Source organism: Hyla sarda, chromosome 2 (assembly GCF_029499605.1).
Source record: "Hyla sarda isolate aHylSar1 chromosome 2, aHylSar1.hap1, whole genome shotgun sequence".
NCBI classification, from domain to species: Eukaryota; Metazoa; Chordata; class Amphibia; order Anura; family Hylidae; genus Hyla; species Hyla sarda.
The window spans coordinates 186,632,741-186,857,370 of record NC_079190.1 but is presented as its reverse complement, the minus strand read 5'-3'; the positions used below and the strand labels follow the sequence as shown (position 1 = coordinate 186,857,370).

General features: G+C 42.8%; 1 protein-coding gene across 4 annotated transcripts; it reads left to right on the top strand.

Moving 5' to 3' along the window:
• Positions 1-9,441: 9,441 nt before the first annotated feature.
• Positions 9,442-219,194, top strand: TMEM131 (transmembrane protein 131). 4 transcript variants are annotated; one of them, XM_056555909.1, is made up of 41 exons: positions 9,442-10,017; positions 53,115-53,176; positions 67,969-68,009; positions 104,972-105,040; positions 136,759-136,882; positions 144,430-144,546; positions 146,291-146,413; positions 149,195-149,275; positions 149,671-149,821; positions 149,904-149,960; positions 150,200-150,261; positions 160,047-160,155; positions 163,758-163,866; positions 165,466-165,619; positions 166,010-166,180; positions 167,937-168,047; positions 169,836-169,970; positions 170,052-170,156; positions 170,703-170,789; positions 170,892-171,044; positions 171,819-171,894; positions 173,315-173,429; positions 174,930-175,068; positions 177,541-177,650; positions 178,506-178,584; positions 183,630-183,781; positions 187,812-187,954; positions 188,970-189,156; positions 190,451-190,636; positions 194,269-194,427; positions 196,133-196,707; positions 200,965-201,140; positions 201,475-201,605; positions 209,274-209,395; positions 209,504-209,662; positions 211,530-211,689; positions 212,746-212,864; positions 212,981-213,080; positions 215,261-215,364; positions 215,898-216,058; positions 218,170-219,194. In XM_056555909.1, exons 1-41 carry the CDS (start codon positions 9,843-9,845, stop codon positions 218,470-218,472), a joined length of 5,652 nt encoding a protein of 1,883 aa, XP_056411884.1. In that variant the 5' UTR covers positions 9,442-9,842; the 3' UTR covers positions 218,473-219,194. The 4 variants fall into 4 exon arrangements, with proteins under 4 accessions (XP_056411884.1, XP_056411883.1, XP_056411885.1 ...); XM_056555908.1 differs by having other exon boundaries at positions 9,443-10,017; positions 211,527-211,689; XM_056555910.1 differs by having other exon boundaries at positions 9,444-10,017; positions 178,506-178,572; positions 211,527-211,689.
• The last annotated feature ends 5,436 nt before the right edge of the window (positions 219,195-224,630 follow it).

The following is a 224,630-nucleotide window of genomic DNA, read 5'->3' as shown; positions in this document are numbered from 1 at the left end:
AGGCACAGATAGATAGCACAGCAGTGTGTGGTAGAGGCACAGATAGATAGCACAGCAGTGTGTGGTGGAGGCACAGATAGATAGCACAGCAGTGTGTGGTGGAGGCACAGATAGATAGCACAGCAGTGTGTGGTGGAGGCACATGACAGATAGCACAGCAGTGTGTGGTGGAGGCACAGACAGATAGCACAGCAGTGTGTGGTGGACGCACATGACAGATAGCACAGCAGTGTGTGGTGGAGGCACAGACAGATAGCACAGCAGTGTGTGGTGGAGGCACAGATAGATAGCACAGCAGTGTGTGGTGGAGGCACAGATAGATAGCACAGCAGTGTGTGGTGGAGGCACAGATAGATAGCACAGCAGTGTGTGGTGGACGCACATGACAGATAGCACAGCAGTGTGTGGTGGAGGCACAGATAGATAGCACAGCAGTGTGTGGTGGACGCACATGACAGATAGCACAGCAGTGTGTGGTGGACGCAGATAGATAGCACAGCAGTGTGTGGTGGAGGCACAGACAGATAGCACAGCAGTGTGTGGTGGACGCACATGACAGATAGCACAGCAGTGTGTGGTGGAGGCACAGACAGATAGCACAGCAGTGTGTGGTGGACGCACATGACAGATAGCACAGCAGTGTGTGGTGGACGCAGACAGATAGCACAGCAGTGTGTGGTGGACGCACATGACAGATAGCACAGCAGTGTGTGGTGGAGGCACAGATAGATAGCACAGCAGTGTGTGGTGGAGGCACAGACAGATAGCACAGCAGTGTGTGGTGGAGGCACAGACAGATAGCACAGCAGTGTGTGGTGGAGGCACAGATAGATAGCACAGCAGTGTGTGGTAGAGGCACAGATAGATAGCACAGCAGTGTGTGGTGGACGCACATGACAGATAGCACAGCAGTGTGTGGTGGAGGCACAGATAGATAGCACAGCAGTGTGTGGTGGACGCACATGACAGATAGCACAGCAGTGTGTGGTGGACGCAGATAGATAGCACAGCAGTGTGTGGTGGAGGCACAGACAGATAGCACAGTAGTGTGTGGTGGACGCACATGACAGATAGCACAGCAGTGTGTGGTGGAGGCACAGACAGATAGCACAGCAGTGTGTGGTGGAGGCACAGACAGATAGCACAGCAGTGTGTGGTGGAGGCACAGATAGATAGCACAGCAGTGTGTGGTAGAGGCACAGATAGATAGCACAGCAGTGTGTGGTGGAGGCACAGATAGATAGCACAGCAGTGTGTGGTGGAGGCACAGATAGATAGCACAGCAGTGTGTGGTGGAGGCACATGACAGATAGCACAGCAGTGTGTGGTGGAGGCACAGACAGATAGCACAGCAGTGTGTGGTGGACGCACATGACAGATAGCACAGCAGTGTGTGGTGGAGGCACAGACAGATAGCACAGCAGTGTGTGGTGGAGGCACAGATAGATAGCACAGCAGTGTGTGGTGGAGGCACAGATAGATAGCACAGCAGTGTGTGGTGGAGGCACAGATAGATAGCACAGCAGTGTGTGGTGGACGCACATGACAGATAGCACAGCAGTGTGTGGTGGAGGCACAGATAGATAGCACAGCAGTGTGTGGTGGACGCACATGACAGATAGCACAGCAGTGTGTGGTGGACGCAGATAGATAGCACAGCAGTGTGTGGTGGAGGCACAGACAGATAGCACAGCAGTGTGTGGTGGACGCACATGACAGATAGCACAGCAGTGTGTGGTGGAGGCACAGACAGATAGCACAGCAGTGTGTGGTGGACGCACATGACAGATAGCACAGCAGTGTGTGGTGGACGCAGACAGATAGCACAGCAGTGTGTGGTGGACGCACATGACAGATAGCACAGCAGTGTGTGGTGGAGGCACAGATAGATAGCACAGCAGTGTGTGGTGGAGGCACAGACAGATAGCACAGCAGTGTGTGGTGGAGGCACAGACAGATAGCACAGCAGTGTGTGGTGGAGGCACAGATAGATAGCACAGCAGTGTGTGGTAGAGGCACAGATAGATAGCACAGCAGTGTGTGGTGGAGGCACAGATAGATAGCACAGCAGTGTGTGGTGGAGGCACATGACAGATAGCACAGCAGTGTGTGGTGGAGGCACAGACAGATAGCACAGCAGTGTGTGGTGGACGCACATGACAGATAGCACAGCAGTGTGTGGTGGAGGCACAGATAGATAGCACAGCAGTGTGTGGTGGAGGCACAGATAGATAGCACAGCAGTGTGTGGTGGAGGCACAGATAGATAGCACAGCAGTGTGTGGTGGACGCACATGACAGATAGCACAGCAGTGTGTGGTGGAGGCACAGATAGATAGCACAGCAGTGTGTGGTGGACGCACATGACAGATAGCACAGCAGTGTGTGGTGGACGCACATGACAGATAGCACAGCAGTGTGTGGTGGAGGCACATGACAGATAGCACAGCAGTGTGTGGTGGAGGCACAGATAGATAGCACAGCAGTGTGTGGTGGACGCACATGATAGATAGCACAGCAGTGTGTGGTGGAGGCAAAGATAGATAGCACAGCAGTGTGTGGTGGAGGCACAGATAGATAGCACAGCAGTGTGTGGTGGAGGCACATGACAGATAGCACAGCAGTGTGTGGTGGAGGCACAGATAGATAGCACAGCAGTGTGTGGTGGAGGCACAGATAGATAGCACAGCAGTGTGTGGTGGACGCACATGACAGATAGCACAGCAGTGTGTGGTGGACGCACATGACAGATAGCACAGCAGTGTGTGGTGGACGCACATGACAGATAGCACAGCAGTGTGTGGTGGACGCACATGACAGATAGCACAGCAGTGTGTGGTGGAGGCACAGATAGATAGCACAGCAGTGTGTGGTGGAGGCACAGACAGATAGCACAGCAGTGTGTGGTGGAGGCACAGACAGATAGCACAGCAGTGTGTGGTGGAGGCACAGATAGATAGCACAGCAGTGTGTGGTAGAGGCACAGATAGATAGCACAGCAGTGTGTGGTGGAGGCACAGATAGATAGCACAGCAGTGTGTGGTGGAGGCACATGACAGATAGCACAGCAGTGTGTGGTGGAGGCACAGACAGATAGCACAGCAGTGTGTGGTGGACGCACATGACAGATAGCACAGCAGTGTGTGGTGGAGGCACAGATAGATAGCACAGCAGTGTGTGGTGGAGGCACAGATAGATAGCACAGCAGTGTGTGGTGGAGGCACAGATAGATAGCACAGCAGTGTGTGGTGGACGCACATGACAGATAGCACAGCAGTGTGTGGTGGAGGCACAGATAGATAGCACAGCAGTGTGTGGTGGACGCACATGACAGATAGCACAGCAGTGTGTGGTGGACGCAGATAGATAGCACAGCAGTGTGTGGTGGAGGCACAGACAGATAGCACAGCAGTGTGTGGTGGACGCACATGACAGATAGCACAGCAGTGTGTGGTGGAGGCACAGACAGATAGCACAGCAGTGTGTGGTGGAGGCACAGACAGATAGCACAGCAGTGTGTGGTGGAGGCACAGATAGATAGCACAGCAGTGTGTGGTAGAGGCACAGATAGATAGCACAGCAGTGTGTGGTGGAGGCACAGATAGATAGCACAGCAGTGTGTGGTGGAGGCACAGATAGATAGCACAGCAGTGTGTGGTGGAGGCACATGACAGATAGCACAGCAGTGTGTGGTGGAGGCACAGACAGATAGCACAGCAGTGTGTGGAGGACGCACATGACAGATAGCACAGCAGTGTGTGGTGGAGGCACAGACAGATAGCACAGCAGTGTGTGGTGGAGGCACAGATAGATAGCACAGCAGTGTGTGGTGGAGGCACAGATAGATAGCACAGCAGTGTGTGGTGGAGGCACAGATAGATAGCACAGCAGTGTGTGGTGGACGCACATGACAGATAGCACAGCAGTGTGTGGTGGAGGCACAGATAGATAGCACAGCAGTGTGTGGTGGACGCACATGACAGATAGCACAGCAGTGTGTGGTGGACGCAGATAGATAGCACAGCAGTGTGTGGTGGAGGCACAGACAGATAGCACAGCAGTGTGTGGTGGACGCACATGACAGATAGCACAGCAGTGTGTGCTGGAGGCACAGACAGATAGCACAGCAGTGTGTGGTGGACGCACATGACAGATAGCACAGCAGTGTGTGGTGGACGCAGACAGATAGCACAGCAGTGTGTGGTGGACGCACATGACAGATAGCACAGCAGTGTGTGGTGGAGGCACAGATAGATAGCACAGCAGTGTGTGGTGGAGGCACAGACAGATAGCACAGCAGTGTGTGGTGGAGGCACAGACAGATAGCACAGCAGTGTGTGGTGGAGGCACAGATAGATAGCACAGCAGTGTGTGGTAGAGGCACAGATAGATAGCACAGCAGTGTGTGGTGGACGCACATGACAGATAGCACAGCAGTGTGTGGTGGAGGCACAGATAGATAGCACAGCAGTGTGTGGTGGACGCACATGACAGATAGCACAGCAGTGTGTGGTGGACGCAGATGGATAGCACAGCAGTGTGTGGTGGAGGCACAGACAGATAGCACAGCAGTGTGTGGTGGACGCACATGACAGATAGCACAGCAGTGTGTGGTGGAGGCACAGACAGATAGCACAGCAGTGTGTGGTGGACGCACATGACAGATAGCACAGCAGTGTGTGGTGGACGCAGACAGATAGCACAGCAGTGTGTGGTGGACGCACATGACAGATAGCACAGCAGTGTGTGGTGGAGGCACAGATAGATAGCACAGCAGTGTGTGGTGGAGGCACAGACAGATAGCACAGCAGTGTGTGGTGGAGGCACAGACAGATAGCACAGCAGTGTGTGGTGGAGGCACAGATAGATAGCACAGCAGTGTGTGGTAGAGGCACAGATAGATAGCACAGCAGTGTGTGGTGGACGCACATGACAGATAGCACAGCAGTGTGTGGTGGAGGCACAGATAGATAGCACAGCAGTGTGTGGTGGACGCACATGACAGATAGCACAGCAGTGTGTGGTGGACGCAGATAGATAGCACAGCAGTGTGTGGTGGAGGCACAGACAGATAGCACAGTAGTGTGTGGTGGACGCACATGACAGATAGCACAGCAGTGTGTGGTGGAGGCACAGACAGATAGCACAGCAGTGTGTGGTGGAGGCACAGACAGATAGCACAGCAGTGTGTGGTGGAGGCACAGATAGATAGCACAGCAGTGTGTGGTAGAGGCACAGATAGATAGCACAGCAGTGTGTGGTGGAGGCACAGATAGATAGCACAGCAGTGTGTGGTGGAGGCACAGATAGATAGCACAGCAGTGTGTGGTGGAGGCACATGACAGATAGCACAGCAGTGTGTGGTGGAGGCACAGACAGATAGCACAGCAGTGTGTGGTGGACGCACATGACAGATAGCACAGCAGTGTGTGGTGGAGGCACAGACAGATAGCACAGCAGTGTGTGGTGGAGGCACAGATAGATAGCACAGCAGTGTGTGGTGGAGGCACAGATAGATAGCACAGCAGTGTGTGGTGGAGGCACAGATAGATAGCACAGCAGTGTGTGGTGGACGCACATGACAGATAGCACAGCAGTGTGTGGTGGAGGCACAGATAGATAGCACAGCAGTGTGTGGTGGACGCACATGACAGATAGCACAGCAGTGTGTGGTGGACGCAGATAGATAGCACAGCAGTGTGTGGTGGAGGCACAGACAGATAGCACAGCAGTGTGTGGTGGACGCACATGACAGATAGCACAGCAGTGTGTGGTGGAGGCACAGACAGATAGCACAGCAGTGTGTGGTGGACGCACATGACAGATAGCACAGCAGTGTGTGGTGGACGCAGACAGATAGCACAGCAGTGTGTGGTGGACGCACATGACAGATAGCACAGCAGTGTGTGGTGGAGGCACAGATAGATAGCACAGCAGTGTGTGGTGGAGGCACAGACAGATAGCACAGCAGTGTGTGGTGGAGGCACAGACAGATAGCACAGCAGTGTGTGGTGGAGGCACAGATAGATAGCACAGCAGTGTGTGGTAGAGGCACAGATAGATAGCACAGCAGTGTGTGGTGGAGGCACAGATAGATAGCACAGCAGTGTGTGGTGGAGGCACATGACAGATAGCACAGCAGTGTGTGGTGGAGGCACAGACAGATAGCACAGCAGTGTGTGGTGGACGCACATGACAGATAGCACAGCAGTGTGTGGTGGAGGCACAGATAGATAGCACAGCAGTGTGTGGTGGAGGCACAGATAGATAGCACAGCAGTGTGTGGTGGAGGCACAGATAGATAGCACAGCAGTGTGTGGTGGACGCACATGACAGATAGCACAGCAGTGTGTGGTGGAGGCACAGATAGATAGCACAGCAGTGTGTGGTGGACGCACATGACAGATAGCACAGCAGTGTGTGGTGGACGCACATGACAGATAGCACAGCAGTGTGTGGTGGAGGCACATGACAGATAGCACAGCAGTGTGTGGTGGAGGCACAGATAGATAGCACAGCAGTGTGTGGTGGACGCACATGATAGATAGCACAGCAGTGTGTGGTGGAGGCAAAGATAGATAGCACAGCAGTGTGTGGTGGAGGCACAGATAGATAGCACAGCAGTGTGTGGTGGAGGCACATGACAGATAGCACAGCAGTGTGTGGTGGAGGCACAGATAGATAGCACAGCAGTGTGTGGTGGAGGCACAGATAGATAGCACAGCAGTGTGTGGTGGACGCACATGACAGATAGCACAGCAGTGTGTGGTGGACGCACATGACAGATAGCACAGCAGTGTGTGGTGGACGCACATGACAGATAGCACAGCAGTGTGTGGTGGAGGCACAGATAGATAGCACAGCAGTGTGTGGTGGAGGCACAGACAGATAGCACAGCAGTGTGTGGTGGAGGCACAGACAGATAGCACAGCAGTGTGTGGTGGAGGCACAGATAGATAGCACAGCAGTGTGTGGTAGAGGCACAGATAGATAGCACAGCAGTGTGTGGTGGAGGCACAGATAGATAGCACAGCAGTGTGTGGTGGAGGCACATGACAGATAGCACAGCAGTGTGTGGTGGAGGCACAGACAGATAGCACAGCAGTGTGTGGTGGACGCACATGACAGATAGCACAGCAGTGTGTGGTGGAGGCACAGATAGATAGCACAGCAGTGTGTGGTGGAGGCACAGATAGATAGCACAGCAGTGTGTGGTGGAGGCACAGATAGATAGCACAGCAGTGTGTGGTGGACGCACATGACAGATAGCACAGCAGTGTGTGGTGGAGGCACAGATAGATAGCACAGCAGTGTGTGGTGGACGCACATGACAGATAGCACAGCAGTGTGTGGTGGACGCAGATAGATAGCACAGCAGTGTGTGGTGGAGGCACAGACAGATAGCACAGCAGTGTGTGGTGGACGCACATGACAGATAGCACAGCAGTGTGTGGTGGAGGCACAGACAGATAGCACAGCAGTGTGTGGTGGAGGCACAGACAGATAGCACAGCAGTGTGTGGTGGAGGCACAGATAGATAGCACAGCAGTGTGTGGTAGAGGCACAGATAGATAGCACAGCAGTGTGTGGTGGAGGCACAGATAGATAGCACAGCAGTGTGTGGTGGAGGCACAGATAGATAGCACAGCAGTGTGTGGTGGAGGCACATGACAGATAGCACAGCAGTGTGTGGTGGAGGCACAGACAGATAGCACAGCAGTGTGTGGTGGACGCACATGACAGATAGCACAGCAGTGTGTGGTGGAGGCACAGACAGATAGCACAGCAGTGTGTGGTGGAGGCACAGATAGATAGCACAGCAGTGTGTGGTGGAGGCACAGATAGATAGCACAGCAGTGTGTGGTGGAGGCACAGATAGATAGCACAGCAGTGTGTGGTGGACGCACATGACAGATAGCACAGCAGTGTGTGGTGGAGGCACAGATAGATAGCACAGCAGTGTGTGGTGGACGCACATGACAGATAGCACAGCAGTGTGTGGTGGACGCAGATAGATAGCACAGCAGTGTGTGGTGGAGGCACAGACAGATAGCACAGCAGTGTGTGGTGGACGCACATGACAGATAGCACAGCAGTGTGTGCTGGAGGCACAGACAGATAGCACAGCAGTGTGTGGTGGACGCACATGACAGATAGCACAGCAGTGTGTGGTGGACGCAGACAGATAGCACAGCAGTGTGTGGTGGACGCACATGACAGATAGCACAGCAGTGTGTGGTGGAGGCACAGATAGATAGCACAGCAGTGTGTGGTGGAGGCACAGACAGATAGCACAGCAGTGTGTGGTGGAGGCACAGACAGATAGCACAGCAGTGTGTGGTGGAGGCACAGATAGATAGCACAGCAGTGTGTGGTAGAGGCACAGATAGATAGCACAGCAGTGTGTGGTGGACGCACATGACAGATAGCACAGCAGTGTGTGGTGGAGGCACAGATAGATAGCACAGCAGTGTGTGGTGGACGCACATGACAGATAGCACAGCAGTGTGTGGTGGACGCAGATGGATAGCACAGCAGTGTGTGGTGGAGGCACAGACAGATAGCACAGCAGTGTGTGGTGGACGCACATGACAGATAGCACAGCAGTGTGTGGTGGAGGCACAGACAGATAGCACAGCAGTGTGTGGTGGACGCACATGACAGATAGCACAGCAGTGTGTGGTGGACGCAGACAGATAGCACAGCAGTGTGTGGTGGACGCACATGACAGATAGCACAGCAGTGTGTGGTGGAGGCACAGATAGATAGCACAGCAGTGTGTGGTGGAGGCACAGACAGATAGCACAGCAGTGTGTGGTGGAGGCACAGACAGATAGCACAGCAGTGTGTGGTGGAGGCACAGATAGATAGCACAGCAGTGTGTGGTAGAGGCACAGATAGATAGCACAGCAGTGTGTGGTGGAGGCACAGATAGATAGCACAGCAGTGTGTGGTGGAGGCACATGACAGATAGCACAGCAGTGTGTGGTGGAGGCACAGACAGATAGCACAGCAGTGTGTGGTGGACGCACATGACAGATAGCACAGCAGTGTGTGGTGGAGGCACAGATAGATAGCACAGCAGTGTGTGGTGGAGGCACAGATAGATAGCACAGCAGTGTGTGGTGGAGGCACATGACAGATAGCACAGCAGTGTGTGGTGGAGGCACAGATAGATAGCACAGCAGTGTGTGGTGGAGGCACAGATAGATAGCACAGCAGTGTGTGGTGGACGCACATGACAGATAGCACAGCAGTGTGTGGTGGACGCACATGACAGATAGCACAGCAGTGTGTGGTGGACGCACATGACAGATAGCACAGCAGTGTGTGGTGGACGCACATGACAGCTGTCATGTCACACGTGTGATGCGCTGCACTGTGCTTGGTACATGTGGTCCGCAGTGATAAGTCCACATTGATATGCGCACACTCACACACCGCCAGCGGGACCTTACACAGCCGCCCGCTAGGAGTCGCTGTAAACACTGCGCTCTGCTGAGAGGCGGTTACTGGTCACAGGAAGCGGATGTGTACGGACAGCAAGCTGTCTAACCAGAGTAAGGAAATGAAAACAGAGGGTGACGCTCTTGCCCAGAGTTCTCTACTGCTCTGGCGGAGTTGTGCTGAGGTGAGAACAGAGAGTAGGTGCTGAGTTGAGGAGACTGCACCTGGGATTGCGAGACCCCCTGATAGGATAGAGACAGCGCCAGAGGAGCGAACGGCGGGGACAGGACACTGCAGCTGGAGCGCTTCACCCTGGGAGGCAGGGGCAGGAGGCAGAGGAGTACGGATTGGATTCACATGCTGTAATCCTAGGAGCAGCCCGTACACACCGCCAGCATGGCCCCCAGCCTGCTACCCCCCCAGCACTGCTACTGCTGCTGCGGCCGCTACCATGGAGAGAGGACCAGCAGAACCGGGCGGAGTGAGAGGAGCCCCCGCACCCCATGTACCGGGGTCTATAGCCTGCTCCTCACCCTCATCACCCTGCACACCGCCCGCAGCCACACGGAAGGTGAGTGCCCCCTACCCTGAGGACCCCAGCTTTTGGCACTAGTCTTGGTGCCCTCTCCTTCTTTCAGTGTTATCTTCCTTCTTGGCTTCTCCCTTGGTTTTGGCATATACCCCATTGTGACAACTGCCTGAGGGTCCCCCCCTCCCATGTGGCACCTTACATAGGCTCCCCCCCTCCTTTCTTGTGAAACCTTCTTTAGGCTCCCCCTTTCTCTTCTGTGGAACCCTTAGCCCCCCCCCCCTTCCTACCTTTTGGCGCCTCAGGCTCCTTCAAACTTTAAATGGGCACTGTCAGATACGAAATTTATTTTTTATATGTTCTACATCTTGGCAAAACATTAACATTCCTAATATACTTCATAAGAAAATGTTATTTCCTTTTTTATAGAAATTATGGCTTATAAAATCATGGCTTTATCCAAGCTGAAGCACAGGCATGGACAAAGCCCAGTAAGTGACAGTGGGCTAGCACTCCTCTGTGCTCTCTCCTATCTGATAGGACTCCTCTGTGCTCTCTGATAGGACAGGAGAGAGCACAGAGGAGAACTAGGACAGGAGAGAGCACAGAGGAGAACTATGACAGGAGAGAGCACAGAGGAGAACTATGACAGGAGAGAGCACAGAGGAGAACTAGGACAGGAGAGAGCACAGGGGAGAACTAGGACAGGAGAGGGCACAGGGGAGAACTAGGACAGGAGAGGGCACAGGGGAGAACTAGGACAGGAGAGGGCACAGGGGAGAACTAGGACAGGAGAGGGCACAGGGGAGAACTAGGACAGGAGAGGGCACAGGGGAGAACTAGGACAGGAGAGGGCACAGGGGAGAACTAGGACAGGAGAGGGCACAGGGGAGAACTAGGACAGGAGAGGGCACAGGGGAGAACTAGGACAGGAGAGGGCACAGGGGAGAACTAGGACAGGAGAGGGCACAGGGGAGAACTAGGACAGGAGAGGGCACAGGGGAGAACTAGGACAGGAGAGGGCACAGGGGAGAACTAGGACAGGAGAGGGCACAGGGGAGAACTAGGACAGGAGAGGGCACAGGGGAGAACTAGGACAGGAGAGGGCACAGGGGAGAACTAGGACAGGAGAGGGCACAGGGGAGAACTAGGACAGGAGAGGGCACAGGGGAGAACTAGGACAGGAGAGGGCACAGGGGAGAACTAGGACAGGAGAGGGCACAGGGGAAGCTATCGGACAGGAGAGGGCACAGGGGAGAGCTATCGGACAGGAGAGGGCACAGGGGAGAGCTATCGGACAGGAGAGGGCACAGGGGAGAGCTATCGGACAGGAGAGGGCACAGGGGAGAGCTATCGGACAGGAGAGGGCACAGGGGAGCGCTATCGGACAGGAGAGGGCACAGGGGAGCGCTATCGGACAGGAGAGGGCACAGGGGAGCGCTATCGGACAGGAGAGGGCACAGGGGAGCGCTATCGGACAGGAGAGGGCACAGGGGAGCGCTATCGGACAGGAGAGGGCACAGGGGAGCGCTATCGGACAGGAGAGGGCACAGGGGAGCGCTATCGGACAGGAGAGGGCACAGGGGAGCGCTATCGGACAGGAGAGGGCACAGGGGAGCGCTATCGGACAGGAGAGGGCACAGGGGAGCGCTATCGGACAGGAGAGGGCACAGGGGAGCGCTATCGGACAGGAGAGGGCACAGGGGAGCGCTATCGGACAGGAGAGGGCACAGGGGAGCGCTATCGGACAGGAGAGGGCACAGGGGAGCGCTATCGGACAGGAGAGGGCACAGGGGAGCGCTATCGGACAGGAGAGGGCACAGGGGAGCGCTATCGGACAGGAGAGGGCACAGGGGAGCGCTATCGGACAGGAGAGGGCACAGGGGAGCGCTATCGGACAGGAGAGGGCACAGGGGAGCGCTATCGGACAGGAGAGGGCACAGGGGAGCGCTATCGGACAGGAGAGAGGAACTCCCACCTGGACATTGTCCATGCCTGTGCTTCAGCTTGGACAATGCCATGATTTTATAAGCCATGATTTCTACTTCTGAAGTATATTAGAAAGGTTAATGTTTTGTGAAGATGTACAACATATAAAAGGTTTTTGAATCTAACAGTGCCCATTTAAGCTCCCTTCCAACCTGCCCTGCCCTGATGCAGGTAGAACAATGATCTGTCCTCAGCGCCACCACCTTGTTGAGCCTGGTTTTACACACAACATTTTTTGTTTTTAAATGCTGCATGCTTCTTATGGTGGTAAAGTCTGATAGACGCCTGTAAGTAAAATGTTTTGTTACTATTGTAAAAACTTGAAGGGGTACTCCGGTGGAAAAAATGAACTGGTGCCAGAAAGTTAAACAGATTTGAAAATTACTTCTATTAAAAAAATCTTAGTTCTTTCAGTACTTTTTAGCAGCTGTTTGCTACAAAGGAAAATCTTTATTTTTTGAATTTCTTTTTTGTCTTGTCCACAGTGCTCTCTGCTGACACCTGATGCCCGAATCAGGAACTGTCCAGAGCAGGAGAAAATCCCCATAGCAAACCTATGCTGCTGTGGACAGTTCCTGAAACAGACAGAGGTGTCAGCAGAGAGCACTGTGGACAACACATAAAAGAAATTCAAAAAGTAAGGAATTTTCTCTGTAGCATACAGCTGCTTAAAAAGTACTAAAAGGATAAAGATTTTTTAATAGAAGTAATTTACAAATCTGTTAAACTTTCTGGCACCAGTTCATTTAAAAGTTTTCCACCGGAGTACCCCTTTAAGAAATAGCCATTATAAATGCTGAGCTGTAAGAAATGCCTGAAATGTATGTATTTTTATTTTTTAAAGCATTTAAAAATGTTTCAAAATATTGTTTTTGAAGTTCTGTCATATAAAGAGTAATGTAAGATCCCACTCTGACTCAGACTTTGAACGGAATCTCCGCTCGCAGAATTCCGAACATGTTCTTTCTTTGCGCAGATCAATTTCAGTGGCGGAATTGTCTGCCGCGGAAATTCCTCAGTGTTAGTGCTAGGTGGTATGGCCAAAAATGGAAACGGTATTCTTCCAAATTATGACGGTTTCATAGTATTTCACAGTATTTAATTTTTTTCACTCATTCCCATCATTAACCTGAAATATTCAAAGGGTGTATTCACTCACACAGGATTCGCTACTAATTTGAAGTTGTAAAATTTGCAATTGCAGATCCGCAACTGCAAATTTTACAAGGCAATTCTTATGCATTTTTGATTGCCTTGTGAAATCTGCAACATCAAATCCGCAGCAGATCTGGTGTTTGTAAATACACCTTAAATCAATTTCTTGAATACCGTATTTTTCGCCCTATAGGACGCACCGGCATATAAGACGCACCCAATTTTAAAGGTGCAAAATCTCGAAAAAAAAAGATTCTGAACCCAACAGTGATCTTCAACCTGCGGACCGCCATATGTTGCAAAACTACAACTCCCAGCATGCCCGGACAGCCGTTGGCTGTCCGGGCTTGCTGGGAGTTGTAGTTTTGCAACATCTGGAGGTCCGCAGGTTTAAGACCACTGGTATAGGAGGTAATACTCACTCTCTGGACCCATCACCGCTGCCCTGGATGTCGCTTCGTCACTGTCGCCGCGTCCCCAACGCTCCGGACGTCTTCTTCCCCGGGATCCACGCTCTCCGTCGCCGTCATTACGTCGCTACACACGCCGCTCCTATTGAATGACGGGATGGCGTGCGCGACGACTTGATGACGTCGAAGGAGAGCGCCGCCATATAGGGGATCCCGGCCCGGAGCAGACACCGAGGTGGCAGGTAAGGTCCCTCCCGGTGTCCTGTAAGCTATTCGGGATTCCTTGATTTCACCGTGGCGGTCCCGAACAGCCCGACTGAGCAGCCGGGTTAGTATCACGTTCGCTTCAGATGCGGCGGTAAGCTTTGATCGCTGTGTCTGAAGGGTTAATACAGGGCATCACCGCGATTGGTGATGTCCTGTATTAGCCGCGGGTCCCGGACGTTGATGGCCGCAGGGACCGCCGCGATACTGGAGTATATTCACTGTATAAGACGCACCAACTTCCCCCTCCCCTGGGGAAGAAAAAGTGCGTTTTATACGGCGAAAAATACGGTACCTTTCCTTTGGGTTTGCTTTTCATGGTAGATTGTGTTACAAATGCCATGTACCTGGTGTAGGAGGTCACCGCTGCTCAGCTGTGTCTCCATTTACCTGCTGTAGTTCATTGTGGGGTACAGGCAGTATGTGTAATGTTTACTACTTTGCAGTGATGTATTTTGCAGATGGCCACTTGTGATGTAGTGCAGTTCTTGTAAGTGAAATGCCTGCAGGACCTTTCTGTAGAGGTTACCACATTTGTACAACTATAGATTGAAACTTCCTCTGAAACTCATTACAACACTTCCAGTCTCGTGTATAGAAAGTGCTTTAGAGACAAATCGTTCTCATTGCCTAATAAGAGCTCAGATTTTATTAAAAGTGCTGCAGGCAAAAGCCAATACTGTGTAACCTAGTGCTTAGGTGCTGGATGACCGAGGGATTTATGGGACATCACAAAGAACATGTGTATTAGCATAGAGAAGGGGTCGAACGGTGTTGTCCCCAATAACATCCATCCTCTATCCACAGAATAGGGGATAACTGTATTGTTGCAGGCGAACCAACTGCACAGACCCCCCTCAGTCTCAAAAAAGGGGCTTCTAAAGATCTTGATCGAATGGAGCAGTGGTCTTGTGTGTGCACTACCACTCCATTCACTATCAGGCAGATAAGCACTATACAGGCAGATAAGCACTCTGCTTGGCTATCGTTGGCTGTCTCAAAGACAATAATCATGTCAGTACAAATCTGGGATGTGGAATTCCTATCGCCTGACGCCCGGGATATGCGGTATCGGGTGCCGGGCAGGTGAATTTTTCAGGCCCTTAGCCCTGCCTCGGGCAAGCAGAGCCGGACCTGAAAGCCCCCAACAAGCACGGCAGAGCTCAGAGGAGTGTATGGAGTATACTCTGCAGCCTTAAGCTGTTTTCAGTAGCTGGGGGCCACCGCTACTAGCCAGCATGTGGCCAGCAAAGCTGACAGTGTCGTCTAAAGGGACATGTGAATGCTCCCTAGTGGGCTAGTGGGGTGGATTGCCCCCCCCCCCCCCCCCCCCGGCAGGGTGATCGCCTGGCTGGACTAGGCTCTATCAATGGATCGCAGAGCACACAGATCAATGGAGTTCAATAGAACTGCCTTTATCTGCATGAGGCATCTAATGATTCCTCCTAAAAGTCCCCTAAGTAACTAATAAAGTGTAGGAATTTTTTTTTTTAAATAAAAATTTGACACATTAACCCCTTCCATATTAAAAGTTCAAATCACCCCCTTTTCCTATATAAAAACATGTAAATATAATAAAAATGAACAGATTTGGTATCGCTGTGTGTGCGTAATTGTACAAACTATTAAAATATAACATTATGTATCCCACACTGTAAATGTAAGAACAATACCAAACCACAGAATTGCAATTTTTATAATATCCCAGGAAAAAAGTTAAAAGCGGTTTAAAAATTCAGATCAATACCAAAATTGTACCGATACAAAAAACTGATTATGGTGCATAAATGAGCCCTCATGCAGCCTGGTATATGGAAAAAAAAATTCTGATTTTTTTTAATTAGTAAAACATGACAGAAACTGTACCGCCCTTAACGATGCAGATAGTAAATGTACGTCCTGGTAAGGTGGTACTTAAAGGAGTAGTCCAGTGGTGACTCAGTGGTGAACAACTTATCCCCTATCCTAAGGATAGGGGATAAGTTGCAGATCGCGGGGGTCCGACCGCTGGGGCCCCCTGCGATCTCCTGTACGGAGCCCCGACAGGCCTTCGGCAATCTCTGGCTCTGCCATAGAGATGTATTGAGGGGGCGTGTCGGCCGTCGCTTCGTGCGGGGGTCGACACCCGTTATCTGGCCCGAGAGCCTGGCCCCCGTACAGAGAGAACGCGGGGGGCCCCAGCGGTGGAACCCCCCACGATCTCAAACTTATCCCCTATCCTTAGGCTAGGGGATAAGTTTTTCAGCACTGGACTACCCCTTTAAAGGGGTACTCCAGTGGAAAACTTTTTTTTTTTTTTTTTTTTTTTTTAAATGAACTGGTGCCAGGAAGTTACAGATTTGTAAATTACTTGTATTATAAAATCTTAATCCTTTTAGTACTTTTTAGCAGCTGTATGCTACATAGGAAATTCTTTACTTTTTGAATTTCTTTGTTGTGTTGTCCACAGTGCTCCCTGCTGACACCTCTATCCGTGTCAGGAACTGTCCAGAGTTACATAGGTTTGCTATGGGGGTTTTCTCCTGCTCTGGACAGTTCCTGATACGGGCATCAGGTGTCAGCAGAGAGCACTGTGGACAACACAAAAAAGAAATTCAAAAATGTAAGAATTTCCCCTGTAGCATACAGCTGCTAAAAAGTACTGAAAGGATTGTTTTTATATTGTGTAATTTACAAATCTGTTTAACTTTCTGGCACCAGTTCATAAAAAATAAATAAATAAATAAAAAAGTTTTCCACCGGAGTACCCTTTAACGCACCAGGACGTACTTTTATGTTCTATACCTAGCAGAGAGCACAATGCAAAAAAATCATGAAATTAAAAAAATAGATTTTACAGTGAGTATTTTAAAGGAAAACTGTCAGATATTTTCTCCCGCAGTATCCACAGGTACTGATGGATAGTGCGGGAGACGCTGATTAAAACGAGCCCTACCTTACCTGGATCTGCCAGGCCGTTCGCCCACAATTGTGGTTTAATTCTATGGGTATAACTTGTCGTAACTGGCACGGACGGGGCTTCTGCAGCTAACTGGCACTGACGTCAGCGCCGCTTATGAATTTTCATCCCTCCTCCCTCCAGTTAGGACTGACGAAGAGAGGGAGAACTGGAGGGAGGGGGGATGAATATTCATAAGCGGCGCTGACGTCAGTGCCAGTTAGCTGCAGAAGCCCCGCCTGTGCCATTTACAGGAAGCTATACACATAGAATTAAACCACAATTGCGGGCGAACGGCCGGGCGGATCCGGGTAAGGTAGGGCTTGTTTTAATCAGCGTCTCCCGCACTATCCACCAGTACCTGTGGATACTGCAGGAGAAAATATCTGACAGTTTTCCTTTAACACAATCGTTTTTTGGCAGGAATTATTACAAAGTCAGTGTTCGAAATTCAAAATTTGCTTTTTTTCACAAATGCATAGTTTGTGGGACATATTTTTTGTACATCATTTTCACAATCTCCTGACCTCAACATAATTGAAAATCTATGGATAGACCTTAAAAGAGCAGTGCGTGACAGACAGCCCAGAAATCTCAAAGAACTGGAAGACTTTTGTAAGGAAGAATGGGCACAGATACCTCAAACAAGAATTGAAAGACTCATGGCTGGCTACAAAAAGCGTTTACAAGCTGTGATACTTGCCAAAGGGGGCAGTACAAGATAGCAACTATGCAGGGTGCTCAAACTTTGCAGGCGCCATTTTTTTGTTTTCTGTTATTTTGAAAGTGTAAATGATGGAAATAAAATCTAACTTTTGTTGACACATTATAAGAATGTCTAAACTGTAATTTGATGCCTTTTCGAGATTTTTCCATCTTTTCTTGGCTTCTTTATGCACATTAATACAAATTTTTACCTTGGGTGCCCAAACTTTTGATCCCCACTGTATGCCATATTTGGTTCCTTGGCTGCATGGTAGGACCCAGAAGGAGAGGAAAGACATTTGGCTTTCAGGGCATCATTATAGGCCGAATGGATTATAGACCGCACTTCATGCCTACAAAGGGTTTTATCTGCCAGAACCATACAGAACCCCCACATTTTGGAAACTACACCCCCTAAAGTATTCACACAGACGAAAAGTGAGTACTTTGAGTCCTTATTGTGTGGCTGGAATGGTTACAAAGTCAGGGGAAAAATGTTAATTAGCTTCCCCCCCACATCACTTGTGGGACATATTTTTTTTTGTACATTGCATCTGAAAAGTAGAAAATGTGCCCCATATTTTATAACGCGGTTTGTCCCGTGTTCGGTAATACCCCCGCTTAGGCCATGTTTGGTTGCATGGCCACATGGTGGGACCCAAAAGGAGAGGAGCACCATTTGGCTTTCAGGATATCATTATACAAATTATAGGCCACAAAGCATTCTAGCTGTCAGAACTAGGGATGTCCCGATACCATTTTTATTAAGGCCGAGTACTGATACTTTAATTCTAGTACTCGCTGATACCAAGTACGAGTTCTTTTAATTTAAAGGGAATCTGACAACATGGAAACTCGGTTTCTGGCACTGTTTACCGTGCTGATATGTGAGTCCTTGTTGTGTACAATGGAGGCAGCTGCTGTAGTATTAGCCAAGATTTCTCTCTTCTCCATTGGACAGAAGAGAGAAATCTTGCATTGTTGGTGAGACCGATGATCACATGGTGAGCAGCGGTAGAAACCGGGTCACCTGCACCATCTACCTATAAATTCAAGTTAGTGCAGGTGACCCTTCTGTTAGATTGCTTTTAATAGTAGGTAGTATCCCCTTGCAGACATTAGCAGCAGCCCCCCCTTGTAGACTGTAAGCCCCCCCCTTGTAGACTGTAAGCCCCCCCCTTGTAGACTGTAAGCCCCCCCCCCTTGTAGACTGCAGGCCCCCCCCCCTTGTAGACTGCAGGCCCCCCCCCCTTGTAGACTGCAGGCCCCCCCCCCCCCCCCCTTGTAGACTGCAGGCCCCCCCCCCCCTTGTAGACTGCAGGCCCCCCCCCCCTTGTAGACTGCAGGCCCCCCCTCCCCTTGTAGACTGCAGGCCCCCCCTCCCCTTGTAGACTGCAGGCCCCCCCCTCCCCTTGTAGACTGCAGGCCCCCCCCTCCCCTTGTAGACTGCAGGCCCCCCCCCCTCCCCTTGTAGACTGCAGGCCCCCCCCCCTCCCCTTGTAGACTGCAGGCCCCCCCCCCTCCCCTTGTAGACTGCAGGCCCCCCCCCCTCCCCTTGTAGACTGCAGGCCCCCCCCCCTCCCCTTGTAGACTGCAGGCCCCCCCCCCTCCCCTTGTAGACTGCAGGCCCCCCCCCCCCTCCCCTTGTAGACTGCAGGCCCCCCCCCCCCTCCCCTTGTAGACTGCAGGCCCCCCCCCCTCCCCTTGTAGACTGCAGGCCCCCCCCCCTCCCCTTGTAGACTGCAGGCCCCCCCCCCCTCCCCTTGTAGACTGCAGGCCCCCCCCCCCTCCCCTTGTAGACTGCAGGCCCCCCCCCCTCCCCTTGTAGACTGCAGGCCCCCCCCCCCTCCCCTTGTAGACTGCAGGCCCCCTCCCCTTTAGACATTAGTAGCAGCACACAGCTCACCTGCGGCTGTCCTCCGTCGGGTGCTACCGCTCTGCTGTCCTGTTCTTGCCTAACAAATTTTGGGGGGCTTTTTCTCCTTTCACCCCTTATGAAAAGGTGAAGATGGGGTCTACACCAGCATGTTAGTGTAAAAAAATTAAATTTTTTATACTAACATGCTGGTGTTGCCCTATACTTTTCATTTTGACAAGAGGTAAAAGGGGAAAAAAGCCCCCCAAAATTTGTAATGCAATTTCTCCCGACTACGGAGATACCCCATATGTGGGCGCAAAGTGCTCTGGGGGTGCACAACAAGGCCCAGAAGGGAGCGTGCACCATGTACATTGGAGGTGATTTGCACAGGGGTGGCTGATTGTTACAGCGGTTTTGACAAACGCAAAAAAAAAAAAAACCACATGTGACCCCATATAGGAAACTACACCCCTCACGAAATGTAATGAGGGGTGCAGTGAGAATTTACACCCCACTGGTGTCTGACAGATCTTTGGAACAGTGGGCTGTGCAAATTAAAAATTTTGTACAGCCCACTGTTCCAAAGATCTGACAGACACCAATGGGGGGGTAAATGCTCACTGTACCCCTTGTTACGTTCCTCAAGGGGTCTAGTTTCCAAAATGGTATGCCATGTGTTGTGTTTTTTTTTTATTTTTTTTGCTGTCCTGGCACCATAGGGGCTTCCTAAATGCGACATGCCCCCCGAGCAAAATTTGCTCTCAAAAAGCCAAATATGACTCCTTCTCTTCTGAGCATTGTAGTTCGCCCGTAGTGCACTTCAGGTCAACTTATGGGGTACCTCCATACTCAGAAGAGATGGGGTTACAAATTTTGGGCAAAAATGTGAAATTTGGGGTGGGGAAACACACATTTTAGTGAAGAATTTTTTTTTTTTTTACGTATGCAAAAGTCGTGAAACCCCTGTGGGGTATTAAGGCTCACTTTATTCCTTGTTACGTTCCTCCAGGGGTCTAGTTTCCAAAATGGTATACCATGTGTGTTTTTTTTTTTTTGCAGTCCTGGCACCATAGGGGCTTCCTAAATGCGACATGCCCCCGAGCAAAATTTGCTCTCAAAAAGCCAAATATGACTCCTTCTCTTCTGAGCATTGTAGTTCACCAGTTCGCCCGTAGTGCACTTCAGGTCAACTTATGGGGTACCTCCATACTCAGAAGAGATGGGGTTACAAATTTTGGGGGGTATTTTCTGCTATTAACCCTTGCAAAAATGTTAAATTTGGGGGGGAAACACACATTTTAGTGAAATGTTTTTTTTTTTTTTTTTTTACATATGCAAAAGTTGTGAAACACCTGTGGGTTATTAAGGCTCACTTAATTCCTTGTTACGTTCCTCAAGGGGTCTTGTTTCGAAAATGGTATGCCATGTGTTTTTTTTTTTTTGCTGTTCTGGCACCATAGGGGCTTCCTAAATGCAACATGCCCCCCAAAAACCCTTTCAGAAAAACGTACTCTCCAAAATCCCCTTGTCGCTCCTTCGCTTCTGAGCCCTCTACTACGCCCACTGAACACTTTACATAGACATATGAGGTATGTGCTTACTCAAGAGAAATTGGGCTACAAATATAAGTATACATTTTCTCCTTTTACCCCTTGTAAAAATTCTAAAATTGGGTCTACAAGAACATGCAAGTGTAAAAAATGAAGATTGTGAATTTTCTCCACTTTGCTGCTATTCCTGTGAAACACCTAAAGGGTTAAAACGCTGACTGAATGTCATTTTGAATACTTTGGGGGGTGCAGTTTTTATAATGGGGTCATTTGTGGGGTATTTCTAAGATGAAGACCCTTCAAATCCACTTCAAACCTGAACTGGTCCCTCAAAAATAGTGAGTTTGGAAATTTTGTGAAAAATTTGAAAATTGCTGCTGAACTTTGAAGCCCTCTGGTGTCTTCCAAAAGTAAAAACATGTCAATTTTATGATGCAAACATAAAGTGGACTAATTGTATATGTGAATAAATTTTTTTTTTTTTTTAAATATCCATTTTCCTTACAAGCAGAGAGCTTCAAAGTTAGAAAAATGGAAAATTTTCTAATTTTTCATCTAATTTTGGGATTTTTCACCAAGAAAGGATGCAAGTTACCAAAAAATGTTACCACCATGTTAAAGTAGAATATGTCACGAAAAAACAATCTCGGAATCAGAATGATAACTAAAAGCATTCCAGAGTTATTAATGTTTAAAGTGACAGTGGTCAGATGTTCAAAAAATGTCCGGGTCCTAAGGTGTAAAATGGCCTGGTCCTTAAGAGGTTAAAGACCCCACTCCATACCTGCAAAGGATCGGAGCTGTCAGAACAATACCGCACCCCTACAAGTGTATTGGCTGTACCAGGGACCGCTCTGATCAGTCCTTGGTCGGCTAGCAGTGACATGCGGCTGTCTGTGACAGTTAAAGCTCCTAATGGATATATCCGTCCTGTTGTGTCCCCTCCCTCTGTCAAACTCCTTACAGCTCGTGGTCACCTCCGACCCCTGGGGATTACACACATCACCCCGTGATCGTGCTGCGGGGAAGTGTCAAAACACTTACAGCCTGTGGTCAATTCTGACCACAGCTGTAAGGGTTAATCTGCCGGGACAGAAGTTTACTTTTGTCCCGATAGTGCGGCATGGTCCCGGCTGTGAGTTATAGCAGAGTCCCTGCCGTCATCTGGTGGGTACACTGACAATGCCCATTTAAAATACTTGCATGCATTTCTTCCAGATCTAGCAGATATGATAGTTTGAAGTAGATATGTGACAGATACAAGGGTGAATTTATCATACGTTTTAGGCTATTTTGGTGTATATTTCTTGTGAATTCTTACGACAATAACCTTTATCGTGATTTCTACCAAACTGACTAGCTAGACATTTTTCTTCAGAAGTTCTTACTATGGTCATGAATTTATGAAATGCTAATTTTATGAAAATGTGTAAAAACACACTGAAAATGGTCCAAAAAATGACAAATCTGCACCACTTCAAGAGCTCTTGAACAAGGCTTTCCTACACAAATGTAACCTTACAGCCTTCTTTATTCTACTTGCCTGAAACTTACCACAAATTAATTTTAAGAACTAATAAATTTCCCTCAACTCCACGAAATTCAATGGAGAGAAGCAACTACAGTGTTTCCCCGAAAATACACCCTACCCCGAAAATAGGCCCTAGCTGTATTATCGGGGTGGGCTGCAATATAAGCCCTACCCTGATAAGACCTAGGCCAGTGGTCTTCAACCTGCGGACCTCCAGATGTTGCAAAACTACAACTCCCAGCATGCCCGGACAGCCGTTGGCTGTCCGGGCATGCTGGGAGTTGTAGTTTTGCAACAGCTGCAGGTCCGCAGGTTGAAGACCACTGACCTAGACAATGCTCGGGCTGCAAGTATTAAAAAACAAACTTAAACTTACCTTCGTCCTCCATTCCCCCGTTGCTAAGGAACCGGCCTCACTGTCCTCCGCTGTTATCGCTGCTTCCTGGTGTTGGGACGTCACAGAGCCTTCAGCCTATCACCGGCCGCAGCGATGTCCCGCCTCTGCCGATGATAGGCTGAGCCCACTGAGATGTAAGAAGCCGGCCGGCGTCTTACATGACAGTCGGCTCAGCCTATCATCGGCTGAGGGGGGACATCGCTGCGGCCGGTGATAGGCTGAAGGCTCTGTGACGTCCCAACACCAGGAAGCAGCGATAACAGCGGAGGGACCATGAGGCCGGTGCCTTAGCAACGGGGGGACGGAGGACGAAGGTACGGTAAGTTAAAGTTTGTTTTGTAATATCCTATTTGCAGCCCAGGCACAGGAATAGATACAGCGCAGCGGCCGATCATTATTTGGGGGGAGAGAAGCTGCGCTTGCGGGTGACAAACTATTATTACCCCGATGTGGGGTGCTGGGCTGATAAACCGGTGGTGGTGGTGGTGGGGGACATTGGGCTTCAGAGCTGCGCCCATCACATGATAATAATGGGGGGGGGTGTAAATACAGTGGAACCGCCATGTTGTTTAATGTATTGTAAATAAGTAAGCCCCACTCTGAAAATAGGCCCTAGTGTGTTTTTTGTGGCTAAAAGTAATAGAAGACCCGGTCCTATTTTCGGAGAAACACGGTACGCATAAGGCCAAATACATTTCCCTATAGTGTGTACAATGTCTTGCTGGCTGTGGGTGCACAGAATGGCACTGTGGTTAGGAATGTGTATGGGCAGTACATTGGGAAAAGCATGTGACCTAGCAGCCTGCGCACACCTTTATTTGTGTGATCTTACATGTGCTTACAGAAGATAGAGAACACAGGCTGCTGCTATGGCCAACAACTAACGTTCCTGCTACAGATTAAACAGAAGATCGAAAAACAAGTTAAGCGTGCTCACCTGTCATGACCTCACTTTATGTAGCATCTGTCATGTGATCCAGGCTGAGAAAGTGATGATGACACAGTATCTAGTGTTATAGAAGATTGTTGCTTGTGGTGTACAGGATTCTTTGTGGATGATAGAATATCATTATAATTACATTTAATATTGAAAATGTTAGAATGTGGGAGAGCTGGCATACCTGGCACAGCAGGCAGAAGTAGTGATGTTCATTAAAGCATTACTGTGGCTGCTTCACTCATCATCTATAGGAAGTCTACGCACCCTGACAATGAGACGGAGCACAGAAAGCTGGGTAGAGAAGCACTCTAGCAATTGCAGAGGATCTAACCACCCAGACAGATCAAAACTTTTAACTTTTTTTATTTTATTTTTTATTTTATTTTATTTGTAAGTGACAGTAATGGTTTGTCTGACACCTGCTTCAAAGGGGTACTCCAATTACCAGTCGAGACAGCTTATGGGAGTATGTGCAGAGCATTGCACCCTAGTGTCTGTAGTACAGGCAATATTGTGCAATGCTCTGCACATACCACCATGTGTATAAAAATTTACTCCCCCTTTTCCTATTGCTATACAAAAAAGTACAATTATTATTATTTTTTTTACATATAATACTGCTGCATGGCTAACTGTCTGAACTATTAAAATATTAGTGAATCATTAACATTTTATTTTAATAATTCAGACAGTTATCCATGCAGCAGTATCAAATTTACACTGGGTTCTGTACAGGATCATTAAGAATAATCATGTACAGCAACCGGCGTAAACGTAAAAAAAAAATAAAAAATACATAATTTTTCAAGTAGAATCAGCTGAACCCCTTTTTTGTCATTTTTAGATTTTTTTCCGATTAATCGATAAAATAATCGACAACTGCGGTAATCAATTATTAAAATAATCATTAGTTGCATCCCTAGTTGAGTTCTATAGGCTTGTGGACTGCACACCAGTCTCTACAGTAAGAAAAGGGGAAAAACCAACAGACAGAATATCTTGGGCTGGGTTCACACCACGTTTTCTTAAGTACGGCTCCCGTATACGGTTGGGAGGAGGGGGGCGGGGCTTAATTGCGGCGCCCACACTCAGCCGTATTCGGGAACCGTATTTAATGCAAGTCTATGAGCCGACCGGAGTGAACCGCAGCCTCCGGTCGGCTTAGTTTTCGGCCGTATGCGGTTTCCCGACCGCAGGCAAAAACGTGGTCGATCACGTTTTTGCCTGCGGCCGGGAAACCGCATACGGCCGAAAACTAAGCCGACCGGAGGCTGCGGTTCACTCCGGTCGGCTCATAGACTTGCATTAAATACGGTTCCCGAATACGGCTGAGTGCGGGCGCCGCAATTAAGCCCCGCCCCCCTCCTCCCAACCGTATAGGGGAGCCGTACTTAAGAAAACGTGGTGTGAACCCAGCCTTAGGCTATGTTTACATACTCTACAACAGACTTTTTTATTTTATTTATTTTTTATTAGATTAACTATTGGCATGCGACTAGCACATCCAGCATTTACAGTTCTTTAGTCTCCCTGAGACTTCAAACTTGACATAACTGGCGAGCACAAGAAGTCTGGGTACTCTATACTAGGTCAGTGAATGGGGACCCGACAGTATCAGTTTGCGTCTGACCCGTTTCAGGGTCCGATCGGCTCAATAAAAAAAGAGCTGTTTGGACCCTTAACGGGTCAGATGCAAACGGCAATGTGAACCTATCCTCATACTGTTTGCACAAAGCTTGTGTTAGGACAGGATACTAAGTGATAGGATACGATCACTGACTTTGCAGGATAGCATTACAGGCACCTAGTATTACAGGATCGGCAGTAGAACTGGTCTGGGCCAGCACAAGATTCTGGTTACATTATTTCATGCTGAGGCTGGTTTCACAAACAATATTTTGGTCAATATTTTTAGGCAAAACTAGGAATTGGTTCAAAACACAGAAGAAGCTGCACATTTTTCCATAGATTTTCTCTGGGCCAGTTCCACTTCTGGTTTTGGCTAACAATACTGACCAAAGTACTGTGTGTGAACCAAGACTGAAACTTTCTTTGGTTTAGTTCACCTAGTGCCGTTCTTGGTATCAGTTTGCACATTAAATCATTAAGGAAATAGTGTGATCAACAGAAGGTAAAAAAATATTCCCTTATTAAAACAATATTTACTTTTTAGCCCTTTAATGCATGTGTTGGGCATCTAACATTGATGGCCCATCTGCAGGCCATCAATGTCTGATCGGTTGGGTTCCCCTGTGGACCAGCTGTTGAGCAGATCCATGGTTTTGGCCCATACACAATAGCCAGCAGCAGATGGCTAATTATCATTTTGAGTTAAATAATATATTACAATATTAAATAATTGGATAACAATAAAGATTCCTCTTCCTGCTTATTCATTAGAAATATTTGTTTTAAAATGTTTTCAAATGAACTTTAGTTCTATGGTTCAGGATTACAGTTCAGGCAATCAAAAAAATTTATGGATTTATAAGGGTTACTCAGGTCATGGCTTATATTGGAACATGGTGACATTTATAGCAGACATATTACAGTAGACCTCAGCAAGTGAACAGCATTTTCTGGCACTGTCTCAGTGTAATACACCCAATAGAATTATCAGTTTACCTGGAACGCAAACCTGATAAGTAATAGATGCCTGCCCATCCACAGTTTCCAGCACACACCCAGCTCACTCCATGGCCCCTAAGGCTGCACAATTGCCATTAATTTTTTTTATATACCCTCTTTCCAAAAGCAAAATATTGGACTCTAACAACCATACATTTTGTTGTGTTTCCTCTCCAGTAGTGCTGGGATTTATTCATACTGAATACCGGTGTGTGTTTAAAAAAATAAAAATAAATGTATATTAATTTTGCATATACTGTACTGCAATACAGGTGAGTGTATACCCTGTTTGGGAAGGAGGGCATACGTGTACGCCCTCTGCCCTCTCCCTTCCAATAATGCGAGGGCATGGCCCTTCATAGCGGGTCGGGCCCGTGGCTAATAGCATGCGGCACCGATCGTGGTGCTGCGTGCCATAAACCCTTTAGATGTGATGTTAAAAGTTGATCGATGCGTCTAAAGTGAAAGCTAATCCGTGCCAGTTAGCTCAGTGGGCTGTTTGGGACGCCGCGATTCAAGCGGCGGTGGTCCCGAACAGCTGAAGGACACAAGGAAGGTCCCCTACCTTCCTCCTGCGTGTCCGATCCCCGAATGACTGTTCCATGCCTGAGATTCAGGCATGAGCAGTCAATCGGCAGAATCATTGATCAGTGTTATGCTATGGGATAACAATGATCAATGTAAAAGATCAGTGTGTGCAGTGTTATAACCCACTATGGGGGCTATAACATTGCAAAAAAAAAAGTCGATAAAGATTTAACCCTTCCCCTAATAAAAGTCACCCCCCCCTTTTCCCATTTTAAAATTGAAAATAAAATAAAAAATTCTCAAAAAAAAACCAAAACTGTAAAATACCGTGAAACCACCATCATTTAGAAAAATACCATGATATACATTTCTGGTCATACCGTCCAGCACTACTCTCCAGCCACATAGTAAAGTAGCTTCATAAAGGTAACTTACGGTATGTTTTTTGGTGTCTATACTACCCCTATGCTGTTCTACTGGACGGTAAGGCTATTTTTACACTGTTAGTGCCAGTTTACCGTATACATTGGGAAAACTCTAAATGTATTTCCAGACCTAATTACCCAACAGAGGCCAGAAGAGTGTCCCTTTTGGCCTTTGTTTGGCAGGATACATTAGGGTTGCTGTTTTCTTCAGTGTATAGAATTTCACAGCTGTCTGTACTATTCCAGAGAGGCATGCAATAAAGTATACTGTGTATTTATTTTTATTTTATTTTTATTTTAACACTGGAGCCTTATCGTGACCAACGACACTTTCCCTTACCTATTTTTCTTATGGAGACATAGTATGAAAAGAGCTTAATAATAGTATTCTTAAGATTCCCTCTATTTAAAAGGGTACTCCACTGTAAAACAAATGTTTTCTTATCAACTGGTGACAGAAAGTTTAAACAGATTTGTAAATTACTTCTATATAAAAATATTAATCCTTTCAGCTGCTGTATGCTGCACAGGAAGTTGTATAGTTCTTTTTGGCCTGATCACAGTGCTCTCTGCTGACACCTCTCTCCATGTCAGGAACTGTCCAGAGCAGGAGAGGTTTGCTATGGGGATTTGTTCCTGCTCTGGAAAGTTCCTGGCATGGACAGAGGTGTCAGCAGAGAGCACTGTTTAACTTTTTGGCACCAGTTGATTTAAAAAAAACTGGAGTACCCCTTTAATCTGCCCAATGGCAAAGTGATGCACATACATAAACTGGGGTTTCTAATGACGAATCACGGCCTGTAGAGTTTCGGTTCAGCAAAGAACACTACTTAACTCTTTAGAATTGTACTATGCACAGACCTTTTTTACCTGTAGTTTTTATATAACTTCAGTGTCTACATTATACAACAAAGAACATATACTTCCCAGGGGTTCCACCTGTGAAGTCTTCTGGTCCCCCGTCGAATGTCGGCTGCTACCTTCAAGATGGACTCGTCTTTGCAGTGACGACCTGAACATCTGTTGATAGGGGGCAGTCACTGCTGAGGTGGCCGAGACCAATCGGTCTCTAAAATAGCTGGATGTTCCAGTAGAGAACTAGAAGACTTCATAGAGGAACCCCTGAGGAGGTGTGGTGTTTTATTTATTTATTTTTTTGGCATGGAGGTCCCAACATTGTAGGAAATAATTTTTAGAACCTAGAATATCTTGTTTCCTTACTGCATAAGGAAGTAACTTTTTATAAATAGTCTTCATTAGAAACCTCTTACCATTTAGCTGCTACTCGGAGAAAGATAAGATGAATCCATCAGTCTGACTTTATACCATGTTAGAGATAGCTGTAGATAGAGGACAGCAGATACAAGGCAGTCTACTGGGGAAAATTAAATGTATGTAGAAAATATATATAATCTCAATGGGGGAGATTTTTCAAAACCTGTCCAGAGAAAAAGTTGCTGAGTTGCCCATAGCAACCAATCAGATCGCTTCTTTTATTTTTCACAGGCCTTTTCAAAACTGAAAGTGATCCGATTGGTTGCTATGGACTACTCAGAAACTTTTCCTTTGGACAAGTTTTGATAAATCTCCCCCAATATGTGTATGTATATGTGTGTATGTATGTATGTTCCAGCATAACCCCAAAACGGCTGCTTCATCCTGCTTTTTTATTGCTGTTTTTTTACAATAACGGATGAAAAAAAAAAGTGATGCAATAACTGATAACGGATGATAACTGATGACATCATCCGTTATTTTTAATGTTTTTTTCTTAAAAAAAAACTGATGTTCATCAGTTATCATCTGTTATTACCAGTTACATCCGTTTTTTTAAATCCGTTTTTTAACCCTTTTTTGTAAAGCTGTACTGAGCATGCTCAGCACAAAAAATGGATGTAAAAAAAAAATGGACAATAACAGATGATAATGGATGTTTTATTTTAACATCCGTTTCCTATAGACTTCAGTGTTACATTTTAACAGCCGTTTTCCCCCATTATTTTTGCAGGACCACCAAAAAATGAGTGCATGCACCGTCTTTTGTGCCGGCAAAAATAATGAACATTAGTAAAACCGGACATACCTGATGCAAGAAGATGGTCAAAAAATCCCATTGACATGGGATTTTTTGACCGCCTATTTCAAGACTTTTTGCCAGGAGTAATAACGGAGGTTTTTACAGGATGATACCGGTAGTGTGAAAGGGGTCTTACTTATATGTCAATGACAAATATAAGTTAGATTAACTCTAACCCACCCCCGTTTGCGAGGGTCAGGGTTTTTGTATAAAGTCCCATGCAAGTCTATGGGGAAAGTATGTTCCAGCATAACTTCCAAATAGCTGGAGATATATCGATAATACTTGGTACCCATGTTACTTATTTGTCAAATAAAAATCTAAGATATTAAAATTAACCCTTACCTACCCCCTTACATGAAGGATGAGGTTTTTGTCTCAAGTCCCATGCAAGTCTATGGGACTTCCGGAACCTTACTCCACAAGCTTCACTTTGCATCTCCTGGTGTGTGCGGCAGTCTGGCTTGCAAGCCACACATAATCTTGCCGGCTCTTTAAGCCACACTCCTTTTATTTTTTGCCTTTTTTGTTCATCCTCCTGCTTGCTTCACACTCACTCCCTCAAAGCCACGCCCCCTTCTATTTTCGGCCTACAGTTTCTTCATCACAACTCGGCCCCACCGGGACAGAATATAAGGACGGGGAATATGGGGTCAGGATATGAAGACAAGAGCTTCCTTCTATGCTGCTTTTCCTCCCCCACGAGGATTAGGTAGGAAAAAGCTGGCAACGCCGGGTACTCTGCTATACTATACTATAGATATAAATAATGAAAAAATTAAAGCTCACCAGACAAGCTGTAGAGGCTGCAGAAGCGAAACTGAGACTGAGAAAATGTTTTGCTTCATAATAGGTACAAAGCAACAATAGAAAAGGTTTTTCATAGGTGCCATGGTTTTTAATGCTGGGTAGGAAGAAGCTATGTATTTTTATTGTACCTGCTACAAAGAAAACCCTCACTGGTTTGGCACGTAAATGATTCCAAGTATTGGTTGCATGGCTCTGGGATTTCAGATTTGAGGCTGTACTATTATGGTTTGTTAAAGATTATATACAGTGGTCCCTCAAGTAACAATATTAATTGATTTAAGGACGACCATTGTATGTTGAAATCAAAACTGGTAACTGGTTCTGAAGCCCCAAAATGTCACCCGAAAATAGTAAAAACTGAGGATTAAAGAAAAATAACTAAATAACGAATACAGATAAAGTCAGTACATATAAAAGTAAAAAAGAGCAGCTGAAGGCTGTAAATCATGGTCTCTGTAGGAGGTCTTCTTCAGGGTCCTGTACAGTACACAAGGTGGGGTTGCTGATGTCCACCATGAACCCCTCAGATGCTGTGATCAATACAGATCACGGCATCTGCGGCAGTGCTGCACTTTAAATGGCTGATCGGATCACCTGCGACACGGCCGTGGGGATCAGATCAGCCAAGATGGCAAATGGAGGTCCCCTCACCTGCCTCCGCCACTCTCCCGGGGTCTTCTGCTCTGATCTGCCTTTCAGTAGACCAGAGCAGAAGATGGCCGATAATACTAATCAGTGCTATGCCTATGCAATCTGATGATTGCTATAAATAGTCCCCAATGAGGACTAAAAAGTGTGAAATAAATGCAAAAAAAGTAAAAAAGTGAAAGCAATTTTAAAAGTACTGATTTTGTAAAAGGAAAAAAAAGTTTGTAGACCATGGGTATCATTTTAATCATATTGATCCACAAAATAAAGAAAACATTGTTTTTAACATAAAGTGTACAGAGTGAAAACAATTAACCCCTTAAGGACGCAGGACGTAAATGTACGTCCTGGTGAGGTGGTACTTAACGCACCAGGACGTACATTTACGTCCTAAGCATAACCGCGGGCATCGGAGCGATGCCAGTGTCATGCGCGGCTGATCCCGGCTGCTGATCGCAGCCAGGGACCCGCCGGCAATGGCCGACGCCCGCGATCTCGTGGGCGTCCGCCATTAACCCCTCAGGTGCCGGGATCAATACAGATCCCGGCATCTGCGGCAGTTCGCGATTAAAATGAACGATCGGATCGCCCGCAGCGCTGCTGCGGGGATCCGATCATTCATAACGCCGCACGGAGGTCCCCTCTCCTTCCTCCGTGCGGCTCCCGGCGTCTCCTGCTCTGGTCTGTGATCGAGCAGACCAGAGCAGGAGATGACCGATAATACTGATCTGTTCTATGTCCTATACATAGAACAGATCAGTATTAGCAATCATGGTATTGCTATGAATAGTCCCCTATGGGGACAATTCAAGTGTAAAAAAAAATGTAAAAAAATGTAAAAGTAAAAGTAAAAAAAAGGTGAAAAATCCCCTCCCCCAATAAAAAAGTAAAACGTCCGTTTTTTCCTATTTTACCCCCAAAAAGCGTAAAAAACTTTTTTTATAGACATATTTGGTATCGCCGCGTGCGTAAATGTCCGAACTATTAAAATAAAATGTTAATGATCCCGTACGGTGAACGGCGTGAACGAAAAAAATTTTAAAAAGTCCAAAATTCCTACTTTTTTAATACATTTTATTAAAAAAAAAATTATAAAAAATGTATTAAAAGTTTTTTATATGCAAATGTGGTATCAAAAAAAAGTACAGATCATGGCGCAAAAAATGAGCCCCCATACCGCCGCTTATACGGAAAAATAAAAAAGTTATAGGTCATCAAAATAAAGGGATTATAAACGTACTAATTTGGTTAAAAAGTTTGTGATTTTTTTTAAGCGCAATAATAATATAAAAGTATATAATAATGGGTATCATTTTAATCGTATTGACCCTCAGAATAAAGAACACACATCATTTTTACCATAAATTGTACGGCGTGAAAACAAAACCTTCCAAAATTAGCAAAATTGCGTTTTTCGTTTTAATTTCCCCACAAAAATAGTGTTTTTTGGTTGCGCCATACATTTTATGATATAATGAGTGATGTCATTACAAAGGACAACTGGTCGCGCAAAAAACAAGCCCTCATACTAGTCTGTGGATGAAAATATAAAAGACTTATGATTTTTAGAAGGCGAGGAGGAAAAAATGAAAACGTAAAAATTAAATTGTCTGAGTCCTTAAGGCCAAAATGGGCTGAGTCCTTAAGGGGTTAAATTTCCTTACACAAAAATAATTTTTTGGGTTTACCACACATTTTAGGGTAAAATGAGGTGTTAACAAAGTACACTTTACAAAGTACAATTGGTTGCCCAAAAACAAGCCCACATGGGTCTGTGAATGAAAATATAAGAGTTATGGATTATAAGAGTTATGGCGAGGAGGAAAAGCGGGACAGGCCTGGCCTCTAACAATGTCCGGTACCCGTGGCTAATAGTGTGAAACACTGATCGTGGTACCGTGCGCTATTAACCCTTTAGAACTTTGAACGCTGCGTCTAAAGTGAAAGTAAACCAGTGCCGGTTAGCTCAGGGAGCTGTTCAGGATCGCCGCGGCGAAATCCCGAACAGCTTACAGGACAGCAGGAGGGTCCCTACCTGCCTCCTCACTGTCCGATCACCGAATGACTGCTCAGTGCCTGAGATCAAGGCATGAGCAGTCAAGCGGCAGAATCATTGATCAATGGTTTCCTATGGGAAACCATTGATCAATGTAAACGATCAGGGTTGTGCAGTGTTATAGCTCCATATGGGAGCTATAACATTGCAAAAAAAAAAAGTTAATAAAGATCATGTAACCCCTTCCCTAATAAAAGTTTGAATCGCCCCCCTTTTCCCATTTAAAAAAGTGTAAATAAAAATAAACGTATGTGGAAATGTCCGAATTATAAATAATATTGCTAATGAAACCGCACGGTCATTGGCGTACGCACAAAAAAAATCCAAAGGCCAAAATAGTGTCTTTTTGGTCACTTTTTATATCATGAAAAAATGAATAAAAAGCTATCAAGTCCAATCAATACAAAAATGGTACCACTACAAACTTCAGAGGCGCCAAAAATGAGCCCTCATACCGCCTCGTATGTGAAAAAAAAGGTTATAGGGGTCAGAAGATGATAATTTTAAACGTATACATTTTCCTGCATGTAGTTATGATTTTTTCCAGAAGGGCGACAAAATCAAACCTATATAAGTAGGGGGATCATTTTAATCTTATTGTCCTATAGAATAAAGATAAGGTGTCATTTTTACCGAAAAATGTACTGCATAGAAACGGAAGCCCCAAAAGTTAGAAAATGGTTCCCTTTTTGTCGTAAATTTTTGGGTAAAATGACTGATGTCATTACAAAGTAGAATTGGTGGCGCAAAAAATAAGCCATCATATGGATTTTTAGGTGCACAATTGAAAAGAGTTATGATTTTTTTTTTTAAAGGTAAGGAGGAAAAAATGTAAGTGCAAAAATTGAAAAACCCCTGGTCCTTAAAGGGGTACTCCGCCCCTAGACATCTTATCCCCTATCCAAAGCATAGGGAATAAGATGTCAGATCGTCATGGTCCCGCTGCTGGGGAGCCCCGCGATCCCCGCTGCGGCACCCCGCTATCATTACAGCACAGAGCGAGTTCGCTCTGTGCGTAATGACGGGTGATACAGGGGACGGAGCAGAGTGACATCATGGCTCTGCCCCTCGTGACATCACGGCTCTGCCCCTCGTGACATCACGGCCCATCCCCTTAAAGGGGTACTCCGGTGAAAACCTTTTTTCTTTTAAATGAACTGGTGGCAGAAAGTCAAACATATTTATAAATTACTTCTATTAAAAAATCTTAATCCTTCCTGTACTTATTAGCTGCTGAATACTACAGAGGAAATTCTTTTCTTTTTGGAATGCTCTCTGATGACCTCACGAGCACAGTTCTCTCTGCTGACATTATTATAATAACGCTTTATTTATTGTTGTCCTTAGTGGGATTTGAACCCAAGTCCCCAGTACTGCAGCAGTGCTAACCACTGAGCCACCATGCGGCTCTTAGCATACATCTGCTATGCATGGTTGCTAAAATGGACATAGATGTCAGCAGAGAGCACTGTGCTTGTGATGTCATCAGTGTTCCAAAAAGAAAGGAATTTCCTCTGTAGCATTCAGCAGCTAATAAGTACTGGAAGGATTAAGATTTTTTTTAATAGAAGTAATTTACAAATATGTTTAACTTTCTGCCACCAGTTGATTTAAAAGAAAAAAGGTTTTCACCGGAGTACCCCTTTTAATGCAAGTCTATGGGAGGGGGCGTGACGACCGCCACGTCCCCTCCCATAGACTTTTATTGAAAGGGGCGGACCGTGACGTCACGAGGGGCGGAGCCGTGATGTAATGATGCTCTGGCCCCTGTATTGCCCGTCATTACGTGCAGAGCGAACTCGCTCTGTGCTGTAATGCTAGCGCAGTGCCGCAGCGGGGATCCCGGGGCTCCCCAGCAGCGGGACCGCGGCAATCTGACATCTTATCCCCTATCCTTTGGATAGGGGATAAGATGTCTAGGGGAGGAGTACCCCTTTAAGGGGTTAAGCCCAAACTAGGAGTGGAGCACACCCAGTACACTGCTCAAAAAAATAAAGGGAGCACTAAGAGGAAACATCCTAGATCTGGATGAATGAACTAACCGTATGAAATACTTTCATCTTTACATAGTTAAATGTGCTGACCACAAAATCACACAAAAATTATCAATGGAAATCAAATGTTTTTAACCCATGGAGGTCTGGCTATGGAGTCACACTCAAAATCAAAGTGGAAAACCACACTACAGGCTGATCCAACATTGATTTTATGTCCTTAAAACAAGTCAAAATTAGGCTCAGTAGTGTGTGTGGCCTCCACGTGCCAGTATGACCTCCCTACAATACCTGGGCATGCTCCTGATGAGGTAGGGGATGGTCTCCTGAAGGATGTCCTCCCAGACCTGGACTAAAGCATCTGCCAACTCCTGGATAGTCTGTGGTGCAATGTGGCATTGGTGGATGGAGCAAGAAATTATGTCCCAGGTCGGATTCAGGTCTAGGGAACGGGCGGGCCAGTCCATAGTATCAATGCCTTCCTCATGCAGGAACTGCTGACACACTCCACCCACATGAGGTCTAGCACTGTCTTGCATTAGTAGGAACCCAGGGCCAACCGCACCAGCATATGGTCTCACAATGGGTCTGAGGATCTCATCTCGGTACCTAATGACAATCGGGCTACCTCTGGTAAGCAGATGGATGGCTGTGCAGCCCCCCAAAGAAATTTCACCCCACACAATTACTGACCCACCGCCAAACCGTTCATGCTGGAGGATGTTGCAGGCAGCAGAACGTTCTCCACGGCATCTCCAGACTCTGTCACGTCTGTCATGTGCTCAGTGTGAACCTGCTTTCATCTGTATAGAGCACAGGGTGCCAGTAGCGAATTTGCCAATCTTGGTGTTCTTTGGCAAATGCCAAATGTCCTACATGGCGTTGGGCCATAAGCACAACCCCCACCTGTGGATGTCTGGATGCCCTCATTCCACCCTCATGGAGTCTGTTTTTGACCGTTTGAGTGGACACGTGCACATTTGTTGCCTGCTGGAGGTCATTTTGCAGGGTTCTGGCAGTGCTCCTCCTGCTCCTCCTTGCACAAAGGCGGAGGTAGCGGTCCTGATGCTGGGTTGTTGCCCTCCTAAAACCTCCTCCACGTCTTCTGATATACTGGCCTGTCTCCCGGTAGCGCCTCCATGCTCTGGACACTACGCTGAGAGACACAGCAAACCTTACCACATCTCACATTGATGTGCCATCCTGGATGAGCTGCACTTCCTGAGCCACTTGTGTGGGTTGTAGACTCTCATGCTACCACTAGAGTGAAAGCACCGCAAGCATTCAGAAGTGACCAAAACATCAGCCAGGAAACATGGGAACTGAGAAGTGGTCTGTGGTCACTACCTGCAGAACTACTCCTTTATTTGGGGTGTCTTGCTAATTGCCTATAATTTCCACCTGTTGTCTGTTCCATTTGCACAACAGCATGTGAAATTGATTGTCAATCAGTGTTGTTCCGGAGTGGACAGTGTGATTTCACAGAAGTGGGATTGACTTGGAGTTACATTGTGTTGTTTAAGTGTTCCCTTTATTTATTTGAGCAGTGTATTTTCTGTGTTTTGGACCCTCTCTTGGCAAAAAGTACGGACAAAAATACTGCCCCACCCTCAGTGTCCTCATGCTCTGCATGAACTTTGGGGCTCTACTCTTAAGAACTGAAAAAATGCTCCTATGAGCATTTGCCCATAGCAGCCAATCAAGGCGCTACTTTAATATTAAAGAGGCCATTGAAAAATAAATAAAAGTAATCTGATTAATCACACAGGATTCAATAAATCTCCTTCCAATAATGAAAATAATGGGATTCTCGTGTTAATTTTTTTTGGTAATTTTTTTTTTTTTTTTAAAGAATTGATGAAAATCTTTATTTGGACCTGATTTAGTGTACTTGTATTTGTTTAGTCTTTTTGTAGCTTGGTTGAGGTGTTGCAGCCTAGACTGTATCAGTGTTGAGGGCTGCTTTCAGTATGTAAATTGTAGCTGACACGTGCTGGCTGTGCTGATGACAGTCATAGCATACGTGGCAGGTGAGTCTTCAGGCACACACTGAGCTGTATTTAGTTGCAGTTACAATGTCATTACTCATTTTGTAAGGGCATACACTCCTGCCCTTTTGGTTATCACGTCTGGTAGTCATTCAGAACAGTTCTCTCTTAAAGGGAGCTTACGTTTTCTTAATACAGCAATTCATTCCTTGCGTTTTGCTTTTGGTCTGGCTTCCTCCAGTGCATTTCAGGAATGGTTCCTAGAGTGCACATGTTACAGATATCCGGGTCGCAGTCTGAGATTTAATCATTTTATTCTAATGTTATTTCTTTGGCTTATATGCTGTAAACCAGAAAAATATTTACTATGTATTTCACAAACTTAGGCCATGTTCACATGTACATCAGATATTTAAAAACCAAAAAACACACTCATCAAAATCATCTTAGAATGTTTTTGTTTTTATTTATTTTATATTTCAAATGTCAATCCACATTTAGATAACTTTTTCATCTTTTTGAAGCACCGTTTTATTAAAACCAGGCTATTTATTTTTATTTTATTCATTTATCTATTTTCTTTAACATTCCTCATTGAAATGATTATTTATTTTTTTGTAGAAACTCACTGTTTTCGATAGTTTTTTCAATTTTTTTTTTTAAAGGAGACAAAGCTTCAAATCTGACAACTAAGGCTACGTTCACGCGGCCGTTTACTTCCATCCTGCTTTTCTCCCATCACTGCCTCCTAACCGGACTACTCTGTGGCATCATTTTGCATCAGTTTTTCATTCATTAGTATGAAAACTCAGCCGCCTAAGACTCCTGCATCCGGGACTACTACTACTACCACCATCATGGAACAGACTTGTTTTCAAGATGGGAGTAGTAGTTCCTGGCTGCGGGAGTCTGTGGGCGACTGGGGAGGCTACAATAGTGCTTGTACTACTACCCCCATCATGAACAAAGTCTGTGAGGTAGTAATGTGAGATAGAAAGGTCTGGCTCATCCAAGAGGTGCTAAGGGAGACTAAGTGGATCATATTAGGCAAATAAAGCTTTTACACAGTGCTACTCTTGTCCTCAGTTTGTGTGATATTGCAGTGATCAGAGCTGAATTGTAATATCACACAAAACTTGATCACAAGTGTGCTGCTGTTTTTATGAAGAATGCTTTTATGTTTTCCTAATCTTGGATGACCCCTTGAGGATGCAGCTATTTTTCATTTTTGCATTTTTTCCCTCTTCACCTTCTACTAGCTATAACACATTTCATTTTTCACCTACAACCCATATAAGGACTTGTTTTTTGCCCCAACAATACTTCTCAAAAGGTATTTACCAATTCTGTTACCTCTAAAAATATGTGGTAATGAGGATTTTTTAAATGTTGTGTAATAATTAATTTCGAAGACTTAAAAAAAAAGGCTGTTAAAGGGTTACTCCCATGGAAAAGAAATGAATTTTCTCTGACAGTGCTCTCTGCTACCCTCTGCTGTCAATTTTAGGAACTGTCCATAGCAGCATAAGTTTGTTATGGAGATTTTCTCCTGCTCTGGACAGTTCCTAAAATGGACAGCAGAGGTCAGCAGAGAGCACTGTGGTCATGACATCAGAGGAAATGCATTTCTTTTTTGGATTTCTGTTTAGTATACAGCCCCTAAAAAGTACTGGAAGGATTAAGATTTTTTTTAATAGAAGTGATTTACAAATCTGTTTAACTATCTGGCACCAGTTGATTTAAAAATACCCCTTTAGCCCCTTAAGGACAATGGACGTACTCCTACGCCCCCGTTTCCGAGTCCTTAAGGACCGAGGACGTAGGAGTACGTCCTGTCCATTCCCGGCCCCCCACCGCTAGCCGGAGGGGAGCCGGTGCCCGATGCCTGCTGATATCGATCAGCAGGCATCGCGGCATATCGCCCAGGGGGTGTCATGATGACCCCCCATGTCTCCGGTGACCCGGAATTACTGGCTGATCGGGGCAGTCTCTGACGACCCCGAACAGCCATAGCCAGCAGGGGTGAGGTGGCACTGCTGCCACCTCATGATCGCCCTGATTCGTTGGCCGGTTTACCGGCCGACCAATCAGGGCACCTGCTGCGGGTGTCACTCCCGCAACCCGCCCCGCCCCTCTTCCGGAGGACGTGATCGGGTGCGGGAAGAGGACCCCGGCAGCTGGGGACCCGGATTCGCGGCATCCCTGTTGGGATCGGGGCCCCAGGAGCGGTGAGGGACTGACCTGCAGAGTGGATCAGCAGTTGGGTGAGCGACAGCCTCCTGCTGTGTCTTAGTAACTGCTCCCAGCATGCAAAAAGGGCATGCTGGGAGCTGTAGTTATGCAACAGCAGGAGGCAGACCACCACAACTCCCAGCATTCCCTTATGGGCATACTGGGACTTATAGTTTTGCAACAGCTGGAGGCACATTTTTTCTATGGAAAAGTGTACCTTCAGCTGTTGTATAACTAAAACTCCCAGCTTGCACAATCAGCTAAAGTGCCTGCTGGGAGTTGTAGTGGTGCATCTGCTGGTTGCATAACTACAACTCCCAGCATGCCTGTTGGCTGTCGGTGACTGCTGAGAGTTGTAGTTTTGCAACAGCTGATTGTGAAACACTGAGATAAGTAGCAAACCAGTGTGTCTCCAGCTGTTGCATAACTACAATCCCCAGCCAAAGTAGTATGCCTCCAGCTGTTGCATAACTAAAAGTCCCAGCATGCCCTTCCACTGTCTGTACATGCTGGGGGTTGTAGCTTTTGCAACAGCTGAAGGCACACTATGTTAAAGTAGAATATGTCACGAAAAAACTATCTCGGAATCAGAATGATAAGTAAAAGTATTCCAGAGTTATTAATGTTTAAAGTGACAGTGGTCAGAATTGCAAAAAATGCTCTGGTCCTTAAGGTGTAAAATGGCCTGGTCCTTAAGGGGTTAGGCTAGGTTCAGACTACGGAATTTCGTCCGGAATTTTCGCTTTAAAATTTCTGGCAGAAATTCCGCTTACTATAATGCATAGTGTAGTGAATGGTTTTCCGTTCACAAATTCACACTTCGGAATTTGTGAAGCGGAAAATCCGGATGAAAAATCCGCTAGAAAATCCTCTAGCAAAAAGGGGTTGCTAAAAAGAGCAACCCCTTTCTTCAGGCGGAAATCCTAGCGGAACACATAGCAGTCTATAGGAGACTGCAGTGTCCGCGCGGTCCTAGCACCGACTAATTCAGTCGGCGCAGGCGGAACTCGTAATCTCTGGGCGGAAATTTTCTGCCCGGAGATTCCGTAGTCTGAACCTAGCCTTAAGGTTCTACAATTTGGAAGATAATAGTTTACTTTGATAAATATAGTAATGCTGTTTGTGGCATTAAAAAGGATGGGAATCATTTGTAAGATTGGAGATGTTTGGTTGCTAACCATATTGGTTTAATTTGAAGAGATTCCCATTGGATATAAAGAAGCGTGTCTATGGCACCACATCCTCTCCAGCACAGATATGTGGAATTTGGAAATATTTTGTGGAGTGTAAATGAAGTGGCATACCAGCAGAGGTGTACACTGAAATACCTCATATATTGGGGGAAACACACACTTCCAGTTTTCCAATGAAATACTTTTTTTTTTTTTTCCTATATTGGAATTTATTTTGAATCTATTTTATTAGAATTTTCTTACAAAACCTAAAATATATGCAAAATAACAAGCATGCTCAGCACAGAACATAAGCGTACAAAGAAACTCATCATGAGTAGCGATGTGACCATAAACAGATTAATTCGGTGAACTGAAATAGACATTTTTGAGTCTCCATTTTTCTGTAGGGCAATTGAAGGGGTTTAAACACAAAGCGACTTTCTTCTTAAAGGGGTACTCTGGTGAAAACATTTTTATTAATCGACTGGTGCCAGAAGGTTGAACAGATGTGTAAATTACTTCTATTTAAAATTCTTAATCCGTCCAGTACTTATCAGCTGCTGTATGTTCCGCAGGAAGTTCTTTTATTTTTTAATTTCTTTTCTGTCAATATCAGGAACTGTCCAGAGCAGAAGCAAAGCCCCATAGCAAACCTCTCCTGTTCTGGACATTTCCTGACATGGACAGAGGTTTCAGCAGAGAGCACTGTGATCAGACAGAAAAGAACAATACAACAAAAACTTCCTCTGTAGTATACAGCAGCTGATAAGTACTGGAAAGATTAAAGGAGTAGTCCAGTGGTGACTCAGTGGTGAGCAACTTATCCCCTATCCTAAGGATAGGGGATAAGTTTGAGATCGCGGGGGGTCCGACATCTGGGGCCCCCTGCGATCTCCTGTACGGAGCCCCGACAGCCCGCGGGAAGGGGGCGTGTCGACCTCCGCACGAGGCGGCGGCCGACACGCCCCCTCAATACAACTCTATGGCAGAGCCGAAGCGCTGCCTTCAGCAATCTCCGGCTCTGCCATAGAGATGTATTGAGGGGGCGTGTCGACACCCGCTATCTGGGCCGAGAGCCGGGGCCCCGTACAGAGAGATCGCAGGGGGCCCCAGCGGTCGGACCCCCCGTGATCTCCAACTTATCCCCTATCCTTAGATTTTTAAATAGAAGTAATTTACAAATTTTTTTTTTTTTTAACTTTCTGACACCAGTTGATTTAAAAAGATTGTTTTTCACAGAAATACCCCTTTAACCCCTTAAGGACGCAGGGTTTTTCTGTTTTTGCATTTTCATTTTTTTCCCCATCACCTTCTAAAAATCTGAACGCTTTAAATTTTGCACCTAAAATTCCATATGATGGCTTATTGTTTGCGGCACCAATTCTACTTTGCAGTAACATCAGTCATTTTACCCAAAAATCCACAGCAAAACGGAAGAAATATTCATTGTGCGACAAAATGACATTTTGTAACTTGGGGGCTTCCGTTTCTACGCAGTGCATTTTTCGGTAAAAATAACACCTTATCTTTATTCTGTAGGTTAAAATGATGCCCTACTTATATAGGTTTGATTTTGTCGTACTTCGAAAAAAAATCATAACTTCATGCAGGAAAATGTATATGTAAAAAATTCTCCTCTTCTAACCCCTATAACTTTTTTTATTTTTCCGCGTATGGGGCGGTTTGAGGGCTCTTTTTTTGCGCCGTGATCTGAAGTTTTTATCGGTACCATTTTTGCATTGATCGGACTTTTTGATCGCTTTTTATTAATTTTTCATGATATAAAAAGTGACCAAAAATAAGCTATTTTGGACTTTGGAATTTTTGTGCGCGTACGCCATTGACCATGCGATTTAATTAACAATATATTTTTATAGGTCGGACATTTCCGCACGTGGCGATACCACATGTTTATTTTTTTATTTACACAGTTTTTTTTTATGGGAAAAGGGGGGTGATTCAAACTTTTATTAGGTAAGGGGGTTAAATGACCTTTTGTTAACTTTTTTTTTTGTTCACTTTTTTTTTTGCAGTACTATAGCTCCCATAGGGGGCTATAACACTGCACACACTGATCTCTTATGCTGATCACTGCAAAGCCATAGCTTTGCATGGATCAGCGAGATAGGGGCTCGATTGCTCAAGCCTGTAGCTCGGGCTTGGAGCAATCAAGCCCAGATTGGACACAGCAGAGACAGATAAGGGGACCTCCGCTCGCGTCCTAGCTGATTGGGACATTGCGATTTTATCGCAGTGTCCCGATCAGCCCGACTGAGCTGCTGGGAAGCTTTTAACTTCACTTTCAGCCGTGGCGGTACGCCCTACATCCTTAAGAGGTTAACTACCACGGACGTATGTTTACATCCGTGTCCGGCTCCTGTTATGTGAAGCACGCTCAGGAGCTGAGCGCACTTCATACCTGCTGGGTCCCACGGCTAATGTAGGACATCACCGATCAGTCTGATGTCCAGTATTAACCCTTTAGATGCCACGATCAAAGAGTGCTGCGTCTAAACCGGGAGAAATCACTGCCGGTTAGCTCAGCGGAGCTGTTCGGGACCGCAGCAGTGAAATCACGGCATCCCGAACAGTTGAGAGGACAGCGGGAGGCACCTTACCTTGCTCCTCGCTGTCCGATCGGTGTTTGATTGCCCCAAGCCTGAGATCCAGACTTGAACAATTGAGTGTAGATAACACTTATCAATGCTATGCTATGGCATAGCATTGTTCAATGTATGCAGTCAAAGGATTGCATGTAATATTTCCCTATGGGGGCTAAAAAAAGTGTTTTAAAAAAAATAAAATAAAGGGAATGTAATTTAACTCCTTCCTGAGTAAAAGTTTGAATAAAATTTTTTTTTAATGTAAACAAAAATAAGAATAAACATGTGGTATCACCGCATGCATAAATGTACGTACTATAAAAATATAATGTTAATTAAACCACATGGTCAATGGTGTACATGCCAAAAAATTCAAGGGTCCAAGATTGCGTATTTTTGGGTACTTTGTATGCCCTAAAAAATGTATAAAAAGCAATCAAAGTCCTATCAAAACATTAAAAAAAAAGTACTTTAGATCACGCCGCAAAAAGTGAGCCCTCCTACCGCTCTGTATACGGAAAAATAAAAAAGTTATAGCGGTCAGAAGATGACCATTTTAAACATACGTTGGTGCATGTAGTTAATTTTTATTTTTTTAAATAATTTTTCAAGTAGTAAAATAATAATAAAAAAACTATATAAAATGATATAATTGTAACTGTATGGACCTACAAAATAAAGATAAGGTATAATTTTTACCGAAAAATGCACTGCGTAGAAGCCCCCAAAAGTTACAAAATAGCATTTTTTTCCAATTTTGCCCCAAAAATAATTTTTATTCTGGTTTTGCCATATAGTTTTGGGGGAAATAATTGATGTCATTATAAAGTACAATTGGTGGCACAAAAAACAAGCCCTCATATGGGTCTGTAGGTGCAAAATTGAAAGCGTTCTGATTTTTAGAAGGTGAGGTGGAAAATACAAAAGTGCAGAAACGAAAAAACCTGTGGTCCTTGAGGGGTTAATGTAGCGCTTCTTGTGTATGCAGTTTGTTTGCTTCTTTTTGCTGATGTTGCAGGCTACATTTCTCATGAATCCTCTGGCTGAGGATCAGGTGGTCTATCACTCCAGCTAGTCATCTCACCAGGCTGCTAGTGCTAGAAATTACCCAGATGAACTCATTAGACTTATGAGTCTGGTTGTCTGGCACCAGAATGTACATGTATATCCTGAGTCTCTACTGGACTTTGATGCTGATTTGTAAATTACTTCTATTTTTAAAAATTGATAGCCTTCTAGTACTTATCAGCTGCTGTATGCGCCAGAGGAAGCTGTGTGGTTCTTGCCAGTCTGACCACAGTGCTCTCTGCTGACACCTTTGTCTGGTAGTGAGAAGGCTTGTTAGCATGGTATTCTCCATGGCATCTGCCCTGTAATTCTCTGTAGTAATGGAAGGCTGACGAGGCTGGTGAACCTATCAGTTGTTAATCCGCTCCTTCCTTCATAATGCTTCACACTGCCATCTACAGCTGTCAGAATAGTCAAAATAATTGCACTGCTGGCTTTCTACAAGTTATAGGTCAAATAATTTTCATTAAAAGCTGCATAGTGCCAAGTAGCTAATGCATGCTAGACTGTGCAGAATGCTAATATAATACACATGCAGAGTCACCAGATGCTGAACGGGAGATGATAGGAAGACATGTGCATATTAACACACATTCATTACCTTCACTCAAGAAATCCACTTTTATCTATAAGTAATCCTTGATATTTATAATTCCTTTTCTAGGTTGTTGGTTTTCTTCCTGCTGATGACAATTAGTCTAACAAAACCTAAGTCTGGCATTAGCTAAAGATAGCCATAGATACATATGTTTGTCTGAAACTGCCTATGTCAATAGGTATATCAGCTTGCTGCTTTTAGTAGATACTGATGGTTAAATTTGAGGTCTTGGGTGGACAGCCAGGTGAATATACATTACTGAAAACAGGGAGGTGACAGTCCTCAAGTGTTGACTTAGGGATATGTGGCAGGGGAAAAAGAAAAAAGAATGTTGAAGAGAAGGGAGGAAAGGGAAGGAGAGAGAAGCAAAAGAGGACAGCAGGATGAGAAAAGCAAAGGAATGACAGAGAATAGAAAGGAAAAATGCAGCTAACTACTAGTGCGGTAAAAAGTATTCATTAACCCCTTAACGACCAAGGACGTATATGTACATTTACGTCCTGTGTATGACTGCGAGCATCGGAGCGGTGTTCGCGTCATACACTGCAGGTCCCAGCTGCTGTCAGCAGCTGGGACCCACCGGTAATGGCGGGATCCGATCATCTGTAATGGCGGGCGGAGGTCCCCTCATCCACCTCCGGCAGTCTCCTCGGGTCTTCTGCTCTGGTCTGAGAGCAAGCAGACCAGAGCAGAAGATCGCTGATATTATGCATAGCACTGAACTGAACAGTATTAGCAATCAACTGATCTCTATTCATAGTCTCCTATGGGGACATAAAAAGTGTATAATTAAAAAAAAAAGAATAAAAAAAGGGCGAAAAATGTCAAAATAAAAAGTTAAAAAAAAGGAAAAATCCCCTTCCCCAATAAAAACGAAAATTGTCCCTTTTTCTAATTTTACCCCAAAAAAGCGTAAAAATTTATTGTAAAACATTTGGTATCACTGCGTGCGTAAATGTCCAAACTATAAAAATATTATGTTATTGATCCCGTACGGGGAATGGCGTAAACTTAAAAAAAAAGTCCAAAAATGCAGTATTTTTTTTTGTCACATTTCATTAAAGAAAAAAATGTAATTTATCTAAAAGTTTTATATATGCAAATGTGGTATCAATAAAAAGGACAGATGACTGCACAAAAAAGGAGCCCTCATACCGCCCCATATACAGAAAAATAGGGCGATTTTATATTACTGATTTTGTACAAAAAGTTTGAGATTTTTTTTTTAAGCGGTACAATAATAGAAAAGTATCTAGCCATGGGTATCATTTTAATCGTATGGACCCACAGAATAAAGAACATATCATTTTTACCATAAAGTGAACAGTGTGAAAACAAAACCCTCCAAAATGTGCAAAATTGTGGTTTTCATTTAAATTCTTTGGGTTCGCCATACATTTTTTGGTAAAATGAGAGGTTTCATTACAAAGTACAATTGGTCACACAAAATACAATCCCTTATATGGGTCTGTAGATGGAAGTATAAAAGTTATGGATTTTAGAAGGCGAGGAGGAAACTAAAACGCAAAAATAAAATTGGCCTGGTCCTTAAGCTCAAAATGGGCTTGGTCCTTAAGTGGTTAAATACACTTCAGGGATGTGGAATTCCTATCGCCCGACGCCCGGGACTAGCAGTTTTGGGCGCCGGGCAGGTGAATTTGTCCGGACCTTAGCCCGGCTTCGGGCAAGCAGGGCCGGACCTGACAAGTGCGGCGGCGATCTGCAGTCTGTATGGAACAGGCTCCCAACTCCTGCCCGCTCCATACTCTGCAGCCTGTGTCCTCCGAAGCAGAGCAGGGGAGATGAGAAGCTGTGTACAGTATTTGTCTTCTCTCCCCTGCTCTGCAGACGTGCGGGGGGAGATGAGGGGGCGTGGCTTATTTCTCCCCGTGCAGACCTGCGTCCTCTGCCTTCACTCCCCCCAGCTGTAGCTTCGGAGAGCTGAGGGGAGGAGGCGCGTCTGCACAGGGAGATGCTTGCGGCGCTCACAGGGGAGTATGGAGCGGGCTCGGGATTCCTGCCCGCTCTGTACTCTGCAGCCCCCGGCTGTTCTCAGTAGCCGGGGGCCGCCGCTAATAGCCAGCATGCGGCGATCGCCGCGGCTGGCTATTAACCCTTTAGATCGCCGCTGTCAGCTTTGAAAAAAGGGACATGTGAATGCTCCCTGGTGGGCTAGTGGGGTGGATCGACCCCCCCCCCCCCCGCAGCGCGATCACAGGGAGGCGATCCACTATAGAGGTAGCCGGAGGACTTACCTCTGCTTCCTCCAGTCCCAGCTCTGTCATTGATAGATCCTGGCTGGACCAGGCTCTATCAATGGATCACAGAGCACACAGATTAAAAGAGTTCAATAGAATCTATTCATCTGTATGAGGAATCTAATGATTCCTCCTATAAGTGTAATAAAAAATATAAAAACATTTTAATAAACGTTTGAAAGACACATTAACCCAGTGGTCTCCAAACTGTGGCTCTCCAGATGTTACAATACTACAATTCCCAACATGCCAGGACAGCCGTTGCATGCTGGGAGTTGTAGTTTTGCAACATCTGGAGGGCCACAGTTTGGAGACCGCTGCATTAACCCCTTCCATGTTAAAAGTTCAAATCACCCCCTTTCCCTATATAAAAACATGTAAACATAATAAAAATAAACATATTTGGTATTGTTTCGTGCGTAATTGTACAACCTATTAAAATATAACATTATGTATCCCGTACGGTAAATGTAAAAAAATACCAAACCACAGATTTGCAATTTTTATAATATCCCAGAAAAAATTGTTAAAAAGCGATTAAAAAGTCAGATCAATACCAAAATGGTACCGATACAAAAAACAGATTATGGCGCAAAAAATGAGCCCTCATACAGCCTGGTATGCGGAAAAAAAATAAAGCTACAGGGGTTAAAAAATGGCAATTAAAAAAATTTGAAAAAGTTCAGAATTAGTAAAACATGACGTAAACGATACAAATCTGGTATCGCTGTAATCAGGCGCCTAAAGTATAAAACTAACATGATGCCTCAACCACAAGGTAAATGGCGCAGAAAAGAAAACCACCAAATCTGCTAAATTATCTTTTAAATTTAAATTTCACTTCCCTTAAAATATATATATATATATATATATATATATATATATATATATATATATAATATATAATATATAATAAATATATATATATATATATATATAGAATTATTATTATTATTATATATATATATTTTTTTTTTTTTGGTTCAGAGAATATGTTATTGAAAATTGAAAAGGTATCCTTATAGTAGGTAGTTATGGCTATTATAGGGCGAGAAGAAAAAAATCTGAGCGTAAAAGCGAAAATTGGCCCGGACAAGTGGATCGTCATGAGGGACAAGTAGATTTTGCTCCATTTTAGTCCAGTGGACAAGTAGTTTTTTTAATAAAATTTCCACACCGCTGCACTGCTCAAAAAAATAAAGGGAACACTAAGATAACACATCCTAGATCTGAATGAATGATCTAATCGTATGAATTACTTTTGTCTTTACATAGCTGAATGTGCTGACAACAAAATCGCACACAAATTATCAATGGAAATCAGATTTATCAACCCATGGAGGTCTGGATATGGAGTCACACTCAAAATCAAAGTGGAAAACCCCACTACAGGCTGATCCAACTTTGATGTAATGTCCTTAAAACAAGTCAAAATAAGGCTCAATAGTGTGTGTGGCCTCCACGTGCCTGTATGACCTCCCTACAATGCCTGGGCATGCTCCTGATGAGGTGGGGGATGGTCTCCTGAGGGATGTCCTCCCAGACCGGGACTAATATATCTGCCAACTCCTGGACAGTCTGTGGTGCAAAGTGGCGTTGGTGGATGGAGCGAGACATGATGTCCCAGATGTGCTCAATCGGATTCAGGTCTGGGGAATGGGTGGGCCAGTCCATAGCATCAATGCCTTCCTCTTGCAGGAACTGCTGACACACTCCAGCCACATGAGGTCTAACATTGTCTTGCATTAGGAGGAACCCAGGGCCAACCGCTCCTGCATATGGTCTCACAAGGGGTCTGAGGATCTCATCTTGGGACAAGGTGAAGAGCACAGGGTGCCAGTGGCAAATTTGCCAATCTTGGTGTTCTCTGGCAAATACCAGACGTCCTGCAGTCCTAGTGCCTGTTGGATCATTGAAATGTGCGGCATGTCCACATGTGTTTTTTTGGGCGAACTTTTCGCACATTTTCGGCAATGTTAACCCAGCCTAAGTAAGTACATAGCTAGATAGGGCTAGTCATCAGTGTTTCAGGCATACGTAAGTCCTTTCCAGTCGTGAGAGACTTTTTGTTATGCAAATGATGCTTAAAATCCTAGGGACCATTTGCGAGCTTGGGGCCAAATAATTCAAGCCCATGTCCTCTTTATCGCTGCTTTCCTGCATTGTTTTACTGCCATTAGATACAGAGGACACGGGCTGGACCTACTTGGGCCCTTGCTATGCCGGGGAATATTTTTGAGTCGCTTTTGCATAGTAACATAAAAGGGATATATTTTGACACTGCAAAGAACTATAGAGATTAAAGTGTGCCTGGAATTCTGATGATTAGCCCGATCTTGTCATGGGCTTTTTTACACCCCTGTTTTCCTGCTGATTGGTCCACTTTAACAATCTGATGGGTGCCAGATACCACAAGGCATCTCCCGAAATTTTGTGGAGCCCATGCCTCTATGGGCAAGAGCTGTTCTGGCAACCCAAGGGGGGACCTACACAATGTTAAGGGGGTTATCTCAAGATTGAAATTTATTTGCACTGCTTGGACCCCCCCTCCCTACTGAGTGGACAGATCACAAAAGTGGAGGTCAGCGTTTTTTGAGTAAATAAGTGTAGCCTACATTCTTGACACCACCCATACACTGTTTATGGGAACCCCCAGAACCTTGTTGAGTTTAGTACTTGGCAAGGTTCAATTGTCTAATAAAGAGTGAATGGAGCAGTGAAATATTTATTGTTGCTGCTGCTCCCTTCACTCGGGACATTTGGCCTCCATTCTAGTCATCAGTGTGTGGGGGGGGGGGGGGGGGGACCTATTCTGAGACCCCTCACAATCTTGAGATTAGGGTTCTGACTCTCACATTGGAACAAAGTGGCGATCTGGCATGGGAGCTTTTAGAGATGGCTTGGTACAGTGATCGGCTATCACTGGCAGCACCCAATTGATGGTGCAGCAGTATGCATTCTCTGTTGTATTTTCTTCAATTTTTTGGGAAGTTTGGATAAATTCTGACCTGCTATTTGTTTTTACTTTATGGTCTTCCATTTCTGTTGTCTTACAGTAATTTCCATATAATACACTATGGTGGCTTTGTACATAAACTGAACTGGTATACTTTATTCTAAATCCCTCTGTAACGGAGAACCATGAGAAGTCACCCTGCCCTTCTAGCATTAATGGTAGCCACATTGTACAGATTTATTGTCTGCTGTTAATGACTCATTGAAGATAAGTCCGTTGAGAAGAAATACCATAGTACCAAGATATCACCGATATAAAAGAAAACATGGCACTGCAACATTTAGGGATCTCTTGCCACCTGTTATGACTCAGACAATGGTAGAACAAACATGATTCATTAGAACTGGCTTCAGCCAATAAACATTATAGACTTTCTGTAGAAACAATGATCTGACTGTAGAACTAAAGAATCCTTGTGACCGGAGCTTCTATGAGTCACACATACTTGTCATACAGTAAGAGACTGTAGCCCAGCCTTAGTAGAAATGTCCCCCCCCCCCCCTCTGTTACTTACCATGCAGAAAGTAGTAGTAGTATGACCAGTTTAACCTATTAATTTTATTTTGAGAAAATTGTTTTCATATGCTCGCTGTGTTTGGTTTTGTAGCTGTAGTCTTGCTGTTAAGCAATGGTTTGTACTCTGTGGTTAAAACTTACATAGAACTGAAAATGTTGTTCATTGACGCCTTTGCCACAAGTGATGGCTCAGTCATTCTTGCCTATGTAGTCTTCCAGATCCTGGGGAGGCAATACTGTGCCACATCCTTTCTAGAAAATGAAAATAATAGAAATGAATAATTTTACAAATGTGTTTCAAAACAATAATGCGGTTAGTAAAGGCAGTGCTTCCATTGGTTGGTTGCTCTTCTTAACAAAATATGGTCACTGTTGTTCCAAACAACTTTCATTTTAATAGCCAGTGTAATTCCTAACAAATTTGTAAAGCACTTGAGTGACCAAAAATGACTCCCTCCCCCAATAAACAGCTCAAAAATCTTTCCACTTTCAATGGCATTCAGAGAGGAGTGTGTGCTATGCTGTGATTGGCCAGATAATAAGAGAAATTAAGTTTGTAAACATGTACTATTGGCCATGAAACTTAAAAACATCTTATGAATGGACAGATGCATTTAAATAATGGCCACTTGTATCTGGCTTAGTTACAAGAGTACCTAGACAGTACAGTGACCCCTCGACCTACGATGGCCCCGACATACGATAATTTCAACATGCGATGGCCTCTCAGAGGCCATCGCATGTTGGAGGCAGCATTAACATACGATGCTTTTGTATGTCGGGGCCATCGCATAAACGGCTATCCGGCAGCGCTGACTGCTTCAGCTGCCACCGAATAGCCGTTTACGGTGCCCCGTGTGGTCCGCTGAAGATCACTTACCTGTCCTCGGGGCTCCGGCGCATCCTCTTCGGGATCCCCTGCATCGTCGGTGCTCTCCATCGACGCCATCACGTCGCTGCACACGCCGTCCCATCATCCAATAGGAGCGGCGTGTGTAGCGACGTGATGGCCGCGACGGAGAGCGCGGATGCCGGGGAAGCAGATGCCTTGCCGGAGTGTCGGGGACACCTCGGGGACGCGGCGACAGTGATGGACGGCAACATCCAGGGCAGCGGTGACGGTCCGGAGCGGCGGGGACAGGTGAGTACAACTTCCTCGAACAGTGGTCTACAACCTGCGGACCTCCATATGTTGCAAAACTATAACACCCAGCATGCCCGGACAGCCAACGGCTCTCCGGGCATACTGGGGGTTGTAGTTTTGCAACATCTGGAGGTCCGCAGGTTGTAGACCACTGTCCTATTCTTTACATTGTACGGATCCCTCAACATGCGATGGTTTCAACAAACAATGGTCTGTTTGGAACGGATTACCATCGTATGTTGAGGGACCACTGTACGTGTTTCATGATAGAACCCCTAGCTGTCATCCCTGTTCTCTTAGGGAACACAGAACAAGTGTTTATTTCCCTGCAGTGACACCACAAGGGAATTAATCTCACAATAAGCAACCATCTCAGTCAATGAGATACTAGTTCTATTGAATCTCCTCTGCTCCAGTTTGCTGCTGTTAGGTTGGACTGCATTCTTAAGGTGACAGGCTCCCTTTAAGTTAGTTTTACATGTCCGAGTGGAACCAACACAGAGAAAAACTATAATGAAAAGATTTGCATTTTTTTCTGTGTTTATGACCTTCTATTAGTTTTAGCTAAAATACTGGTGCCATATGTGAACCCAGCCTATAAATTAATGAATGATTCTGAGTAAAGTGACCGAAAATATCTTAGAGTTTCTTAAAAATTAAGCTGTCATGGCAGGTGGCACTTCCAGATTTATGAACAGCCACAATGTTTAGGTGTCCTCATATTGGGGGAGATTTATCAAAACCTGTGTGGAGGGAAAGTTGACCAGTTGCCCATAACAACCAATCAGATAACTTCTTTCATTTTTGAAAGGGCCTATGAGAATTGAAAGATGCAATCTGATTGGTTGCTATGGGCAACTGGTCAACTTTTCCAATGCACAGATTTTGATAAATCTCCCCCATTGTGTGTGTACGAATATTGAATAGTCCTTTTAACCTGCATTAAGAGAAATACATAAAGGCATGTTTACAGGTGGTGGAAACACTGCAGACTTCGTGTGGATTTTCCTAATTAACTTCAATAGGGCAGTCACTAGCTGCTGCAAATGTATAGCCACGTGTGAACATGCCCTGTGTGCCAAAGGTCTGCTGTGGTATTGTAACAGTTTATACACAACTGGCAATGTGTAATTGTTAGAAGGCTACATTCACATCATGTTTTAGCCCTTCCATAATGCTCTACATCAGCAAGCTGTCAAAATGGGAAGCCGATGTGCCTAATGAGAACAGAGTCACTGTCGGACTGCATTCAGCCAGGTCTGGCACTACATCGGCTTTCCGATTGGGCAGCTTGCTCACTTAAAGGCGGACAGAAGAGCTAAAACGGCATGTGAATGAAGCCTACTAGGGCAAAAAGTACAAAGCTTTTTCATATTTCTTACTGTATTTCCAACGTAACATGAAACATGCTAGCTTATATCTCTAGTTCTCTCATAAGAAGGTAATAATATATATGCTCCTTATCCCTCCGATTATAGAATAACTGGAATTTCATAGCCCTAGTTATTAAATGAAAAATGCCAAGTGTGTTCCTTTAACTGAAGCTTGGGATTGTCAAGAAGTCATTGAGTAATAGCAAACGTGTGTTTGGTTGTTGAAGTGTAAATACTAATGTTTCTTTTTTTCCCTTCTTTGCAGCATTCATACAGTCAGATAATATAATTGAAGTGCTTCGATTTGATGAAGGAGGCCTTTTAGAGGTAATTTTATGACATGAAATGGGTATTTTACTGGTTACTTGGTGAACGCTCCAAGCTATCTGGATCTTTCAATGCCTGGTGCGAAATCTGCTGTTGGGTAAAGTGGAAGGGGTTTCATATAAAATGTCAGATTGGTTATATATTAGTAAATCATCACTGTATTTCACTGTGATAGAGAAATCTGGCAAAAATAAACGTATCCCCTATCAATAGGAGATATCTTATCGCGGGGGTCTGAGTGCTGGGACCCAAACTCCCACCCGTGGATAGGGGATAAGTTTACTTTTGCTGGAGTTCTCCTTTAATCCGCTTTCTGTCACAGATATTCACCGTTTATTTTGTCAACTTCTTGGGGGGATTTTGAGAGCCATAGTATCTTTATATTTCCACTGACAGAGCCATATGGCGGTACAAGACAAGAGAAGCAGAACAGCGCCCGCAGGTCACATAGGATTAGTTCTCCGATGTGGGGACAGCGCGCTGTGGCTGATACCCCTTTAACCCCTTAAGGACACAGCCCATTTTCACCTTAAGGACACAGCCAATTTTATTTTAGCGTTTTCGTTTTTTCCTCTTCGTCTTCTAAAATCCATAACTTTTATATTTCCATTCACAGACCCATATGAGGGCTTGTTTTTTGCGTGACCAGTTGCACTTTGTAATGACATCACTCATTTTACCCTAAAATGTATGGTAAACCCATAAAAATATTTTTTGTGTAAGGAAATATAAACGAAAATCATAATTTTGCTAATTTGAGGGGGTTTTGTTTTCATGCTGTACACTTTACGGTAAATTTACATGTTTTCTTTATTCTCTGGGTCAATAACCCATGGTTACATACTTTTCTATTGTATTGCTTTAAAAAAAAATCTCAAGCTTTTTTTTCACAAAATCAGTACGTTTAAAATTGCCCTATTTTGACCACCTCTAACTTTCTTATTTTTCTGTATTCAGGGATGTGTGGGGGCTTATTTTTTTGCGCCATGATCTGTAGTTTGTACCACGTTTTGCGTATATTTGACTTTATCGGTTTTTATACACAATTTTAGCAGTTTGATGTGACAAAAAAGCTAAAATGTTTTTTTTTTCTTTTTTTTAATGTTTACACCGTTTGCCATAGGGGATAATGAACATTTTATTTCTATAGTTCGGACATTTACGCACACGACAATACCAAGTATGTTTATTATTGTTTTTTTTTCGCTTTTGTGTGTTAATATGGGGAAAAGGGGTGATTTAAAACTTTATTGGGGGAGGGGCTTTTTCACCTTTTATTTTTTTTTCAACCTTTTTTTTCACTTTTTATTTTTATTATTTTACACTTTTATAGTCCCAATAGGGGACTACTTATAGCAATCATTATATTGCTAATACTGTTCAGTGCTATGCATAGGGCATAGCACTGATCAGTATTATCGGCAATCTTCTGCTCTGGTTTGCTGGAAGGCAGATCAGTGCAGAAGACCCCAGGAGACAGAAGAAGGCAGGTGAGGGGACCTCCGCCCGCCATCTTGGCTGATCTGATGCCTGCGGCAGTACCAGGGACTATCAGATAAGCCATTTTAAGTACTGCACTGCCTCAGATGTCGTGATCTGTATTGATCACGGCATCTGAGGGGTTAATGGCTGACATCAGCCTGATTGCTGATGTCTGCCATTACCGGCGGGTCCGCGGCTGCTGACAGCCGTCGGGCCCGCCATGAATGAAGCGAGCATAGCTCCTGCGCTCCCGTCACAGCCGCGCCATAAATGTATAGCGCTGTGTGCTAAGTGATGCTATGCTGCGTTGTACAATTACGGTGCAAGTCCTTAAGGGGTTAAAGGGGTTTGTTAGTTAGTTTGTTTGTCTTTAAATAATTCCAACCCCAGTCTCCTTCCCGACATACATTTTAGTACACACAGGAGAATATCTGCCTGGAAAAATTGTGGAAGGACAGTCTGTGTGTGGCAAGTGCCCTGGCACTTCATAGATGGCAATGTATTTCAGAGAGGTTTTTGTTGACAGAACGAACATGCTCATTCTTTCAGTACCAAATTTTGCAGCAGAATTTTCCACAGTGGAAACTCACTGTGTGCAGAAGAATCCCATCGAAAATAATGACCGGCTGCTGCACTGTAATTTCTGAACAGAAATTCTGCCTTGTGAATAAGCCTTAAGATGTAGAAGATTAATGTAATAATATACCAGAATGCATGTGCGATAAACACTGTTGACCTATCCGGTCACTAAGCTAGGCCATGTGTAGTAGAATACTAGTTGTAAAGAGGGCGCCCAGCCAGTAAACCACATTCCATGTACACCTTATGGGATGTCACTTGTGCCTGCTGTAATGCAACGTGTCCTCCTATGAGTCATGTGATCTTAATGGCATGTTTACGCAGACAACATCTTTACATCCTTATGAGATATGAGGAGGTGAAGCAGACTGCATATGTCACTCTCTATTAATAAAACAATTGTGTGTGTGGTGGCAACGTTAATCACGTTCTTTGTGTTGTCACTGAATAATAACATTAGAAGTTTTTTTCCCCCTACATTGTAGTGTGTCTTGTTAGGTAGGTTTCTTTAGTTGTATATCTTACTGGTCTAGAGGATTCATACACTGCAGTAATTCTAGGCTATTAAGTTTTGCAGTATGTTTACATGTACTTGATCGGCTGCAGGTTTCACATTGAAGATTTTTTGCAGCAGATTTAATTCTATAGAATAGGGATGCAGCGAAAGGAAAATTTTGGGCCAAAACGGAAACCGAAAATATAGGCTGTGCTTGGCTGGAAACCGAAAATGCATTGCACCGCCCACTTTTTTTCAATATAGTTTTTATAAATTGTAGTATCAGAATCTTTTAGTTACTGATGTAGGTGACACTGGGTGGCTTTAGAAGGTACTGGCTGGGCTTGGAGCCACAGCACTGCCACTCACCATACATTGACTCCAGGACACACTATAGGGCTACACACCTGTCTGGTTTCTATGGGCAACTACTCCATTTTCCTCAGCACGTTTTGCTAAATCTCCCTTTATATAAAATGTTCTCTTCTGACCTCTATAACTCCTATTTTTCCATATATGGGGTTGTATAGGGGCAAATTTTTTGCTTTGTGATTTGTATTTATCAGTTATCAGTACCGTTTTTATTTTGGGACTTTTAGTGATCACGAGTGAACAAAAATCAGCAATTCTGGCCGTTATTCATTTTTATTTTTTTACATTAATACCATTGACCGTGCGGTTTCATTAACATTATATATTAATAGTTCGGACATTTATACACGTGATATTACCAAATAGTTTATTTTTGTTAACTTTATTTGAAAAGGGGAGGGGTAATTTAAAGGGTAATTTAAACTTTTATTTAGGAGTAGGGGCTTTTTTTTTACATTCATTGCCTTTTTATATTTTACAACTTTATTTTCACTATTTTTTGTCCCCATAGGGCAGTTTTTTCCACAGTGTGCCTCCAGTTGTTGCAAAACTACAACTCACAGCATGCCCGCACAGCTAATGGCTGTAGGGTATGCTGGGAGTTGTAGTTTTGTAACAGCTGGAGATACACAGATGTAATTTTTTCTTTCTAGACACTGATCAATGCTGTGCCATAGGAGCCTATAGCACAGCACTGATCAGTGTTATGGGCGCTCCATTACTACAGGCTACTAAGGCTGCCTGCAATATTGGAGCACCGATCAGAAAGGACAGATGAAGGTAAGGAACTTACCCCCATCCTCTCAGTTCCCTCCCATTGCTCAGGGAGGATGAAATTAAGACCCGTGAAAAAATTGGACCGCCCCTTTCTGAAATTTGCCGAAGCTGGAAGGGGGAGGAGCAAGTGTGCCAAAGCTACAGCGGGGAGGAGCGAGGGCAGAGCCATGGGTTTGATTTTTTTTCACCGCACGTGCAGGGCAGAGACATGGGTTTGATCATTTCACTGCATGTCTGCATATATTTAAGCCACGCCCCCTCACCCCCCTCCCGGAGGATGGAGAGCGCCAGAGCGCAGCTCTGCATAATATAAGACAGTGCAGGGGGAGGATGAGGACGCACACAGCTCCTCCCCCCCCCCCCCCTCCCCTGCTCTGTACACACAGGACCTAAGATATCACGGGGAGATTTGATGTTATCACGGGGGAAAGCTCCTCCCTCCCCCTGTCTATACACACAGGACCTAAGTCATCACAGGGAGGTTTGATGTTTTCACGGGGGAAAGCTCCTCCCCCCTCCCCCGCTCTGTACACACAGGACCTAAGATATCACAGGGAGGTTTGATGTTTTCACTGGGGAAACACAGAGCGGGGGAGGGGAGAGGGAACATGCAGAGCTCCTCACCTCCATAATGACTGTTGTGTGTGAGGAGACACTGGGGATGAGAGGACATAATACATGGGATGGGAGGACATAATACATGGGATGGGGATGAATAGACTGCAGGGGAATAAAGCTTATACTGGGGATGATTTCTGTGAGAGGGGTTGGCCTACTGAATGACACATGCTGGGAGTTGTAGTCCCTGCTATGTGTGTATATGTCAGTGTTTCCCAACCAGGGCATGCTGGGAGTAGTAGTTTTGCAACATCAGTAGGCACCCTGGTTGGGAAACACTGGTGTATGAACTACAACTCTCAGGAGAATACTGATAGAATAGAGGTGTTGGTGAACTACAATTCGCAGGAGGCTACTGAGATACAATAGAGGTGTTGGTGAACTACAGCTCCCAGGAGAATACTGATACAATATAGGTGTTGGTGAACTACAACTCCCAGGAGACTACTGAGATACAATATAGGTGTTGGTGAACTACAACTCCCAGGAGACTACTAAGATACAATAGAGGTGTTGGTGAATATAGGTGTGTACAATAGAGGTGTTGGTGTGTATAGGGGTGTGTGTATATATATATATATATAATATTAGTGTGCTGTGTATAACGCAGGTTTCCTCGGGCTGCAAGGGGGGGGGGGGGGCGAACTGCACGGGCTGACTTCTGCTTTTTCATGGGGTGTTCATTAGCCCCATAAAGAGGACATAGAAATGAATGGGGTTTGTACAGGCATGAAGATCACTGTATGAACCCTGTGAATTTATATGTAAGCGTTCTTATAGCGACTTAGAAATGCACGGGGTTCATACAGGGAAGCAGAGATGCACGGGGTTCATACAGGGAAGCGGAGATGCACGGGGTTCATACAGGGAAGCGGAGATGCACGGGGTTCATACAGAGAAGCGGAGATGCACGGGGTTCATACAGGGAAGCGGAGATGCACGGGGTTCATACAGGGAAGCAGAGATGCACGGGGTTCATTCAGGGAAGCAGAGATGCACGGGGTTCATACAGGGAAGCAGAGATGCACGGGGTTCATACAGGGAAGCGGAGATGCACGGGGTTCATACAGGGAAGCGGAGATGCACGGGGTTCATACAGGGAAGCGGAGATGCACGGGGTTCATTCAGGGAAGCAGAGATGCACGGGGTTCATTCAGGGAAGCAGAGATGCACGGGGTTCATTCAGGGAAGCAGAGATGCACGGGGTTCATACAGGGAAGCAGAGATGCACGGGGTCCATACAGGGAAGCAGAGATGCACGGGGTTCATACAGGGAGCTTGTGTAAGCCTACTGAGGAAAGGGCCGTGTTTAAAACAAATGAGAGCCCTGAAAGGAGTCTAGGTTTATCCTAAATCACCGATACTCTATTATCCACCGGTGACCTCCGATCCAGTTCTGCAAATCAACAGACGATCCCTGAGACCATCTTCCAGGTAGCGCTGCCAAGCACCTGTGACGTCACCTACAACTCAGTTTTCCAGAGGCCCGCATCTGTTCTTCTGCTGAGATACCACCTACAGCGAACAACATCTGAAAGCGGCTATTTCTCCAACTGGCCCGTTACAGGCGGACCGCCGCTGAGACGCATGCCAGTGTCTGGTACCATCTTAAAAGTGTGGATCTCAACTTCTGAAAGCGGCTAATTTTCCAACTGGTCGGTGGCAGGCTGACTGCCGCTAAGACGCATGCTTGCGTCTGCTACCATTTTAAAAGTGCGGACCTCACAACATAAGTCCAGGTGACAAGTATGTTCCAGACTGGTAATTATAAATTTACCCTATTCACCTATTTTGTTTTGGAATTTACAACATTTATAGGACTTGAGCTCACTTTCCAGATCACCGGAGGCCGGATCATCCAAAGTGACATTAAAATTGTTACATTCCTAAACATTTTTATGCAAGTTATCGGTGTTTGTTGATATTGTTATTTTTATTATATTCTATTTTATATAATTTCCTCGGCACAAGGGCCCTGTGCTTAGAGGATATACTGACAAAAAAATATATATATTTTAAACAGTGTAATAAATATACATTTTCATATTTTAATTGAAGCACGATCCAGTTTTTATTATTATTAATTCTCATTCTTGTATCAGGGAACTGATGCTAACTTTGAGGGGTTGGCTACTGTTTAAACATATTTGTAAATCACTTCTATTCAAAAATCTTAACCTAGTTCTAGTACTTATCAGCTGCTGTATGCTACAGATATACTACAGAGAAATGTGGAAAGTTATTTGTGAAGATATGAATTTTTCCCCATACCACAATACCGGTTTGGCTCCTCCCCCTCGGGAATGAATAAATTATCAGCCCAGCGCTGCTCTGTCCCCATCGGGGTAAATACTCGCATATCACCCGCAAGCGCTGCCCTCCTCGTCCTCCTGTTTGTTGCAGCCGCCGGCGCTGACACTCAATACTGTGCGGTATCCCTATGCCCGGGCTGCAAAAGGTAAACAAAATAAACTTTAACTCTCCTTCCCCGTGGGTCCAGACCTGCTTCCTAGGGAATGGAACGTCTGAGAGCAGTCAGCCTATCACTGGCCGCAGCAATGTTCCGCCTCAGCCGGTGATAGGTTGAGCCCACTGTCATGTGAGAAGCTGGCTTCTTACATGACAGTGGGCTCACCGACGTCCCCGACCCCTACTTCCAAGATTTACTTTAAAAATTTGGATTCTGGAGTAAAGAGGTGAAATCAGATTCCTCAAAACCAAATTATCCACAGATTTTGGACTTTTTACTAGAAGGATTTGAGAAGGGTCTATCTCTCAGCACTTTGAAAGTTCAAGTTGCAGCTCCGTGGGCGTTCTTTGATCATCAAATTTCAGACCATTGGTGGATTAAAAGGTTTTTTTAAAACCGTATCTAGACTTAAACCTAAAATCCCAATCCGTACTCAATCTCGGAATCTCAACTGGGTGCTCTCAGCTCTTTCTACTCAACCCTTTGAACCTCTAAATCAATGCTCATTAAAATTCATCACTCTCAAGATGGCTTTTCTCATTGCAATAACATCTGCATGGAGAATTGGAAAAATTCAAGCCCTGTCCATTAATTAACCTTATTTGTCCATTTCTGATGATAGGGTAACTCTTAGATTAGACCCCTCTTTCCTTCCAAAGGTAGTTACAGATTTTCATAGATTTTAAGAGATTATTCTCTCATCCTTTTGTAGTAACCAAAAAAATCCTCACGAAGAAAAATGTAATTTGTTAGATGTTAGAAGGTGTCTTCTTCACTATTTAGTGATTACTGGTTCTTGGAGGAAAGATTCACATCTACTCTTACAGTTCCAGGATCCTAATAAGGATAAATAAGCATCTTAAAGGTTCTATTGCCCACTGAAATAAATGCGCTATTGCTGAAGCCTATAAGAGTAGAGGTGAGCAAGTCCCTGGTCTTAAAGCCCACTCTACTAGATCAGTTGCAACCTCCTGCCTCTATTGCCCACTGCCTCTATTGACCAAATTTGCAAAGCTCCTACATGGTCCAGTCCTCATACCTTTTTCAGACATAGACTTGATTTGTCCGATTCTCATGATTTGGCCTTTGGTAGAAAAGTTCTGCAGGCCATTGCACCCCCCCGCCTCCCCCTATGATGTTTGTTTGGTATTCCTCATGTGGGCTGTCATGGTGGACGAAGTGTAAAGATAGAATTATTTACTTACCGATAATTCGGTTTTCTTGAGTCCACCAATACAGCCCCATTATATCCCTCCCTTTTTGGTGTTTTTTTCTTTTTTCTTTGGTGTTACTTTTTCCTGGTGTCCTTTTATTAATTTGTAAAGCACTGGAGAAGGTGCCGGGTAGGGATCGACCGATATAGATTTTTTTTTTAGGACCGATAATCTGTGAACTTTGAGGCCGATAGACGATAACTTATGCAGACATTCCGGTATAAGTTGTTGGCTATCTCCACCCCAACCCCCCGCCCCCACCCCCCCGAGAAGCCGCTGCAGATCAATGATTTAAAGCGGACGCTATAAATCAATGAACTCCAGCGGCTTTTGCGAGGCCAGAGACCGCCGCTGCCACCCGCTCCTTTCCCCCTGCCTGTCCTGGGGTCCTCCCTAGTCCAACCACCACCGCCGCTGACTCCCTGCCTATCCTCTGGCCAGAGACCGCCGCTGCCCACTTTTCTCCCCCTGCCGGTCCTGGGGTCCTCCCTAGTCCAACCACCACCGCCTCTGCCCCCCCCCGCCTATCCTCTGGCCAGAGACCGCCACTGCCCGCTTCTCTCCCCATGCTGATCCGGAGTCCAACCACCGCTGCTACCCCATTGCCTCCCCCATCCCCGGTTTTAGAATTACCTGTTCCCAGGGTCCTCTCTACTTCTGGCTCCGGCGGTGTCCTGAGCTGTCACTGTACGCACTGACGGTGACGTCGTGTTGAGGACGTCACTCGTCATTGGGCAGAGCACAGCAATAGCACAGGATGCAGCAGGAGCCAGAAGTAGCGCGGACAGGTAATTATAAAACTGGGGAAGGCAATGGGGCGGCGGCGGTCTCTGGCCGGGGCGGCGGTGCATTATCGGGATGGTAATTGCCAATACCGATAATGTCCAAAATCGTGAATATCGGCCAAACCGATAATCGGTTGATCCCTAGTGCCGGGGCAGTGATCTTACAGTGTTCATTGTAGCAGGTGGCTGTCCTGACTGCCGTTCACAGCGCTGCATGGGTTGTGTTAGCATGCGCAGCGCTTTCTCCCTCCTGTCTGTGCACTTCAGTGTCCCAGCTCACTGAGTTCGGACTCATGCTGCCAGGCCAGCATGAGTCCGAACTCTCTGAGCCAAGACATGTAGGAAGACCCCTAGTGGTAGGTTTTTTTTAAAGAAAAAAACATATAAATATAAATGTACATTAATCACATGCTATTAGAAAGTTGTTTATAACACATTGATTAACAAAATATAAAAAGTTTATTTGATGACGGGTACTCTTTTTAACAGAGGACCCTGAACCCTCTCTGCTATCTCGGCTCTCATTTTACAGTTGGGCAAATTTGGTTTAGAGTTTACTTTTAGCTATGATTTACAAAAGGTGATAGCACACTACTGCTGCCGGAACACGTTGAGGATGATATTGCACACCTTCAAAAGTCCTCTAAAAATGCTTTCCATGATATTGATGAATTGTGGTCTAATACTGATGACCTTGAAAATGGTCTGTGCTGCAATATTTTTCAATTTATTGGCTTTATAGAGAAAGTAGAAGGCATGGATCTTACTCCGTTAATTGGAACCTGGCTTCTGCCGAAACTTGGCAAGAACATCCTCTATTTGCTATTGAACAGGCACACAGGGTCCCTTCATATGGCCTCCCTAGAACCCTCCTATTTGAGGTACTCCACTATAAAGATTGGGACGCTGTCTTACATCATATCTAAATCCTTTAATAATGTTCCTGATGGTTCCCTAAATAGGTGCCATGTAGGGCCCTCTCTACCTGCACAATCACTTACGGTACATTGTTTGGTACTTTTATTGCTGCATTTGCTTTAATAGATCTCATGAAAAGTTTGTACCGTATCTAACTCTCTCGCGCATTGACTTGGCCTTGTGTAATGCTAATTTTCTGCCCTACCTGGGTGCTATTACCTATTTGTCCAGGTCTCGGTTGGATATTGGTGCAAATGCAATCCCCTAGTCTTTCCTAGTGCCCTGCTTTATGGAAACTTAATCCATTTTCTGTTTTCCTAATAAACAAGGATGGCTATCTTACCTGTAAGCTTACAGAATGTTTACCCCTAATATAGGCACAATCTCCACACTGTGTGCAGGGCTGTGAAGGCTTTCCTTTGCTGGATATTTATTAAGTCTATCAGCTCTAGACTAGATCTAGGCTCTTGACAAGGCTCTACACTCTGAAGTCATCATAACTTAAGCTGATCTCTGTAACCGTGTACAAAACTCAAACCTACACATACTTTACTGTGTGCAGATATAAAAATGTTGGCCAAGGAATTGGCCAACTGCCTTAACAAGGTGATTGCCTTGCTTATACATGTACGGTTTGTTTCTTAGCCTTCAAATTTTACCAGATAACTGCCAAGATAGAACTATTTTCTACCTTGATGCTGTTACATTATTGTATGGTAAAAACAATGCAAATATAATGTGGGAACATAGCCTTAAAGGGGTACTCCCGTGGAAAAGTGTTAAAAGTGTAAGTGTTAAAGGGGTACTCCCGTGGAAAAGTTTTTTTAAATCAGCTGGTGCCAGAAAGTTAAACAGATTTGTAAATTACTTCTATTAAAAAATCTTAATCCTCCCAGTACTTTTTAGGGCTATATACTACAGAAGAAATGCTCTACTTTTTAGATTTTTCTGATGTCATGACCACTGTGCTCTCTGCTGACCTCTGCTGTCCATTTTAGGAGCTGTCCTGAGTAGCATATGTTTGCTATGGGGATTTTCTCCTGCTCTGGACAGTTCCTAAATGGTCAGCAGAGAGCACTGTGGTCATGACATCAGAGAAATCTAAAAAGTAAAGAATTTCCTCTGTAGTATATAGCCCCTTAAAAGTACTGGAAGGATTAAGACTTTTTAAAAGAAGTAATTTACAAATCTGTTTAACTTTCTGGCACCAGCTGATTTTAAAAAAAGTTTTCCACGGGAGTACCCCTTTAACACTTACCCCTCCCTGCTCCTAGCTGTGTCCTGGCCTCTTCTCCACTGCAGCCTCAAGGAAACATTAGGTAATCTCTAGGTTGCAGTGCAGATGAAGATGCCAGGACACCAAAGCAGGATGGGCTTCCTGTTAGTTCCCATAGAGGAGCAGAACACTCATTATTTTAACAGGTTGCTGCATACAAATCTGTGGCACCATCTCTTCTTCAGCGGGAAACCCGTTCCGAGTAGGGTCTCCTGTTGTTAAAATGATGGTAATCTGGCTCTTGTACAGCAAGCATAGGTGCACTATACACCACTGTTTGGTATATGGCCAATCGAGGTAAATAGTCATACGGTGGCCTGGCGCTCTGAATTTTACCAATGGAGTGTAGAACCTGCATGTTTGGTGCAAGTTTGAAGTTTAGCAACTCCCCTGAGGATTTGACGCAGTCTGCAGTGGATGTAATACACATGAATGTACCCTTAGGCAATGTTTTGTGCTACATAAACTAAACAAATGCTGCAATCCCAAACAGAGAAGCAGCTTGCTTCTCCCAGGCCACTCCTTTTAATTGTATAATGCTTTATAGTTTCATTTTCTTTTAGGTACATTTTTGTTGAATGTCTACAATATATTGCCAAACAAAAGTGATCCACACAATATGATGTTAAGGTTTATTATTATTCTAGTACATAGTATGGTACATAAGTTTACTTCGCACAGCCTTTGACCTGTAATTACAGATAAGAAGCTCATCTTAGGGTGCGTTCACACGGCCGTCTGTCTGTCCCTGTCCCCCCCCCCCGGTTAGGTTCCATTGTTGCTGATTGTAAACAGATTACAAACAGTTGTAAAATAATCCCATCAATGTCAATGTTTTTTTTTTTTTCTTTACATCCGTTTGCACTCATTTCCATTTGGTTTAGTTTTTTTTACGAGAGAAAAAGATGGTGCATGCAGTATTTTTTCTTCAGTCAAAAAAATTGAAGAAAAAAACGGATACAGTAAATTTAACATTAAAGTCTATGGAAAACGGATGGGCCTTTAATGTCATCCATTTGCATCCATTTTTTCAATCCATTTCTTGATCTGTTTTTACTTCAGTTAATAAACAAACAAACAAAAAAAAAACAATAAAGGATCCAAATGGATACAAACATAACATCCGGTTTTTCCGTTTTTTTTTTTTTTTTTAAAGTACGTTTTTGATGGGAGAATAACTGGACGGGTCTAGATGTCCGTGTAAACGCAGCCTTACTCTGTACGTGTCACTTAGAGGCTATTACTGCATAAATAAAAGTCTGTCAAGTTTACTGCAAAGGAGAGGACAAGAATTGCCCAATGTTTAGCTTTTACAGACTTTGATGACTAAAAGCAGTAATACCATTGATTGCTGTAGGCGATTGCTAAATCTTTCCCCAAACAGTTTTCAAGTAACAAAATATTCTTCTTTAGTCGCTAAGTTGTGATATCCGGATACCCTAATAGATCATGTTAAACTGTATAGTATAGTTAAATGGGCACTGTCAGATATAAACTTTTTATATGTTGTACATCCTGGCAAAACATTCTTCTAATATACTTCTTTAAAATTGTTTTACATTCTATTAAAGAAAACTGCCTTTGAAAATCCCACCACTAGGGGTCCCCATACCTCCTGGGACACGGAGTCCCACAGCAGCATGAGCATGTCCAAGGGTCATGGACACTAGATGGCTGATCCTGACTATTATTGAACAATTTTACAATAAATGGCAAACCTGACAACTTTTTATTAACTAATTTTATGTTTATTTAATATGTATGTTTGTTGCATGTTGTTTCAGTTCATTTATTTCATTTTTCAAGTTCTCATACCGTATTTTCTTAAATCATTCCATGTTCAAGACTCTGAGATCTGGTCATAGCCATCTGTGATATCATCTTTCTGTGAAAATTAATGATTACTGAACAACAATTCAACTAGTAATATACCAGATAAGTGGTAATAAGAACATAGAAGGAAGGAGTAACAAAGTTCAAACAATCCTTCAAAACAAAGATAGTACAATCTTTCACACACTTATATTGTTGTACTCAAGTTGCTATGCAATGACGTACGAGTTGGTTAGCATTTACTTATTTTCTATAAATAGAGTATTTAATCGGGAAAGGCTGAACTGGTTTATTGGTGGTGTTGGGAGGGGGGGGGCTTGTGGTGGCGGTAGGGTGTTTAGAGATGTCGAAGTGAAATGATCCCTCCTTTGCCGAGCAACTACCTGGAGATCTGGGTCTTCCTGATCTTACATGTTATTTGCCTTCCCCCTCCAACCTGGGTCATCGACTGGTGACATCACGCGGCCCTAAAACCATGGGTTTCGATCAAGCAGTCCTTCAACAGCATCCCCCTGCCCTGCATTTCCTGGATGGATCATACCCAGTAGCTCTTCCTAAGCTCCCAACCCCACTTTGGGTCCCACAATAGTATTGTGCTACAATTCACAGGTCCACTCTTCCTTTCTACCAACCAACCAACTCCTTGGTGCTACTGATCTTGGGGAACACTGCTTTTTGTCTGAGCATAAAAGAGCATTCAGCTCCTGGATCACAACAAGAAGTTTTCAGGGGGCCCATTTGCTGATGGCATTGTTGTGCTACCCAACTTTTCTAACTCTTATCTCTTTGGAAAGTGACCCAGCTGCAGCACTTATCGATCCCCCCCCCTCCCAATGACGGACTGACTCAACAAAAATGTCATTTAAGAAACTTTGTGTTGGTGATGGATACTTAGTACACTTTCAACTGCATATTCCACCATTCATTGTCCATCTGACTTGCCTCCCCTCCAATTCCTGGACAAATGGGAACAGGTTCTGAACCCCTCTCTCTCATATCTGTGCAATTAATCTTCTATTAGCTCCAAGTTCCAGGAAGCCAAATATAAACTACTTTCGTGAGTGTGTATGACACGCTTGCATGCCATATTCTTTCCACTTGCTGGGGATACTACCATGCATAAAGAATGCGGTTACACATGTTTTGGTCCTGGCCATAGACAGGTGATTCAATTAGTAACAATCCTCATAATAGAGGCCTTTTTTATTACTGTCAGATCCCTACAAAGGTTCACAAAAACTGTCTGGAAATTCATGGTCAGATAGTGTATTCCCTTATATTGGGAAAGAACAGACAACCCCCTCCACGACCACCTCAGTTTACTTTGTGGGTCTCTAGGCTGAAGATCTGATCTCCTTTCCTCCCTATGTGTGCCCCTGTATGCTTTTTAGGTGACATGGACCCTCTGGATAGACTTTTACAGCACTCCAGCTTACAGTGCACTTCTCATTGCCAGCCCACCTAAAACTTTGTGTCCCAAATGGCTCCACCCATAATGCCTATGTCTATTGAACCTTTTTAATGTTGTTCTGTGATTAAAGAAGTTAAATTTGGCCAAGCTGGGTATAAGATAAAAAAGGTATACTCTTTCCTGATAGTGTCTGGTCCACGGCACAGCACTTCTTGGTCTCTGTCTTGGTACAAGTGCCCTCCCCCCCCAATAATGGTAGAGGCTTTGGCCACTGACTGAATCAGTAATTGTGTTGAGACAAAGACCAGCAAGTGCTGCACAGCAGGACTTGGCACTATTGGAGCTGCATGGTAATGTGGAAGGTGAGTAGACCTTTTTGGTTCCAATGCAGAAAACCTAAATATGCACTTATGAAACTCCAACTAAAGGGGCTATCCAGGAATAGAAAGAGCCGATTTCTCAAAAAAATCTCACCACAGCTGTTCTCAGGTTGTGTGTGGTATTACAACTTTGCTCCATTCACTTCAATGGATACTGACCTCACTGTCTCTTTATTTGCAGACGGAGACAACGATCGGCCTCAGTTCATATCAGCAGAAAAGGTGAGTTGTTTGCTGGATGCTGTTGTCTCTCCTTGGAGTTCCTTGAATTGTTCAGTAGAAAAATTTATAGTATGGCCTGTGATTGTGTTACCCTACTGTCAGGGCTCTTTAGTTTAGGGCACCTTTTTGTTTAGTTGCTTCCTTTCTGCTACCTCAAGCATAACCCCATTGTTGTCAGAGAATCAATAGTGAAACTTATATTTTTACTTAAAAGTTATGACACTGTTAAATATTTTTAGACTGCCAATGTAAATCGAACTGTCTGTGCTCTTAACTGAATGACTGGTTTCCTGTGAAACTGTGCAGCAGACTGGATTGGAAGCAAAAGTTACATATTAGAATGAACTTTCTATACCATAAACTTCAGTGTGTGTTCTTGAGAAGCTGTTTTCTTTGTATCTTTTTAATATAATGAATACAGTTTAGTTTTGTAATCTCATTCTGTTCTGTGTAGAGAGTAAGGAAACATAGGTGGGACCTGTGATATTCAGAATCTGTGCTTGCTACAGTGCAGCATATTTTGTGTTTTTTCTTTCACGTTTTCTTAATGTGCCCATGCACCTTTAACCCCTTAAAGGGGTACTCCACCCCTAGACATCTTATCCCCTATGCAAAGGATAGGGGATAAGATGTCTGATCGCGGGGGACCCCCGCAATATTGCATGCGGCACCCACCTGTTTCTTGTCCGGAAGCGCTGGAGGGTCTGGGTTGCAACCACGGGAACGGAAGTCCCTGACGTCACGACTCCGCCCCCGTGTAACGGCACGCCCGTCCCCTCAATGCAAGTCTATGGGAGGGGGCATGACCCTCCAGCGCTTCCGGACAAGAAACAGGTGGGTGCCACATGCAATATGTACAGTAAAAAGTAAGTAGATTATCATTTGTATATTTTTTTTTTTTTTTAACAATGCAAAAAATCCTGAAATTTAAAAAAATAAAGATGTTTTGCTATTTTAACACTAATAGGTTGCATATATTTATACTTACTGACCCAATAGTTTATGAAACTTATCCTTTCAGATGTCTATTTTTTCAATTAACATCTCCTACACATTACCAGCACACGCAAAAAGGTGTAGTAAAATGCTTCACTTACACCTACAATGATAAACGACGGCCATTGTTTTTAATTTTTTACACTTTTATTTATTTATTTTTTACACTTTTGTTTTAATGCTTTGGAATACTTAGTATTCAGAAGCATTGCAGTTATATGCTGCCTGCTAGTTTTACACTGGCAGGCAGCATATCAGGACGTGCCTCTGGCAGGGGGCAGACCTGTTAGTCCTTGTAAGACCTCCGGCTGCCAGGTAAGTAGCAGCACCCTGCGATTGTTGCGGGGTGCTACAGGAGAGAGACAGAGGGAGTCCCCTCTCTCTGTCAAATTCCTTACAGCTCGCTGTCGATTCCGACTGCGGCTGTATGGGTTAAACTGCCGGGAGTGAAGTTCACTTTGGTCTTGGCAGTGCGGCAGGCTCCCTCCTGCCAGGGATTACACACAGCACCCCGCGATCGTGCTGCAGGGAAGACAGAGGGAGCTCCCTTAGGGTGCGTTCACACGGCCGTTTCCTCCCGTTTCTCATCCCTGTTTCAGTTCCGTTTTTGCAGATTGTAAACGGATTAAAAATTGTTTAAAAAAAAAATCCCATTCATGTCAATGGGATTTTTTTACATCCTTGTGTTACATCCTTGTGCACCCATTTGCACTAATTTCCGTTTTTTTTCATGGAAGAAAAAAACGGCACATGCAGTATTTTTTCTTCCGTGAAAAAAACGGAAGAAAACACGGACATCATAATTTTAACATTGAAGTCTATGGCAAACGGATGAACCTTTAATCTCATCCATTTTCACCTGGGTTTAAAATATCCGTAATTACATCTGAGCATGCTCAGAAGAGGTGACATCAGCAGACTCCTGCAGTGTTGTGGGACTACTACTACTACTACTCATCATGGAAACAAGTCTGTTCCATGATGGGAGTAGTAATTCCCCGGCTGTGGGAGTCTGCCGGTGGCTGGGGAGGGGACTACATTAGTGTTTGTACTACTATCCCCATCATGTATCAGACTCTGTTATATGATGGGGGTTGTAGTACAGGGGTTGTAGTACTGAGGGATTGATTGCACCTGGTCTCACTTCTGAGACCTGATCCGGTCAGAAGTTATTAAGCAGGGGAGCGGGCGGCAGGGGAGCGGGCGGCATGGTCCACAACCCTGCGATCGCCGATGTATTTTATTTTCATTTCTAAATTCCCCGCGGGGAGCTCTGAATGGCCAGTACCGAGGAGCCAATCAGGGCTCCCTGCGGGGATTTTTAAAATGGACAATTATATTAAAAGCGCTGTGGGGGGCAAGATATGTAGCGCTATATATCTAGCCCCCCAGCGCATTTATAAAGATATAACCCCTGCCAGCGCAAAAATATATACCCGCAGTGTGTGTGTGTATGTATGTATGTATGTATGTATATGTATATATATATATATATATATATATATATATATATATATATATATATATATATATATATATATGTGTGACCCCCGCCAGCGCATTTATAATGTAACCCCCGCCTGCGCCTTTATAATTATATACCCCCTGCCAGCGCAATTTTCAATATATGCCCCCCGCCTGCACAATTATCAATATATACCCCCTGCCTGCGCAGTTATCAGTATATACCCCCAAGCATTTATGTGACCCCCCCCCCCCGCTGCCGCATATATCATTACTGCAGCGCTATCTGTGAATAGTATTTTACTCGCAGAGCATCGCACCAGCCGCCGCCAGCACAATGCTGCTGATGGAATATTATTCATACATGTATCTGGCCCCCACAGCACTTCTATATAATATGCCCCTGCAGCGCGATGTATGAATAATATTCTATCAGCAGCATCGCGCCGGCGGTGGCTGGTGCTATGCTCTGCGAGTAAAATACTATTCACAGATAGTGCTGCATTAATGACATATGCGCCAGCGGGGGGGGAGGGGTCACATAAATGCGCTGGCTGGGGGGTATATATTGATAATTGCGCTGGCGGGGGGTATATAATTATAAAGGCACAGGCGGGGGTTACATTATAAATGTGCTGGCGGGGGGTCACATATATGTATAAACTGCTGGGGTATATATTTTTGCGCTGGTGGGGGTTATATCTTTATAAACTAGCTGGGGGGCTAGATATATAGCGCTATATATCTTGCCCGCCACATCGCTTTTAATATACATTGTCCATTTTTAAAAATCCCCGCATGGAGCCCTGATTGGCTCCTCGGTACTGGCCATTCAGAGCTCCCCGCGGGGAATTAAAAAATGAAAGTAAAATACATTGGTAATCGCACGGTTGCGGACCATGCCGCCCGCTCCCCTGCTTAATAACTTCTGATCGGATCGGGTCTCAGAAGTGAGACCCGATACGATCAATCCCTCAGCCCCTGTACTACAACCCCCATCATGGAACAGAGTCTAATGTAGCATTAATGTAGCCTCCCCAGCCGCCGGCAGACTCCTGCAGCCAGGAACTACTACTCCCACCATGGAAACAAGTCTGTTCCATGATGGGAGTAGTACTAGTCCTGGCCTCCGGGAGTCTGTGGGTAGGTGGCTGATTTTTTTCATTTAAAAAAAACGGTTCCAAACTGTTCAAAACAGATACCCGTTTGATCAGCCGTTTCTCTCCGTTATTTTTACATACGTTATTTAAAAAAATACGGAACGGCCACGTGAACGCACCCTTACTCTGTCAAAACACGTATAGCCCGCTGTCACTTCGTACCATGGCTGTAAGGGTTATACTGCCAGGAATAGAATTCTACTTTGGTCCCGGCAGTGTGGCAGAGTCCCTGCCGCGATCTCGTGGGTACACTGGGCAGTACCCACAAGAACCATGGACAAGTGTACTTGTCCAGATGTGGGAATGTGCATCCCCCCCCGGACGTGTATTCACGTCCATGGTCATTAACGTGTTAACAGCTGTTGTCCAATCTCACATGTGACTGACAACTATTTTTCCCAACTTCTCCTACAGCTGAGCATTCATGTGTTTTCAATAAGAGGGAAATAAACCTTATGTTATAATAGACCGCCTGGAGACAGTAGTTTGGTACTCCCTGCCGGCCTTCACCATAACTTGTTCCCATGCTCTGTTTTATTTGCTTCCCTCTGCATAGGGATGGTTTTGTAGTAAGTTTATGCTTAAAATTTGAAAATAAAGAATTATAAAAAAAATAAATAGATCACTGACTGACACTTCACATTTTACAGAATCCATTTTCATATACCATATAATTTTTTTTTTAAATAACCCAGGTGGGGGTGGGGTGTACATTCATGATTGTCATCTCTTGGCCAAAGTAAAGATTGGTTAAATAGAACATCTCTGCATTATACGAATGACTGATTAAATTGAGTTTAGTGCTCAACTTTCCCTATGTTGGCGCTTTAGGGTAGTCAAACACTTACTTCCAGCCCTTCCATGGGTCAAGGGCCCTACTAATAATTGGGGATTGCTTAAAGTGGGTTTATCAGCCTGTACGCTTTTGTAAAGGCTTATGTAACCCTAAGACTTTGTTGTGTGTCTGTAAGAATTTGTGCCTATTCAGTCAAGACTATTTGTGAGTTTGGATACTGATGCTGGATCATAAGTAACTTACAAACATGGTTTCATTTCATCTCAGCTAGGGCTGCAACGATTAATTGATGAAATTGATAAAATTCGATAACTGGATTCGTTGTGTACGAATCCAGCTATCGAATAATCGTCCGGTGGTTCGTTGCAAAGGGACGCTAGGTGTCGGCAGTCATGAGTCATTGTCTTTGTTGACCTTGCTTTGTGTACAGACATGCTGAAAGAGGAAAGGGTCTTTCCCGAACAGTTGCAAGCATACAATTGTCTAAAATGTATTCACTAGAAATATTAAAACAGCCCCTTATTCTCTATTACACAATATTTTACATTAGACTGTGGGTACAGCATTCCGGTAGGTAGAGATCAACCCACTCTGCAAGTTTGGCAACAGCAACAACTGACTGACGTGATAGAACATTCGGTCCATTGTAAGACTGTGACAGGAATGGTGGTCAGGAATCGCTATCTGTCAGATCAAGAGAAATATACCAGAGAAATCTGGGTGAGGTATGGGAAAATCAGGAGTGAGTTAAAACTTTGGCAAAATTAAGCTTGCTAGATATATTTGGTAAGTCCTGTTTTGGTGCCTGGATTTTATAGAATGAAAGGCAGGATTGGTTATGGGCCTTTTAATTCCGCTTCCTGGGCCATTTGAAGTCAGCTTGTTACTGTTCTCAAACGAAGATCAGAGACTGTCTGTACAGAGGCCTCCTGTACAGAGACTGTCACACCCCCTCTACTTCCTGGTCAGACAGCAGGAGGCAGCAGTAGGAGTCTGTTCTGGGTATCCGTATTCATCCGCCGCCATGCGCCTGACAGCACCCCTGATAGCACTTCAACAGCGCTCTATTAACAGCCTAAGAACCAGAGCAGTGCACCCTCCTGCACCCCCCCCCCTCCAGGAGGCAGAGTCGTGCACCCTCCTGCACCCCCCCCCCTCCAGGAGGCAGAGTAGTGCACCCTCCTGCACCCCGCCTCCTCCAGGAGGCAGAGCAGTGCACCCTCCTGCACCCCCCCCCTCCAGGAGGCAGAGTCGTGCACCCTCCTGCACCCCCCCCCCCCTCCAGGAGGCAGAGTAGTGCACCCTCCTGCACCCTGCCCCCTCCAGGAGGCAGAGTAGTGCACCCTCCCCTTCCAATAGTCTGATAGCAAGCAAAGCAACCGATAGTACTCTCCCTCTCAATGCTGAAATGCAGACTGCGGCAGGATCATTGTGGCATCCTTTTATACCCTCCCCTTCAGGTAGGAGGAGGAGCTTCAGCTGTTGCAAGGAGTGCAGGTAGGGAGAGGTCAAACAAAGGTGAATATAACAGACGTTAATAATAAGGTATTAACGGATAATAACGGATAAACATTTATCCGTTTAATTTACGGACGTTAGAAATCTATTCATCCGTTATAATCGTTTCATTCATCCGTTATATAACGCCCGTTAAATCAGTATAGAATTGAATATAACGGATGTTTTAGAACGGATTTATGAACCATAGTGTGAAAGTAGCCTAAGAGAAGCCGGACTCTCTGATGGGAGTTTTTCTTTAGAAGGCTATAGCCTCAAAGGCAGACTGTGACAGGTCAGTGGTGTGAGAGAAAACATTTTCTAGAGTATGCAGAACATATATTTATGTCCCGCTCCTGCCTCATGAAGCGCACTCAGGAGTTACCTGGTGGGTCCTCGCTGCTATCAGCGGGAAATACAGTTGCCGGTTAGCTCAGGGAGCTGATCGGGACCACCGCGACAAAATTGCGGAAGCCTTATCAGCTGAGATGACGGACGGAGAGTCCCTACCTGCTCCCATCGTCTGATCGGCACTCCAACAATGCAAGCAGCCTCAGCAGCCTGCACTAATGGAGCAGCGATAATACTGACCAATGCTGTACTACGGCACAGCATTGTTTAGTGTAAGTAATATGTAAAAAAGTAATAAATGTGACTAAGCCCCTTCTCTAATAAAAGTCTGAATCCACCTCCTTCCCCATTTATCAAATAAAATATTGTAAACAAAAATAAACATGTGGTATCGCTGAGTGCCGAATTGTACAAACTATTTAACCTCTTAAGGCTTTTTGGCCTTTAAAAGGGTTCTTCGGTGGAAAATAAATGTTTTCACATCAACTGGGGCTAGAAAATTAAACAGATTTGTAAATGACTTCTATTTAAAAAAATCTTAATCCTTCCAATACTTATCAGCTGCTGTATACTACAGAGAAAGTTGGTAGTTCTTTCCAGTCTGAGCATAGTGCTCTTTGCCCCATAGCAAACCTCTCGGGCTCTGGACAGTTCCTGACACAGACAGAGGTGGCAGCAGAGAGCACTGTAGTTAGACTAGAAAGAACTATGCTAGTTAGACTAGAAAGAGAATACAACAGCTGATAAATACTGGAAGGATTAAGATTTTTTTAAATAGAAGTCATTTACAAATCTGTTAAAATTTCTTGCACCAGCAATTTTGCAGCTTTTGGAGGTCTCACTTTTACGCATTGTGCATGCTATTCTTGTACTACTTTTAACATGGTCCAGTTCTGACCTCTGTAACAACATTTTTCTATATTGGGGGCTTTATGAGAGTGCTAAAATGGGTGATGTAATTACGAAGTACAATTGGTGGCACAAAAAAAAAAACCTCATGTGGGTCTGTAGGTGGAAAACTGAAAGTAATGAGGGAAAAACAAAAGTACAAAAAAAAATAAAAAATAGGATAGAAATAGACCCAATTTCTTCCAAAAATAGCACCTGTCCACAGGTTATGTGTGGTATTACAGCTCGTTCCATTAAAGTGAATAAAGCCTAGTTGTAATTCCTTAGAGGGGTTAAAGGTGGTTTTGTTTTAGGGATCGACCGATATCGTTTTTTTAGGGCTGATACCGATAATCTGTGGAGGTTAGGCCCGATAGCCGATAACTTATACCGATTTTCTGGTATAAGTTATCGGCTATTTAACCCCCCGTGACACCGCTGCAGATCATTGATTTAAAGCGGGCGCTTTAAATCACTGATCTGCAGCGGCTTTTGCGGTGCCATAGGCCGCCACCCGCTTCTCTCCCCCTGCCTGTCCGGGGGTCCTGAGTCCTATCACCGCCACCGCGTCCGCCCCCCCACCACACCGTCGCACCGTTCCGTGCCCCCTACCACACCGCGCCGCACCCCCCACCGCACCGCCCCGGCCCCATTGCCTCCCCCATCCCCGGTTTTATAATTACTTGTTCCCGGGGTCCACTCTACATCTGGCTCCGGTGGCGTCCTCCGGAGCTGTCACTATGCGCACTGACGGTGACGTCGCGTCACGTCACTCGTTATTGCACACAGTGTAACGCAGGACGCAGCAGGAGCCAGAAGTAGCGTTGGCCCCGGGAATAGGTAATTATAAAACCGGGGATGGTGGAGGCAATGGGGCCGGGGCGGTGCCGTGGGGGGGGGGGGGGGGGGGGGGTTGGGCGGTCGCAGTGCGGTGGGGGCGGGGCATTATTATTATATCACATTATCGGCAAGGTAATTGCCGATACTGAAAAGGCCCAAAATCGTGATTATCGGCCGATAATATCGGCCAAACCGATAATCGGTTGATCCCTATTTTGTTTTATTACAATGTAAATATGGCAGAATTTTGGTTTTGGACAATAAAGTACAGCAGAAGCCCTCCCTTTGAATTGTGTCACTGTCTTTGACCAGTATTTCATGCCATTTGCCAATATCTAAAAGAGAAAAAGCTATACAGTACATTATATTGAGTGCTTATAGAAAGCTATACAGCACATTATATAATGTATACAGTAATGCATTTTACTTTAATTTTTTTTAGTTTTTTGCTACAGGGAATTCTTATATATCACAAAAATAGAATAACATAGTGCATAAAGGGAGTAACCCTGGTTCCTTAATGCAGACTATGTGCAAATCTAGCTATATAGTTTGCTGGATGTTTCATCATTTGCAGTAGTGCTGGAGAGTCTTTCTGGTTTTGCAGATCTGTGCTGTGCCTTTAATTTGCAGTGTTTTCTATGTTGTCACTGTGCTGCAACTAGTACTTCCCCTATAAATAGAGCAGGAGAGGTGTGTGAAGTGGCTCTCAACCATTGGCTGCACCGAACAAGACAAGCAACGGAAGATATGACAGCGCCCTTCTATGGGAGTGTCTGATGAATTGTCACTGTTTGCATACCTTCTGGGAGAATACCTCTCAGTCATAGCACCAACACCAATAACATAATATCTTCATTCAGCTTTGTGTTGTACTTCTCAAGAAAAGTGTGTATGTATACAACCAGTGTCTCTCCAGCTGTTGAATAACTACAATTTCCAGAATGTCCTCTGGTTGTCTGGGAATTGTAGTATTGCAACAGCTGGAGGTACACTGGTTGGAAAACATTATACAGTGGTCTGTCAACATACGATGGTAATCCGTTCCAAACGGACCATCGTTTATTGAAACCATCGTATGTTGAGGGATCCGTGCAATGTAAAGTATAGGACAGTGGTCTACAACCTGCGGACCTCCAGATGTTGCAAAACTACAACACCCAGCATGCTGAGAGTTGTAGTTTGCAACATCTGGAGGTCCGCAGGTTAAAGACCACTGGTAATGGAAGTTGTACTCACCTGTCCCCGCCGCTCTGGACAGTCACCGCTGCCCGGGATGTCGCGTTCCATTGCTATCGCCGCGTCCCAGGGGTGTCCCCGACGCTCCGGCAAGGCCTCTGCTTCCCCGGCATCTTCTCTCTCCGTCGTCGCCATCACATCGCTACGCACGCCGCTCCTATTGGATGACGGGACGGCATGCGCGACGACGTGATGACGTTGAAGGAGAGTGCCGACAATGCAGAAGAGGACGGCTCGGAACCCTGAGGACAGGTAAGTGATCGTCAGCAGACCACACGGGGCACCGTAAACGGCTATCTGGTGGCAGCTGAAGAAGTCTGCGCTGCCGGATAGCTGTTTTTGCGATGGCCCCGACATACAAAAGCATCATATGTTGATGCTGCCTTCAACATGCGATGGCCTCTGAGAGGCCATCGTATGTTGAAATGATCATATGTCAGGGCCATCGTAGGTCAGGGGGGTCACTGTACAGCGGCCCGGCCGCCGCAAACACGGAAGCCCGCACACAGCGTTCGGAGTAGTGAACTTCCGGATGCTGAGTGCGGAGCTCCGAAAGGAAGGGCAGCGCACAACCCCTTTAAGGACTGATGGTTTTTCCACTTTCGTTTTTTCCTCCTCACCTTTTAAAAATCATAACGCTTTCAATTTTGCACTTAAAAATTCATATTATGGCTTATTTTTTGCGCCACCAATTCTACTTTGCAGTGACATCAGTCATTTTACCCAAAAATCTACAGCGAAAGGGGAAAAAAATAAGTGTTCAACGAAATTAAAGGAAAAAAACGCTATTTTGTAAATTTTGGGGGCATCCATTTCTATGCAGTGCATTTTTCAGTAAAAATGACACCTTCTCTTTATTCTGTAGGTCCATACGGTTAAAATGATACCCTACTTATATCGGTTAGATTTTGTCGTAATTCTGGAAAAAATCATAACTACATGCACGGAAATTTATACGTTTAAAATTGTCATCTTCTGACCCCTATAACTTTTTTAATTTTCTGTGTATGGTGCGGTATGAGGACTCCTTTTTTGCGCCGTGATCTGACGTTTTTAGCGGTACCATTTTTGTATTGATCGGACTTTTTGATCGCTTTTTATTCATTTTTTTCATGAAATAAAAAGCGACCAAAAATACGTTATTTTGGAATTTGGAATTTTTTGGCGCGTACGCCATTGACCGTGCGGTTTAATTAATGATATATTTTTATAGTTCGGACATTTACGCACGCGGCGATACCACATGTTTATATTTTTATTTACATGGTGTTTTTTTTTATGGGAAAAGGGAGGTGATTTGAACTTTTATTAAGGAAAGGGTTAAATCACATTTATTAACTTTTTTTTTTTTTTACACTTTTTTTTTTTTTTACACTTTTTTTTTTTTTTGCAGTGTTATAGCTCCCATAGGGATCTATAGCACTGCACACACTGATTGCCAGCACTGTTCACTGCAAAGCCATAGCTTTGCAGTGATCAGTGTTAACGGCGGTCGATTGCTCAAGCCTTCATCTCAGTCTTGGAGCAATCAATCGCCGCTGCGGTGGTCCCGATCAGCCCCACTGAGCAGCCGGGCAGCTTTCACTTTCGTTTTAGACGCGGTGTTCAACTTTGAACGCTGCGTCTAAAGGGTTAATAGCGCACAGCACAGTGATCGCTGCCGCGCGCTATTAGCCCGGGTCCCGTCCTTGGTCGTTAAGGGGTTAAATTCTGGGAGTTTAATTGAAATATTTGATTGTTTTTTTTACTGTTATTTTTTGCAATCCCCAAATCTAGTATGGCCTCCATGTTGGAAAAGGCAGTCCAGTGTGCATCTTGCAGAATGTATGCAATCTTTGAACAGCAGTTTGAGGGTGCATATTGTTGTGTGAGATGTGTGCGAGTTGTTCATTTGGAAGCCCAAATCCTGGATCTAGAGGAGCAACTGGCAACACTGAGATGCATTGACAACATGGAGAGGAGCCTCCTGCTCACTGAGCAAGTACTCTCTGGGGTAGAGGTGGGGAAGAATAGAGGGACGGAGGTGCAGGACAGTCAGGCAGCTAGCTGGGTTACAGTTAGAAAACAGGGTAGAGGGAAAAGTGTCAGGGAGGCTAGTCCTGATCTGTCACACCCCAACAAGTTTGCCCGGTTGGCAGATAAGGTGAATGCCATTTCAGAGCTAGCAGTACTGCAGCAGGACTCTGCCTCTGACCACCAGGGGGGTGTCTGCTCCAGTAAGGAGGGAGGGAGGAGTGCAGGGCAGACCAGACAGGTATTGGTAGTGGGGGACTCAATTATTAGGGGGACAGACAGGGCGATCTGTCATAAAGGCTGGGATCACCGAACAGTGTGTTGTATTCCTGGCGCTCGAGTTCAGCACATCGTGAATCGGGTTGACAAGTTGCTGAGTGGGGCTGGAGAGGACCCAGCAGTCATGGTACATATTGGCACCAAGGACTTAGGCCGCAAGCTTAAGGCAAGGACCTCCTAGGTAATTCCTTAATTTTCTGAAATATTACCTGTACCACGAGCCACCGCAGAGATCCAGCAGGAGATTAGGGAGGTAAACAAGTGGCTCAGAAGCTGGTGTAGGAAGGAGGGGTTTGGGTTCATGGAGAACTGGGCCGACTTCGCTGTCTGATACCTTCGCTGTCTGATACCGGCTTTACTGTAGGGACGGGCTGCACTTCAGTGGGGAGGGTGCAGCTGTTCTTGGGGAGAAGACGGCTAGAAGGGTGGAGGAGTGTTTAAACTAGGGACTGGGGGGAGGAAACCTACAACATAGAGGGGGAAGATAGTGTAGATAGAGAGGGGGGACTTATTAATATACCTGGGGGTGGGGCGGAGGGAGAGGTTAGAATAGTTAATAGGGATAGGCTTCATAGGAAGAATTGCATGTTGACTGATGCCAGAAGTCTGTTCAATAAAACAGAGGAACTGGAGTGGTTGATGTCTGAGGAGGATTATGACATAGTGGGTATAACAGAGACTTGGATGATAGCTGTGACTGGGCGGTCAACATACAGTGTTATAGTCTATTCAGGAAGGATCAGACAAAACGGAAAGGGGGAGGAGTTTGTCTTCATGTGAAATCGAGTCTGGAGGACGCACTGCGGGAGGATATTTGGGAGGGAAACGATAATGTGGAGTCATTATAGGTAGAAATAAATGGAGATATAAATAAAGAAAATCCTGATAGGGGTTTGCTATAAGCCACCAAACATAATGGAAGAGGCAGACGATCAATTACTGAGGAAAATAAACAGCAGCAGCAAATCCGAATGAGGTGATAATAATGGGGGACTTTAACTATCCTGATATAAACTGGGAGACTGAGACCTGTGAATCTCATAAAGGAAACAGGTTTCTGACTATTTCTAAAGACAATTATCTGTCCCAAATGGTGCAGAGCCCTACCAGAGGGGGCGCCCTACTAGACTTAATATTAACCAACAAACCTGACAGAGTAACTAATGTGCAGGTAGAAGGACACCTAGGAAATAGTGATCATAATATAATACATTATAACTTGTTCTTCAATAAGGGAATCTCTTGAGGGGCCACAAAAACAATGCACTTTAGGAAGGCAAAGTTTGATAAACTGAGAGAAGCCCTTAACAATATATATTGAGATAATGTCCTCAAAAACAAGAATACTGACACTAAATGTAATAAAGGACAAAAATAAAGCATTTACACTACTAAAACATGACGGCAGTGAAGAAGCATTAAAAAGTTATAGAGAAAATTGTAAAATATAGATAAAAGCCGCAAAAATAGAGCCAAAGAGATAAAATTAACCCTAAAATGTTCTTTATATAAATAGCAAAAAGGTTAAAAATGAAAGTGTAGGCCATTAAAAAAAGGATGAGGAAGAAATGATAAACTGGATCAGGAAAAAGCAAATATATTAAACAAATTCTTCTCCACTGTATCCGCTGAGGAAAATTTAAATGCCAGGTGAAATATAGCGAGATAAGGTAAACTCCCCAGTACAGGTCACCTGTCTAACCCAGGAAGAAGTACAGTGCCGCATACAAAAATAAATAGAAAAATCGCCAGGTCCAGATGGCATTTACCCCTGTGTTCTAAAGGAATTAAGTAATGTAATAGACAGACATCTATTTTTAATATTCAGGGACTCTATAGTAACATGGACTGTTCCCCAGGACTGGCGCATTGCAAATGTGGTGCCAGTCTTTGAAAAGGGGTCAAAAGGTAACCCCGGGAAATGTTAGTTTAACCTCCGCTGTATGTAAATTGTTTGAGGGTTTTCTAATGGATGCTATTTTGGAGTATCTTGATAAAAATAAATGTATGACTCCATATCAGCATGGCTTTATGAGGGATCGGTCCTGTCAAACAAACCTGATCAGCTTTTATGAGGAGTTGAGCTCCAGACTGGACCAGGGGCAATCGCTGGATGTTGTATATCTGGATTTTTCCAAAGCATTTAATACGGTGCCACATAAAAGGTTGGTGCATAAAATGAAAGGGTTTGGGCTGGGGGAGAATGTGTGTAAGTGGGTAAGTAACTGGCTCAGTGATAGGAAACAGAGGGTGGTTATTAATGGCACTTATTCTGACTGTTACTAGTGGGGTACCACAGGGGTGAGTCTTGGGTCCTGTTCTATTTAATATATTTATTACTGACCTTGTAGAGGGGTTGAATAGTAAAGCAGCAATCTTTGCAGATGATACTGAACTCTGTAAAGCAGTAAACACTATAGAGAGCAGTGCACTGTTACAAATGGATCTAGATAGGTTGGAGGTTTGGCCTGGGAAGTGGTAGATGAGGTTCAACACTGATAAATGTAAGGTAATGCACATGGGGAGGAAAAATCCGGGCTGGGTTTATATAATAAATGGGAGAACACTTGGGACGACTGACGTGGAAAAGGACTTGGGAGTCTTAATTAACAGTAAATTTAGCTGTAGTGACCAGTGTCAGGCAGCTGCTGCCAAGGCAAATAAAATTATGGGGTGCATCAATAGGGGGCATAGATGCTCACGACAAGGAAATAATTCTACCACTGTACAAATCACTAGTCAGACCACACATGGAATACTGTGTACAGTACTGGACACCAGTGTACAAGAAAGATATAGTGGAGCTGGAGAGGGTTCAAAGTTGGGTAACCAGGGTAATACGGGGAATGGGAGGACTACAGTACCCCAAAAGATTATGATTGGGGTTATTTCGTTTAGAAAAAAGGCGGCTTAGGGGAGACCTAATAACTATTTATAAATATATCAGGGGGCATTACAGAGATCTCACCCATGATCTTTTTATACCCAGGACTGTATCTATAACAAGGGGGCATCCTCTACATCTAGAGGAAAGAAGGTTTCTATTAGAAATGAGAGAAGTTACGCTGATTCCATTAGTAACGAACCTTACCGGGGTTTGCTGACTTTAGCCTGCATAAATTAGTTCAGCTTTCAGGTGCTCCGGTGGGCTGGAAAAGGTGGATACAGTCCTAGGAAAGAGTCTCCTAGGATGGTATCCACCTTTATCAGCCCACCGGAGCACCTGAAAGCTGAAATTATTTATACAGGCTTAAGTTAGCAACTGCAGAGCCAAGAAGTTTGTGAGGGATGGAGGGAAGGAAGGAAGGAGGGAGGGAGGTAGGGAAAGAGGGAGGTTAAACAAGTCACCTTTTTTCTCCGTAAATATACAGTCATGGCCGTAATTGTTGGCACTTCTATTTTTCAAGAAAATGAAATATTTCTCACAGAAAAGGATTGCAGTAACACATATTTAGCTATACACATGTTTGTTCCCTTTGTGTATTGGAACTAAACCAAAAAAAGAAGTAAAAGAAAGCAAATTGGACATAATGTTACACCAAACGCCAAAAATGTACTGGGCAAAATTATTAGCACCATTAACTTAATATTTGGTTGCACACCCTGAAATCAGTGGCTTCCTATAACCATCAATAAGCTTCTTACACTCTTCCTTTGCAAACTGCTCCAGGTCTCTCTTATTGGAAGGGCGACTTTTCCCAACAGCAATTTTAAGATCTCTCCACAGGTGTTCAATGGGATTTAGATCTGGACTCATTGCTGGCCACTTCAGAAGTCTCCAGCGCATTGTTGCCATCCATTTCTGGGTGCTTTTTTTTTTTTTTACTTATGTTTGGGGTCATTGTCCTGATGGAAGCAAACCCAGCTTTCTGACATTTGGCTTTACTTTGCGAGCCAAAATCCGTTGGTAATCCGCTGATTTCATGATGCCTTGCAACCATTCAAGGCACCCAGTGCCAGAGGCAGCAAAACAACCCCAAAACATCATTGAACCTCCATTACATTTCACTGTAGGTGCTGCGTTCTTTTCTTTGTAGGCCTCCTTCAGTTTTCGGTAAACAGTAGAATGATGTGCTTTACCAAAAAGCTCTATCTTGGTCTCATCTGTCCACAAGACTCTTTTCCAGAAGGATTTTGGCTTACTCAAGTTCATTTTGGCAAAAGGTAGTCTTGCTTTTTTATGTCAGTGTCAGCAGTGGGGTCCTCCTGGGTCTCTACCATAGCGTTTCATTTAATTTAAATGTCGATGGATAGTTCGCGCTGACACTGATGCTCCCTGAGCCTGCAGGACAGCTTGAATATCTTTGGAACTTGTTTGGGGCTGCTTATACACCATCCGAACTATCCTGCGTTGACACCTTTCATCAATTTTTCTCCTCCGTCCACACCCAGGGAGATTAACTACAGTGCCATGGGTTGCAAACTTCTTGATAATGTTGCGCACTGTGGACAAAGGCAAATCTAGATCTCTGTGAAGGGATTTGTAATGTTGAGATTGTTGATATTTTTCCACAATTTTGGTTCTCAAGTCCTCAGACAGTTTTCTTCTCCCGTTTTCTGTTGTCCATGCTTTGTGTGGCACAGACAATGCAAAGGCTAAGTGAATGTCTCTCCTTTTTATCTGCTTTCAGGTGTGATTTTTATATTGCCCACATCTGTTACTTGCCCCAGGTGAGTTTAAAGAAGCATCACATGCTTGAAACAATCTTATTTATCCACAATTTTGAAAGGGTGGCAATAATTTTGTCCAGACCATTTTTGGAGTTTGGTGTGACATTATGTCTAATTTGCTTTTTTTCCTCCCTTTTTTGGTTTAGTTCCAATACACAAAGGGAATAAACATGTGTATAGCAAAACATGTGTTAGGGTGCTTTCACACCAGGTTTTCGGCCTACGGCTGAAGGGGAGGGGAGAACCGTGTACTCCCGTACCCCAGCCGGACCTGCGCTGAAATCCATTGACTTTAATGAGCCGACCGGAGTCACAGTTTTACTCTGGTCGGCTCATTTTCGACCCTTATGCGTTTTTCTGACCGGACCTAAAACCGTTGTATACTACGGTTTTAGGTCTGGTCACAAAACCAGCTATGGGCAGAAATGGGGTGCGGAAGCGCACAGGTTTTCCTTTCCCCCAGCCGGATATTGCAGCTGTATGCTGAAAACGTGGTGAGAAAGCACCCTTACTGCAATCCTTTTCTGTGATAAATACTTCATTTTCTTAAAAATTTTCAGGGGTGCCAACATTTATGGCCATGACTGTATTAAATATAAATATATCACTACATATATTTCTAATGATACTATTGACATGGGTTGTTACCAACTTCTGGTGAAAATTCCAAGTAATCCATACATGTAATTCTAAATAATCCATACAAAGAAACAAAAACAAATAAGCATAGAAATGTACTGATATGTAATAATGTGAAAATAAACAGGGAAAAAAGTATTGAACGTACTTACTGATATTTGTTTAATACTTTCTACAAAAGCCTGTAATGACAGGTTCGAGGCGCCTCCTGTATGGAGAAACTAGTGGCATGTATTGCTTTGGTGTGATTTTGATCCATTCTTTCACACAATAAGTCTTTAAATCTTAAAGGTTCTGTAGGCCTCTTCTATGAATCATGTTATTAAGTTTGTTCCATAGATTTCGGGACCATTACTGTCATTAGAAACAAATTTTTCCATTTAACAATTCCTTACAAAACTAAGCAGTTTCCTAAACTACTTCATTAAAAAATGTGATTGCTAAAGATGTTAAAAAAGGGTTTAAAAAATGTCCGGTATGGGTCTCTGTCTTTTCATTTTTGCAAATGAACCCTGAAATTCCAGCCTTTTTGGTCCATCATCAAAAAAAAAAAAAAAGACAAAAATATCTGAGGGGAGGAGCAGTTTAGAGTGTATTTCAATGCACAGTGACAAGCAATACAAGGTGCTAAACTATTATTTATATGCAAAATGGTTTCCTGTGTATTTGTACCATATAGGTTCCACATGGCTGCTTTAGGACTACAAAAAGCATGCAGTTTGGTCACAAATCTGTGAAAATGTAAAAAGGTTTATTTTTTTGTCACAAAATGCAGCTTTTCCTTTTTGTCCTTGCATCATATAGTTACACATGGCTGCATAAGGGTATGTTCACACTACAGAGTGTGAACGGAATCTACGCCTGCAGAATTCCGTGAGCAGAGATTCAGCCTGGCAGCCAACGGCAGCGGTAAGACTGCGCAGCACTGTGCCGTCACGATTGACGGCTATGCAGTACTCGTGGACGTCTGCGCAAAGAATAAACAAGTTCTTTATTTGCGTGGAACAATTTCAGTGGCAAAATTGTCCGCCACTGAAATTCCGCAGTGTGAACGGGTCTCGCGGCGACTCATTCATCCTGTTATTTATGTGAAGTTTGTCTGCACAATTTGCTGAAAACAAGCCCCACACTGTGATGTGCCCACCTGCCAACTTCACTGTTGGTATGGTGTTTTTATGGTGATGGGCAGTGCCATTTCTCCTCCAAACATGGTGGGTATATGGCATCCAAACAGTTCCATTTTGCACTCCTCTAATCACACTATATTCTTCCAGTTTTTCACTGTCTTTTACAAATGTGCAGCAAACTTTACGCAAGCTTCTCCATGCTTTTTATTCAGCTATGGAGTCTTGTGTGGTAAGCTTGTATACAGGTCATGGGTGCGGAGTGCATTACTTACTGATCTCTTTGAGACTATAGTATCTGCTAATCCAGGTCTTATTGAAGCGCTCTGCAAGTGGTCCTAGGCTCTTGGACAATTCCTCAGAAATCTTCCGAGGAGCACCTAGCTGAAGCAAATAAATGGGAAAGGGTTAATGATTCTTTACACTTCTCTATTATGGCCCCAACAGGGCTCACTGAAACATTCAGAAGCTTAGAAATTCAACTTTAACCAATGCCATTGTTATGTTTCTTTACTTTTACCCATCATGAGATGTGTCTTATGTAACACCTTGGTAATACCCTTTTGTAGGCCATCAGTTTGGACTGACCCAGCTGATATTAATTTGCACCGACAAGGGGCTGGATTGCCTTTTAGTCATTGATAGATTTTAGCTGTTGTCTTGGCTTTCCACGCCTTTATGCACCCCCCTTTTTTTTTCATGTGTTCAATACATTTTCTCCGTCATTTCACATTATTACACATAGCTTATTTGTTTGGGTTTCTTTTTATGTATGGTTTTCTTGGGTTGTTTCCAACATCTCATGAACTGTGTGTGTAGATATTACACACATGCCCTCTCTCACTCACCGGCCACTTTATTAGGTACACCTGCTCAATTGCTTGTTAACACAAATAGCTTCTAAGCCAATCACATGACAAGAACTCAATGCTTTTACTTGTGTACATGTGGCCAAGACAACTTTCTGAAGTTCAAACAGAATCAAAATTGAGAATAATTTCAGAAACTGCTGATCTATTGGGATTTTCACATATAAAAACGAAAGGACTTTGCTTGGTCTGTTGAGTCATGATTCCAGCTGTGACATTCAGATGACACCTTCAGAATTTGGCGTAAACCTAAAAGCAGGAATCTATCCTGCCTTGTATCAATTGTCCAGACTGGTGGTGGTGGGGTGGGGGCATTTTCTTGGCACACTTGGAGCCCCTTAAAGGAGAACTCCGGAATAGGAAAATGATCGTCCATACTCCCGGCAGTAAAAAAACAAGCGGGGTACATACCTTCCTTCGCTCCCCTGGTGCCGCCGGTAACCGGCTCTGGCCTCCGCCGCGATCCACCTGCAGCTGGGGCCGAAAGCGTCACACTGCCGCTCAGCCTATCGCCGGCCGAGTTGGGACTTCGCTGCAGCCGGTGATTGGCTGAGTGCAGTATGACTCGCTGACCACCAGCAACCAGGAAGAGAATCGCGGCAGAGACCGGAGTGGGTTACCGGAGGCACCGGGGGAGCGGAGGAAGGTATGTACCTGTTTATTATCTTTTTTTATTGCCGGCAGTATGGACGATAATTTTCCTATTCCGGAGTTCTCCTTTAATACCAATTGAGCTTTGTTTACTCAGGTAACCTGTTGCCTTTATTGTTGCTGACCACGTCCATCCCTTTTTGACCACCGTGCACCCATCTTCCAATACCACATTGTCTCTGCACTTCTTCTGTCTGGTATTGGAATCACCTATAATACTATATTAGTAAGTTCTATATCTTGGTCTGATAGTTATATTTAAATACAATTTTCTTATATTGGAATACCTCTTTGTTACTTTTATTATTTTAGCTTTTTTTTTTTTTAATTGACCCTCATTTCTCTGCTTTAGACTTTGAATACAGCAATCGTGCATCTATCACCTATCCTGCACATAGATGAGTGTCTTTTCTTTGATAGCCATATCATTGTGGGTAGGTGTGTGCCAGTGTTTAGTGAGCTGTCAAGCACTTTTAGTGACTAGAAGTAGCCATTAGATAGATAAGAGGTTTTTTAGCACCAGTTATGTGATCCTACCATTTAATCAGTGAAAAAGGAATTAGTGAAATGCTGGCTTCTGACGTCTGAAATTTACCATACATACGATTATTTTTAGGTATGAAAAAGAGAAGTGATGATTTGTCATTAAAAGTTAGATGAGGTTTTCAGAGTTTCCTTTTTTACCGTTACTCAGTTTTAGTATGCACCTGGGGTCTGATCTGTGAAGTTTAGCGGGTCTTTTGAATAATGCAGTCATCCTTTACGGTGTAGGTTTGCGTGTACATGTCCTGTCATTTTCATTTCAGAATTCACTAGCATTTTACTGTATGCTGGTTACTTTCTCCTAGTTCGATTCACATGCAATTAAAGGGATATTAGGTCTCCAAAATGTTTAGCATATCTACAGGATATACCATCAATGTTTAACAGGTATGGGTCTAGTGAGCTATGCTGTTTATGGGAATTAAAGGGGTACTCGGGTGGAGAACATTTTTTTTTTCTTTAAATCATCTGGTGCCAAAAAGTTAAACAGATTTGTAAATTACTTCTATTAAAAATCTTATTTCTTCCAGTACTTATCAGCTGCTGTATAATACAGAGGAAGTTATTTTCTGTTTGAACTTCTTTACTGTCTGACCATAGTGCTCTTTGCTGACACCTCTGTCCATGTCAGGAACTGTCCAGAGCAGGAGCAAATCCCCATTGCAAACACGTCCTGCTCTAGACAGTTCCTGACATGGACAGAAGTGTCAGCAAAGAGCACTGTGGTCAGACAGTAAAGAAGTTCAAAAAGAAAATAAGATTTTTAATAGAAGTAATTTACAAATCTGTTTAATTTTCTGGAGCCAGTTGATATGAAAAAAAAAATGTTTTTACTGGAATATCCCTTTTAAGTCTAGTACATACACTGCTCAGAACTGTCCACTCAGGAAGCAACACTGATTGACAATCTATTTCACATGCTGTTACGAAAATGGAACAGACAACAGGTGGAAATTATAGGCAATTAGCAAGACTTCCCCAATAAAGGAGTGGTTCTGCTTGTGGTAACCACAGACCACTTCTCAGTTCCTATGCTTCCTGGCTGATGTTTTGGTCACTTCTGAATGCTTGCGGTGCTTTCACTCTAGTGGTAGCATGAGACGGAGTCTACAACCCACACAAGATGCTCAGGTAGTGCAGCTCATCCAGGATGGCACATCAATGCGAGCTGTGGCAAGAATGTTTTCTGTGTCTGTCAGCATAGTGTCCAGAGCATGGAGGCGCTACCAGGAGACAGGCCAGTACATCAGAAGATGTGGAGGAGGCCGTAGGAGGGCAACAACCCAGCAGCAGGACTGCTGCCTTTGTTCAAGGAGGAGCAGGAGGAGCGGTGAAGCACTGCCAGAGCCCTGCAAAATGACCTCCAGCAGGCCACAAATGTGCCTGTGTCCACTCAAACGGTCAGAAACAGACTCCATGAGGGTGGTATGAGGGCCCGACGTCCACAGGTGGGGTTGTGCTTACAGCCCAACACTGTGTAGGACGTCAGGCATTTTGCAGAGAACACCAAGATTGGCAAATTCGCCACTGGCGCCCTGTGCTCTTCACAGATGAAAGCAGGTGTTCACACTGAATGAAAGTGAAAGTAAAGTGATCTTTACTGTGGCAACCACTAGGAAGGCCAAACTGCCAAAGGCTGTCTGGGCATGCTGGGAGTTGTAGTTTTGCAACATCTGAAGGGTCACAGTTTGGAGACCACTGTTACAGTGGTGCCCAAACGGTAGCCCTCCAGATGTTGCCAAACTAAAACTCTCAGCATGCCTAGTCTGCCCAGGCGTGCTGGGAGTTGTAGTTCTGTAACATCTGTCCCTTCAGATTTTGCAATTTTCATGAAATTTTCGATAATTGCTGCTCTACTTTGAAGCCCTCTAATTTTTTCAAAAAGCAAAAATATGTCCATTTTATGATGCCAACATAAAGTGGACATATTGTATTTGTAAAGAAAAATAACATTTATTGGGAATATCCATTTTCCTTACAAGTAGAGAGCTTCAAAGTTAGAAAAATGTAAAATTTTCTAAATTTTCATGAAATTTTGGGATTTTTCACCAAAAAAGATGCAAGTTACACTGAAAATTTACCACCAAAATAAAGTAGAATATGTCACGAAAAAACAATCTCAGAATCAGAATATTTGGTAAAAGCGTTTTCGAGTTATTAATTCGTAAAGCAACGGTGGTCAGAATTGCGAAAAAGGGCTCAGTCCTTAAGAGGTTAAGGATCCTTGTTTTCTTCTATGCAATTTTAAAAGTAAATTTCATGTTCTGTCGTGTTCTACAACAGTGAAGTGCGCTGTATTATTCAGTCCACTAAAGGAAAACTGAAACCTGATGAACCCATTCTAGTGAGCATATGGGGAGGGGGAGCATAACCTAAGAGGAGTGAATCCTATCCAACACGGAAGCCTTGAAGCCAGGCTGTAAACACATTTTCTCATGTGTACTCATAGGAGGTTGCTGTTTGTAGTTAAATAGGTTTTCATTCCATCGCTGGCATGTGTGTGACATATTCCTCAATGTACTTTTTAATTGTCTCTGTTAGCTGAGTACGTTTCCCTATGTAAAGGTAACATATTACATCCTTAGGTAGTTTAGTTGCCAAAATGGCATAACAAATGTTGTGCTGTTTGGCTCATACAGACAAGAATACATTACACTCCTAATTATACTGATCAAAGAGTGGTGTGAACACAGCTTAAAGGGTATCCTCAGTTCTTGTTTATGCACTAAGCTCTCATCTTACATGTCTGCAAGCACTGTGCACAGTCTGCCAATCACCCCCTGCTGCTGCCGCTGAGAGAGCAGAAATTCGGAGGTGGCCCTTTAGACTTTGGCATGGTGTGTTAATTTTTGCATATTTTTGGAATGGCACCTATTCAGCACCGTTATGCTTTGAGAAATGCCTGTCATTTCCCTGGACAATATTTAACAGTTTAAACTAAGATTTCAAGACCCAACATTTAATATTTGTTGTATGAATTTACGTGTCTTCTGTTTTGAAGGCTGTGAAATGAAACACTTTAAGGGGAATTTATCACTGGTTTTACCTTGTTTAAATTATTTATTTTTTGGGTGGTAAACTTGAAAAATGGGGAAAAAAAGTTGTACATTTCATCATTTAGGCTCATTCATAAAACAACTTGAATGTAATGTGGCATGGGTAGGTTTTTTGCAGTGGCCGGTGCATTATCACCTGCAACTTTCTGAAAAAAAAAATTCCACAATCTCATACCATCCTTGACCACGCTTAGAAACCTGCATACATCTCAGCTTCTCTGCTATTTAAGAAGAATGTGCACCTTTTTGGTAAATGTGTGGGAAATCACATAGTGTATGCCCAAGAAAACGGTGGTAAAAAGAACTTCACTGACCATAATAAGTTCCCTCCTTTTTGTAGGGCTCAGCTCTCTTTGCATATAATAAAATTGTTTTAGAAAAATTGAAACTGCAGAAGTACTGCTTTACAAAATCTTAGACCCCCTGTGGTATATTAATCTGATATTCTGATAATGTGAGGTCTCCTCCAAGATTCACACTAAGGCTGCTTTCACACTATAAAATTCATCCGTTTTAAAGATCCGTTTGATGTTCCGTTATGTAAACCCTGAAAGTCGGCCATTAAACGTCCGTTAGAAAATTCCATATGTCCGTTAGAAAATCCCATTATAGTCTATGGGATTTTTACATTATCCGTTGTAATTCGTTATAGTCCGTTATTAATAACGGACATTATTTTGTGACAGAAGATAGTAACGGAAGAAATAGTGCATGCACTATTTCTTCCGTTCATTCTCCCGTCACAAAATAACGTCCGTTATTAATAATGGACTATAACAGATTACAACGGATAATGTAAAAATCCCATAGAAAATCCCATTATAGTCTAACGACATATGGAATTTTCTAACGGACGTTTAATGGCCGACTTTCAAGGTTTACATAACGGAACATCAAACGGATCTTTAAAACGGATGAATTTTATAGTGTGAAAGCAGCCTAAGATTAACAGTGTTATGGAAAACAGACTGCATGACCGACCTTCTAGTTTGTATTAGTTGCATTTAGTTATTGGTTACATGAAGGGTTCTCCAACAAATAATAATGTTCCTAGTTTAAATCTAGTCAAAATTTCTTAACAAATATTACAGGAAGGATGATAGTGTAGTCCCACTTGCTCTCTTCTCAGTAGCTGTACTGTGTCCACCTTAGTAAATGTCAGAGAGAGAAATGTTCTCCTCTGCCAAGCAGAGAAAATAATGCAGCATTCGGATCTATGCCAGGCATCCCTTTCACACCTGATGGAGAACAGAGAAGCAAGACTAAGAATGTGTGTCCATCTTGATGCTTATTGAGGTGGACATGGTAAGTGTTGAAAGAAAGCAGCAGGTCATGTGATGCTAACCTTTTTTCTAAAATATTTGCTGATAAGAATTTTTTAATAACTAGAAGTACAAAATAATGTGTAGAATTAGGGGTTGGATTTAACTAATAAATACTTTTTTGTTGGATAGCTGCTTAAAAGGATACCTTCCGTTTGTAGAAACTTTAATGAGTCATAATAACGTGTGAGAAGGTTTGAGGATACTCTTGCTCATCGCTAAAATGAAGGGAAAGTGCTCAGTGCCGCTTTGTTTCTGATCCATTTTCCTTGGAGTGCTGAGTGTTCAGTGTAGAGATCACAGAATCTACATACTTAGACAGGGTAGGATGTTCCTTTTGTCACTCCCCTTTATTCATCAACTTTATAATGCGTGATGCTAAAGTCAAACAGTCTGGTGGCCTTTGCCTATTCTTTGCCTATTCTTTGCCTATTCTTTCTGTGTATCCCGCTCGGCAGTGCATTGCCCGCCAGAATGTTCAAATGGGCAGCATGTCCACCTATGTTTACCGGGCAGACATTCTGCACATTTTCGCCTGTGTGAACATGGCCTAAAACAGACATCAAGTTTAGTTTATTTACCACCTGAGAATTTGATGGAGCCACTTAATCAAACCACGGGTGCAGGGTCAAATAAGAGATGAAGAAGAATCCAGGATTCAAATAGTCCATAAAGCTTTAGACTTTGTTGCAAATCCATTAGAAACAGGGAGGTATACACTTCTTAAACACAAGACAGACTTTGCATTTCTGCAGGTTACCCCTTACAGCCGTCACGCCCCCTCCCATAGGCTTGTATTGAGGGGGCAAGGCGTGACCTCACAAGGGGGTGGAGTTGTGACACCACGGTACTCCGGCCCCGTGGTCATGAGGCTTCAGACATGGAGCCTTCAGTGCTGCATGCAGCTAAGACAGGTGGGTGCTGCATGAGAGATTGTGGGGGTCCCCAGTAGCGGGACCCCGCAATCAGACATCTTATCCCCTATCCTTTGGATAGGGGATAGGATGTCTTGGGGCCGGAGTACCCCTTTAATCATAAGCAACGTTGTGACTAAAGGGTAACCCCCTGAAATGTGTCAGGCCTTTCTTTTCTTTGTTTGATTCGTAGTATTAGTGTAGGAAACCAAATAATAAATGTTATAACCAATGAATATGTAAGTCTGAGGTATTTTTTGTGAGCTTTCTATAAAGTTTCCTCTGACTTTTGATGGCTGAAATAACCTAGTATGTGATACAAAAAATAATTTATGCTAAATCTTTCTTAATTTTTTTTTACTTCAAGGGAATTTGTCAGCTCTATATCATGCTTTGATCTGCAGAAATTGGCTTATAACTGAAGGAAAGTAAAAAAAATGGATTGTCTACAAATAAACATTGTCGCTTGCCCATATTGTGGAATCTTCATATTTATTTCAAACTTGTGCGTACATGCATAGCGGGACAGGTCACATCTGAACTGCTGGAGCGATACCTTGCAACAACGACGGGTCACCCAAGAAAGTTCGCTTTGATGCATGAAATGGTCACTGCTGTAAGGTATTGCTCCCACGGTTCAGATGTTATCGTCCCACTATGCATGCAGAAGTTGAAATAAACATGAAAATCCCACAGTACGGGTGAGTGACTAGATCTTTATTTCTTAAGGTATTGACTGAATGATATTCTCTATGCTGCATAGTGAAAACTAGGGATCGACTGATTATCAGTTTGGCCGATATTCCCGATTTTGGACGTTATCGGTATTGGCAATTACCTTGTCGATAATGCACTGCCCACCGCCCCCCCCCACCCCGGCCAGGGACCGCCGCCGCTGCCCCAATGCCTCCCCCATCCCCGGTTTTATAATTAACTGTTCCCGGCGTCCGCGCTACTTCTGGCTCCTGCGGCGTACTGCGCTATTGCTGTGCTGCGCAATGACGAGTGACGTCCTCAACGCGACGTCACTGTCAGTGCACACAGCGACAGCTCAGGACGCCGCCGGAGCCAGAAGTAGCGCGGACCCCGGGAACAGGTAATTATAAAACCGGGGATGGGGGAGGCATTGGGGCAGCGGTGGTGGTTGGACTCAGGACCGGCAGGGGGAGAGAAGCGGGCGGTGGTGGTCTCTGGCCCGAGGATAAGCGGGGGGCAGCGTCAATGGTTGGACTCAGGACCCCAGGACAGGCAGGGGGAGAGAAGCTGCCGGCGGTCTCTGGCCCTGCAAAAGCCACTGCAGTTCATGGATTCAAAGTGCCTGCTTTAAATCATTATTCTATAGTCTACAGCGTCTTCTGCGGGGCCGGGGGGGTGGGGGGTGTTGAAAAATAGCCGATAAATTATACCAATATTCCAGTATAAGTTATCGGCTATCGGCCCTAAAAATCAATATCGGTCGATCCCTAGTGGAAACTCCCGTAAGGCTATGTTCACACGTGAGAATTTCTGCATAGAATTCCGCATGAAAATTTGGCATGAATTTATAGCCAATACACTTCAGTTGGATTCCGTTGTCCCATTCATATGCAGAATTCTGCTACAGGAATTCCATTGAAGTTAATTTCTGTGGAATTTACTGCAGAATTTTCATGCAGAATTCTGTGCAGATATTTTGCCGTATGAGCATAGTCTAAGGATCCTGCAGGCTGTGCTAGCCTCGCATCTGTATCGATATAAAAAAATAAATACCTGTCTTTGCTTATGGCTGTTTGCAAAATTTATAAAATCCTGTTTTTCTTTTAAGCTCCGATGTCATAGAGGCCCTCCCTGCCTTGCATTAGTATGTAATGTACAGGGCTTTGATTCCAGCTCTGAGCCTTGTGCATCAATTCTCATGGGAGGGCAGGATTGAGGTGTAGAAGCAGCAGCTAAGATCGGCCTCTTTGACACATGGTTTTCTCTTTGCTATTGGCAAAGTTATAAAAGCATGCACCTTTACATAAATAATATAGAGCTAACAGATTCCTTTTTAATGTCACTAGGCACAGATGTATAGTAGTATTTTATAGAACAGTCTTATACTGCAGAGCAGTTTTGATTATTTTGCAGCGTCCACTTTGTGAGATCTCTCCATTGTCGTCCTAATCTAGTCTTATGTAAACAAGTAGTGTTGTATGATATGCAGGCACAGGTGTAGGCCCTTGAGGCCTCCTACCTGGCTTGTGTTCAACCATCATATGATCATTACCTAATGGAATATGGGAAACCAAATCCTGTTCTCTGCTTTACAACTCTTGTGCAAACATATTCGCTCCAAGAAATTATAAGCATATGTAGTTGACCTAGAGATTTTGTTTGTTGACTCTGGGTCATAAGACATTTACAGTTACCATCTAATCCAGCCTGTAACGTGTGTAGAGTACACACAGTCACACCAGCTTCAGGTAATATTAGCACTTGTTGGTAGCTATGACCTCAAACAAAGCCAGTGTGCCGCCAGCTGTTGTAAAACTACAACTCCCTGCATGACTGGACAGCCAAAGGCTGTCCAGGCTGATGGGAGTTGTAGTTTTGCAACAGCTGGAGGCACACTAGCTGGGAAATACTGACCTAACCTGACTGATCATGCAGGCTGGGATGGGAATGGCATGGGGCTGTTTGATGCCTAGAGTCATATGTAACAGACTAGCAATACAGTTTTCACAGTTCAGTTTTATTATGTGATGGACTGAGACAATAAAATGGTAGCGAGTGCTGCATTTAAATGCCGGTCTTTGGTTTAGGGTTCACATCAGCGTTTTTCTTGTTGCTCAATTCTGTTAGAGAAATTGAAAAACGGAAATGAAAATGAAGGTAGCGGATCCCATCAATCCCTATGGGATATACATAATGTTCCCTGGTATCAGCTTGGCTCCTGTTAAGGAATATAAAAAGCTGGTCGGGATTTATGCCAAGCCAGACTACTCCCCAAAAGGGAAGTTTCTACCCATCTGCAGACAGCTGTTTTGTGGTGTTTGCCACTCGTCAGTACAGAGCAGGGTGATCTGGCTTGGCTGAGGTAAGAGGCCTGAGAGCAGCTAAAGGGGATGAGTATTTACCTCTGGGAGAGGCCACCACTCCTGGTGTAACGGAGTTTCAGAAGGCCACTTAGCACTCCGCGGGCATTCTGGGTAGGGGAATATGCAAAGCAGCTCATTACATGACCTTTTCAGGTAATGTTCCCTGGTATCAGCTTGGCTCCTGTTAAGGAATATAAAAAGCTGGTCGGGATTTATGCCAAGCCAGACTACTCCCCAAAAGGGAAGTTTCTACCCATCTGCAGACAGCAGTTTCGTGGTGTTTGCCACTCGTCAGTACATAATCTCTGTTGTACTCTGTCATTTCAGTTAACAAAAAAAATAGATAACATATATTCTAGTGATTATTTATTTTTTGTGAAATATAATAATCTTTATATAATATCAAGACTAAACATTTTAATCTTAATTAACCCTTTCTTCTTAAGTTAGTAATTTAACATTGAAGTCTATGGTGACAGAATTAACCTCAGTTAACCTCTGTAACCTTTATGTCCGTTATTGCTACTGAGCATGCTCAAAAAAAAAAAAAATGGTTTAAAAAAACTGTCTCTATCCACAAATAACTGATATTAACTGTCTGTTTTATATGCAAGTTATACTAAATCTTTTACCATTTTACTTCAGTTAAAGGGGTACTCCACTGGCCAGCCTTTCAGCTGCGTTAGAAACTAATGTTCCGAACGCTGTGTGCGTGCTGCGAGGGGACGGCCACACCCCTCATGACATTAGGCCACGCCCCCTCAATGCAAGTCAATGTAAGGGGGCATGGCGGCTGTTACGCCCCCTCCCATAGACCTGCATTGGGGCGTGGCCTGATGGCACGATGGGTCGAGGCCGACCCCCCCCAGCGAGTGCACAGTGTTAGGAACTAAATGTTGTGAACGTAGCCGGAAGGCTGGTCAGTGGAGTACCCCTTTAACATTAAGTTATAAGTGACCTCTGTTATGGGTCAATAACTGACATATCATAATGGATTTATACAACGGTGTTTTTATTTTTTTTTATTTAAGAAAGAAAGTTTAAAAATAAATAGAGAAAACATTTAATGTTTCAACTTTAACCAGTAGTGAGGCCCTGGCGGCAATACAGTGTTTTGATTGGTGAAGCCACAGTACAAGATTTACTGGGAAATGAACTTTTCCTCTTATGCTCTTGCTAGTTCTTGGAACTGAGAAAAGTGTGAAATGTTAAGGCTGTCATAGTGATTCCAAAGTATTTGTCAGACAATGCTGTATATTCATGTACCCTTTTCGGAGCCTTTTCTTGCAACAGGAACCAGGCTGAAATGTCTGATGTTAGATCTAATTTTATCAGCAACTATGAGCTGTCCAAAAGTGTCCCAGGCCAAGCTTATCTTCTGCAGTTTTGTAAACTTGCTTATGTGGCGTTCATAAAACCAGTTAGAGATAACTTAGTGCTGAGGCCATAGAATAGATCAGATCACACCCTGGGCTTTCTGTGTAACAAAGTAGCGTCTACAAATATTAAGGTATGTATCCAGTAAATAGGGTGTACATGGCATATAAATACAGCATAAATAAGAAATAAATAGCAACAGGTGAACTGTAACAGGTCTCACAAAACTGTAGACAGTGTGAGTGTTGATGGCTAATGGGATTGTATCGCCATTTATCATTACAGGAGGAATTATACAGAAGGATACTGTGTTTACTTCATCTAATAGAACCTGTGCCCAGCCATAAATGGATCGGCCATGCTGTAAGGGTGCTTTCACATGAGGCAGAGGAACTGCAGGGTTTACAGCAGCACTTACTGTTCAGACTTTACCCCTGCAGCATCTACATTTATGTTGCAGGAATTCTGCAGATCTATCATGAGTTTTCCCCAAAGTCAAAATATTTAAATGGGCACTCAAATTACATTTTTTTTTTGCTATTGCACTCCTTATGGTAAATAAAACATCTTTTTAATGTACTTTGTTAAAACATAGAAAACTTCATTTTTTTTTCTTAAGTGTTTAAAAAAGCTGCCACTAGGTGTCTCCCTACTTGTCCAGAGCACATTTTCCCCCATCTCTTGCACAAACTTTGGACTCCTGTTGGCCTGGCAGAAGTCCAAAATCAGGAAACGCTGAGGGAGGTGTGTGCAGCCTTATCCAATCATAGCTCATCTCACACTGAACTACTCTGGGCTGTGTGTAGCAGAGTGAGGGAGGAAGTTCTCCCCTGTATGGCTTCAGATGATGTCACGCCTGCTGGGTAACGCCCCTTCCCACTCTGAATCTGACTGAGCAGAAAATACAGAGCAATATCAAGGTAGAAAGCTAAAAAATAATAAAAATAAAGACAGGGGGTGGTTTATCATGATGGAGGCAGTGAAGTGGGAGGATTGTAAAATGTAACAAGATCATGACAGGTACTCTTTAATAGATCAGCAGTGTTCTGGATTTTGCTATGGAAGAAATGAGTATCTGCAGCCAAATCCACAAGTTCATATTTTTTGATGCAATGGAGGAGATTTATCACACTATCATAGGGTAAGATTCTCTGTTTCCCATAACAACCAATCACAGCTCTGCTTTTATTTCTCAGATTTCTGTAGTAAAATAAAAGCTGAACTCTGGTTGCTATGGGCAACAGAGAATCTTACTATAAGGCAGCCTGCTCAATCTCCTTCATGGTTAATTTCTATTGTCCCAGTTCTGTGGATATTGCAGGTTTTACAGCTGGAAATGGCATTTTGCAGTTATAGGACTGCTAATCCTTCTTTTACACTGCCACTGTCCGACACTGCCAGTAGGGGGAGCAGAAGGCAGGTTTGTTATTGAGTTTAAGAGGAGTTACACTCTCCTTCTGTGGCACTAGATCTTATCTATAGATTTAGGATAAAATGGGAAAATTGTATTTCTAAACCAAAAGATCACCAACTGCATGATGTTATGTGGACCCAATAGCTTGTGTTTTCTGTTAAATGTGTGTCACACAGAATTGGCTGTCCTGATGGCAAAGAGGTTTCTTGTTTAGTACTGGAGGTCTAGGGGTAACCACACCCATTGTTTACATGTCGCTTGTAGGGTAGCTTTGCTTCAGCAGTAAAAATTTGGTCTAGAAGCATAGCTAGACCACATATAGGACAGAGCAGAGCCTGTGCCTGTAATGTTGTCGTTACTAAAGGCACATTTATCATCCGCAGTAAGACAGTTTGAAATGAACATCCATGTTGGTTTTCACATGGCCCCAAACCCTTCCTAGCAACGTTGTTGACAAATGGAGTACAATGTGTCATAACTGTTCTTCCTTCCATTCTTATTAATCCAATGTAGCAAATAATTGTTTAAAGTCTATGTATAACATATTCTAGATTACAGGAGAACCTGTTGGGTCATATTCCACTTTTTTGTGGCCATAAGCCTCTGAGTATACGAAGTACATTTTCATTATGCTGTGTGTATCCTTTGGCTGTAGCTGTATTGTAGCACTAGATCTGATAGTTTTTCAGTAGTGATCTGTTATTCTCTGTGGAGAGTCTATTTTCATTCGGTAACTTCTTAGAGGAGTGATTACATTTACTTGTAGCCATGTTTAGGAATGTCCATCCTTTTTACTTTATCTTCTCTGTCAATAATCTACTTTACTCCATTACTAAAATCGAAGGAACTGTACAATCTTTTTCTTTTCTTGTGTGGTATATTCCTGCAAATTATTGGCATTGGTGATATAACCTGTATCCAGGCACTTACTACAATCAGACCTATCTCAGATCCACTTCACCCATTAGATGCCATTATAAATAGTGACTGCAACATGTAATTGGTTATATATCGGTAGCAGGCGAGCGCTCATGTTCCTTGACTGTGTGACTTTGAGGCACTATAAAAAAAAAAAATAAGACTATGTTCCCATTAGCGTTAGGAGCTCCATTAGGCAACTCATTTAATTGATTTCATTAAAATTACAGGACTTAAAGGAGTACTCTTTATTATGCCCAAGCTGCCGCCATTAAAACAATAAACCTTGCCTTGCCTCCCGTGGCTCCCCCAGTCCCGCTGTTTTCACTGTCCCTAACTGCTGAGCTGCAGTGTAACATGTCAACCCCGAAAGCAGGAAATCGGCATCTGGGGATGAGACAGCAATTCCAGCATCGGAGGGAGTTACCAGAGTTCCCCTTTTAAGTGGAGGAAAAAAAAAATCACTGCTTAAATTATATATACATTTAATGGAGACCTGGCGAACCCCATTCAAAGTCATTGGTGTCCAGCCACATTATTAACATTCATAACGTTGATGTGAATGAGGCCCAAAGTAAAAGGTGTATTAAAAACATGTACAGTAAATAAAGCTTTTATTTTGGTTTTATTTTCCAAAGATGTCTTTAAAAAAAAATAAACATATACAACATCGCTACGTTTGTATCAAAGCGCCAAACTACATGGGAATGATTTGATTGGCTGAACTCTACCGATCTTTGACACTTAAAGAGGTGCTCCACTGGCCAGCGTTCGAAACTAAATGTTCCAAACGCTGTTTTCGCGCTGCGTGGGTTGGCCACTCCCCTCGTAATGTTAGTTAACGCTGGCCAGTGGAGTACCCCTTTAATGCATGCTCTTTCTGTGCTTTTTATTTTGCCTTAGTAATAAATTTTAAGGTCATTCTTACCTTACAGCTTTTAAGGAAAACGGTCGCCCGTTCACCCGCACTATAACCCGATACACCTGGTCATAGTGTGGGTGAACAGGAGACCAATGCGGGGTCTCGGACTGCTATACCTACCTGCAGTCTGGAGCCCTGATCCCCCGAATGTTCCCCTCTTCAAGTGCTGACTTGCGCTTTGAGGCAGGTCTGCCGGCTAGATTTAAATATTCATAAGCGCCGCTCACATGAGCACTCAGTAGGCAAGAGCGCTCATGTGACCAGCGCTTATAAATATTTAAATCCAGCCAGCGGGCCCGCCTCAAAGCGCAAGTCATTGCTTGAAGAGGGGGACATACGGGGGATTGGGGCTCCGGACTGCAGTTAGGTATAGCAGTCGAGACCCTGCATCAGTCTCCTGTTCACCTGCACTATAACCCGGTGTATAGGGTTATTGTGCGGGTGAACGGGTGACCGGTTTCCTTTAACATCACTGACTAAGGCTAGGTTTCCACACAGGTTTTTTTCTGCCATTTTTTGGGGAAAACTGCCACTGCAAAGTCAGAAGTGGCAAACAGAAAAGGGTTGTCCAGCCAGGAATAGTGCCAAAAATCTTCTTCATTGAATAAAAGCCAGCAAACAGGAAAAAGTACTACTACTACAGGGATGTGGAAATCCTATAGCCCGACGCCCGGGACAAGTAGTTTTGGGTGCCGGGCAGGTGAATTGTTTATAGATTTAGCCCTGTATCGGGCTAGCAGGGACAGACAGACGTCCCCCTTATTTTTCCTTAATGTCGGTGTGAGGTGCAGGAGCCGATGGAAGTCTTCACCTCACACCGGCATTCAGAGTGTATGGGGGGGGGGGGGGGGGGGGGGGCGGCGGCCTCCAGCTGACTGCAGAGCCCCCTTATCTCCCCTCCCGGAGGATGAAGGACGCAGCTCAGAAGACACAGCAGGGTGAGAGAAAGGACGAGCACAGCTCCATCCCCCGCACACAGCTCTATCCCTCCCTCTCCCCTGCTCTGTCTAGACAGGACCTAATCCACCATGGGGCGGTTGCTTGTTTGCACGGGGAAAACACAGAGCAGGGGGGGGGGAGGACGGAAATCTCACCTCACACCGGCCGGGACTACAGCTCTGATGTCCACTCATGGCGGCTCAGGTGAGGAGGCAGAGAATACGGGCGGCGACAGGAAGGGTGGGTGTATATGTAGGGTGTGAGTGTATGTGTGATGTGTGTGTGTGTGTGTAATGTATGATGGGGGGGGGGGGAGCAGCGGCAGGTGTATGTATGATGTGTGCATATGTATGGTGTATATCAGTGTTTCCCAACCAGGGTGCCTCCAGCTGTTGCAAAACTACAACTCCCAGCATGCCCTGGGCATGCTGGGAGTTGTAGTTTTGCAACAGCTGGAGGCACCCTGGTTGGGAAACACTGGTGGATATGTATGATGTGAGTGTATGTGTGTATGATGTCTGTCTGTGTGATGTGTATGTAATGTGTGATGTGTATGTAATGTATAATGTGTGTATGATGTCTATGTGTGGGTAATGTATGATGTGTGTGTATGTGATGTATGATGTGGGGTGGGCAGCGGCAGGTGTATGTATGATGTGTGCATATGTATGGTGTATATGTATGGTGTGAGTGTATGTGTGTATGTAATGTATGATGTGGGGGGGCAGTGGCGGGGGTGTGTGTGTGTATGTATGGTATGGGGGCAGTGGCTGGTGTATGAATGATATGTGTATTCATGAATGTTTTGTATAGGAGCGGACTGTCACGTCGGGCATTAGGGCAGTTGTACCATCTAATTTTATTTATTTTTAGTGGCACCCGCACTAAATTGCACCCCCAGAATCCCGCCCCCTTCATACTCACCCGCCAACCAAGAACCCCACGGATGCACACAAACACGCCCGAACCAAAACTACAACTTCCAGCATGTTACACCATAACCTAAACTGTAGAACTATAAAGTGTAACATGCTGGGAGTTGTAGTTTTGGTTCGGGTCAGCTGCAGAGCCATAGGCTGCATCAGGGCATGCTGGGTGTTGTAGTTACTAACTGCAATTCCCAGTATTCCTTGATACATTCTATGGCTCTGCAGCTGACACAAACCAAAACTACAACTCTCAGCATGTTACACAATAACCTTAACTGTACTATACAGTGCAACATGCTGCAACACCCACACAACCATAGGCTGTATCAGGGCATGCTGGGAGTTGTAGTTACTTACTGCAATTCCCAGTATTCCTTGACACATCCTATGGCTCTGCAGCTAACACAAACCAAAACTACAACTCCCAGCATGTTACACAATAACCTTAATGCTGCAACACCCACACAACCATAGACTGTATCAGGGCATGCTGGGAGTTGTAGTTATCTACTAACTAAATGCAACTTCCAGCATTTACTGACACAAATGCAGCACACAAACTGGAGAAGCAGAACCCCCCCCCCCCCAGTAACACATAAGTCCCTATTGAGACTGAAAAATAGTGATTAAAATATTTTAAAAGGTGCGTATACATGTGAATAAGCCCCTTTCCTAATAAAAGTTTCCAATTTTCTTTAAATAAAAATAATGTACAAAAATAAACATAAGTGGTATCGCTACATGTGGAAATGTCCGGACTATTAAAATATAATGGTAATTAAACCGTACGGTGAACGGTGGAAATGTAAAGAATAGTCCAGAATTGCTCATTTTTGGTCACTTCATATGAGAAATTTTTTATAAGGTGATCAAAAAGTTACATCTAGACTCTTCTGGGCTTGTCTCGGGTGTAAGAGGATCTACAGCTCTCCCACTGCTAATATCCTGGCATACTGCGACCGCCTATTAAACCATTAGATCACCGCTGTCCGCAGTGTCTAAAGGGATCTTATATCCATCCCTGGTGGTCTAGTGGGGTGAATCGTACTATTTTGGTTGAAATTATTTCATCTACCAGGACAAGTGGATTTTCTTGAGGGACAAGTAGATTGTGTTCCACTTTAGTCCCTTGGACAAGTAGTTTTTTTTTTAATTTCCACACCCCTGTACTACTACTACTACAACTTTTTCCTGTTCGCTGGCTTTTATTCATTAAAGATGATTTTTGGCACTATTCCTCGCTGCACAACCCTTTTCTGTTCACTACATTGCATTGTGTGCCTGGCACGGTACCGTCCGAGCGAGGGGCGACTGCACAGAGAACTGGACTTTGTCTACTATTAAAGTCAGAATTGGATCTAGTAAGTAGGAGATCTAGAAATCCTTCTTTTATATTTCCCATTCCTTTTAAATACACTTCTGGCTTTGGCTCAAAAATGCCAGAATACAACCTGTGTGGAAACTTAGCCTAACTGTATTATTCTTGCATCTCCTATAATAAGTTTACACTGTCATTTTTTTTTCTTTTTTTTTTTGTGCTCCTAGCCGCTCTCCCCTCCATAGTTAGTTCACATTTTTTCTATGTGTGCTATTGTCTAAGACAGTGTTTCCCAACCAGTCTGCCTCCAGCTGTTGCAAAACTACAACTCCCTGCATGACTGGACAGCTAAAGGCTTTCCTTTGGCTGTCCGGGCATGCTGGGAGTTGTAGTTTTGCAACAGCTGGAGGCACACTGGTTGGGAAACACTGGTCTAAGATTCCCTTTGTGTAAAAAAAAAAAAAATAGTAGTATATTTACTATGTGAGCAGTACGTGTGTCAGAGGAATGTGGTATGAACACAATGAATAGACACAAGTGACTTGAAGCCAGGAAGGCATGGTTTCTATAAACAGGGTTACCAAGATGTTTGGTTCAGCAGCTGCAGCCTTCTGCTCTAACCAAACTAGTTTGTCGAGTTCCCCCTTGTTGAGCTGTACCCAGTGTAGTCATTTGGGCATTTCATCGTGAGAGGAACTCACAAGTACACCAGTGCTCTGACAACATGGGCTTTTCATTGTGCCCTTTTTTATGGGTTTTTCTCTTTTTCCACAGCGTCTCCTTACAAAGAGGGAACTGTAGGCCAATACGGTTTGAGCCACCCATGTTGGACTTTCATGAACAGTAAGTACATGTGCCGCCTCCTTGTTCTATCTCTTCTTGCTCTCCTGTAATGTCTTACATGTGTTCCGAATGCTTTTCATACAACTGAATATGGAGCAATAAAGCAGGTTTACAGTAAAAAAATAAAAATAAAATTATGCTGGATATTTCATTTTCCACACCAAACACACATGCGATTACATTTGTTGTGTTTTTATTGGGGCTTTCTAAAATACTGATATTTTTAAATGGCACAGGTGTTATTTATAGTCACATTCTATTACCAGGATAAGGGACCCTGTTGTTTAGACCACTGGACTTACAACAGGACGTCATTTTATAATTTTTTAGTTGTTTTTTCTTTTTCTTTTGCCTGGTGTTTAAAGGGGTTCTCTGGATTAAAAAAAAACAAAACTGCCTTCTTGTTTGTTTGTGGTATTGCAGCTTATATGAATGAAGCCAAGTCGTAATACCACAAAGAACCTGAAGACAGGTGTGACACTGTTTTTGGAAGAAAGCAGCTATGTTTTTTTAAATCCTGAATAACACCTTTAAACTGATAAAGCCAAAAACATAACATAAAGCAACATTTTATACACACAAATGACTAGGCACATGGCAGGTCTACAACCCCCCCCCCCCCCCCCCTTCATACTAGTTTCATGTCTATGCTGTAACACCTTAAACAACTGTATGATAACTCAGCATCTCTGTAATACAACATGCTTCACTGTATTGTATGGAGTCTGAGTGCAAGTGACCATATTTATGTATTCTTCATTTGTTTTACTATTACCTTTGTGGCAGAAAGGGTGGTCTCACCATAACTCGTAATGGGAGCTTATGGTCATTTGCAATGCTTGTATGTAGACTTACAGTTTTTAGGTTTTCTGTACAAAGAGCCAAAGGTTAAAAAAAATAAATAAATAAATATATATAGTCATGACCGTAAATGTTGGCACCCCTGAAATTTTTCAAGAAAATTAAGTATTTCTCACAGAAAAGGATTGCAGTAACACATGTTTTTCTATACACATGTTTCTTCCCTTTATGTGTATTGGAACTAAACCATAAAAGGGAGGGAAAAAAAACAAATAATGTCACACCAAACTCCCAAAATGGGCTGGACTAAATTATTGGCACCCTTAACTTAATATTTGGTTGAACACCCTTTGGAAAATATAACTGAAATCAGTCGCTTCCTATAACCATCAATAAGCTTCTTACACCTCTCAGCCGGAATGTTGGACCACTCTTCCTTTGCAAACTGCACCAGGTCTCTCTTATTGGAAGGGCGCCTTTTCCCAACAGCAATTTTAAGATCTCTCCACAGGTGTTCAATGGGATTTAGATCTGGACTCATTGCTGGACACTACAGAACTCTCCAGTGCTTTGTTGCCGTCCATTTCTAAGTGCTTTTTGACGTATGTTTGGGGCCATTGTCCTGCTGGAAGACCCAAGATCTCGGACGCAAACCCAGCTTTCTGACACTGGACTGTACAGTGTGACCCAAAATCCATTGGTAATCCTCAGATTTCATGCTTTGTACATGTTCAAGGCACCCAGTGCCAGAGGCAGCAAAACCCCAAAACATCACTGAACCTCCACCATATTTCACTGTAGGTTCTGTGTTCTTTTCTTTGTAGGCCTCATTGCGTTTTCCGTAAACAGTAGAATGATGTGCTTTACCAAAAAGCTTTATCTTGGTCTTATCTGTCCACAAGACATTTTCCCAGAAGGATTTTGGCTTACTCAAGTTCATTTCGACAAAATGTAGTCTTGTTTTTTTATGTCTCTGTGTCAGCAGTGGGGTCCTCTTGGATCTCCTGCTATAGCGTTTCATTTCATTTAAATGTCGACGGATAGTTCGCGCTGACACTGATGCTCCCCGATCCTGCTGGACAGCTTGAATATCTTTGGAACTTGTTTGGGGCTGCTTATCCACCATACGGACTATCCTGCGTTGACACCTTTCATCAATTTTTCTCCTCCGTCCACGCCCAGGGAGATTAGTTACAGTGCCATGGACTTGTAACCTTGAGATTGTTGATATTTTTCCACATTTTGGTTCTTAAGTCCTCAGACAGTTCTCTTCTTTCTGTTGTCCATGTTTAATGTGGCACACACAGACACACAATGCAAAGACTAAGTGAACTTCTCTCCTTTTTATCTGCATTCAGGTGTTATTTTTATATTGCCCACACCTCTTGCTTGCCCCAGGTGAGTTTAAAGGAGCATCACATGCTTGAAACAATCTTATTTATCCACAATTTTGAAAGGGTGCCAATAATTTTGTCCAGACCATTTTTGGAGTTTGGTGTGACATTATGTCCAATTTGCTTTTTTTCCTCCCTTTTTTTGGTTTAGTTCCAATACACACAAAGGGAATAAACATGTGTATAGCAAAACATGTGTTACTGCAATCCTTTTCTGTGAGAAATACTTCATTTATTTATATATATATATATATATATATATATATTATTTTTTACGGCCATGACTATGTATGTGTGTGTGTGTGTATGTGTATATGTATAGACAGAACATGCATGGATTATAATTATAACTGTCGCAGATTGTGACGTTTCTCTTTACTTCTCATTTCTCTATAAAACCACAATGGACCTTCAATTTATACTATATATAGCATTCTAAACATGATATACATTGAGAAATATTCTATATAAGATTGATATGTTTTACTGTGCCTGTACACCTATAACAAATGGGTCAGTCAAATGCTTTTTCCACCAGCAGCTAGACTTTGCCTAAACACGTGTATGCTCAGCTGGGCCAAGTGTGCTTGTGTTCTCAGACGTCTCCTCTCAATCTGACATTTGGGAGTCAGCACACCTTTTATACAGTTGTCAGCATGTGTAGCAGACTTTGGGGGAGATTTATTAAAACCTGTGCAGAGAAAAAGTTGCCCAGTTGCCTATAGCAACCAATCAGGTTGTCCAATATTATCTGGGCAATTTGAGGCATACCTCGTCCAGGCTGATAAGTACTTTCCTCTAATGGTAAAAAGAGGGATTGGGCATGTTGGATTTAAGAATTATTGAGCTCTCTCTATTCTCTACATGTTTGGGTGAGCGTGCATGTTTCTGATTGGTGTGAATATGAAATGTTCTCACTATAGCCATATTTTGTATGGTCATTCTTAGTATGTACCTTAAAGTGCATGTTACTCAGGAATTTCAACCAATCGGAGTTCAAGTAAAGTAAATAGTAAATAGTAATAGGCTTGTTTTGTTGCTTGTCTCCTTCACACATTGTTCATTTCTAGTGTTTAAAAATGCATGAAAATACACATTTACAAAACACCAGAGTAACATAAGGGCGTGTTTATTGCCACTATGCAACTAACAAGTGGCGGTGGTTGGACTCAGGAGGACCCCAGGACAGGTAGGGGGAGAGAAGCGGGTGGCGTCAGCGGTGCTGAAATAGCCGATAACTTATACCGATATTCCGGTATAAGTTATCTGCTATCGGCCTCAAAGTCCACAGATTATTGGTATCGGCCCTAAAAAAATCGAAATCGGTCTAACCCTAAAATATATATATGTGTGTGTGTGTATATATATATATATATATATATATATATATATATATATATATACACACATACACACATACATGCACAGTGCCTTGCAAAAGTACTCATTGGAAGGTGAGCACACAGAAGCCGGTGAGACTGACACTGGCTCCCCGCTATTGCGGGTTTGCGCACCTACCGGGATCCTGTAGTTGGCGAATACATCGGCGGACAGTACCGGGAGTTTGACTAAGGACTGCTATACCTGCTTACTCCTGGATCCGCTGTGACCGATTACACCCGTATAGTGGCACCTAGTATCGGGATGCCATATTGATTCATGTTCATACTGAGTGACTCTATTGTTATCTATTTTTCATGTATGTTAATCCTATACGTTGAGACCTTTGCATGTATAAAGTTCTCCTGATGACGCCCTCAACTAGGGCAGAAACTCGTAGAGAACGATATATAAATATATATCGGAATCTATGATAATCCACCAGACAGGTGGCGCTCTGAATATATGATAAATCCACCAGACGGGTGGTAACCTTTAGTGGATCCTGTGAATCAATCTTTTTTAGATGGTGATAGTTCACAATCACTAGTATGGTGTAATTTTAATAAGTAACAATAAAAGTTATATTTTAGTAGCACTCCCCCCACACTTTTTTTGAAAAGTTTTATTTTTTTTTTTGCACATTTCTGATGCTGGGAGATGATGTGACCCTTTGTAGATCTGGAAAATCATTCTACATACTCTATTATTAAAAGTATTCACCCCCCTTGACTTTTTTTTCGTATATTGGTGCCTCACAACCTGGAATTAACATAGATTGAGGATTTTAATAATTTAATTTACAGAACATACCCACTACTTTGAAGATGTTTTTTCATTTATTGTGAAGCAAACAACAAATAGGACAAAATAACAGAAACATTTAATGTGCATAACTATTCACCCCCTAAAGTCAATACTTTGTAGGGCCACCTTTTGCAGCAATCACAGCTCCAAGTCGCTTTGGATAAGTCTCTGAGCTGCCACATCTTACCACTGGGATTTTTGCCCATCTCTCCTTGCAAAACTGCTCCAGCTCCTTCAAGTTGCATGGTTTGTGCTTGTGAACAGCAATCTTTAAGTTTGACCACAGATTTTAGATTGGATTGAGATCTGGGCTATGACTAGGCCATTCCAACACATTTACATGTTTTCCCATAAAACACTCAAGTGTTGCTTTAGCAGTGTGTTTGGGGTCATTGTCCTGCTGGAAGGTGAACCTCCTTCCTAGCCTCAAATCATGCACAGAGTGGTACAGGTTTTGCTCAAGAATATCCCTAAATTTAGCACTATCCATCTTTCTCTCAACTCTGACCAGTTTCCCAGTCCCAGCTGCTGAAAAACATGGATGGTGTTCTTTGGGTGATGTGATGTGTTGGGTTTGCGCTAGACATAGAGTTTTCTTTGGTGACCAAAAAGTTCAATTTTAGTCTCATCAGACCAGAGCACCTTCCTCCATACATTTTGGGAGTCTCCCACATGCCTTTTCACAAACTCAAAACTAGGGCTGGGCGGTATGACCAAATGTGTATCACAGTATTTCTGTAACTTATGGCGGTTCCACAGTATATAACGGTATTTCTCTCCCCCCCCCCCCCCCCCCCCCAAATCATGTGACCCGCAAGTCCTATTCTGTTCCCCCCCCAAATTAATCATCAGCCCAGTGTTGCGCTGTACCCATCTGAGTACTACTCACATATGTCACCCACAAGCGCTGCCCTCCTCGTCCTCCTGATCTTTGGGGGCCGCCTGCGCTGGCTGGAACTGTGTACTGTACGCTGTACCTTTATGCTGTATCCCTATGCGACCGTCAGCCTATCACCGGCCGCAGCGATGTTCCGCCTCGGCCGGTGATAGGTTGAGCCCACTGTCATGTAAGATGCCGGCCAGAGCTCCTTACATGACTATCACCGGCCGAGGCGGAACATTGCTGCGGCCGGTGATAGGCTAACGGCCGCATAGGGATACAGCATAGAGATACAGCGTACAGTACACATTCCAAGCCAGCGCAGGCGGCCCGCAACAAACAGGAGGGCAGTGCTTGCGGGTGACATATGTGAGTAGTACCCAGATGGGAACAGCGCAGCGCTGGGCTGATGATTAATTTTGGGGGGAAGCAGAACAGCGCTCGCGGGTCACATAAGATTAGTTCCCCGATGTGGCACAGCACTGAGCTGATAATTCATTAGGAGGGGTCAAACCGATATTGAGGTATGGGAAGAAGTCATATCGTGCAGGACAAATTTCGGTATTCGGTATGAACCGGTATACCGCCCAGCCCTACTCAAAACATGCCTTTTTGTTTTAAGCTGAAAGTAATGGCTTTCTTCTGGCCACTCTGCCATAAAACCCAACTCTATGGAGCGTGCGGCTTATTGCAGTCCTGTGTACAGATACTCCAGTCTCTGCTGTGGAACTCTGCAGCTCCTCCAGGGTAACCTTAGGTCTTTTTGCTGCCTGTCTGATTAGTGCCCTACTTGCCCGGTCCGTGAGTTTTGGTGGGCGTCTCTTGGCAGGTTTGCTGGTTTGCTTTACTTGTTTGGAGAGTTCATTGGTCTTCATGGCAGTGTTTGGTTACTGATTCCTCTTGCTTGTATGTTGCAACCTCTGGGGACTTTAAAGGGGTACTCCGATGCTTAGACATCTTATCCCCTCAATGCAAGCCTACGGGAGGGGGCGTGATGGCTGTCACGCCCCCTCCCATAGGCTTGAATTGAGGGGCGGAGCGTGACGTCACACGGGGGCGGAGGCGTGACTTCACACGCCGTCGCCCCTGTGGTCTACGGTAATCAGACCCGGAGCAAACACACTCCGGGGACTGAATATAAACTGGGTGCCGCGTGCAAGATCACGTGTGTCCCCAGCGGCGGGACTCCCGCGATCAGGCATCTTATCCCCTATCTTTTGGATAGGGGATAAGATGTGTAAGCACCGGAGAACCCCTTTAATAAAAGGTGTGTATATGTAATGGCAGATCATGTGACACTTTGATTGCACACAGGTGGACATCATTTCAATAATTGTGTGACTTCTGAAGGTAATTGGTTGCACCAGATCTTTTTATTGGCTTCCTAATAAAGGGGGTGAATACATGGCAATTTTCTGTTTTCTATTTCTAAAAAATAGTTTTATTTATATATTTTTCTCATTTCACTTCACCAACTAGACTATTGTGTTCTTATCCATCACATAAAATTCAGATTAACAAAACATTGAACTTAAAAGGCTGTAATGTTTCAAAGTACGAAAAAAGTCAAGGGGTTGAATACATATATATATATTTATTAGGGATTGACCGATATCGTTTTTTTTATTTGTTCGGGACGATACCGATAATCTGTGGAGGTTTAGGCCGGTATCCGATAACTCATACCGATATTCCGGTATAAGTTATTGGCTATTTATCAGACCCCGGGAGCAGGTAATTATAAAATCGGGGATGGGGGAGGCAATGGGGCAGTGGCGGTGGTCTCTGGCCGGGGTGGTGCAATGCAGGGAGCGGGGCATTATCGGATTATCGGCAAGGTAATTGCCGATACCGATAACAGTTAAAGTCGTGAATATCGGCCGATAATATCGACCAGATCGATAATCGGTCGATGCCTAATATAATATATATATATAGATATATATATATAGATATATATAGATATACAGGCTGCAAAGTTTAACTCGCCTCCTATGTTCTCCCGTTGTACCGAAATCTGTGTCCCGTTCCTCCGGTGATGCTCTGCTTCTTAGGCCCTCAACGTCACACTGCAGTCAGCGCATTGCAGGCCGCATTGATGTCCCGCCTCGGCCAGTAATAGGCTGAGCGCACGGTCATCTAAGGAGCACAGGCAGCAGAAAGAAGGTGGGGCCCGAGCTCCTTACATGAGAGTGTGCTCAGCCTATCACCGGCCGAGGCAGGACATCGCAGACCAGGCATGGGAGAAGTTAAAGGAGAACTCCAGAACATAAAAATTGTCCCCCATAGTGACGGCAGTAAAAAAATTTAAGATGTACATACCTTCCTCCGCTCCCCCGGGGCCTCCGGTAACCGGCTCCGGTCTCCGCCGCGATCCACTTCCTGGTTGCCGGTGGTTGGATGAATCATACTTCGCTCAGCAAATCACCGGCCGCAGCGAAGTCCCGACTCGGCCGGCGATAGGCTGAGCGGCAGTGTGACGTTTTTGGCCCCGGCCGCAGGTGCCGGTGTAGTGAAGAATTTTGTGTCCTGAAGCGTATTCACACTGCCGCTCAGCCTATCACCGGCCTAGTCTGACTTCGCTGCGGCTGGTGATTGCCTGAGCGCAGTATGATTCTCCGACCACCGGCAACCAGGAAGTGGATCGCGGCGGAGACCGGAGCCGGTTACCGGAGGAAGGTATGTACATCTTTATTTATTTATTTTTTTTTTTACTGCCGGCAGTATGGGCGACAATTTTTATATTCTGGAGTTCTCCTTTAAGTGTTGCGCCGCAGTTTTCCTTTAAAGAGGCCCTCAAGTCCCTGGAAAGCTTAGGGCTGTAATGCCTCCCATCCCTTTCCCTGCTTGATTGACAGTTAGGGCTCAGCTTCTGACACTGAGCCCTGTTTTCAAATCTCGTTCCTGTGCTATACACAGATGAGTAGTTTGGAAACAGGGCTCAACCTCCAGCTGACTCTTGACCAAGCAGGGAGGGGGAGCAATGAGGCAATCTATTGCTCAGCACTTTAGGGGCTTGGTAACGCCTTTCTGACACTTTGCACCAGAGAATAAAAAGAAAAATTCTACGTTATCTCGAACATTGTCAGCAGTTTGGAACATTACAACTGGCAGATTCCATTGGTATTTAAATCCAGGGATTTTTTTTTTTATCAGTTTATATGCCATTAGTAGTGAAGTTTCATCAGCTCTGGTTTTTGTTTTTTGTGAAATGAAGCTGTAAATTTAGCAAGTGACAGAAATATTCCCAGTCAGGCTTGTCTGCACAGCTGCAATGTGGTCATCTGTCTGTGTTCTTATTGTCACATAAACAAACCTGTTTTCTGTTCATACAAGCATGTCATGGCCTGCGCATGGTTACCCTTTATATTAAGGCCTCTTTCTTTTTAATATGTCATTTATTAACCCTTGAGTAAATTTACATATTTTTTACTTAATAACCAGACACCTAATAAACACTTTTTAATCAATATATATATATATATATGTGTGTGTGTGTGTATGTGTGTATATATATATATATATGTGTGTGTATGTGTGTATATATATATATATATATATGTGTGTATGTGTGTATATATATATATATATATATATATGTGTATATATATATCTATATATCTATCTATCTATCTATATATCCTTTTACACCCGAGGCAAGCCCAGATAAGTCTAGATGTAACTTTTTGATCACCTTTAAAATATTTTAATCACTATTTTTCAGACTTCATAGGGACTTATGTGTTACTGGGGGGGGGGGGGGTTCTGTTCTCCAGTTTATGTGCTGCATTTTGTGTCAGAAAATGCTGGAAGTTGCATTTAGTTACTAGAGAACTACAACACCCAGCATGCCCTGATAGTCTATGGTTGTGTGGGTGTTGCAGCATGTTGCACTGTATAGTAGTACAGTTAAGGTTATTGTGTAACATGCTGGGAGTTGTAGTTTTGGTTTGTGTCAGCTGCAGAGCCATAGGCTGTGTAAAGGACTACTGGGAATTACAGTAAGTAACTACAACACCCATCATGCCCTGATACAGCCTATGCAGCTGACCCGAACCAAAACTACAACTCCCAGCATGTTACACTTTATAGTTCTACAGTTCAAGTTATGGTGTCACATTACATGTTACATGCTGGAAGTTGTAGTTTTGGTTCGGGCGTGTTTGCGTGCATCCGTGGGGCTCTTGGTCGATGGCGAGTATGAAGGGGGCGGGTTTCTGGGGGTGAAATTCAGTGCGGGTGGCCAGAAGCCACTAAGAATAAATAAAACTAGATGGCACAACTGGCGGCAGCAGTGCCCCCCCCCCCCCCAAGACACGGGCCCTTGGGCACTGCCCTAATGTCTGACGTGACAGTCCGCCCCTATACAAAACATTCACATATCATACATGCACCAGCCACTGCCCCCATATCATACATACACACACACACACACACACCGCCACTGGCCCACATCATACATTACATACACACATCACAGATACATCATACACATATACACTCACACCATACATATACACCATACATATGCACACATCATACATACACCCACTGCGGCCCCCCCACATCATACATTATTTACACACATCACACAGACAGACATCATTCACACATACACTCACACCATACATATACAGCCACCCTTCCTGCCGCCGCCTGCATTCTCTGCCTCCTCACCTGAGCCGCCATGAGTGGACATCAGAGCTGTAGTCACACCACCGTGTGAGGTTGCATGGGTTTGAAAATCTCCCCTCACACCAGACGTCCTCTCTCCTCTCCTCCCCCTGCTCTGTGTTTTCACCGTGCAAACATGCAACCTCCCCGTGGTGGATTAGGTCCTGTGGAGACAGAGCAGGGGGGGGGGCGGAATAGAGCTGTGTGCGGGGGAGGGGAGGGAGCTGTGTATCGAGCTGTCTACGTCCTTTCTCTCCCCCTGTATTCTTGTGTAATGTAGAGCTGCATTCTCCGGGAGGGGAGATAAGGGGGCGTGGCTTAATTATGTAATGCAAACGTGCAACCTCGGGCTCTGCGGTCAGCTGGGGGCCGCCGCCCCCCTACATATACCCTGAGCGCCGGTGTGAGGTGCAAACTTGCAGCTGCTCCTGCGCCTCACACCGGCATTAAAGAAAATAAGGGGGATGTCTGTCTGTCCCTGCTTGTCCGATACAGGGCTAAATCTATAAAAAAAATTCACCTGCCCGGCGCCCGTAACTGCTTGTCCCGGGCGTCGGGCGATAGATTTCCACATCCCTGCAGTAGCACATATAGTTCCTTCAGTTATGTATGTCACTTAGCAGGGTCCATGTTTATGGCTGTACTATGAGCATGTGCCCTTTATTCTCTAAGAACCCCTGCGACTAATTGAAGGATGATTGAGTTTGTGTTTTCTGTTAATAATTTCAGCAAAAGTGAGGCCTTACTGTCGATAAATAATAACTTTTTCGATGCAAAAAGAAAATAAAAAGTTGGCACAAAAGTACTCAAAATAAGCTTAGTCGAAATGTATTACAATGGCAATTTTCTCAATTATAATACAAAAATAGAGAAACAGAAACATAGCCGCACATCCATAATTTGTATTTTGATCTACTTGCTTTTCAGTATAATTTCAAAAACTAACAGGTTGTTAGTATACATTTTCATCAAAAAGTGCAAGCCCACTCGCCATGTCAAGGCCACCTAGTCAGAGTGGGTCCCTAGCCTAACACTGGCATAGCGCTGTGTGGTGACCACCGCCCCACGAAACCGCACTGGTGGGGTGCTCTGTGGTGCCTTTGTTGCTGTGATGCTTTTTGTCTGTGGGGTGGGGTGGCCTGGGACTTGGTCGGGCAGCAGCCTGGCCACTAGGTTGTTCCCCCCGTGGGCTTGGTGTCGTGGAGGCAGTGGTCGCCACTCGGCGCTATGCCAGTGTTAGGTTAGGGACCCACTCTGACTAGGTGGCCTTGATGTGGCAAGTGGGCTTGCACTTTTTGATCAAAATGTATACTAACAACCTGTTAGTTTTTTAAATTATGCTGAGAAGCAAGTAGATCAAAATACAAATGGTGGATGTGCTGCTATATTTCTCTATTTTTGTTATGTCTCTGTAGAATTACTTTACTGTGTGCTTCATTGTCTGTATCTCATGATTAGAGATGAATGAGCTCAACCCATAGAAACAGGTCTCGCTCAGAACTTTGGTTAAAATGAGGTTTGCTGAGCATTAGAACTTTGTGGCTCGCTTCGCGCAAGCCTGGGAACCGCACTATTGTAGGAGAAGGGATGAGGTACGCATAGCGTCTTGTCGCCATTACAGCATAGGATGAAGGTTGAATACTGACTGAGATGACATAGGGGTAGCCCAGAATACTTTGCAGCTAGCTGCAAGATCACATGACCACAATCATTGCTTACATACAGCTCCTAGGCCAATCAGGAGACAGCAAAGGGGTTGGTCTAAAAGACTGATAAAAAAACGCTATGCACAGTGTTGCGGCTGCTGTCTTTGAGAGAAAGCTGAGCAGTACAAAGAACAACTCACTGTAGAACTACTAATCCCAGAAAGGTCAGAAAGCTATCACATTACAATACAAAGCTATTTGAGCAAAGCATTGTGCAGTGGGCTGACATCAGACTGTGACCTGCATTACTGTGTCCAGTTGCTGTGCTACAAATCCCAGTAGTGTGAATGCAGAAAGAACCCATAGAAATCTATCACACTACAACACAAAGAAATTTGAGAAAAGCATTATGTAGTGGGCTGACCTGTGTTTTACATGTGTTTTTGGGGGGTTTAACCAAATATAGAGCATGTCAGGCAGAGTTTAACAGAAAACAGCATTTATAGTGTTGAGAGTGAAAGCTGACTGGCAGTTTCTCTAGCACATGGCTAAAAAGCAAAAAAACAAAAAAGCATCTCAATCTTTTTCAATATTCAAAGGGAAAAAAAAATCAATAAAAAAAAAAGGCTTGGTAGAGGAATGAGAATACCTGCCAAGTCATCTGCCAGTATACATGTTGGTGGCAGTACCAGCACTGTGGCACCACCCAGCATCAGCAAGCAAAAGTCGTCCCTTTCTTCCAGACGTTGTGGTGTTTTGGAGGAGAATACGGCCATTGTGAACTGGTTGGCTCATCCTCAGTCATCTCAGGAGAGGGGTTTGGCAATATGACATTCAGCCAGATATCGGGGGGGGGGTTCCTTATATTGTATCATGGTGGAAATGCTGAGGAGGGGGCGCAAGGATGCCCCCATGGTCAGACATGAGACGTTCATTTTCAAATCAACCTGTTGCTACTTCCAAAAATGGGAGAATTTTTGGAACACTTGGAAAAAGCGTCTCCTGATACCTCTGGCTGCATTTGAACTCCGGCTGACCTCTACTATCAAAAAGGGATACTTTATGGTAAAAAGCATACAAATCCTCTAGTGCAGTGTATTTCTAAACAAGCTTTTAGTTACTACTGTAACTGTAAAACTACATGAATACATTCCTAGGTGACCTAGCAATGTTGTTCAGGGTTAATGCTTTGCAGGTTCACCTAGAACTTATTTTCCGCGAAGCAAACTAATTAAACTTCAAAAGTTTGCTCATGTCTTCTCCTGATGTATTCATGAAGATAACTGCCATGGATATCTGAGAATAGGTGAATATAAACTAACGATGTCAGTTGGTTTACGTTATGTTGTGGATAATACTCGCTCCTCTGTTTGCACTATATGAGGTTAACCATGAGCTGATCAGGCATACACAGGGCACTGTAGTTCTACAGAGATCCATCCCATAACCAAACATTGGAATAAAGCTACCTACAGTTTTCTGTACAATGACAAATTACTATTATTGTTGTTATGGAATAACTGCATCATACCTGCCGATCCCTGCAGCAGCGCCACCAGCTACTTTTCTGATTTCTGGGTTTATGACTGGGCTATACACCTGCCTTTACCTGACCAGAGATACCTGAAATGGAATACATGTGCCAGGACGTTTTCCAGCTTTTCCTAAAATCTTGGAACATATAGAGAGAATTACAGCCTATCTTCAGTTCTATACTTCAAAGTAATGGACAATGTCCTAAATTGCTCAGCAATGAACAGGTTTAGGCTGGGGTCACGTTGTGGTAGTGTCCTGACATGCCAAAAACTTACATTCCAGGAACATGGCAATTGGTGGTAAAGTTTGTACGTTATTTTTAACCATGCAGCACACTACCACAGCCTGGAGACCCAGACAGAATTACTCGAAACTGAGAAGCAAGTTGTTAAACATCTTTCATGCGACCTTTGACTCCTGCACAACTTATCCATCATTATAAACCTACCCTTTTTTGTTTTTTTGAATGTTCATTATATGGAAATATTTTCCTGTGTTCATGTGAGCATACCCTTAGGGCCCATACACACTATGGCTGACATTTATCATTGTCTTTAGAATGTTTTTGTGCCTACAAAAGGTGCAAAAAGGCGCAAGCAGGATTTATTTGAGCCTTTTTTGCACATTTTGGTTTACACATTTCTGCTGATTTTGAGTTGCTATCCACTGATTTTGGCAATACACATGATATACAATGGATGTTTGAACTGGGCCTTTTTGTGAAAAGGCACTAAGCCACTGAAAAGTCTATGGGGGACATTTATCAAAGCATTTAGTAGGTTTTTTTCCCCTTAAAATTCTGGCAAAAAAGTCGCACTTGCGACTATTCTCTCTTTTTTTCTGCGACTTTTTGCTTGTTCAGTGTCCTAAGCAATAAAAAATAAAATCTTGCTTACCAAAGCAAAAAGTGATTTTTGAATTGCAGTGGTCAGAGATATATAAAAAAAAAATGGCGAAAAAAAAATGTCGCATTGCATGAAAATACCTACTAAATTTACTCCAGCTAAGACATGGAGCAGAAAAAGCCACTACCAAAGCAAAAAAACTAAAATTGCTTATGTGAAAGAAATTTATCAACAGGCTGAAAGCAGTTGATAAATAAGTCACACATAAGCAAAAAAAATTGTGAGAAATAAATTGCTAAAAAAAGGAATACATAAGCAAACCTTGATAAATGTTCCCCCTTTAAAACTACACCAGCCCGACTTAGCTTAGCTTTTTGGTGTACCGTATGTGAAAAGAGAAATTTCAGAAAATGGGACCTGCACAAAATAGATCACTATGACCATTTAATGCTCTGTGACCATTTAATGAATTTGGTGCTCCTACACATTACAGCACACAAAAAAGGTGTAGAAAAATGCTTCACCAACACCTACAATGATAAATGCTTCACTTACACCTACAATGATAAATGCTTCACTTACACCTACAATGATAAATGCCGGCCTAGGTATTTTTCAAGCGATTCTGCTGCAGCATTCACATTATAGAATTTCTGTGATGGATGTAAATTCCAGACCACCAGACTTAGCACTTAAAAATGCATTGCCATCTGTGGATACAGCGCAGTAAATTTTGTTGACAAAATTTCAATGGCTCTCGCCTTTATCAGAATGGAATTTTCTGAAGACTTTCAGAAAAGTTGCTGAGTTGCCCATAGCAGCCAATCGGATCACTTCTTTCATTTTGCAGAGGCCTTGTTATCAATGAAAGAAGTGATCTGATTGGTTGCTATGGGCTACTAATCCACTTCCTCTGCACAGGTTTTGATAAATCTCCCCCTATGTGCTTGCCACCAAAACAAGCCTATTCAGGTGACAGGAAATTTGCCAAATGTGAATCCATCCATCGTGGATCTGAGGAAGAAATATGATTCCTATACCTGGGCTGCTGCCATGGATGGCTAATCCATATGCAAGATACCCAGCATTGTATCTGCGTGGACACGGTGTCAAGTAGGGACAAAACACTTTTTCGTCAGAGAAATCTTCATTGTTTTGAACAATGACAAGAAAGTTTCCAATTGATTGTGGATTCCACTCAGATTCTTATGTGGAATTTTTATTGTGTGAATGTAGACAAACACAAAAATATAAAAAAATGAATGAATTTTACTACCAATCCATGGCAAATTGTATGTGTTACATGTGGCACAGATCCCCGCATGCTGTCATACACTTTACAATGTAAGAGATTAGCATTGTGTCTTTATTGTTGCAGTTGTTACATGGCAGATATTGGTTGGTGTTACTTTTGTCTGAACCCTGTTAGGGGCTGGGCATAACCTATATGCTGTGTTGCGGCTTTAGCTTTTTATTGGTTGTGTTGCGACATGGGGGAGATTTATCAAAACCTGTGCAAAGGAAAAGTTGCCCGTAGCAACCAATCAGATTGCTTCTTTCATTTTGCAGAGGCCTTGTTAAAAAGGAAAGAAGCAATCTGATTGGTTGCTATGGGTAACTTTTCCTGTGTTCAGGTTTTGATAAAGCTCCCTCTTACTGTGCGTATGAAATATAGCAGCTCTGCTCTTTCAGATTTCTTTGGCGGTTCAGTTGTCTTTTTTTTCTAGTCGCTCCTATGTATTTGTGGCTACCATGGAAACCTGAAAGGCTATTTGCCTGAAACATCAGTTTTTCACTTTGTCTACTTTTCTATTATATCTATTATAGTGGTTATGTAATGTGGAAGCTTTTTACTGGTTTACTCAGCTAGGAAAAAGTCAGTGGGATATATTATATATGTTTTTTATACTCCCTCTAGCCTTCAGCCCACAATCCATTGTAAAAGTAGAATATATTACCCATGAGCTATAGTACAGGGATTCTGTCCCAAGGTTTAGAATGCCCTATCTGAGGGCAGTATAAAGCAGTGACATGCTGGTCTTTGTATTCTTTAACTTGTGGAAATTTGCTGTAGTTTTATTAATTTTACAGTTTAAGGGAACGTTCACACGTACAGGATCTGCTACATATTTTGCTGCATATTTCGGCAGATAATTTTGCTACTCGTTGAAGATAATGGGTAGCAAAATCAGTTGCACAAAATATGCAGCAGATCTTTTGCAGTACAATAGTAGTCTGATGTATTCCTAAGAGCTATATTAGCCCTGCCAAGCAGGTCACCACAATGAGCGCCAATGTTTGTACATTGTCACTTGTTTAATATGGCACTTACACATCTTATGGCCCCTTTTAAATAAGCAGCAGTCTACGAGCTCTCCTGCTACTTGTAGAGAGGTTGCTCCTTATGCACAGGTGAAAGACTGTCAATCACCCATTGTGTGAATGGTAACAAAACTTTAAGCCGATTTCCGTGCAGCAGGAAACCCACTGTGGCTTATTAACATGTGAACATACCCTTAGGGGTACGGTCACACACAGCACATACATAACGGATTTCCCGCTGCCTGGCAGAATTCTCTCCGCATTAAATATTCTGCATATGCGCTGTGTGACCTTACACTTAGTGGGGTACTACTAGGGATGTAAGAAAAAATCAATTCCCGCGATTATCGCGATTTTTCACTTGCCGATACTGAATCGATTCAAAATATTTTTGAATCGATTCTTTTAGTGATGTGGAATTTGTATCTCCTGATCCCTGGAACAGCATGTCCCGGGCATCAGGAGATACAAGTTCCACATTTTGTCAGCCGGATCGAACGCGGCGGCGCTCTGGGTGTACGGAGCGGGCTCCGACTCGTGCCCACTCCATACTCTGCGGCCCCCGGCTGATTTCAGTATCCGGGGGCCGCTGATGCATCACCGCCGCTAATATCCAGCATGCGGTGCTCTGCAGTATGTATGGAGCGGGCTCCCGACTCGTGCCCGCTCCATACTCTGCAGCCGCCGGCTGTTCTCAGTAGCCGGGGGCCGCCACTAATAGCCAGCATGCGGCGATCAAAGCTGACAGCGGCGTCTAAAGGGACATGTGTATGCTCCCTGGTGGGCTAGATCGCCCCCCCACAGCGCGATCGCGGGCGGGCGATCCACTGTGGAGGTAGCCGGAGGGCTTACCTCTGCTTCCCTGCTCTCCGTGGCTCTGTCATTGATAGAGCCTGGCTGGACCAGGCTGTATCAATGGATCGCAGATAAATGGAGTTCAATAGAACTCTATTCATCTGTCTGAGGAATCTAATGATTCCTAAAAGACTAATAAAGTGTATAAAAAAATAAAATAAAAATGAAGTTTTAATAAAAGTGTAAAAGACATTGTTTTTTAGACAGAATCGCGATGTATCGTCACCTAGACGGTATCTCAATATATCGGGATATATCGAATCGCCACACTGGTATCGCGATTCGAATCAAATCGCCAAATTTTTGGCGATTCACACCCCCAGGTACTACGCTCCTAGACATCCCCTATCCCCCCGCTATCTCCGGTGTGGCACCTCCATTAATCCACTGCATGGAGTAAACTCCATTGCACGTAGCGAACTCTGCCCCGTGCCGAATGATGGACAACCACAGCCGTCACACCCCCTTCATTCATGTGTATGGGAGGGGGTGTGAAGGCTGTGTACTTCTGCTCCACAGCCGTCATGCTCCCTCCCATAAATTAGAATAGAGGGGGTGTGCTGTGACATGATCACAGAAGCCCCATGCCGGGGTCTTGTGCTGGCCCAGAGATCACAGGGGTGCCAGCGGCCGGTCTTGCTTTAATCGGACATCTTATCCGCTATCCTTTGAATAGGGGATAAAATGTCTTGGGGCAGAGTTCCCCTTTAAAGGGGTTATCCACCATAAGGTGATTTTAGTACGTACTTGCCAGACAGTAATGGACATGCATAGGAAGGATCTGTGCTTGCCATGGGGCTAAATGGCTATGTTGAGAGATTACCATAACATTGTGGCTAGCTTTTTGTGAATTGGTATTTCCTGTTTGACTTTTCTTTTTTTTGACTACAAATCCCACAATTCAATTTTCCTCCCTCCCACACATCAGCCACCCCACCCATTGAAACATAAATGAGCTGTATCCATTCAAAGACCTGTGGTTTTCAATCAGGGTGCCTACAGCTGTTGTATTAGTTGCAGATTGATCTCTCTCCCACCAAGCGATCGCTCCACCCATTGAAGCAGACAAGCTCCCTGTCATCAGCTTACTAGTGATGTCAGGTCTCGGCCGCATTGCAACCTGGGAAAACAAAACAGTCATTTTGTATGCTGATAAAAATAAATATTGGGGTGAAAAATAACAGAAGAATTGTGAGAAAACCGTCACACACAGGTACAGACACTATATTATGAACTACACTAACTTTACAGCCCCTGTAACATAGTAAAAAAATTAATAAATCCTGGAATACCCCTTTAACCTCTTAAGGACTCGGGGCGCCCTGAGCCCGGTCCCGGTGTGAAAAACGGGGTCATGCCGTGACCCCGCATCACACCGGGTCGGTTCCGGCTGCTAACGATAGCCGGGACCCTGGGCTAACAGCGTGCGGCACCAATCGTTGTGCCGCGCGCTGTTTACCCTTCAGACGTGGCGATCAAACGTTGATCACCACGTCTGAAAACGAAAGTAAACGCTTCCCGGCAGCTCAGTCTGGCTGATCGGGACATCACGATAAAATCAAAATGTTCCGATCAGCTGGGACGCAGGCGGAGGTCTCCTTACCTCTCTCCGCGGTGTCCGATCGTCGATTGATTGCTCCAAGCCTGAGCTACAGGCTTGAGCAATCAAGCCCCTATCTGACTGATCCGTGAAAAGCTATGGCCTTGCAGGGATCAGCATAGGAGATCAGTGTGTGCAGTGCTATAGCTCCCTATGGGAGCTATAGCACTGCAAAAGAAAAGTGAAAAAAAAAAAGTTAACAAAGGTCATTTAAAGGGGTTCTCCACTGCTTTAACCTTCTTTGGCCAGTTAGTACTGTGGCTATATGTCATTAACGCTACTTGTCAGGCCCAAGGCCTGATGATTAAAATCCTGTATGTGTATTATAATTATAACTGTGTGATGTATTATCAAAGCCATGGGTGAAAGATCATTCAGACTGTGTTTTTGTGTATTGCATTTTATTGGGGGGGGTCTGGCTGTTTGTTTACATCTCCTTTTGAAGTCAAAGGCTTTTTTGAAGTCATGCACTCTGGTCCCATCATGTAATCAAACAGATAAGGGTACAGGAAGAGAGAAGACCCCCTGGTGGGATCACAGGGGAGGGGGAATGGAGTCTCTCTCCAAAAAGGCAGATATATAATATTTAACAATGCTAGACTCAGGTTGTTCAAGGCTGTGCCCAAAGCTGACAAGACCATCCTAAGAACAGCTGGACTCTCGCTCTCATGGACTGATACCATCATGCTGTAAGAACTTCATCTTTTGTTTTCTGAACTTGCCTTGCTAAACTCTTTTATATATTTTTATACCTGTATATCATTTGTTTATTTTTATGCATAGCACTGTGATACCTTTTATCAGATTAAATGTTTAATTATTCAGCTCTGGTCTTTGATCTCTAAATATATGAGCTCACCTTTCGGAAGGCAGCTCTGGTGGAAACACGTTTATCTAGGGGTTAATTTGGTGACTTGCTGGGACTAGTAGTGGATACCCAGAGGTCTGGCGGCTTTAACCCTTGCATCGGCTCCGTTGATTGGCGCATGCGCAGTTCGTCCTCGATCGTGAGGGTCATCTGTGCATGTGCCATTGTGATATCAGCCTCGGGCCTGACACGCTGGGGGATTGTTAACACTAACCTAGGTTAGTGTTAACAATCCCCCAGCGCGTCAGGCCCGAGGCTGACATCACAATGGCACATGCACAGATGACCCTCACGATCGAAGTCCAAAATAGCGTATTTTTGGTCACTTTTTAGATCATAAAATTTTTTTATAAAAAGCGATCAAGAAGTCCAATCAACACAAAAATGGTACCGATAAAAACTTCAGAACACGGCACAAAAAATGAGCCCTCATACCGGCCCGTACGCGGAAAAATAAAAAAGTAACAGGGGCAGAAGATGACAATTTTAAACATATAAATTTTCCTGCATGTAGTTATGATTTTTTTCAGAAGTGCGACAAAATCAAACCTATATAAGTAGGGTATCATTTTACCGTATGGACCTACAGAATAAAAAGGTGTCATTTTGACCAAAAAATGCACTGCGTAGAAACTGAAGCCCCCAAAAGTTACAAAATGAAATTTTTTTCTTCAATTTTGTCGCACAATGATTTTTTTTTTCAGTTTCGCCGTGGATTTTTTGGTAAAATGACTAATTGCACTGCAAAGTAGAATTGGTGGCGCAAAAAATAAGCCATCATATGGATTTTTAGATGCAATTGAAAGCGTTATGATTTTTAGAAGGTGATGAGGAAAAAATAAAAATGCAAAAACGGAAAAAACGAGTCCTTAACCCCTTAAGAACCAAGGACGTACCGGTACGTCCTTGGTCCTGCTCTTCTGATATAACGCGGGGTTACACAGTAACCCCGCGTCATATCACGGCGGGACCGGCGTCATAGTGAAGCCGGGACACGCCTCTAATAGCGCGCAGCGCCGATCGCGGCGCCGCGCGCTATTAACCCTTTAGCCGCGCGCTCAGAGCTGAGCCGCGCGGCTAAAAGTGAAAGTGAAAGTTCCCGACTAGCTCAGTCGAGCTGTTCGGGATAGCCGCGGCTAATCGCGGCATCCTGAACAGCTGACAGGACAGCGGGAGGGCCCCTTCCTGCCTCCTCGCTGTCCGATCGCCGAATGACTGCTCAGTGCCTGAGATCCAGGCATGAGCAGTCATGCGGCAGAATCGTTGATCACTGGTTTCTTATGAGAAACCAGTGATCAACATAGAAGATCAGTGTGTGCAGTGTTATAGGTCCCTATGGGTCCTATAACACTGCAAAAAAAAGTGAATAAAGATCATTTAACTCTTCCCCTATTAAAAGTTTGAATCACCCCCCTTTTCCAATAAAAAAAAAAAGTGTAAATAAAAATAAAAATAAACATATGTGGTATCACCGCGTGCGGAAATGTCCGAATTATAAAAATATATCATTAATTAAACCGCTCGGTCAATGGCGTGCGCGCAAAAAAATTCCAAAGTCCAAAATAGTGCATTTTTGGTCACTTTTTATATCATTTAAAAATGAATAAAAAGTGATCAATAAGTCCTATCAATGCAAAAATGGTACCGTTAAAAACTTCAGATCACGGCGCAAAAAATTAGCCCTCATACCGCCCCATACACGGAAAAATAAAAAAGTTATAGGGGTCAGAAGATGACAATTTTAAACGTATTAATTTTCCTGCATGTAGTTATGATTTTTTCCAGAAGTCTGACAAAATCAAACCTATATAAGTAGGGTATCATTTTAATCGTATGGACCTACAGAATACATATCAGGTGTCATTTTTACCGAAAAATGTACTACGTAGAAACGGAAGCCCCCAAAAGTTACAAAACAGCGTTTTTTTTTCAATTTTGTCGCACAATGATTTTTTTTCCCGCTTCACCATAGATTTTTGGGCAAAATGAATGACGTCATTACAAAGTAGAATTGGTGGCGCAAAAAATAAGCCATCATATGGATTTTTAGGTGTAAATTTGAAAGAGTTATGATTTTTTAAAGGCAAGGAGCAAAAAACGAAAATGCAAAAACGGAAAAACCCCCGGTCCTTAAGGGGTTAAGGTGAGGTCTCATAGGTTTGTTTTGCTACAGGAAATTTCCACAAAAAAATCTGCAAGTTGTTAGCAAGTACTTCACATGAGGCATTTGCACCAAATTCTGTTGATTTGGAATGGATTTGCAGCTTCTGGCCATGCTAAAAAGAAAATTAAAAAAAAAATAAATAAAACATTAACTGATTTTGAAATTAGCATCAATACACTGTTTGTTTGTATAATATATTGTGGATTTTGACTTCCCCATTGAGGTCACTGGATTTACAAATTCACTACAAAGTTTTGTTTCTATACGTTTAATCATTTACCTGCTACTTTATTATGCTGAGGATTTTTCCATTGCAAATCTGCAAAAAAAACTATAGTAAATCTGTCCTGTGTGAATTATGTATTTTGTTGCATTTGACTATTCACATTGTGAATTGGGGCATGTTTTTGGAGTAAATATGCCAGAATAAGTGGCATGTCATGTAAGCATATTGCTCGGTAAATGCCATCCACTAAATAGCCGCATTAATTAGGGGCCATCTGCATCCATGGCAGCTAGTAAACACAGGACAGTAATCCAAGGATACCCGTGTTGTAAAGCATTTTCTTCGCTTCATGAAAAATATGCAGTGTACATTTGCAAAAAATTTTCATTTTCCACAGGCTGCTCAGTGTGCCAGATCTGTTCCCATTCTTGGAACTTAATATACAGGACCTGTGTGAAACCATAATATAACCATATATAGGAGCCCTAAGGCTAAGTTTCTACTTGGTTTTTTTTGTGGCCCAAAAAATAAAACGCCAGAAAAAAACTCCACAGCATTTTCCTGTGTTTGGTGTTTTTTTTCTTGCGTTTTCTCTTGCGTTTTTATTTTTTATTATTTTTTTTGCATGAGTGGAAATTGTATTTTTGGCCCCTTTGGCGTTTTATTTTTTTTTATTTTTTTATATGGGTACCCAAAATATGTTGGGTACCCAAAAAAAAGATGCAGTAGTGATGGTAAAAAATATATTTCACAAAATGTATATTTTTTATAACAAATTTGTAATAAATTTTTTAATAAAGTATGCGTGTTTCACTTTTTTTAAAACAGCTTTAAGGTAGTACTACTACTCCCAGCGTAGAACAGACTGTTCCATGATGGGAGTAGTAGTACCTGTACTAATAGACAGATCACCCCGTGTGTCAGTCGTGACACCCGATGCGATCGTCCATAATATAGCAGAGATGTTGAGCAGCACTTTACAGCGCTCGCATCTCTGCTCTGTACTCTGCCCAGTGATGTGAATAGAACATCACTCATTCATATTTTCCGCCCAGAGTGGGGATTGGCCGGATGGTTGCAGCCAATCACAGCTCTCTGCGGGAAATATGAATGAGTGATGTTCTATTCACATCACTGGCCGACCGGAGTATAGTGCAGAGATGCGGAGCGCAGGAGAAAACAGCTCCACATCTCTGCAATAGATAGGACGATCGCAGTGGCTGTCAGGAGTCATACCCGCTGTGATCTGTCCTTGACTGCAGGTACTACTACTTCCAACATGGAACACACTCTGCTCCATGTTAGGAGCAGTAGTACCTGCAGTTAAGGAAAGATCACAGCGGATGTCACTTCTGACACCTGTTGCGATCCTCCTGTATAGATGTATATGTACAGATGCGGGTGGCCACTCCACACACACCTATCCATATTTCCCAGAGAGTTGTGAATGGCTGGAAGTGGAACCATCTGGCCAATCACAGCTCTCTGCGGGAAATATGAATAGGTGTATATATGCGTCAGTGCAGGGGACCATAGAAGAGCAGCGGCCACATCTATAAATTATACAGAAGGATCGCAACGGGCGATCTGTCTATTAGTACAGGTACTACTACTCCCATCATGGAACAGTCTGTTCCATGCTGGGAGTAGTAGTACTACCTAGTAGTAAGAAAAAAAAAAGTGAAAAACACATACACACATTTTTATTATTGTCCGCTAAATTTTTGTGCCCTGCTCACCCATATAAATTGATCCCTGTTTTAAAAATTAATACAAATTTTGTTATAAAAAAGATACAAAATTTTCATTCACTACTGGATCTTTTTTATTTTTATTTTTTAATGGTACCCTACAAAATGTTATTAAAAAAAGGTATCTTCATCACTTTTTTGGATCGCTAAAGTCCAAAAAAGAATAAAAATCGCCTGCAAAAACGCCAATGTTAAAACCCACATGGCGTTTTTTCAAGCCACGGTTTCAGGGGAAAAAATGCCATTGGCTCAAAGGAGCTAAAAAAGAGTTAAAAAACGCCAAAAGGATTTAAAAAACGCCAAACTGAAAATGCCTAGTGGAAAAAGAATTTTGCGATTTCTCATTGATTTACAGCTAACATCTGGCCGCAGCATTTTTTTGGCCAAAAAAACGCCATGCGGCAGAATTGTTATTTTTCTTGGCGTTTTTACAAAAAAAAAAAAGTAGAAACGTAGCCTAAATATGTTTCAGGCAGCTGCTTACTCTGCAAAGACGTGGGTTCAACAAGATTGGAGATCTATCCTTGTGACTTTTCATTGTCTCCTCTAGGACAGTTGCGTTGTCTGCGCTATGAATGTACCTGTACAGTGCTTGTGGCTTTAAATGTGTAAACTTCATTGTTCCTTGCAGGACTTTGCCCAGCACTGACACAGGTTTACTTCAATGTCAGGGCAATGTCATTGGCAATTGGCTGCTACACATTAACCAAGGTTGTTCAGTGTTTAGGCCAGTGTTTCCCCCAGGGTGCCTTCAGGTGTTGCAAAACTACAACTCCCAGCATGCCCGGGAATATAGGAGGAAACTGTGTTTTTTTTCTTTTTTCCTGGACTACAACCACCAATTAGAATCCCCCCCCTTTTTTTTTTGCGCAGATTCCATGCAAATTTTACACGAAAACTATTTCGAGAGCGGACATTTTTTTTTTTTTTTAACCAGCAGGACGGAATTCCACGAGCGGAATTTACACAGTGTGAACAGTGCCGAGTACAATACATTGGAGTCAATGGCAAAAACAGATGTTAATTATTTAAGAGGATAATTCAAGAGGAATCATTTCCTGTGTCAATTTTTCTGGCGTTTTTGCATTTGAGTTGAAATAGCATTTTTGGCCCCTTTGGCGTTTTTTTCAAAATGTAAATAAAAATGAAAAAAAATAAAATAAAAAAAAATGCAGTAGGGATGGGAAAAAAGGATTTAAGGAAATAAATATATATATTTTTTATAATGAACTTTTGATTTTTAATAAAATGTGTGTGTTTCACTTATTTTTTTCTCTCTCTATTTTTTTTTTTTTTTTTTTTTTACATTTTTTAGGTAGTACTACTACTCCCAGTATGGAACAGACTGTTACATGATGGGAGTAATAGTGCCTGTACTAATAGACATATCGCCCCGGGTGTCAATTCATATCACTGGCCAGAGTATAGTGCAGAGATGTGGAGCACAGGAGAAAGCCGCTCCGCATCTCTGCAATAGATAGGATGATCTGTCCTTAACTGCAGGTACTACTGCTCCCAACATGGAGCACACTCCTGTATAATGTATAGATGCGGGAGGCCGCTCTTCTATGGTCCCCTGCACTGCCGTATATATACACCTATTCATATTTCCCACAGAGAGTTATGATTAGCTGGAACCATCTGGCCACTCACAGCTCTGCGGGAAATATGAATAGTTGTATATATATGGCAGTGCAGGGGACCATAGAAGACCATAGAAGTGAAAACACACACACACACACTACTTTTTTTATTATTTTTGGCTGCATTTTAAGTGCCCTGCCCGCACTCCTAAATTGATCTGTTTAAAAATTAATAACAATTGTTATAAAAAAGATAAATTTAATTAAATACAATTTTTTTCTATCACTACTGTATTTAAAAAAAAAAAAATTAATGGTACCCTATGAAATTTTTGTAAAAAATGTACCTCCATCACAATTTTTGGATCGCTAAAGTCCAAAAAAGAAAAAAAATCGCCTGTAAAAATGCCAGTTAAAACCCACATGCCGTTTTTCTACTCCCATAGATTTCTATGGGAGGAAAACGCCAGGATTTCAGGGGAAAAAACGCCATATGCTCAATATGCTGCAATTTTGCAAAACCGCCAAGGAGCTGAAAAATGCCAAAAAAGATGGTAAAAACGCCAATAGGATTAAAAAATTACCTGTGGATTTGTGCAGGTAAAATCCTCTGTGTATTACAGTAACAGAAATAGATTGTTTCCAGACCTTATTCTTTGGCTACTGACTTTTTCCAAACATAAATTTGAGCAAACAGAAGGAATCTGTGGTAAATCAGCAGCTAAGTCTATGTGTAGAACATACATTGGATCAACACTGGATTTGTTTTTGAGACCCACAGCAGAACATTTGTACCATGTGTGGATCTGGCCTTATAGTGTACTGGTATAGTCAGTATTTGTAGTGCATCTGAAGTTCTGTTATTTCAGCCAGAGCTATTTAAAACTCCTTTTGCATTTAGAATATTTGAAGCCCATATTTTGCTTATTTGTTTAGTATCTATTTTGTATGATGTTTTGCATGTAAGCAGTGTATGTGGTGATGACCCCACGTCTATATAATACTGTGGAAAGCTGCTCTGTTCATTGATTGTGCCAAAAAAAGGACATGACATGTGAATAAAATCTTCCTTGAGCCAAAATGATATTGTTTCTATAAAATGCCATTTTTATTACCATTATCTGGATCGCTGTCCACATAGAAGTTTGCGTATTGCACCTTATGTAGTGGCGGTAATAATGGCAGCTGTAGCGTGTTGTAGATTTATGATCATAGTATGCACATTTGGAAGAATAGGGAACGTATACTAATAACCAAAGGGACATTTTAACAGTGTTTCATATGAAATGACAGCATTTATTTGTTTTATCCAGAATCCCCTTGCTAGGAATATTATCTGAAGTTCCACATTCTCCAGGAGAGATTCTTACAGACATCTACCATTCCAAGAGAACATTCGGAATAAGTCACTTTGTGTGCTCAACATTCCCAAAGATCATCTGCAAAAGAGATGCAATATCCATTAGCATTAAATAACACAAACAGGTGAAACTCAAAAATTAGAATATCGTGCAAAAGTTCATTTATTTCAGTAATGCAACTTAAAAGGTGACACTAATACATGAGAGACTCATTACATGCAAAGCAAGATAGTTCAAGCCGTGATTTGTCATAATTGTGGTGATTATGGCTTACAGCTCATGAAAACCCCAAAGTCCCCCCCAATTATTATGATTTGGGGAGCCATGTCATCTGCTGGTGTCTGTCCACTGTGCTTCATTAAGTCCAGGGTCAACGTATCTGTCTAACAGGGGATTTTTGGAGCACTTCATGCTTCCTTCCGCAGACGAGTTGCATTACTGAAATAAATGAACTTTTGCACGATATTCTAATTTCTGTACATCAAATGGGATGCGGAGTTGGACCAGTGGTTTCCCTTTTGGGCTTGAACCTTTTAGGGTCCACACATGGCAGATTTATTTTTTTTTGCTATGAATCCACATCAAAATACGGTGGTCCCTCAACTTCAAATGGCCTAAGGAAACAACATTTGTAACATACAATGGTCTTTTTTTGGACAATTGTAACTTTACACCATACTCAACATAAAATGCTACGAACAGTCCAGATCTGCAAAATGTGTCAATGGCTGGAAGAACTGGTAAAACACCTGTATTACGTGCATGCTTTCCATGACTGGCTGTCTGGTAGCACCTCCCTACAGTACAGGGAGGTAATTTAAAACATTTTCTGTACTACTCTTTGTGTGTGCCACTGCTCCTTCCGACACCATGGCGGCTTCATTTTACTTTTTTAGGACATTGGGTGTACTGTACAGGCCCCTAAAGAAGCTCCTGTCCTCTAAATAGACAGTGATTTACAGCCCCAGCAGCTCCTTCTTACTTTTATATGTAAGAATTTGCTTTATATCTTTTACATGTACTAGGTGGTGGCAGGGGGATGAGACAGTACTGGGAGGGGCACTGTAAGTGTGAGGCACTCACTTTCTCATTTCAAGTTATATTGAGGCTGGTGTGGGATATGTGGGACCCGCAGGCATGGTGCCTGACCGCCCGCAGCAGCCTCCTGACCGCCCGCATGTTTTGGGTTGAGTCCCGGGGGATCCCAATGCAGGCCTCTAGTCAGTACTTTATGGAAATGGGACCTTTGCAGGAACTTTAAGGAAAAAAAAAAATTAGATTACACCTCCAGGTCACCTAGGCTTTTTTCCTATTCCCCTTCTAAGAGGCTTTATATAAACCTATAAATAAATAGAGGGCTTGTAAAAACCTTAATAAACAGCATGGAGGGCTTGTGCTAGTGAGGTTTGGTAGAGTTAAGAGATAGGAATCGGATTCATTCCACACCCGAAGGCAAATTAGCAAAATACATATCACAAACATTTACAGGTTAAAATGTGGAGAACTGTAAGGGACTAGTTTCTTTTTTTTTTTTCACCTTAGGAAATCCTCTATGAATAATTTCAGATAATTTATGAATTCGTGCAGATTTGTATTTCTGATACAGGAACACCTTACCTGAACATATAGCGTAAATGCAGATCTTTATGAAGCTCTTGTCTACAATAGTCTTTGTGAAGTACACTACAAAGCCTTTGCTGACACCTGCTCTTAGGTAGGTTTTGGTTCGCTGATTATTTTATTTATTTGTAGCTTTGTATGTGCCTACGCTGCACACTTTCACACTGCACTGAACAATCTATAGTGTTACTTTTTTGTTTCTGTTTTTATCCCTCGTAATGATTATTTGTGTTGTACACTGTATAGTTAGGGGTATGTTTATACTGAGTCTTTTATATATATTTTTTCAATGGTTTAAGGTTTTCATACAAAAAGAAAATGGAATGGAGTATAAGACAGTCGCATAATAGGATACAGTGTTCACAAGCTGCCATAGGCCATCAAAAACAACAGTCAGCGAATAGAGTAATTTGAGACCTTTTCCACATGGATTCCGTTTTCAATCTGCCTGGAATCAAATTCTCGTCAGATTTCTAATTGAAATCAATGGAGCTTGAAGTTCAATTGGAAATCTGACGACACAATTCACACCAGAATTTCTGTTGCAGACTCAGCCTGAAGATATAAACATATTCAATCTTCCAGGAAAATACGCCAGAGAAGTCCTGGGACTGTGCTTTAGTTAATGGGATGGTGCTTAAAGGGGTACTCCGACGCTAAGACATCTTATCCCCCTATCCAAAGGAGAGCTGTCATGCCCCCTCCCATAGGACAGCTGTCATGCCCCCTCCCATAGGCTTGCATTGAGGGGGTGGAGCGTGACATCACACAGGGGCGGGGCCGTGACGTCACAATGCTCCAGCCCCCGTGATCGACAGTAATCAGACCCGGAGCGAGCATGCTCCGGAGACTGATTATAATGGGGTGCTGCGTGCAAGATCGCAGGGGTCCCTTTGGATAGGGGATAAGATGTCTTAGCGCCGGAGTACCCCTTTAAGCGTCTATTCTGAAGGAATCGGCTGCAAACGGAATCCCCCAGAATTTTGTGGAAATTCCAAGTGAAGTTTCTATAATGTGAATCCGGCCTTATTCAGTGTGAGCACAGGTAGTGCATTCAGACGTGGCAGATTTAGTGCGAATTGTCAGTGGAGATTATACTCATAAGATTGGAAACCAGCTACAGTAAAGTACAAGATAATGTGGTATTAAAAAACACTATCCACGTCACGGCAGAACCTGTTTTAACCATAGCAGATTTTGTTGTGAAATCGCCACTCTTTCACTGTGGATTAGTAGCTGTGTGTGGCCGTACCGGTTACATAGGATTATGTGTGTTGGGCTAGAAACCCTTTACACTAACACAGGCTTTTGTGTCATCACATGGCATCACCACTCTGATTGCTTGCAGGTAACCAGGCTTTGGATGGAGTCAGTGGGTGACAAGGGAGACCCTTTTCACTCTTATTCACTTAGATGCCACAGAGGCTTTTGACCGTGGCATCTAATTGTTTAAACATCTAGGTTTGGAGCTATCTGTATGGCACAGGGTGGAATGGGGTTAAAGCACATCTGTCATTTCAGGTGGCTTTTCAGGAATAGCTTCCGTGTGAATACATGAGGAGTAGCCCTAGTTATGACCCTTATGTAACTTGTATATGGAATTCTTTAGACTATTTCTGCTCTGTAGGCCTCCTCCATAATTTTTAGTTCTTCTAGAGCTGTTGGGCAGAGCCTGTTTGTAGTGTCTTCCATACATTGCACACAGAGGAGGAGATCCTGCACTTTTATGACTCTGTGCACAAACTAGTGCACCAGCAGCATGGAAGACCTAATAAAATAAGCAGTCTAAATTGTGTATAAAGCCCTGGGGTGAGACCTCTTGTCCCTGCTGTCTCTCTGCAGCCTGCGTATATTCACAGGCACTTCCCCCTCCCATCTCTCTCCTCCATAGAATTGTATTGCTTGTTATTTGATCCCTGACTGAGTTACAAGACTAACCCTGAGAGGACAAAACTTTGCTGACTTTCAAAGAGGAAAGGGGAGGGGGGTGCAGAGGGTAGAAGATTGATGACAGGAGAAAGAAGCATTTTTGCCTTATAAGATATAATACAAAGTGTTTACTTGCTTTACTACCCCTGAAGTCAGGGTTTGTTCTCTTTAGATTATTGAGCCTTATTGTTTTATTTCTGCTGATTTGACCTACATGGCTGGGACCTTATCCTCCGCTTGTATAGTTGTTTTTCCCTTGTATTGAAAAATGTATTTTAATAAAAAATGTACAGTTGGGAAAAAATAAATAAAATAAAATTCACTTGCACTCTTAATCTATGCAAAGTTTGTAGAGGTGACAGGGCCTATGTAACATCAGGCTGCAGCGTCTTTGGTGATGGGTTTCTTTATAAAGGGTTAATTTAATACTAAGGTGTAGGTTGTTTTTTTGTTTTAGATTTTTTCCCTTGCAGAGGAACTTTCAATAAGGCAATTCCTTTCTTTTGAAACTTCCCCTTTCTGCTGCTCCATATGTTTGGTTAGAGTTTATTTTGTGCAGTTCAAGACATTGGCAGAGTATTTCATTTTATTTTATTATTAACAAACTCAATTTTGTTATATTGCTCTACTTTAGTCCAAGAAATTACTTCAAAAATCTGTGGTTTACTATGGCCATTAATAAAACTCACTGCTTCATCTTGTGCAAAACCAGCTGATATATGAAGGCTTATGAGGTGTTCTCACGTTCTGTGTTGTGTGTGTTTTTTTTTTGTTTTGTTTTTTGCAGTTTTTGAAGCACAGGCTGAAAACTATGTATAAAGAAAAGACTGAGACTCCTCTTTATGAATCAATTTCTGGCTTTGGTTTCAAAAACTGCATCGATTTCTTGTGACTGTTGGGTCGTGATCGCTTGTGGATTGTAATCCATGATCACTGCAATACAACAGGGCAACTTTTTGTTGAGCGACCCTTGTCACAGATAAATCGCTGAGCAGCTCCAGTCTTACAGGCATTTGCAAATCTTTATTGCCACCTAATAGCTACTGCTGATACATGTCTGTGTGAAGGAAATGCTCTGTGTGCCTGGATCTGTTACATCACCCTTTATTATAGTTGCATCATCTATAGTCAGTCCAAAAATGTTTGTTTTTATATGCTGGTATAGAGCACATTTATTTCCTTGAAAAGGTATTTTTCTTAGAGCTAAGGTCAGTGGCTTCTGTAGGCTTGAAAATTGTGATATTTCCCAAGAAGTACTATTTTTATTTTACTTTTTTAGTTAGGAGCTTCACCATGCAGTTTCTGTTTTTCGCTCTCATAGCACAGGCATTGCTTTTGTCTTGAGAGGTGTCATGAAATTGCTCACTTTTTGACACGCCCATTTATTTGACTGAATAGTGATTTTTTTCCAGTGTTTTTGTTGCTTGTTATGATATAGAAATCATGTAACATATTGTTTTCTGTATTTTATCATAGGCCCGTGGGGATGCCCAAAATGGAAAAAGTTTACTTGCACAATCCTAGTTCAGATGAAACTATTACTTTAATATCTATATCAGCAACAACATCGCATTTTCATGCATCTTTTTTTCAAAATAGGGTAAGTAACTATTGGTTAGATATTAAACGTTTTTATTTTCTCTTGCCCATTTCATATAAATCTTAGATAAGATCATTTATTTGAAATCATCCCTCCTGTGCACTACTGAAAGAGAAAGAAAAGAAGGAGCTCCGTATGTAGGATCTCGAGCTGGCAGGGTTGGGGAGGGAAACAAACAGCCTCTTACCAAAGCACAACAATGGAGAGCGCTTAGAAATAGCAAGACGTCCGCAGCCTTCCTGGAATAGATATATTTAAAGAGGTGACTGGAGGTGTACAGGAATTTACTTTACTGCTGGACACATGGAACAAGTCGGACCACGGGAGTAAAAACCAGGTCTGTTTAATGTGCAAAGATGCAACGCGTTTCGCTGTGCATGCCTGATGAAGCTGTGTATGCTCAGCGAAATGTGTTGCATCTTTGCACATTAAACAGACCTAGTATTTACTCTCGTGGTCCGACTTGTTCCATGCGTCCAGCACCGAAGTAATTCCTGCACACCTCCAGTCACCTCTTTGAATACTCCTGTGAACTAGGAACAAAGGGCAGTAAAAGGCATTTCATTCAGGGCAATTATTTGCTGAACTGACAGATTATAGTCCACTGTAGAAGAGCCAGTGATCAGCAGACAAACTGTTTTAAATAAATATAATTAATTAATTAACCTGTTGGGGACGAAGGACGTACAGATACGCCCTTGCTCCCTGGTACTTGTACCTGTACTCCCGGGGGAATTCCGGTCACTGCCGCACACAGGGCGGTGATCAGAACGGGATGACTGCTGATATCAGCAGCCATCCCAGCACATCATGAGAACCACATCCCCCCCCCCCCCCACCCCTTGTCGGCGATTGCCGTGATTCATCGGTCAATTCTGACCGGTGAATCGTGGCTTTTCTGGGCTGAATGGGTCTCTGGTGACCCGATTGCCCGGAAAATAAAGGTGATCGGGGCTGTCAGAGACACCTCCTCCTATCCACTGCCATTGGTTGGTCAGGACTGACCAACCAATGGCAGGAGGGGGCGGGAGGGTTAAAGTTGAGAGCCGGGGGTGGCGGGGGCTGCAGGAGCTGCTTACCGGAAATCGGGGGCTGCCGTGATCAGGGACTGCGGCGGGGCGGCTGTGATCAGGAGCTGTGACTGTGACGGTTGCGGTGCGCAGACGGCAGTGAAGATCAATGGTGAGTGTTCTTCAGTGCGGCCTTGTAAAAGTTATCAAAACTAAAACTCCCAGCATGCCCAGAAAGCCTTTGGCTGTCTGGGCATGCTAGGAGTTGTAGTTTTACAACATCTGGAGGTCTACAGTTTGGAGACCACTGTGCAGTGGACTCCAAACTGTGGTACTCCAGATGTTGCAAAACTACTACACTCAGCATGCCCAGACAGCCAAAGGCATGCTAGGATTTGTAGTTCTGTAACATTTGGCCTTTCAGATGTTGCAGAACTACAACTACCAGCATGCCTGGACAGTCTGGGCTTGCTGGGAGTTGTAGTATTGCAACATCTGGGGGGACACAGTTTGGAGACCACTACACTGGGTTCCAAACTGTGCCCCTTCCAGCTGTTGCATAACTACAACTCTGAGCTTGCCCTTCGGCTGTCAGTGCATGCTGGGAGTTGTAGTTTTACAACACTGTGCAGTGGTCTCCAAACTGTGGCCCTTCAAATGTTGCCGAACTACAACTACCAGCATGTCTGAACAGTCTGGGCATGCTGGGAGTTTTACTATTGCAAACAGATGGAGACACACTGGTGGGGAAACACTGAATTAGTCGGTAACCTAACTCAGTGTTTCCCCACCATTGTGCTTCCAGCGGTGGCAAAACGACTACTCCCAGCATGCACGGTCTGTCAGTGCATGCTGGGAGTTGTAGTTTGGCAACCCCCGCCCACAACTCCCCAAAAAAGTGAGTTTCCCGCTTTAGATTTGAGCTGCGGAAAATGTTCTACTGTAGCTCAAACTCCCAGCGGGAAACTTGCTGTGAACCCGACAGTTTGAATGTAGCCTAAAAACGCTACACTACACAAAATAAAATAAAAAGTAAAACACTATACCCCATTACACTGACCCAACGGCGGAGGCAAGTGTAACGCCTGCATCCGGGTCTGTCCCAAAGCAAATCCCTAATTTAGGCCTCAAATGTGCATGGCGCTCTCTCACTTTGGAGCGTATTCCAAGGCAACGGTTTAGGGCCACATATGGAGTATTTCCCTATTCGGGAGAAATTGCGTTACAAATTTTGGGGGCTTTTTCTCCTTCTTTTATGCCGTATGAAAAGGAAAAGTTGGGGTCTACACCAGCATGTGAGTGTAAAAAATAATTTTTTTACACTAACATACTGGTGTTGCCCCATACTTTTCATTTTCACAAGAGGTAACGGAAAAAAAGACCCCCAAAATTTGTAACACAATTTCTCCTGAGTACGGAAAAACCCCATATGTGGACGTAAAATGCTCTGCGGATGCACAACATGGCTCAGGAGTGAGAGTGCACCATGTACATTTGAGGCCTAAATTGGTGACTTGCACAGGGGTGGCTGATAGTTACAGCGGTTCTGACATAAACGCAAAAAAAAAAAGACACCCACATGTGAACCCATTTTAGAAACTGCTCCCCTCGCAGAATGTAACAAGGGGTATAGTGAGCCATGACATTTTTTATTTTTTTTTCACTAAAATGCTGGTGTTATCCCAAATTTTTCTTTTTCACAAGGGGTAATAGGAAAAAAGCCCACCAAAATTTGTAACACCGTTTCTTCTGAGTAAGGAAATACCCCATGTGTGGATGTAATGTGCTCTGCGGGTGCACTACAATGCTCAGAAGAGAAGTGCAACATTTGGTTTTTGGAGAGTGAATTTGGCTGGAATTGAAGGCCATGTGTGTTTACAAATCCCCCATGGTGCCAGAACAATGGACCGCCCCCACATGTGACCCCCATTTTAGAAGCTACACCCCTCATGGAATGTAATAAGGGGTACAGTGAGCATTTACACCCCACAGGTGTTTGACAGATTTTTTGAACAGTCGTCCATGAAAATGAGAAGTAAAATGCTCATTGCCCCCCTTGTTACATTCTGTGAGGGGTGTAGTTTCCGAAATAGGATCACATGTGGGGGTCCACTGTACTGGTAGCACGGGGGATTTGTGAACGCACATGGCCCCTGACTTCCATTCCAACCAAGTTCTCTCTCCAAAAGCCCAATGGCGCTCCTTCTCTTCTGAGCACTGTAGTGCGCCCGCAGAGCACTTAACATCCACATATGGGGTATTTCCGTACTCAGAAGAAATGGGGTTACAAATTTGGGGGGGCATTCTCTCCTGTTACCCCTTGTAAAAATGAAATATTTGGGGTAACAAGCATTTTCGTGAAAAAAGTATTTTAGTCAAAGAAAATCAAATTTTTCATTTCCACGTCCAACTTTAGCAAAAATTTGCCAATCACCTGTGGGGTGTTAAGGCTCACTGTACCCCTTGTTATGTTCCTTCAGGGGGTGTAGTTTCCCAAATAGTCTGCCTTGTGTTTTTTTTTTTTTTGTGCTGTTCTGGCACCAAGGGGGCTTCCTAAATGCAACATGCCCCCCCAAAACCATTTCAGTAAAATTCGCTCTCCAATAGCTCGATGTCATTCCTTCCCTTCTGAGCTCTCTAGTGCATCCACATATGAGATATTTCCTTACTCAAGAGAAATTAGGTTGCACACATTGGTGGCTTTTTCCCCTGTTACCCCTTGTAAAAATGAAGAAAAAAAAAAAGGGGTCTACAAGAACATGTTAGTGTAAAAAATGAAGATCTTAAATTTTCTGCTCCACCTTGCTGCTATTCCTGTGAAACACCTAAAGGGTTAACAAACTTTCTGAATGTAATTTCTAAATGTCATTTTGAATACTTTGAGTGGTTTCATAATGGGGTCCATTACGGGGTATTTCGAACAGAAAGACCCTCAAATTCACTTCAAAACTGAACTGATCCCTAAAAAATTCAGATTTTGAAATTTTCGTGAAAAATTGGAAAATTGCTGCTAAACTTTGAGGCCCTCCTAATGTCTTCAAAAAGTAAAAACATGTCAACTTTATGATGCAGACGTAAAGTAGACCTATTGTATATGTGAATCAATATATAATTTATTAGGAATATCCATTTTCCTTACAAGCAGAGCGCTTCAAAGTTAGAAAATGCAACATTTTCAAATTTTTTTATTTTTAAATTTCAAAATCTTTATCCTTTCAGTACTTTTTACCAGCTGTATGCTACAGAGGAAATTCTTTTCTTTTTGATTTTTTTTTTTTTTATCTTGTCCACAGTGCTCTCTGACACATGATGCCCGTATCAGGAACTGTCCAGAGCAGGAGAAAATACTCATAGCAAACCTATTCTTCTCTGGACAGTTCCTGACATGGACTGAGGTTTCAGCAGAGAGCACTGTGGACAAGAAAAAAAAAGAAATTCAAAAATCAAAGAATTTCCTTTATGGTTAAAATGGGTTTCATCCCCAAGGGGTTAATTAATTAAAATAAATAAATAATAAATAATGTGGGGTGTTCCCCTATTCTATAACCAGCTAGGTAAAAAACAAACCGTAGTAACCTGTACTAGTATGAGAGGTTTTGGCCCTTTTCTGCTTTATAATACTAGCATGCTACTGCCCCAGACCTGGAGCACTATTTTCACTGGGGGGGCCCATTTTTGACCAGAACATCTGTGTAGTGGTGAGTACTGGGGTAAAAATGCAGGGATTAGTGTCAGCTGTTTTTCGGGGTAACACTAATCCTCAGCTTAGTAATGAATGCTCTCTATCTGACAACTCCACTACTAAGCCTTTAAAGTTGGGTGAGGGAAATGTGGCACGGGTCCGCATCATACTTGGCAGATGACCACTACTATCAGCAGCTGACGTCTCACGATAATGATGGACATCAGAGATCACTCCGCTGTCAATAATTTAAATGGTTAATTGCTGTGATCACTAGCGTTTAATGCTTTTAAACATTAAATGCCGGTATTCCCTGATGTGTACCGGCCTTATCTTGACCTCAACTTCTTCCTTCTATCTGCCATTGTAAAAGCCAACTGAGTTCCAATAACATAGATCAATGCAATGATGACTTATAAAGACCCTTATGGGTTATCACCCCTCTATTTTACAATTTTTTGAATAAAACACTGTAATTTTTTTTCAGTTAATATATTTATTACTGTGTGTACCGTAATTGTTGGAACTAATAAATTATTACATTCCTGATAGGGGATAAGATGGGGATAGGGGATAAGATGTGTAAGCACTGGAGAACCCCTTTAATTATCCCGTAAGGTAAACTTAAAAAAAAAAGTCCCAAATTGCTCCTTTTTTTTTTTTAATAACCTTTTCTTCCCCAAAAAATTGATAAAAAATATATTAAAAGTTTTACATATGCAAATGTGGTATCAAAAACCAGTACAGATAACAGCGTAAAAAATGAGTCCTCATACCGGCGCTTATACGGAAAAATGAAAAAATTCTAGGTCAGCAAAATAGAGGGATTTTAAACGCACTAATTTGGTTAAAAAGTTTGTGAATTTTTTTTTTTTTAAGAGGTATATTAATAGGAAAGTATGTAATCATGGGTATCATTTTAATCTTATTGACCCACAGAATAAAGAAAACAGGTTTATTTTACCGTAAAGTGTACAGCATGCAAACAAAACCTTCCAAAAATTAGCAAAATTGTGGTTTTCTTATCAATTTCCCCACACAAATAGTATTTTTTTGGTTGTGCCACATATTTTATGGTAAAATGAGTGACATCATTACAAAGGACAACTGGTCGCGCAAAAAACAAGCCCTCATACTAGTCTTTGGATGAAAATATGAGTGTTATGATTTTTAGAAGGCAAGGAGGAAAAAATGAAAATGTAAAAACAAAATTCTGAGTCCTTAAGGCCCAAATGGGTGGAGTCCTTAAGGGGTTAAAAAGCTCTGTATCATACCTTTTATTCTTGCTCACATTCGTGTAATTTCCCAGCAGGAGAAAGTGGGCGTTTCCCAGCAGGCATGACATCAATGAAGCCTGCTGGGGGACCACTTCCTCCCTCACATCATTGCAGTGCTGTGATGAATAGAAAACCTCAGACACTCTGCATGTTTCAGTCTATGTTGCTGTCAGTGAGGCTCTCCTGCAGCCTTCAGTCTGTGTAGCTTTCTCTGAGAATCTGTGGAGCTTTCACTTTCTGTACAGCAGTCAATTAAGCTCAGTGCAGCCAGAAGCACTTCCTGAGTTTGGACTCCTGCTAGGCCGGGAGGAGACCAACCTCACTGTATTAATTGTGGCAGGGAACATTTTTTATATTACGTTTTAATCATATTTATGTTGATAATTTTAAAAGCAAGTGAATGGGAAAGTTTCTGTAAATTACACATATATTAAGTTTTATTTGGTGACCAGTACTTTTTAACACCCTCCTGCCTGGCTGAGATAGAGGCATAAAATGTGTGCCTCCTCCTCAGACCAAGCTGTGCTAATTCTTGTACAGCCATGAGCACGGCTCAGGAGCAGAAGTCTTCTGCTTGTGAACGGGAAACTTTATTCATAGGAGGGGCTCCCATCCTTAAAATGACAGGAATCCAGCCTTTATACGGTTAACAGCAGTGCGCTATGCAGCTCTGTTTACTGTACGGCCCACAGAGGTAAGCAGTGATGCTATGCATCACTGCTTAATTCCTTACACTCCATTGACCAGACACTCAGCACCCCGACCCATGGAGTGTAGAACTAACAGTTATGCTGCTTATTTAGTAGCGTAACTGCTCCCCATTAAAGTCACTATGTAGCCAAACCCGCTGTGGATTTAACATCACAAAACTAGCATTCAAATTCGCAAAGGACACTGTATGTGTGAATGCATCCTTGCAAAGCAGGCTGAAAACAGTTTGCCTTTCCTATTAGAAGTGACAGCTGTGTTCTGTGAAACCCCTTATAATGCACAAGAGCTATAATACAGACAAGATTATCGTCTTTGTATTTTTATCATTTCTAGGTTTAGTGTTCTGTTAAGAATGACTAAATTGAACAAACTGTTTTGTTGTTTTTAAGTGCTCTCTGAACATTGAGCCTTGGTTTTTCTATTAATAGCAGCATTCTGGAGCAATTTGTGACCTTCAGTACCTAACATCAATCTCTTTTTATTGCTCTATTATTTTTGGAACAGTAGTAAAAACTTAGCTACGGTATCCCAGCAATTGAATCCTGGCCTTTGCAGAATTCTGCAACAAATCACTTTTTCTCCTGCCTGTGTTTGTATCTTTGGAACTTTTTTGGATCTTGTATTAAAGACCGGTTCATTTATCCTTTATAAAGCAGGAGTTTATTATGCACTTTCATTAGGAGTTTGGTGCAAATTGGTATCTGTAGAATCAAATTGGCTATAAATGTTTTATAAATCTTTACTGTAACTTTCCATTAATGTTTTTCTGTGTTATATTTCTGTCTGTATGACATCTGAGTTGCCATTATTTGTTGCATAAATAAAAAAAATCTTGTAAATGTTTTCCAAATGTTTTATTTTTCTCAGAAAATTCTCCCAGGGGGGAACACATCATTTGATGTCGTGTTTCTCGCAAGAGTAGTGGGAAACGTTGAAAATACTTTATTTATTAACACCTCAAATCATGGGGTATTTACCTATCAGGTAGGATATGAAATATATTTTCAAAATCATTTAAAAATGTTTATGCTGCTAGGAGTTGTGTTAGGAAAAAGAATTAATCTTTTGACACTCCAGTCTTCTCACTGGGCTTGGTTTACCTGGCTGCAGCAATGACATGCCCTAACACCCATACAATTGACAGCAAATCACTGCCCTCCATGGTCTCATGCTGCATTCTGATGAGGCCAGTGGTGGCATGTCCTTGCTGCAGCCAAGTAAACCAAGCCCAGTGGGAAGACTGGTGTGGCAGAACTGACAGGAGATTGTGACTATATATATTCTGGCAGGAAATTTAGATTTAAGAAAGCGCTTCACTTGCTCTGGAAGACCTGTCCTATCCTGAGTTTTCCTGCTACTGTCCCGTCCTGCATAGAAAACCCGCTGTCCCGTCCTGCGCAGAAAACCCGCTGTCCCGTCCTGCGCAGAAAACCCGCTGTCCCGTCCTGCGCAGAAAGCCCGCTGTCCCGTCCTGCGCAGAAAGCCCGCTGTCCCGTCCTGCGCAGAAAGCCCGCTGTCCCGTCCTGCGCAGAAAGCCCGCTGTCCCGTCCTGCGCAGAAAGCCCGCTGTCCCGTCCTGCGCAGAAAGCCCGCTGTCCCGTCCTGCGCAGAAAGCCCGCTGTCCCGTCCTGCGCAGAAAGCCCGCTGTCCCGTCCTGCGCAGAAAGCCCGCTGTCCCGTCCTGCGCAGAAAGCCCGCTGTCCCGTCCTGCGCAGAAAGCCCGCTGTCCCGTCCTGCGCAGAAAGCCCGCTGTCCCGTCCTGCGCAGAAAGCCCGCTGTCCCGTCCTGCGCAGAAAGCCCGCTGTCCCGTCCTGCGCAGAAAGCCCGCTGTCCCGTCCTGCGCAGAAAGCCCGCTGAGCACCGTGTAATGGATAATTTTCCTTGTAATTGTACTTAAAGGAAATTGAACACTTAGGAAAAGTTTTACACGCAGCATTTTGTGGCAGTTTTTCATTTTATTATTTTGAGCCAGAAGTAGATCCAGCAGAAAGGCGAAGTGAAAGACCTTCCTTCATATTTTCCATTTCTATTGAATCCATTTCTGGTTTTGACTTAATGCAAATTTACACTTTTATACTAAAGTTGACAACTGGTTTGGCTAACTATCTAAGGTGTATGGCAGCCTCCCAACTGTACACAACTGATGATGTCTGTGGAAAGAAAGGAGTGAAGTGCTGAGTTTCTTCCACCCAACCCTTTTGTCCTAAGAGGGATAAGTCTGAGCCATAGTTGGCTGTTGCTTACCCCTCCCATAGAGAACACATGAACATTTGGCAGGTGGAATTAACTGTTGGCCGACAGTTATTGAAGGCGTGTGGGCACCTTTACTGCCAGGTTCTCCTACAGATTATATCTGATCACTATGGCTCAAAACAGGCATTTTTTTGGTAAGGACCTATCTAACATGCAGGGATTGTTTAAAGCAGATACCAGTTTTATGCTATGGATATTGAATCTGCAAAAAAGAAACAGAGTAATACAGATCTATTAGAAAAATCTTTTATAAGCACTTATAGTTAGATGAAAAAATGCCTTTTAAATATGTCTATACTCTAGGAATGGCCCTATTGAAATGACGTGTGCCGAATTTATGCATTTATGTATAAAGTCAGGGCTGATTGTTATCTAATGTCCATGGAAAACTTTTTGATGGCTTTTTAATGTTCTAATGGATTTTCTTTGTAAATCGACCTTATTGATAATAAGCATAGCACATTGACTGTATTGCAGGTTTTTGGAGTTGGGATCCCTAACCCATATCGGTTGCGCCCATTCATTGGGGCACGAGTTCCTGTAAATAGCAGTTTTTCACCTTTAATTAATATTCACAACCCCCACAGTGAACCTTTACAGGTAGGTACGCATTCTACGAATGTATAACTGTGCCAGTCCCTACAGAAGTCTTGTCACTTATACTCATGTTAATAAAACACAGACACCTCTTCAATAACTGGATACTTAAAGGCATTATTAATGTTAAGTGTTAGGGGGAAATTATAGCATGTATCATATCTCCCTATTTATGTTTTATAGACATTTATTTAAGCATGACATATGTACAGTGTAATTGAAGTACCACTAGTTTTGTGAAACAAACATACTCTTCAATTATGATAATTTATAGGTAAGAAATGGTGTAGGATGATTTAGAATATTGTTCTTGGGTGTTTATTACTTGAATAACTTTTGGTGTTGCAAGAAATAGTATCAGTCCCCATTACCTACACTCAGATATGCTGAACGTTAATGTTGTCTTGCATGTAAATAATATATTTTAGGAATGTATAAGAGTCACTGGTGAATTAAAAACTGTTTTGGAATTTGCAGTAATTGAGATTATTTAGGACCTACATTCTGTAGTTCTTTACTTATAGAGAATGTATCTCATGGATTTTTTTTTTATTATTCATTCTTGACAGTCAAATGTGTTATTTTTCCAAAAAATACCAAAACGGTTTCTGATAGATAGGTTTTTGTCTTTTTAAATCTATTTATAGTGCATTATTATGGGGGCAGCCAACTGAGCTGTTTTTGAATTTAGAGATATGCTTTTCAGTATATTTACTAGTATGGGAGAGTTTTCTAGGCATGCCCTGTGACCTGTACAGATGTCATTGTACAGGGAGGGGAAGGCCGAGCTCTGACCATCACCTATTGAGAATAGTTTGATCCTCTGTTTCCTATAATTTCACTATAAACCTGTCTGTGATAAGGGGGAGATTACTGGAAAGTGATCTTTACAGAACAGGAAGTGTCTGCTTATTATAAGGCTTAGGTCTTGTTCAGATCAGCATTTAGGAGCTCCAATCACTCATTCCGTTACAATGAGGATAACTGACATCAAACAGAAAACCTGTGTACCATTTAAAGTCAACGGGACCTGTCCGGATCCATTGGCTTCCTTTGTGACACACTCCATCCAGCTCCTTTATCAGTGTCTGGAACAGAGCTCCAGAACTCTGATGTGAACATAGCCTTTGTGGTCACACTGAAAACTACTTCAAGATTTCAAGATTTTATAATATTGATAGTAAATAGAAAACTTGAAAAACATAATTTAAGATTTTTAAATATGTTAAAACCATAAACAGGTACGGTCCTTGCAGGTACAATGACAGCAGCCAAAAGGAAAAAAAAAAAAATTTTAGCAATGAGTATTGCTAAAAAGTTTTTTGCACATAAATGTGACTTTTTTTTTTTTAAAGGTTTTATGCTGTATCACTTTCTACGGACACATGTTACTGAGATAAAGGTGCTTTACCATTTGGTTTACTATCTATATACTTTTCCTTGAATAGTCAGATGGGTGGGAACTTTTTAGCAAAATTGGAGATTAAGGGGGTGAACATTGGAGTCAAGGCATAGTGGTGGTTGTGGGTGTCGGGAGCCATATTTAGGGGTAGTATGATTGTAAAGCTCCTAATAAACAACATCCCTGCCCAATTTGTAGCATTCACACTTTTTTGCAACAAAGTTTCCACCCATCTGACTATTCAGGGAGAACAGATCAGTCAACCATATAGTAAAACCCTATGTCTCTATAACAGAGATGTAGTGAGAAAGTTCTGTTGGAACTAGGGCTGCAACAAACGATTTATTGCACAATCGATTCGTTGCAGATAAATTAAAGGGGTAGTCCGGCGCTAATACATCTTAGCAGCTGTCACACCCCCTCCCATAGGCTTGCATTGAGGGGGGGTGAGTGTGACGTCACACGGGGGCAGAGCCGTGATCGCCAGTAATCAGACCCGGAGCGAGCACGCTCCGGGGGCTGATTCTAACGGAGTTCGGCGTAGAAGATCACGGGGGGTCCCCAGAGGCGGGACCCCCGCGATCAGGCATCTTATCCCCTATTCTTTGGATAGGGGATAAGATGTCTTAGCGCCGGAATACCCCTTTAATCGATGAATTGGGGGAAAATGGCAAAATGACAAAAAAATTTGTTTTTTTTTTGGGGCTCTTCTTTAAGATATATGTACAGTAGGCATATAAAAACTATTGAATAAGGTTTTTTATGTTTCCCCCGTGCCCCTATTTTTACTTGGCACAATGTTTCCCAACCAACCAAGGTCCCTCCAACTGTTGCAAAACTACATTTCTCCGGAATGCCTTTGGCTGTCTGGCCATGCTGGTGGTTGTAGTTTTGCTGCAGGTTAGGGCTTAACGTGATCTGGTGTTTGTGATTAACTTACCAAAGCTAAGGGCACCCTTACAAATAACCTCTTACCACTACATATATCCTATACTAACATACTCTTATATCCTAGTGTGAATACTAGGAGATAGGAAGTGTGTCAATAATGTATAAAACAATGTGTACCGACGCGTTTCCCTATGATTCTCGCATGATTCTTCAGGGGACTTTATTAAATGGAAGAGAAAAAGAAGTATTGGCAAGGATGATAGTAACACCTAGTTGTTTTTCCTTCTGGTTATGTGTGGATAAATTCACATTAACTTCAGAGCAGGCAAACATTTCATCTTAAAAGTGTTAATGTCCTAATTCTAAGAAGGCTGGTATTTAGACAGGCTCCATTTCAGCTCTTTAATTATTCGTACGTTATCTTAAGTAATTTTATTAATATTTGCAGACTTAATGCTTTGTTTTAAATCATTTTGGTTCATGTTTTATAGGTGGTAGAAATGTATTCCAGTGGGGGTGATCTGCACTTAGAGCTTCCAACTGGACAGCAGGCAGGCACCAAAAAATTATGGGTAAGCATCTTTTTATTATCCGGTTGGTCTGGGTGCTGGGAACCTCACAATTACTGTAATATATATCACATTCTTAGGAGAGCCGGAACAATCAGACAGCAGCCTTAGGGGAGCAGATAGCTTCTGCCTCATATTCTAAGGATTGATCAGTCCAGATATATACATTTTTAATTTTTTTTTACATGTTGTCCATTGATTAGAAAGTAAGTTTCCACTTAGTTTTTAAGACTTAAATTGAGTTGCATACTAGAGGGCATCTTGCTGTGTGTTTCTCTTCATAGTCTGACAACTACATAATTTCTTGTGATGATGTAGCTATACAGATAAACAGAATATATTGAGGTGATTTTACAAATTATTACTATTATTATTATTTTATTATTATTTTTTTTTAGGAAATACCACCATATGAAACAAGGGGTGTAATGCGTGCAAGCTTCTCTTCTCGAGAGGCTGACAATCACACTGCCTTCATTAGAATTAAAACAAATGCATCTGACAGCGCAGAGTTCATTATCCTTCCCGTGGAGGTGGAAGTCACAACAGGTTGATTTCACACAAACTCTATACAATGTGTATTTTTACCTGTTTAGGAGGCATGAATGTGATGGTTATGTTGTCTTTTCAGCTCCTGGGATTTATTCATCAATAGAAATGCTAGATTTTGGTACATTACGGACACAAGGTGAGAATAAATTCTAAACACTTGTGACTGATGACATTCTTGAGTTCACCCAGTCCACTGCAGCATTCTTAGTAAAATCTGTTTATTTATACACCACACACTCTGTCTCTGTTATTTTCCTCACTGCTCCACTTGTGCTTACCTCCCCTGGTATATATTAGTTTTTTTTTAATTATTATACTGCCTAAAATACATATAACTACACATTTTTATCAGCAACATTCTCTTTTGTCTTCTAGATGTTCCCAAAGTTCTAAATCTCCATTTACTAAATTCCGGAATTAAAGATGTTCCAATAACTGTAAGTAGTGGTGTCAACATTTTAAAGGGGTTTTCTTACCAACCACACTGATCAGCAATCCGCAGGATAGTTTATTAGTATATAATTGGTTGGGGTCCGACCATTAGGACCCCCACCAATCACAAGAGTGGGGGCCATTGTTTGAAAGGAGCATCGGTCGGACTGAGCAGTCAAACATGCACAATGCTGCTCCATTAAGTCACTATTGGACTCATGAAGATAGCCTAGCACCGTGCTTCACTATCTCCGGCCACTCAAATAAGGGACACAGGACACTTGATTTCTATTCTCGTGGTTAATGGTGGGTCGTAGTGTGCCATATGTGAATATACTTTTAGTGCCTTTTACTTTTGTAAATGTTTTTTTTGGCTGAATCTCTAATTTCTGTGGTGTTTGAGCATCTCTAACTGTACTATGCTTAGTGAAAATGTTAGTTAAAAAAATTTGACCAAACAAGTAAATATTTGCTTCTGTCTGTAAACTAGCACTTTTCATTTTGCTTTTAAACATTCCTTCATCTGTACAAAATGTCTGGGCATCATGTCAAAAGTTTTTTTTTTTTTGTTTTTTTTTTTTAAATGATCGCACTCCTTTAAAAGCTTTGGTCCAGCATCATATACATTAAAAAGAATGGTGGTAAAATAGTTGGCCTTCACTGGTCAGAAGTGAAGAAACTGTTTACCATATGGTAAATCCGAATAAGTGCCGACATGCCGCTGTACAGAACACTGGTGAGACCTCACTTGGAGTATTGTGCGCAGTACTGGAGCGTATCTCCAAAAGGATATAGATACTCTAGAGAGAGTACAGAGAAGAGCTACTAAACTAGTACATGGATTGCAGGATAAAACTTACCAGGAAAGATTAAAGGACCTTAACATGTATAGCTTGGAAGAAAGAAGAGACAGAGGGAATATGATAGAGACTTTTAAATACATAAAAGGAATCAACATGGTAAAGGAGGAGAGCATATTTAAAAGAAGAAAAACTACCACAAGAGGACATAGTTTTAAATTAGAGGGGCAAAGGTTTAAAAGTAATATCAGGAAGTATTACTTTACTGAGAGAGTAGTGGATGCATGGAATAGCCTTCCTGCAGAAGTGGTCGCTGCAAATACAGTGAAGGAGTTTAAACATGCATGGGATAAGTATAACGCTATCCTTCATATAAGATAGGGATAAGCATAAGGCTATCCTTCATATAAGATCGGGCCCAGGACTATTCATAGTATTCAGATTATTGGGCAGACTAGATTGGCCAAATGGTTCTTATCTGCCAAAACATTCTATGTTTCTATAAAGGCTCTATGGTAGGGGGTGGGGTGGACTCACTTATTTGGAGGTGATGTGCAGATACCAGGCACAACACTAGCAAAAAGCTTTGTAAGTCTATTTACTTGGTATAGGATCCCCAGCAGCTGCATCTCCTTTGGCATCCAAGAGACTGTGCGACATTTCAGGCAGTTAAAGGAGTTATCCACCATAAGGTGATTTTAGTACGTACCTGCCAGACAGTAATGGACATGCTTAGGAAGGATCTGCGCTTGTCTTCGGTCTAAATGGCTATGTCATGAGATTACCATAACACCGGCTAGCTTTTTGTGAACTGGTATTTCCTGTTTGACTTTTCTTTTTTTGACTACAAATCCCACAGTTCCATTTTCCTCCCTTCCACACATCAGCCACCCCACCCATTGAAACATAAATGAGCTGCATCCATTCAAAAGACCTGTGGTTTTCAATCAGGGTGCCTACAGCTGTTGCATTAGTTGCAGATTGATCCCTCTCCCACCAAGCGATCGCTCCACCCATTGAAGCAGACAGGCTTCCTGTCATCAGCTGACTAGTGAGTCAGATCTTGGCCACATAGCAATCTGGGAAAAATCTGAGACAAGTCATTTTGTATGCTGATAAATATTGGAGTGAAAATCACATAAGAATTGTGAGAAAACTGTCACACACAGGTACAGACACTATGTTATGAACTACACTAACTTTACAGCCCCTGTAGCATAGTCAAAAAAAAAATCCTGGAATACCCATCTAAGAGAATAGAAAAGAGAGTTAAATTACAGGAGCACTACACAAAGAGCACTTCCAAAGGTCCTATTATAAGACAACACTCTTTAAGAGACTGAATACGCTGTTCATCAGGTCTGATAGACCTTATAAAGAGAACATTCAGTCACTTGAAACGCGTTGTCCAAATTTGGACATTACAGTGTTCCTGTAATGGACTTTCTTTTCCTGTCTTTACTCCACTGGCCAGGGGAGGAAACCATTGCCTTGTAGACCTTGGGCTATAACTATAGGATCTTCATGAAAATCCATTATTAGAAGCAATCCTTTCTACTTACACGTAACCTTGAAATGTTTATAGAACATGGAGGATATTAATAGTTTGTTGGGTCCGTATATTCATTCACTCTGGTCACTATGTTTGCTTGAAAGCTTTGGCTTAATTAACTGCTGATAAAAATAGTAACAAACTAGTACGTGTATGGAGCAGGACATCTGAAGCATATATATCATGCGAGGGGATAGATTTCCTGCCTTCCCAAAGCACTTGCGTGCAGGTTTCATTGGGGGGGCCTTTTACATTTTAGCATGGTGTCACTCCTGTAACTTAGCATAAATGGTATTTGCAGTGCAATTGATGGTGAAAGACACTTGGTTATTAATTCTAGTTCTGACACACATCTACCTTCCTCTACAAAGAAAAAAATTCCAGGCAAGGAATTCAAGGAGGATATCATTCACATGGCCCCAGTACTGTATGTCAGCAATAAATATATTAACAATATAGTCCATTCAGTGGGCAGAAGTCACCTGAAAGTGAGGATTCATTTTAGTACACTGCTCGATAGGTAAGGATTTGGTAGGAACAGTTATGGTAGCATTGCCTGATGTACATATGTACATATGACTGGATTGGTTTGTCTTTATTATACATTAAGGGAATAAAATAAGAGGGCAGCTCATCAATAAATTATGGTGAATGCACTGGATTGTATCCATAAAAACCTTAGTAATATCCATGTTGTATAAAGTGGAAACAATTAAATTATGAAATGCATTAATAATTCAATACCCACAACAAATGTTTTCTTTATCAATCTCAAAGGGATAAAATCAGTCGATGGCAATCTCTCAACCTTTTGTATACCTTACTGCAAAATTAGTTATAGATGACATAAGTCAAATAAGAGTTTTAATCTCACATGTAAAATTACATCCTATATGAAAACTAGTGGTCTAGATTTATATAATATAGTTCAGACCTTCTTTTGGGCCCTTGCCGCAGAAATGCTAATAATTGAGTATTAACTGACCTGCATTATATCTTGTTAATCTCAAGCAATTCACTATATTGGATTTGTTTCTCACAGTTGTGATAGATAGTTCATAGCTGTTAATTACTTTAAGCCTTACAGTAATTTCCATACATTTACTATTGATATTTATTTCAGCAGTCACAGGATTGCTGCAATAGCTGTACTTCTAATAACAAATGTCTAACATCCTATATTGCTTCCAAACATATATATATATATATATATATATATATATACCCCGAAACAGCTGTCTGCAGATGGGTAGAAACTTCCCTTTTGGGGAGTAAGTCTGGCTTGGCATTAATCCCGATCAGTTTTTTATATTCCGTAACTGGAGCTAACTTGGTACCAGGGAACATCTCCTGAGAAGGTAATGTAATGAGCTGCTTTGCATATTCCCCTACCCAGAATGCCCACGGAGTGCTAAGTGGCCCTTGAAAGCTCCGTCACACCAGGAGTGGTGGACTCGCCCTGAGTTAAATACTCATCCCCTATAGATATATAGATATATATATATATATATATATATATATATATAATATATATGTGTGTGTGTGTATATATATATATATATATATATTTATATATATGTACATATAATTTGTTTTTTTTGCTAGTAAGAGTAATTACACAGAGGACTTTTTTCCTTCTAGAATACTCTTCATAGCTATCAGCATTAGGCAATGTTCACTCGGGGGAATATCCACCCAGAAAATTTCCATGCAGACATTCCACAGACGGCAAGCGCTGGCAGAACATGAGCCATCTCCATAGACTGTAATGCATTTCCGAGCAGAATCCGGAAAAAATAAAAAAATATATATATACACACACACACACACACACACACACACACACATATCTATATACATATCTATACACATATCTACTCTTTCTTTGGATGCCGTTATAAGGATTTCCGTGGCAGGAACATCTGTTGCAAGAAATTCCACCGTTTGCCCAGTGCAGCAAAATTCCATTGAAATCAACGAAACTTTGCTGTAGGGGAATGTCCATGAGGAATTTGTAGACATTCCGCTGTGTGAACATTGCCTTGCAGGGTATCTGTCAGCTGTATATGCACTATGTATAAGAACTAAGAGCCACAGACACAGTTAAAAAACCTTTTAGGATATACAAGCTATCTCTAGCTTCCCAGGAGCTGATGGTGGTTGCCAAACTTTAAAAAAAAAAAAACTTTTTTTCTATTCAGCTAAGTGTCAGAGAGGTGGAGCTGAGCTGCTGTAGTTCCACAGCCTTGCAATCACCTCCCAGCCTCTCCTTGACTGAAGTACAGGACTTATCAGTCAAGGAGGGACTGGGAGGTGAGGTCAAGCAAAGGCTGTGGCACTAGGGAAGCTGGGCTCTTCCTCCTTGACACGTGACTGAGAAATAAAAAGGTTATTTTATCATTTTGTTAACAACAATTAGCTCCAGGAAAGAAACTGTTTGCCCTAACAGGTATTAAACGATGTCAGCAGCAAATAGAGCTGACAGACTCCCTTTATCGCAGGGGTCTCAAATTGGTGGCCCTCCAGATGTTACAAAACTTCAACTCCCAGTATGCCTGGACATTTATTAACCCCTTAAGGACCGGGGTTTTTTCCGTTTTTGTATTTTCGTTTTTGCTCCTTGCCTTTAAAAAATCATAACTCTTTCAATTTTGCACCTAAAAATCCATATGATGGCTTATTTTTTGCGCCACCAATTCTACTTTGTAATGACGTCAGTCATTTTGCCCAAAAATCTACCCTTTTATTTTTCCTCTTATGGGGTGGTATGAGGGCTCATTTTTTGCGCCGTGAAGTTTTTAACGGTACCATTTTTGCATTGATAGGACTTATTGATCGCTTTTTATTCATTTTTTTCCATGATTTGGAAATTCATGATATTGAAATTCATGATTTGGAATTTTTTTGCGCGTACGCCATTGACTGTGCGGTTTAATTAACAATATATTTTTATAATTCGGACATTTCCGCACGCGGCGATACCATATATGTTTATTTTTATTTTTATTTACACTGTGTTTTTTTTTTTATGGGAAAAGGGGAAGGGGTTAAATGATCTTTAAACTTTTAATAGGGAAGGGGTTAAATGATCTTTATTCCCTTTTTTTCACTTTTTTTTTTGCAGTGTTATAGCTCTCATAGGGACCTATAACACTGCACACACTGATCTTTTACACTGATCACTGGTTTCTCATAAGAAACCAGTGATCGATGATTCTGCCGCTTGACTGCTCATGCCTGGATCTCAGGCACGGAGCAGTCATCCGGCGATCGGACAGCGAGGAGGCAGGTAGGGACCCTCCTGCTGTCCTGTAAGCTGTTCGGGATGCCGCGATTTCACCGCGGCTATCCCGAACAGCCCACTGAGCTAACTGGCATGGTTTCAGTTTCACTTTAGAAGCGGCGTTCAACTTTGAACGCCGCGTCTAAAGGGTTAATAGCGCACGGCACTGCGATCAATGCCGCGCGCTATTAGCCATGGGTCCCGCCGTGGCCCCGCGTTATAGATCGGGAGCGGACACATGACGTTCCAGTAAGTCATGTGTCCTTAAGGGGTTAATGACCTTGTAGAGGAGGTGAATAGTAAAGTAGCAATCTTTGCAGATGATACTAAACTCTGTAAAGCAGTAAACACAATAGAGGACAGTGCACTGCTACAAATAGATCTGGATAGGTTGGAGGTTTGGGCTGGGAAGTGGCAGACGAGGTTCAACACTGATAAATGTAAGGTTATGCACATGGGGAGGAAAAATCCGGGCTGGGATTATATATTAAATGGGAGAACACTTGGGACTACTGACATGGAAAAGGACTTAGGAGTCTTAGTTAATAGTAAATTTAGCTGTACTGACCAGTGTTGGGCAGGTGCTGCCAAAGCTAATAAAATCATGGGGTGCATCAATAGGGGCATAGATGCCCATGACAAGGAAATAATTCTACCGCTGTACAAATCACTTGTCAGACCACACATAGAATACTGTGTAAAGTACTGGGCACCAGTGTACAAGAAAGATAAGATATAGTGGAGCTGGAGAGGGTTCAAAGACGTCAACCAGAGTAATACGGAGAATGGGAGGACTACAGTACCCAGAAAGATTATCAGAATTAGGGTTATTTAGTTTAGAAAAAAGAAGGCTTAGGGGAGACCTAATAACTATGGCACAATCATGATATATGGCACAATAAGTCACAAGCAGCCTTGACAGTGTCAATACTCATAGGTATGTTCTAGGTGGGGAATATCATAAGGCAGTCTTCAGTGTCTTTGTGTCTTGACAGGATCAGTGCCAAGCGCCAAACGGGATATACAGCTATTCCATCTAAAGAAGATATGCAGCTATTGCATAGTCATGTGACTGCGGAAAAAAAAAAATTAATAAAATGAAAAAATAAAATCAAATGCACATACATGGATCATTAGCAATTACATAAGGCTTAGCATGATTAACAGCTATAAACTACACTGACACAACTGAATTGTGTCAGTGTAGTTTATAGATGTTAATTATGCTAAGCTTTGAATTATATTGACTTGCTATAGATCAGCACAATACAAAACAGTTGAGCTATTACTCCTAGAATTATTGACTCTTTACTGCACCCAGAAGCGTTTTTTTTGTCAGATTAATTGTTGTATTTGACTTATGTTGGGTGTAACTAACCATTGCACGGAGGCATACAACAAAAGTTATTTTTAGACTTTGTTGTTATCCCTCTGAGAATTGATAAAGAGATTAGTTGCTGTGGGTAATAAAGATATCATTAAATATTTTATTGCATTTCAAATTTGTAATATTTTTTCATGTTATATTTTTCCCACCCTTTATTTTAGACATCTAGAGAAACTGTATTAACATATGCAGCCAAAAAAAACATTAAATGCAGGTTAATTCATGCATGTCAGTGGGTGAAGCGTTGTTTTCTATGCTGTCCCTTATAGACCAAGTGACAGTGCACAATTGACCTCCAAAAATTGCTTTCTATATATGCAGTTATTTTGATTAATAAAGAACAGATTTACATTAATCCACATAGATACCAACATAAAGCAGTGCATGTGCAGTCTCTTGTTGTTCAGTAAAGTGCCAGTGGATATTTAGCTGCCTAAACTAAATAATGTGGTCACATGTATTCTCATGTGTGGATGCACCCATAATATTTCACTTCTTATCACATTAGTTATGTTAAATATCTGAAGTCTTTATGTAAAGGAATTTGTAAGCGGGTGTGGAGTGGGACTATGCTGAAGTTCGGTATAGAAGTAGGCAACTTGCTCTCTGCAGTATTTTCATTGCTCACATTCCTCAGAGGGGTTTTTACCATGATTCACTTTTCACAGTAAACATAATATTTTGCTAGTTTGAACGAAAAAAAAAAAAAACACAGGACCTTATTTCCTTGTCTCTATTTTTTTATCCACTCTTCTTACCATATGAAAAACTGGTGGGCGGAGCTTTTGACTGTCACACGATTTGCTTTGAACTTCATTTCCCAGTAGTCATTAGTGTAGATGCTCATTCATGTGCTGCATAGTGTAAAGCATCCAACAGGAGAATGTAATCTTCATAATGGTAAAGGTATCTCTTCTCTCCTCAGACAGCGTACAGTGTTGTTATAGGGAATAATACCCCCTTAAGTGTTACATACTGTAATAAAGAAGCTATAGCATTAAATAATGTATATTTACCTCACCCTGGCCAGTGAATATTCAGCCAGACTCCCTCATACTGAAGTATGTAAGTGAACTTTATGCAGTGTAGCAGCTGTATATGCTTCAGTCTATTTGGCTGTATATTCACTCGGGGACATTTATCATTGGCTTTACACGACTTCAGTGTTCTAAATGTCCCTGCAAATTTTGCACAATTTTTGGTAGAACATCTTTCACAGTTGTTTACTGTTTGGTGCACCATACACCACTTTTTGCAGTGGAGCTGTATTTCTTATTTGCACAAATTAAATTTAGAAGAGTTTTTTTCCCCCACAAACTTACACACCTAATAGGACACATACAAAAGTGTCAGATGCCAGAGCACAAAGCTTAAACCAATCTCTGCAGCTCACTGGTTTCTATAATTGAGCAAAATTTATCAAGTCCTTTGCGCCGTTTATGGTAAATTTTGAGCAACTGTGCAAACAATACACCAAGCAAACAGGGGTAAAATCTTTACTACCTTACACTAACACTGATAAATGTCCCCCTATGTGTGTAAGGAGTACGGAGCGTGTCTGGCCAGAAGAGGTAACTGCCTACAGGCAGCATGGCAACAAGCAAAAAGAAGAGAACATCCAGTCTATATTGATAGGGCTACCTTTCAAAAACTATTAATATAAGATAATTACTTGAAGTTCAAAATATTTAAAATTTCACGTAATGCATCAGTTTAGACCTATTTATTTATCTTCATGGAATAACTACTTTAAAGAAGCATTCCATGTGGAGGTCCGCAGGTTGAAGACCACTGGCATAGACTATTAGAGAATAATGTGGAGGTTTTTGCTTACCTCTTTTTGCTGATGTGGCATGCATGGGGTGAGCTCCATCTTGGTTTACAAATGCCCAATGATGTGTAATGCAGCCTACATTTCCCATGAATCCTCTGACTTTGCAGCTGATTTATTACTCAAAGTACGTTTTTTAGAGAGATATTTCCATCAGGCGAAAGTGATTTAACCTATTGTCACAATTGGGGTGTTTTATAAAGATTTGAGATTTTTATATGGTGTTCACACATTGAATTTTCACATGCTTTTTTCCACATTTGTACTGCATTTTAGCTGTGTTTGCACATGTTTTTACCATATTTTGTCCAATTGTGGTACAGTCTACATTTTTATGCTTTGGGAAAATCACAGCAAAAACTGAAGAAAAAAAAAAACATCAAGAAATGAACACAGCCTCAGGGGGGTTGTATAACTGCTGTATATCCAGATCCCATAGAGAGGGAAGATGAAGCTGGGAGGGATCTGGTAGGTAATGATGTCATCCTGTAGTCCACAGGAGTCTGACATCCTGTTGAAACCTTTAGGCACTGGAAGATTTGGAGAGTAAGACTTGTGATCACATGACCAAATTAAAGTAATGAAACACATAAATGCAACTGTGCTGGTATAAAACAAATGACTCTCTAGGACTAGTGATTGTGAGTGTTCATCATAGGCAGATACTATTGTAAAATTGTTTACTCTAGTGCCCGGAACTGGTATATTCAGTCCTAAATGGCTTAAGGCTTAGAAATAGTCATTTTTGTCAATGGCCCAATCTAAGTAAAATAAAAAGTACACCTGACTGACCACACTTGTAATTGAATTTAAGGTCTGCTTCCATTTTGATCCCAGTAAAAACATGACACTGGTCTCTGATAGAAAAAGTTTCATATACGAATATTTTTAATGCATGGTCTTTAGTTTTAATGCTTATTTTTATATATTTCTTTAGAGTGTTCGATCAATGCCACAGAATGATGCAGTAACTGTGCACTTCAAACCCATAACTTTGAAAGCTTCTGAGAGCAAATACACCAAAGTTGCAAGTATAAGTTTTGATGGTAAGATGCTGTATAACTATACAATTAAAAAAAACTGCATGCCACTATGCTTTGTCTACTATTTTAGTTTTTTTTTCATCTTTTGTCTACACTTTTCATTAGATAATTATCAGCAAATGCAGCTTATCACTGAAATTTCAGATAGGGTTAAAAAAATATTCATGTATTTATTCTGATAAACCTCTAGAGAACAATGGACCTACAGGTATGCCCGAGCTGCCCGGTACTTAACACACCAGGAGGTACATGTACATCCTGAGAGGCATCTGGACTGCAGCTATACTCGCTTTATAGACGATGGGATCGGGCTACTGATGCCCACCTTTAACCCTTAGATGCCATGATCAGTACTGATCGATATATAAATCACTAAGGGGGGCTGTGTAAAACTCCTTCGGGTTCAGATGAGTCAAGATGGCGACCGGAGATCTCCTTACCTCCTCCATGGTGCTCTTCCTGGATCTTTTTTTATAGTCTTCCTTTGGATCACCGATATTACTGATTAGGGCTAAGCCAATGCATATCACTGAACAGTAGTAGCAATTGAGTAAGTGCTATGAATAGTCCCCTATAGGGGCTTTTTACTGTAAAAAAAACTTATTTGATATAGCCACATGTGGAAAAGTCAAAGCTATTAAAATATAATATTAATGATCCTGTATGGTGAACAGCATAAACATAAAAAAAAAAATTTGCTGGGAATTTTTTTTTAATAAAAAGTGTTTTTTTTTTTTTTTTAAATCACATACACCTAAAAGCGGAAGCAATAAAAAACTACTCACTGCTCTAAAAATGAGCCCCCATACACCCTTGTATATGAAAAATATGAAAAAATGTCACAGGAGTTGGAATAGGGAAATTTGAAACCTCCTAAAAGGAAACTGGCAGGCTGTTTAATCGCACTAAACCCAATATACTGGGTTATAGTGCGGGTGAACAGCATTGAAGGGGTACTCCACTAGAAAGCATTTATTTATTTTAAATAAACTGGTGCCAGAAAGTTAAACAGATTTGTAAAAATATAAAACTATAAAAAAAAAATATATCTTAATCCTTCCAGTACTTATCAGTTGCTGTTATGATACACAGGAAGTTCTTTTCTTTTTGAATTTCCTTTCTGCCTGACCACAGTGCTCTCTGCTGACACCTCTGTCCATTTTAGGAACTGTCCAGAGTAGGATAGGTTTTGTATGGGGATTTGCTTCTACTCGGGACAGTTCTTAAAATAAACAGAGGTGTCGGCAAAGAGCACTGTGGTCTGGCAGAAAGGAAATTCAAAAAAAAAAGAACTTTCTGTGGATCATACAGCAGCTGATAAGTACTAGAATATAAACAGAAGAAAGACAACACATAACTCTGGCAATACTTCACCAATTCACATAAGCGACCCCTCATTTTAAAGAAGTATCATGGAAGAAAACTTATCCCCTATCCAAAAGATAGGGGATAAGTTTTAGATTGCGGGAGATCCAAGCGCTGTGGCCCCCCGCAATCTCCTTCACAGCGACGTATCATGACCCCAACCCAAAGCAGGGGCCGCCACACCCCCTCAATATAGCTCTATGGGAGAGCTGTTCAGCAATCTTCGGCTCTCCCATAGAGCTAAATAGAGGGGGCGTGGCGGCTCCCGCTTCTGGAGATCGCGGGTGGCCACAGCACTTGAAACCCCTTCGATCTAAAACTTATCCCCTATCCTTTGAACACTTTGACACTTCTTTAAAATGAGTGGTCACTTTTGTGAATTGGTGAAGTATTGCCAGAGTTATGCGTCGTCTTTCTTCTGTTTCTATTGCATAGCTGTGAGCAATGTAGGGGGGAGCTGGCTCGCTGTGCTCCCCTGCCTCGTTTGCCCACTATTCACTCTCTAGTTGCTAGGGTGGCAGTGCCTGTACTCTGCTCTCCTGCCCTTTGCTTAGAGCAGAGTGTGAGCTCTCGCATCCTGGCGATGTGAAAGTGAATACTTTTTTATATTTGTCACAGGGGCCGGCAGAGTGGGGAATATTGCGGAGTTGTCGGCTCCCAGTCTCCATTGCTTACAACTGCGCAATAGAAATAAAAGAAAGAAGATACATAAATAGAACATAATGTAGAACTATGATAGAATATTAACATGAGTATTGTATTGATCTACAGAATATTTTACGGTTTTACAGTGTATAAACGAAACCCCTCAAAAATTGCAAAATTGGGTTATAATAATAATAATAATTTTTTGGTTTGGCCTATATTTTATAGTAAAACGAAAGTTATCATTACAAAGTACAAGTGGTTGTGCAAAAAAACAAATCCTCACATTGATCTGTGGATAGAAAAATAAGAGTTGTGGTTCTTAAAAGGTGAGGAGATAGCAACGCAGAAATGAGCCCTCAATGCCAAAATGTCCATAAGGGGTTAATGACTTTAATTGGAGCATCTTATAGTGTAACTACTACCTAGCTGCTTTTCATTTCCTGTATGGTTGGCCCTTTGCCAGTTTAGCTTTGACAACCAATATTTCACAAATGACTCAGCTACTCTTTTTAAACAGCTATGGCCACTTACATGGGTTTTTCAAGGGAAATATCCCTAGCGACCTTTTGGTTTACTAAGGTATAAGTAAGGCTTGGGGAAGAGTGTCTGTCATATTGTGCTTAGATTCTATCAAACATTAAGATTTAGTTTCTAGAGTCTTGTTTTAATTTTGCACCATTATGTTTTTGCATTGTGGTGTGTCCTTCTGTCCCAGCCAGAAAAGCCAATGCATTGCAGGGCACCTGTTTATTGTAGTAAATTAAAGCTTTTTTTCATACCACAATTCTTGGCGCTGAGGCACGGATACATAGGGAAACTGTCAAAATGACGTGCTGACATATCCATGCGCATAGGGTATTGGCCCTATTCATTTTAATGGCACGAGCATAGTCCGCTAGTGACTGTTAAGGTCATTTTCTGAGCATATCAGAGTTTTTGCTCAGACTGATACGTTCAGGTAAGGACCTGAATGTAGTCATTAGCTGACTATGCTTGTGCTATTAAAAAGAATTGTGCCCGAGCCTATGGTATGTATATGTCAGCATGTCATTTTGACAGTTTTCTGATGTATCCATGCCTCAGGGGTACCAATCGTGAAAACCCCGCCTAACGTAGCATAACATTATGAAATTGCAGTATTATGAACATGTAAGAACCTTTGAGAGTAATTGCATACTCATGTTCAAACATGTATTATATATGAGGATCTTATTTCTCGCTCTAAGAATAATTTGTTCTCTACTGTGCTTAAAAGGGTTTCCCATAGACAAAACTTATCACTTATTCACAGGATAGGAGATATGGGTCTGACCGGTGTGGGGCAGACCCATGGGCCCACTATCAATTATGGTAAGGTGAGTCCTATGTCTTATTTTGAATGAAGCAACACTACACGTGCTCGACTGCACCTCCATTTAACTGGGGTTATACATGTTCTCATGATTGTCTGGTGGTGGTCTCATTAGTTGGACCCCCTACTGACCACTTATCACAAGTGTAGATAGGTAATACGTTTTGACTGTAGGAAAGCCCTAGTTATTTATCAGTAGTGATCCTGAGTTTTATACTTTTTTCTTTTTTTCTTTTGACAGCATCAAAAGCAAAGAAGCCATCACAGTTCTCTGGTAAAATTACTGTTAAAGCAAAAGAGAAGAGTTACTCAAAACTTGAAATTCCTTATCAAGCAGAAGTGTTGGATGGGTGAGTATTTTTACTGGTTTATTTTGTCTATCTAGTGTTGCCATCAAAAATACAATGATAATTTTCTCATATATAACGCATTGGAGTGCTTTAAATATACCAATTATTTGATTTTTTTTTATATATATAATGTAGATAGTAACATATGTATAATTGTAATTATAATATGCATTGGTTTAAGTGCAACGGTCATCTTTGTATGAGGTACAGAGGTGCACGCACCATCATTTAGAACATTAGGAGATGTAAGAGAACATACTTTCATTTTCCCAGAAGTTTGTGAACTTTTATTTAGGGCTGTCTGGTAATTTGGGTGGACATTCGAAGGGGCCATCAGACTCCTGCAGCGACACGCCTCCTTCCTGCTCTCAGCATGTAGCCCTATACGTCAAACCATGCAAGACCACCATGATTGATGTACATGGCTCTATGCTGGGAGTGGGTCAAGGCAAGGAGGAACTGTGCCGCTGCGAGGTTCAGGCTGCCCCTCTAGGTATAGTAAGTGAAAGTACTTTTTCTTACCTATCTCCTAATGGCCTAACTGTTGGTGCCTGAACCCCCATACCTCGTACAGGGGCAGTTGCACTTTAAAAAAGGTGTTTATTTTTGAATAAAAAATTGCTGTCTTGTTCCTGAAGCTACGGTCTGTGTGTCTTGTGGGCGGGACAATCAGGGCTCTGTGCAGGCTCCTGGCTTGTCAATCAGCCTGCTGTGTGAGCTGGGAGCATGTCACAGAGCCTCCAGTGCACAAAGCCCTGCTTTTACCCACACTTCCTGTATTTTGTCTAGACACACAAGCGATAACTGGAGATGCAGTTTTTCGTCCAAAAATACAGATTTTTTTTTTTAACCAACATATATTACAAATATACATATAATGTTATTAACTACATTATATAAAACGCAAGTGACAGTGCCCAGCGCAAGTGACAGTGCCCATTTAAGGCCATTACCTGTCCACATTTTAAATAACACCCACTAGGTGGCTCTGTTCTGTTCCCTGCCACAATTAATACAATGAGTTTGGTCTCCTCCGGGCCTGGCAGGAGTCCATACTCAGGAAGTGCTTCTGGCTGCCCTGAGCTGGATTGACAGCTGAACAGAAAGTGAAAGCTCCACAGATTCTCACAGAAAGCTGCACAGACTGAGGACTGCAGGATAGCCTCACTGATAGCAAAACAGAATGAAACCTGCACAGAGCCAGAGGTCTTCTATCTATCACAGCACTGCAACAATGAGAGGGCAGAAGTGGTCCCCCAGCAGGCTTCAGTGATGTCATGCCTGCTGGAAAACGCCCACTTTTTCCTGATGTAAGCAAGAAGAAAGCTAAGATACACAGGGGCTAGAGGGCTGTTAGGATAGTTAGAAAAGATAGCCTGAGTCAGTTTAGTACAGTTTATTTGGGGACAGGTACTTTTTAAACCTTAGATTAAGGAAAAACTTTGAACAGGTATTAGCCTTAAATGGGCATTGTCCCTTGCAAAAACTTTTATATAATGTAGTTTAGTTCCATCTATTTGATTATTTTCTTTTTAGATTAACCATTCTTTCCTAAAAATCTGTATTTGTTAATAAGCTTAATTGTAATCACATGCTTAGGTACCTGGGATTTGATCATGCAGCCACATTATTTCACATTCGGGATAGTCCATCAGATCCAGTGGAGAGACCCATCTTCTTGACAAATACCTTTAATTTTGCTGTTCTTATCCATGATGTCTTGTTGCCTGAAGATGCCAAGGCAACATTTAAGGTATGCATCAACCTTAAAGGGGTAGCCCCACATTTTATTCCTTATCCATAGGATAGGGGAGAATTGCCTGATTGCGGTAGGTCTGACAGTCCGTCACGCCCCCTCCATACATCTCTATGGGAGAGACGGAAATACATGGGTGCTGTACTCCTGTATTGCTGGCTCTCCCGTAGAGCTGCATGGAGGTGGCGTGTCATGCCCTGCTCTGTGCACTGGGAGATCGTTGATGGTCCCTTCTGTAATCAGACCATTATCCTCCATTCTGTGAATAGGGGATATGTTTTTCAAAGTCAGAGTACCCCTTTGATTCCTGCTCTCTTCTTATATAGTGCATTAATAGTGTTTTTACGATTTAACTCTAACTTCCTTACATTTTTCACTTAAATGCAGATCCAGAATTTCAGTTCAAATGTATTAATTTCTCCTGGGGAATCAAGATATATATTTTCATTAACGTTCACACCATCTACATCCTCTGTTCATATAGACAACAATATATTGCTCATCACCAATGCGTCAAAATTTCACCTTCCTATACGAGCATACACAGGCTTTTTAGATGTAAGTATAATTTTTTTTTAGATTGTATGCATACATATTTTTTAGAATGTAAATATGCGTGTCACAGATTCACCCAGTTACTCAATATACATTTTAACTAGGCGATCTGAAGCACTAGACTTCAATAAAACTCCTTCTTTATTGGTTCATTCAGAATAGAACTTCTACAAAGAAACAGTAGTTTGTCCACTCTTTATTTAGGGCATAGAATTAATTGAATGCAAACTATATAACGTATACACTTGATACTCCATTGACAAAATCTATTTTTAACATTTAATGAATTGTTTGCCCTTAGAACAATTTGTCTATGTAAAAGCCCTTAAATGTATTAAATGTGTTTAATTATAAGGCAATCATAGATAGGATTTTCTGAAAACTAGCATGTATAGTATTGTGTAAGGGTAAATACTAGAGATGAGCGAACTTACAGTAAATTCGATTCGTCACGAACTTCTCGGCTCGGCAGTTGATGACTTTTCCTGCATAAATTAGTTCAGCTTTCAGGTGCTCTGCTGGGCTGTAAAAGGTGGATACAGTCGTAGGAGACTCTTTCCTAGGACTGTATCCACCTTTTCCAGCCCACCGGAGCACCTGAAGGCTGAACTAATTTACGCAGGATAAGTTATCAACTGCCGAGCCGAGAAGTTTGTGACGAATCGAATTTACTGTAAGTTCGCTCATCTCTAGTAAATACATTCACATGTAAAATTCAGTGGGATTTCTATTGTGCGTGGAAAATCAAAGTGGATTATAATTCAGACTATGTGGGTAAGTTTTTTCAGAAAAATCAATTGACCTAGGGGGAAGAGTTTGTAACATGTCAATTTCTTTTGCGGGTCTTCACCACGTGTTTACTTGTTCCCTACCCCTCGAATATTCTCAAATTTTGGCCTTTTTCCTTCTCGCCTTCCCATAACTATTTTTTACTTTTTCCACTGACCGTTATATTATGTCTTATTTTTTGCCAGGTAAGTTGTACTACTTACTTGTACCTTTTTAGGAAACAAAAAAAAAAATTATTTGTTGAGCAGCATTAAAGAAAGAAAATTAAATTGTGCAATTTTGTAGGCCAATAATTTTACCGTATGATAAAACAGACATGCTAACTTTATTCTATGCTTCAGATTTACTGCTGATTTGTAGCAAAATCCACACATGGATTTAATTCACTGTGTGCACCTACCCTAAGGCTATGTTCAGACGGCAGAAATTCTGCATAGATTTGTGAATTCTGCGGCCGCATTAATTTGGCTGAAATCCTGCATCTTTCAATCGTTCGTGGAATTAATGCAGAATTTCTGCACGAATTCCTCATGAATACACAGTGCATGTAAAAAGAGTGCCTTTATTCATTGCAAAAGTACAATTTTGCGCAAAATTTGCACAAAATCCTTATTTAGCACAGAAAAAAGACTCCATTGACTTCCGTGGGCTTCTGCAGCCGAATTCAAGACATGACTTCGTCAGAGAAAATTCTGCTGTGGGAATGGGACTGCAGAATGCAGAAACATGCAGAAATGCTGCCATGTGAACATAGATTAATTCTTGGGCTTTTAGAAAGTTTCTGATTCATTGTGAAACTTTAAAAGCTAGAGGCATTTCTAACAAGAAGCTGCTTATTTTACGGGTCTGTATATCTGATTTATTTAAGAATAAAATGATTTTTTAGCATTTTTAGTGTGTGGGATGTTTTTTTTTTTTTTTTACTATAAAATGTTTTCATTGGTTTAACTTTTTTTTTATTTCTTTGTAGTACTTTGTTTTACCTCCTAAACCAGAAGAACGCTTTCTAGAATTTGGTATCCTAAGTGCAACAGAATCAAGCAGTCTTCTAATAGCTATAATAAATAATAATCCCATAGAGGTAAGATGCAGAACATTCCATTGTTACAGACTGGTTACAGACTGGTTTATACTGCTTAGATGAGCCCTAAAATGCATGTGAGCCGAGCCGTATGTTGCAGATTTTTTTTTATGTTTAGTGAATTGTGCATCAGTGTATCAGATGAACTGTGATGTTTATATTAGAAACTCATTTTTAAATTCTTCTGTTTTAATATATTGTACAGTTTTGAAGAGAATATTTGACTGCACCTTTCACGTGATTAACTTTTTTTTTCCCCGATTTGCACAATTTTGAGAACGTTTTTTTTTTTTTTTTTTACCGCGGTAAAACTGACATGCTAAATTTATTCAACAGGTCAGCTCTAGAGATGAGTGAACTTACAGTAAATTCGATTCGTCACGAACTTCCCAGCTCGGCGTTTCCTGACTTTTCCTGCATAAATTAGTTCAGCTTTCCAGTGCTCCGGTGGGCTGGAAAAGGTGGATACAGTCCTAGGAAAGAGTCTCCTAGGACTGTATCCACCTTTTCCAGCCCACGGGAGCACCTGAAAGCTGAACTAATTTATGCAGGAAAAGTCATCAACTGCCGAGCCGAGAAGTTCGTGAGGAATCGAATTTACTGTAAGTTCGCTCATCTCTAGTCAGCTCCAATGATACCAAATTTTGTAAATTTTTAGGTTATAGTGTTGAAGTAGTTATCCATGATATAATGTTATGACCTATCCGTAGCATAGGACACCTCATGAGAAGGGATATGCCCTCTTATCGGGAAATTGTACCGGAATCTGTATTTCCCTGCAAAGTGATTGTATGGTTGTGGGACTCAATCTGAAGTAGCCACAGCATTTAGAAGGTAATCTGTCAGCTGCATTATACATGCCTCCCCCACCCCTCCCTGCTCTGCATGATTGATGTACAGGGCTTGAATTCCACCACAGAGTGCTGGTCTACAGTCTTGCAAGGTTGGAAGGAAGCAGGTGTGCATGCTTCAGCTCAACACCACCTTTATGGAACTTGGAAGAAAAACCTGATTTTATGACTTAAAGGGGTACTCCGGGGAACTAAACCCATAGCCCATCCTTTCCCTCTCACCAACACATGTATTTGCCTATAAATCATTCATTAGCTATGTAGAGCAGTTTCCCTCTTTCAGCTGTCACTTACATGCAAGGAGTGAGAGAAAGACATCATTCTCAGATCCTCCTTGTCTTTGTGTAAACCCCTCACTGAAACTAGCCCCCACCCTCCTGAAAGACAAACGCCATGGGATTTCTGGCTTGACGGCCACACCTCCCCTCTTTGTGGGAGGATCTTGTTGTCTCCTCACAAAACGCTGCTCTTTTCCTGCTGTAGATCTTATCACTAACTGCTGCCATTCAGAGAATATCATGATTTATTGGGGGGGGGGGGGGGGGGGGGGGGGGGGAGTGGGAAGGATAGTTTGAAAGGAAAAACATGTACAGTGTCTTTAAACACAGCATGCACACAGATAGCACTAGCAATTGGTTGGAGACAATTTTTGAATGATAAATGTTTTTTTTCACCATTAGAAGGAACAGCATTTTTGTTAGTGATGTTCCCATGTCTCCATCTCTGAGCATGATTCAGAGCTGAAAGGTACCTTTAACTAGTTCTGTAGCCACATCATAAAAAAGCTGTTCCTTATAATGGTGGGAAAAAAGACATTTACTATTCAATAAAACAGCTCTTAAGAACCAGTTTATTGGGCTAAAAATGCCCTTATTATTGTTATGATTACTATCATATTACTATTATTATTAAGTGGTTGGATATTTACTCTCTCTAGTTGGCCATAAAAAGTTGGCATGTTATTGGAGACAGTCTTGCCATAGAACTTCTAGCAACAGAAAAGGGAAACAGGAGCAGCATAATAGCAAACCTTTCAGAGATTGAAAACTCCACTGCATCTGGCCGCAGTTCAGTAAGTAACCTTCTCCATATTTTTCTCCTTTCCACTGAACTCTTGTCAGTAATAATTTTACAAAATGTTCTTTATTTCCAGGTTATATTAACTTCAGGTTATTATGCAGTGTTTCGTGTGACATTGACGGCAAAAGAACTCGAAGGATTCTATGATGGAGGCATACAGATAACTACAGATTATGAGGTACTGCGATACAGTTACTTCAGTCATATTGTTCAACAGCCCTTTTAAAGGCACCAATGGTTGGCTGCCAACCTGTCAGGTTTTTCACTAAAAACTGTTACCTCAAGGTACGTGTAAACAGAGTATACAGTACAGTACAACCCACTTGTCTTGGCTACAGAAATTTCTACTTTGTCTAAAGCAGAAACTTTCAGGCAACACATTGGCCCAGATTAATCAAACTGTGTGAGATAAAAAATAGAATGATTTTCCCACAGCAACCAATCACAGCTCAGCTAATGAGCTGTGGTAAAGTGAAAGCTGAGCTGTGATTGGTTGCTGTGGGAAAATCATTCTATTTTTTTGTCACACAGTTTGATAAATCTGCGCCAATGTTATCCAGATGAGAAAGATTCCTAAGTATAAATTAGACTGCCGTGTGTTTTTGCTGTCCCAAATATACTCTGTTTTGCATATAAGATTTTATGAATGATAATATTTAGAATGTGAGTGAAAAGTCTAACATATCTGGGATATAGCTTTTATACAGTCTTTTGTCTTGCACAGATCTTGACAGTCCCTGTAAAGGCTGTGATTGCTGTCGGCTCATTAACCTGCTCCCCCAAGTACATTACTCTTCCAGCTTCCTTTCCGGTAGGATTCTGTTGTCTTTTTCCCCTCCTGGGACTAGTTCTGTCTGTTACATCTACCTGTGTATGTCACAGAAAGAAAATTTGTTACATTCTTTTCTTGCAGGGAAAATTAGTTCATCAGAGTTTGCATATTATGAGTTCCTTCTCACAGAAGGTGAAAATACAACAAATACGCTCCTTATCGGAGGACATCAGATTTTTTTATAAGAGATTGAGGAGCATTAAAGATGAATTAGAGCCTGGGAAAAAATCTAAGGTATATATATTTTCGCTTTCACTTTACCTTTTTTTGTAAGATATTTAAAGGTGTTGTTCAACTATTAATACTACGTGGGAAGAAGGGGGAGGTGGGGGGTGTCCAAACTCTAGGACTGTCTGAGATTTCCACAATGCTTGTATGTGTCGAACAACCACAACATTAAAACCAGCTACGTAATATTGTACAAGTTTCCTCATCAAACTATTGATGCATAGATTTTACAGTATCTCTGAAGGTTTCCTTTGGTATCTGCTATTGCAGATCCTCTATATGATAAATATCTGGCAAGTTGCTTTATCCTGCAGAAAGAATTCACTGCTATTAGTTACTGCCTTTGTTATGGAAAAATGTACTTTGTAACAATTTTTAGATAGGCGCTACATGTCAATGTAACATCCAGATGGATACCAGACCCAGGATCTCTGCTCTCACACTAAGGGTGGGAAATAATTCCCCTTTGGTCAACACAGAGTGGCAACATCTTTGCACGAGTTCTGGTTTTGTGCAAGGTGGGAGTTTGCACAGTATTTTTTTGTGCAAATTGACTCAATTTTGTCACTCTGCACTGACAGAGAAAATTATACATTCCCCCCTCCTTCTCAGTCATCTTCAAGAACTGCACATTCACTTGCTGCCTAATACATCCCAGCCCTATACATTTTTATTTACCGAACTTCACCTGTTTAAATGTTTTGGCTGATTGTTGTATAGAATACAGTATTAGTGTTTACAATGCAAGTTTTGGCTAAATAATTTTTCTTTTCTTTGCAGATAGCCAATATATATTTTGATGCTGCTTTAAATTGTGGTGACCACTGTTATGTTGGACTTCAATTTTTATCAAAGAGTAAGTCATAGTAACATGAAAGATTGGAGGCTTCCACTATTAGACTTTGTTTTTCAGTCAAATCACATTTCAGACTTTGTAGTGAAACAAACCTTCAAGAGATGCTCTCCATTCATTGGGTCAGAGAGAGAGAGAGAGAGAGAGCACTTCTTGAAAGCTTGCTTGCAAAGTATTTTGCTAGAGCAAGTTACAGGTATACTTAAAGGAGAAGTGTCGCGATTAAAAACGAATCCCCTATCCAATAGTTTTAGATTGCGGGATTGTAGGCTAGCAGCCGTGGCAAATACTGATAATTATTTGAGACAGTTTACACAAAAGAGACTCGCCACTCCAATTTTAAGGGTGTTATTTCAATAAAGATTATTAGTTAGTACATTAGATTTAGTTTGTGTTTGGTAAAAATAGGGTATTTAGTGACCATTTTGGTGGTTTAATGTGACTATTAAAAATAAACCCTGCATTCATAAGTCTCATTATACTAAAGGAACCTGCTTCATACACACTTAGCAGCACTAAGTTGAATTAGAACCGTCATGGGCCACCAAGGGGTTAAACAGCTACAGTCGCTTAAAGGACATGTCCGGTGCTCACTTTTCTTATTGTATCCGTTCCGGGCTGCAAAAAAAATAAAATAAGCTTTCTCTTGCCTGCCTACGCTCCCCCGGTGCTCCGGTACAGGCGTTCGGTCTCGGGCTGTATTCTTCTTACTTCCTGTTAGCCCGGCACGTCACACGGAGCTTCAGCCTATCACTTGCCGAGGTGGGACATCGCTGCGGCCGGTGATAGGTTGAAGCTCCGTGTGACATGCCGGGCTAACAGGAAGTAAGAAGAATACAGCCCGGGGACCGAACACCTGTACTGAAGCACCGGGGGAGCCTAGGCAGGTAAGAGAAAATTTGTTGTCTTTTATTTTTCAGCCCGGAACGGATACAATAAGAAAAGTGCGTGCCGGACTACTCCTTTAACTCAAGACTTCTCAGTAAAATTTGTCATTGCAAAAATGAGTCTTGATATTTGCTTGATATGGCTCTGTGTCTACTTAGCAATAGAATCTGACTAATGATTGACACTGCCTAACATCCTATGTTTTTTATAGGAAATTGTGATTGATGGCTTTTTCTCAGGACATACCATTACCATCTGATCTGTGGGGGTTTAAAACATCACACTCATCAATTGAAACTCCCTCCGATCAGGTATTGATGGGCTACCCTGTGTATAGGCCATAGATTTAAAACAAACCAACAAAGATCTGTTGCTGCTTACTGAAATTGAGATCTGAGATATTTCTGTCATTTTAGAGGGTACCAAGGGACTTTGCATTATAACCCTTTGGAACATGATTTATTGATATAGAAAATTGGTGTAAAACTAAATTCATATTGAATATAATAGGATATTTTACATATTTTGTCCCCAGATGAAGTGAAGACTCAACACCATTTAGCAATGCAAGAGGATGTTTGGGACACAGATTGGGACAACTATGAAAACCTTTATAAAAAATGGTCTGAAATCCGTGAAAATTCGAATTTGTGAGTAAAAATGCTTTCGTAAAGTTTTCATTTTCTTAAAAGGCTTTAATTTAAAGCCAATAACTAATTGTAAAAGTTTTGAATATTCTGTAAATTGATGGATTAAAGGGAAACTTACTGCTGGTTCAGCTGCACTAAACCCAATACACAGGGTTATAGTACGGATGAATCAGACTAAAATGAGTTATTACTTACTCTGATCTGTGCTGCGGTACAGGAAATACAAGAAGTAGTAGCGTCCATTGCTAATATAGTATACAGAGCATCCCTGCCTTCTTCCCCTCTGCCTCCATGTGCCTGCCCACAGCAACTGACTCTAAGGCTATGTTCACACGGGGGAATGTCCACATGGAAAATCTCTGTGGACATGACAATGTACCACCAGCAGCACATGCCATTGCTAGAACTGCTCGGAAATACGCAGTCTCAGACTGCAATGCATTTCCGTGCGGAGTCCTCATAAAGAATAGACATGTCTTTCTTTCTGCGGATACTGGAATTTTAATCTCTGCACCAAATGTTTCCAGCGTGGAAATTCTGCTATGTAAGCAGCGCAGCTGAATCCCTTTGAAATCAATGGACTCTGCTGCTGCAGAATCTCCATGCGAAATTCCAATGCAGAATTCTGCACAGAAATTCCATTATGTGAACATAGACTATTACTACTTTTATCTCCTAAACAGCAGCACTGATTGGAGTAACTTTAGTCTTATTTTAATACCTGCTCTGTACCCTGAGTATTGGGTTTAGTACGAGCGAACCAGCTGTCCATTTTCCTTTTAGGCATTCTGGCTGTAAAAAAATATTGGATGGAAATATTCAATGAAATTAGGAAGATTGTGGGGAAAGAGATACAAATCTGTCCCAAGATAGCTGTTCTGGGAAATGATGACGGAAATAGAGGTCCAAAGTAACCTCAAGCATAAAATTATTAGATTTTTTTTAATGCTAGATAATTGGTTGCAAGAAACTGGATTGCACAAAAATTGCCCAGCATCAGGGCTTGGCTGGAAACTGCTTCCTATTATGAAAAATTCTTGAATAAGTAGAATTATGGAAATGAAAGAATGTTAATTGTTGATCAACTAAGTATTCTTGTAGTATAAACCTTCTGCGGCAGGGGAGGAGGGATAGGATGGGTTTAAAGGGGGGTTTAAATAAGTAATTTGTTTTGATTTGTATAAGTGATAAAAATAATTTCATAAAAGCCTTAGGCACGGTAAAACAGTACTAATAATTGCAGCTTGATGTTGTACTTTTACTATATAACTAGCCAATAAACAAAGAACAAAAATAATGCAGAAAATTGTTGGTGCTCTGTTTCCCTGTTTAGGCTTCAACTACTCTAGGCAGAAACAGTAACATTTTCCAATTCAGGATTTGAAGGTTTCAGGCTTGGCTGTGTCTGCTTGTAAACTTTAACTCATCACATAGGTTTCCTTTAACAGAAATTGATTTTTTTTGCATCAATCGTGAAAGCAGCATCTGTTTTATTTATAGACCTGAAGCTGTGTTTGAAGTTGACACTGATCTTCAGAAAAATGTCCTTTCAGAAGTAAAGGCCGAGCTTATATGGCCATCTATTGTTAGCTCGTCCCGTCATGTACACTTTCCTCTAACCAATACCAACTCGTCATCGGTAAGTACCACAGTTGTTTATTATGCCCCTCCCTTATTCATTACTCATGTTAAAAATGTTAACTTTCATTACTGTAACAACAACAAGAATTATTTTTAGAATTCATACAGTATCTCGTATAAGTCCACCCCTCACATTTTTGTAAATATTTTATCATATGTTTTCATGTGACAACACTGAAGAAATGACACTTAGCTACAATGTAAAGTAGTGACTGCACAGTCTGTATAACAGTGTTTAATGTTGTGTTCCCTCAAAATAACACTCAACACAAAGCCAATAATGTCTAAACCTTTACTACAAAAGTGAGTGCATCCCTAAGTTGGAAATGTCCACATTGGGCACAAAGTGTCAATATTCTTGTGTGGCCACCATTATTTTCCTCCACTGCCTTAAGCTTCTTGGGCCTGGAGTTCACAAGAATTGCCACTTAATTCCTCCATGGCGACATCACCGAGCTGGTGGATGTTATAGACTGTGTGCTTCCCCTACTACTGTTTGAGGATGGCCCACAGGGACATAAGAGTTTAGGTCTATCACATCTATCCTCAGCTTCTTTTAGCAAGGTAATGATAATCTTGGAGGCGTTTTTGGGGGCATTATCATGTTGGAAAACTGCCCTACGGCCCAGTCCTCTGCTTCAGTATGTCACAGTACAGGTTTGCATTCATCGTTCCCTCAATGAACTGTAGCTCCCCAGTGTCAACAGCACGCATGCAGCCCCAGACCATGACTCTCACACCACCATTCTTGACTGTAGGCAAGACACACTTGTCTTTGTACTCCTTACCTTCTTGCTGCCACACAAGCTTGACACCATCTAACCAAATAAGATTATTTGTTTTTCCACTTTCATTTTTCCTCCTTACCTTTAAAAAATCATAACTCTTTCAATTTTGCACCTAAAAATCCATATGATGGCTTATTTTTTGCGCCACTAAAGCTACTTTGTAACGACATCAGTAATTTTACCCAAAAATCTATGGCGAAATGGGGAAAAAAAAATCATTGTGAGACAAAATTGAAAAAAGAAACGCCATTTTGTAACTTTTGGGGGCTTCTTTTTCTAAGCCGTACATTTTTCGGTAAAAATGACACATTTTCTTTATTCTGTAGGTCCATACAATTAAAATGATACCCTACTTTTATAGGTTTGATTTTATCGTACTTCTGAAAAAAATCATAACTACATGCAGGAAAATTTATACATTTAAAATTGTCATCTTCTGACCCCTATAATTTTTTTATTTTTCTGCATGGGGCGGTATGAGGGCTCATTTTTTGCACTGTGATCTGAAGTTTTTAGCGGTACCATTTTTGTATTGATCGGACTTATTAATCGATTTTTTTTTTTTTCATTATATAAAAAGTGACCAAAAATACACTATTTTGGACTTTGGAATTTTTTAGCGCATACGCCATTGACCGTGCGGTTTAATTAATGATATATTTTTATAATTCGGACATTTCTGCATGTGGTGATACCACATATGTTTATTTTTATTTACACTGTTTGTTTTTTTTAATTGGGAAAAGGGGGGTGATTCAAACTTTTATTAGGGGAGGGGTTAAATGATCTTTATCCACTTTTTTTTCCACTTTTTTTTTTTCTTTTTTGCAGTGTTATAGCTCCCATAGAGGGCTATAACACTGCACACACTGATCTTTTACATAGGAAACCATTGATCAATGATTCTGCCGCTTGACTGCTCATGCCTGGATCTCAGGCACTGAGCAGTCATTCGGCGATTGGACACCAGGAGGCAGGATAGAAGACCCTCCTCGTGTCCCAGAGCTGCGATTTCCCTGCGGACATCCCGAACAGCCCTCTTAGCTAACCGGCAGTGATTTACTTTCACTTTAGATGCGGCGTTCAACTTTGAACGCCGCATCTAAAGGGTTAATAGTGCGCGGCACCGCGATCAGTGCTGTGCGCTATTAGCCACGGGTCCCGGCCGTTGTTAGCCGTGGCCCCGCGTTATAGAAAGGGAAAGGACTCAGGACGTACTGGTATGTCCTTGGTCCTTAAGAGGTTAAGATCCTCAGAAAGTTTTTTGCTATGAGTGCCATGTTGAACTTCCAGTGACTAGTATTAGAGAGTATGAGAGCGATAACACTAAATTTAAAACACCTGCTCCAAATTCACACCTAAGAGCTTGAAACACTAACAAGTCACATGACATCGGTGAGGGAAAATGGCTAATTGGGCCTAATTTGGACATTTCCACTTATGGTTGTACTCACTTTGTTGCAAAGGTTAAGACATTATTGGCTGTGTGTGAAGTTATTTTGAGGGGACACAACATTGAACACTACATTAAATTGTAGTAAAATATAATTTCTTCAGTGTTGTCACATGAAAATATAATAAAATATTTATAAAAATGTTGTTACTTTACAACATTCCAATAAGCAATAAATCTGTAGAGTTAAACATTGGAATATTAATGGCTTGGTGATACTTTGCAACAGGAAGAAGAAATTGCACTAGAGAACCCTGCGGATGTATCTGTTTATGTCCAGATCCTCCCCCTGGCACTTTATGCTAATAGTTCTTTGGTGCTAGATAGAATATTAGACAGGTAAGTGCAGAAATATTTTGCCATAAAATTCGAGCACTTCATTGCTTTTAGACATTACATTTTCTGAAATAGAGAAATGAAGGTGGTTACTGAAAGTTTTTTTTTTCTTTTCTTCTTTCTTGTAAACATTCAGTGTGATCGTTTTTGAAGTGACCACAAAGTGCACATAATGTTGACTATTAACCTTTTATCTGAAGTAGAATATTATTCCAATCACAAGATCTTTATAATTCATATAATCTTGAAGAAATTTGAAGGGCTTATCCATTAAAATATTTTTAACTGCTTAGGGTGGCCGGAATAAAAAAACACAAAAACTTGACTTCTGCCCATTACCTGCTGGTGCCTTTCTGATGGTGCCCTTTCTGCTGCTTGTGGTCTTGTTCCATGTCCTAACACATAGGAAATGCATGCTCACCCAATCACTTGGTGCAGCGGTGATCCACCACAGCCAGTGATTTGCTGACCAGGCATTTCCTACTTGTCATTATGAAGAACAGGAAGGCCTGAGCAGCTAGACCAGCACCAGTGGGCAATTGGCGGCAGGTGAGTGCATGTTTTTTTTCCCCTCCTTTCACCCTGAGCAGCTTTAACTGCTAATATTATTCCTGATAACACGATACTATTACAAGCTACTCTAATACATAGGTAGTGCTTACTGACTAATACAGTCTTTGTAGTGGGTGGGGGTGGGGAATTCAATTCTCGAACATCCAGTATTGTGACTGTATAGCATATGTGTTAAATTTTACTATGTTGGTTAATACTGAAAGTGAGAGTAAACGTTCTTCCGATTTTTATCCAAACTATGCAAAATGTCTATATAATTTAGTTCTCTATGGTCCCCTTTTTCAGATTCAATATTAGTAAGTCGCTAAATATAGATCTGAAGACACTTGAATTCAAAGTATTTAGAAATAATGTAAGTATGCAGGCAAGTATTGTTACAGGTGTGAATACATTACATTGGTTTTTCTGCCATTCTTTATCTTTTACGATAAATTCCTTTTTTCACTATGTTAACATCACATTTGTTTGGCCGCATTTGATGATTGTGTCATGAAAGCTCCTGGCATAAGTACTGAACACAGACTTTGGCCATGTTCACACAACGGAATGTCCACACAGAGAATCTCCGTGGGGGGGCATAAACATGCAGGCGCTAGGACCGCACAAGAATGTGTCTTATAGATGGCTGTGCATTTTGTGCAGAGTCCGCAGAAAGAATGAACCTGTTGATTCATTCTGCCGACACAGAAAATCGAATTTCCATGACTGAAACATCTGGCATAGAAATTCCGCCATGTGCACAGTGCGGCAGAATCCCGTTGAATTTAACAGGACTCTGTTGCAGCGGATTCTCCGTGCCAGATTCCAATGCGGAATCCAGCATGGAAATTCAGACGCGTGAACATGGCTTTAGACCTCCATTTACCTTACAAGTGATGGAGACTAAAAGAGTGTTTTATGTTTTTCTTTTTGTACCACCACATTGCGATTTATTTTACAGTGGTCCAGAGCAATTTGTGTCTAAGGGCTCGTTCACACGGCTGTCTGCCCCCGTTAAATAAATGTCCGTTATCAATCCGTTTGATAATTTTTCAAGCGGTTTGCAAACGGCTGTAAAATAATCCCATTGATGTCAATGGGATTTTTTTTTTTTACAATCCTTTATCACCTGTTTGCATCCTGTTCTGACAGGGGAAAAGACTGTGCATGAATAATTTTTTTCTCCCGTCAAAAACAGTTATATAATCAGTTATTACTTGAGCATGCTCTGAAGAGGTTAAATCAGCAGACTCCTGTAGTGTTGTGGGACTACTACTACTTCCATCATGGAACAGACTTGTTTCCATGATGGGAGTAGTAGTTCCCTCAGCTGCAGGAGTCTGCGGGTAGATGGGGAGGCTACATTAGTGTTTGTACTACTACCCCATCATGGAACAGACTCTGTTCCATGTTGGGGGTTGTAGTACAGGGGCTGAGGGATTAATCACATGGGGTCTCACTTCTGAGACCCAATACGATCAGAAGTTACTAAGCAGAGGGGCAGGCTGCATGCTCCGCTCTTCTGCGATGTATAGAGTGTTTTTATTTTCATCTTTAAACCCCCTGCCGGGAGCCCTGAATAGCTGGCACCAAGGAGCCATTCAGGGCTCCCAACGGGGTTTTTAAAATGAAGATTGTGAGCCATTTAAAATTGATGATTGTGAGCCATTCAGGGCTCCTGGTGGGGTTTTTAAAATGAAGATTGTGAGTGGCAGCGGGGGACATATCTATATTAACCCCTTTAAAGACCCAGCCAATTTTCACTGAAGGACACTTGCACATCTGACCACTGTCACTTTAAACATTAATAACTCTGGGATGCTTTTACCTTTCATTCTGATTCCGAGATTGTTTTTCGTGACATTCTACTTTGTTAGTGGTAAAATTTTGTCGATACCTGCATCATTTCTTGGTGAAAAATTCCAAAATTTGATGAAAAAATTTTAAATTTAGCATTTTTTTTTTTTTACTTTGAAGCTCTCTGCTTATAAGGAAAATGAATATTCCAAATAAATTATATATTGATTCACACATACAATATGTCTACTTTTTGGTTCCATCATAAAGTTGACATGTTTTTACTTTTGGAAGACACCAGAGGGCTTCAAAGTATAGCAGCAATTTTCAAATTTTTCACAAAAATTTCAGAATCGAAATTTTTCAGGGACCAGTTCTGTTTTGAAGTGGATTTGAAGGGCCTTCTTATTAGAAATACCCCACAAATGACCCCATTATAAAAACTGCACCCCTCAAAGTATTCACAATGACATTCAAATGGTTTGTTAACCCTTTAGGTGTTTCACAGGAATAGCAGAAAATTGAAGGAGAAAATTCAAAATCTTCCTTTTTTACACTGGCATGTTCACTGGCATGTTCTTGTAGACCCAGTTATTGAATTTTTACTAGGGGTAAAAGGAGAGAAATCTTCCTAAAATGTGTAACCCAATTTCTCTCGAGTAAGAAAACACCTCATATGTGTATGTCAAGTGTTCGGCGGGCGCAGTAGAGGGCTCAAAAGGGAAGGCGCGACAGTGGGATTTTGGAGAGTGAGTTTTTCTGAAATGGTTTTTTGGGGGCATGTCACATTTAGGAAGCCCCTATGGTGCCAGAACAGCAAAAAAAAAAACACATGGCATACTATTTAGAACCTACACCCCTCAAGGCACGTAACAAGGGGTCCAGTGAGCCTTAACACCCCACAGGTGTTTAACGACTTTTCGTTAAAGTTGGATGTGAAAATTATAATTTTTTTTTCACTAAAATGCTAGTTTTCCCTCAAATTTCAAATTTTTACGAGGGATAATAGGACAAAATGCCCCCCAAAATTTGAAACCCCATCTCTTCTGAGTATGGAAATACCCCATGTGTGGACGTCAAGTGCTCTGCTGAAGCACTACAATGCTCAGAAGAGAAGGAGCGCCATTTAGCTTTTGGGAAAACATTTTTTGGAATGGAAGTCAGGGGCCATGTGCGTTTACAAACCCCCCCCCCCCCCCCGTGGTGCCAGAACAGTGGACCCCCCCCACATGTGACCCTATTTTGGAAACTACACCCCTCACAGAATTTAATAAGGGGTGCAGTGAGTATTTACACCCCACTGGCGTTTGACAGATCTTTGGAACAGTGGATTCCCTGACAGATGCGCTGCTGATATATACTTTCCACACATAGCGCTGTGTGGGGTATATTCTATACACTCAGTAGATCGCAGTGGAGCGCAGCATGCCGCCCACTCCCCTGCTTAATAACTTCTGATAGCATCGGGTCTCAGAAGTGAGACCCAGTGCGATCAATCTTTTATCCCCTGTACTACTACCCCCAACATGGAACAGAGTCTGTTCCATGATAGGGGTAGTAGAACAAGCACTAATGTAGCCTCCCCAGTCGCCCGCAGACTCCCGCTGCCTGGAACTACTACTCCCATCATGGAAACAAGTCAGCTCCACGATGGGAGTAGTATTAGTCCCGGCGGCGGGAGTCTGTAGGTGTCTGACTTTTCATACTAACGGATGAGAAACTGATGCTAAAGGATGCCACAGAAGTCACTCGTTTGCATCCGTTAGTAGTATGGTTCGTTAAGGAGGCAGTGACTGGAGAAAAGCAGGACTGAAGTAAACGGTCGTGTGAACGTAGCCTTATACTTTATTTATTGTTGCATTGTAGCCAATGTATGCCACTCTATGACATAGTGACAAATTATGACAATTTTGCCAAAATATTGGCATAAAAAAGTATAGTAATAGGTGGTCTTACGGTAAACTACACAAACTATAGATGTACCAGATTTATCGAAGAGCATGAGCCACTGATAAATAAGGTGCATTTTTAGACTAAGATGTAGACATTATTAGTAAATCGCCATTATGTGTATTGCTATGTCTAAGTTTGCTGCTCTAAGGCTACTTTCACACTATGAAAGTAGCTCTGTTACAAACGATCGTTAAGGGCTTTTGTTTACTTTGACCGCCCTTAACGGCCGTTATTTTAACGAAGCCTAACGGGAGTCATAATGGAGCAGAGAGGATCCCATTAATCCTTCCAGTACTTATTAGCCGCTGAATACTACAGAGGAAATGGTTTTCTTTTTGGAACACGGAGCTCTCTGCTGACATCATGACCACAGTGCTCTCTGCTGACATCTCCGTCCATTTTAGGAACTGTCCAGAGTAGGAGAAAATCCCCATAGCAAACATATGCTGCTCTGGACAGTTCCTAAAATGGACAGAGATGTCAGCAGAAAGCACTGTGGTCATGATGTCAGCAGAGAGCTCTGTGTTCCAAAAAGAAAACCATTTCCTCTGTAGTATTCAGCAGCTAATATGTACTTGGAAGGATTACGATTTTTTAATAGAAGTAATTTACAAATCGGTTTAACGTTCTGGCACCAGTTGATTTAAAAAAAAAAAAAAGTTTTCCACGGGAGTACCCCTTTAAGCCCACAACAAAATGCTTTTAGTATGTCCCTCATTTTAAAGGGGTACTCCCCTGGAAAACTTTTTTTTTTTTTTTTTTTAAATCAACTGGTGCCAGAAAGTTATACAGATTTGTAAATCACTTCTATTAAAATATCTTAATCCTTCCAGTACTGTTTTGGGGCTGTATACTAAAGAGAAATCCAAAAAAGAAATGCATTTCCTCTGATGTCATGACCACAGTGCTCTCTGCTGACCTCTGCTGTCCATTTTAGGAACTGTCCAGAGCAGCAGATGTTTGCTTTGGGGATTCTCTCCTGCTCTGGACAGTTCCTAAAATGGACAGCAGAGGTCAGCAGAGAGCACTGTGGTCATGACATCAGAGGAAATGCATTTCTTTTCTTGGATTTCTCTTTAGTATACAGCCCCTAAAAAGTACTGGAAGGATTAAGATTTTTTAATAGAAATGATTAACAAATCTGTTTAACTTTCTGGCACCAGTTGATTTAAATAATAAAAAAAAGTTTTCCATGGGAGTACCCCTTTAAAGAGCTTTTTAGCATTTGGGCACAAACTCTGCAAAATACAAAGTTAACTTTCTAGCATGCCTATCATTGGCAGCTTCTCAAACACGCAGCCATTTTACAGCTCTTCACACAGAGTTTGTGTACGTCAAGTGCATGTAGTACAATCTATAACCATGATGTCTTGATCTGTGTACCTGTCACTTCAGATAAATTGTAACGATGCACAGCAGGCAGTAAATGTTATACGTTTTCCTTAGTTGCGATGTGAAGGCTCGTTGAGTGGATTCTTTCTATCCCATGTACATTATCCATATACTGTATAAGATGTTAAACTACAGTGATCTGCAGGGAGCGCTTCCCTGTCCTAGCAGTGTTCATGCTGATGAAACACTGTCATTGTTTGCAAGTGATATTTTATAAGCAGGCACATGAATGCTTGTATTCTTGCCAAAATCTTGTTTTTAATGACTTTTTTTTTTTTTCTCTAAAAGGTGCAGCCTGTACTGAGCAGTCAAGGTTTTGTGGAAGGACCATTCCGTCAGTCTGTACTTAATATTATTCTTAAGCCTGGAGAGAAAAAGAGTGTTAAAGTCCGATTCACTCCAGTGCAAAACCAAACTGTATCTTCGTTACTCATAGTCAGGTGAGTTCTTAGAGAAGGTAGAAATATACTGAGACTATTTTATATCTTGAATTAAGAAACCAGATTCTAAATCTATTATAGAAACATTGGCGTGCAAAGTTCCATGCGCAGTGTGTTTTTATTTCTCTGCATTAACTCTCGCTGAAATTATCATCTAATTTTGCGCTATTTTCATGTTGTCTTCTCTGCTTTTTTTTTATATATTTTTTTATCTTTCTTGTTGTGAGCTTCCAGGAGATGTTGTCAGCAGATGCACTGGTTGGTGCACTGAATTTATCACTTTTACAAAATATTATTTTTGCACAAATGTATTCCATCGACCAACTGGTGTAGACATGTGTGTGAGCTTTTCACCATTTTCTGCACTATCCAGGGACTTCCTGTCATTTGTGCAAATTTATGAAGTGGCGTGCTCAACATTTAATGCAGCAACTGGGAAAACCCCACTTTTGTGTAGCAGTTTTTCGCATTGTGCAAAAATCTGCATTGGTAATAAATTTCCCCCATCGTGTTAGTTTCCTTGCTCTTTTCTTATTGACGACTGCTTGTTTCCATTGCTTGCTAAACATAGTCCTATTTGTCTGCCACAGTTGGCTTTTATCATGTTATGTTACCGATTTGAACGTCATATTCAGTTAAAATCATTAAAGGGGTACTCCACTGGAAAACATTTTTTTTTTTTTTTTTTTTAATCAACTGGTGCCAGAAAGCTAAAAAAAAAATCTTAACCCTTCCAGTACTTATCAGCTGCTGTATGATCCACAGGAAGTTATTTTCTTTTTTGAGTTTCCTTTCTGCTTCACCACAGTGTTCTCTGCTGACAACTCTGTCCATTTTAGGAAGTGTCCAGAGTAGGAGCAAATCCCCATAGAAACCCTATCCTGCTCTGGACAGCGAGCACTGTGGTCAGACTGAAAAGAAATGAAAAAAGAAAAGAACTTCCTGTGGATCATACAGCATCTGAAAAGTACTGGAAGGATTAAAGGGGTAGTCCAGTGGTGAAAAACTTATCCCCTATCCTAAGGATAGGGGATAAGTTTGAGATCGCGGGGGGTCCAACCGCTGGGGCCCCCTGCGATCTCTCTGTACGGGGCCCCGGCTCTCTGCCCAGATAGCGGGTGTCGACCCCCGCATGAAGCGGCGGCCGACACGCCCCCTCAATACATCTCTATGGCAGAGCCGGAGATTGCCGAAGGCAGCGCTTCGGCTCTGCCATAGAGTTGTATTGAGGGGGCGTGTCGGCCGCCGCCTCGTGCGGAGGTCGACACGCCCCCTTCCCGCGGGCTGTCGGGGCTTCGTACAGGAGATCGCAGGGGGCCCCAGCAGTCGGACCCCCCCGCGATCTGCAACTTATCCCCTATCCTTTAAGATTTCTTTTAATAGAAGTTATTTAAAAACCTGTTTAACTTTCTGGCACCAGTTGATTTAAAAAAAAATGTTTTCCAGTGGAGTACCCCTTTAAGCTGCCTGTGTAATGGACTGACAAGATAGGATCTCTATTACATGCAGTTGGATATATGGAATGAGGAGTTTTCTATTGCAGAAAACCCATTTACGACTACTTAGTTATGTTATATTGGAGTAGAAAGTAGCATTTGCATCAGTAAAAAAGAAATGCATGTTAATGTCAAAATTAGCAGCCACATTTCTTTTATCATTTCATGAGCTTTTTCATGACTGTCTTTTTTTTCTATTTTAATTTGTCACAGTATAAAATGTAAAAAAAATAAGCTATTAGGGTGTGTTCACACACCAGTAACTAGGAGCAGGTTTCCCACTGTGAGTTCCGCTACCATTCATTTGAATGGGTCAGCGGACAGCCCGGAAATCTGACACTATTGAGAACTGTCTGCTGACCAATTCAGATGAATGGTAGTGTAACTCGCTGCTAATTACTAGTGGGTCCCCCTTTTTGTCTTGGTAATTGTGATAGACAAGATGCATAGCTTTGTGTTTTCTAGGGAAGAAGCTGGTTGTGGATCTATTTTAATAGATCTTCATACAAAACATGGTCCAATTACAAGGGGACCATACAGTTTCACTGCCAACATTACAGAACTGATATCAGTCTACTAAGCTGCAGCAATTGTAGCATTATTACTAGTCATACAGCACATTTGTTTCATCCAGCGCAGCTGCATCTGTGCGTTTCATTACTCTAACTTGGTCATGTGATTACCAGTCTAACTCCACAAAAACAAATTTCTGTGCTTAGTGTCACAGGATGTCAGTCCTGGTTAAGCCAACTTCCTGAACTACAAGATGACATAATCTCCTACTAGATCCCTCCTGCTAGCTCTCAGATCTCTCCTCTCCAAGCTGCCCCTCTGAGATTAAGATATATAGTAGTTATACATCTCTCCTGAGCCTGTGTTCACACCTTGTTTTTCTTGCAGCAATGTTTTTTTTAATGTGGTTTTCCCAACATAAACATGAACACAGCCTTAAGACTTCAAATCTTCATAGAACACCTCATTTTTGTCTTATGGCAATATTTCTCTAAAAAACGCATCTAAAAGATCTCAAAAATATAAATTGACCCCAACCCACTTGTGAGCAGTGGCAGCTTAATTGATGGCCAGCTTAAGTGATCAAATACCTGACCCTCAGCCAGAGGATTCATGGGAAATATATTACAGAACCCACATCATTGTGAATTTGAAAACTATAATAGAGACTTTTATGCAGGCCACATTAGCATAAAGAGGTAAGCACAAGGCAAAGACAATAACATTATTCTCTAATAATAGCCCAGGCTGCATTATATAAGCAAAAAATTATATCCCAGAATGCTTCTTTAGAGCTATTGCTGTTTTATATACTGTGAGAGCAACACTGACTGGGCATTTTCAGCAGACTGCTTTCCTTTGTTTAAATAGGTTTTCTGTGTGCCTGCAGATTGTGAAGTGAGATTTATTTTAATTTTTAAATGTTTAGGCTAAAAATTAAAGGGGTGCTCCTGAGAAAAACATTATTTTCAAATCAACTGCTGACAAAAATTTATGTAAATATATTACTTCTATTTAAAAAGCTAAAGCCTTCTATTACTAGCAAGTCCACTTTTTTTTCCTTTTTTTTTGGACAAATCCCACCCGCTCCCATAGGGTGTTTGCTCCACTCCCTCTAAAATGTTTGTCCAATCCCTCCCTCTAACATAGGAATGTACAGACACTAGGGTGCAATGCTCTGCACATACTCCCCATGTATAGCAGTGTATGTGTGTATGCACATTCCTATACAGGTGGGGGTATGTGCAGAGCATTGCACCCTAGTCTGTAGCACGGACTCAAGTGCAATGCTCTGCACATACCCCCACCTGTATAAGAATGTACATACACACACACACACTGCTATACACATGGGGGGGTATGTGCATTGCCCCCCATATGTCTAGCAGTCTGTGTGTATGTACATTCCTATACAGGTGGGGGTATGTGCAGACTGCAGAGCATTGCACCCTAGGGTCTGTAGATGTACTTGGCAGTGGCAGGGGGAGGAGACAGTACTGGGAGGGGCACTGTGAGTGTGAGACAGTCAGTCACTGTCTCATTTCAAGTTATATTGAGGCTGGTGTGGGATTTGCGGGGCCCGCAGGCATGGTGCCTGACCGCAGCAGTCTCCTGAAAACCCTGACGCCTCAAAACATACTGATAAGTGAGTGTAAGCCTGGTGGGGACAGGGACAGATTTCCGTGGAATCTGTGTTCACTCTATATATATATATATGAATTATTATTTATTTTAATGCTCTTGAGTTCCTAAAATTATTAAATCATGAATAACCCACTTTCTGCTTGGCAAATTACCCAGAAAAGCAGAACACCCCCCCCCCCTCCACAAGTGAGTAGTTTTCGGAAGAAGAAGCGACTGTGCTTCATATAATATTTCCTAGTGCATTGTAAAAGTGGTCTGGTTTCAGTTCTCCTTCTACAATACCAGGGTGCTTTTCTTGGTTGTCTTCCACTTCTACCTTGCCTAATAATGGTTTCATAGGTTTATTCTGACTTTTTGCTTTCTGTATCCTTCTGCAGAAATAATTTAACAGTCATTGACGTAATAACGGTAAAAGGGCAAGGAGCAAATGAGAACATAAAGATTGGTGGAAAATCCCCTGGCCCAGGGAGCTCCTTGAGGTTTAAAATTACAGAAGCCACCCTGAAGGAATGCTCCGACAGTAAGTTATGCTTCTTCCTCTCCTAACACCTTGCCATGCTTGCCATGCAGGCGTCTGTTTCTTCTCACATCATGCCACACTTACTCAGCAAGTCTTGTCACATTTAGAAATGTTTGGCCAAAAACAAAACCATATCGGAGGGGTATATTGTAATTTAATAAAAATAAAATGTGGCTCTTGCAAGGATAGTAAAATCTCTGCAGGTCTAATAAAAAGTAGTCAAAAGAGGGCCAATATATATAAAATTATAAAGACATCAAAGATCTGTTGTAGATAAGAAAGTTTCATTTTACATATATACACACACATCTACAGTGGCATTTGGCTCTAAATGGGGAATATTATGCAGGAAGTGAACAGTCAGTTCTTAAAGTTGATATGTTGGAAGCCAGACGGACAAACTGTGATGGCTAGACAAATATGGGTCTTATATATGAAAAACCAGTGAATCTGCAACAGGATCATAGGTGCCAAAGCTCATTAATGCATTAGCCAAGGCTGCCCTGTCTGGTCTGATCCAACAGAATAGCTACTGTCGTACAGCTTGCCAGCTGGGTTAGAATACACAATGTACTGCAACAACATCAGGATGCACTATGGAGAAGAAGGCGGAGGTGGCATGGTGGTGATCTGGACAGTATTCCACATGAAGTTATATCCACATGAAAGCCAGGACCCATCTACCCATTATTAGACCAGGTACACCCTTTTATGGCAATGGTTTTCCCTAATGGCAGTGGCCCCTTTTAGCAGAATAATGGGCACTACTGCACCACATAAACAGTTCAGGAACAAATTAAAGAAATTCCTCAGACTCCAATTTGATTGGCCATGTGCTGGAGAAACAATTTAATTCTATTGGTTGAGCCATTACATTACACATGCCTTGTACTATATTGGTCACTAGTAGCATAACTGTGTGATGTATAGTACTCTTTACTATGTCTTTCTGTAAATGTGACAGCTTTGTTTTTATACTTCTTTTGTGCTTTATCTTTTATTTAATGTCATTCAGAAATAAAGCCCAGAGAACCAAACTTCACCCTTAAGAGAACATTCAAGGTTGAGAACACAGGGCAGCTTCAAGTCACAGTTAAAAGCATGGAAATTAGTGGATATTCCTGCGAAGGATATGGATTCAAGATATTGAATTGTCAGGAGTTTGCACTTGGTCCTAATTCCTCTAAAGAAATTGTCATATTGTAAGTAAAATACTTAAATTTGTCTAAAATGAGCTGAGCAGATAAACCAAGCTCCTGTAGTGTAATCTGAGTCTGTAATTCACCATACATGTTGTTTGTAGTAATAATTCATATATGTAGTTACAAGATAGCTTGGGCATAACTATAGGGGTTGCAGAGGTACCAGTCACACTGGAGCCCTGGTGCCTAATGGGGGTCCAAAGGCACCTCTGCCCCATAAGAAAACACTAGTTTTTTTTTTTAAATGGCACGCATTAGACATGGGGCTCTGAATAGTTTATGCATTAGGGCCCTGAAGCTACAAGTTACACCTCTGTAAGATAGTATTGTGGGTAGATATAAATATCCCTTAAGGGTCTATTCACACATACAGTATCCTGAGCATATTTGAGCACCCTAATACTGTGTCTTCTGGTTACCTCTGAATCACTGCCATGCAAGAGGAAAAAGCATGCTTGGCTTGGAGAATGTTGTGTTCTTTGTCCCAGCTTTAAAATTGTGGAAAATAGTTACAAAAACTGTCCTGCAGTGATTTACTGTACAGGATATACACATCACTTGTATTTCTCCTTTATGATTTAGTGCTCTTTTGTTCTAGGCTGCAGTGCACAGTCTTTATTCTCACACTAGCAGCCTCTTCATATTTGTGGGATGCTCTTCGAGCGGCTTGTAAACCTAACAGAGAGCTATATCTTGAGCGTGTTGAGCTCTTCTGGGCAGGCAGACAATTGTACTGCAAAGAAGTCCAGGAGTTAGATGCCAGGGATAAACATTCTATTCCCGCCTCCCGCAACTCCTGTTCAATGAACACCTGAGCCCAGGTAGTCACGTCCATAATGTGGTAGTAGCCACTGTCTGTCCCAGATAGACCTCTATGCTTGACACATACTCCTGTCTCTTGATTAAATGGAACCCCGTTTCTCCCACTTGTATACTTAGTAAAGATAAGGTCATGTGGAGTGTTCAGATGTGTGTGAGTGTGGCTGTCAGCTAGGTTGGTAACGTTGCATGATTTTGCAGATAAATGCCAGTTTTACCTCCAAAACCGCACAGCCATCAACACTGCTCCGGCTTTTGCAAAACTACAACTCCCACCATACACTTCAGTGCTGGACTAGACTTGCAAATGTTATCACTTGATCACAGAGACTAGCACAGAAGCTACATTGCTGCTTATTGAATTGTATATATTAAGCCATGGTCAACAGTATCTGCCTTTGCTATTCCTGTGGATATATTCTGACGTTCCCTGATGGTTTACTATACGCTTGTGTGTTCTTTCTGTGACCTGCAGGTTTACACCAGACTTCACATCCTCACGAGTAATTCGTGAACTAAAGATTGTTACAGCAGGAGGTTCTGAATTTGTTTTTATACTAAATGCATCGCTTCCATACCACATGCTGGCATCATGTGCAGAAGCACTTCCCCGGCCCAACTGGGAGTTGGCATTGTATGTCGTAATCTCAGGAATTATGAGGTATCTGTGGAATTTCATTCATCTTCACTTCACCCATTCTGTATTAATGAAAAGTCTTATCTGATCCTTTTTTTTCAGGGTAACAGTTGTTTGTGGAAGGAGGTGGATTGGCGTATTGGCACACATTATTCTCAGGGTGTAGTTTAAAGTAAAATACTTTTTAGTAGTGTTAAAGGAACATTGTGATAATGACAGCAGCTAATGAACTGTGGAAAAGAGAAGGCTCAGAGGAAACTGAGAAATATATGTAGGCTGAGTCTTAATATGTCAGTACAGTACTACAAAGTTTAGACACTGATATGTTTAGGTGTGGTAGCACCTTTAATCATGGCTGTTTGGCTAATTTAATAGAGAAGCCAATATATACCTGGCCATAAGTGTCTAGAACAGTGGTTCCCAACCTTTTTCGACTCGGGGAACCCCCGGAAATTATTTTTTTTTTTGGATCACCTTCTAAAAATCATAACGCTTTTGTGCACCTAAAATTCCATATTATGGCTTATTTTTTTGCACCACCAGTTCTACTTTGCAGTGTCATTAGTCATTTTTTCCAAAAAATCCACGCCGAAACGGGAAAAAAAAATTGTGGGCCAAATTTTAAGAAAAAAATTTCTTTTTGTAACATTTGGGGGCTTCCATTTCTACGCAGTTCATTTTTTGGTAAAATTTATACCTTCTCTTTATTCTGTAGATCCATACGATTAAAAAATCCTACTTATATAGGTTTGATTTTGTATTACTTCTGGAAAAAATCATAACTACATGCAGAAAAATTTATACATTTAAAATTGTCATCTTCTGACCCCTATATTTTCCATGTACGGGCCGGTATGAGGGCTTATTTTTTGCGCAGAGAGCTGACGTTTTTATCAGTACCATTTTTGTTTTGATTGGACTTTTTTTTATCGCCTTTTATTCATTTTTTGATGCTAGAAAAAGTGATCAAAAATACCGTGTTTTTGACTTTGGAATTTTTTTGCGTCTACTCCATTGACCGTGCGGTTTAATTAAATATATATTTTTATAGTTGGGACATTGCCGCACGCGCGATACCACATATGTTTATTTTTTATTTACACAGCTTTTTTTGAAAATGGGAAAAGGGGGGGGGGATTCTTACATTTATTAGGGAAGGGGTTAATTCATCATTAGCAACTTTTTTTTTCTAGGTTATAGCCCCCTCTAGTGGCTATATTATGCATTACATTGATCCCTAACACTGATAATCGACATAGAACTATGTGCTGATAAGTGTTATCGGTGCTTCACTTCTCCTGCCTAGATCTCAGGCATGGAGATCTAAATCACCGATCGGACATGCCGGAGGCAGGTAATGGACCCTCCGCTCTTGTCCTAGCTGATCGGGACATCGCGATTTCACCCCGATGGTCCAGCTCAGTCCGACTAAGCTGCCGGGATGCAATTTTTTCTACTTTAGATGAGATTATCAACTTTGATCGCCATGTCTAAAAGGTTTAACCCCTTAAAGACGCAGGACGTATATTTACGTCCTGCGCCGGCTCCCGCGATATGAAGCGGGATCGCGCCGCGATCCCGCATCATATCGCGTCGGGCCCGGCACTCATCAACGGCCGGGACCCACGGCTAATACCACACATCGCCGATCGTGGCGATGTGCGGTATTAACCCTTTAGAAGCGGCAGTCAAAGCTGACCGCCGCTTCTAAAGTGAAAGTGACCCGGCTGCTCAGTCGCGCTGTTCGGGACCGCCGCGGTGAAATCGCGGCGTCCCGAACAGCTTACAGGACACCGGGAGGGCCCTTACCTGCCTCCTCTGTGTCCGATCGGCGAATGACTGCTCTGTGCCTGAGATCCAGGCAGGAGCAGTCAAGCGCCGATAACACGGATCACAGGCGTGTTAATACACGCCAGTGATCTGTGCAAGAGATCAGTGTGTGCAGTGTTATAGGTCCCTAAAGGACCTATAACACTGCAAAAAAAAAGTTTAAAAAAGTGTTAATAAAGGTCATTTAACCCCTTCCCTAATAAGTTTGAATCATCCCCCTTTTCCCAAAAAAATTAATAAATATATGTGGTATCGCCGCGTGCGTAAATGTCCGAACTATAAAAATATATCATTAATTAAACTGCACGGTCAATGGCGTACGCGCAAAAAAATTCCAAAGTCAAAAAAAGCGCATTTTTGGTCACTTTTTATACCATTAAAAAATGAATAAAAAGTGATCAAAAAGTCCGATCAAAACAAAAATCATACCGATAAAAACTTCAGATCACGGCGCAAAAAATGAGTCCTCATACCGCCCTGTACGTGAAAAAATAAAAAAGTTATAGGGGTCAGAAGATGACATTTTTAAAGGTATAAATTTTCCTGCATGTAGTTATGATTTTTTCCAGAAGTACGACAAAATCAAACCTATATAAGTAGGGTATCATTTTAACCGTATGGACCTACAGAATAATAAGGTGTCATTTTTACCGAAATACGCACTGCGTAGAAACGGAAGCCCCCAAAAGTTACAAAATGGCGTTTTTTTTCTTCGATTTTGTCGCACAATGATTTTTTTTTTCCGTTTCGACGTGCATTTTGGGGTAAAATGACTAATGTCACTGCAAAGTAGAATTGGCGACGCAAAAAATAAGCCATAATATGGATTTTTAGGTGGAAAATTGAAAGGGTTATGATTTTTAAAAGGTAAGGAGGAAAAAACGAAAGTGCAAAAACTGGAAAACCCTGAGCCCTTAAGGGGTTAATAGCGCATGCTATTAGCCCAGGGTCCCGGCTTTCATTAGCCACTGGGACCGACCCGCTATGACTCGGGGTCACGGCTTGACCCCGCGTTATTAAGACCCCCCCCCCCCCGGCCCGTCGTGATTCACAGGCGTGCAGGCAGGGGCGGGAGATTTAAAAAAAAAAAAAATAAAATTGCCAGAGCTTCGCGGTACCCCGGGCAGGACCTGAAGGGACCCCGGAGTTCCGGGAAACCACGGTTGGGAATCGCTAGTCTAGAGTGTCCTATGAATGCTTTTCCGCGTACATGAGTTGGTGAATATTACACATAAATTGGGAAGCATGCCTGGAGTCGACTGCTGTTATGAGGCCTATTGTATTATTTCACCAGGCTGTCGTTATTATAACAAGCTTGATAACCGTTTTTATGTATGATCTTTCCCAACCCAGAGTTTAATCCTAAAGCACACTGGACACTTATGAGCGACCATTTGAATTGGATGTAAATTGGCTCCTATACTAAATTTGACAAACAGCTGTGATTAAGGGCACAATCATTCCTAAAATGCGTTGTATTTAAATTTTGGTGTACTAACATTTTAAAAAGACTTTATTACAGAGCCAAGATTTAAATTCTTGGAAGTGTTGTTTTTTTACACTGTTTTCTTGCTCCAAACATATCAAAGGGCTGATAATCTCCTCTTCATCCATACTCAACTTAGAAATGTATCCTGCCACATGCTGCACCCAGGTGCAAAACAGGATGTTTTTTCAACTCTCCCTATTGCATGTATAGCAGATTTTAGCAGCAGTGCATGATGAAAAGTGTGGACCTGTTAAACCTTTTTTATGTTTGCTTAGAACATTTTTTTGTCTGCATTCTAAATGAAATAACGTTTTACTTCTCTTTTCCTTCCACCTAGTTTGCTGTTCCTTTTGGTTATTGGAACAGCCTACTTAGAAGCTCAAGGAATATGGGAGCCATTCAGAAGGCGGCTCTCTTTTGAGGCATCAAATCCTCCTTTTCAGTTGGGCCGACCCTTTGATCTCAGAAGGATAGTTGGCATTTCCACAGAAAGCAAGTAAGTTCTTCTCACATCCTTGGGTTTTAGGCTGTTTTACTCTTTCTTTGTATGTAGGATGACCGGTAATACGCTGAACACCCAAAGGAAGGAAATGTATTCTTTTATGACCAACAAACGTCTTTACTGTTAATCACATCTATCTGCTAGATTTTTAAGTCTCTAGAGTGTAGTTTATTCTTATGTAATGCCCATAACTGTAAACTTTATGATAATGTATAATGCTCTGTACAAAATTTGTACAAAATGCGCATGTGATGTGTTTACATGATGTTCTGCAGCAAGGGCTTTTTTCATCTATATAGTAGATTTCAGTCAAGATGCTGGCTGGCACTGCCGCTTTCACCCTCTTTAGTCTATAGAGACTCTTGCAGTGTTTCACTTTATACAGTCACTTAGGTGGAATTGCATAAGTGTGTTGCTCAATCTTTTAGCTTCAGTGTTCCAAATATTCACCAAAATGGAGAAATGAATAATAGATGGCACTCACCACTGCTTGAAGTAATGCATTTTATTCCACTAGCACCATCAATGAACAGGGGAACATTAGGGTTTTTCATTTTTCCAAAGATGTGATTTTCATATGACTTTGCTTACCCCCCGAGTCTCAGTGATGTAAAAAATATATATGCCAAATTTCAAGAAGATTGGATAATATTTAGGGGTTGCACACACAGTGCTGGGCGGTATACCGGTTCATACCGAAATTTTTGAGCTGCGCGATATGAATTTTTCCCATACCCAAATACCGGTTGGGCCCCTCCCCCTCGGGAATGAATGAATTATCAACCCAGCACTGCGCTGTCCCCACATCGGACAACTAATCATATGTGACCCGCAAGCGCTGTTCTGCACCCCCATTAAATTATCAGCCCAGCACTGCGCTGTCCCCATCGGGGTACTACTGACGTCACCCGCAAGGGCTGCCCTCCTCATCCTCCTGTTTGTTGCGGACCGCCGGCGCTGACACTCTATACTGTATGCTGTATTATCCCTATGCTCGGGCTGCAAAAGATAAAAAAAATAAACTTTAACTCACCTTCCCCTGTCGATCCGGACCTGCTTCCTGGGGACGGGAACGTCGGAGAGCCTCCAGCCTTTCACCGGCCGCTGCGATGTTCCGCCTCGGCCGATGATAAGTTGAGCCCACTTTCTAGTTTTAATATTATTTTAAGTTAGTGATTTCTAGTTTTCCCAATAAAAGTAATTAACATTGAAAAATCATATTTTTTGCCTACTTTTACAAAACTGATATATATATCTTTTACATTACTGAGACTCTGGGTGTAAGCAAAGTCTGCAAAAATTTTACATTTTTATTCTTGCCTTACAAAATGAAACATCCTAGGGTACATGCTCACTGAAGAAAGCTCCCCTCTGGTCATTGATGGAGATGCTAGAATAAAACACATTACTTCAAGCAGTGGTGAGTGCCATCTATTATTCATTTCTCTGTTTTGGTGATTACTTAAATCATTGTTGTGTGGCACAATTTTTTTTATTTATAAATTCTGGTTGTTGTATGTCACATTTTTAAGATAGGGGAAATTCTTCTAAAATTTCGATAAACTTTAACCATTCTGACTTTCATTGGTGTGAGAATATCCAAGGCACTAAATAAAATAAAATATATCATGGTGTATAGTGTTTAAAGTGCTAAGCATGAACTTAGTGACTAAACGTCTTACGTTTATTTGTGTTTTAGCTTTAATTCTGCTGGAAGTGACTCAAACAGCTCTAACAGGGGGTTGTATAGTGGGAACTCTAGAACCACCAGTAATCACAAGCAGAGCAACCCAACATCTAGCCTCAACAGGAATACATCTGATGTGGAACCAGTTAGAGCGAAAAACTCTGGTGTATCCAACAGAATATCAGCACCAGTGTCTACAACACAGCCATCTAGCAAAGCTTCCTCCCTGCCCACAGACTCTAGCAGTGCTGCTCATAGTTCAACTTTAACAAGGCGTACACGTGGAACAAAACCAAATCTTGCCCCTCCGCAAGGACCAGGCTTACAGGAGCAGCTTGTGCCAACACAATCACCAATAGTGCCTCAGACACAGCCAGAGCAACCACCAGAGATGCCCCGAACAGGGGCCTCTAACACTTCTCACCCAGAGTACTATGGAAGCAGTGGCGGTAATATTAGGCATAGTTCAGATGACTCTGATATAACAAATCTTATAGAGGTTATGGATAAAGATTTTGACAATTCTGAACCCCCTCCATCAGATGTGTTTTCAGAACAACCTCCATCTCCAGCAGCAAAAAATAAAGGTAACATAAATATTTTTTATTGAAAATATTGTTTAATCTAACACAAAATACTCAAATTATTCTGGGAACATATTTATTTTAAAAAATGTTAAATTAGTAAAAAAAAAAAAAAAAGGAACACTAGTCATGAGTTTGGGATGATGTTTTTTATTTTATTTTTGTAGGACCATTAACCACTTAATGGATTAGTTTTGTAGCAAGTACCCTTACACCATTAACTAGTGCAGTAACCTCTTTACCGATTGGGACAATGTAAATACTAGAGACAAGTTTGTGTCTACAATATATACAGATCTTTCTTGGTCGGCTCCATTAGAGGACACAGAGACTGTGGGTATATGCTTCTGCCACTAGGAGGCTGACACTAGGCAACAAAAAGAAAGTCTCCTGGCAGGATATACCCCGCCTACAGACTTTGAGCTAATCAGTTTATCTTAGTGTCCGTAGGAGGCAGACACAGGTCTGGAGTTCTCCAGACCTGGTCTTATTTTTTAATTTAGGGCCGTGTATGTAGATTTTTTTTCTCCCTTTTATTTCTCTGTTTTTAGGTGGGGGTTCAGGAGCATGGCGCTACCTGTTCCCCCATATGCGAAGAAGAGGCACAGACATAGAGTTATGGACTGTCAACCCCTTCTCGCCACCGGCCAGCACCTGGGGTTGTACCTTGGGTCCAGGTCCCCCTACCTAACCCTGCTCGTCTCGCTGTCTCAGCCCAGCATGATGCAGGTGTTTAATAGCTGGCTGAAGACTTCAATAGGTAAATTTTCCCAGGACAGGGTGAGTATTTTATTTCCCCACCCCCCTCTTTTTCATGGGGTCCATCTTCTATTCAGGGTTTTCAACCTCTGGAGTACCCCTGTTTTGGGCCCACTCTTTTATTCATCTCTAGGGACCGTTCCTGCTCGGCCATCCTGCAGTCATGGTCAGTCTCTGGGGCCAGCTTATTTCACCTGGGGCATTTTTCAGAGCCCCGCAGTTCCATTTCCTGGTGGCTGTGCTCTACGCGCACCGCCGGCAGTTTACTTTCACTTCGGCCGCCTCCACGTTTTGAGGCGACCGGAACGCCAGGAGTTGCTTTTCCCTCTCGGCTGCACTGCATGGGCACGTCTGTCAGTTTACTTCACTTTGGCCGCCCTCCATGTGAGGCGACCGAAGCGCCAGGGGTCATTAATTGAGGCTGCGGCCTAATCACGGCATTTAAATCCGCCCACTCCCTGCCTCTCTCTCTATCTCGGTTTCTCTCTGCCTGCGTCCCTTCCTTGCTCGCCCCAGGCAACCCTAAGCTTCCCTCTGCCTGAAGGGATGCCCCCACCCGCAGGGACCAGAATTAAGAGATTCACCTTCTCACTCTTCAGACCTTGTCCCGTTTCGGCTGGGTGGTCAATCAGGACAAGTCCAACTTCATTCCCACCCAATCTCTGATCTTCTTGGGCCTCCCGCTGGACAAGCGCCGCACTCTGTCAATGTCTCCTCCATCGTCCTGTTCCAGTTTCCATTTGTTTCTGCATGGAAGTCCTGGGTCAGATGGTGGCGGCCATGGAAGCCGTTCCCTTTGCCCAGTTTCATTGTCCTCCTCTTCAACTTTCTCTTCTGTCCCGGTGGGACAAGTGTCCGCTGTCCCTCGATCGCAGGATTATTCTCCCCTCCCCAGGACCGCCAGTCCCTCCTGCGGTGGCTTCTGTCTCCTCTTCTTCGACAGAGGCGATCTTTCCTTCCCCTCCACTGGCAGTTCATCACGACGGATGCAAGTCTCAACGGTTGGGCAGGAGTTTTCAGGGATCGGACAGTCCAGGGCCGTTGGTCCTCCCAGGAAGCTTTTCTCCCCATCAACATCCTGGAACTTCGGCAATTTACCTTTTTGGCTCCTCCATTGGGAGCGCTTTCTCCAGGGCCATCCTGTTCGAGTCCAGTTGGACAACTCCACGGCTGTGGCATATGTCAATCACCAGGCCTGCACTCGCAGCCCCACAACGATGACATTGGTCTCCAGGATTCTGCTCTGGGCGTTCCCTCCATCTCGGCGATCCCACATCCCAGGGGTGGACAATTGGGAAGCGGACTTCCTCAGTCGCTCCTCTGCCGACCCCGACGAGTGGTGTCTTCATCCAGAGGTGTTTGCGGAGATCTGCAACCTCTGGGGCACTTTGAACGTGGACCTCTTCGCATCTCGCCACAACTAGAAAGTTCATTGTGAAATCCCAAGATCATCTGGCTGTAGATGCCCTAGTGATCCCCTGGTCGCACTTCGTCCTCCCCTATCTCTTCCCTCCTCTTCCTCTCCTTCCAAGGGTCGTGAGGAAACTCAAAACAGAGGGTGTCCCTGCCATTCTCGTGGCTCCGGACTGGCCCAGGCACGCATGGTACCCCGACGGTGTTTGCCTTGTGGCCGACACACCACTGCGCCTTCCAGTTCGGCCCGACTTGCTCTCTCAGGGTCACCTTTGCCTGTCACTGCATTTGACAGTGTGGCAGTTGAAAACTCTTTTCTAAGGGCCAGGGGGTTCTCTCCCCAAGTGATCCGCACAATGATCAGGGCACGCAAGCCTTCCTCTGAAAAGATTATCACCATACTTGGCGGTCCTACTTTCGATGGTGCGAGTCTCAATCCTTCTCCCCAGTTGTTTTCTCCCTTCCACGCCTTCTTTCCTTTTTGCAGTCTGGGCTGGAACAACGCTTGGCTCTCAGTTCCCTTAAGGGTCAGGTGTCTGCTCTCTCCATTCTCTTTCAGCACCCCCTTTAGTCTGACCCTCACATCCGCACTTTTCTGCAGGGTGTAGCTCATGCAGCTCCGCCGTACAGATCCCCTACTGCCCGTGGGATCTGAATCTGGTCAGTGTTTTGCAGGGTGCTCCCTTTTAACCTCTCCGGGACATTTCTCTTTATGGCCTTCCTCATTGCGGTCACTTCCATTAGGAGAGTTTCAGACCTGGTGTCTCTCTCCTGCCGTTCCCCGTACCTGGTCTTGCACCAGGACAAAGTTGTGTTCCATCCGGTCCCATCATTTTTGCCTCAGGTGGTCTCTGCCTTTTAAATGAGGATATCGTCCTTCCGTCTTTTTGCCCTGCTCCGTCCCATCCCAGGGAATGGTTGCTTCACGGTCTTGACGTTGTATAGGCATTTCAAATTTACCTTTCGGCCACTTCATCCTTTTGCCAGTGTGACTCTTTTTTTGTGCTTGCGGAGGGTCGTCGTAAGGGATTTCCTGGTTCGAATGCGACCATTTCGCTGTGGATCCATTCTGCCATCTCGGAAGCTTACCGCTGCAAATGGAAGACTCCGCCTTTCCGGGTTTCAGCTCATTCCACTCGTTCCGTCGGGGCCTCCTGGACTCTCCGCAACAGGGTAACAGGTCATCCTTGCACACTTTTACAAAATGTTACCAGGTGCACACCTTTGCGTCCACTGAAGCTGGTTTGGGTTGCAAGGTGTTGCAGACGGCTGTGGTCCAGCCTTCCACTGGAGTTGCTTGGGTTCTCTCCCACCCCGGGGACTGCTTTGGTACATCCCACAGTCTCTGTGTCCCCCAATGCAGCCGACCGAGAAAAGTAGATTTTTATGCTTACTGTATAATGTATTTCACTGAGGATCAATTGAGGGACACAGCACCCACCCATTTGTTCTGATGTCCTTGGTTCGGTTGCCTGTCTGGTTGGTTAGGTTATTTTTTGGTCTGTGGTTTCCTCGGACAGTTGCTGTTTGTTTTTTTCCTCCATGTCGGCCCTCTCCTACTGCTTTGGGACTAAACTGATTAGCTCAGATTCTCTAGGCAAGGTATATCCTGCCAGGAGGGGCTGACTTTCAGCCTCCCAGTGGCAGCAGCATATACCCACGGTCTCTGTGTCCCCCAATGGATCCTCCAAGAAAGATTTTACGGTAAGCATAAAAATCTACTTTTCGAACCATAGAGGTTTAAATGGATCTTTCAGAGAATTATGTTTGTTTGTAAATGTGCTCAGGGCGGAGTAAAACATGTAAATGCTTACCTGCTGCCAATTCTCAGTTTTTATGCCATTCCAATGGTGCCTGTTTCTACATCCCACTTGCGTTTTTTAAACATAGAAAATGCTGCTTGGACAATCCATGGCTAAAGAGGGTCACTGCTGTGGCTGGTGAATTTATCTTTTTATCTGACACTGAGCTCATTAAAATATTAAAATATTATCCTAACAAACCCTTTAATACAACTACATATGGACTTCTTTTAGACAGTGCAATAAATTGAAGCTTGTCTGTTTTTTTCCTACATTTTGCCTCTAGGAAAGGGGAAATCTCTTCAGCATAAACTTAAATTCCAAAAGAAACAGGAGGAGAAGGAAAGACGAGGAAAATCCAAGACACACGAAGATGAGCTGAAGGACTCTCTTGCAGATGATGACAGCTCTTCCACCACTACTGAAACTTCTAATCCTGACACTGAGCCACTTCTCAAAGAGGTATGATACCAAGGCACCTGTTATGTCCTAAGAAATTAAGAAAAATGAATGTGTAAAATTAATTTGCTTGCATGCTGGTACTAATGTAATCTGGAGAGGTGTGTGATAGTAAGGTTTGTAGATTTCATTAGAATAATAAATAACAGCGGGCTGGATATAGCCTACACTGATGTATGAAGCCAGTGTCTAGTATTCTACTGGAAGCAGAATGCTTGCTTGTTCCTTGCTTGCTGCGCCTGACATTTTTATATTTGCTGTGCATTAGCAACTTGGGGGATGTAACATTTTTACTGCAATTCTTTTGTCCTCTTAAAATAAATGCTTTATTTTTCAGGAGCCTGAAAAAATGAAAGGAAAACAAGCCATTCCTGATAAAATAGAAAGTGAAGTTGGTAAAATAAAACATAAGAGCAAGAAAGTTCTTAGCTCCAACAAAAAGGAGAATGTAACAGAAGTTAAACCAAGGTGAGAGAAGGAAAATGCTGATTTATACCTTTTTTTGTCTGTCTAAAAAGGAATGAAAAATCTGTTTAGATGTGAAATGAAAAAGGAGTCCCGAATTAATATATTGCTTATTTCTGATTCACACAATTTTGTAGTTTTCTGACGCTTATAAAGTGCATTAGGAGATGAATTTTTATATATATATATATATATATAAGAAAACTTCACAATAAAAATGTTGTGGACACACACATATATATATATATATATATATATATATATATATATATATGTGTGTGTCCACAACATTTTTATTGTGAAGTTTTCTTATTTGAAATCTGCCGAATTTATTAGGTGTCACGTGCCCTCAACTGTCATGGACAGTAAAGTCTACGCCTGTTATGAGCAGGTGTGGATTTGTCATACAATTTCTTACACAAACTAGCTGGCCGGCCACTTCTGGTTAATTTTAGACACTTTATTTCCCACTTTAAATAAGCTGCAAATATGTGGTGTCCAACATAACTTGCTATTTTTTTATGACACAAAAGTGGTTTAGATGGCTTAATAAATGACCCCATATTGTATTAGTTTATGTAGTATAAACCAGGGGAAAAGGTTTGTACAACCAAACTAAACACACACTGTTTATTTACATGGATACAGAATTAAAAAGGAGATTTTTTTGTATTCACCATAAAATCTCTTTCTCGTAGCCTTCATTGGGGGACACCGAACTGATGGGTATATGCTCTTGCCACTAGGAGGCGCTGACACTAGGAAAAAGAAAAGTCGGCTCCTCCCTGGCAGGATATACCCGCCCACCTGCAGTGAGGTAACCAGTTGTGTCACAAAGCAGTAGGAGAAGCCAAACGAGGAAAAACGTCTGAAGGACCCTAGAAGGAATACCGGAGAACCCAAGAACCAGAAAAAGAAGAAGAAATGGGTGGGTGCGGTGTCCCCCAATGAAGGCTACGAGAAAGAGATTTTACGGTGAGTACAAAAAAAAATCTCCTTTTCTCGGTCGCTCTTCATTGGGGGACACCAAACTGATGGGACGTACCAAAGCAGTCCCTTAGGGTGGAAAAAAACAACCACCAGCAAAAAGAAACAGTCCCAAGACTGAACTCACGTGCCCGCAAGGTCTGCTGACGAGCCCCCAGGCCGGAGACACTCTAGGTCCAGAAAAGGAGGTCCCAGTGGAGAGAGAACCCAGCCTGCAGACAGAGTAGCAGACATGCAGAGAGGGACCTAGCTAAGCAGGTCACCCTGTAATCAGTATGTGGTGCATTATATTAGGCACATGGGGCAGCTCGCCTGACAACTACCATGGCAGAGGTGAACTACCGTCCACAAGCACAACGCATGGTAGATGACCCGAAAGTGGAAAGGCGGGGAGGCCAAGAAAGCCCCCGCCCCCTGGAAAAGAGAGAGAGGAAAATGGAGGGACCGCAGAATGTATCCCTGACATCCTGTATAGTGTCCTGTGAGACACGCAGGATCGGTCTCAAGTATACCACACACAGAGGGAGGAACTGGAACTGCGGCCGCGAAAACACGCCTGCCGTGTGACCGGCGGCAAAAGAAAATATTCAGACAACTGTCTGGCTTGCTGGTATGGGGACAGCGAGTGATCCCATCGGAAACCTCGTACATTAGTGAGGAACCGGAAGACTAAGCGCAGAAACACCAGCCATACCTGGCTGACTGGCACAGGTCCACGGAAGACTAAATACTTCAGTGGCACCTCGCTCAGTAGTAAGGTACCGGAACTCCATCTGCAGGGACATCAGTCGTTAGATGTATGACAGGCGGTGTAGGTAACCATACAGACCACTGTTTTGCTTACTGGTATGGGTCCATAGAAGACGGGCGCCTCACTATATAGTGAGGAACAGAGTGATACACCAGCCCTTTGATGGAGGACAGGCGGTGTAGAGAACCACGCAAATGTAGGTAGCCGTGCAGACCACTGCCTGGCATGGATCCACAGAAAAACAACTATGCACACCATCTGTACTGCACTCAGTAGAGAGGAACCGGAACCCCAGGCGCAGATACATCAGCCATGAGATGTATAACTGGCGGTGTAAGCAACAAAACATACCACTGTCTGACCTTTTGGCATGGATCCACAGAAGACAGCTATTCATGACATTGGCACCTCGCTCAGTAGTGAGGAGCCAGTACCCCGGTCGCAGACACCTCGGCCGTGAAGTGTGTGACAGGCGATGCAGGAAACCATGTAGATCACTGTCTGGCTCACTGGTATGGGTCCGTAGGAGACAAAGAGCCTTAGGGTCCTTAAGGCACAGCAGGTCAGTTCACCACATACCGCACCCAGCAGTAGGGTATCGGAAATGCAGCTACAGATAAATCAGCTGTGAAACGTGTGATAAACGGCAGATGAACCATGCATGCCACTGTCTGGCTTACTGGTATGCGTCCTAAAGACACATCGGGTCAGTTCTCCACATACTGCACCCAGCAGTGGGGTATCGGAACTGCAGCCACCAACACAACAGTCGTGAGACGTTTGACAAAAGGCAGAGGAAACCATGCAGACCGCTGTCTGGCTTATTGGTATAGGTCCAGAGCGTAGCGAGACATGACATCGGACGTCTCGCACAGCAGTGAGGTACTGACAAGTGGATGACAGGTGGCAGAGGAAGCCATGCAGACCACTGTCTGACTGACTGGTATGGAACTCTAGTAACAAAGGTTTCTGCCTTCGGCATCTCGCACCAGCAGATGTACCAAAGTGCCAGCCGCTAAGGTGGCAGCTGTGAGATGAAAGACAGGCGAGGCCACCATCAAGGTATGGCACCCAACGGTAGGGGATAACAAAATGTATGAAAATATCCCCTATAGACACCAAGGGACCGTACGTCCCAGGCAAAAACCTGCCACGGCAACAATGTCAAAACTTATCCACGGCACCACCAGCACTGTATGCTGGACAGGGACGCCTGAAGGATACGGTAATCAGCTCATGATAGTAACCATTGTTTGGCATGTATAGCTGATATGGCCGACAGGCCAACACTGCAATAATTCAGAGTGCAAAAACCAGAATTGTGCTGCTCCCTTACCATATTGCCACCGTGTCTGCTGGGGACCTGAACTCCACATGAGTTCCCCCAAGCCTCACAGACACAGTGGCAGTCTCGGGAACAGTGGCGGCACAGAACAGCATGCTTAGAAGCGCCTGCTAAGCCGCCGTCTAGCTCCGAGGCTAGGGAAAAAGACGGCCAGAGAAGAGTAGTTCTCCCCAGGCCAGAGTTCAGGGAGCCGATGGCGTCGCTCAGAAAACGAGCGGCGCCGCTGCTGAGAGAGAGGAGCGGAGCTAAGCTCCGCCAGGAGCTGACATGGCGGCCCAGAGAGGAGAAGCTCCCTCTGGGCCGCAGATCAGGGAGCCGACGGCGCCGCTTGGAGAACAAGCGGCGCCGCTCCAGAATGTGAGGGGCGGAGCTAAGCTCCGGGAAAAATTTACATGGCGGCCCGGAGAGGAGAAGCTCCCTCCGGGCTGCAGAACAGGGAGCCGGCTGTGCCGATCAGAGAGCGAGCGGCGCCACTCCCGATGGGTGAGGGGGCAGAGTCAAGCTCCGCCAGATGAAAAGACATGGCGGCCCGGAGAGGGAAGCTCTCTCCGGTCCGCAGTACAAGGAGCCGACGGCGCCACTCAGGAAACGAGCAGCACCGCTCCTGAAAAAGTGAGACATCTGGAGGAAGATAAAAAGCCGCGGTCTGCCCACGCCATTTTAGTCCCCAGAACGCGCGCTGGCACAGGGGAAGAAGGACGGAGCCATGCGCCGCCCTGAGCCCCTCATTCCGCCAGGTGCAGTTTCCCTGCTAACACAGCCCCCCCCCCCCACATAAAGACCGCAATAAAGGACAGAGTCCCTTTTTTAGGTGGAAGTCAAGTCACCCTGAGGGGGGAAGGGGGGTGTAAATACTCTGCCTTCTTATACTCAACCTTCTTATACTCAACCTCAGATGTCTTCAACCAGCTTATGGCCACGCTGCATCATACAAGGCTACAGATACCGGTGCGAGCAGGGGCAGTGGGGGACCGGGACCCAGAGTGCAACCTCCAGGCGCTGGCCATTGGCGGGAAGGGGTTGACGGTGCATACTCTGTCCCGTGCACCTTAGCCGCATATGGGGAAACGGGCAGCGCCATGCTCCTGTCGCCCCACCTGAAAAGTGAAATAAAAGGGAGTAAAGAAATCTAACTAAACAGCCCTTAATAGAAAATAATAAAAAAGAGGTCTGGAGAGAACCAGACCGTGTCCACCTCCTAGCTGACACTAGATAAAACTGGTTCCCTCACTGCAGGTGGACGGGTATATCCTGCCAGGGAGGAGCCGACTTTTCTTTTTCCTAGTGTCAGCGCCTCCTAGTGGCAAGAGCATATACCCATCAGTTCGGTGTCCCCCAATGAAGAGCGACCGAGAAAATAAGGTAACATTAAAGGGGTACTCCACTGAAAAACATTTTTTTTTTTAATCAACTGGTTCGAGAAAGTTACAGATTTATAATTTACTTCTGTTTAAATATCTTAACGGGGTATTCCAGGAAAAAAAACGTTTTTTTATATATATCAACTGGCTCCCGAAAGTTAAACAGATTTGTAAATTACTTCTATAAAAAAATCTTAATCCTTTCAGTACTTATGAGCTTCTGAAGTTAAGGTTGTTCTTTTCTGTCTAAATCCTCTCTGATGACACCTGTCTCGGGAAACGCCCAGTTTAGAAGCAAATCCCCATAGCAAACCTCTTCTAAACTGGGCGTTTCCCGAGACAGGTGTCATCAGAGAGGATTTAGACAGAAAATAACAACCTTAACTTCAGAAGCTCTGAAAGGATAAAGAAATCATTTACAAATCTGTTTAACTTTCTGGAGCCAGTTGATATATATAAAAAAGTTTTTTCCGGGAATATCCCTTTAACCCTTCCAATACTTATCATCTGCTGTATGTTCCAGAGGAAGTCCTTTTCTTTTTGAATTTCCTTTCTGCCTTTCTGAGGACCGTTGTTGTGGTACCTCGCACAGGGACAGGTGAGCTTCCGTTACCATGAATTGTGGTCAGCATAAGGACATCCCTTTTATCCTTATACCTGACCAGCAACAGGTTTTCATGAGTAAGGGCACGGGACTCGCCCTTGGGCATAGGTGTCTGAATCGAATTTAAAGGAAGGCCTCTCTGGTTCTTCTGCACGGTCCCACAAGCGGACGTGGATCTGGCGGCAAGAGATGTTAACATAGGGATGCTGGTATAAAAGTTGTCCACATAAAGGTGGTAACCCTTATCCAGCAATGGGTGCACAAGGTCCCAAACGATTTTCCCGCTAACACCCAGAGGGGGGGGACATTCTGGGGGTTCAATACGGGAATCTCGTCCCTCATATACCGTGGTTCCTCAACATACGATGGTAATTCGTTCGAAACGACCCATCGTTTGTCGAATCCATCGTATGTTGAGGGATCCGTGCAATGTAAAGTATAGGAAGCTGTACTCACCTGTCCCCGTCGCTCCGGACCAGGTCCTCACCGCTCCCGATGCTGTCCCAGGGGCTCCCGATGCTGTCCCGCTGCTCCGGTGTCTTCTTCGCGATCCTCCGGCTTCTTCCGCATCTTCTGCAGGGTCCGGGCCTCGCTTTCTAGTGACGTTATTACGCTGCTGCGCCGACGCGGCGTGCGTAGTGACATAATAACGACGCCGGAAACCGAGGGCCGGACCCTGGAGAAGATGCGCAAGACACCGGAGGATCGCGAAGTGGACCCGGAGCAGCGGTAATAGGTAAGCGAACCTGCCAGGGATGCTTAAACTGCTATCAGACAGCAGCTTAAGCATTTTGCGCTGTCGCATAGCAGTTAATGCGATGGCCCCGACATATAAAAGCATCGTATGTAGATGCTGACATCGACATGCGATGGCCTCTGAGAGGCCATCGTATGGCGATTTTATCATATGTCGGGGCCATCGTAGGTCGGGGGGTTACTGTACTCTAAACTCTTAAGTGTACCCAGAGGTACTCTCACAAAGTTTGTAGAGTTTCACGTCATACTGCGTCCGCTTCGAAGGAATATACTGGTGGAAGAAGAGTCTCCCTTTAAACCTGATATGAGACTTATCTACAGAGAGCTCCCTGAGGGGTATGTAGGCCTCCAAAAATTTGGCCCCAAAGTGATTGATGACCAGCCTCACTTTGTAAAGTCGGTTATAGGCGAGATCACTTTGGGGGGGGGGGGGACATGCCGCATTATTAGTGTAATGGAGGCATTTCTGAATGGCCTCGAACCGCCTCCGTGCCATGACAAATACTGTAAAGCGGGGTATGGTATAGGATGTCCCCGCTCCAGTACTGCCTGATACCGTTTTTTTTTTTTTTTTTTACCAGGCCCATAGGCAGCACAAGGCCCCAAAATGTCCTCATTTCGGCTGCATTGATGGCGTACCATTTATTGGGCCTGGCCAAAAGCAAATCAGGGTTGTGGGCGATGAACTGTTTGGCGTACAGATTCGTCTGCTCCACCATTAGATTGACAAAGTCGTCACTGAAATAACTAAAATAGTCTATTTCAGTGTATCCTCGTCCTCACTGGCAGATTCGGAGTCAGAGGCAAGAAAAGCGTATGCCTCCTCCACCGAAAATGTATGGCGGCCCATCACCTTTTTTCTGCTATGGGGGTGGGCTTTGAAGTATGTAGTGTATGCGCTTGGTGTATACTTTATATAAGGTGTGATTATAAGTCACACACAGTTATACTAAAAAAAATCCAGCTGCAGCCAAAAAAAAGGGGGACCAAATGCAGCATCCCTGATACCCTAATAGGGCCCGGGTCCTGCTGCAAAATCTGTGGCGGACCCTTGAGTAACCTATTAGGTGGGGGGGGGGGTTCCTTTTTTTATTTATTTTTTATTTTATTTATTTATTTATTTTTTAAACTCTTACCTGTCCCTGCAGACAAAACTCACCCTGAACTACTGGACACAGGACTCTGGACCCTCCTGGGCATTGTCACGGGATGCCTGCTGAATGATTTCACCAGGCATCCCGGCCCGGTCGGCGCATGACGCTGACCGAAATTCCCACGGACGTACAGGTACACCCTTGGTCCTTAAGTACCAGGGTGTCAGGGCGTACCTGTACGCCCGTGGTCCCTAAGTAATTAATGGCTCATAGGTGTAAACCTACCCATTTCTTTAAATGCTAAATATCAGTTTGGCACCGCTGTTTGCATTCTATGACACTTAAAACAATCACTGTCAATTATGACAAAGGGTTTTGTGTACACTGCATTGTTATGCATAGAAGTACATATGAGCGAAGTTACAGTAATTCGATTTGTCATGAACTTCTCGGCCCGGCAGTTACTGACTTTAGCCTGCATAAATTAGTTCAGCTTTCAAGTGCTCCGGTGGGCTGGAGACTCTCTCCTAGGACTGTATCCACCTTTTCCAGCCCACTGGAGCACCTGAAAGCAGAACTCATTTATGCAGACTAAAGTCAGCAACTGCTGAGCCGAGAAGTCCGTATCGAATCACTGTAACTTCTGCTCATCTCTACATAGAAGCATAGATAAAATGTGAACACGGTTAAACAATAACATACAGTATGACATTTATTTTGAAGTGTATAATGTATATTTTTTTAATGTGTGTTTTTTCGTAATTACATTTAAGCTCTTTGGAATTGCCATACACCACCCCCTTGGAAAATAAACAGCATAAAAATTTTACCAAAATGTCTGTACAGCACTCTGTAGTGAATGGATCAAAACCAAGAAATCTGCAGAAAACAAGAGGTATTTTTAATGTTTTGAAAGTGTCTGGCCTGTTGTCGCTAACCAGCTGGGGTTTGTCTGGAGTGGAGCAGCATCTCACAGTGCATGGCTTGTTAATGTTTTGTGCAGGTACCAACAGTAAGCTAATGGAGAACAGGCAGTCAATGCTGGCGAAACTTCTTCCTAGTCGTACTGGTCAGGAACTAGGCAATACCAGCAGCTCAGAAGGCGAGAAAGACTCCCCACCTCCAGAGTGGGACTCTGTGCCAATTCATTTAGCAGGCAGCTGTGAGTATGCACCCTCACTACTTAGATGTTGTAGGTTTAGATTTTTCTATATTTGGAGTTTATTAAAAGTTTTCAAGAATTTGCTTTCTGCAGCACCTCAATTCATAGGCAGCTGCTCTTGCCTTTTCCAACCAAATGTGTCAGACAATCTTTGACGGCTCAGTCCTTAGCCCCTCTGGTCTCTTCCTGAGCGATCATCTCAATGGCAGTAAGAAAACGCTTGAAACTTTTTAATGGATCCTAATGCCTAATATTTTTTACCCCAAAATACATAGATTGCAGTAATAAAACTTCCACACATGGCTTTTGATTATTATCTATGATTTTATATCTCCTGCTTATTTCTATCAATACAAGTACCTATTTCAGTAGTTTTATCTCATATAAAGCTGGTAATGTAACAGTAAAGAAGTGTTCACCCTACAAACATTTATGTGCATAAGACACTCTGTGGCTGTTTAGCAAAATATTCATGTTCTAGAAGTCTTAATGATGGAAATATGATTCAATAGCATGTTGGATTACTTTATGGATGCCACTTAAAAAGCATGTTGAGCCAAAATGTACCCAGTAAGGTTTGTGTCTGCTTTGTACAGCATGTGGCTTTCTTATCCCAGGCACAGAATTCTAGTTTATTGTAGCATGGAGTTTTCTTCTGGGTGCAGAGTGCTGCTGTTGTCATATGAGTTTATATTTCATATAAAGTCTACTATATGCATGATTTATTATCTATTAGGGATCGACCGAAATCGTTTTTTTAGGTTGGAGGTTAGGGCAGATAGCCGATAACTTATACCGATATTCCGGTATAAGTTATCGGCTATTTAACCCCCCGCGACACTGCTGCAGATCATTGATTTAAAGCGGGCGCTTTAAATCAATGCACTGCAGTGGCTTTTGCGGTGCCATAGGCCGCCGCCGCCACCACCACCCGCTTCTCTCCCCCTGCCTGGGGGTTCTGAGTCCTATCACCGCCACCGCTCCCCTCCACCGCCGCACTGCGCCTCCCCCCCCCCCCCCCCCCCGACGCACCGCAAACGACCCCCCCCCGGCCCATTGCCTCCCCCATCCCCAGTTTTATAATTACCTGTTCCCGGGGTCCACTCTACATCTGGCTCCGGTGGCGTCCTCCTGAGCTGTCACTGTGCGCACTGACGGTGACGTCACGTCGCGCATGTCACGTCACTCGTCATTGCGCACAGCGTAACGCAGGACGCAGCAGGAGCAAGAAGTAGCGTGGGCCCCGGGAACAGGTAATTATAAAACCGGGGATGGGGGAGGCAATGGGGCCGGGGCGGTGTGGTGGGGGGTGCGACGCGGTGCGGGGGGTGGGGCATTATCGGCTTATCGGCAAGGTAATTGCCGATACCGATAATGCCCAAAATCATGATTATCGGCCGATAATATTGGCCAAACCGATAATCGGTCAATCCCTATTATCTATTACACACACTGAATTTCTGTAATCCGGCCTCTGGTAGTCCATTGTTAAAAAGCCACATAACGTGGCTCCTAGGACTATAAGAATCATCTTGATTAAGTAAAATCTCTGCTCACACACATAGGAAAAATTCTGGGGGAGCCTACAACCATCTAGTATATGTAGGGCATACCATATAAGGAATCCGCCTTAGGGGAGTGGGATGAAGATTGACAGTGTAGGCATTCACAATGCCAGTAAAAGGCTGCTCTTCCTAAAATGATATTGACTTAGTTTTATCCCTGTGTAGTTCGGTATATATACTGTTTGCAGTAAATATTTCCACACTAAATATGTTACAAAGTAGGGAATATACATTTGCTTAGCAAAAAAGAGGACTGTATCACATTTTTTTCTAACATATCTATTGCGATGTTGTTATAGCAGCAGACAGCCTTTACAAACTGTCTGTCCAGACGCACAATGCTGATGACTTCTTAAAGCAACGGCAAACCTCACCAGCTCCTACCTCCCCTTCACCACCTCCAGCACTGGGCTATGGGGCAAGAAGCAGCTACAGCAGCATTGTCAACAACTCAAGCCTTCAGTAAGTTGGGTGACCTCCACTAACAATCTCTTCCCTGTATTTGTATGTTAACAGTGATGTTTTTTTCTGCTACAAAACTTCTGCATGTGTACATGAAGAATGTGCAATACAATTTAAGTATTGTCTTTAATAGACACACATGTCAAGGCCCAGCTGTCAGCAGGCCCCTGTTTGTGTGCCTAGTTTATCAAATCTGCTTTTATTAAGCAAATTGGACATGCTGCTTAAAAGTGAACCTTTCAGGTTATGCCACCCTCGCTGGTTAATATGGCAACAGACATGCTTTATTCAGAGGTTTGTCGCTTTCGCCAATATGTACTGTGTATAAGAACTCAAATCTTGAAGCATGCAGTGCACACCCGGCACTGCCAGAGATGGGTTCAATATAATCATCAGAGGGTTGGCAGAAAGAGGGGCACTTAGTGAATATGCCGGATTCGTCTCTGGCAGCGCTGGGCGCATGCTTATCAATGTACATTCTTGTAAATTAACGTACGTATCAGCACAAGTAAAAGACTGCTGAAAGCAACATCTTTCACTATATTATGCTTTACTTAGGAGGGGCAGCGTAAACAACCTGAAAGGAAAAAAATCACAATTGCCAGTCTTTTAATTAGAGATGAGCGAACTTACAGTAAATTCGATTCGTCACGAACTTCTGGGCTCGGCAGTTGATGACTTATCCTGCATAAATTAGTTCACCTTTCAGGTGTTCCCGTGGGCTGGAAAAGGTGGATACAGTCCTAGGAGACTCTTTCCTAGGACTGTATCCACCTTTTCCAGCCCACTGGCCTTGTACAATAAGAACTTTGGTAAAGTCTAGAACAGGGGTCTCCTACCTGCGGACCTCCAGATGTTGCAAAACTACAACTCCCAGCATGCCCGGACAGCCGTTGGCTGTCCGGGCATGCTGGGAGTTGTAGTTTTGCAACATCTGGAGTTCCGCAGGTTGGAGACCCCTGTTCTAGACTTTACCAAAGTTCTTATTGTACAAGGCCAGTATGGATAAGAGAATACAAATAACCAGTGTGTGTAACACAGGATCTTTTATTCTAGTGAATTAAGAATGAATTCTACTGTTGCCAAACCTAAGCTGACTAAAGCATCATCTCTTCCCGGAAGGAATGGCAATCCCACATTTGCTGCTGTAGCTGCAGGCTATGACAAGAACCCAGGTAATATAATTATTTAGGTTGCTGTCTAAAACGATTACTGAAGTACATTGTATCAAAAACCACTAAACTGTTCTATCTTGCTTTCCTTTCTTCTTATTTTTTTTTACTACAAGCAGGTGGCAGTGGGTTATCAAAATCATCTGCTGTAAAAAGTGACCTTTCTAACAGCATCAGCATGTCACATACATTCTCTGTTGACAGTGATAACTCTGATAGGTAAGGAATGGTTTCCAGATTTATATTCTAGCAGTCTGCACTTAATTGTATTGTATGTAAGATGTGATTGCTGTAAATCATCTCAGAATGGAGTTTACAGAGCAAAGCAGCAGATCTGGTAAGATATCTGCTCAACAGTAGAAGTTCCTGTCCACCGACTACATCATTATTTCTAGCCCCCATTTTAGCTTTCTCCAATAAGCACCAAAAATATCACTGATCATATATAAAGAGGAGCTATCATTTCTGAGAAAAACACATGAAATGATAACACTTCAATTCATATCCCTGCCTTCAGTATTACAGGGAGAGAAATCTGGTGAGATGTATTTTCCTTCTGTGAGAGATTCCTACTCTGAGGGGGAGAGCTGATTCCGTATGGCATCCAGATGGCAAAGTAAAGCCTTGTGCTGTAATTCATTGTGAGCGAATACGTTTACCTGCATTGTATTGTGTGACTAGTCTATACACTACAATTGGAGAATGAGTGCACCTTTTTTTCTTATTCATATGCCAAAATCAAATCGCAAACCTTGTGAGTTGATTCGCCAGTGCATTCCAGTGGGCAGAGAATGGGCAGCACACAAATCAGATAAGAATTTTGCAGAAAATTATTTATCAGTCATGTAATATGATTTCTGTGTATTATACATCCGAGCTATAGCAGGAGGCCACATCTGCTGATAAATATGAGTGTCTAACTATATAAACACAGAGCCAGCAGTAACTGGCAATGCCATGTTGCGGAGAAAATTGTGACAGGTGGTGTTTACTGCGCTGTAGTAAACAAGTCCATTTTAAATTGCCACTTATATAATAGCTGGAAGTAAAAGAGCAGCACAGCTCTTCCATGTTTTACACACAGTCCACTCATCACACTCAGGATATAGTAGGAAAGCAGATTTTACCCTCTATAGTGTGTTGTCTGCAGTTTTATATAGGGTAAAATCTTATGTCAGGTTGCCTTTAAAGAGAAGTTGCTAGTATATGGAATATTTGAAATCTGGTTTGTGATCTTACATTCCCATACCAGGTAGGAGGAGTTAAAGAAGCACAGCAGGCAAAATTAACTTATCCCCTATCCACAGGATAGGGGATAAGTAGCGGATTGCGGGGGGGCCCAGCGGTCGGACCCACCTCGATCAGCTGCTTATCCCCATCCTGTGGGTAGGGGAGAAGTAAATTTTGCCTGCTGTACTCCTTTTAAAGGTTATTTTGTGGCCTTTTCTCTGTGCTGGATGTGATTGGTGGAGACTGTTTTTAAACTTTTAATATCCGGACTGCTGCTTTGTGAATGAAGCTGTGTGATTTTATCATTTAAAGGGAAACTGACAGAAAGATCACCTGCACTAATCTGAATATACAGGCTTAAGGTAGGGTCACACATGCCGTATTTTGCTGCGCATTTTCCTATACGCAGCAGCGAAATATGGCACGTTACCCTACCCTTATAGTGCAAGTGTTCCACTTTCCAACAATGTATTACTCTTCCAAATTCAACAAAATGTATATATGTTAATTAAGAGAAACAAGCAATACAGAGTTTCCTTTTGCTCTTGTAACAATCCTCAGGGCTGCATCTACCAGTCGTTGTGCCCACTCCATCAATATTCACTGCTCCTTCTTGTGACGTGTCTCAGCAGCCGAGCAGGGAGCCGCGTCATCACTAGTGCTGCTTAGTGCGCTTGATCCTCCTGTCAGTTTCTCTTTAAAGGGGTGCCAGAAAGTTAAACAGATTTGTAAATTACTTCTATTAAAAAATCTTAACCATTCCAGTACTTATCAGCTGCTGTATGCCCTACAGGAAGTTCTTTTCTTTTTGAATTTCCTTTCTGTCTGACCACAGTGCTCTCTGCGGACACCTCTGTCCATTTTAGCAACTGTCCAGAGTTGGAGCAAATCCCCATAGCAAACCTATCCTGCTCTGGACAGTTCCTAAAATGGACAGAGGAGTCAGCAGAGAGCACTGTGATCAGACAGAAAGGAAATTCAAAAAGAAAAGAACTTCCTGTGGAGCATACAGCAGCTGATAAATACTGGAAGGATTAAGATTTTTTAATAGGAGTAATTTACAAATATGTTTGACTTTCTGGCACAAGTTGATCTAAAAAAAATGTTTTCCAGTGGCGTACCCCTTTAATATTGTGAGAATACTCATTGTACACTTGTTTTACATTTAGCTCTGGCTTGTGGAGCCCCATCAGCAGTCCCAACAGTCCTGATTATGTTGCACTGAATTCATTCTCTGCTTTTGGACCAAGCAATTCTTTCAATTTAACAGGAGGTGAGTACATTTGTATTTCGAAGTAAATGGCTTGGTTTGTTTTTCTTTTTCTTTTTTTTTTATAGAAAGTTAATACATCTGTACTGGAAGGCTATGACCTAGTCAGAATTTTTCTGGCCATCAACAAACAAGGAAAATTTGAGGGAAAAGAACAAATGCGAATGTAAACAGCATCTTCAATAAGTTAATCTTTTCTGTTAATCAAAACCTTTTCAGATGGCCATGGTTATATTAAGATGGTTGACAATCCTGTTTGGATCATTTTCTAAAAGTATTTGAATACATGTTTTTAGAACATTTTATATGCAGCTAGTAAGTAGTTAAAATTAGGAAATTAAATGCTATAGAGAGTATGTCGGTATATAATACTCTTTTATAGAACTGCTTTTTATTGCTTTTATTTTAAGTTGATTAAGAAAATTGGTATAACAGTTCATTGTATTTTTATACAGGGTGCGGTATACATACGTGCAACACACTTCGTTTAGTCACATACATACACTTCATATTTGTCCTTTTTTTTCTTGTCACAGAAGTTTTTAGCAAGCTTTCTTTTCCACGAAACACATATGCCCAAGATACCCAAAAGAAATGGACAGATTTTGAATCCACATCCTCAGTCTGGGACCCCCCTGCTCCAGACTCTGCACCTACATGGCCTACCAGCACTGGATCCCCTACCCACGTAACATCTGTGAGTATAGCATTTGTGTAACTCGCTTACAATATTTACCTGCATATAAGTTTCACATCATGTCTGCTGGTGCTTCAAAACATGGATAAATACATTTATAAAACAAAATTACATTAATGCATATGCAGAAATATACAATCACATGACATATTTCATATTAATAATAATGGGAGTGAATTTTAGGTGATGGGCTGGATTATACATTCAGGGGTTTGTATGCCTAATACGCTCCTCCTGGCTGTATAATCCTGCCCTGATATGCATTTCTATTGTTAAAATTAAGTTCATGCCCATCTGTGGATAATGGCTCTCACCGTAGTTCACTAAAGTCCCAAGGTATTTTGTCTGCTTTGAGAGATTTTGGCCTACTTCACTTTGTCAGACAGGTTCTATTTAAGTGATCAAAGCAGAGCACCATCCTCTCCCTTACGGGACTGGACCACAGGGCAGTATTCCAAAATAACAATCCCAAACACACCTCCAAGACGACCACTACCTTGCTTTAGAAGTTGAGGGTAAAGTTGATGGACTGACCAAGCATGTCTCCAGACCTAAACTCTATTGAGCATCTGTGGGACATCCACAAACAAAAGGTGGGGAGGGCAAAGTCTCTAACATCCCCCAGCTCTGTGATGTTGTCCTGTAGAAGGCAAAGAGGACTCCAGTGACAACCTGTGAAGCTCTGGTGAACTTCATGCCCAAGAGGCTTAAGGCAATGCTAGAAAATAATGGTGGCCACACAAAATATTGATCCAAAGGTTTAGACATGGCGGTGTGTCATCTCTTCAGTGTTGTCACATGAAAAGACATAATAAAATATTTACAAAAATGTCAGGGGTTGTGTTTTCTTTAGATATATTGCATTAAATCATTTCATACAGACAGTATTATTACTAGAGATCTCATTACTCTTGTCCTGCCAACTCCATGATATGCTGTGTACTGCTCTAATGCTGCGACTCTTCTTCAGTTTCAGTCACAAGGTCGCTGTCATTCCACAGATGGTGGCTTATGTACACTTTATAAACCCTGTGTACAGCTCAGAAAGATGTAAGCAGCTGCTGTGGGAAATTCCATTCCCTTTCCTTGTACCAGCATAGTAACAAGATTGATATATGAAATTTTAAATCAGTGCTTCTTAGTGCTACTTCTTCAGGAACCCCCACCTTAAACTATATCAAAGTAAACCCCCAATGCTATGAACATACAGTATGACATTGTGAGTCGTACCTGGAGTCATTGAGACAGAGATGCACTATTTTAGATCACTTCTATATTGTTGTTGTTTTTTTTTAAACTAGAACCTTTTCTAGTTTAGCTTAACTTTCAGCTTGTCAATGCTTTTACCTCTGTACTACCTGCAATGCACAAATTACATTTCAGCAACTAAGCTGCTTTGCCAGTACATTGTAGTGATGGTATGGGCACAGGGGCTTAGATGCAGCAAATATTGAATTCCTTATTGAAGGATATCATGCCAATCCCAGCGGCCTAATCCCCTAGATGTCACAGTTAATGTTAACTCTGGTATTTGAGAGCATTCCCTGTGTCTCTATCAATGAGGCAGATGTCAATTGTCCCATATTAAAAATTCCTTCACAACTCAAAATATGGAAATGGGGTCAGCATCCTTGCTCCAGAAAATCTAGTACCTGTAATGTGTTATGTTACATTTACATCTTATTAAAGCAATAAAGCCCTGCCTAATGTATTCCTATAGTGATACTTAAAGGAGAACTCCAGCGAAAGTTAACTTATCCCCTATCCACAAGATAGGGGATAAGTAACTAATCACAGGTGGGTTCCCAGCTGTCTGTGAGGAGTGCATGCCTTCTACCGAAAGATGACATGTGCTCCATTCATTTCTATGGGAGCACCGATGATACCAGAGTGCTGTACTCGGGTCTTTTCGGCGCTCCCATTAAAAAAAAATGGAGCGCGTGCCGTCTGCAGCATGCACTTCTTACTGAGCACGGGGTCCCATCCCGTAGATTGCGGGGGGTCCCAGCGGTCAACCAATTCCCTGAACTGCATAATAATAATATTTAACCCACACAGGGAAAATGTTCATAAATACTTTTTAATGCAATGTTTGCTTCATCCTTTTGCAGTCCATTCTTGGAAACTCTGGCAGCCTGTGGTCTACAACAATCCCCTTCAGCAGTTCCATCTGGTCCAGTAATCCGAGCACCACCCTTCCATATACCACTCCTGCAAATCCATTACCTGGAATTGATTTAATTGGAGGAGAAAGTACATGTCCCACATCCAGCTCTGCATCGGCTTCTGCATCCCATAGCTCTGAAAACTTGCCTGGACAAGCATACAACCCATGGGCTCCAATATGGAGCCCAACAATTGGAAGAAGAAGTTCAGATCCTTGGTCAAACTCCCACTACGCTACTGAGAACTAACCACAACCAGAAATGTAACCCTGATATGGGAGTGTTCTGCTTTAAAATCTGCCAATTCTTTTTGAAGACAGAGTCTCTCCTTTGCTATCAGTTGTCTGTTCTTGGCTTTTTATTTATTTTTTTAAACCCCAAATTACAATCTTGTACAAAATTTCTAGTTCCATCTTTTATTTAAATTCTCAGAATGTTCTCCTAGAGAGGGACCTACAATTGGGCAGAAATATAAAAAGAACGTCAGTAAAACTGTACACAAGGGAATAGAATGGGTACAAATTGCCACCACATTTATTTATTTTGCACATGTGCCACAAAGCAGCCCTCTGTTCAAACATATCCTTGCCCTTATGAGATGACAGAAGAATAAGCACCCCCACCCCCAAGTATTATGTTTCTAATTGAAGATAGGTATATATGCAGACATAGCAGTCTACGCTATAAGTGCAATGGCCATTTAATTGCAAGCAGTTTCAGTTTTTTTGTATTAACTCAATGAACAAAAGCTAAATACAGCCAAGAGCAGTGTCAATGCTCTGTATGGGCTGCTCAGCGCTTTTCCCTGTACTTTCAGTTCTTTATCATGCATTTTTAAAAAAAGGAAAAAAATAAGAAAAAAGTTAATTTTACATGCTCCTTGTAAAATTCTGTGAGCAAAACAGGATTTGTTGAGCAATTCATACAACTTTGAGTTGTAATTTAAATAAATAAGGCACTTTTTCAATATGTTTCAGTTTACTTATTTCAGACTAAGAATGGACTTGTTGCATACTTGATGCAGAATATCTGGTGTGTGATCCATGCAAGATTTGGGGATTGGCGTGAATACTCAAATCCGCAGCGTGCTCCGAATGAGTTTTGAAACAAAATTTTACTTGTTTGGCGGTAGAGTAAAAGAAGGGACCTCAAAACTAAATAAAAAAAAATAAAAAAATTAATCTGCAACAAATTCCACAGCTAAACAATAATCTGTGGCCATTTATTTGTGGGTAAACATACCATTTAGGATGCACATACTTTGGGGTTGTACAAATTATTTTGGTCAATATAATGGCCCAGAAGCTTAACTGGTGACGGTAAAAGACCACAATATGGAGGCTCAAATGGCGTCATTGTAGTGAATAATAGAAGAGCTGAAAGAATCACTGGTGATTATAAAAGGGTGAAGTGGCACCCCAGATATCAGTTCCAGAAGGAAGTCGAGCTACTGGGTGATGTGTGGTGCAGCAGTCCTGCCTAAGTCAAAGGGAGAAAGCTTTAATGAATCGTGAATGAAAGGGGTGTATGTCATGTTAAAAGGGTTGCCTCATAACCACTGTCCATAAGCCCTATTAAAGGACAACTGTAGTGGTCAAAAATCCCTGCCCAAATGTTCCCCAAAGAAAAGTTATACAATTCAGTCAATTAGTCCTATTTACCTATATGCAGCCGTGTCTGAGATATTAGAGTTGCCAGCATAGCCCAGTAGTCCTGCGTCCGTCCCCTATTCATTACATTGCAGCCGCCATCTTGGGGACGGAGATCTCTTCCTCCCAGCAGTGTTTGTGCTCCCCCTAGCCTCTGTCAGCTCCTCCCTGCTTATGCATATGCATGAGCGGGTGCTTTGTGAGGCAGCCATAGGCTCATCCTCAGAAACGCCCCTATCTGTAAGATTGAAGCAGGGGGAGAATGAGGACGTCCACAGCTCCTCCCCCCTCCCCTGCTCTGTCTACATAGGACCTCACTTATCACCGGGAGGATTCAAGTTATCATGGGGGGAAACACAGAACAAACCACAGAGCAGGGAGGGGAGGACGTGTGTGTGAAGGAGACATATTACACTGCACGGGCTGGTGATGTATACAGGGAATAAATATCATACTGGAGATGATTCTGTGTGTGAGAGGGGGACTACTGAATGACACATGCTGGGAGTTGTAGTCCCTGTTATGTGTGTGTGTATGCCAGTGTTTCCCAACCAGGGAATGCTGGGAGTAGTAGTTTTGCAACATCTGGAGGCACCCTGGTTGGGAAACACTGGTGTATGAACTACAACTCCCAGGAGATTACAGAGATACAATAGAGGTGTTGGTGAACTACAACCCCCAGGAGACTACAGAGATACAATAGAGGTGTTGGTGAACTACAACTCCCAGGAGACTACAGAGATACAATATAGGTGTTGGTGAACTACAACTCCCAGGAGACTACAGAGATACAATAGAGGTGTTGGTGAACTACAACTCCCAGGAGACTCCTGATACAACAGAGGTGTTGGTGAACTACAACACCCAGGAGACTACAGAGGTACAATAGAGGTGTTGGTGAACTACAACTCCCAGGAGTCTCCTGATACAGTAGAGGTGTTGGTGAACTACAACTCCTTTATACACTCAAACAGCAGAAAGCTGACACGGCATGCTTGGATGTATAGTCTTACAACAGCTGGAGGCACCTCTGCAACTCCAAGCATGCACATACAGCAGAAAGCTGACAGGGCATGCTGGGATTTGTAGTCTTGCAACAGCTGGAGGCACCACTGGAATTCCCAGCATGCCCGAACAGCATATAAAATAACTGGGCATGCTTGGAGTTGTAGTTGTGAAAAAGATGGAGGGACCAATATCAGGACAGTTTTATAGACAAACAATTATGTGTTTTTACCATTTTTCCTTTCACTCTCCAGTGCCCACACTACAGTGAGCACGGAGGCAGCTGCTTCATCACTGGACAGGAGCAGCATGGGGAGGGGGAGATGAGCAGAAGGGGAGGGTGTATGCAAGGGGGGGGGGGGGATAGAACAGGGGGAGGGCAGCAGCTTACAGGAAGTAAGCACAAGGCATGATGGGAGATGTAGTTTTATTTTCACTTCTCCGTAATTCGTGTGCTGATAACGGGAGAACGACTGGGCCAATTTTGATGGGGGAGACATTGTTGGTAAGGTCTTTCAAAGACCTATTAAATGAGGTAAAAAAAAGTTTTTTTGCCCAGCACTGCAGATGTCCTTTAAAGACCAGTCAAAAATTTTTTTTTTTTTTTTTTTTTTTTTATGAAATTGGAAAAACATGGATTTCTTGCAAAATACAGTGCTTTCCCCCCACATCTCCACGACAGCACCCATGAGATTATCTCCTCCTCCTGATTGGGACAGGAAAAAACACTGAGGTTAAACTCCCCACCCCTTCCTGTCCACACCAGTGTTTTTTCCTGTCCCTGTCAGGGAAGGATCTGAGAGGTGCACGGGGGTTTCTGACTCTCCTGCATGAAGAAATGAAGGTCCTTACGGGGCCTTGCGGACTCGGGGTGTGAGCATAGCACACCCTCTGTCTTTTTCTCCCCGTGGTCCGGTCCTCTCTGTAGGTCTGCTCCGGGAGCATGGAGGTGGAGGGATACCGCGGGAGCACCATATAGTGTACGGGTCTCTGTACGGTCTCCTTCAGCGGTCTCTGCCTTCAGCGAGGAGTTCTCTCCTCGCGCAAGCGCTTCTAGTTATTTTTCTTCCGGCCTGGGATGCTGGCGTCTGACGTCACTTCCGGCCGCGCTCGGGCGGGAATTTGAATCTGGAGACAGGCTTTTTTCCTATAAGAAGCCCCTCTCCCAGATGGAAGCTGCTCTAACTGATTCCAGCATTGGAAAATACAAGGCTGCATCATGAGCTCACCTGCAAAGGTTCCAGATCCTCCAGTGACCCAGGATCCGTGAGTACTGAGGGCCTATGGGTTCGCCCTGGCCTATCTTCATTGCATGGGGTTTTATCCTTCTCTTCCTTGTATTTGCAGGGAGACAAGGATTCTGTAGGTTCTTTGGTTAAACGGAAAAAAATCGAAACCTAAGAAATGTGTTATTTGCTATAAGGAGTTTCCTGAATCTGCTTCTAAACCTCTGTGTAAATCATGTATTGCATCAGTAGTAAAAGATGACTCTCCAACTCTTATGCAAGAAATTAAATGCATGATTCATTCAGAGATACACTCTGCATTGGCCTCATTAACACCTGTTACCCCTGTGGCTCCTACTACTTCGGTTAATGCCTCAGCTGTAAAAAAAGACTAAAATTGTGTCTTTTTCGGATTCTGAAGAAAGTGTATCTCCAGAATTGGAAGAAGGAGAATTTGTGGAAAATCCTCATGAAGGATTTCTTGTTTAATTCTGATGATATAGAATCCTTAATTAAGTCTGTCCGTACTACCTTGAATTTAGAGGAAGTTCAGGAGACTAAGTCTATCCAGGATGACCTTTTTGGAGGCCTAGGAGACAGGAAACCTTGTACTTTCCCTGTTCATACAAATTTGCATTCAGAGAGCTACTGGCAATATGGATGACACTCCAAGAGTTAGAGGAGATCTTCAAAAATCGCCATATCCTCATTTACTCGGACAAAATGACTGCAGTGGCCTTTATAAGGTGTCAGGGAGGTCCAGGGTACACAGCTCTCCAGTCAATTTAGCATCAAATATTTTCTTGGGCAGAAAACAAGGTGCTTCTATCTCTGCAGTCCATCTCAAAGGGGTCTGGAACTTGGAGGCGGACTTCCTGAGCAGACACATATTAGACCCAGGGGAATGGTCTCTAGCTCCGTGGGCATTCAGGATGATTACGGAGAGATGGGGGGTTCCTCAAATAGATCTGTTTGCAACCAAGAGAAATCACAAGGTGGTTCTATTCTATTCCCTAAATCCAAGGGACTCTTTGCTAGCAGTAGATGCATTAGCTCAGGATTGGACATTCAGTATGGGATACGCATTTCCTCCCCTGCCACTAATAGCTTGGGTCCTTCAGAAGCTAATGAACTATCATTGCATTCTAATCCTAGTGGCTCCATACTGGCCAAAGAGGAGCTGGTTCTCTCTATTAAAGACTCTAGCTGTAGAGGATCCCATCTGCCTTCCTCCTCAAAAGGATCTGCTGTCCCAGGGACAATCCTTTTATCGTCAGATCAAAAACCTCAGCTTGACAGCATGGTAATTGAAAAGTCCATTCTGCTGAAGGAAGGGTTCTCTGAAAAGGTAGTAAATACCCTTCTATCTAGCCGTAAAGATACTACCTCTAGAATCTATACTAAAACCTGGAAAAAATGTATCTCTTGGTGTGGGGATTCTTTTTCTATCAACACTCCGGTGATTCCTAAAATTCTAGACTTCCTTCAGCAGGGATTTGATTTAGGTCTTTCCCCTAGTACCCACAAAGTACAGGTTTCTGCTCTCAGTGCTCTCTATCGTGTAAAATTGGCTGATAACATGTGGATTTAAAAGTTTATTAAAGTGTCCAGCAGACTCAGACCTAAGACTTTAAATATCTGTCCTCAGTGGAATTTAAATACAGTTCTAGCGGTTATTCCTTTGGATCCCTTAGAGCCTCTGGATTCTATTTCTGAAAATTTTTTGACTCTCAAAACTATATTTTTAATCGCCATCACTACAGCTAGGAGAGTAGGTGAAATTCAGGCTCTTTCTATCCAAGAGCCTTATATCAGAATTTTGGATGACAAAATCATTTTTAAGCTTGATCCTAACTTCCTCCCTAAAGTTGTCTCTACCTTTCATAGATCACAGGATATTGTGGTTCCATCCTTCTGTTCAGATCCAAAAAATGAATTAAAAAAATCATATAGTCTTTTGGATGTTAGAAGAGCTGTCCTCATCTACATTAAAAGAACTAGTCAGTGGAGGAAGGATGACAATTTGTTTGTTCAATTTGCTGGCCCTAATAGAGGCAAGAAAGCCTCTAGGAGTTCTATAGCCAGATGGATTAAGACCGCAATTTCAGAGGTTTATGTGACCAGAGGAAAAGCCCCTCCTAGACAATTGAAGGCCCATTCTACTAGAGCAATTTCCTCATCATGGGCAGAGAGAGCTGGAGCTTCTGTAGAACAGATTTGCAAAGCTGCCACTTGGAAAAACCTTCATACTTTTTCTAGACATTATAGAGTTCACATTTTGTCTTCTGAGGATATGGCCTTTGGACGTAAAGTTCTCAGCGCTGTAGTCCCTCCCTAAGTAAATTCTTTGGTATTTCTCATGGGTGCTGTCGTGGAGACGTGGGGGGAAATGGTGAATTATACTCACTGATAATTCCTTTTCTGGAAGTCTCCACGACAGCACCCATACTTCCCACCCTTTGGTTTTTTTATTATAGTGTTTTTTGGTGCACTTTTTTCCTTTCCTTCAGTGTTCTTTATAAATACA

Coding starts and splice junctions, on each gene's coding strand:
- TMEM131 (XM_056555908.1), top strand. CDS start 9,843: ATGGCCCCCAGCCTGCTACCCCCCCAGCACTGCTACTGCTGCTGCGGC. Junction 105,041..136,758: donor ATGTTGGACTTTCATGAACA/GTAAGTACATGT, acceptor ATTTTATCATAG/GCCCGTGGGGATGCCCAAAA. Junction 187,955..188,969: donor CCTGAAGGAATGCTCCGACA/GTAAGTTATGCT, acceptor AATGTCATTCAG/AAATAAAGCCCAGAGAACCA.